The sequence below is a fragment of the Osmerus mordax genome, chromosome 18, assembly GCF_038355195.1.
Source record: "Osmerus mordax isolate fOsmMor3 chromosome 18, fOsmMor3.pri, whole genome shotgun sequence".
Taxonomy (NCBI): domain Eukaryota; kingdom Metazoa; phylum Chordata; class Actinopteri; order Osmeriformes; family Osmeridae; genus Osmerus; species Osmerus mordax.
Window position 1 is genome coordinate 2937169 of NC_090067.1, and position 206495 is coordinate 3143663.

General features: G+C 47.4%; 9 protein-coding genes, 1 long non-coding RNA gene and 4 gene segments (V, D, J or C); 7 read left to right on the plus strand and 7 right to left on the minus strand.

The window, feature by feature from the left end:
* Positions 1-327: 327 nt before the first annotated feature.
* On the minus strand, positions 328-5769 carry LOC136962455 (Ig kappa chain V region 3547-like). The segment is given in 4 exon segments: positions 328-653; positions 794-875; positions 5394-5524; positions 5660-5769. Coding segments are annotated over 4 exon segments (588 nt in total).
* A 773-nt stretch (positions 5770-6542) lies between these two features.
* Positions 6543-8374, plus strand: LOC136961949 (Ig kappa-b4 chain C region-like). The segment is given in 2 exon segments: positions 6543-6738; positions 7799-8374. A coding segment is annotated over 1 exon segment (246 nt).
* A 3974-nt stretch (positions 8375-12348) lies between these two features.
* On the plus strand, positions 12349-13983 carry LOC136962327 (Ig kappa-b4 chain C region-like). The segment is given in 2 exon segments: positions 12349-12367; positions 13392-13983. A coding segment is annotated over 1 exon segment (246 nt).
* Positions 13984-18263: 4280 nt separating this feature from the next.
* Positions 18264-20325, plus strand: LOC136962456 (Ig lambda chain C region-like). The segment is given in 3 exon segments: positions 18264-18396; positions 18974-19033; positions 19734-20325. Coding segments are annotated over 3 exon segments (513 nt in total).
* Positions 20326-23640: 3315 nt separating this feature from the next.
* On the minus strand, positions 23641-48993 carry oxr1b (oxidation resistance 1b). 3 transcript variants are annotated; one of them, XM_067255420.1, is made up of 15 exons: positions 48809-48993; positions 43863-43945; positions 41724-41831; positions 41219-41326; positions 38856-38993; positions 38221-38405; positions 36986-37770; positions 36491-36662; positions 34723-34891; positions 29020-29100; positions 27212-27337; positions 26331-26483; positions 26011-26106; positions 25411-25484; positions 23641-25310 (listed from the first exon to the last, which is right to left on the minus strand). In XM_067255420.1, the coding sequence occupies exons 1-15, from the start codon at positions 48990-48992 to the stop codon at positions 25175-25177; spliced, it is 2598 nt and encodes an 865-aa protein (XP_067111521.1). In that variant the 5' UTR covers position 48993; the 3' UTR covers positions 23641-25174. The 3 variants fall into 3 exon arrangements, with proteins under 3 accessions (XP_067111521.1, XP_067111522.1, XP_067111523.1); XM_067255421.1 differs by lacking the exon at positions 29020-29100; XM_067255422.1 differs by lacking the exons at positions 34723-34891; positions 36491-36662; positions 36986-37770; ... (4 more) ...; positions 43863-43945; positions 48809-48993 and adding an exon at positions 33043-33226.
* A 12287-nt stretch (positions 48994-61280) lies between these two features.
* LOC136962457 (zinc finger protein ZFPM2-like) lies at positions 61281-88114 on the minus strand. The gene is made up of 6 exons (XM_067256241.1): positions 87968-88114; positions 74220-74250; positions 73954-74043; positions 64284-64529; positions 63905-64114; positions 61281-63712 (listed from the first exon to the last, which is right to left on the minus strand). Exons 1-6 carry the CDS (start codon positions 88112-88114, stop codon positions 61281-61283), a joined length of 3156 nt encoding a protein of 1051 aa, XP_067112342.1.
* Positions 88115-91383: 3269 nt separating this feature from the next.
* On the plus strand, positions 91384-103068 carry lrp12 (low density lipoprotein receptor-related protein 12). Its single transcript, XM_067256401.1, is given in 10 exon segments — positions 91384-92487; positions 95517-95573; positions 97031-97166; positions 97800-98002; positions 98305-98741; positions 99186-99380; positions 99763-100232; positions 100344-100476; positions 100761-101435; positions 101437-103068. Coding segments are annotated over 10 exon segments (2694 nt in total). The 5' UTR covers positions 91384-92414; the 3' UTR covers positions 101752-103068.
* A 2433-nt stretch (positions 103069-105501) lies between these two features.
* Positions 105502-107799, plus strand: LOC136962589 (cysteine-rich venom protein-like). Its single transcript, XM_067256396.1, has 8 exons — positions 105502-105561; positions 105717-105723; positions 105953-106053; positions 106248-106338; positions 106753-106895; positions 107010-107098; positions 107323-107405; positions 107640-107799. The coding sequence occupies exons 1-8, from the start codon at positions 105502-105504 to the stop codon at positions 107780-107782; spliced, it is 717 nt and encodes a 238-aa protein (XP_067112497.1). The 3' UTR covers positions 107783-107799.
* Positions 107800-108368: 569 nt separating this feature from the next.
* Positions 108369-111901, plus strand: LOC136962522 (uncharacterized). Of its 5 annotated transcripts, XR_010878908.1 has the most exons (5): positions 108369-108537; positions 109411-109500; positions 109765-109863; positions 110132-110258; positions 111624-111901. It is a non-coding gene; the product is annotated as an uncharacterized lncRNA (long non-coding RNA). The 5 variants fall into 5 exon arrangements; XR_010878906.1 differs by having other exon boundaries at positions 109765-110258; XR_010878909.1 differs by lacking the exon at positions 109765-109863.
* Positions 111902-114665: 2764 nt separating this feature from the next.
* On the minus strand, positions 114666-118331 carry LOC136962223 (regulating synaptic membrane exocytosis protein 4-like). Its single transcript, XM_067255914.1, has 5 exons — positions 118169-118331; positions 117368-117506; positions 117109-117221; positions 115880-116121; positions 114666-115151 (listed from the first exon to the last, which is right to left on the minus strand). The coding sequence occupies exons 1-5, from the start codon at positions 118329-118331 to the stop codon at positions 114954-114956; spliced, it is 855 nt and encodes a 284-aa protein (XP_067112015.1). The 3' UTR covers positions 114666-114953.
* A 2631-nt stretch (positions 118332-120962) lies between these two features.
* On the minus strand, positions 120963-163335 carry LOC136962458 (regulating synaptic membrane exocytosis protein 2-like). The gene is made up of 25 exons (XM_067256242.1): positions 163279-163335; positions 159006-159828; positions 155295-155299; positions 153772-153816; positions 152336-152512; positions 150868-150987; positions 150677-150776; positions 150089-150212; positions 149483-149529; positions 149045-149154; positions 148119-148166; positions 145686-145816; positions 145208-145379; positions 144628-144781; positions 142731-142799; positions 138419-138539; positions 138328-138333; positions 136362-136463; positions 131917-132102; positions 130594-130703; positions 124870-124902; positions 123986-124008; positions 123641-123783; positions 122730-122954; positions 120963-120966 (listed from the first exon to the last, which is right to left on the minus strand). The coding sequence occupies exons 1-25, from the start codon at positions 163333-163335 to the stop codon at positions 120963-120965; spliced, it is 3135 nt and encodes a 1044-aa protein (XP_067112343.1).
* Positions 163336-164078: 743 nt separating this feature from the next.
* On the minus strand, positions 164079-174566 carry LOC136962459 (regulating synaptic membrane exocytosis protein 2-like). Its single transcript, XM_067256243.1, has 6 exons — positions 174400-174566; positions 170034-170066; positions 169506-169595; positions 167753-167963; positions 164198-164412; positions 164079-164088 (listed from the first exon to the last, which is right to left on the minus strand). Exons 1-6 carry the CDS (start codon positions 174564-174566, stop codon positions 164079-164081), a joined length of 726 nt encoding a protein of 241 aa, XP_067112344.1.
* A 2930-nt stretch (positions 174567-177496) lies between these two features.
* Positions 177497-185166, plus strand: slc25a32a (solute carrier family 25 member 32a). Its single transcript, XM_067255770.1, has 7 exons — positions 177497-177922; positions 178387-178537; positions 181124-181209; positions 181429-181583; positions 182418-182531; positions 182681-182826; positions 183062-185166. Exons 1-7 carry the CDS (start codon positions 177715-177717, stop codon positions 183186-183188), a joined length of 987 nt encoding a protein of 328 aa, XP_067111871.1. The 5' UTR covers positions 177497-177714; the 3' UTR covers positions 183189-185166.
* Positions 185167-185298: 132 nt separating this feature from the next.
* cthrc1a (collagen triple helix repeat containing 1a) lies at positions 185299-190884 on the minus strand. Its single transcript, XM_067256214.1, has 4 exons — positions 190750-190884; positions 187585-187803; positions 186576-186792; positions 185299-185614 (listed from the first exon to the last, which is right to left on the minus strand). The coding sequence occupies exons 1-4, from the start codon at positions 190882-190884 to the stop codon at positions 185472-185474; spliced, it is 714 nt and encodes a 237-aa protein (XP_067112315.1). The 3' UTR covers positions 185299-185471.
* Between the last annotated feature and the right edge of the window lie 15611 nt (positions 190885-206495).

Genomic DNA, 206495 nt, shown 5'->3' on the forward strand with positions numbered 1-206495 from the left:
GTAGACTAGCATAATTGTGGTATTTTTTATATTTGTAATCCTTTTAAATTAGTTTCACACTAATATAAACAGAAAGTGTTTTGTTTTTCCATAAGTGGTTTCATATCTTAACTTCATTAGCTAAAACGTTTTAAGGAGTGCTTTGACATGAGGGTGGGTTAGTTAACATATGAGCATCACTGATATATTCATCTCAGTATATGATATATTCACCAGTCAGTGTTCCATGTCACTGTCTCTTCCCCCTCAGCACCTGCAGTAGGTACCAGCTGTAGCAGTGCAGTCACTGTGCAGTCTGATTGAGGGAGGTTTTTGTACGGCTCTGTATCACTGTGTGAACACATTGACACTGTTAGGGTAGTGAAAACTCTGACAGTAGTAATCTCCTGCATCTTCAGCCTGGACTCCACTGATGGTCAGAGTGAAGTCACTCCCAGATCCACTACCACTGAATCTAGATTCAGTCCCAGACTGACGTGTTGTAGCCCTGTAAATGAGGAGTTTAGGAGCTTCTCCAGGTCTCTGGAGGTACCAGGCTAGACGATCCCTATCGTACACAGGACTGCTAACTCTACATCCTATAGAGACTGTATCTCCTGCAGGAACAGCTTTCACTGCAGGAGTCTGAGTCACAGTGTACTGCCCTCTGGACTCTGGGTGTGAAGAGAGAAGATGAAAGAAGAGACACAAATATTAAGGATACATCTCGATCCTACAAAGCATACGCATTGCAGAAAACGGTTAAAATTACAGGTAATACTGAAGTTGATCTTTTATGACAGAACTCTCTTACCTTGTGTGTAGACAGCTAGAGTCCAGATGAAGATGGTGATCAGAGTCATGGTTGTTGTGGGTTCTGTTGTCATGAAGGACAGCTCTCAGTCATGAGGTGTTAAACTCACAGGACTATAAACACTCCCAGACCACTGAAGCATGTGCTGCCTATGCAAAGTGTCCTCTCTGTTCAGACACACTTTATTGGACCCACAGAGAAACTGTAGTAGAAGAGATGTGTGAACTGAGGCTTGATGCTGTGTCTCACAGTCTCTGTTTCCCTCTAGTGGTCAGTGGCAGTATCTCAAAGTGATGCCGCTGACATTGCAGACTCCATCTCTCTTCAAACAGACTCGGAATACATGTGATTTACTGAGATATATTTATTATCAGTGACCCGTTGTTCAGTAAAGCCAACAGTGATGATATTCACGCAAAAACATACGGTCTTGTTGTGCTCTAGTGTAGTTGCTAGATTCTCTGTATTGTAAACACAAAGTTGTGTCATCTATGTCAGAAACCTGTTAGAAATGATTCATTTGTGTGACAGTAATGTCAGAATGTTAATCTTTTGGATGTTAAGGAGGCTGCATGCAGCAGTCTTATTTAGTGCAGAGTAGCAGCTGTGTCGTGCCACCATCTCTTTTCGGGGGCTCTGTTAACAGAAGCACATGCTATCTAGGTAACTTCACTCATAGTTTTTTCCTGGGAATCCTGAACCGAGTGAACACTGATGTTCTTCTATGCTCAGCTTGTGAGCTACGTTTTGTGCGCAGGTCTCGAGGCCCATCTCCCCTTTGCTAACAAGCTAACAGAGACACGCAGGTGAATTGGTGACGGACGGACAGCTGATGAAAGAATCAATGCAGAGTCACGACGCTAAGCAGGAAAACGAGAGATGTTGGAAAGGTAAGAAACGGAGAGACGGAGGAAAGGGCAAGAGTTAGAAAGACAAAGAGAGCAGAGACAGAGAGAGAGAGGGAAAGGAGAGAAGGACAGCTGATGCAAAGACAGACTGGGAGACAAAAGGAGAGACGAAAGCCTGTGGACACGGACAGGGAGGACCTGCAAAGACAACTTGAGAGAGAGAATGACAGACGGAGAGATCTGGAAAGACAACGAGCACAGGAGCTCCAGGAGGAGGAGGAAAGACGTAAACAAATAGAAAGAGAGCGAGAGAGAGAGGATGCAAGACAGAAAGAGGATCTAAGAGGGAACTTGAAAGACAGACAAATATAGACAGTGATGCCAAATGGGATGGAGGGCGCAAGAGAAAAAGAAGCACTGACAAGGGAAGTTGAAACACCTGAAGTGGATTACAGACTGAGAGAGATGGAAAGTCTGCAAGAACAGGAGCGACAAGAGAAGGAGAGGGAGAGAGCAAAAGGAATATAGAGAGAAGACAAAAAGACCAAAAGAGGACCTTCAGAGGGTGATTGAAAGACTTGAAAGAGAACTGAGGTGGGAACTTGAATAAAGGGAGGGACAGAAAGAAAGCACAAGCAGGAGAGACAGCAGACGGATGAGGCAGAGAGAACGGGAGAGTGAGGAAGAGAGACATCAAGAAAGCCTGGAGAAGGAATCTGAAAGACTTCAAGAAAACCAGAAAGACATTAAAAGACTTCAGGAACATGAATAGGACCAGTCCAGACAGACAGAGTCCCTGAGTCCCTGCAGAGAGAACTTGATATTGTACAGTGTTCAAAGGCTGCTGGACAGAGGCTCGTTGAGCAAGAGATGGATGATCCAAAGCATGCAGACGAGTTGGACAGATCAGAGCAGGAGAGAGTCATGGAGGAGAGACAGAGGGAGGAAATACAAATGGAGGAGAGAAGGCAAAGAGAAGAGAAGAGACCAGGGATGGAGGTGAGATGGAGACAAGAAGGAGCTTGAGAACAAGGCAACAGAAGAGGCAGAACAACCCAAGAAGAGAGGACAAAGAGAGGGAGGAGGAGGAGAAGGAGAAGGAGAGAGTAAGAGAGATGGAGAAAACCCAGATGGCCAAGTTGTATGACATGAAAGTGAAAGCAAGACAACTTTTGTCTCCAAAAAGCATTCAATTCACAAATAGATTTATTTCAAGATAGGGAGAGAATTGTGAGAGAGGATAAGAAAATGAAACAGTAGAAGAAGAGAAGGGAGGAGGAAGACAGACAACGGCAGGCTTGTGAACAACCATCATCTGCAAAGACAGAGAAGGAGAGGCAGGAGAATGGGAGACTGGCAGTCATGAGGAGAACAGAGAGAACAGCCAGGAGAGACCTGGAGCTGGAGAGACAGCAGAACATACTAGAGGAGCAGAGACCACAAGGACAGGAGGAGGATGGAGAAACAAGACACAAAGTCACAGAGGAGAAGGTTGATAATGGCAGTGATGATGTTCTGCTCTCAGTCACTGATCAACACTGAGTCTGAATGAGTCAGTGTGTCAATAGGGACACGTTTTATAACAGTTATATAATGAATATTGGTGGAAAGGATTTCATTAGGACAAATGTACATGTTTACATGTTTTAAGGAGTGCTTTGACATGAGGGTGGGTTAGTTAACATATGAGCATCACTGATATATTCAGCTCAGTGTAACAAAGACCAGTCAGTGTTCCATGTCACTGTCTCTTCCCCCTCAGCACCTGCAGTAGGTCCCAGTTGTAGCAGTGCAGTCACTGTGCAGTCTGACTGAGGGAGGTTTTTGTACGGCTCTGTATCACTGTGTGAACACTCCACCACCGTGGTAACTCTGACAGTAGTAATCTCCTGCATCTTCAGCCTTGACTCCAGTGATGGTCAGAGTGAAGTCACTCCCAGATCCACTACCACTGAATCTAGATTCAGTCCCAGACTGACGTGTTGTAGCCCAGTAAATGAGGAGTTTAGGAGCTTCTCCAGGTCTCTGGAGGTACCAGGCTAGATAGTGATTACCACCATAATTGTACACAGGACTGCTAACTCTACATCCTATAGAGACTGTATCTCCGGCAGGAACAGCTTTCACTGCAGGAGTCTGAGTCAGAGTGTACTGCCCTCTGGACTCTGGGTGTGAAGAGAGAAGATGAAAGAAGAGACAAATATTAAGGATACATCTCGATCCTACAAAGTATACGCATTGCAGAAAACATATATAATTAGAGGTAATCCTGAAGTTGATCTGTTATGACAGAACTCTCTTACCCTGTATGTAGACAGCTAGAGTCCAGATGAAGATGGTGATCAGAGTCATGGTTGTTGTGGGTTCTGTTGTCATGAAGGACAGCTCTCAGTCATGAGGTGTTAAACTCACAGGACTATAAACACTCCCAGACCACTGAAGCATGTGCTGCCTATGCAAAGTGTCCTCTCTGTTCAGACACACTTTCTTGGACCCACAGAGAAACTGTAGTTGAAGAGATGTGTGAACTGAGGCTTGATGCTGTGTCTCACAGTCTCTGTCTCCCTCTAGTGGTCAGTGGCAGTATCTCAAAGTGACGCAACTGACATTGCAGACTCCATCTCTCTTCAAACAGACTCGGAATACATGTGATTTACTGAGATATATTTATTATCAGTGACCTGTTGTTCAGTAAAGCCAACAGTGATGATATTCACACAAAAAGCAACGGTCTTGTTGTGCTCTAGCGTAGTTGCTAGATTCTCTGTAGTGTAAACGCAAAGTTGTATCATCTATGTCCGAAACCTGTTTGAATTTGGATTCATTTGTGTTAATGTCAGAACGTTCATCTTTTGGATGTTAAGGAGTGTGGAAGAAATTGGGATTTCCTGTGACCTTACATTAATCACTAATCAATAGAACTAGTCATTGGATACTAGTTAGTACGTTTGTCATGTAAGCTTTCTATTAATAACAGTATATTGTGTCTATGTGTCAGGTTAATAGATGTTCGGGGTCAGAAGAAAGTACTGGCTAAACGGTCCTTGTCATGACTACAAGGAGAGCTCCAACTATGAACTCTCTAGTGTGAGAGTTGTCATGTGTTGGGAGCAGTGAATCTTTTTCTCTGAGACTGTTGTAACGTCATTCCTGCCTGACTGTCACAATCTATGTTTACATTCTTGTGCCCTATAAAAGATGGTCCTCCGGCTTTCGGAGCGGAGAGAGACCGGGTTGAGACCTAAGCTTGGTGTTGTGTTGTCATTTATGGTCAGAAGACTGGTTTTCTCTCCCAATCTGCAGATTTATAAATACGTATTAAAATCCAGAACTCAACTGAACTTAGTCACTCCGTTTATGAAGAGACGGACAAACACTTTCTTCATCAGGAGGCTGCATGCAGCAGTCTTATTTAGTGCACAGTAGCAGCTGTGTCGTGCCACCATCTCTTTTCGGGGGCTCTGTTAACAGAAGCACATGCTATTTACATGTTTCGGCGAGGTTCAGCTGGAGGTGGTGCTCGGTCATCCAGGCGGAGATGTCTGTGAGGCAGGCCTCAACCCTAGCTGAGATCCCCGGATCGGACAGGGGAAACGACAGCTACAGCTGCGTGTCGTCAGCGTAGCAGTGGTAGGAGAAGCCATGGGAGGTGATGATTGGTCCAAGTGAGGTAAGTGAGTATCAGACTCCAGTGTTGTAGTGTAGTAAATGAGGAGTTTAGGAGCTTCTCCAGGTGTCTGGAGGTATCAGGCTAGATGAGGATAAATGCCTCCATAATAAGTATGGACATCACTGCTGGTTTTACACTGCAGAGAGACTGTCTGTCCTGGGAGAACAGTTTCCACTGCAGGAGTCTGAGTCACTGTGTACTGCCCTCTGGACTCTGGAAAAGAGAAAGACCTTGTCACAATGTTGAACAATTAATTCAAATGTGTTTACTCTTTAATTACACATGCAAAGCATCTGACTCTTACTGTTTATGTAAACACCTCTGTAAAAAATGTATTTGATTTTTTACCCTGAATAAAGAGAGTTAGGATCCACACAACACTGATAATCAAAGTCATGGTTGTTGTAGATTCAGTTGGTGTGAAGAACAGCTCTCAGTCATGAAGTGTTGAACTCACATGTAAACACTCCCAGACACTGAAGCTCATACATGCAGCATGCAAATAAGTCCAGCATGTGTCATCTATTTCAGTTACTGGGGATGTTCCCTGGAGATCTGCACATACAAACGTCCTTCCCCAGTATGTCTATATGGATGTAATATATAACCACAACAACATATTTACAAATTAATTTAGATACATTTGAAAACAGTCCTGTGTAGTACAAGTGTATAATGTAAGTGGAGTATACAGCATATTGAGAAATGTGTGGGGAAATGTAGGGACAGTCAGACATTCATGTCAATAACCTTCTGTCTACATGAACATTGTTGACCTGTCTCCTTGTCATTCTGATCTTGATAACAAGACCATCAGCAGAGATAGTCTTCCTCATGTGGTCATGTATTCTATCATCAGCCTGTTCACTCATGCTTGGACTAAGTTCCTCAAATCAGTCAGTGAACACTCGTGTCAACTAAAGCTGCTGGGATTCTCTGCTAGTGGAGTCTGTCCACAGTGACTTCACCCCCACTGTTAAGTCTGGGATCAGCATGTGGAAGAAAGGAATATAAAACATGGATCACTGTCCCAGCTGCTCTCTAGCCTGTGGACAATATGGAGGAATACTAACAGTGGATGTAATGCTGGACACTGGCTCTGCTGTTGTCATGGAGTCTGATGAGGACGACACATGAGAGGTTCACCAGAGTAGGTCCTGAAACTTGGAGTAGGAATACGATAAAGACCCAAGTCACATGATGCTGGAGACAGAGCCTCAGCTGCTGTTGAAGAGAGTGTAGTGCAGGATTGTGTAGTCTGCTGTAGTACAGTGTTGTGTTGAGTGAGTCCAGGTTGAAGCAGACAGCAGCTGTGTGCTCTGGTAGAGATGCAGCATCACAACACAGAGAGGTTTTTGTACGACGACTTAACCAGAGTCAATCACTGTGGTTGACTTTTGGTGGAGGCACCAGACTGGATGTTGGAAGTAAGTATCTGAACAAGATTGAATCTTCTCTGTATTTAACTAAATATGTCTTGACATCAATACTGAGTGTCACTTCTCTGAATATAGTTATTTTTTTCAACCATTTAGAAAATTCTGAAAAACTAGATTTCAGGCTTAAAAGGAAAATACATGAAGAAATCTAAAACTTTTTCACGATTCTGAAAATGAGCTAAAAGCAGTCATTGAGAAAGTATTCTTGATGCTTTAACAAAGAAACTAAAGTCTAACTAAGCTGTGGTGAATCCAGCAGCAATAGGAGGGAGGTTTTTGTACGGGCAGTAATAGAGGTTGAATCACTGTGGTACACTTTTGGTGGTGGTACCAGACTGGATGTTGGAAGTAAGTAACAATCTTTACTGAAAGGGATTTCACTTTTTGGATGCTTCATTCTTCATAGAAATTTTCAGGTTTTAAGAATTATTTCCAAAGGTGTCCTCTTTTTTTGGTAATTTTGTAATTGAAACCAACATGGTTAAACCTTCAAATTCTTAGAGATCGTATTTTTTTTTTAAATGAGTTATATTTTCTGGTGAATACTGTAAAATTACAAATTTCAACTGTTTAATCCTAGTTTGTGATTTGTACTTCATCTTAATGCTGTTTGTTCATGGGTGGATGCACTGATCGTCTGATGAGATTTGACATGTTGTTTTGAGTTATTTATGCACCTGCATGATCATATGTTAATATCTATAATGTCAGTTCATGAAATGTATTTAGATTTTTTGATTTGGCCAGACTTATTTTGATACAAACTGCTAGTTTTACACCGACTGTGACCATTTTAGTAATGATCATTTCCCACCAAAATACCATCATTGTGTTGCCTTTTACAGTATGACAAAATATGGACTCATGTTCATGTATTAACTTGATTTCATTTCTTCACACTATGATCATTTATTGATATTTTGTAATTAATCCAGAAGTAATTGCATTAGTCTTTGGTTGAAATAGCAGAAGTCCATCTCTGTCTTCAAAGACAATCTCTTAAACTGCTGAGTATGTTTGTAATCTGACGTATTGTGTTTGTCTCCAGGTAACCGTGCCCCCACCCTGACGGTGCTGCCCCCCTCCAGTGAGGAACTGTCCAGTAAGAGTACGGCCACGCTGATGTGTCTGGCCAACCAGGGCTTCCCCTCAGACTGGACCCTCAGCTGGAAGGTGGACGGGAGCAGCAAGAAGACCCAGGAGGCCAGCAGGGGGCTCCTGGAGAAGGACGGCCAGTACAGCTGGAGCAGCACCCTGACTCTCACTGCCCAGGAGTGGGCCAGGGTGCTGGAGGTGACCTGTGAGGCCCAGCAGAGCTCCCAGTCCACGGTCACTCACACCCTGAAGAGAGAGCAGTGTTCAGAGTAGCCCCAGGCTCACCCAGCCCTGTGGAGAGGGGCTGCTTCCTCTGCTGGGACTCTGTTCTGTGTTCAGCCGTTCTCTGTCCTCCTGATGGCTCCCATGCAGACTAACAGGGAGCTTTGCTAGAGTCCACGTGTCGCTGCTCTCTGTCCACTGAGCTGTTATCAGTTCTAATGTCGATGTGTTCTGCTGGAGGTCACTATTCACTCTGTACGTTGGCTTTGCTTTGATGCTTGAATGTTGTTGTTTTAGTTGGACAATAAAGAAGTGTTCTTGAATTTGAAAATAAGGAATTTGACTTTATTCATTAACATGTTGATTACAGTAATCATGAAATGGAATTGCACATTGAAATAGTTCATTGCATTACTGTATTTTCATCAGATCATCATCAGATCAGCAACACAATAAACACAATGATAGATGATAAAACATTAGTGTTTCGCTGATACTACGATTGTACATGGCTGTAAACAGATATAGACCACACACCAGTCAAGTTCCATTCATCATCGATATTCATCTGTCATCGTTACACAGGCATACAGCTCTACAGGAGAGTTGACCTTCTACCACCATGATACCATGGGATTGTGTTCACACAGTAAGGACAGACTCATCCCAAATCACTCATGTTCAATCTGAACATCATTTGAGTTCAGTCATTAAAGACAATAGTTTCATGTGCAGTGATACAACATGGCCCCTAATCTGTGGGACCCTGATGATAATCCCCCTTAATCCCCTGGGGTCAGGTGAGCATCTGGTGACAGTGCTGCTCTATTCTGGGAGTAGCAGAACCAGCCACCCTGAAGATGCAAATCTCACTTTCACTCCCACAGCTCCTAATGTACAGCTGAACAGTTGAGTCTAAACTACCCTGGACTGGGCCAGGTGTGAGGGGGGGGCTGGTCTCATTACTGAGGGGGGAGAGGAGGGGGTAGAGTGAGTCATCTAACTCCTGCCTGAGATGAATGTTACACAGGAATGGAAGTGGGGACTTCCTCTCAAGTCTTCGTGTCAGAGGTCAGACTAGGATCATGTGATCTGATGTAGAAAACACTTTATGACTGGTTAACATGATGACAGTGTGGGGAAGTGTGTGGTGAGGTCTCACATGAGGTTTCAATGAGACATATGACAATGACAGAGGCAGAAAGGAGTTGATCATGATAGGGATTATGATCATTAGCAATGTAGACTAGCATGATTGTGGTATTTTTTATATTTGTAATCCTTTTAAATTAGTTTCACACTAATATAAACAGAAAGTGTTTTGTTTTTCCATAAGTGGTTTCATATCTTAACTTCATTAGCTAAAAAGTTTTAAGGAGTGCTTTGACATGAGGGTGGGTTAGTTAACATATGAGCATCACTGATATATTCATCTCAGTGTAACAAAGACCAGTCAGTGTTCCATGTCACTGTCTCTTCCCCCTCAGCACCTGCAGTAGGTCCCAGTGCAGTCACTGTGCAGTCTGACTGAGGGAGGTTTTTGTACGGCTCTGTATCACTGTGTGAACACCCAGACACTGTTAGGGTTGTGTAAACTCTGACAGTAGTAATCTCCTGCATCTTCAGCCTTGACTCCAGTGATGGTCAGAGTGAAGTCACTCCCAGATCCACTACCACTGAATCTAGATTCAGTCCCAGACTGACGTGTTGTAGCCCAGTAAATGAGGAGTTTAGGAGCTTCTCCAGGTCTCTGGAGGTACCAGGCTAGACGATCACTACTGTACACAGGACTGCTAACTCTACATCCTATAGAGACTGTATCTCCTGCAGGAACAGCTTTCACTGCAGGAGTCTGAGTCACAGTGTACTGCCCTCTGGACTCTGGGTGTGAAGAGAGAAGATGAAAGAAGAGACACAAATATTAGGATACATCTGGATATGTCAAAACATACACATTGCAGTGGTTAACAAGTGCTTAACATTAGAGGTAATACTGAAGTTGATCTGTTATGACAGAACTCTCTTACCCTGTATGTAGACAGCTAGAGTCCAGATGAAGATGGTGATCAGAGTCATGGTTGTTGTGGGTTCTGTTGTCATAAAGGACAGCGCTCAGTCATGAGGTGTTAAACTCACAGGACTATAAACACTCCCAGACCACTGAAGCATGTGCTGCCTATGCAAAGTGTCCTCTCTGTTCAAACACACTTTTCTTTGACCCACAGAGAAACTGTAGTTGAAGAGATGTGTGAACTGAGGCTTGATGCTGTGTCTCACAGTCTCTGTCTCCCTCTAGTGGTCAGTTTCAGTATCTCAAAGTGACGCCACTGACATTGCACTGGCATCTCTCTTCAAACAGACTCGGAATACATGTGATTTATTGAGATATATTTATTATCAGTGACCCGTTGTTCAGTAAAGCCAACAGTGATGATATTCACACAAAAAGCAACGGTCTTGTTGTGCTCTAGCGTAGTTGCTAGATTCTCTGTAGTGTAAACGCAAAGTTGTATCATCTATGTCCGAAACCTGTTTGAATTTGGATTCATTTGTGTTAATGTCAGAACGTTCATCTTTTGGATGTTAAGGAGGCTGCATGCAGCAGTGTTATTTAGTGCACAGTAGCAGCTGTGTCGTGCCACCATCTCTTTTCGGGGGCTCTGTTAACAGAAGCACATGCTATTTACATGTTTTGGCGAGGTTCAGCTGGAGGTGGTGCTCGGTCATCCAGGCGGAGATGTCTGTGAGGCAGGCCTCAATCCTAGCTGAGATCCCCGGATCGGACGGGGGAAACGACAGCTACAGCTGCGTGTCGTCAGCGTAGCAGTGGTAGGAGAAGCCATGGGAGGTGATGATTGGTCCAAGTGATGTAAGTAAGTATCAGACTCCAGTGTTGTAGTGTAGTAAATGAGGAGTTTAGGAGCTTCTCCAGGTGTCTGGAGGTACCAGGCTAGATGAGGATAAATGCCTCCATAATAAGTATGGACATCACTGCTGGTTTTACACTGCAGAGAGACTGTCTGTCCTGGGAGAACAGTTTCCACTGCAGGAGTCTGAGTCACTTTGTACTGCCCTCTGGACTCTGGAAAAGAGAAAGACCTTGTCACAATGTTGAACAATTACAACATTTCAAATGTGTTTACTCTTTAATTACACATGCAAAGCATCTGACTCTTACTGTTTATGTAAACACCTCTGTAAAAAATGTATTTGATTTTTTACCCTGAATAAAGAGAGTTAGGATCCACACAACACTGATAATCAAAGTCATGGTTGTTGTAGATTCAGTTGGTGTGAAGAACAGCTCTCAGTCATGAAGTGTTGAACTCACATGTAAACACTCCCAGACACTGAAGCTCATACATGCAGCATGCAAATAAGTCCAGCATGTGTCATCTATTTCAGTTACTGGGGATGTTCCCTGGAGATCTGCACAAATATCCTTCCCCATTATGTCTATATGGATGTAATATATAACCACAACAACATATTTACAAATTAATTTAGATACATTTGAAAACAGTCCTGTGTAGTACAAGTGTATTATAATGTAAGTGGAGTATACAGCATATTGAGAAATGTGTGGGGAAATGTAGGGACAGTCAGACATTCATGTCAATAACCTTCTGTCTACATGAACATTGTTGACCTGTCTCCTTGTCATTCTGATCTTGATAACAAGACCATCAGCAGAGATAGTCTTCCTCATGTGGTCATGTATTCTATCATCAGCCTGTTCACTCATGCTTGGACTAAGTTCCTCAAATCAGTCAGTGAACACTCGTGTCAACTAAAGCTGCTGGGATTCTCTGCTAGTGGAGTCTGTCCACTGTGACTTCACCCCCACTGTTAAGTCTGGGATCAGCATGTGGAAGAAAGGAATATACAACATGGATCACTGTCCCAGCTGCTCTCTAGCCTGTGGACAATATGGAGGAATACTAACAGTGGATGTAATGCTGGACACTGGCTCTGCTGTTGTCATGGAGTCTGATGAGGACGACACATGAGAGGTTCACCAGAGTAGGTCCTGAAACTTGGAGTAGGAATACGATAAAGACCCAAGTCACATGATGCTGGAGACAGAGCCTCAGCTGCTGTTGAAGAGAGTGTAGTGCAGGATTGTGTAGTCTGCTGTAGTACAGTGTTGTGTTGAGTGAGTCCAGGTTGAAGCAGACAGCAGCTGTGTGCTCTGGTAGAGATGCAGCATCACAACACAGAGAGGTTTTTGTACGACGACTTAACCAGAGTCAATCACTGTGGTTGACTTTTGGTGGAGGCACCAGACTGGATGTTGGGAGTAAGTATCTGAACAAGATTGAATCTTCTCTGTATTTAACTAAATATGTCTTGACATCAATACTGAGTGTCACTTCTCTGAATATAGTTATTTTTTTCAACCATTTAGAAAATTCTGAAAAACTAGATTTCAGGCTTAAAAGGAAAATACATGAAGAAATCTAAAACTTTTTCACAATTCTGAAAATGAGCTAAAAGCAGTCATTGAGAAAGTATTCTTGATGCTTTAACAAAGAAACTAAAGTCTAACTAAGCTGTGGTGAATCCAGCAGCAATAGGAGGGAGGTTTTTGTACGGGCAGTAATAGAGGTTGAATCACTGTGGTACACTTTTGGTGGTGGTACCAGACTAGATATTGGAAGTAAGTAACAATCTTTACTGAAATGGATTTCACTTTTTGGATGCTTCATTCTTCATAGACATTTTCAGGTTTTAAGAATTATTTCCAAAGGTGTCCTCTTTTTTTGGTAATTTTGTAATTGAAACCAACATGGTTAAACCTTCAAATTCTTAGAGATCGTATTTTTTTTTTTAAATGAGTAATATTTTCTGGTGAATACTGTAAAATTACAAATTTCAACTGTTTAATCCTAGTTTGTGATTTGTACTTCATCTTAATGCTGTTTGTTCATGGGTGGATGCACTGATCGTCTGATGAGATTTGACATGTTGTTTTGAGTTATTTATGCACCTGCATGATCATATGTTAATATCTATAATGTCAGTTCATGAAATGTATTTAGATTTTTTGATTTGGCCAGACTTATTTTGATACAAACTGCTAGTTTTACACCGACTGTGACCATTTTAGTAATGATCATTTCCCACCAAAATACCATCATTGTGTTGCCTTGTACAGTATGACAAAATATGGACTCATGATAATTTATTGATATTTTGTAATTAATCCAGAAGTAATTGCATTAGTCTTTGGTTGAAATAGCAGAAGTCCATCTCTGTCTTCAAAGACAATTTCTTAAACTGCTGAGTATGTTTGTAATCTGACGTATTGTGTTTGTCTCCAGGTAACCGTGCCCCCACCCTGACGGTGCTGCCCCCCTCCAGTGAGGAACTGTCCAGTAAGAGTACGGCCACGCTGATGTGTCTGGCCAACCAGGGCTTCCCCTCAGACTGGACCCTCAGCTGGAAGGTGGACGGGAGCAGCAAGAAGACCCAGGAGGCCAGCAGGGGGCTCCTGGAGAAGGACGGCCAGTACAGCTGGAGCAGCACCCTGACTCTCACTGCCCAGGAGTGGGCCAGGGTGCTGGAGGTGACCTGTGAGGCCCAGCAGAGCTCCCAGTCCACGGTCACTCACACCCTGAAGAGAGAGCAGTGTTCAGAGTAGCCCCAGGCTCACCCAGCCCTGTGGAGAGGGGCTGCTTCCTCTGCTGGGACTCTGTTCTGTGTTCAGCCGTTCTCTGTCCTCCTGATGGCTCCCATGCAGACTAACAGGGAGCTTTTCTAGAGTCCACGTGTCGCTGCTCTCTGTCCACTGAGCTGTTATCAGTTCTAGTGTCGATGTGTTCTGCTGGAGGTCACTATTCACTCTGTACGTTGGCTTTGCTTTGATGCTTGAATGTTGTTGTTTTAGTTGGACAATAAAGAAGTATTCTTGAATTTGAAAATAAGGAATTTGACTTTATTCATTAACATGTTGATTACAGTAATCATGAAATGGAATTGCACATTGAAATAGGTCATTGCATTAATGTATTTTCATCAGATCATCATCAGATCAGCAACACAATAAACACAATGATAGATGATAAAACATTAGTGTTTCGCTGATACTATGATTGTACATGGCTGTAAACAGATCTAGACCACACACCAGTCAAGTTCGATTCATCATCGATATTCATCTGTCATCATGACACAGCATACAGCTCTACAGGAGAGTTGACCTTCTACCACCATGATACCATGGGATTGTGTTCACACAGTAAGGACAGACTCATCCAAAATCACTCATGTTCAATCTGAACATCATTTGAGTTCAGTCATTAAAGACAATAGTTTAATGTGCAGTGATACAACATGGTCCCTAATCTGTGGGACCTTGATGATAATCCCCCTTAATCCCCTGGGGTCAGGTGAGCATCTGGTGACAGTGCTGCTCTATTCTGGGAGTAGCAGAACCAGCCACCCTGAAGATGCAAATCTCACTTTCACTCCCACAGCTCCTAATGTACAGCTGAACAGTTGAGTCTAAACTACCCTGGACTGGGCCAGGTGTGAGGGGGGGGCTGGTCTCATTACTGAGGGGGGAGAGGAGGGGGTAGAGTGAGTCATCTAACTCCTGTCTGAGATGAATGTTACACAGGAATGGAAGTGGGGACTCCCCTCTCAAGTCTTCATGTCAGAGGTCAGACCAGGACCATGTGATCTGATGTAGAAAACACTTTATGACTGGTTAACATGATGACAGTGTGGGGAAGTGTGTGGTGAGGTCTCACATGAGGTTTCAATGAGACATTTACATTTACATTTACATTTAGTCATTTAGCAGACGCTCTTATCCAGAGCGACTTACAGTAGGTACAGGGACATTCCCCCGAGGCAAGTAGGGTGAAGTGCCTTGCCCAAGGACACAACGTCAGTTGGCATGACCGGGAATCGAACTGGCAACCTTCGGATTACTAGCCCGACTCCCTCACCGCTCAGCCGACTGACTGAGACATATGACAATGACAGAGGCAGAAAGGAGTTGATCATGATAGGGATTATGATCATTAGCAATGTAGACTAGCATGATTGTGGTATTTTTTATATTTGTAATCCTTTTAAATTAGTTTCACACTAATATAAACAGAAAGTGTTTTGTTTTTCCATAAGTGGTTTCATATCTTAACTTCATTAGCTAAAACTTTTTAAGGAGTGCTTTGACATGAGGGTGGGTTAGTTAACATATGAGCATCACTGATATATTCATCTCAGTATATGATATATTCACCAGTCAGTGTTCCATGTCACTGTCTCTTCCCCCTCAGCACCTGCAGTAGGTCCCAGCTGTAGCAGTGCAGTCACTGTGCAGTCTGACTGAGGGAGGTTTTTGTACGGCTCTGTATCACTGTGTGAACACATAGACACTGTTAGGGATGTGTAAACTCTGACAGTAGTAATCTCCTGCATCTTTAGCCTGGACTCCACTGATGGTCAGAGTGAAGTCACTCCCAGATCCACTACCACTGAATCTAGATTCAGTCCCAGACTGAAGTGTTGTAGCCCTGTAAAGGAGGAGTTTAGGAGCTTCTCCAGGTCTCTGGAGGTACCAGGCTAGGAAGTCACTATTGTACACAGGACTGCTAACTCTACATCCTATAGAGACTGTATCTCCTGCAGGAACAGCTTTCACTGCAGGAGTCTGAGTCACAGTGTACTGCCCTCTGGACTCTGGGTGTGAAGAGAGAAGATGAAAGAAGAGACACAAATATTAAGGATACATCTCGATCCTACAAAGCATACGCATTGCAGAAAACGGTTAAAATTACAGGTAATATTGAAGTTGATCTTTTATGACAGAACTCTCTTACCCTGTGTGTAGACAGCTAGAGTCCAGATGAAGATGGTGATCAGAGTCATCGTTGTTGTGGGTTCTGTTGTCATGAAGGACAGCTCTCAGTCATGAGGTGTTAAACTCACAGGACTATAAACACTCCCAGACCACTGAAGCATGTGCTGCCTATGCAAAGTGTCCTCTCTGTTCAGACACACTTTCTTGGACCCACAGAGAAACTGTAGTTGAAGATATGTGTGAACTGAGGCTTGATGCTGTGTCTCACAGTCTCTGTCTCCCTCTAGTGGTCAGTGGCAGTATCTCAAAGTGACGCCGCTGACATTGCAGACTCCATCTCTCTTCAAACAGACTCGGAATACATGTGATTTATTGAGATATATTTATTATCAGTGACCCGTTGTTCAGTAAAGCCAACAGTGATGATATTCACACAAAAAGCAACGGTCTTGTTGTGCTCTAGCGTAGTTGCTAGATTCTCTGTAGTGTAAACGCAAAGTTGTATCATCTATGTCCGAAACCTGTTTGAATTTGGATTCATTTGTGTTAATGTCAGAACGTTCATCTTTTGGATGTTAAGGAGGCTGCATGCAGCAGTCTTATTTACTGCACAGTAGCAGCTGTGTCGTGCCACCATCTCTTTTCGGGGGCTCTGTTAACAGAAGCACATGCTATCTAGGTAACTTCACTCATAGTTTTTTCCTGGGAATCCTGAACCGAGTGAACACTGATGTTCTTCTATGCTCAGCTTGTGAGCTACGTTTTGTGCGCAGGTCTCGAGGCCCATCTCCCCTTTGCTAACGAGCTAACAGAGACACGCAGGTGAACTGGTGACGGACGGACAGCTGATGAAAGAATCAATGCAGAGTCACGACGCTAAGCAGGAAAAAAGAGAGATGTTGGAAAGGTAAGAAACGGAGAGACGGAGGAAAGGGCAAGAGTTAGAAAGACAAAGAGAGCAGATACAGAGAGAGAGAGGGAAAGGAGAGAAGGACAGCTGATGCAAAGACAGACTGGGAGACAAAAGGAGAGACGAAAGCCTGTGGACACGGACAGGGAGGACCTGCAAAGACAACTTGAGAGAGAGAATGACAGACGGAGAGATCTGGAAAGAGACGAGCACAGGAGCTCCAGGAGGAGGAGGAAAGACGTAAACAAATAGAAAGAGAGCGAGAGAGAGGATGCAAGTCAGAAAGAGGATCTAAGAGGGAACTTGAATGACAGACAAATATAGACAGTGATGCCAAATGGGATGGAGGGCGCAAGAGAAAAAGAAGCACTGACAAGGGAAGTTGACACACCTGAAGTGGATTACAGACAGAGAGAGATGGAAAGTCTGCAAGAACAGGAGCGACAAGAGAAGGAGAGGGAGAGAGCGAAAGGAATATAGAGAGAAGACAAAAAGACCAAAAGAGGACCTTCAGAGGGTGATTGAAAGACTTGAAAGAGAACTGAGGTGGGATCTTGAATAAAGGGAGGGACAGAAAGAAAGCACAAGCAGGAGAGACAGCAGACGGATGAGGCAGAGAGAACGGGAGAGTGAGGAAGAGAGACATCAAGAAGGCCTGGAGAAGGAATCTGAAAGACTTCAAGAAAACCAGAGAGACATTTAAAGACTGCAGGGACATGAATAGGACCAGTCCAGACAGACAGAGTCCCTGACTCCCTGCAGAGAGAACTTGATCTTGTACAGTGTTCAAAGGCTGCTGGACAGAGGCTCGTTGAACAAGAGATGGATGATCCAAAACATGCAGACGAGTTGGACAGATCAGAGCAGGAGAGAGTCATGGAGGAGAGACAGAGGGAGGAAATACAAATGGAGGAGAGAAGGCAAATAGAAGACAAGAGACCAGAGATGGAGGTGAGATGGAGACAAGAAGGAGCTTGAGAACAAGGCAACAGAAGAGGCAGAACAACCCAAGAAGAAAGGAGAAAAGGAGAAAGAGAGGGAGGAGGAGGAAAAGGAGTAAGAGAGATGGAGAAAACCCAGGTGGTCAAGTTGTATGACATGAAAGTGAAAGCTGCAGACAACTAAGTGTAAGTGTAAGTGGAGTATACAGCATATTGAGAAATGTGTGGGGAAATGTATGGACAGTCAGACATTCATGTCAATAGCCTTCTGTGTACATGAACATTGTTGACCTGTCTCCTTGTCATTCTGATCTTGATAACAAGACCATCAGCAGAGATAGTCTTCCTCATGTGGTCATGTATTCTATCATCAGCCTGTTCACTCATGCTTGGACTAAGTTCCTCAAATCAGTCAGTGAACACTCGTGTCAACTAAAGCTGCTGGGATTCTCTGCTAGTGGAGTCTGTCCACTGTGACTTCACCCCCACTGTTAAGTCTGGGATCAGCATGTGGAAGAAAGGAATATACAACATGGATCACTGTCCCAGCTGCTCTCTAGCCTGTGGACGATATGGAGGAATACTAACAGTGGATGTAATGCTGGACACTGGCTCTGCTGTTGTCATGGAGTCTGATGAGGACGATACACGAGAGGTTCACCAGAGTAGGTCCTGAAACATGGAGTAGGAATACGATAAAGACCCAAGTCACATGATGCTGGAGACAGAGCCTCAGCTGCTGTTGAAGAGAGTGTAGTGCAGGATTGTGTAGTCTGCTGTAGTACAGTGTTGTGTTGAGTGAGTCCAGGTTGAAGCAGACAGCAGCTGTGTGCTCTGGTAGAGATGCAGCATCACAACACAGAGAGGTTTTTGTACGACGACTTAACCAGAGTCAATCACTGTGGTTGACTTTTGGTGGAGGCACCAGACTGGATGTTGGAAGTAAGTATCTGAACAAGATTGAATCTTCTCTGTATTTAACTAAATATGTCTTGACATCAATACTGAGTGTCACTTCTCTGAATATAGTTATTTTTTTCAACCATTTAGAAAATTCTGAAAAACTAGATTTCAGGCTTAAAAGGAAAATACATGAAGAAATCTAAAACTTTTTCACGATTCTTAAAATGAGCTAAAAGCAGTCATTGAGAAAGTATTCTTGATGCTTTAACAAAGAAACTAAAGTCTAACTAAGCTGTGGTGAATCCAGCAGCAATAGGAGGGAGGTTTTTGTACGGGCAGTAATAGAGGTTGAATCACTGTGGTACACTTTTGGTGGTGGTACCAGACTGGATATTGGAAGTAAGTAACAATCTTTACTGAAAGGGATTTCACTTTTTGGATGCTTCATTCTTCATAGACATTTTCAGGTTTTAAGAATTATTTCCAAAGGTGTCCTCTTTTTTTGGTAATTTTGTAATTGAAACCAACATGGTTAAACCTTCAAATTCTTAGAGATCGTATTTTTTTTTTAAATGAGTTATATTTTCTGGTGAATACTGTAAAATTACAAATTTCAACTGTTTAATCCTAGTTTGTGATTTGTAATTCATCTTAATGCTGTTTGTTCATGGGTGGATGCACTGATCGTCTGATGAGATTTGACATGTTGTTTTGAGTTATTTATGCACCTGCATGATCATATGTTAATATCTATAATGTCAGTTCATGAAATGTATTTAGATTTTTTCATTTGGCCAGACTTATTTTGATACAAACTGCTAGTTTTACACCGACTGTGACCATTTTAGTAATGATCATTTCCCACCAAAATACCATCATTGTGTTGCCTTTTACAGTATGACAAAATATGGACTCATGTTCATGTATTAACTTGATTTCATTTCTTCACACTATGATAATTTATTGATATTTTGTAATTAATCCAGAAGTAATTGCATTAGTCTTTGGTTGAAATTGCAGAAGTCCATCTCTGTCTTCAAAGACAATCTCTTAAACTGCTGAGTATGTTTGTAATCTGACGTATTGTGTTTGTCTCCAGGTAACCGTGCCCCCACCCTGACGGTGCTGCCCCCCTCCAGTGAGGAACTGTCCAGTAAGAGTACGGCCACGCTGATGTGTCTGGCCAACCAGGGCTTCCCCTCAGACTGGACCCTCAGCTGGAAGGTGGACGGGAGCAGCAAGAAGACCCAGGAGGCCAGCAGGGGGCTCCTGGAGAAGGACGGCCAGTACAGCTGGAGCAGCACCCTGACTCTCACTGCCCAGGAGTGGGCCAGGGTGCTGGAGGTGACCTGTGAGGCCCAGCAGAGCTCCCAGTCCACGGTCACTCACACCCTGAAGAGAGAGCAGTGTTCAGAGTAGCCCCAGGCTCACCCAGCCCTGTGGAGAGGGGCTGCTTCCTCTGCTGGGACTCTGTTCTGTGTTCAGCCGTTCTCTGTCCTCCTGATGGCTCCCATGCAGACTAACAGGGAGCTTTGCTAGAGTCCACGTGTCGCTGCTCTCTGTCCACTGAGCTGTTATCAGTTCTAGTGTCGATGTGTTCTGCTGGAGGTCACTATTCACTCTGTACGTTGGCTTTGCTTTGATGCTTGAATGTTGTTGTTTTAGTTGGACAATAAAGAAGTATTCTTGAATTTGAAAATAAGGAATTTGACTTTATTCATTAACATGTTGATTACAGTAATCATGAAATGGAATTGCACATTGAAATAGTTCATTGCATTACTGTATTTTCATCAGATCATCGTCAGATCAGCAACACAATAAACACAATGATAGAGGATAAAACATTAGTGTTTCACTGATACTATGATTGTACATGGCTGTAAACAGATCTAGACCACACACCAGTCAAGTTCCATTCATCATCGATATTCATCTGTCATCATGACACAGCATACAGCTCTACAGGAGAGTTGACCTTCTACCACCATGATACCATGGGATTGTGTTCACACAGTAAGGACAGACTCATCCCAAATCACTCATTTTCAATCTGAACATCATTTGAGTTCAGTCACTAAAGACAATAGTTTAATGTGCAGGGATACAACATGGCCCCTAATCTGTGGGACCCGATGATAATCCCCCTTAATCCCCTGGGGTCAGGTGAGCATCTGGTGACAGTGCTGCTCTATTCTGGGAGTAGCAGAATCAGCCACCCTGAAGATGCAAATCTCACTTTCACTCCCACAGCTCCTAATGTACAGCTGAACAGTTGAGTCTAAACTACCCTGGACTGGGCCAGGTGTGAGGGGGGGGCTGGTCTCATTACTGAGGGGGGAGAGGAGGGGGTAGAGTGAGTCATCTAACTCCTGCCTGAGATGAATGTTACACAGGAATGGAAGTGGGGACTTCCTCTCAAGTCTTCATGTCAGAGGTCAGACCAGGACCATGTGATCTGATGTAGAAAACACTTTATGACTGGTTAACATGATGACAGTGTGGGGAAGTGTGTGGTGAGGTCTCACATGAGGTTTCAATGAGACATATGACAATGACAGAGGCAGAAAGGAGTTGATCATGATAGGGATTATGATCATTAGCAATGTAGACTAGCATGATTGTGGTATTTTTTACATTACTTTTAGTCATTTAGCAGACACTCTTATCCAGAGCGTACAGGGACATTCTCCCCGAGGCTAGCAGGGTGAAGTGCCTTGCACTTGTACTGCTCTGTATCACTGTGTGAACACCCAGACACTGTTAGGGTAGTGTAAACTCTGACAGTAGTAATCTCCTGCATCTTCAGCCTGGACTCCACTGATGGTCAGAGTGAAGTCACTCCCAGATCCACTACCACTGAATCTAGATGGAGTCCCAGACTGAAGTGATGTAGCGTAGTAAATGAGGAGTTTAGGAGCTTCTCCAGGTCTCTGGAGGTACCAGGCTAGATAATTAGAGACACGACAGCTAACTACTACATTCTATAGAGACTGTATCTCCTGCAGGAGTCTGAGTCACAGTGTAGTTCCCTCTGGACTCTGGGTGTGAAGAGAGAAGATGAAAGTGTCCTCTCTGTTAAGACACTTTCTTGAACCCACAGAGAAACTGTAGTTGAAGATATGTGTGAACTGAGGCTTGATGCTGTGTCTCAATGATCTCAATCTTTGTCTCCCTCTAGTGGTCAGTGCCAGTATCTCAGTCTGTGATTGGGTTACATGGAGACCAGATGACAGAACGCTGTAACTGAGACTCCTGAGTTAACTACTGCTTAACTACATGCTCTTGTGTTTCTTCCCATTGGCACTAATTTGCGTCTCACAATGTATGCTTCATGTTTTGGCAAACCACAATGTTTTTGGGGCTATCTCGTTGTTTATGATCACTGACCTATGCACTTTTGTAAAGCTCTCTTTTGGAACTCGCGCTTTTGTCCAAAGCGCGCTTTGGACAAAAGCGTCTGCTAAATGAATAAATGTAAATGTTAATGCACGCCTTGTGAGAGTGCGAGGAGGAAGTAGACGGCCGGGAGAAACAAACGTCAGCTACTAGAGAGCGCGCCCGACTTCGCAAACAGTCGGGTCGGGTTCTGAGAAAAGGAATTAAACTAAAAAGAAGCAAGAATTTCAGAAGTCGATTCAATACAGTCGATACATTTGTCAGCAGGTCTTACATAAATTGGGTGGCTCCGTATTTTTACATTTTATTACAAGTACATTCCCATGTGGCAAAATTCATTACAAACATGAAATTGATTTGCAATAAGAATTTTGTTTGAAGAAAACTTTGCAAGCTGTAATACATATATTATTTGTGTCTTTGGATGAATGTGTCTGTGCTAAATAAATGAAATGTGATTGCTGGTTAGGAATAAGGACTGAAAATAACTTGGAAATAGGATTGAGCATAACAAATTGAGATTTTGACACAGTGATTTTGGTCTTGGGGGTGTGATATGAAGGTTGCACACTAGATGGTGATCTGTTCAAGAAACACAACTGAGAAACAGCATCAATGGGAAACAGATTAGGAACATTCTGGAAAAGACCTTTCTATAAAATATATAATTTCAGGGGTGACTGTTGAGCCACAGACAAACAAACAACAGAATCTCATGTTTTTATTGTTGTGGTTTATTGTTGCTCAGTTACACATGGTGGACCAGTGAGAACATCAGTAGAGATCGTGTGACACACCTTTGAGTGACTCAACCAGGAAGTAAGACACTGTTGTAAGACTAATGGTGCGTCCCAATATCAATGCTACCATACTATGTAGCTTTGAAGCATTTTGCCATGGTAAATAGTATTGTTGTATGGGTGTTGGTCGAGTCCCCTGGTCTCATGAACTCCAACAGGCCTCAGGACTAATAGTAGACCTAACAGACTTGGACAGGTGTAAGAGAGATGGAGAACCCCTCACACACATAGAAGACCAGGAGAAGCGGTGGCCATGTCGTTTAATCCTCTCCAGTACTCTCAATCACCATGACGTGACCGAGGTGCGTCAACATGTCTGTGGAACATCAACAAACACACCTCGGAGGACTGCTATGCCAGGAGTCTGGTTCCTGTTGCACTGAGGATCACCCGCGGAAACCCTATGTCACGTCTACCGTTTCCGTGACGATCCCGCACAGCATAACATGGCAACCACCCCCATGGCAACCTTGTACGTTGTTTTCTTGTGAGGAGTAAATCGGCATTATTTAGTTAGCGTTACAGCACTATAAGACGCAAAACACATGACATGGTTAATGTTTAAGCTTATATGTATAGAGAGACTTGTGGATGTTTAATATTATTTAGTCTATTTACAAGATCATATTATGGTACACATTATAGATCGGCTGTGACCAACACATCTACACAAGACATATCACTGTCACAGATAACAGCAACATGGAGTATCGTTATAGAGTATAAATATATAGTTGCTACATATATATAATATAGTAGAGTATATTTCTGAAAAATAAAATCAGCACTCCAGACAGTGTTACTCACTCCAGATATCCTGCAGGTGCAGAGGGCACCGCCCACTCTCACACACATCAATCTAGAGCCAATAAGAACACAAATTAACACAGACAAAACAGTGGACACACTCTGATTGGAACAAATTCAGGAAGCCAACGAATCCTGATTAAATACTGATTCGTCCAGGGACGCTGCTCATTGATTGGACACTGGCCCGGCGATGCTGTCTACTGGTTGGTGAGGTCAGTGACAAGCTGGTAACTGGTTGGCCAAAGCCAGAGTGAAGTCAACAGGTGAGCCAGCGTCGGTCAGGACCTCAGTTGTTGCAGTCTAGAATGCCGTCAGCATGTTCTAGAAGGTTGTTTTGTCGACGTTGATTGGACGAAGATCAATATATATTTGTAACATGATGCTCTGATTGGTGTCCAGGTGACCCAGAAGAACCTGCACTACCCCTCTGTGATAAGATAGTGATTGGTGTCGTCACCCCCCCCCCCGCCAAAAAAAAGCATCTACTTATTTTACTACTGTAGCCATGGCAATCCCATATGGCGTGACCAGGTCAGTGTCCTCATGGCAACCCTGTACGTTGTGAGGAATTCTCCTGTTAGTATTGCGCTGCTATAACATGCCTGTCAACCCTGTCTTGACCAGACCACCGTCATGGTCATTTGTATTGCTGTGAGGGCTGGAGGTCAAGGAAGGTTCTAGAAACCGTGGCCCAGCGAAGCAGACGACAGACCTCCTTCTTCCTCTTCCTGTCTCTCAACAGTCAGCCAGGCTGTCGGATCAGTCCACAGACGTTAGGCCGCAACTCTCTATTGTTGGGAAGGTTCTAGAACTCCCACATCTGTGTTCTGTTCTTCCTGTTCTACACTGGTTACCGATGAAGAACTGAGAGTCAGCCCCCCGCTCAGACAAACCTCGTCTTGGATGCAGGAGCCATGAAGCTTGATTGTTAGCACAACGCTAGCTGTCCAACATAATCTCAATGGTGTGCATTAGCATAATGCTAGCTGTGCAACATACTCCCAATAGTGAATGTTAACACAATGCCTGCCGTGTACAAATATCCCAATGGTGTATGTTAGCCCAATGCTAGCTGCATAGCAGGATCCCAATGGTGAATGTTAACACAATACTTGCTGTGCAAAAATATACCAATGGTGCATGTTAGCTCAATGTTAGCTGCATAGAAAGATCCCTATGACTTTAATAGCACAATGCTAGCTCAGTAGCAGGATCCCTATGGTGTATCTTAACACAATGCTAGCTATGCAAAAAGATACCAATGGTGTGTGTTAGCACAATGCTAGCTGTCCAGCAGGTTGTTTACATTGAATGTTAGCAGAAGGCTAATGTTCTGTACAGGATTCCTATGGTAAACGTTAGCCTGAATGCTAGCTAAAGCTGAGTTTCCCAGTGGGGTGAGTGTGCAGACAGTTAAGACAGACCAGCGTGGACCGAAACACTGCACCACTTTAAGAGTCCATCATCACGTTCCCTCTCCCTCCATCCTTCCCTCTGTCTCTCTCCACCGTCTTCTCCCTCTCTCTGACTCCTACTCGAACGCCCAGATCTCGATATCCTGCAGGACAAAGTCCTCTTTCTGGGACAGACGTGGGTTCCCGAAGGTCTTGCAGGGGTTGCTGCGTCCATGATACAAGTCTCCATCCAGCCACAGACCAAACTCCCCCCTGCAGAGACCAGCAGAGACGAAGAACTTTAGATTGTTCCGTTTTATACTTATTTGGTCCGATTTATCCCGTGCATGTGTGTGGTGTGTGTGTTACTCACCCTCCCCCTCCGAACGCCAAGGAGTCCACATCTCCCTTCAAGAAAAACATGTTGTCTCCAGTCCACTTAAACACCTGAAAAACACACACACACACAAATTCAGGAGTAGATCCTAGACAGGCTAGTGTTGGATGGTTAAATAAGTGTTTAGTGTTTTAAATGTTTCAAAAGAAATGTAAAGCCTTGACCTAGACTACATGATGTCAGCGGAGAATCTCCATCTAAAACGATTAAGGTCCGTTCACACCAAGGACGGTAACGAGAACTGCATAACAATAACTATAATGTTGTTTTCTTTCATTTCAAATGTGCAGGCGCGTTAAATTCGGATGGATTGTGATTGGTTGTCAGTGTTTTATCGTTCATCAAATGGAAGTGATCCCACCGATAAAGTTCCGCTATATAGTTGTCGTAATCGTTGTGGTGTGGACTCTGCTATTGTTTTAAATATAGAATAGAACGATTCTTGAAACTGTATCTTTATAGTCATAGCTATCGTTCCTGGTGTGGGTGGGCCTTTAGCGTTTACACAAGTGATGATTTAGCAGAAGAGCTATTAGGGTTGGTGTTTAGGGGGGTGTGGATGCTGTTGCTAGGCACCTCAAACTCCGGGCAGAAAGTGAACAGGAATGTCTCCCCAGTGCCATAGAAACTATCGCTCACTTTGAAGGGCTCGGACGCCAGCGCTCCAAACAGCTGGCGAGAGACATAGAGACCGTTGCAGAGAGACCGTTACCGAAAGAGACACATAGAGGTACTGTTACAGAAATAGTTACAGAGAGAGAGACTGTTACCGAAAGAGAGACAAGAGACCTAGAGAAAGAGACTATAACAGAGAAAGAGGTAGAGACCTAGAGAGGGCAAGAGAGAGACCGTTAAAGATTTAAAAAACGGACAGAAAGAGACAGAGACCCCCCAACCTGTCCGTCGCTGTCCTTGATCACCATGAGGACGGGGGTGTCCTGCCCCCGCATGGTCCGGTACAGACTCTTGATGCTCATGCCGTGTTTGGAGGAGCTGAATGCCAGCGTCCAGGGGTAACCAATCGTACGTGGGGGGAGGTTCTTAGCCAGCTGGGGGAGGGGGGAGGGGGGGGCACAGAGAGCACTCAGTAGGGTATAGGTTATCACAGGGAGGGGGAGTGGTTTCGCAACCCCCCCCAGAGGCAGTGTTGGAGGACAGGGCATGTTCACTCCTGCTCTGCCTGCAGGGGTGTGTGTGCACATGTAGATGAGTATATATATATGTGTGTGTGTGTGTGTGTCTGTGTACAGTATTTGTGCTTACTCCACCTATGTGTGTCAGGTCCCTGTAGTGGCTAGTATCCTTGGAGGGCTTCATTAAGGTACAGATCATTAACTCAACACACACACTTCAATGTCAGCAGAGAACAGCCAGCTGCTTGACTGCTACCATCTCCCAGTGGATAATGTACACTACATATGGTACTGTAGTATTACAAATGCAGATACTGTACTATAGCATTAGATATACTGTAATACTGTAGATACAGTATTAGCTACTAAGATATAAATCCATGATTTCCTTCATGCATACATTTATGTATGAACATGCTGTGTTGTGTTCTGTGGTGTGTGCTGTGTCTTGCTGGTTCCGTGTTCTGTCTTGCATGTTCTGAGTTCTGCCTTGTGTGTACTGTGTTCCATGTTCTAAGTTATGTGTTCCGTGTTCTATTTCCTGTGTTCCATGTCCTGTGTGTTCCATGTTCTATGTTCTGCATGTTCCGTGTTCTATATCCCGTGTTCTATGATCCATGTTCTTATGTGTTCCAGTGTTCTACCTTCTCAATGTGCTCTGGCTGCAGCAGGTCGCTGGGTTCATTCAAACTGGGACGGAACACTTCTGACTCCAGATCAGTTCTTACTGCCGGGCCCAGCTTGGAGTTCGCCACCTCCTTGGTGGTGATCTGATCGGAGAACAGGGACAAGTTAGAGGAGAGGAGGAGCAGTACAGAAGAGAAGAGAGAGAGAGGGGGTAAGAGGTGTAGAGAGGAGTTTAAAGGAGAGGAAGAGTGTAGAGGACAGGAGTGTAGGAGAGGAAGGTAGAGGAGGGTAGAGGAATGTAGAAGAGGAGGGTAAAGGAAAGTAGGAGAGGAGGGTAAAGGAAAGTAGGAGAGGAGGGCGGAGGAGTGTAGGAGAGGAGGGTAGGAGAGGAGGTTCAGAGAGCAGACGTGTAGCTGAGACTGATAAGCAGCATGCTTGTCTCCAGACTGAAGTCACTCAGAGAGTCAGCACAAAGAGGAGCATGGGAGAGCAGCACTAGCACTGCAACTAGCTAGGGCTAAATCAGACCAGACCAGGCTAGATCTGACTCAGTTTAGCCCCAACTACAGGGATACCTATCCAGGTGGGGGATCGGTCAAATTCAATTCTAAGTCGCTCTCAGTTTCGGGTGTCTATAACTCAAGAGGAGGAAGTTCTCCTGGTTAAACAGGAAGTAAGGACAGGCCTTCAGGTTCAGAGAGAGATAGAGAGGGAATTAGAAGTGAATTTGACCCCCAAGTCTGATGACTGGAAGCAGGGTATGCAGTTCTGTTCTGGTTGGAGAGGAGAGCTTAGGAACCGGACACATCCAAGATGTCTCAGACTGAGGGAGGGAGAAAGTAACAGCACCCAACAGCAAATATCCAAGATCTCTCCGACACAGATCTAGTCAGATCTCAACAGGTCTAGTGTCTCTGGTAGACAGGCCACAGGGTCCTGGCCCTGGCAAGTCATATAGATCTTGAGGAGGTATTCTGCCCTCCTAAGCAGAAGGGAGGTGACTGCTCTTAGTGTAATGAAGAAAAATGCATTCAAAGTGTTTGGTTTGGGTTGACTTTTGAGGTTACAGCTGATTGCCACCCCTCTCCAAAACACAATTGAGGCATAAGGGTCTACCACGTCAAAGCAAGACGTTGCTTTGCTTGGGAGGGCAGTATTATTATGCTTGTGGAAGCTCTTGGATGTTTGCGCCACACTCATGCAGGTGGACTAGAGGACGCTGGGATTAGTAGGAGGTCAGGCACCAGGAGGACTCTGGGTAATGTAGTCGATTAGTAAAGGCGGGAGAACGTTGGCTGAAGAATGTGGGCGACCGATTGGGTACGATCGTTCTCGTGTAATGTTTGAGTGTGTTCAGTTCATCCCCTCCAGAAAGTATTCATTGACCGTCTTCAGCGAACACTGTCCTGCTATAGAGTCCATCCCTCCTTCCATCCCTCCTTCATCCATCCATCCACCCATCCATCCCCACTGTACTGGAATTTGTACAGGGGATGGAAAGCAGAAAAACACTCCATCTCGTATCGCATCTGGGGGCTTCCCCCAAACAGACACCTACGTTGTCTCTTCTAGGAAGAGAGGGAGAGAGGCAGAGGAGTGTGGGGGGAGGGGAGGTGGGTGGCAAACCTATTCAACAAGGCTCTATTCGACTCTCGTTCGTCGTGCCAATAAAGCTCATTTGAATTGAATATGGAACTTCAAATGCTCCGAATGCCCAAAAGAGACTGGCCTGGTCTGACACCACCTAAGCTAAACCCCCGCACACTTAGAGATAGTGCTGCAGAGTGGAGAGGGGTTCTGGGTAGAGGTCAAGGGTCAGGGGCACCTGGAGGCGTTTGCAGAGCGAGCGAAGGTCCTCGCTGTTTAATGCATCGATCCTCCTCTGGTACTCCAACGAAGACACTACCTGAGGGGGCGGAGACAGGAACTACATCACACCCTTTCGGGCCAATCACACGGTTATAGAGGAGGGGGACGGAGAGATGGGTTGACCAATTTGGAGGTCAAAGGGACGTGACTGAAGACAGGACAGTCCAATCACATGGTCATAGAGGAGGGTCAGAGAGAGGGCTTGGCCAATACCCAGGTCACAGAGGAGGCTCGACCAATCAGGAGGTCACAGGGCCATGACTGAAGACGAGACAGTCAAATCACAAGTTCACAGAGGAGGGCCAGAGAGTTGGGTTGACCAGTCACAAGGTTGCAGCACCAGCATCTCTGAGAACAGGGAGATAACTTTACCCTGGGAGCTCTGGATGGCAGGACTGTTGAGGATGTGAGAGGAGGGATGAGAGGTGGAGAGTCACCAGGTATACTCACCCAGAGACCACTCTGGTCCATATTCTAAAGCTAGTACTTCAAACAGCATACAACACAAAACACCTAGTTTGTGCAATGGTGATTCTGAATTTCCTTTCTTTTCAAAAACCATAACTTGGTTTTCTGTTTTTGATATTCTAAACATGCGGACAGAAGAGGGATCACCTGACGGAGCTACAAACCAAGACTAATAATCAAAGACTGGGTCAAAGACTCTCTTAAATACTCAGCTGAGCAAATAAAGGTGTCTGTCTCATAAGGGCAGACAGTGTATCAAACCAACAGAATTTTTTGGGAACGTTTATTTATCAAAGCTGTTATCCAAAGCGACTGACAGAGGGGAACTTCTGAACCTGCAGATCCATCCTAATCAAAGGTTTGTCAGTTGGTGCTTTCCCAGCAGGGAAAGCGTGGTTAGAGGTGGTTAGTCCTGCTTGGAGTGCTCCTGCTTGGAGTGTGGGGGTTAGGAGATGCAGGTTAAGATATTAAAAGCTTGTTGGTGGCATAGCTGGCCTAGCTGGCTATGTGAGTCATAGGACCCAAAGTATAGAACCTAGCCCTACAACCAGGCTAGACCTGGGCTAAACCAGACCATAAATACAGAGCTAAACCAGGCCACACTTGGGCCATCTTTGGCTAAACCAGGCCTTAACTAAAGGATTGAACCAGGCCAGACCTGGTTTTGCCCACACCTATGACATAGCATCGAGCAGCAATGTGGTGTTTGCTGCTTAATTGGGTGTGCTCAAGCCTTCCGCGAGAACACAACCTTTGTTCTCTCACATATATATTATTATTCTTTTTGCCCCCCTAAAACTCAGTCAATATTTGGCCTACATAGACAAAGTAGGTGTCAAAAGTTTCGTCTTGGTAGCGATTGAGTTGCTTCTATTGGAATTTACGTTCCGTTGCATGGTTTAGGCTGAAGTTAAGTTTTTGTGGCGAAAAGTGAAGCTAACGGTGGCTAATTTGCTAGCCACGGTCACTGACGTTACTAACGTCAACACGTCACTAACGTCACGAAAACACGCGTGACTACCTTTGGCAGAACATTCGTTTCGCATTGTTAACTTGGGGGATAGCTAGGCTAACTATAGCTTTACTGCAAGGCAGCTGCAGAAACGCCACAAGCAAAGAGGCTAGGGTGATAACTATTTACTCATTTTACTTTGTGATATGACACACAATTGTGATGTGTAATGTACAGTATAAGCTGATATTATTAAGGAAGTACATCTACTTTCGGAAACAGTAGTCTACTATTTCACTGAAGTATTAGCATCATGACATTAGCCTGTGTTGCCCAGGCAACACATACTACAGTGGTCTGTTTTCAATCATTAAAATAAACATTCCTCACATATACATTTTCGTTGTAGGATTTATTCTGACATTAGTAAACGATTTGTTGGTTAAATTACCATTACCTGTGGTTTCAAACCAGTGTAGCTCACTGCAACGCTGTAGCCTACCCTAGACACTAGTGTGAGTAGCTAACAAAAACTCCTCAGCTGTTCAAGTCAAACGGCGACAGAACATGTTCGGCACTCCCCTTACTCAAAAGTCTTTCAATAGTTGAAACAATCTGACTACTAACCTGAACTTCATTGCCACAGCCTAAACGTTGTCAATCTGTTCATGAAAATAATTAATTTCAGCCTAAACCGTACAACGGAACGTTAAATCGAATTCAACCAACGCAATCGCTACTAAGACGAACACTGCAGTAGTCTAGTACTGTACTGTAGTAGTAGAATTTACCGGGGCAGCTTCTCCACACAGGGCTATATTGCATTTTGCGTTGTTACTGACAATGATCGCTACCAGTGAGCTTTTTATGAATGAGCGATTTTCCACTGAATAAATGTCAAGCTTATTTACGTTTTTGGGGGCATATTTTCAGTTAGCAGATGGTACTGTTTGAATCGCGATTCTATCTTCTGCCGGTAAAGTCGTAGAATAATCTTCAAAGGGGGTTCTTTATTAATGAATGAATGCAATATGAGTAGGCTAAATGCCTGAAAATATCACGAGAAGGTACAACTTAAAAGGACGTTTAAGTCATAGAGATTATGTCAATTTTTACACCGGTCTGCCAAATGTATTCGTTTTGATTCAGCCTGTCAGCTGCCTCTTGCAGGGGAAATGAGAAGACATCATATTTCATTCTACACTTCACTCGTATTTTGAGTTGTAAATGAGCAGCAAAAAAAAGATGCTTTTAAATCTATGTAATATTTATAAATAATAAGTAGGCCCGATGCATTTTTATATAAAATATACAGACCCCTGTGCAACCGACGCAAGCAAGCACACCCTACAATTTCCCCAGAAATTGTATCCTCTCTAGTTTGACTAGATTTCTTAATCAGATCAGCAAGGTAAGTCTGTGAGAGAGAGAGAGACAGAAAGAGAGAGAACCTCATAATGTCATGCCAGCGATTCAAACACGCTAATAAAGTTATAATGTTGTCAAGTTTTCAACTGCGGGAGAAACATGTGATTCTATCTGTTCCATTAAAGGATTCAGGTCAAATTCAACACACTCAACGAAAGTCACAAATGTAGTACGGCTAATACTGGAAAACTGAACTTTGTCATCATATCCTCACACTAAACAAAACAACATTTAAATTTGGGCCCAGAAACTTGCCTCACCAATAGGCTATAGTTCGTATTGTAATATATTGAAGATAAACTGGCTTGGCTTGGCGGTCTCTCTATCTCTGTCTCTCTCAGTCTCTCTCTCTGACATTTAACCTATAGCACAAACCCGATGACCCAATTACAACAACAACAAACGATACCCCAGCATCCATGGGACACCACCAACAACGGACAGCGACGGTAATGTCACCGGGGTGTTCCAGACGGGTCTGTATCTCCAACCTAAAACCGTTTTAGTTGCCATGGCACCGAGCCATCACTGAAGACACATTAACCCCAGAATTAAACTATCAACTAAAATCAAAAAGTTGCCAAGAAGTCCGCTTTCATGCGAGATTACTGCACTTTCAGCGTTTGCAAACGTGACACCGAATGAAAATATCTCCCTGGCACATCCGCGCTGCCCTGGAACTTTATATCGCTGCCGCGCCGAGATTAGCAGGCGCAATGGGGTTATTTTTTGGGGGGGGGGGGGTGCGCCTCCTCCTCACGTTGAAAGAATGCAACTAGCTACAACAAGTCTTGCCAAGCAGTTGTCTCTGAAATTCAGCGCAAGTATCGAAATGGTCCTCTATATACCCAACCAATGTAGGCTAAGATGGGAGTCTAGTGTCTTGCACAATTAATTTAAATTGTCTATAAAGTCGAGTCCGTTGTATTCGCAAAGAAAGATTACCCACAGCCAAACCATCGACTGTGTTTACAAAAAGCGATTAGCTTAATTTAAACATTCGAGTCCATCAAATTGATTATTTTGGAAGTATTTCCAAACAAACTAGGCAAAACAACCGACGACAACAAATTTCTCTCAAGTTTGTTAATTTGTCGCAATTGGCACACAGTAAAAGAGTAAGATGCATACCACAAAGCTGTACTTGGGCGCGAGATGTGTCGCTTCCTTGACGCGTCTAGAAAACAACATATTCAGCATCCTCGTTTGTTTAAAGAACACTTTTTAGGATTTAGGCTGTAACAAAGTTTTGCTATCTCGTCATGCACTCTGCCGTAATACTTTAACAGAGCTGCAACCATCTCTCTCAACATTAGAAGCGTTGAGTGGGCGAACTATCTTTGAAAGGTTGGCCTAGTGAGCCGAGGCGAAGCCAATAAGATTTTTGAACAAGGGAAACGTCTTTTCTGATTGGTCGTTTATCCTTGAGGACGGGTCCTCTTGTCTCGGAACGGCCAGTGGCTTGACATATTCATAACTAACGAATATTGCTTGTTGAGGAATATATTTGATTAACTTTTCATCCCCACTTAACTGCCGTATTAGTGGGATATATCCACGTACACACCACCGAATATATATTTTTCTACTTAAAATTACACCAATACAGTTTACAATCATTACGGTCACACCTTGCGTTAAAAATAAAATTTTACAGACGCGCGCACACACAAACACACACAGAGAGAGAGATGTCTAAAACAAGATAAACACGAGACATTACAGTACATACCGTTCACCTGTGTCCCATCAAACAGAGAAAATATGTTATTTTAAAACTGAAACAAACTGGAACAGAGATTAAACACAGGTAGACAGCACACGCTCAACTCCATGCACACACACAGAGTAAGGACACATTTAACACACTAGCCTACAAATCAATTGTTTTAAAATGATTTTTAATAATTTTGAAAGAGAGATTGTTCATAAGTGTAGATGAGGATACACAGTTAACACTTTTAAACTATGTCTGTTTTTACATGGACACAGTTTGTCAGTGTAGCTTACTAAGAAAATGCCTAAGAAATTGGTGCCTTTTCTGTATAAAAAAAACAAACAAATATATTTTCAATTTAACAAGCACTAATGTATTTTCAGCATATTCAAGATGAAGTAAAACCCAGTCCCCACCAGTGACACCATCTTTTTTCATGACTGGTCTATTTTCAGCCATTTTCCAATCATGTTCACTTCACATACAGTGTGTAAACAAGTAGACCACTTTAAGTTGGGATTTTCCAGGTGAAAACAACTCGAGTTTCAATCAATTCCCTGAATTCCCTGATAAGTGAGCCTGACAGTGCACTCTTGTTTGGTTGTCTAAACCAGGTTGCTGAAGAAGGATGTTTGGACCACAGTTCACGTCGATCACAGTACCGTGACAACCATTAGACACCCTCCAGCCCCAGAGACACGACAAGCGGTTAGTCAAGGTTCTGTCTTAAGCGCGTCTGTACGTAAGCACGGAGGATTTTAATATCAGTAACTACAACCTGTCACATCTGCTGACTGGATCAGATCATTCCACAGCATGTGAGGCTGGTGTTACGTAAGTGTCCAGATAATCCCTTTTTTTTTGTTGCTGATTAGAGTTGTGTGGTTGTTTTTGTTAGTGGTCTATAGGTGCAGTGGTCATTAGATCCTCTGTGGGCATTTTGCATGTCAGCTAAAAATGGCTATGGATATATGTCACCAATACACTGTTTATTATTTATTTAATCCAAAACCATAAATCACCACATAAAACATTGTTTTTTGTTTTTAATATATATATATATTATATATACATATATGTCCTAGGTTTCTTACCTCCCAGTCTTTGGAGGTGATGTCTGGAACCGGGGGTTCGTCAGAGCCCATTTCCACCTGGCGGTTCTTCTTGACCACCACAAAGCCAGGTTCCCGCGGCCCCTCCCCGACCTCCTCCCCATACATGTCTGGACTCCACTGGACGAAGAACCCGTACAGGTGGTCCGACCTGCGGACACAGCACCAGGTACCACAGAAGAAAACACAGCTCAGAGGACAGGGATTGATCCTCAAAGGACAGGAAGTGACACACTCAAAGGTCACCCCCCCCTCCCCCCACAGTATACAGACCAGTAGACCAAGGCACATACAGAGAGGCCTGAGTGATTTCAGAATGTCACCCATCCTCAAACTGTCACACACAACAGTGAGTTTTGACGGATACTGTCACCCTTGTACTCTAAGGCAGAGAGGAAGAGAGAGAGAGAGAGAGAAAGGGGAAAGAGAGAGAGGGAGAAAGAGAGGATGAAGATTGAGAGAGAGACATAGAGAGAGAAAAGGAGAGAGAAATAGAGAAAGAGTGGAACAGAACAGTGGAATCATTGTGTCAAAGAAGGAGAAAACATCTGCTCATCCACCCCGGCTCTCACTTTTTCCATCTCCTTCCTTCCTTCCTTCCTTCCTTCCTTCCTTCCTTCCTTCCTTCCTTCCTTCCTTCCTTCCTTCCTTCCTTCCTTCCTTCCTTCCTTCCTTCCTTCCTTCCTTCCTTCCTTCCTTCCTTCCCCCTCTCTCTCTCTCTCTCTCTCTCTCTCTCTCTCTCACTCCCCCCTCCCCCTTGATGACATACTAAAGGGAGTTCTAACAGAATGAGAGACCCAGGTTGTTAGGGCACATTAGGCTGATTTACTGTCCCTGATTAAACACACAATCCAGCACTCACAGCAACACTAATGAGGTTACACAGATAACTTGTCATGCCAGTCACACACAAACACAAACATGCACCAAACGCACACACACACACATCATGCACGTGTGCACAAATGTACACACACAAATGTACACACGAATGCACATTCATGATTTAAAGGACACGCAGAATAATTAAGACTTTGAAAGCTTTCCTTGTTTGAAGTCTGAAGCCCACGGCCACTCACTGTAGGTCCAGCTGACTGAGCACTCACCTCCACCCTCACCCTCACCCTCACCTCCACCCTCCACCTCCACCCTCCACCTCCACCCTCCCCTCCACCCTCACCTCCACCCTCCCCTCCACCTCCACCCTCCCCTCCATCCACACCTCCACCCTCACCCTCACCTCCACCCTCACCTCCACTGTCACCTTCACCCTCCACCCTCACCTCCACCCTCACCCTCACCTCCACTGTCACCTTCACCCTCACCCTCCACCCACACCTCCACCCTCACCTCCACCCTCACCCTCCACCCACACCTCCACCCTCACCTCCACCCTCACCCCCACTGTCACCTTCACCCTCACCCTCCACCCTCACCTCTACTGTCACCTTCACCCTCCACCCTCCATCCACACCTCCACCCTCCCCTCCACCTCCACCCTCCCCTCCATCCACACCTCCACCCTCACCTCCACCCACACCCTCCCCTCCACCCTCCCCTCCACCCACACCCACACCACTACCATCACCTTTACTCTCACCCCTCACCTCTACCCTCAAACACCTGTGAGTGTGTTTGTGTGTGTGTTTGTGTGTGTGTAGATATATACAGTATATATGTGTGTGTGCGTTTATGTGTGTGCATGTATACATGTATATATGAGTGTATTTGTGAACCTGCCCAGCCTCACCTGTCGGGGGGGAAGGCAAACCAGTACTCGTGCTTCTTGCGGTCCCTCTGAGCGTACTGGTGCATGGAGGCACTGGCCTGGGACAAGAAGGTTCTCCTCATTGGCCGGCCCACACGCAGACACAGGAACCTGAGGCCCCGGGGCCTCCTCCTGTCCTTGGGGCCAGATGGGGCTGGGAAGGAGGGGGGGGGGGGGGGGGTACAGGAGGAGGCAAGGGAGGGGCAGTTTATGTAATATTTATGTATATTATACAGCCCTGGGGCGATTAGAAACAAAGCAAGAAAATGGACATCATGTGTTTCTATATGGGGACCGTTGATTGGTTAATGCGTCCAAGCACTAAAAGGTTTCCCTAAATTCCCAACTTTTTTTGCCCCCAAATCTGACACTCTGTTGCCCTTCAGCACCCCTTGGATCCTCCCCAATTTAAATTTAAATTGACAATGCATTGCAACTTGCCGCGCCGCTGCGTATGTGAATTCCCTATTGCTCTACCTTGTCCTGCTCCCGGCCTCTCCTGAGTGGCTGGGGCAGCCTCTATGACTGTCAGCTGATCCGTATCCTCATGCTCATTGGTCGACTGCGTTGTGTGGCTCTTCCAAAGCTTTCTGAGTTCCTCCAGACTTGATTGTGATTCCTGGTTCTGAACACCTTCCTGGTTCTGGTCCACAGTCTGGCTCTGGGTCTGGTCGTGGGTTTGGTCCCTATCTTGGTTCTGGTCCCTTTTCTGGTTCTGGGTCTGGACCCCAGACTGGTCTTGTTTCTTAGCTTCTATACTGTCTGATGCTTGTGACTCTGGTGTGATGTGAGACTTGGCCTCCCCCTCACCTGCTCCAGCGCTAGTAGTCTGCTCCCCCCTCCCCACCGAAGGCTCCCCCTGCTGGGCTTGGCAGTCTGATGTTGACCCCTCTCTCCTGGAGGCCTCGTCAGAGCCTGGGTCACGCCTGGGCGTGTGGCTGGGGCTGAGGGCATCTGGGGCGGGGGTGGTGGTGCTGGAGGGGGGGTCGGCCTGGTTGATGGTCTGGACGGACTCGGAGGAGGCTCCGGAGGACCTGAGGCGGCGGAGTTCGTCGGAGGATGGGTCGGGATCGTCTCGGACGGGCGAGATCTCCGACTCGGTGAAGACGTCCTCGGAGAGCGAGGCCTCGGTGCTGCGTGGCGCCGTGCTGGCGCTGTCGTTCCCAGCATCCTTTGCGCGTTGTGCAGCGTCCTCCAGGTTGCTACGGGCGGCCCTCCTCATCTGGCTGGGCTCTGGGGCCGATGCAGGCAACTCCAGATCTCTGAAGGAACACAGACACACACACACAAATATGCACACACAGACACACACACAGGATATAAAGTGACACTTTAACTCCTTGTGTTATCTTCGGGTCATTCTGACCCATCAGTCATTGTAACCCACTGTCGTATTGCGACAAATTTACCTCATACAAAAACAAAGTGAAGCATTTTCTTTTAACCGTTGGGCTGTCTCAGACCCCCCACATTGCAAAGGTTAAAAGAAAATTGTCTTTATTTGTTTTTGTATTGGGTAAAATTGGGTAAACACAACGATGGTTCGTTATGAACCTTTGGGTCATGTGACCTGAAGGCAGCACAAGGGTTAACAGCGGCAAAGACAGAAGCAGGCTCCGGTGTGTGGACACACACACACCTCCACTACAGGTCACAGGCATCAGGGGTCACACAGGGGTCAGGGGTCAGACGGGGGTCACCAGGAGACTTACGGGGGGACAAATTCCTTGATCCTGGCGTCGGTGACCTCGGTGCACATGGCTGCCGACAGCAGCTCGTCCAGGGGACACATGATGCCGTACTCCGCACAGCCACTCTGCTGCACCAGCACATCCGCCTTGTGGGGGTCAAACATGATGTTGCTGGGGGTGACCAGAAGCACGCCGCTGACCACACCCTGGACAATAAGCAAACATATGTTTGAATGCTGTCTATCTAGGGTTCTCAAAAAACAAGCAATAATTTCCACAAGCTGGTATATGATAACCGGTAATATACCTTCATTAATAAGGCTGCATAATTACCCATAATTCAAAGAAAGTGAATATTGTGTCCCTCACACCATGATTGGGAATTGTGTCTGTATCGATATTTACTCTGGCTTGACAATAGAATAGATGAGGTCTCATCACCTGATGAGGTACAGCTTTTCACAACTAGCTAACCAGTATAAAAATAGCTGACTGGTGCTAGCTACAGAAACTAGTATACAGCTAGCTGACTGATGCTACCTACAGTAACCAGTATACAGCTAGCTGACTGGTATACAGCTAACCGACTAGTGTACGTGTTAGCTGACTGGTGCTAGCTGACCGGTATGCTCTAGTGATATCTTGGAGGGACACACCTTGCCGTCAGTGATGTACTTGCAGTTGATCTTGAGGAACTTTTCAGTGAGGGCCTCCTCCTCCTCAGACGTGGACGACACCACCCTGGCAGGGCGGGGCTGGGCTGGGGCATCCCGCCGCTGTGACACCTCGCCGTCCTGGACGTCAATCAACAGATGAGAGGGTGAATGGACGAATTAGCAGCCAGTCAGCTAGCCAGCTAGCCAGTTAGCCAACCAGCCAGAAAGCCAGCTAACTGGCCAGTCAGTAAGCCATTCTTCCAGTCGGTCAGCCAGTCAGTCAACATGCCAGCCAGACAGTCAACCAGTCAGGCTAATGTCAGGCGCCTGACCTGGTAGAGAGGAACAGCATGTAGGGCTGACTGTTTGTCAGAAGCAGAGCTGCGTTCAGAACATGACATCAATGTTCCACTTATTCTAGTACTTATGAGTCTGAGTGTCTGTTCATGTATGAACGTACTGTATTATTGCAATGGCACACATACTGCAGTATTAGGCGTACTAAATGTATGACATGGTTGTATGTGCCTGGGGAGGTGTGTGTATGACGTGTGTGTCTGTGATATGTACTGTATGTATTTGAGTGTGTATGTGTATGATATGTGTGTTTGAAATATGTGTGTGTGTGATATGTGTGTGTATGTGTGTGTGTGTGTGTATGTGTGTGTGTGTGTAGTAGATGAATCACTGAGGAAGTGTAGAGCCCCCTGGTGACCTGACAGATCTCAAGACCATCTGGAGGTGTGTGTGACGGTGATGTATGTGTGTGCATGTGTGTATGATGTGTGAGTGTGTGTGTCTGCAGGTTACCTGGCCCAGCCTAGAGACTCAGCACTGATCTCCTCCGGTGACACAGCACCAACCTGACAACTGGCCAGCCACAATGGTCAATAATCCAGCCAGCCAGCCAGCCAGTCAGTCAGACAGTCAGCCAGCCATTCAGCTAACCAACCATTCAACCAGCTAGCACAATGACCAGTCAACAAGTTAACTAGCCAGTAGGTTAACCAGCGGGCAAATTAGATTACTGGCCTATTAGTAAAAGAATGGTTGAAGGAGAGATCAATGGAGATGTGTGGGAGGTTTGTTGATAACTCTACTGCCCCCCAGTGGCTAAACTCATACACTGCAGCTCAAGACACAGCTTAACCAATCACAGCAGTTGTTTTGTCCAGATAGCAAGTTAGGTGACATAACCAGGTAAGTTAACTTTCCAGCTGGCACACAATGTTGCAGCAACTTACTGGCAATGTTGCTACAACGTTGGGTTTGTAACCCCCTGATGGGTCTATACTGACTGCACGTTTCACTCTTTGGGTTTCACATTTTGATCACTCTTTCCTTCTCTCCTTCCTCTGTTTTCTTTCCCTTCTCTTCTTTCTCTCGCTCTCTTCATCCACCTCCCTTTCTCCCTCCCTCTCTCTTTCACTCGCCTTCTCTCCATCAGTCTCCCTTTCTGTCTCTCCCACTATCTCTAATTGCTTTCTCTCTATAGCTGTTCTACCCTACCTCTTCCTTTCTGTCTCTCCATCCCTCTTTATCCCTCTGTACATTCCTCTTCCGTTCTCCCTAACCATCTCTCCATTTCTCTTCCCTTCTCTCTCTCTTTCCATCCCTCGCCCTTTCTCTCTTTTCAAACCTCTCCTTTTCCCTCTCTATCTCTCCCTCTCTCCTTACTGACCACACTGCATTCTCTAGCCCAGCGCCTCAAGCTCTCACATTAAGAGCCAATTAGCTTCTGGCTGTAGCGAAGACACACAGTAGCTATCACACAATACACATACACAAAGCAAATATCGCACACACAACACAACACACATGAAACCCTCCCACACAGTATCTATCACACACACAAATTGACACATGCATGCATAACACATGCAGTGTCTATTACATACACAACACACTCATACAACACACATACAGTATCTATCACACAAATGCACAGTGTTGCTTCTTACAGCCCTGCCTGATACCTGACAGCACTCCTGGTTGAAACAACGAGCATAAGGATCTTTTGCAGCCTTATTAAATGTTCCTTTCTCTGGGTGATTAATTGCTCTTCCCCTGGATGGTGGAAGTATGTGTGTGTGTGTGTGTGTGTGTGTGAGAGAGAGTGTGTTGATGTGTCATGTTTGTGTGTGATTGAAAGTGAGTGTGTGTCTGCAAGTGTGTGTGTGTGTCAGTGCATGTGTGAATGAGTGTGTGTCTCACCCTCTCTCTCACCGCTGGATTGGAGTTCATGTGATTGTTTGTGTGTTTATTATTGTTTTGTGTGTATGTTGTTGGTAAGGCTTGGTGTAAGGGAATGATGGGAGATGTAGTGACAGCGGGATTATGGGTAATGTAGTGTGAGGAAGTACCTTGGCCTGCTCAGTGTCGGAGGATGTGGGGGAGAGAGGGCTGACAGGACTGAGAGAGGGAGAGCTCTCAGGACTGGAGACATAGTTTGGGTCTGGAACATACAGCACCTGCAAACACACAGTAACACAACCATATTTAGCACCTGCAAACACACAGTAACACAACCATATTTAGCACCTGCAAACACACAGTAACAAAACCATATTTAGCACCTGCAAACACACAGTATATGTGTGTATGTGAGTCCCCTGTGTGTGTGTGGGTGTGTGTGTCTCTTGAGTGTGTGTGTATGCCTGCCTGGTTATGTGTTGTGTGTGTGTCTCCTGTGTGTGTATGCCTGCCTGGTTATGTGTTGTGTGTGTGTCTCCTGTGTGTGTGTGCCTGTGCCTGTTTATGTGTTGTGTGTGTGTGCCTGTTAATGTGTTGTGTGTGTGTGTGTGTGCCTGTTTATGTGTTGTGTGTGTGTGTGTGCCTGTTTATGTGTTGTGTGTGTGTGTGTCCTACCTTCCCAGGAACGACAGCTCGGGAGAACAGCTTGTTGAGCTGAACCAGCTCGTTAGGAGTCGTGTCAAACTTGAGTGCGATGCTGTTCAGAGTGTCCCGAGACTCCACCTACACCATGGATACGCACACACACACACACACACACGACTTAACTTGTGCAGAACCTCAAGGGTAAACCTGGAAAACCACTGATGTGAGTGACACAGTCATCTGAGAGAAGAGGAGAAGAGAAAGGAGATAATGAGAGGAGGATAGGAAAGGAGGTAAGCAGAGGAGAAGTGAGTGGAGGGGAGGAGAGGGGAGGGAAGAACAGGAGCCTTCTCTCGTCGCATTCTTCACAATTTATTGACCTCCTGTCCCATTAGCCAATCAGAACAGTCCCAGGGGGATGTCACCTTAGACCAAGGCTCAAATGACCAGGTGATCAATCTCCCCCCTCCTGCGCCCATTACCTCCATGTAGCCAGCTGGAGGGCTGCTCCCTCACCCTCCCAACCCCCTCCACATGCACAGTAGCTGCTGTAAGTGGACCTGTAACGGATAGACTACTAGATCATCTGACAGCAGAGCCACTAATCCATACAGAACCCTATCCCTCTCAGAACCCCACTGATGAAACAGCCATATCCCTCAGAACCACATTGTTCACACAGAACCCAGAACACTATCCTCCCTGATCTATACTTGTGATGGCTCGTCGAACGAGTCGTTTCTTTCGAACGAATCCTTAATATGGCTCAGGAGTAAGTGGGATTCATTTTGTCGTGGTCGTGCTAGCTTCGCTGTCCTAGATTGTGAACTGTCTTTGCATCGTTTGTTTATTTTCCGCATTACTGCTTGCGTAGGCTCCGAATAGGGAACAGAATTGGGTAGTTCATCCATCAACTGGGTCTTCCGGTCACATGACAAGCGAACATCAGACACAGACCCAGGTCACTGCTGGTTTCCTGATATCAACTACCATTCATCTTTGGCTGGTTTGACTGCATTTCTTCACGAGCAAATAGTTTGCGATAGTGGATGTGTTTGGGGAATGAGTGTTGAATATTGAACATTGTGAGCAGATGACCAAATGAAAAAGATCAGTCCTGAAGTCAGTAAAATGATCTGATCTTTCCACCATTGATCCATCCTCCTCATACAGTCCCTGCTGTGGACCAACCACAGGCTGACTAGAATAAGGATGGGCAGGGATCCCGATTGGCTGTGTGGGGTTTAAGAGGTCTGGCTCTGCTTCTGTGATAGGACGATCTTCCGCTAGTCATCCATTCCTCTGTGCTTGGTTAGCCTGGCTGTCACCAGGGAGCATGGGGAGGGAGGGTCATCAGAAGAGCAGGAATGTGATCTCTCTATTTCTATCCTCCTTTTCCCCATACGTTTCCCTTACCCTTCTCTCTCTCCCCCCATCTCTCTCTCTCTCTCCCGCCCTCTCTCACCCTCTCGCTCTTTCTCTCTCTCCCCTCTTCTCCCTCCATCTCACTCTTTTTCTCTCCCTCCCTCTCACTTCCTCTCTTTCACTCTGACTCCCTCTCTTGCTTTCTCTCTCTCACTCCTACTCCCTCTCTCGCTTTCTCTCTCTCATGCCATCTCTCTCTTTCTGTCTGTGTTTCTCGCTCGCTGTGGAATCAATGATGATGCATTCTAGAGGAAGGGTCATAGAATGCCGAACCAGCTCACACACACACACACTGGGGAGGCTTGTGAGTCACATGAATATTATCAATCAAAACAATACCAAGCCACCTTCCACACATAGGGAGGGAGGGAAAGGGTGTACAGATATAGGGATGAAGGGATGGAGGAAAGAGACAGTGGCATTGGAAAGACAAAGAGGGGAAAAGGAAGGAGCAGGAGAGAGAGAGAGAGAGAGAGAGAGAGAGAGAGAGGGAGGGATAGAGAGAGGGAGAGATGGAAGCATATGTACACACACACCGTCAGCAGCTGTATAGCCCCACAGCATGTAAACAGAGACCACATGGACGGAGGGGAGGGGGGAGAGAGGGGAACGAGAGAGAACAGGACACTGGAGGCAGAAAGAGAAGGAGGAGAGAGGAAACGGGACTGAGAGAGACCGGAGAGAGGACAGAGAGAGGACAGAGAGAGGACAGAGAGAGATATCGTCCATGACGTGAGGACTCACAGAATATTCCGTGGTTCCGCGTGGTCTTTGGAAGGACATGCGGCGGACATCCCTGGCGTCCGTCTTCTTCTTCTGGCCCGCGTCTGGAAGCACACGAGCCCGCGTTACACTCACAGCCCGGCGCTCTCGACGCCTCATCCTGCTAGCAACGGCTGCCGGGAGACCGGAGCATGTGACCACAGAAGCTAACAGCGCTAACCAGGCTAGCACTAACAGATGGTCTCTCTGGCTGGCTGCATCTCACTGCTGCCTCTCCCTCTCTCTCTGTTTCTCTGACTGTCGCACACTCTCTCTCTCTCTCTCTGTTCCTGCCTCTTTCTCTCTCTGTACTCCTACCTCTCTCTCTTCCTCTATTTCTCTGGCTCCTGCCCTGCTGAACCCCTTTTCTCACTGTTTCTCTCCCAAACCCTCTCTCCCTCCCTTTATCTCTCTTTCTATCTCTCTCACTCCCTTCCTCTCTCTCTCTCTCTGTCTGTCTACCTGACTGTCAGTCTGTCCTTCTGTCTGCTAGTCTGTCTATGTAAAGTGTTTTAAAGCCTGTCTATCTGTCTGTGGTTTAGGTATCCTCCCACATGCTCCTGTCCCTTTAAAACACGTCTCTGCTCCCTGTCTCTCCATCCATCCCTACCCCTCTCTCTCTCTCTGTCCCTCCCTCCCCCTCTCTCTCTCTCTTTCTCTGACTCAATGTCCACCCAGTCTACCTCTCCCATCTCCCACCATCCCTCTCTCTCCCTCTCCCTCTCTCTCACCTCCCTGCCCCCTCCCCCTTTTTTCTTTCTTCCCCACCTTCTCTTAGTTGTTGCTGACGTCAATATGGGCATTGTGCGTATTACTAAGTGCTGATACCCCAGGGTGTTCTGGGTTATGTAGGCCAATCCTCTGGGGTATTCTGGGTAATAAAGGCTAATCCTCTAGGGTGGTGGGGGCTGGTTTTGTTAATAATTGGGATGTTAACTTCATAACAGGTGCCCCTGAAGAAATCATCATCAGGACAAACAAGTTGTGTGAGTGTGTAGTGTGTGCGCGTGTTTGTGTGTGTTCATGTGTGTGTACATATATGTGTGTACATATGTGTGTATATGTGAGTGTTTATGTGTGAATGTGTGTGTATGTTTGTGTGTGTGTGTGTTGCAGCACCTAAAAGTGTCATCCCTGTGGTGCTGTCTCTCTGCAGAGCCAAGCATGGTAAGTGACCTATTGTTGCTATGGGGAAGCGGTTGATGGTTGCTATGAGGAAGTAGTTGCTGGTTGCTATGAGGAAGTAGTGACTGTGGCTGTATAATCCTGTTGGACACACCAAGGAAACTAGTCACCTATCAGCCAACACCTGTAAATGTTCAAATGAAAAGTCAATACAGTACACTAAACATTAGTTTGAAAGGCTTTCAATAAAAGAGTCTGTCAAATGACTGTTATAAATAGAGGCATTACCTACACTTCCCCACCAGGTGGTTAGAGCAGCATCCCTCCTTGTGTCTGCTATCCAGCCATGCTCCTGTGTTCTGAATGATACATTAACCCAGTCCCTGTGTGTAGGTGTGAGGTCACTAGGACCAGGACTCTGCTGTCTGCCAGGAGTACTCAAGCTAGTTCTGTCTCTGGGGGCAACCCATAGGTTCCAGGAGTTCTAGAACCGTTATTCATCACTCTGAGAGCTGGACATGCAGTAATGAGACCTGACTGGACTCACACTGGGCTGCCACACACACACACACACACACACTTTCATGCTCACACACCAAGGCAACACACAAGCACACTCACAGGTTGGTATTGTTATCTTTGTGGGAACTCAAAATTGGAGGGGACCATTGAAAGTCCTGATTTCCCAAACCCTAAACCTATTAAACACATTAACAATTATAAATTGACATTCCACTGGCAACTCTCAGAGGGGCTAATTAGCTTACACATCATGTTTATAGGAAATTTTACTGAATCCTACCTATTGCATATTTAAACAAGCAGACACACACAAACACACAGGTGTACACACGCACACACACACACACACAAAGAGACAATCTCTGCAGTCAGCAATCCAGCACAATGTTTTGTAAGATGTACAGTGTTTGAGGTACAGTGGACCAGCATAGTTACAATTCTGTTAAAGGTGGAATAGCTGTGTCCCGATAAACCTTGTTTGTGAATTTGCCAGATGTTATATCATAGCTGAGATTTATTTTGCACCGTGCCTGCTAGCTGTGATGCCTCCTCTGTCACAAGATGGACCATTCCTGGACTCTGAACACCAAAACTCTGTTCGAACTGTGCACGTCTGATCCCCTCAATCTTCAACTGTAAGCTATATGGACCATGTGCACGTGGCATTTGTGTTCAAAAAGTTAAAGCTAATTTACCTATAAGATTTGATGCATTTGAAATTACATTTTTGCAATCTTTCTTAATTTCCTAAGGTTTCCATGTGTTTTCTGTTTTGTATCAGTTAGATTGCTAATGCCTCGTTCTGCCTGTTGGATAGTCAGCGTGTAGCTTACGTTCGTCCATTACGACATTGGACTTGACCAAGCTACATCGTATCCGTTGTCGGTTGTCTGTTTTCTATTAATTCCCCTTTGCAGGTATGAACGGAGGTTGGGATGTGTTTTGACTTGTATGTTTGATACTGAAATGAATATGCACCGTGAATTGTTGGTTGGTGTCACTGTTTAAGTATTTTAATTTGTCAGACATGAAAAGTTCAGTTGTATTTTAGCCTACTTGCTAGCTAAGTCGCGTGAAGCTGTGTTGAACGGAGGTACAGTTGTCACGTTCCCGGAACATCTGTGTTTCACTCATTTCATGTTGGTATCAAGTAATGCTTTCATTAGATGTAATATTTCAAGTTGAAATGAATAAAAATGCATTGCGACATTGGACTTGACCAAGCTACATCGTGTCTGTTGTCCGTTTTCTATAATTCCCCTTTGCAGGGGCACAACATCGACACCCCCCTCTCTCTCTTCCCTCCCTCTATTTCCCCCTCCTTATCGTACTGCCTCCTTTGATCCTTTCATTCCTACATCATTCGCTTCTCCCTCCCCCCTTTTCTCTCACTCTCTCTCTCTCTCGCCCGCCTGCTCCCCTCTTCTCTACGTACCTCCGTTATCCTCCCCAGCTCTCCTCCCCTTCCACTTTCATCCCTCTTCTCTCCTTTCCTCCCTCTCCTCTCTCTCTCCCCTCCTTTCTCCTCTCCTTCCCTGCGGTCCTCCATCGCAGTCTATCCTGGCACACACACAAACACACACCCTGACCTCCTCCCCTAGTGCATCCACCACACATACACACACACACACACTACCTCAGAGCTCTATTCTTAGTAGCTCCCTGACTCCCCTGGTGCTGATAGCAGGTTATGCAGTTATGATGACACAGGGCACCAGATGTCTCTGTTACACAGAGCCAAGGGGCCAGAAGAGGAGGGCGTCAGGGAGGGTAGCCCCCCTCACCCTCAACCCCCTACCTACCCCTAAACACCTCCCACCCTCAACACCTCCTACCTTCACCCTATCCTCTCAACACATGGTAAGACCATGTATTACCATATAAGATCATATAAAACCATATATTACCATATTGAGATTTTGTAAGACCTTATAAGACTATATATAATATCCTGTAAGATCTAATACGACTATGTAAGATCATCTTGTAAGACCATATAAGACCATGTCTACCATGTGAGATATTGTAAGACCAAGACCATATAGAATGAAAGACCATGTAATTCCATATTATGTAAGATCTTATAAGAACATATTAAACCACCTTAGACCACACGATAGGGCCCGGATACAGGTCACATGGTCTGGCAGGGAGAGGAACTGCAGCAGTGTAACAGGAAGTGAGATATGTGTCCAGACTTTCTGAGGTTGGGGGTGTGTGCCAGAGTGAAGCAGGGTCAGGGGGAAGGGACAGTAGTTCATTTCTGTGTGTTTGTGTGTCCGTCTGCCTATCTTCCTGCCTGCCTGTCTCTCTGTCTCAAAGCTTGTTTACCTGCCTGCCTGTATCTGTCTCTCTGCACATACTAATTTATGAACTTATTGGCCTTATAACTACATTAATATATTCTGCAGCAGTTGTTGCATGGAACCTGTTAAGATGTGGATAGTTTGTACTGTGCATGGTCAATACAGACAATTTCCTCTGACCACCGAAATACTGCTAGAACAAAGTACTTCTGACTCACTCGACCTTGTGGAACCCCCCATACTTCTAACACAATTCCAACCCTGGCTACAATAGCTGTCAATAATTTTGCGAGCACACAATTTTGAGGATAAAAGAACATAATAGGGATTCATAAATAGAACGCAATCAGAATACCGTGAGACGCACTTCTTCACCAGTTCAAGAACTCTAGGCTGACCACGATGACTTCTTTCTAGAACATTTACGTGACAGACGTCACTTTCATAGTAATAATTCTGACTCTTAACACAAAATGTCGAGTAGACCGTGTGCAGAATACATTCATCAAATCTTAAGATTTTGTACCCCTAATGTTTATCCACCTGGGCTGCGTTTCCCGATAACGATGGATCGTAGCATCAAACAAAAACGAAATCATCGATATTTCTTACGTAGGCTAATCCATGCGCTTTCAAGAGCTACGAATTTTTAAGAGACACTTTAGCTACGATGTCTTTGGGAACGGCCCGTAAAAGTAAGATTCGGCGTACGATGGATTCTACGATCAATTTAGGCTTACAACGCATTCGGGAAACGCACCGCTGAGCAGGCTACCTTGTAATTTGGCTTGCGGCCAGGCGCGCAAACATAGTTGAGTTCAGTACATGCATGCCTGTATGTACGCACAATGCAAAGTGACACCAAGTTGAGCCCAATTACACCGAATTATCACTCTTAAACACAGTGACGGTTAACCGGTAAATGTTCTGGAAGGAACGATAACTGTCAGTCCGTCAACTAAGCACCTGACCAACCTGGGGAGCGGTCCTGCACGACTCTGCTGAACAGCCCGGAGTTGTATTTGAGATCTCCCGCGTGAGAGTTTCTGAAAACTATCTCTCTCGTGGGGGAGACAGGACTGTTTGGGTTGGAAAAGGACCCTTCGCTCCCGCTGGACAGGCGCTTGCTCTTCCCCGTGATTGACAAAATATAATCCATGTTTGGAGAAAAACTATAAACTTTAAACTACAATAAATGTTTTTTGTGTTACGTTGCATGCGCTGTCCGTGGACGTCCCTGACCCCATTTGGATAAAAGCGTCAGCTAAATGAATACATTAGACGTGCTACTAGACCGTGAGACAGTGCAATATTTGCACAACACGAACGACAGCTGCCAAACGAGAACTGGATAAAGTTTTTTTGTTGTTGCTAGTTTCATTTTGCTGTCGCAAGACCGCTCATGGGCCAAAAACCAAGTTCGAGTTGGCTACTTTGGGAATTAAAGAGCCAACAGTTTAGCAAGACAAACCAAAAGGCTTGACCAGGGCCAAACTGCTGTGTTAAAGAGAAGCGAGAAACTGCAAGTGAGAGCAGAGAGATAGAGAGAAGAGATAGAGACGTAGAGAGGGCATGAGAGAATGAAGCAGAGCGAGGGACGGAGGGAGAGAAGGAGTGAGAAAGATAGAGAAAGAAAGTGGAGGGAGAGAGAGAGTGAGATGGAGGGAGGGAGACAAAAAGAGAGCAAGAGGGAGTAGAGAGAGTTGAGAATGGGAGACCTCTGCAGACTCTATCTGGAGGAGTGTAAGGTGCAGAGAACAGTAGAGTTGAGTAGAGCAGAACAGAGTTGAGTTGAGAGGAGTACAGTAGAGGTGGCATCTTCAGGTAAATCTCCCCCCTTCCCTTTATTAAACTACATTGACACACGTGTCACACAGTCAGTAAGACACTGTAGAGAACAAAACATTGGTCCCTGTATCCACATTAACACGGCTGACCTCCCTCTGCTGGCAGGTGTTGGTAGTACAGCCGAGGTGAAGCCCTCTCCTGCAACAGTGGAATAGCAGGTGTTATGTTATACGGGCGGGATTTGAACCGCTGCCCTTTCCCAGCATGATGTCAAACAGACAGTTAGCCCAGGAGTCTGTGTGTGTGTGTTGCATTCCAGTGAGGAGGTCTAACATTTTCTAACACTGCCTCAACCAATGGCCTTCCTCCACTACTGTCTCCATACAGTGTTGTCCAGCAACGTGCCAGGGATGACTAGATGGTCCAGAGATGGATGAACGACAGGATGAGAGGAAGTCTGACTGCAAAGGGTAATGAGATCAAAAGATAAAGACTGATTGGACATGATGGTGACCTTTCGGCCCATGGCAAAGGTCACAAGGTCAGCAGCACTGTGATGTCACTTTCATGTCTCCTCAGAGAGCAGGACCAGGAGTAAGGTTCTACCAAGAACGCTAATGAAGGGTTCTCCAGGTGGAACTCTAGGAGAACTAAGGTTCTAACTTAAACCATATAGAGCTGAGTTGAAGGAGAGCGAGAGAAGATGATGGATTGAGAAAAAAAGAAAGAAACGGAGAGGGCGAGAAGGAGAGACAGGGTAAGAAAGAGAGAGAGAGAGCATCATGAGACATTGAAAGAGAAAGAATATGAAATGGGAAGAGTGAGATAGAGAGAGAGAGAGAGAGAGAGAGGGAGAGAAGAGAGAGGAGAGGGAGAGAAGAGAGAGTGAGAAAGTTCCTGCTGAGTGTCAGTACATTAGTTCCTGTTGTCTGCTCGTGTCACTTCCTGCTGCTCCTCCAAGGCCACCCAAGGCCAGATGATTGAACTTCCTGTCATCTGTAGATGCCATGTCGTTCTGATCCACCTCGGATTCCCCCCCCCTATCTTCTCTCTAAACGCCTGTCAGCCTCTCTCTCTCTCTCTCTCTCTCTCTCTCTCTCTCTCTCTCTCTCTCTCTCTCTCTGTCTTTCTCTGTTTCTCTCTCTCTCTTTCTCTCTCTCTCCTGAACCTCTCCTCTCCTGTCCTCTCTGCTCCTCTCTCCTCTATACCTCACCTCTCTCCTCCTGTTTTCCCCTCTCCTCCTCTCTCCTCATTACTAGTGAAGAGGGAGAGAGAAAGGGAAGGATAGAGAGAGAGAGAGAGAGAGAGCGAGAGCGAGAAAGAATGAAAGAAAGAAAGAGAGGGTGAGAGAGTGACAGAGAAAATGAGAGTGTGTGTGTGTGTGTGTCTGTGTTCTACTAGGATGCTACAGAGGCCCCTATGCCGGCCACACACACAACCTTGACTTACCCTCAGGCCACAGGGATGATACCTTGGTCTAATGGGAAGGCTTGGTAGCAGTAAGAGACCCAGGTTCACTCCCTGCTGGGCGGACTGGTTTGGGTGTGTCTGTGTGTGTGTGTTTTCAAACCCAGATGTGCAAACAGGTAACTCTACACACCTCATTTTGGGACTGTGTTTACGTAACCCCACCCCTCCCCAGGACAGGGTTATGGTACCCAGCTCCTCACCAATAGTGTTGCCTCGCTTGAGCTCGCCGCGGCGTGGGTTGCTGCGGGGCTTCTGATTGGGGGTGTGGTTCGCCTCTGGCGTGGAGCCGCAGGTTGCCCTGGCGACGGCCTGGGGCAGGAAGCGGACAAGGGGCGAGGAGGGGGCCAGCGACCCCAGGTACCCCTCACATGGGATATCCACCGACTGAGACTTTTTCTTTAACCTGGGGACGGAGAGAAAGAGAGAGAGAGGTAGGTTGATAGATAGGTTGGTAGTTGGATAGATAAAGAAAGAAATAAAGAAAGGGGGTGTGAGATAGAGATGACTGAGAAAAGGAATTGGTTACAAGAGACAAAGAGAAATTCAGAATGGCTCTGTATGTGTGTGTGTTTATGTAATATTTTAATTGTTAACTAACCGCTCATAAAGGCTCATAAATCAGTAAGTGAACGGAGCAGTTCTCCATTTTACAACAACCAGCTGGTTGCCTGGACGCGCACACACACACACACACACTAACTCACACATTTACACTCACACACACACACACACACACTTACACAAACAGCCATACAAAGTTGGTGCTGTCTTGTCTGTTCCAGTGAAGTGGGCAGAACAACGGGAAGAATGTGTACGCACACGCTGTATGGGTGCCGCTCAGATCCTGTGCTTGTAAGAGTCCTTGCACTTTGTGCACGTCTTCCTGCCTCCCTCCATCCCTCCCTCTTCTCTCCCTCCTCCCTTTCTCCCATCTGTTTAGGCAGGTTTACCTAGTCTACATAGAGGCTAGCCTGTAGTCAACACAGCCAGAAGCACATCTGTTTACTGCTTTTCAAAGACGGATTCATAGTGGATGGTAGTGACTGATAGTGTCTGTGTTTTTCTCTCTCTCCTTCTTTCTCCAATCTGTCTCTCTTCTCTTTCTCCATGTCTCTCTCCCACCCTTTCTCTTTCTCCTGAGTGATAGTGAATGGTAGTAACGTAGTAACATAGTGAGTCTATCTTCCTTCATCTCTCGCCCTCTCTCTCCCTGCTCTCTCTACTTCTCTCCCTCTTACTCCCTATCTCTCCCTCACTCTCACTTCTCTCTTGTAGGCTACAGTGTCATACAGTAAACTTCCACGGAGCAGCAAAAATGTCTTAGATGAATAATAGATAATAATTCAATTAATGATTAAATAACTATGGTGAGACTATTCACTCTGCCATCAGAGTACATACCACTCTGAACATACACTGATAGACAGACAGAGTGGTGACTGATTTATTCAACGTATTCAGCAACCTTCCCCAATACACACACACATCTCACATCAAAGTATTGAGAGCAAAAGACAGAGGCCCAGAGAGACATAAACACTTGTACAATTCGTAAAATCAAACAGAATACAACCAGTATCTTTTATTAGTATCACAGCTCCTGCTAGTAGCAGAACTACAGTAGAACTGTGTAGGTTAGTGGGTCTCAGTAATACCTGACACTACTAGTCCTTAACTGGCTTAGTCACCACGACAAATACACCTACCTACTGCTAGTAATAGTCATTGATACAGTTAGCTACAAGTCCTTAACTAGAAGTCCTGATGTGACACCTTAATGAAGACCTTTCACAGTCGACATGATAACACTAGAGGAGGGGGTGTTTTTAAATCGACTATTGGAATTCACACAGGCTGTAACCCTAGTACCTAGTCCGTTCTCACAAAAAACACACCATACACACCCCAGGAATTAATATTTTCACTTTTAATCACAGTGTATCACTGATAACCATAAAGAGGGGCCATTATCCACTAGAAGTAGCAAAACTGTAATAGGTTAGCAGGTCTCCTGTCCACAGCTACTAACTATGCTACTAATTATGACATCATTATACTACAGTAGGGTCGTTTTTCTCATGACTACAGATATCTATCTACTCACAATCTATGTTACTATTGATGACATAGTGGTAGGTCTATCAGTGTTGATTCAGTAGGTTCTCTGACACCACCACAGGAAGTGATATAGTCTAAGCAAAGTAAACAAAAACAACAATAATGTCTAATCAAAAACACCATCTAGTTCATCTAGTTTTAGATCAGTTCATGTTGCCGTTCACTGCTGTGCGTGTGTGTCCATGAGTGTGTACGTGTGTGTGTGTGTGAGTGTATGTGTGTTTGGGTGGGTGTATGTGTGTGTGTGTGTGTGTGTTTGGGGTGAAAATATAGAGCCAGGCGAGGCCTCTCTGAGCCAATCACAGACAACCTCCCTGCTCTGACTTGCGGGCTGATTAACTGACTGTTTACATAGCTGGCTGGCTTGCTGGCTGATAGTATACATGACAGGTTAATTGTTTACATGACAGGTTGATTGTTTACATGACTGTCTGACTGTTTACATGACTGGCTGACTGACTGTTAGCATGACTGGCTGACTGACTGTTAGCATGACTGGCTGACTGACTGTTTGCATGGCTGTCTGGCTGATTGAAGTAGAACAGATGCTGGACTCACCGTTTAGTGCTGAACATGGTGCAGCTGGTCTGGGAGCTGGGCCAGTCAGGTAGTGGTTACCAACAGCACTTGACTAGCAGTCTTAAACTACTAGTCTTTAAGTAGCACACTTTAACCAGTAGTCTTTAACTAGAAGTAATTAACTAGTAGTCTTTAAATAGTCGTCATTCCCTAGTGGTCTTTGAGTCTGGGTTTTGGCCTCGTTCTGCTTCAGAGATGAACCTGAGGGGAAATAACACACACGCACACACACACACACACACACACACACACACACACACACACACACACACTGTAAGGTGAGGCAGGCCACAACAGGGTGTCAGATGAACATTGACCCACACCAATTGTGTATGTTGGGGGGAGGAAGGGGGGGGGGGCACCTATCTCTGTCAGAGTCGCTGAGCCGCCCTGTCAGTTAGACTGAGGAGAGGGAAAGAGAGACGGAGGGTGAGGGAGGGGAGGGAAAGGGGAGAGAGGAGGAGGGAGAGACAACGGGACAGAGGGAAAAGAGAGCGATGAGAAAAAGGGAGAGGGGATGGGAGAGTGAAGGGAGAGAGAGAGAGCAGAAAGAGGGGGGAGACACAGAGAGGAGAGAGAGGGCGGAGATAGAGAGGGGGGAGAGGGAGTAAGAAGAGAGGAGAGAGAGAGGAGAAGTAGGACCAGTAGACACTAGTCTTTAGTAAGACTGGTGAGGAGCTAAGCTGCCCTGGACTCAATAATTAATACTGTTGTCCACTGTAGAGAGGAAGGGAGGAGGAGGGGAGGGAGGAAGGGAGGGAGGGAGGTAAGGAAAAGAGAGAGAGAGGGAGGTGGCGGGGCATGAAGGGGGGCTTAGGGAGGGAGGGCTGGAGGGGAGAGGAAAAAAGGAAGGAGGGTGTGTTTTGGTTGAACTGCTATTTTAGTGGGCAGGGTGTGGTGGGAGGATGGAGAGGACAGGAGAGGATGGGGGTAGTGAGGATGTGGGTGGTGAGGATGTGGGTGGAGGCCAGTGTAAGTGTGTCGGAGCTGATCTATTAAACATGTATGGTGCGTCCAGTGTGACGGAGAGAGGATATAAGACAGGTTTCCCTCCTCAATCAAGGTTCGGATACTCTATCTCCTGCTTCCACACACACGTCATTCTCATGTAGCTGCAAGACCAAAACAACTAAAGCAAAACCACAGCATAACCTCAAAATAACCACTCCACAACCATGTCACAACCACACCATAAGCCCACCTCCACATCACAACTATAACACAACCACACAACAACCATATCACAACCACAACACAACCGACCTACAACCATCCCCAGTCAATGAATCCAAACAGCCAATAGACAACAGCAACAGAAGCAAAAACAACTTGGTGATTCGTTCTGTCTGCTGAGTCATTGTACCACCATAACCTGGCAACACACCCAGCTGCATTCTGGGACATGAAAGGGGAGTATTTCATCAAGCAGACAACAGGGGGAGGAGACAGACAAACAAGCAGGCAGACAAACAGACAGACAGGCAGGCAGTTAGGTAGGCAGGCAGGCAAACAGGCTGACAGGCAGACAGACAGAGACAGGCAGACAGGTAAACATGAGTAAGCCTCACTGGCTCTTCTTGACTGAATGGGAACAGACTTGAGGACAGCCACTAATGAGACTACACAATCACCAACCAAGCAAGAGAGGGAGAGGGAGAGAGAGAGGGAGGGAGGAAGAGACAGAGAGACAGAGAGAAAGGGAGAGAGCTGGTGAGAGAGATGGAGAGAAAGAGACAGATTAAGGAGCCTCTAGAGAGGCAGACAGCCTAGGATCTCTAACAGGTTTAGCTGTGACTGTCTGCAGACAGATCATAGCAGGTTATTAGTAGACAGGTCAGATCCTAGGCCCTATCAGACCTCGGTTTCATCCCTACGACAACAGAACATCCAATCTTGAGCTCTACGACATCGCTATGTCTGTGTGCCACTTCCTGGGTTCTAGAACAAGCTGGTGGGAGAATGATATGTTCGTTTGACAGAAACCTAAGTTCAAACCAATGTATGGGGGGGATTTGAACCTGCAACCTCTTGATCTGATGTGCTATACCTGTCCCCAGAATCAATGTATGAAGCATGAGCATGTCCGTTGATTACCCATGAGCCTTTGTGGATTGCTCATGGACACCATCTCGGGGACAGCTTTGTCTAACTGAAGGCATTATGGTAAATGGCAAGATGAGCTAAATGTATCCTCTAAGAGGATTTATATAAACATAGTTGGTTGCCATTGTGTACAATTTCACTAGATTAAAGAGATTTGTTGTAATTAATTCAATGCTAAGTAAAAAAGAAAAATAGATTATTCATATTGTTTGTTGTAAGAAGAGAAAGTTAGCTAGCTTTGAGTTCATTTAGGGTTCGGTTGCTGTAGTGATGAGTCCAATGAAATCCGAACTTCCTTGTTGTGATTAAGCTGTTGTCTCAGTCTTAAAGATGTTCAAGCTAGCTTACTTCCTGGGTCGAGGAAGTAGGAGGTGGAAGTTCAATCATGGGCCCTGATGAGTACACAGCTACAAAGCTCTGCCTTCAGCATGCTCAATAATTCAATCTGTTCCCTGTGAGAGCCCTGAAGAAAGTGGGTGTGTGTGTTTGTGTCTGCCTGTGTTTGTGTGAGTAGCTTGCGTGTGTGTGTGTGTGTGTGTGTGTGTGTGTGTGTGCGTGTTCCTCCTAGCCTCTAAGGAAAGCAGATCTCTGTTATTTGAGGATCACTTTTCATTACTGATCTCTGAGCTAATTAAGTGACAGTTAGAGGAGGGGGGGAGGGTGGAACTCTCCTCTCTCCACAGACCAGCCTACCTACTCTCCTGGACACCCCAGAGGTGCCTCACTCAAACAGATAACAACAACAACCGTCTTCAGATTAAACATTAAACATATCTTCATCAAAATAAACGTGCCATATGAGAAACATATAAACACCTCTAGGCACTAGGGGTGTGGGGAGAAATGTTGGGCTGCCTGAAAACAAAACATGCAACAAACAAGCTCCTCTATTTAGACTATTCTGGACCCCCACCCATGCTTGGCTCCTGCAGGCACCCCAACTGCAGCCTCCCTTCAGACGCCACTGCTAGGCCTAGATTCTCTCTGTCCTGTGAAGCTGCTCCACCGCTGGGAGTAAGAACACTTTATTAGCGCGAACGACCGACGACTTAAGGGGTGAAGTCCTGCCGAGGCATGTTTAATCACCGGCTAAGCAGATCCACATAAGGTGACGCAAAGACGGTCAACACGCCGACCGCCGCTCGGTTACGCAAAATAGTCTTATCTGGATATCCAGGCCACTGCTGAGACACGCGCTTTTAAAATATTCAGTACGGACCCGAGAGGGATGGACGCACATAGAAGGTGGACGCAGACCTCGTGAAGAGATCTCTGTTCCGACAACAAACTGATAAGAAGTGTGTCACGCAAAAGCTTAGTTATGAGCCTCTTAGTATTGATTAAAGAGGAACCAAATAAATGAATAAAAAACCTTAGATATCTGGTTTCAGACCCTGAGTCTAACTGCAAGTGATGTGGTAGCTATAGATGCCATCCAATTGCTTCATTCTTTTCCTCCACATATCAGCACATCTCACTGACGAACGACAAAGCACGCAAACTGTCACGGGACGCTTCTAACATCCTCAGGGTAGTGGGTCGCCTGGCTGCACTCTGCACAGAAAGAAGCTCGTTAGCAGTCCTATCCCGGAGCCTGTTGACTTCAACACGACCACATTCCCCAAGAACGGTGATCACCCTGTGAGTCATTCTAGACTAATTCCTAACTGTTTAGCAACAGACTTACTTTCAATCCAAACTGTCCGGTTTGAACGTGCCCCAGATGAAGATGCCTCTCCGTTAACAACCACCGGTCCCGTCCCTGCGAAGTGGAGAGAGACATTAAGATGGTCCGACAGCGGTTACATATCCTTGAGGGGTTCTCAAGTTTTTTTTTTTTACTGTGTCCTTTGGTATAAACAGGAGAAACTACCATCGCTTTCATCCGTAGCGGGGGTGCCGCGGAACGAACCAACAAAACACACCGGCCGAACTTCCCTCCGCCGCTAAAGCTCGATTGAGCTGAGCTAGTAATTTGAATGAACGTCCGCTTCACGGGAGAGGTTTGCCGTGCTGCCTCGCGTGCTGAATCTTTTAGAGGCGGCGCGTCGCCTATCGGATAACACACAGGAGAGTAGGGTTCGTTAAATGCGGTTTGTTCGCAACTGACCCGCCAGACCGTCTCGAGCTTTACACCGTGTGAAAGCGCATGAGGAATTTAATGAAGACTTGGATGGCCGTATATAATCGATTCTTCATCGTTTCCTCCTCTTCCTCCCCTCCACATGCTGTTGTAATCTGAATAAGGCCTAGTTCATAATTCATAGGGCCCTATGGAACAGAGCTGGACAGGTCTAGTAGACTGAGGGAGGGTGTGAGAGAGTTAGAGAAGGGGGGGGGGGTGGCAGGGTGAATTAGAAACTGGAGATAGATGAAGGGTCGGGGGGGAGATGAAAGGGGGGTGACAGGATATGGTGGAGGGCTGTTGAAGGAGGGAAGGCGTGGACAGAGAGGGGTGGCAGGAGGGTGGGGTGGTGAGGCAGAGTTTTTTAAGAAGCTGCTGATGGATGGGTCGCTAACGAAGGAGGGGGAGAGAGCAGGGGGAGAAAGGGGAAGGGTGAAAATATCAAGAAAACAGAGGGTGAGAAGAGGCAGCGAAAGGAAGAGGCAGAGGTAGAATGATGAGGTGATGGACGAACAGTGAATCCAAGCTGAGAGACAGACCTTCAGCCAAGCCCCCCCCCCCCCCCCCCCCCATTCCTCCCCCGTCACTCCCGTCTACCCCAGGAGACCCTCTCATCCTCAGAATCATCAGACAGGCTGCCTGGTCTGACATGACCATCCATCATGGAGGTAGTAGAGATTCCTCTGAGAGATCAGGTCCTGATTCGTACTGACACACCTGTCTGCAAGCTGCAGACTGAGGGGCTGTAGAGTGAAGGGGTCTTCAGACTCAGAGAGACTGTAAAGATAGAAACCTGTTTGACCCAGGCGTCGTATTATAGTGTGTGTGTGTCTGTATCTGTGTTTGTGGGGGAGAGGGCCAATGCCTCTGCTTTGGTTCTTTCTAGTCTTCAAAGATCCTGGTGATGTGATGGGTCATGTGACTGCTGTGTTAGTAGTGTCCTAACCTCCTTCAATCCTCCTCTCCTGTCCTTTCCTCCCCTCTTTCCCTTCCCCTCTCCTCCTCTCCTCCCCTCCTCCCTTGCTTATATTCTTCTTTCCTCTTCCTCTCTTCCCCTCCTCTCCTCCTTTCCTCCCCTTCTCCTCTCCTCTCTTCCCCTCCTCTCCCCCTCCTCCCTATCAGGATGTATTGTCATCTTGGCCCGCTTGTCTGGATTGTATTTCCATGTTCTGCTTGTTCATCACATTCAGACACGGGGGCTTGTCTCTGGGGAGAGTGGGAGGAGAGGGGGAGGGACAGAGAGGGATGGAGAGAGAGAGAGAAAGGGAGAAGAGGAGGAGAGAGAGAAAAAGAGACAGATAGATATAGGGAAAGAGCCAAAGAGAGAGTGAGACAGAGAGAGAGAGAGTGAGACAGAGAGATAGAGAGAGAGAGAGAGAGAGAGAGAGAGAGAGAGAGAGAGATTGTGAAGCAGAGAGGCTGATTAGGGGAAGAGAAAGGCGTGATCTTCCTCTCCTTCTGTCAGCTGTGATTGATTATAATTTGGTCCCACTCCAGCTCACTGGGACTTTTAGCTACTTCACTTTGGATCTACATATTGCAGACTCATCATCCAGTTCCAGTTCTTCCTGTAAGGGTGGTGGTGGTGGGGGGGGGGGTTGTCGTCAGGGCCTCTCTGGGACACTTGAAGCATATCCTGATCACTGGCAGCCATGACAGGCCTCTTATTCCACACACTATCCAGGATAATATCCAAATGCTGATGCACTGAGAATTTTCCCCAACTTTAACCTCCTCCCATCCCCATCCTCCTCCCTCTCCACCTCCCTCTCTTCCTCCTTCTTCATGTCTCATGGCCATGGAGTTTTGAAAAGCCTCTGAAAACCATTCTGTGAGAGCTCAGATGCAGTATATCTACCACCCTCTGGGTGGGGCCAGACACAATTAAACAAACAGTTCTACACAGTGATGACTGTTACTTTAGTTCTATGAAGACATAGCTTCAAATCCTCCTGGACACCGTTTACGTGTTTACATTCTACATAAGATAAGGGTTAAATCAATTGGACATAAGAAATGATTGAAAATAGCTGTATTGCCTCAAACCAATGTCCACGATAGTGTATAATATCATGTCAATGATATGCTGGGTCTCAGCCGGATCAAACAGCACCATGGCTGTGGATATACACCGTTCCCTGACTCTGACCACTGTAATACTGTTAGAACGACGCACTTCTGATCATTGATCTTCTACTGTGCACTATTTGCATGTGGCTTTGGATAAAAGCTTCTGTTAAGTGAATAAAATGATAAATAATGTAGCGTAAACCTGTGTGAGGTCAACTGCACTGCCTCCAGTGTCCTGTAGAGAGGCTAGGGAGTCAAAGGAACGAGGCAGACCATCCCTCCGTTCTTCCTGAGATTTTAATCTTCATTTTCAGTGACAATTTACCGATGATATCAAACAAAATGTTATCTTTTTTTGTTGTTGTTGTGGAATTTCATTCCGTACACGAACATGCATAGCAACACTGAACAATGTCTTCGGGACATTGGAATGCCCACCTCCAATCCTTTAAACAATTCTTCCAAAAGGGATCATATTTCCTTGTCTCTCTGGAGAGGAGATACTGAGAAGAACCACCATTAAAACAAACATTCAAGTCAACCCTGAAACATACATAAAACACAAACTACATTTCACACCTTAGGTACAAGACAAAGCTCTACATCAAAATATGAGTGCAATAAAAAAATTCCAATCGTACCAAAATGGTTAGTCATATTTAGTTAGGAGGTGGGAGAAACATCTTAAATCTTTATTTGTTGTTTAAACAAGTGCTTAGGTGGATATATCCCAACCCAAAAGTATGTAGTTAAACAAGTCTTCATAGTAAACATTATAAATAGCATTCCAAAGTTAAAAGGTAAGTGTTTGCCTTATATCAAGTGGCTCAGGTAAGTGTTCTTCATGGGTGACTTCATCTCGCACACAGATATCGAATAAATATTAAAACATTGCGAAGAAAGACATTTGAAAGGAAACACACAAAACCGAACAAGTCTGAAGGGTGTTTGCATGTCGTAGTCTGGCTCAGACTGACTTGCTTGATTGTCCTTTAGCAGTTCTGAGTTGTCCGGAGGATCGCAGAGATGAGGGGGGAGGAGAGAGGGAGGTGAAGCGACTGTCCCTTCGCCGTGTTGTGGGGACCTGGGACGAGAAGGAGGGAAGGGGGAGGTGGAAGGTAAGCAGGCAGAGGGAGGAGGAGAGGGAGGAGGAGAGGGGGGAGGAGGGGGGTGAAGCGAGGAGAGGAGCCCAGCTTATTTGACGTGCTGCGTGTGCGTGTGAGAGGAGCAGTAGAACTTCTTGTGAGTGATGAAGTTGGACAGGTTGTTGAACTGGATGTCACACGGACGGCAGTACTTCACACTGCCTCCAGTCACACCTCTCCTCACACACGGCACGGACTGGGAGGGGGAGGCAGGCGAGGAGGGGGCCGCACTGCCTGACCCCTGACTCCTGGAGAGGTCAGAGTTCACACCTGCGTCATCCTCCGTTCCCACAGTCCCCAACCCGTCCGACCGGCAGCCATTTTGGCTCTGAGGCGAGTCCGTGCGGCGGCCGTTCTGTGTCAGCGAGCCTGGCGTCTCCTGGCAGGCGTCCTCAGGTACGGGCTGGTCCTCCTGACCCTCGCAGGCCTCCGTAGGGCTCTGCCTCACCGCCTCCTCCTCCCTCTGCCTCACCACCGTCGCAGAGCTCTGGGTGCAGGGGGGCAAGATGTAGAAGGCTGGGGGTGCCGTTGCCGGGGTCGTTGTCAAGCGGGGCTCCCCTTCGGAGCGGGGCTTCTTAGATGGGGGAGGACTGCAGGTCTGCTGAACAGGGGTGTGTCTGCTCTTCAAGGTCAGACCTCCTCTTCCTCCATGGTTTTCGGCTTCCTCCGACCCCGACCCTGGACCCGACCCGGGGGACTCAGAAGCGGGTCCGGCCCTCCCTCTCTTGCCCTGGGCGGGGCAGGAGCTGTGTTTGTGCTGGAGGTAATCTTCCACCCTGTCGAAGTTCACCTGACATGGAACACACTCGTGGTAGTCCCTCCCCTGGTGCATTCTGGGTATCTGGGCAGACGCCACTTTGCCCGCGCCCGGCCGCCACGCCTGCTTCCTGCTCAGGTCCATGGGCGTATCTGTGGGGGGCGTGTCCAGTTCTGATTGGACCAGGCTGTTGCATCTGGACGAGAGGGCGGACCTAGGTGTGGGGAGGCTGGCCTCTGGGTGTTTAGGCTCCACCCCTAGAAACAGGCCGTATCTAGGGTTGGGGAACTGGTTGCCATGGGTACCGAAGACATCCCCCGCCCCCTGGTACATTCCGGCACCTCCGATTGGTCCGATCCCCAGGAAGCGTGGGTGGGTCAAAGGCAATCGAAGCTCCTGATTGGCATCATAGTTTTTCCTGCGTCGGCGCGTGCGGACGGTGCGCTGGGCGGCAGAGGCGGCCATCTTGTTTCCGTGGTTGCGTCGGGCAGGGGGGTCGTGGCGAGTGGCGCAGTAGTAGCGCTTGTGGACCAGGAAGTTCTCCGTCCGGCTGAAGGTGATCTTACATGCCTGGCAGGTGGTGTTACCTGGGAGCTCGCCCTCCCCCTCCGGACCCTCCGTCTCTCCATGGACGCAGGGCTTCTCATCCAGATCTGGAGGAGTCCGGGGGGGCGTGGTCTTCCCTTCCCACTTCCTGTCAGTGCTCAAGAGGTCCAGCCCGGCCACAGCCAGGCCAGGGGGGGTCAGGAGGGAGCTGGTGGGGTCCGAGGGGGCACCTCCCACACCCAGGCTGGCCCTGGACCCAGCCTCGGGGCTCCCTGGGGCGGGCAGCTTGTCCAGGAGGGCTGGGCGGTCTTGGGGCCTGGAGGGGGTCCATCGACCCTGGCAGTAGTGCTTCTTGTGGACCAGATAGTTCTCCAGGCTGGAGAAGGAGATGCTACACTGGAAACACGTCGTGCCTTTAGAGAGGAGGTGGCCGTGGCCGGGGCTGTAGAGCAGGGAGGGGTAGTTGTTGTTGCCCCCTGCCCCGGCTCCTGCCCCCTGCCTCAACCTGTGATGCACCAGCTCCGACATCTTGGCCAGTATCTCCGAAGCCTGTGGCCCAGGTGGTGATGTCATATCCTGCAGAAAGGGGAAGTGAGGGAGGAAGTGGGGGAGTGCGAAGGCCGGGCGGAGGGAAGGGTGTATGGGGGAGGAGGCGGGGCGAGGGCTGGAGGGCTCTGATTTGACCTGGGGCTGTGCCCGGCTGGACTTGGGGCCTGGGCACCTGGGAGAGAGGGTCGGGGTGGAGGTGGAGGTGCGGCTGGGGGGCCTGGAGGCGGGGGAGGGGGTGGAGTCTGGTCTCTCCTGCTTGAGAGGAGGGTGCATCCGCTGGAGGTTCTCTGGCTTGCTGGGAGGTCCGGTTTCAACGCTCTGGAAAGCCTCTTTCTCCATCCCTCCCTCCGTCTCACACGTGCTAGCCTGCTGGGGGCTCCCGGCCCCGGCGCTGTGTCTGTCAGGAGTGTGTGCGCGCGTCCCGGGCCGGCGTGTGTGCGTTCGTGCGTGTGTGTCCAGGTCGTGTGCCGTCTGGAAGCTCAGGTGACAGAGGGGACACAGGTGACCAGACGAGGACAGGTGAGACAGGATGTGATGCTGCAGGGAGGCGGGGCTGTCCGCTACGTGTTCACACACCGTGCACCTCAGGCCCCGCCCACCTGACACTGCAGGCCCCTCCCTCTTTACACCTGGGGGAAGAGAGGACACATTAGGTTTATTTCTATATGTAAACAATTATTATTATTATGTATTTATTCTTTGATTATTACTTCATCAGGCTGTATCTGATTTTGTAACTGAATGTGTATAATACATACATTGTTAACTACATCTTGCCTAATAATACAAACAACACTTCCTGAAGAGGAGGCAACCCTCACCGTCGTGTATGTTCAGCAGCATCTCTACCGCCTGCTGGCCCCGCCCCACCCCAAGGCCTTGTGGGTAGGGGAGGTTCATGTGATGCGGGAGCGTGCTGAAGGGTTCTGGGGTCTGGTTCTGGCGCCCACTGCAGTAGAACAGGAGGTGGGCTTGGTGGTTCCGCTCGCTACGGAACCAGATACCGCACGCTTTGCAGGGAAAGATGTCCTCTGGAGACACACACACATTCAAACACCCCCACACACACACGCACGGACACACACACACACGTATGGACACACACAGAGACACACAAACACATAGTTAATACTGGCTCAACCTAAACATCACAGTGAAAAAAACACCCAAACACACACAAATCATCAGGCAATATCTTACTGTTGACAATGGCGTGGGGTAGCATCGTTGCCATGGTAGCCTGTTGTGGGAGGAGCTGCATGGACTCCAGCAGTCTGGCGGCTGGATACAACCCCTCCGAGGCATATGATTGGTGGACGGGCCACATAGCCTCCGATGGAGAGCTGTGTTTGGCCGGTTGGTGCCAAGGGTTCAAATCCATAGCGTAGGGTTTTAGTTCCTCCCCCTGAGGGATCTCCCTGGTGGTGATGATCCATATCTGACCATCTGAGGAGAGGAGAGGAGCAGAGGAGAGAGGAGAGAAGGAAAGGAGAAGAGAAGAGGAGGTTATGGTTTTTAATTGCTGAAGCTACTAAGTTGTAATGCCACTCCTTCAACACTAGATGGAGCACTCTCCATTGAGTCAGCTTCACAGAAAGCTCAGGTCTGAATATGGGTCCACTGCTCTTGGAATGTCACTGTGTAACGAAAATATTTATATTTCTCCTAGAAAAACCCCAAGAGTACTAGTAATAGACAGTATGCATACATAGTGGTGGTATACGCTATAAAAGACATATCTGATCAATTACACATACACATGTATTTAAATAAGCCTCAATTACTCCTGACAACACTGCCCTGTCCTTCACACCCCTAATCCTCTTCATGTAGAGAAAGGGTTCATGTAATTAACACACCGACGCACACACACACATACACAAAGTACAAACACACATACACGCAGACACACACGTGCTGTACATACACCCACACATACACTCACCCACGCACACGTACACTCACTCACACACATGCACACACACATGAGATGAGGTTGACATGGGCTTAAACACATTGGAACAATGACCAATCAGAAGCTTCGTTAGAACGTTGCTGGGAGGAGATTACCTCAGTCCAGCTAACAAAGGCCAATCAGAGGCATCGTTAAAGCGTTAATGGGAAGAGATTACCTCAGTCCAGCTGCTCATGAGGGAACACTCAGAAACGTACATTTCCTATCTCAGCATAATTAGGGGTAGATGCTACACTCACACACACACACACACACACACATACATGCGCACACACACAGAGGTAACACACACAGAGGTAACACACACAGAGGTAACAGGTGTGTGTCATCATGTGTATGTGTGGTGTGTGTGAGCGTATGTCTGTGTCGAGTGTGTGTATTGTGGGAGTGTGGTGTGTTTGCGTGTGGTGTGTGTGGGTGTCTCTTCCTCTCCTCTCTTCTTCTCTCCTTCTCTCTTCTCCTCTCTTCTCCTCTCCTCTCCTCCCACATGCGTGCACACACACATGCACAGTTCATTATGTCTGCTCACAGTTATGCAGAAGTTTCTTATCAGAAGCGACACACGCATATGTGTACAGTAAGTATTCCACTCCAATCAGCATGTGTTTGGAGGAGTGTGTGTGTGTGTGTGTGTGTGTGTGGGCTTCAAGGTGCCTGGCAGAGATTAAGACACAAGGAGATGGAGAGAAAGAGAAAGAGGGAGAGTCTGGCTTGGGTCCAAGGTTTTTTTGTCTTGTTGTTGTAATTAGGGAGGCTTCTGTCAGATAACTGAGAAGCCCTGGGCTACGAATATGGTAAGTATGTAACACACACGCACACACACAGCGAGTGTCTCTCTGTGTTTTAGTAAATGCAAATTTACAGGAGCTGTTTGAGGAAAAACTTGAAAAGAAAAACAGACAAACATCTTTCTTTGTAAACTCGTCTTGACGTGAGACTGAAGTTCTCCTGTCGGAATGAAAGCCAGAAAAAACGTACACACACACACACACACACACACACACACACACACACACACACAGGGGTGTCGGTTGACAGGAAGCACCTCATCTCCATACTCTGACAGGAGCCTCAGTAATTAAGCTCAACGTAAATGCAACACACACACAAACACACACACACACACACACAGAGAGACAGGTGGGAGATGCTAATGAAGGTGTATTTCTGACAGACTGGAAGATCTGTCTGTCATTGGAGGAAGCTCATTATAGACACCTTCACTGAGGAGACGAGAGGAGAAGAGAAGAAAGGAAAGGAGAGCAGACGAGGAGAAGGAGAGAAGGAGGAGAGGAGGAAGAGGGGGGGGAAGAGAAGAGAACGAAGAGGTCAAAGGAAGAGGAGGAGACGGAGAGGAAGAGAAGTGGAGGAGTTTACCTTTACTATAGACGACACAGTTGGTCTTCACTTCCTCCGTTGTCAGTGACGTGACATCCTGTAGCCACCCTGGCCCCCCGCTGATCACCGCGGAGACAGCCTGTGCGGAGCTCTACGGGAGAGAGGGAGGAGGAAGGTGTAGAGAGAGAGGGACGGAGGTAGGGGGAGAAAGGGAGGAGGGGGAGGGAGAGAGGAGGTCGTGGAGAGAGAGGGAGGGGATGTAGAGGGAGAGAAAAAGGGGTGGGGGGGGTTGGGGGAGGGAAAGAGAGGGATTGAGAGAGTGAGAGGGAGAACTCAAACAAGCCTTCAGGCTATAGTGAGTCTGGCTGTTAATTAAAAATCAATACTCCAACAAAAACCACACAGACACACTTAGACCCACACACAGACACACTTAGACCCACACACAGACACACTTAGACCCACACACAGACACACTTAGACACACACACAGACACACTTAGACACACACACAGACACACTTAGACACACACACAGACACACTTAGACACACACTCACACTTTTTCCCAGACTGTGTCGATTAACGGGCCGTGACCTTTCGCCCCCAACATGATTAGGATCAGTCAAGGTCACCGAACCCAGGAGGGGAGGGGCCAGAAACAGCTGCTGCACTACAATAGGCAGGCCAGTCTGCAGGGGGCCTTGTGACTGGCTGATCACCGCCAGCTGACGAATATGTTTGCATCTGATTAGTATTTAATTTGCATCTCAGTTAATCTCTCCCCTTTTCTACTCCCCCTTTTCTCTCTCTCTCTCTCTCTCTCTCTCTCTCTCTCTCTCTCTCTCTCTCTCTCTCTCTCTCTCTCTCTCTCTCCTCTCTCTCTCTCTCTCTCTCTCTCTCTCTCTCTGTCTGTCTCTCTCTGTCTCTCTTTCTGTCTCGCTCTCTGTCTCCCTCTCTCTGTCTCTCTCTCTGTCTCTCTCTCTGTCTCTCTCTCTGTCTCTCTCTCTGTCTCTCTGACACACCAAGTGGGAGTGTGAAATGGAGACTGAGTAGGATGACGGTGGGATGATGGTGAGAGAGGGGAGGGAGGGGAGAGGGATGAGAGGATGGACGGGAGGGAGGAAGGGGGGAGGAGGGCAGGGAGGGAGAGAGAGAGAGACCACTTATCTCTTCCCAGCAGGAAGAGCTTTCCATCCTCACCGTGACATCACTCTCTCTCCCCCTGGCACAGGTGAGGGACGGAGAGAGAGAGAGAGAGAGAGAGAGAGAGAGAGAGAGAAGGGGAGAGAGGGAGAGAGAGAGAGAGAGAGAGAGGGAAAGAGAGAGAGGGAGGGAGAGAGAGGGAGAGAGACAGAGCGAGAGATCTAAAGAGAGAGCTGCTTTCAGTTGTTCATCCACTATCTCCTCTAGTCCTTGAGAAACTCTCTGCTCTCCTCTCCTCCTAGACCAGCTTACCGTGTCACTTCCAGTTGAGGTAATCTCCACCTTTTCCTTCATAAGGACCCCAGGTCGTACCGACAGGAAGTGCTTGTCGAGAACACGCCCGACGCCCCGCCCCTTCCTGGATGATCTCTAGCTCTTCTGAAAAACAAATGAACAAGAAATAATACCTTTACTTTAGTCATACTTCCATAAGAACCTCCACCTCCTCTTCTCTCCTCCTTTCCTCTTCTTTCCTTTCCAATCCTCTTCTCTCTCCTCAATTCCTTTTCCTAAAAACTTCAGCCATGTCTGTTTGACAGCCTGGAGATATGATGTGTATGAGTGTGTGTGTGTGTGTGTGTGTGTGTAAGAGGGTTAATCCTCTTCTCCATCCTGCTCTGGTGTGAAAAAGGCATTTAACACATTCAGGGGGACAGACACCCTCCCCCCCTTCCTCCCTCCTCACCCCCCCCCTCCCTTATCCCTCCCCCCCCCTCTCTCTCTCCACTGGATAAAGACCCATTCCTGGGCAGTAAGAGATCAACTGGGTCTCTCCCCCCCTCCTCTTTCCCCCCCCCACCCCCCCTCCATCTTTCTCCGCCAGATAAAAGACCCCATTCCTGGTCAGTATAAAACCTCAGATTAGAGGCCTGTCATTGGCTGAGCCACGCTGATAAAGCTTCTCTAAGCATGCTGGGTAATGACCCCATGGCTGGCATGAGATGCTGTCTGTGTGAACACCTCTGACACAACCAGGGAGTGATACACTCAGTCCATGCTAATGGTCACTATGGTGACCAGATGGTCACTATGGTGACCAGACCGACTGTTCTAGAACATGTTGACCACACTTTACGTTAGGTGTACTCTAGATCAATGTTACTTTAAAGAACCTGTAAAGCATATTCCATGATTTGCTTCTCAAGTACATCCATACAAGTGTGAAATGAGTTCCTGAAAGCATGTGCAAAGCGCGGAAATGTCGCACTGAAATGTGGAGTTAGACCGTTTTCAGCTCAAAACCCAACCGATCTACGTCACAGCGACCAATCTACGTCAGATCACAGACGGTTGCATTATGTTTACTCAGCTGGTATGATGCAAAGACAAAGTCCATTAACACATAAAACACTCAGAGACTGCAAGGTATGTCTGTTCTGATATCTGCAATTGATTTAGCTAGTGTTGCTGTTGTTGCTAAATTCAATAAATTCGAGGGGGCGGAGCTTCAGCTCCTTCAGGCGACACGCCCCCCCAGTCTCAGGCAGAAAAGACTGCTGATTTTCTCACGATTTCAAAACCTAATTAACATACTTGTCGGTGTTTTTTGTTCATTCGAATTCGGATGGGTAGGTAAACAACACATTCTTCTGTGGTGTGATGAACTTAAAACTCATTTTCAATTCCACTTTACAAGGATCTTTAACTATCATGTCCCCAGTTTGGTAGTTTTATGTAACCTTCATGTAAAGTGTTGCCTCCTTGTTCTGTTTAGACGGACTGTAGGTTGGTGAAGGTGTCATGTGGACTGACTATAGTGTATAACTCTCTCTCTGCTTCACACACACATACACACACATATCTCTGTATCACTCACACACACACCTATGTCTCTCTCTCTCTATGTATCCCTCACACGCACCACACACACTCCTTTCCCTGTATCACACACACACACGCTTCTCTCTGACATGGTGTAGTAATCCTATACACAGATTGTTATTGTAGGAGGAGAACTTCAAACCAAGAGACCTGATGCAGCCCTCTCTCTCTCTCCTTCTCTCTCCTTTTTACATCTCTCTCCCCCTGTCTCTCCCTCTCTCTCTCCGTCTCTCCCCCTCTCTCCCCCTCTCTCCCTCTCTCTCTCCCTCTCTCTTTCTCCCTCTCTCTCCCCCTCTCTCTCTTTCAATCCATCTCTATTTCTCTCTCATATATATACTGTATATCTCTCCCCTCTTTCTATCACTGTCTACCCTTCTTGCACCATCATCCTGCCTCAACCCACCCTTCTCTCCCTACCCTCTCTTTCATCCCATCTGCCCCTCCCTCCCTCTCTCCCCTCCCTCCATCCATCCCTCCCTCCATCCCTCTCTCTTTCTCTAATCTGAGGGAACTTAAAGGCTCTTATCTCCAGGCTCTCCTGCTTCATTTCATGCTTGATTTACTTTAATTTGTCTGATAGGGATTTAGACAGCCCATCTCTGCCTGTCTGCTTGCCTGCCTGTCTGTCTGCCTGCCTGTCTGTGTCTTTCTTTCTGTCTGTCTGTCTGTCTGTCTGTCTGTCTGTCTGTCTGTCTCCCTGCCTGCCTGCCTGTCTGTCTGTCTGTCTGTCGACCAGAAAACAAATTTCCTTCACATTGGACTTATTTCTTCTCCCCCCCCCCTCCTTTTCCCTCCTCCCTCCCCCCTCCTCCTCTCTCTATCTCTGAGGACAGTTCCTGGAGAGGTTCTTCGTGCATCAGAGCGTCGGTGCGTGTGTGTCTGAGCGTCGGAGTGTGCCGACTGAGAGAATAAAAAGGGTTCAGTTGTGTGGAGTGATTCCCTGATGTGCTTCAGTCAAGGGTACACACACACACACACACAGTGACGGTAGGTGTAAAACGTAATCACACACACAGTGATGCCTCAGTGGTGAGGTGAGCACTGGCAGGTGAAACACAGGACACACCAATTGCCAAACACTGCAAAAAAAAACACAGACACACTCACAGGAATAAGATTGAAACTGACACAGTGACAGCGGTAACGTACAGTCACTACACTGATGGTAAAAGTTAGATAGAAAGTGATAGAGACAGTGATACACGTGGTGATGTATGGAAAAGTGCCCCCCCCCCCCCATCCAGACACACACACACCTACCAATATTAAAAAACAAATAAAACTAAAAAAATAAGAAACACCCCCACCTCCCCCCCCCTTCATATTCCAACTTAAACTAAGACATCATTGAAATTCCACTCATGGCTTCGAGAATGTGTTTGTGCCGATAAACAAATGTGTGCATGAATTTGCGTGTGTGTGTGTGTTTGGATGGGGAGTGTGTGTGTGTGTGTGTGTGGGGGGGGGGGGGGGCTGTGTGTGCAAGCTGATAAACAGAGTGATGATCCAGCAACACATATTTTCTCCACTCTCTCTCCCTCTCTCTCCCTCTCCCCCCCCCCCCCCCCCCCCCCCCCCCGTCTTAATTACCAGCAGCTTGTTGGTGCTGTGATAACCGCGTGTTAATTGAATCGAGCGCAGGCCTGCATAATCAGACAGCGGCAGTATGTTTCGTTTCAAGCAGATTAGCCTCTCTGTCTCTATCTGCATCCATACAACCATCATAATGACATGACTCGTCTCTATCTGGGAGACAGGCCTCCTCCTCCTCTATATCCGCCTCCTCTCCTCCTCCTTCTCCTCTTCCTCCCTCCTCCTCCTCCTCTATATCCGACTCCTCTCCTCCTCCTTCTCCTCTTCCTCCCTCCTCCTCCTCCTCTATATCCGCCTCCTCTCCTCCTCCTTCTCCTCTTCCTCCCTCCTCTCCTCCTCCTCTATATCCTTCTCCTCTCCTCTTCCTACTCCTCTTCCTCCCTCCTCTCCTCCTCCTCCTCCTGCATCGCTCCTCCTTCTCCTCTTTCTCCTCTTTCACCTCTCTTTACCACAACTAATACAACGATGCTTCTAGAAATACACAACTTTAAGGAGGTTAGACTACTGGAGGTGTGATTCACACACACAGTAGCTGAGATGGATGGTCTGTTTGCCCCCTGTCTCTTTCTCAACTCAGATCTCCGCATTTCTCTTCTTTTACCTCCCCTCTCCACCCTGTCTCTCCTCCCCTTCTCCTTCCCCTCTCCTCTCTCCTCCCCCTCTCCTCTCTCCTCCCCCTCTCCTCTCTCCTTCCCCTCTCCTCTCTCCTCCCCCTCTCCTCTCTCCTCTCCCTCTCCTCTCTCCTCCCCCTCTCCTCTCTCCTCCCCCTCTCCTCTCTCCTCCCCCTCTCCTCTCTCCTCTCCCTCTCCTCTCTCCTCCCCCTCTCCTCTCTCCTCCCCCTCTCCTCTCGGCCCCCAGAGAACAGGATTCAGAGACTCAGTCTGTGTCACTTTGATGTCGTCTCAAACTTTAATGATTTAACATTGTTTCAGGGATTTCTCTAATCCACACTACTATTAAAATCCTTACTCTCCCCATCCCCCCATCCCCCCATCCATCCATCCATCTGTCCTTGTCCTCTGAGGACATGGCCTCCCTCCCTTTCTCTTTCTCTTTCACTCCCCCCCCCCCCCCGCCCCTTATCCATAACTCTCCGTCACAAACGCATTATTCGATTTCAGAACTACATTTCAATTTCTTGGCAGTCACAGAAACTTCTGGTGGAATCAGTTGAGCTCTGGCTGTTGGACCCTGCAGTGAAATTAAACTTGTTCTGAATTTAGTATTCTCCTCATTAAAACAATGATTAGGAGTTCATGAGATTATCACGCATCTTTGTATTGCACTTTGGGGGGCAGCGTGGAAAAAGTCAGTATGAATATCAGCCATGAATGAAAACCTTTTTGAAGTTGAAAGACTGCTTCGACTTAGATGGGTATTCATTATCAAACCCGACAAGAGAAGTAGGGTTTGAAAATGAAAAGAGTCTTTATTTCTACTCTGCATTTTCACATGAAAGAATTAATATTTATGGACATTTCTGTTTTATTCATTCAGCAGACACTTGTATCCAAGGCAATATTCAAATACATATTTGTTATTATTTAAAATGTTCTTTCTATGCATTGAATTATTTGGAAATGTTTTATGGTGCCAATGAAGCAGCTTTGAATCGGTAAGATAATCAACAAAGTACTATTTAATTCTGGTGATAAGTGGTGATAGAGTTACTACTGAGTAACAGCGATGGATACGCAACGCACCAACCACACGCAGAAGAGATGCTGATGACAGCAACAAGAAGGCATGGCACAATGTCAGACAAATATCCGACGTAGAACTGTGAAATCTAGAAGAAAAGAGACGTGTTTCTACAAGATCTGAGATCTGGCTTTATCTGCTCTACCAGCAGCCCTGGAGGAGAGAGAGAGGGAGGGGGGAGATGGAGAGAGAGATAGAGGTGGAGAGAGAGGGGGGAGGGGGGAGAAAGAGGGAGGAAAATATGGGGGAGAGCGAGAGATGGAGGAGAGGGAGAGGGAGTGAAAAATGGGGAGAGATGGAGAGATGGGGGAGAGAGAGAAAGAGAGTTGTCTGTGGACAGCTTTGGCAAAAATGGTTTAACCGGAACATTCATGCCAATAAAGCATATTGAACTGAATTGAAAGAGAGATGGAGGAGAGAGGAAGAGAGGGCGAGCGGGAGAGAAGGAGAGAAGAGGAAGGGAGATGGAGAGATAGGGAGAGAAAGATGGAGAGATGGAGGAGAGAGCGAGAGAGGGAGAGAGAAAAAAGAGAAAGGGATGCAGAAAGAGAGTGTGAACCCACACAAACACACACACCACACATAGTAGCTATTAGAAACACAGCGTGACCAGATGACAATCAGAGTAGATTTGATCTCAACTCCTCAGAGCACCACATCAAGTAGTGCTTAATGACTCCTCTACAGCAGAGAGAGCTCTAATCTTGGGTGTGTGTGCGTGTGAGAGAGTGTGTGTCCATGTGTGTGTGACACAGGTGTAGTTCCCTCCAGTCAGGTAGTTCTGTGGATCAGAGAGCGTTTCAGGCAGGAAGACTCAGTCGTTAGTGAACACTTCGCTGACAGTACAGATACTTTGCCTTGGCGTTATGGCCAACCGAGACTACACCTCGACACCCGTGTCAGAGAACTCCAATATCCATCACTCCCCCTTCAGACAGCAGGACAGAACCCAGGGTGCAGGCAACACCAGCAGAGCACTGTGCATCCTGTCACACCCGGAACAATGTCAGAGTGTGCGTGCGTTCCTGGTGGAACTAGACCGCCCTGTTACTGTAGGAGGGGTGACTGGGTGTGTGTTATGTGATGGTGGTATATGGACTGACAGCAAGTTTCAAATCCACCCTTACATTGCTTTGGATAAAAGTGTCTGCTAAATGTGCACATTTACATATTTACATATTATCTCAGTGACGAGTCCAAACTCATTCAACAGTCAGCACAATCACAATCAGCTTACCTGGGCCATCCCACTCCTCCTGTCGCTCTATTGGTGGGCTGGGAAGTGACTTCCTGGTTTGGGACTCTGCTGGCCCGGCCTCTTCCTCACCTGCAGGAGCACAGGGTCAAAGGTTAGATTACCTCCTGTGGTGTGTGTTGGTGTGTGAGTGGGTGTGTGAATATGTGAGTGTGGGTGTGGGTGTAAGAGAGCATGTGTGTGTGTGAGTGTGTGTGTGTGTGTGTGTGTGTGTGTGAGGTACATGGGAGCCTGTAACAAGCCTGGACCTGATTCTAACAACCCCAGGGAACACGACATCTGGAGGAAGAACAAAAAGAAGTGACACCGTGACACGAGATTCCTTCTCCTTTGAAGATTCGTCCCAGTGAGCCACTATGAGTGAGTTTGTAGCTAAAAATGATTTTTCTTTCCGCTTTGTTTATTAGACAGCGGAGAAGAACTGTTGAAATACAAAGAGATTGTTCAAAGGGGAGATCCATGTTGAGGAGGAGAAGGAATTTTCTAGGACCCGGCGTCACGCCAATCGGACCTGACTCCGCCCTGTGGCGGTCCAGGAATTAGACCAAACCCAATGTGTGATCAGCAGGTGTAGCCAAGAGGCATGGGCGTAATTGAATTTCAGTTCAAAGGGCCCGGTGAAAACCCTGGGGTCACGGTGTTTGTTTGTCATTGGGTTTACAACTCATCAAGTTGTATGCGTGTTTATACACATTTCGTTTGTGAAAATTGAATACTATGATGAAAGCCAGGATGGAGAGACGGGGGAGAGGCGGCGAGGGAGAGGTGCAGGGGGCGAGAGAAAGAAGAGGAGGGGGTGAGAGGCGGAGGAGGGCGTGGAGAGGGAGAGGAGGATGAGAGGGGGGAGAGGGAGGGTAGAAGGGGGTGAGAGGTGGAGGAGGGGGTGAGGTGAGGTGAGGAGGGGGAGGGTTAAAAGTGAGGGGTTTTAAAGGCACAAAGTAGTAGCGTTCCACCACCTGATCCTCGCCTGTGTCAGAACAACCAATGAAGGCGATGAGGGAGAAGATGACGAGGAGGATGATGACAGTCTGTCTGATGGACGGGAGAGTGGAGAAATGATCTTCCAACCTGAACGCCACAATGATGATGGATGAAGAGGATGAGGATGATGCTCCTCACCTGATCTACCGCTGATGACATCAGCAGAGAGCTGTTCCAGTAAGGAGGGGTCTGTTCCCTCGACAACACCCCCCTCAGACCTGAGCCCCCCCACACCTGCCTGTAGCAGGCCTGGGAGAGAGAGAGAGAGATGGAGAGATGGAGAGAGGGGAGAGAGAGGGGAGAGAGGAAGGAGGGAGAGAAGAATTCGAGTAAAATACAGATAATTCTTTGTCTTTGACCATCAAAATACAGTTGGAACTATGTTACCTTCTACTTTCTACATGCAGTATTTGTATGTCACTTTTGGTTAAAGCGTCAGGTAAATGAATAAAATGTCAGGCAATTTCGCAAATATTGCTCTGGCAGATGGGTCTAGCCACCCTACCATTCAAACAGATTTCCCTCCAACCACAATCAGGTCTGGTCAATCACAATCGTATAACTGTTATGGGGCGGGATTAATAAGGTGTACTGTACAGAGGAACACAAACAACCAAGATTACGTTTATTTCCTCTGATTGGTCATATCTATCCAATTCTATCCAATAGCATCCAGAGATATTTTGGTCTGTGCCTATTGATAACGCCCCTTGGAAATGAAAAATGAACTGAAAGAGAATCCATATCAAGAGAATTCAACCATATCCTGAATACACAGGAATGAGACAAAGCTCGGTAGTGAGTGTGTGCGTGTGTGCGTGTGTACATCCAGCTGCCCAGCAGCAGAAGCAAGAACAGAGAGAGCCTAGCGGTTGAACCACCCTGTAAATGAAGAAGCCGGCGACGCTGTGAAAGGTGTCACACCGTTCTCACTCTTCTTCTTCATGTCTTATCTGTCGCTCCACTGTTGATTTTCCATTTCCCTCACGTTGCCTTTGGGAAGTGTCCACCAGTTCAATCTCGGGGTTCACTTCTTTATGTTTGATTAATTTCCATCCCTCCGCGCACCCCCCCCCCCCCCCCCCCGCACCCCCCTCCTCGTCTGATTGCTGTTGCCCGGGGTGCTGGAGTCTCTCCTTCATGATGGCAAATTCCTGCTGTCTCCTCCAATGCCAGCTTCTCACCACAGCGTATCTGTACGGACCTTTTTGCACAGGGTGGGCGGGGCCTCCACATGTTTTTGTCCCGTACCAATAGGCTACCGTGCAGGAGTTGTGAAACACCTGGGCTCTGATTGGTCCGCTTTCCTCAACTTTTTTTGTGGGTATTACGGATACATGCGGCCATTTTGAATAGTAGGGAGTCAAATATACTGGTCATACATATCTACTGGTCCCATGTATCTACCTACATTTTCATGATTGCATTGAAATCAAGCACACACTCACTATAGCAAATATGCTATAGTGAGAACATGGAGTTACAGTTTCAACACCTGCATGAACGTGAGGACACGTTTTGTTCTTTCTCTCTCTTTCTCTCTTTGTCTTTCTCTCAAACTCTTTCTCTCTTTCTCTTGCCAGAGAGAAGGAAACACAAGTACACACATGTACAACCAAACACACACACACACACACACATGCAGGCAAAAACACAGGTAGAAACACACACACACACAGTGAAATATGGAGTCAAAATGCTGGGCTGTTCTGAGAGACTGCTCATTTCATGGTTGGATTTGTCTCTGTTGGCTTGTAGGAGGTGTGTGTGTGTGTTTGTCTCCTGGCTTGTAGGAGGTGTGTGTGTTTTTATGGAGATAGCACTGAGGAAGCCTATCATCCCACTGCACTGCTGAGTGTGTGTGTGGGTATGTGTGTGTGTGTATCACAGTAAAAGCCCTAAGCAGGCTTCCTAATTAAAGCTGAGGTAATAGACAGGAAGGAGAGGCATGCCATCTCATCTTCCTCCACCTCCTCTTCCTCCTCACTTACTCTTCCTTCTTCTCCTCATCTTCCTCCTGTTCCACCTCTTCCTCATCCTCGTCTTATACTTTCCAGCTGTTGCAACTTGGCATGAGATAAAGCCATGCCATCCAACCAGATATGCAATGTAGTTATTTTTAGTTCAAGGAGAGATGGGTAATGTAGTTATATCTAGTTCAAGGAGAGATGGGTAATGGAGTTATATCTAGTTCAAGGAAAGGTGGGTAATGTAGTCATATCTAGTTCAAGAAAGGTGGGTAATGTAGTCATATTTAGTTCAAGGAGAGGTGGGTAATGTAGTTATATCTAGTTCAAGGATAAATGGGTAATGTAGTTACGTCTAGTGCAAGGAGAGATGGGTAATGTAGTTATTTCTGGTTCTGGATGGGGACCAGGGTTTGGGTACGGGGGTGGGGGCAAACCAGCAGCCCCTTCTCCCTGGAGTTTATCTGTCCCCACCGTACCGCATTACCCATAATCCCCCATACTCAGAAAGCTGGGCTAAGCAGTGGAGATCCATCCAATCTCTTTAGGTAAGGGCCTAATCAATCCCTGTTACCGTGGAAGCCTTTCATCAAAGGAGTTAATTCAAAGTTCCTTTCTCACTTTCTCTCTCTCTCTCTCTCTCTCTCTCTCTCTCTCTCTCTCTCTCTCTCTCTCTCTCTCTCTCTCTCTCTCTCTCTCTCTCACACACACAAACAAAAACTCTTGGTTACTCTCTCTTTCTCTCTCTGTCTCTGTTTCTATCGCTCTCTTCTCACTCGCATTTTTCTCTCTATCTCCCTGTCCCTCTCCTCTCATCTACACACTCGTCTACATTTCTCTATACTCTCATCTCCTCTTTTTCTCTTCTCTTCTCCTCTCCTCTCCCCCTCCTAGCTTCTCAACACATTATAATCCTCTCACCAGTTCACTGATTATTCAAATAACGACATGGAATTAAACGCCAGGAATTATGAAATTGACTCAATATTTTCAGAATTAATTCCATATTACACAAGCCGTTTTAGGATAAGTTATTCCCTGCTGTTTAATGTGAACATATTTAAACTCTGCTACATCTGTCCTGTAAGAAATATGTAAATATCCATTTAGCATTTGCTTTTATCCAAAGAAATGTACAAGGGCGAAGGGAGGGTTGAACTTACAACCTCATGATCAGCAGTAAAATTGCTTTACCACTGAGCTATACCCATCCCCATGCTCTACCCACCCCCCTGTAAGTGAATCTCTCATATTTCTACAATCTCTCTCCATCTCCAGTACTCCTCCCCCTGTCTTCTGTCTCCATCTTCCCCTTGTCATAAATCCCCCTCCTCCCAGGACAGCATTCCCATCTGCCACCTGCCTGTGTGTATGTGTGTATGTGTATGTATGTGTCTGTGTGTGTGTCTCAGCTCCCTGTGTGATAAGGGTTAAAACAACAGCTGCCACCAGCCTCGGCTAGATAGAGGGCTGATAAGGCTGACAGGATCTGCACCTCTCTCCCCCAGTAACACCTACCCCAGCCTACTCTACCCCCCCCCCACCCCAGAAACATCTACCTCAACCCTATCTGTCCCCCTAGCCCAGTAAAACCTACCCCAGCCTTATCTCCCTCACCCCAGAAATCCCTTCCCCAGCCCTATCTGCCCCCCACCCCCACCCCGGTAACACCTACCCCAGCCCTAACTAACTAACTAACTAACTAACTAACTAACTAACCACCCCAGTAACACTTACCCCAGACCTAACTAACTAACCACCCCAGTAACACCTCCATCCCATGGAGCCCCTTGGGGCTGTAAACCCTGTCTCACCCTGGGGCTGGGGGGTCCCAGAGCCCTCTTTGTTACATCTACTATCTGTGTGAGAAAAAAAAAAGAGGAAGAATGTGATCTTTCAAAAGGACAAAAATGGAGGGGGGAGGGAGGGAGGGAGGGAGGGAGGGGAAAGGGGGAGGAGGCAAAAAGAAATACATAATTTATCACCGTATTATCAGTCCATCCAGCCACAGTAATAAAGGGGGGAATAGCGGAGCGAGAGAAAGGGATTTTTTTTGTTATCGGAGGGTGAATAGTGAAGGAGAGGAGAAGGGAGGAGAGGAGAGCAGAGAAGAGAAGGAGAGGAGGAGGAGATGTGAGGAGAGCAGAGCAGAGGGAAGGAGAAGGGAGGACAAGGGAGCAAAAGAGAGAAAGAGGAGAGGAGAGGGGGAGAGAAGAAGAGGAGTGGGGGATTATCAGCAAACTGCAGACTACCAGCCAAGCCTCTAATAGTAATAATAGTATGTGTGATGGTGTATCTACCCCAGCCTATCTCCCCCATTATCTCCCTCTTATCTCCAGTCATCAGGGCAAATTAATGGAGCTCTTTCACTCCCTCTCTCTCAATCTGGGCACAGAGGGCACTCCAGAGAATGGAATAAGCAAAATATGAAAATAGTCTATGAATCGTGGAGATAGATAACAGCCATGCATGGAGATGGTACTGTGTGTGTCTGGTGTGTGTGTGTGTGCGCGTGTGCGCGTGTGTGTGTGTGGGGGGTGGGGGGGTGGAGCTCATCTCTTCACCCTATAACAACCTTTTGTCCTCTGAGTTCTGTGGGATCTGGAACTGTCTGATTGACTGGTAGAACTGCTACTGGTTACTGCTACTGGTGTTGGTACTGGGTACTGGGTATTGCTAGTGGTCACTGGTGTTGGTTACTGGTACTAGTGTTGGTTACTGGGTAGTGGTAGTGGGTACTGGGTACTTGTGCTGGTATTGGTGCTGGTGAACACATGACTATTATATTATCATTACTGGTCTTGGAACTGGTAGTGGTTAGTGTCATTCGCCCAGTTCAACCCAGCCAGAGTTAGCCATCTTGGCTGGGATGAGAGGAGAGGAGGACTTGCTGCCAGCCAGCACAGCGGCCAGTAAGTGGCCCTGAAGTCATTGTGAAATCCTAAACCTGCCATGTCCGTGTCACTGTGTTGGTTATGATCGACCCTGGAGCTGAGGAGAAGAGGTGGAGAGGATGAGAGGAGGATGAGAGGAGAAGAGGTGGAGAGGATGAGAGGAGAGGAGGTGGAGAGGATGAGAGGAGAGGAGGATGAGAGGAGAAGAGGTGGAGAGGATGAGAGGAGAGGAGGATGAGAGGAGAAGAGGTGGAGAGGATGAGAGGAGAGGAGGATGAGAGGAGGATGAGGGGAGGATGAGAGGAGAGGATGAGAGGAGGCCATAGAGGGAGAGGAGAGGATGACGGAGATGGACAGAGGAGAGCGAAGGAGAGGAGAGGAGGCCAGAAGGGAAGAGGAGGAAAGCGGAGGGGGAGAGGACAAGTGGACATAGGAGAGAGGAAGACAGCGGAGAGGGGAGGAGGAGAGGAAGAAAGGAGGAGAATAGGAAAGTGGACAGGAGAAGAGATGGAAAAAAAAGAGGAATGGAACTTAAGTTATCCTAAGTTGACCCAGGCAGCAGAGAAAACGAGAGAGAGAGGGAGTGTGAAAAGGACAGACATGGAGTGAGAAAGGGAGAAGGATGTGCATGTCAGACTTGCTGTTGGTCCTAAGTCGTTATTACTGTTGTCATGTGATTGTTTGAATCATCTCTCATAAACTGTCTTTTCGCAAGCAGTATAGCCTTCCGGTACAGCTGGTCACTGAAGCAACCCGACAATCACGGTCCTCCTATCAACCCAGGCACGACCACTGGATAGAATACTCCGCTGGATAGAATACTCCTCTCATCCTCCACTCCACAAACAGAAAGTCAAATGTATGTGTACAACCAATCCCTCCAGTGGCATTCAGTAATAAGAAATATCAACACACTTCATAATAAATAGGAAAAAATTAAGAGCAATATTTTTGGCTATTCTCATGCCTAAGTAAATTAATAGTTTGAATTTATTTGAAATACAAATAAATAGATAAACCTAAACACTCTTAGAAGGAAAGGCAAAACAGAGTAAAAACTTACGTTTAAACTGCCTTGGGTTGCTCTGCTTTCTCCTCGACATGTTCCGAGACGGTGATTCGTCTTCTAATCCCTCTACGGTCCGTCTCGTCAGAACACGGCTGTACGTGCTGCCCAAGACTAGAGGATGACAAAGTGACATCAACGTGGTCACACACCGACGCTTTCAATGTGTGTTCACGTCTCTCTCCACGCCTCCGTGACTCCCCCCGTCCTGTGAAGACGAGCTTGAGATAACCGCTGTCAGCACGCCCTGGAGAGAGATGTTGACAGCGGGTCGCAGTTTTGTTTCTGAGGTTTGTGTCTCCTGGCACCGTAGCCACAGGCGCAAATCACACAAGCTGATTGTAGTGGTTTGATTAAAGTGTCATGGAATCTCACTTATTGGTTTGAAGTACACATCGTATCTGAATATATGTTTAAATTAATTGATAATGGGCTGATTTAAGAATAGCTTTTAATTCTATGGTTCGGAGCACATTGCCTATAATAAACTGGCTAACATTATTTATTTGTATTTTAAAATTCGTTATTATATATACATTCACTGTAGCCTATTCCTTGAATGCATTAGCCTAATTAAAGATTTGAGACCTTAAGGCCCACTTTCGATTTTGAAAGAAAACAAAAACGTTTCTGCTGTTGAAACAATCCATTTATTTCACCACTAAACGAATATTTAGTTGTATTTTTTTGCAAACATTTAAAATGCAACAAATTAATTGTATTCTTGAATAATTAATTATCTTAATAATTGAACGCCTGTCTCGGGATTACAGGGTCTAGAATTGGACCTTTGCTTTGCTTGTTGCGTCTGAAAAACATGGAATTATTAAGTAGCCTATTAAACCAAAAAATACATAGGTTACATTGAACAGATTTGTGTGTATATGTAGGCTATAGAGCTAGCATAATGGTAAGAATTTGTCTCCCTTGGACTGCTTCCCTTCGGCAATAGGCGCCGAGGCAGCTTGCGCCAGACTCCATATCTCCCCAGCGATCAGAGAGTTAAATTGAGGGATTTCCACCTCTTCTTTCATTGGCCCCATCAATAAGTTCCAACTGACGAAGGATTCCACCGCCATCCAGGCACGCCAGAGCGATAACGGCAGAGTTGGCGCGGGAAGCGCGCAGAAGATGGATTAATTATGCGGTGAACATGGATATTCGGCTTATCATCTCTTAGCAAAGGAGCGCGGTTCACGCGATCAGAGAGGCGGGATAGGGAAGTAACAATGCAGCGGCACCTTGACGACCCTCGTCCTACACGTTCGTTTTTTGAGCTGTAATTAAAAAATAACATGCAATTATGTTCCTATCTGCCAAAGCAGCGCGAGGGTGCGGGGTTAAATAATTGGTGTGAGAGGGAGAAGAGAGAGAAAATGCAGCAGGGAAAAACTGATTGTTGACTCCTAATGTAGGTCACCTGTGTTTGAGAGCCAAACTTGAACCACTGTGCCAATATAATATTGACAAGATTTTCAGACCTAAACAGCAGGAAGAGAAGAAAAAATGGGCCAGAAAATATTCCTTTGAACATTGATTACACTGCACTACACTACATAGGCAGTGTTCAGTACTGACAAGGAGAGAGAAAGAGAGAGACAGACAGGAATGGAGAGACAGGAAAAGAGAGAGATGGAGGGATGGATAGTGAGAGAGAAACAAAGAAATCGTGGGAAAGAGATTCAGAGAGACAGACTGGAAGAGAGAGACAGCGAGAGAGAGAATAGAGGAGGAGAGAGTGGAAGAGATGGAGGCAGAGTAGGAGAGAAAGACAGATCTCAGGCTATGCCACCATAGAAACTGTACTAAAGAGCTTATATCTTAGACTTATACAGCAAGGTGACACATTGTGTGTGTGTGTGTGTGTGTGTGTGTGTATGACGTGTGTGTGTGTTTGTATGTGTGTGGATGAAGTGTGTGTGTGGGTGAGGTGTGTGGTTATGTGTAGAGTTGTGTGTGTGTATTTAGTGTGTGTGAGACAGCCGTGTCAGATTGAAAGGTGTTGTCAGACAGGAGACCCATGGATGACAGCACGGAGATCAGGACAGAGTGAAGAGGAGGGGTGAACCTGGTGAGGTCTCCAACAGAGATAAGCCCAGCAACACACACGCACAGACACACACACACATACACTTTCCAAAAGCAAAACATCACTCTAACAGGATGATTGAGATCTCTTCATCAGCACGAATCCCAGCCCCCTCAACCCCAACTGGACCCCCTCCCCTCCCCATCCCCCTGTTATGGTGATCATTATTGATGTACAGATGGTTCTACTTCTGGGTCTCTGTGTACAGTCGTGACTGTTTGTTTGTTTGTTTGTGTGTATGTGTGTACTACAGTATGTGTGTGTGTCTGTTTGTGTTTGTGTCCTGTATGTATGTATGTATGTATGTATGTATGTATGTATGTATGTATGTATGTATGTATGTATGTATGTATGTATGTATGTATGTATGTATGTGTGTATGTGTGTGTGTGTGTGTGTGTGTGTGTGGACCCATCCTTTGGTTAGATGAGGATTTAAACAGGCTTTTCTGTGTGTTCAGTGTTAAGCTGCTGGTGTTTGTCTGTTTGGTTTCTTGCTGTGTGTGTTTGTTTGTTTTGCTGGTCATTTGTTACCCTAATTACATTGATGCCCGGTGAGGTGTGTGTGTGTGAGCGGGTGAGGAGTGTGTGAGTGTTTACGATGTGTACGTGCGCTTGTGTGTACATCACATGCGTGTATGTGTGTGTGAGGCGTTGAGGCTGGGAGACCAGATAGCTACTCCCACAATGCAACAGGATTACAGACCTGACTGGACTAACCGTTTCGTTTTTTATGTCGAAGTTAAATTAGGGAGGATTTGCAAAGCAAACACATTTCTGTGAACAATGCTTGGCTTTATTTACACGACGACACCGCCTTCTGCTCTGCCTGGCCTGCAGTGTCTTTAGCATCTGTCCAGGAATGTACCACAGAATGGAGGATGTGCAGCAGTATTGATGATGAAAGCATTTCCTCGGAGGGTGAATCCGGCATGTTGTTCACTCCTGCTCACGCAGAGAAAAGATGAATTAAAGGAGAACTTTTAACTCTGGAGATCAGCAGGCAAAATTGGACACACGTTTTAATTAAATCGGCCCAGCAAATAACAACAGTGCGTTATAAATCATCTGTTATCACAAGCGGTATTCTCTCCCTGTGTGTGGGTTTGTGATGTGATTGTAGGTATGTGCATGGGAGTGTGTTTGTGCGTGTTTATGGTGTGTGTATGGGTTTGTATAGGTATGTTTGTGTGTATGTGTGTGTGTGTTGACAGACTGCAGTGCCAGGGCCTCCTCAGGTCCTGATAAGTGTTAATAAATTACCCGCATTTCCGTGGTAATGGTTGCTGGGCTGCCAGGGGGAGATACCATTGTGTGTGTGAATATTCCGATTGTCGTGATTAGATCAAAATGCTGTTGGATTCCTCGACAGAGGCCACGCCAAACAGTCCGATCACAAATGGGTTATTCCTATTTCATGGTTTTGCATATCTGGCTGATAGGAAATAATTAGGTTTGCTGACTGCAGGTGGAGGTAGAGGAGAGGCTGGGGGCTGGGAAGGCTGGGGGGTGAGAGGCTGGGAGGCTGGTAGAGGAGAAGCTTAGAGGCTGGGGGCCCAGACTGGGAGGTTGGTGAAGGAGAAGCTGGGAGGCTGGGGGCCCAGACTGGGAGGCTGGTGAAGGAGAAGCTGGGAGGCTGGTAGAGGAGAGGCTGGAAGTTTGGAGGGCCGGGGGAGGAGAGGCTAGGAGGCTAAAGGGCTGGGGGAGGTAAGATTGGGAGGTTGGAAAAGCTGTGCACCTTCATATTGTAATAGGTGTTATTGTGATGGTAAATTGTTAGGAAGGAAGGAGAGAGGGAAGAATAGCTTATCACCAGGATGTTGATTTAAGCTCTTTAACCTTTCTTAACCCTTGTGCTGCCTTCGGGTCACATGACCCAAAGGTTCATACATTACATTTACATTTAGTCATTTAGCAGACGCTCTTATCCAGAGCAACTTACAGTAAGTACAGGGACATTCCCCCGAGGCAAGTAGGGTGAAGTGCCTTGCCCAAGGACACAACGTCCGTTGGCATGACCGGGAATCGAACTGGCAACCTTCGGATTACTAGCCCGATTCCTTCACCGCTCAGCCACCTGACTCCCCTTCATAACGAACCATCGTTGTGTTTACCCAATTTTACCCAATACAAAAACAAATAAAAATAATTTTCTTTTAACCTTCGCAATGTGGGGGGTCTGAGACAGCCCAACGGTTAAAAGAAAATGCTTCACTTTGTTTTTGTATGCGGTAAAGTTGTTGCAATACGACGGTGGGTCACAATGATTGATGGGTCACAATGACCCGAAGATAACACAAGGGTTAAGGCTGTAACCCTCAATAAGAACCATAACCCTCAACACCAACCCTAACCATCAATATAAACTCTAACCCTCAATACCAACCCTAACCATCAATATAAACCCTAACCCTCAATACCAACCCTAACCATCAATATTACACCTAACCCTCAACACTAACTCTAACCCCTAATACTAACCCTCAATACTAATACCTAATACCACACTGTACAGCAGGTCTGTTCTTAAAGTGTGTCTAAACACCAAACACATTATTTTCAGTTAGACCCATATCGTTCGCACACTGACCACATTGATCAATCCAGGTCTAGATTCCTACAAATCTTAGCAAAAGGTGTTATATTCTCTCTCTATCTCTCTTTCTCTCTCTCTCTTCCCCTAATCTCTCTCGTCACATCTTCTCACATTGTTTTGTTTTGAAATTCCATCCCACATTCTGTATAATGAGCATATCTACACATATACTGTCTATATGTATATATGCAGTATACCTATACATTTGATGTGTTGTTTATGCAGGATTAACATGAGTTGGTGTTTCGTTTCCAGAAGCTGAGTTGAGATACAGCTTGTCAGCAGCAAACAGAGAAGCACAGTAAGCTACTGTTAATTAGTCACTTTCTGTAGAAGAGGAGAGGAGGGTAGGAGAAGGGAGGAGACGAGTGGAGGGGAGAGGGGAGGAGAGAGAGAAGGAGCGGAGAGATGAGAGGAGCGTCGGGTGGTGGAGAGATGAGTGGAGGTGAGGGGAGGAGAGGGGAGGAGAGGAGAGGGGAGGAGAGGGGAGGAGAGATTAGAGGAAAGAAGAACCTGCACAGATGGCTGTCACACACCTGCTTCGTGTCACTATTCATTTGCATGGCTCACTTCCTCCCTAGCCCCTCTCTTCCCCCCCCCTCTCTTCTAGTTATCCTGTCTCTCTCCCCCTCACCCTGTGCAGTTATCCTTTCTCTCTCCATCTCTCCCCCTCTTCTAGTTATCCTACTCTCTCTCTCTCTCTCTCTCTCCTCCCCCCTCTCTCTCCCCCCTTCCTTTCTCTGATGTTTCCATGCTAGATGTGCTTGTACTCTCTACCAGGTCTGCCAGGCATATGGAGGCCTCCCCAAAGACGTCTGTACCTGCCTGTCACCACACACACCTGTGTGTGTGTGTGTGTGTGTGTGTGTGTGTGTGTTTTTTTGTGTTTATGTGTCTTCACAGCTTCTTTCAGTTGTCATTGAAAAAGTTTGCCTGGGTATGAGCCGTCACAGTTTGGGTTCAACCTTGTGTTACTGAAAAAAGTAAAGTTGCGAGACAGTCGTCGTCCTTCCTCTTCAGGAACACAGATGTACCCTGGGAGGGGGGAGGAGGGGGGAGGAGGGGTGGTTAGAGGCGAGGGGGGAGGGGCGAGGGGGACTCCTCTCTTCTCTTCTCTTCTCATCTTTCTCCTCTCTTGTCCTCTCCTCTCCAGAGCTTGTTGACATTTGGGACTGTCTAACGAGCAAGGCTCTCCTCAGCCTTATCTGAAGTCTCGGAGATGTGGAAATGGCCCTGTCTCTGTCGTCAAGGAGACGAGACAAGACAGGACGCATCTCTGCTTCCTGTCTCCGTGTCAGCTAACTTTTGTCCTCCTGGAGATCTGCCACTGATTGGTCGATATGGCCTTTTTAGAATCTCCCATCTCGTCTCCCAGGTTACGGAGGTCTGATTTCAAAGGAGAGGGAGAGACTTTTTGCAAACTACAAAAATCAAGCACAATGTGTGTGTGCAAGGGTGCGTGTGTATCTGCATGTGTGCCTGTGTGTGTTTGCGTGTGTGTATGAGAGCTGTGTGCGTGTGTGTATGAGAGCTCCCCAATGAAATGAGCAAAGACACAGGTAAAAAATGTCTGTCTTGCTCAATGCTGCCATCTAGTGCCATTGCAATGTACATGCATCTGCCAAAATCGCCACTGGATGGCACTGGGACCATGAAGGATATACAGTCGTGGCCATAAGTTTTGGTAATGACAAATGTTGTGTTTTGCAAAGTTTGCTTGTTCAGTATTTGAGGAACATGTTTTCACATGTTTCTATAGAATACTGGAATACAATAAGGCACACAATAAGGCGAACATTTTCAATATATGCAAATAGTCCCCTCTTTTACAGCAGTCAATCTGCTCTTAAACTCCAATCAGAATGATAGAGTGATTTCACCTGGCTAGAATTAGTTCACACTTTCCCCTGTGTTGATGATATGACTTACTGAAATTATGCTAGCAGTCATTTTATGCCAAGGCCCAGCAAGCTTTGCAAACACAAATTGTATGTCGCTCCCAATACTTTTGGCCACGGCTATAGTATTTCACAAAACGGTGTATCTGTGCGTGGGCTTGATGTGAGTTTGTGTGTCTGAGTATGTGTGTTTTAGTGTATGTTTGTGAGTGCATGTGTGTCTGTGTCTCTCTGTGTGTACGTGTGTGCCTGATGTCCATATCTGCACAAGATGTTCTGCTGTCGCTCAATCCATCTCTCCTCAGCTGTGTCCGTGACAACAGGCCTATTTCTGTCTGCGTATGGTTACCATGGTGAAGGGGTACCTTCGACTTAGCACTACAGCAGAGAGGAAACCTTTCAGAACTTCCAGAACCTCAGGAGATCTGGAACCAGCTCTGGAGCCCTGGACCTCACCAACACCTCCACTCCTTCACCTCCTCCACCTCCTCAACCCTGGAACTCACCAACACCTCCATTCCTCCACCCTGGAGCCCTGGAGCCCTGGAGCCCTGGAGCCCTGGAGCCCTGGAGCCCTGGAGCCCTGGAGCCCTGGTCCTCACCAACACCTCCATCCCAACCACTAGATGACACTGCCCCCCTGTCTGAGTCATGCTTTCTACTACAGTCTTTTACAATCACTTTAACACTCATTTCAGAACCTTGATGTCCTTTTTCAAAACTCTAGACACAAAACTCACAAATAATGATCAAAATGCACATTTTTCAAAACGCTAACACGATTTTCAATTGCTTGGATACAATACACATTCACCTTAGATCATTTGTTCATTGAACTATAATCATTGTTCAAAATGACACAACTTAACATCAAAGTATTACAATTTTATAATATGCAATTCACACAAAACATCTGAAATGTCTGTTATTTTCTTACATTACAATGATATAACTGTCAATTGATACTACAGCTCAAAATGATAAGTAATTGTTGCATTACTCTTAAAGTAATGCATAGTTTTATAGAAACTGACGAACAACTTTCCAAGTTTAGAACATGAAAGTTTCAATATAACGAGATCCATTGCCACCAATTACCATGAAACATGAACAAATTGGACTAAACCATCATGTTTTCAGATTTGAAAATCAGCAGCACCTGTCGGTATGCAGGCCCTTGTAATTGCTTTGTCAATTTACAGCCTTGTACTTGCCCCCATACTCTCCCTTCCTCAACCCTATTGAGGATTCTTCTCCACATGGAGGTGGAATGTATACGATAGGCACCCTCATGAACAAGTTACCCTTCTCCAGGCCATGGAGGAGGCATGCAATTACATCATGGCAGACCAGTGTCAGGCCAGGATTTACCATGCCCAGAGATTTTTTCAGAAATGTTTGTCAAATGAAAACATCCATTGCGATGTGAATGAAAACATGTGGCCAAATCCACAAGACAGGGTTGATGGAAATGTAGGAGAGTAAAAAAATCCTTTGCTTTGCTTTGTTTGTTTGTTTTTTGAGCCAGGTGAGGAACACTGCAGTACATGTTTTACGTACTGTAGCATAGTTTTCTTTTGTAACTAATTATGGTTGCTTTGATACAAAAAATATATTTGATTGTAGGCCTAAACATTTCTGATTTTGCTCAACGATTCCACTGTCTGTAGTAGTCTCTCTTAGTCCATTTATGGTGATGTAGTATCTTATGAAACATGTATCACATATTTTGTAGTACAACATTTAATGATTGTACAAACAACTACATGGTGAAACTATGGGTATCTTGTGTGTGGATGATCTAAGTGAATGTTCCTATGGTATTTCATGATAAATTAGTTCTTTGAAAGAATGATTCTGCATGCACAAGGTGTCTTTAAATATATGAAAATACAATGTTATGCTTTGAACATGTGACAGTATGTGTTACTAGTAATGACTGTTTAGAGTCTGAAAGTTGTGTCAAAGTGAATGTAGAAAACTGTAACTCAGGGCTGGCAACTTTTCCAAAAACCTTGGCGTGAGATTTGGTAGCAAACTAAACAAATGGTTGGACAACAACCAAAATAATCCTCCCTCAACCCAATCCTGTTTTGTGGAGTCAACAAAACTAGAGCTGAAACACCGCACCACAGAACTAGTGCTCAAACTTCACACCTTAGAAAACATGTTTCACATTGACAAACACACACTGGTGATCTCTGTTTATCTTGGGATTTTGGGGGATCCGTTGAGATCTGATGTGTTTGCAAAAACACAATTGTTTGATGCAATCACCGAGGCAACAGCAGCAAAGTGTTGCTCTGGACCAATCAGGGGCCAGTAAACTAAATCCCAGTTGAGGGAGGACACCGAGGTAAACACATTTCCAATCCTCTTTAACTGATGATGTAATCCCCCCCACCCTAACCATCCCAGGATTAGACAAAGAATTCACTGACCGATTAGGAGTGGAATGTGTGTGTTCATGTGTGTGTAGCTTTTGTGTGTGTGTTTGTATTTGTGTGACACATGTACCGCCGTGTGTGTAGCCTCCATGTGTTTGTGCGACGCATGGGAGTGTGTGTGTCTGTTTGTGTGTAGCCTTTGTGTGTGTGATTGGTATATTTGTGTGTGTATCCTTTGTGTGTGTGGAGTCTTTGTGTGAGGGTGCACATGTATGTGTGTGTATGCGTGCGTCTAGCCTGTGTGTGTTTGTGTGGCAAATGCAGATGTGTGTATGTGAACTTGCAGCCTTTGTGTGTGTGCGTGTGTGCTTCGTGACACATCTGCAAGGTTCAGCACCCGCCCCGTGTGTTGTGTAGCAGGGATCTGTTGTGACCTCACACATTCACATGGAGGAAGTGAGGGAGGCCACACCCTCTTCCAGCCTCTCTTCCAAAATCCTCCCTCCCCCCTGTGCAGCCCCCCCCCCCCACACACACCTCACGCCCCTGAGCAGATGGAGCTGGAGGCCTTTCAGTCAGCGTGTGTGTCTGCGTGTGCATAATGTGTGTGTGAGAGAGAGAGTGAGTGAGTGAGTGAGCGAGTGAGGAGACAACAGCCGTTTGAGGGTTGAACAATGACAATGGAGAGCCAGTAACAATGCTTCAACAGGCTGTCGCTCCAGCATGAAGGTGCATACCTTATGTTCTGTCTGCCATCCGAACCATGCAGCTACATGTCCTGTGTTATGTCTGGTATAAGGACTATTTCAAAAAAACGTCTAGTGTACTGTATGACATAACAACCATGAATCAACATGTTTGGGCATCATTTGACAGACTGGGAAATTATCAAATATGAAATCAAACCTCTTGTAGCCTATTCTTTTTTTTTGTATAGCAAGAATGTGTTTGTGTGGTTATGGTCACTTTGTATTTCAGTCCTGTTTCGTATAACCTCCTGAATTGTTGTAATCAGTTCAGTTCTCCAAATATGAAACTATCTTTTAATCTCTATCTTTCACTGTTACTTCATCCGATTACTTTCTACTCACTTTTTGGGCCAGGACAGACACTCTGTTATATAAAACATAAACGTTCAGTTACATAAGAGCCTATGGTTACACACACACACAGCACATACACACACACACTGATAACCTTTGAAATAGAGTGGAGTGAAATCATCGCCTGAATTATTTTGTTTCATAAATGTTCCTTGGTGAGAGCAATAAAACACCCAAAGCAATCAAGCGCTCCGTGATTTGTTTTTCGTATTTCATCGGTCTCGGGTCTTATGATGGCCAAAGCGTCGCGGACATTAATAGAAACACCCCGTACGCGTGTCTGAAGTCGTGCGACCTATCACCCCCCCCCCCCCCCTCCCCCCGTAATTATGGAGAGGGGGAGTGAAAGGAGGAAAGCCAGCCACCGGGGGAGGACGATATCCCGGCTGTAGATCACAACACTCAGATCAGCCAAAGCGTAGCTGGGGCTGTCGAAGTACATCCAGCCAAGGCCCTTACGACAGGGCTTATGATACCGTTTCCGTTATTTTGGACTTTGACGAGACCGAAACGATGCATTAACCGGCAATTTGGTAACGGTTAGTTAGCACTGACATTTCACGGATACCTTTCTCAGGGATGTTTTGGTAGGTCTGCCTGTGCGTTGGAGGCTAACGGCCGCTAGCTAACAGTAGATCGGCTTGAACAGTAGAACGGCTTGAGCTACCGGGGGCTGTGTACGCGTCTTTTTTGGAATATATTTGTGTGACAAATACAAAGTGTTTTGGGGGCCCTACTGTATACTTGTGATATTTGCAACTTACAGTTTAGAACAATATACCTGCAATAATAGTTGCAGCGTGATCTAATGCTAACTGTATTTAAATGTCTCATTAGCTTCGAAAACGTAGCAGATAATACACATATTTGCGTTGATCGGACTGACAAAGAGAGCCCCGTCTTTAGCCTAGCTAGCTCGACAGTTAGCTAGTTAGCATACCAACGAACAACAGTATCGCAAGCTAGTGTACAGCTGCTGTTGCGGTAGCGATGCCTTTTGTCTTGGGCTACGTACTGGCACAATGACACCAGACACAAAGGCTCCGTTGACACCGAGATGGGATCTTATAGGTCACGAAATCGCAGATGTAATTTAAAGGTAGAGTGATTATCGGGTTAGGATTTGATAGATAGCTTGTAGTTGCTAGCCAGTGAGCTAGAATATAGTTGTGTTGTTCCTTTTGTTGTTGTTAGAGCTAGCTAGCTAAACCACTGCCATCCAGCTAACCAACCTACAGAGTACTACAGAGACCGTTCTGTCCCTGTATCTTGTTTTTGCTCGTGTCATTATTTTATAGGGAGGACAGAGCATTCTTTGGGCCTTAACTTGCAAACATAGTCGAATTGCTGACCAGTATAGAAATAGTCATAATTTTTAGACCAATTTAGCTACCTACTTAGCTAACGTTACGGAAACGGCAAGAAATATCAGCTATACCCGGACACGAAACATAGCTGCTATTATGGCCCGTACCCTCGCCTCTGAAAGGACCGTATCATGGACAGCGCTAACCACGGTTATATTCATATTCACTGGTAAGTATAACATACTCCCATACTGTGATACTCACCTGAGAAAGATGACACTACACACATACACTGACTCAGTATCGAATGATTATGTGAATCAGCCTAACATCTATCCCAGACATCAACAACGAGTCAAACACATCCAGAGATACATTCAAATTATACAATTTATAGCATTTTTATATCTAGTGACATTTTTTATTATGCAGTTTATACAGGTGGTGTGCTGCGTTAAGTTCAGTGAGCTGACTGCGGATCAAAAGGTCGTACGTTCGAATCATTCATGTTGATTTGGATCAATAACAGCTAAATCAACAGTGTTATTACTAAGGAGCACAGAGTGTCAACCGTTGTCAGAGTGACTGTGATAGCCAGGCCAGCTGGAGATGAGGGGGGGGGGGGGGGGCGGGGGCTCAGACCGTGGCTGTGTCCTCCACATCTGTTTCCCTCTGTTGATGTAGCAGTGTGCGTCAGGATTGGTGGAGAGGTCCTGTCCTGTCATGTGGTGGTCCTCTAACTCCATTAACCCATGGTCACTGCTGTATAAACATTTGAGCACGTGAAGGGCCTTTAAACTGCAGTTGATATGTTCTTGATATGTTATTGCTGCACTGTAGTTGCACTGTGCCTGGTAGCTTATGTGTGCTTACTTTGCGTTGTGGCTAGTAAATGCATATCGTTCCTTGACTCTAGCTGCCAAGATACTGTTAGAACAATACACTTCTGGTCCTTAATTTTCTGCTCTATTGTCTACAGGCACAATGTATGTCCCTTTGGATAAACCAGTCCCTAGTGTGTGTCTGAATGAGGCCAGGTGTGGTCCCTGGTGAGTGTGTGTGTGTGAGGCCAAGTTTGGTCCCTGGTGAGTGTGTGTGTGAGGCCAAGTTTGGTCCCTGGTGAGTGTGTGTGTGTGAGGCCAGGTGTGGTCCCTGGTGTCATCTCTGACTTCCATGTTCAGTCTTCCAAGATATTATGGAGGAGTTTGTGCCGGCTGGTAAAATCTTATGTATTGTTGGCTTGTTTACTTTGTTTCCTGGTACTTATAGACCTCCTGCTGACTGGAGGGAATAGCCAGCATAAGGAATGTCCTGTGTGTGTGTGCCTAGTCAAGCATGGTGTGTGTGCATGCCAAGGCAGTTTTTTCCACTGGTCTCCCTCCCCATGTATAATTTACAGTCAGCTGCTACTGTAGAGCAATCATCCGTGGGAAGGACAGTGGAGGGGGTGAGGGGGGGGGGTAGGACTGAAGGGCAGGAGTGATGGTGTGAGAGGGAGAGTGGAAGAGGGCATGGGTGAAGAGAATGAGAGGATTAGGACACTGTCCATGTATCCCCCCTGCTCCCCCCCTGCCTCTCCCTGGCCCCCCTACCTCCTCCCTGGTCCCCCTACCTCCTCCCTGGTCCCCTGCCTCCCCACTGGGCTTTCAAACATTCCTACATCTGTTGTATGTCAGCTGTGAATGGGGAAGCAGCCCCTGCCCCCCTGGCCCCCAGGACTAGATGTTCTTTATATGGGGACAGAGGGGCTCAGAGGCCATCAAAACATTGCCCCCCCCCCCTCCACAAGAAGGAGTTGTTAATCATCTAAGTTAATGCCTAAGTTAATGCCTTTGTAACCTCTGTTCCATCCACAACCAGTGTGCATAGTGTCCTGTCAATACAGTTGAGTTGATTCATTGGTCAACTCATGGCTAGAACTTTCCCCTCCATTCTTCAGGGGGAAAGGGCCCCCTGTAGAGGAGCAGGGGCTAGCTCACGGCTAACCCGGCCAGAGCTGGCGCTAATGCTAGCTGGAAGCTGCCAGCCTACTCTTATCACCTCTGCAACGGATAGCGTTTGTTTGCTGTCTCATCCCAGTGAGAAAAATGGACAGAAGGGTTGTTGTTGTTCTGCTCCGTTCACCCTCAGGTGAACATTCAGTCTCAGACCTCCAGTCCAAGGCCCTGTTGTTGCCATAGGAACCCGCCTTGTGTAGAGGGGCTGAGAGAAGCGTTTAAGTGTGAGGTTCTTCATGCTTAGCTGGTAGCGAAGAGGCTAGGACTGGTCTGTCCTGACTTATATATTTATATATATCTCGCGCTCGCTCTCTCTCCCTCCCCCCCCCCCCCTTGCTCTTTCTTATCTTTGTCTGTCTTTATCCTCGGTCTCTCGCTTTTTCATCCCTCATTTCTTCTCTCTCTTTCGTCTGTCACTTGTTTGTCACTCACTGTTTCTACAAAACGCGCTTGTACATCTACATATACCGCTCTCTCTTTACTCTTTCATTCTCTTCCTACCCCCCTCTGTCCTCGGAGGGGATGAAGGGGGCTGATTCGTGGCAGGTTCACATCACAGGTCGCTGTTAGAACATGTCACAGGGCTAGGCTGTTACCATGCAGCTCAGTTCACACACACACACTCATACACCACACACTCATAAACACACACACGCTCATACACACACACGCTCATACACCACACACTCATGAACACACACACGCTCATACACACAGTGCAGGCTAATAAGACGGCAGAGGGTATGTGAATCTAGCTGGAGCTCTGCGGCTGGCTTTGATGTTCTCCCTCAGCCCGGGGCAGAACCACTTCATGACGGGTCCTGTTGTCAGTGTGGCTCTTCCTCCTGTCTCCGTGCTAGAGAGTCCCCTGGCTTCTCGTGTTCTCCAAGTGTAATTACACCCTCCTCACCTTGGGGGAGGGAGGCAGGGAACAGAGGGAGGCAGGGAACAGGAAGGCGGGGAAGGAAAAATGTGTGACCCTGGTTCTGGGTTCTGACCCCAGCTGTGCTGACAGGGTCAGACAGGATGGAAAGATGAACCCAGGAAGCAATCGTAGCCATCCAAGTCACTGGGTCACTGTGGACTACAAACATTAACCCACAATACCCAGAACACAAACTAACACAAACCCAGAATCCACACTGGCTCGTTAATTACAGCAAAGACAGATGTATTTGGTTTACAATCAACAATGAACTCAACTCACTATCTGAACTACTTTCAGAAATGAACACCTTCCTCACTTGTTTGTGTTGTGCAGGTTCTGCAGTGGGCTCCCAGCACAGTGACAATGTCTACGTATCAGGGATCAGCAACGGTGAGTTCAAAACCACACGCCTAGCCTTCTGTGGTGCCAGTAACAGTTAGCTACAGCACCAGTTAGCTGTGGTACCAGTTAACTATTGTACAAGTTAGCTAGAGTACCAGTTAGCCAGAGTATCAGTTAGCCAGAGTATCAGTTAGCCAGAGTATCAGTTAGCCAGAGTATCAGTTAGCCAGAGTATCAGTTAGCCAGAGTATCAGTTAGCCAGAGTATCAGTTAGCCAGAGTATCAGTTAGCTAGAGTATCAGTTAGCTAGAGTATCAGTTAGCTATTGTATCAGTTAGCTAAAGTGGCAGTTAACTTTGGTACCAGTTAGCAAGATTGGCAGTTAACTTTGGTACCAGTTAGCAAGAGTGTCAGTTAACTGTGGTACCAGTTAGCAAGAGTATTCGTTAAGTGTGGTACCAGTTAGCTAAAGTAGCAGGTAACCATGGTACCAGTTAACTGTGTTACCACTTAGCTATAGTACAACTTAGCTAGAGTAGCAGTTAGCTAGAGTAGCAGTTGGTAACTGTGGTACTGCTTTGTAGTTTGCTATTGGAGGGGAGTCAGATGGCTGAGCGGTGAGGGAGTCGGGCTAGTAATCTGAAGGTTGCCAGTTCGATTCCCGGCCGTGTCAATTGACGTTGTGTCCTTGGGCAAGGCACTTCACCCTACTTGCCTCGGGGGGAAATGTCCCTGTACTTACTGTATGTCGCTCTGGATAAGAGCGTCTGCTAAATGACTAAATGTAAATGTATTGCCTCAGCTTGCTTGGAACCACATTACATTTACATTTACATTTATTCATTTAGCAGACGCTTTTATCCAAAGCGACTTCCAAGAGAGAGCTTTACAAAGTGCATAGGTCACTGATCATAACAACAAGATAGCCAAAAAACATTGCGAGTAGCCAAAACATGAAGCACACATTGTGAACAACCAAAGTAAGTGCCAAAGGGAAGAACCATAAGAGCATGTAGTTAAACAAGTCACAACCAAACAACATGAACAGCTATAAGTGCAGCTATAAGTGCAACAGTAATAAAACAATATATCACAGTGAGAACCAAAAATTTAAATCAGTTACCACTAACCACAAGAGCAACAAGTCTCTAAGCAAGAGTCATTGTGATCCTTGAGGAAACTAACATCGGGTCAAGCGAACCGTTCCTAAGTACCGTTGTACTCCTGGAACAAGTGCGTCTTGAGCCTTTTCTTGAAGGTGGAGAGACAGTCAGTGTCTCTGATGGAGGTGGGGAGTTGATTCCACCACTGGGGGGCCAGACAGGAGAAGAGCTTGTGTTGGAACCATCATGGACAGCCTACCTAAAGCCCTCAGGGTACCAGAGTGACAGGCTGGTCGAGCCAGTACCGTGTAGAGGAGAAGAGCCGTTAGTCAGTCACACCTACTTTTTTTTAATGATCCCTTCGCTATGATCTTGTGCTAACGTGTGTGTGTGTGTGTGCAGCCTGCGGGGAAGTGCCAGAGCAGCTGCGGTCCTCCAGCGGGGTGATCACCACCCCAGGATGGCCCTTCGAGTACCCCTCCCGGATCAACTGCACCTGGAACATCAGAGCTAACCCCGGAGAGATCATCACCATCAGGTACCCTCTCTCTCCTCCTCTTCTCCTCCCCTCTCTTCCTCTTCTCCTCTCCTCTTCTTCTTCTACTTCCCTCACGTCCTCTCTTTCTCATTTCTTCGTCCCTGTCATTTCCTCTCTCTTCTCTTCTCTCTCCTCTCATGATCAGTCTGCCCTCACTCCGTTCTGAAGAGCCTGCTCACAGCAGCACCTTGTGGCTACAGCCTTGCACTCTCTGTCGTCATTCACATACATACACGCCGCGCACAAACACACAGCACACATGCTCACACACTCGTACACAAACAGTGTTTGTGTTTTTCTACCTATTGTTATTGTGTTATGAGTGGTTTTGTTGATATTGTGATGAGGGCCAGACACGCAAACAACCTACTCTAGTCACTTCTACTCTGTGTCCATGGTTACCGGCACAGAAATAGCCTCTTGTGGTCGTGTTCCGCAGGAAGTAGGTTTGTTTAAGCGAAGGCATCGATCCATGTCCAAATATGGTCATGATTCTGAGAGAACGTTTGTTAGGGATGTTTTGAGAGCAGATCCATACGTTCTTGGATTGATCGTCCTGTATAACCACTATTCCTCCTCCTCTTCGCCTCATTCCTCCTCCTCTTCCCCTCCCCCCTCCTCTTCCTCCTGCAGTTTCCAGGACTTTGAACTGCAGAGTTCTCGGCGCTGCGTTCTGGACTGGCTCTCTATCGGCAGCTACAAGAACCTGGACGGGTTCCGAGCCTGCGGTTCCACCCTGCCTGCCCCCTACATCTCCTCCCAGGACCACGTCTGGGTCAAGTTCCACTCCGACGACAGCCTCACCGGCAAGGGCTTCCGGCTCACCTACATCACTGGTAGGAGGCTGGATGGATGGGTACTTCATTTAGGGGCTGGGGATGGAGGGAGGGCTGGATGGATTGATGGGTACTACATTTAGTGGTTGGGTGGCTGGGGGGAGGGAGGGATGGAGAACAAGGATCATGGTATTCCTGATGTCCTGGTCCATTACACTAAACATCGTGTGTGTGTGTTTTTCTGTGTATGTTCTCTGTGTGTGTGTTCTCTCTTTGTCTGTGTGTGTGTTCTCTCTCTGTGTGTGAGTGTTCTCTGTGTGTGTGTGTGTTCTCTGTGTCCTCCGCGCGCTTCCCTCCCCCAGGGCGCCCCGAGGAGTCGAGCTGCGACTCGGACCAGTTCCACTGCTCCAACGGGAAGTGCGTCCCGGACTCGTGGCGGTGCAACTCCATGGACGAGTGCGGCGACAACTCGGACGAGGAGCTGTGCTCCCAGGCCAACCCCTCCGCCACCTTCTCCTTCCAGCCCTGCGCCTTCAACCAGTTCCCCTGCCTGTCCCGCTACACGCGCGTCTACACCTGCCTCCCGGAGTCGCTGAAGTGCGACGGTAGCATCGACTGCCAGGACCTGGGCGACGAGATCGACTGCGACGTGCCCACCTGCGGCGAGTGGCTGCGGAACTTCTACGGGACGTTCAGCTCGCCCAACTACCCCGACTTCTACCCGCCCGGGAGCAACTGCACCTGGCTGATCGACACGGGCGACCACCGCAAGGTCATCCTGCGCTTCACCGACTTCAAGGTGCGCTCGCGGCCCGGAGAGGAGGGGTTACTGTGGGGTCAGGGGGAGGGGTTACTGTGGGGTCAGGGGGTCACTGTGGGGTCAGGTGGAGGGGTTACTGTGGGGTCAGGGGGAGGGGTTACTGTGGGGTCAGGGGGAGGGGTTACTGTGGGGTCAGGGGGAGGGGTTACTGTGGGGTCAGGGGGAGGGGTTACTGTGGTGTCAGGGGGAGGGGTTACTGTGGGGTCAGGGGGAGGGGTTACTGTGGGGTCAGGGGGAGGGGTTACTGTGGTGTCAGGGGGAGGGGTTACTGTGGGGTCAGGGGGAGGGGTCATGTGGTAATTTAACCCTCAGACACTGAGATGACAGGTCAACAAGTACTGTGACTACATAGACAAGGGTCAGGGTTAGAAGGTAGGGTCATTGTGATATTGTGACTTATAGTGTTTGTGTGTGTGTGTGCAGCTGGACGGTACAGGGTACGGGGACTATGTGAAGGTGTATGACGGTCTGGAGGAGAACCCTCGCCGGCTGCTCCGCGTCCTCACCGCCTTCGACTCCCGCGCCCCCGTCGCCGTGGTAGCGTCGTCAGGGCAACTCAGGGTCCACTTCTACGCCGACAAGATCAACGCCGCCCGCGGCTTCAACGTCACCTACCAGGTCTGACCTCGCCCTCCTCTCTCTCCCTCCCTTCCTCTCTGTCTCTCTCCATCCATCCCTCTGTCTTTCTCTCTCCGTCTCTCTCTCTCTCTTCTCTCCTGTCTCAACTTATCATGCGTCAGTAACCAGGTCTGACTCTGTCCATCTCACTCCTCCCTCCATCTCTCCTTAATGCCATCCTCGTCTCTGTCTCTCCATCCATCCTCGATTTTCCCCTCCATCCATTCATCCATTCATCTTTCACGCCCGCCCGCCCACCCACCCTCTCTCTCTCCTTTCCTGACTTCTCATGTGTCATCGATATAGTCTGAATCCTTTTTGGTCAACCGTTTCCTCATCGCTTCTCTACTCCCCCACCTCCCCCCCCCCCCCCCCCCTTCAGGTGGAGGGCTTCTGCCTGCCGTGGGAGGTCCCGTGCGGGGGCAACTGGGGCTGCTACACGGAGCAGCAGCGCTGCGACGGCTACTGGCACTGCCCCAACGGGCGCGACGAGCTCAACTGCTCGGCGTGCCAGGACGACGAGTTCCCCTGCTCGCGCAACGGCGCCTGCTACCCGCGCTCGGACCGCTGCAACTACCAGAACCGCTGCCCCAACGGCTCCGACGAGAAGAACTGCTTCTTCTGCCAGCCGGGCAACTTCCACTGCAAGAACAACCGCTGCGTGTTCGAGAGCTGGGTGTGCGACGCGCAGGACGACTGCGGCGACGGCAGCGACGAGGAGAGCTGCCCGGTGATCGTGCCCACGCGCGTCATCACGGCCGCCGTGATCGGAAGCCTGATCTGCGGCCTGCTGCTGGTCATCGCCCTGGGGTGCACCTGCAAGTTGTACTCGCTGAGGATGTTTGAGCGCAGGTGCGTGCTGCGCGCGCACACGCGCATATTGACATGCAAACCCGACCAAGGACTGTAGATTTGTGTATCTGAAATTCCATGCGTCTGATGCATTCGGATTGGTTGTTGCAGGTCGTTTGAGACCCAGCTGTCCCGCGTGGAGGCGGAGCTGCTGAGAAGAGAGGCTCCGCCCTCGTATGGTCAGCTGATCGCCCAGGGACTCATCCCCCCTGTGGAGGACTTCCCTGTCTGCTCCGGGAACCAGGTACACACCCTCCTACATCCCTCCTCTCTCCTTCCTACATCCCTCCCCTCTTTTTCTTCACCCTTCCTCTCCTTTCTTCACTCCTCCATCACTTCTCTCTCTCCTTCATCCTTCCTCTTCTCTCTCCTCTGCATCCCTCCTTCTCTCATCTGTCCTATATCCATCCCTCCTCTCCTCCATCCCTCCTCTCCTCTTCTACAACCTCTCCTCTAATTATACATCGCTCCTCTCTCCCTACATCACTTGTCTCCCTCTCTCTGTCCTCCATCTCTCCTCTCCTCCAGGCATCTGTGCTGGAGAACCTGCGCCTGGCCGTGCGCTCCCAGCTGGGCTTCACCTCAATCCGCCTGCCCACCTCTGGCCGCCACGGCAACCTGTGGCGCCGCCTCTTCAACTTCACGCGCTCGCGGCGTTCCGGCTCGCTGGCGCTGGTGTCGTCCGACCCGGAGGACAGCACGGGGAACACCGGAGGCTCCGGTACCGGCCCGGCGGAGAGGACCGGGGCGCACCGGGGCCTGCTGCCGTTAGACTCAGACGACACAGACACGGAGGGCGAGCGGCGCGACGCTAGCGTCGGGGCCGTGGGGGGAGGGCTGGCAGCCCCCCTCCCCCAGAAGACCCCGCCCACGTCGGCGGTGGAGGCCATCGTCTCGGTAACGGCCAGCTCGGTGGCGCCGGCGCCCGGCCGGGATCAGCGGGAGAGAGAGCGCGACCGGGAGCGCTCACGCCCCCTGGTGGTGGTGGACGACCCGCTCGGACCCGAGTCCCCCAGAGGAGGGGGCCCCCCGCAGGCTGCCCTCTCCTCCTCCGGGGCCAGGGGCCTCCAGAGCGCCCGGGGCCTGGTCACGCGCAGCCTGCACTGGGTCCGGGGCCTCTCCCTGGGCCGGGCCCAGAACCACCACAGCCCCCAGAACCACAGCCCTCTGAGGCAACTGGAGCATGGGGGAGGAGGGGGCGAGGGAGGGGGGGGGAGCCGGGGGGGGGGAGGAAGAGGACGACGTGGAGCTGCTCATCCCGACCTCCGACCCCGCCTCAGACTCGGACTCTGCCTCCTCCGTCAGCGAGGCCTGCCAGCCGCTGCTGGAGCGCAGGCTCCTCCCCCAGGCAGGGGGCGGGCGGGCGTGCGGGGGGAGGCTGGGCGGGGGGAGGCTGGGGGGGAGAGACGGCCCGTGTGAACACTGCGGGATGGTCCACACGGCCCGGATCCCTGACGCATGTCTAGAGGCCACAGGGAAGACAGAGAGCAGCGACGACGAGCTCCTGCTGCTGTGTTAGAGCACAGCGCCCCCCCCCCCGGTGGCTCCTCTGAGTCATTACATCCCCCTCCTGTGCCCCCCTGGTGGGCTTCCTGCTGTCCTTACCACAAGCTCCTCTCCAAAACGCCCCCTGGTGACTCCGTCCTGTCCTTGTGTCTCCCCCTGGTGGTCATTCCAAGTCACTACCCCAACAGTCTGCTGCTTGGCTGGGTTAGCTACCGGCCTGATGCCCCCCCCCTCCCTCCCCCAGCCTTCCTTCCACCTCCTATCCTTCCCTCCACCCTGCCGAACGGCACAACCTGAGATCTCCCCTCGGTACGCTTATTGACTGGATCTCTGTCGGTACGACAAATGAACAGGCTGTTTCGGCCGGTACGACGATGAATATCGTCCCCCTTTGGTGCAACTTTAAACAGTGTCCCCCTGGGAAACTCAGTGGAACTTGTGGAATCTTTCTGCCCTCCTGACTGTTGTCATGCTTCCTGTATGCTGCTGGTGATGTCACTTCCTGGGAACCGTGACCCCCCCCTCCCCCCCCCACTACCCTATTACATTTTGGAGTGTGTGTGTGTATGTCAGGAGAAATGTGTGTGTGTGTGTGTGTGTTGGGAGGGAGGGGGGGGCAGGGGTTGGTCAGGTCAGACAGCCTGTCACTGTCCAGGAGACACACACTAGCAAACACACACATCTGCTAACACACACACACCTGCAAACACATCCTCCTCTGTAAACACACACCTGCACCCTGCTAGGTACTGGGAGACTGACTGGGAAAACCAGAGGTAGAAATCCAGTAGGAGAGAGAAGGTACTGTGTGTCACGTGTCATGTGAGCTGTGATTAACGTGATTGGCTAGCTCCTGGCGGGTGCAATTGCACCCTGGACCTCATTGGTCGGTACAGTTCTGCCCTGCTTTTTGGGGTTTCTTATTAGTCGGTTTCACCTCCATGGACAGTGTTCCTGCCATTCTGTTGGACGATACCAGCCGGTTTCGTCATGCTTCGTCACGGCAACAAGCTTTTATTTATACAAAACAAAGAGAATAACGGAATCTGATTCTGAAGACTAAACATTGTGTCACATCATCGAGCGATGTTTGATGTATTTATTGTTTTGTTACTATTTTGGTAACCTCAATGTTTTGGTACTAAGAAGACTTGTGTGAGTGTGTATATTTATATTTATTATTATTATTAATTTCAGTAGCTGTTACTTCTTCTTGGGAGATGCATGTCCAAATTGTCTTGTGCTATTTTTTGTTAAGTGGTACGGTGTTGGAAAAAAAGTATATAAACATAACTGTTTACTGCACTAAAGATATGAATAAAACATTCATCCTGCTAATGGGTGTGCGCGTGTGTTCCTCCTACAAGTTTACATTTACATTTAGACATTTAGCAGACACTCTTATCCAGAGCGACTAACAGTGAGTACAGGGACATTCCCCCACAAGGCAAGTAGGGTGAAGCGCCTTGCCCAAAGACACGTCATTTTGCACGGCCGGGGATCGAACCGGCAACCTTCTGATTACAGTTTTTCTCGATTGGTTACACACATTTTCTTAATGCATACCTCATACTCTCAGAACTCTACACACAAATCAAAAAAACACACACACAGTGGGCAAAACCCCTCACTTCTCCTGCAAAATTAAACTTAACATTCAAAACAATGTTATTTAATCTCAAAATGGTATTTTGTTTTCAAATGACAAACACAAACCATCATATGAATAGACATTTATAAGAACCATTTGAACACTGATGTGCTCAATGTAAAACACTATGATGAATGGAAAACACTTCTTCTTCATTCATCATAGTGAGTTAGGCCTTTTTTTGTTCAGTGTTACATTTACTACAGACAGTACATACATAAGTGTGTTGTAAAATATTTGAGAATATTATTTTTATACTCAGAACACAGAAATACACGGTAACAAATATATTTTACATATATGTACACAGTGTACATCCCAACCAACACAAAGTTACACATACAGCGGTTTACATACAAAACAACAGAATAATTGACTGTATAGTGTATACCGTTACATTATTATAATTTTTCTTTGTATTTGCCGTAATGTTATGGCGTTATTTTCTAGGACCATGTTCATGATTTCAGTTTCCTGTTCAGGAGACAGAAGACGTTCCCGATCACCTTGTGTTGGTAATCTTTCAGTTCTGCCAAACATATAGTAAAATACTGTAAATACCGTGTAGGAATACAAAGTAGGAATACATTTTCCAAATACTTGAAACATACTTTATTTTTACAGTCCTACAGAACAGTCCACAGGCAATACTTTACTACTGTACTCATTGAGTACTGTATTGATATGCAGTAGGCCTACTGCAATTTTGTAGTGAGAGTAGATTTCTTACCTATTCTCATTTCGTAAAGTCCCGATGATGGATGCTACAGTGTACCTGCTCAAATTTGGCTGTACTCTTTGCCCAGCCTCCCTCATTGTTGTTAGACCATGGTTGACTACATGGTCAACCAAAGCGGCTCAGATCTCATCAGAGATTATGGTCCTTGGCCTTCCTCATCCTCGTCCTCCCTGTCCTCCTCCTCTTACTCTCACTCCTCTGCCTCTGTTTCCAATGTTGGCATCCATTGCTCAAAAACGGAAAAGGTCACCTGTTGCCTTTTTATTCTAAAGCTCTGATTGCTAATTGTAAAACTGTGTGACAGGTGTTTGTCTATGCGATGAGTCAGTGTGCGTATTTGAATGGCAGTGTGTTCTTTGTGAAAACAAAAGATTTTCTTCATGAAAATTGTGCCAAATGCAGAGAATTGTGTGTAGTGTTTTGAAAAAAGTGTGTGTTAGAACTGCAATTTGAGTGTAAAGCAGGAATTGTGCTTGTAGTTTAGCACAATTGGTTCATGTGGTTGGTGCATGAGTTACATGTTGTGGTCATTGTGTGTCAAGTACCAGTATTTGTGTGTAAACAATTGAGAAAAACTGTAATAGCCTGATTCCCTAAACGCTCAGCCATCCAAAAAGTTTGTGTGTTGCTGCTCGTTAAACTAGTCACACACAGTATCTCAGAAGTAAACACCGAACACAAAAGTACACAGCTATGGCGAGCGGAAAGGGACATGGAGAACCTGCCTAAGGAGACTGTCGTGTGACGTCTACTTCTGGATAAGTAGCCTACGTCGTCGCATCTACTTGTGGATAATTACGTCGTCGCCATACTATTAAGTACGTTTTAGAATAAATTTATAGTTGCTATAAGCTTTTGCCAGTTTATAATTTGGGTTAGCTTTTTGCAGGTAGCAAAGCAATGTCAGAAGATGACTTGGGGGTCGTAAACTAAAATAGTGTATGAGGCCCTTTGATTGGCACATTATATTTTTTTACAAAAAAGAAATTTGGGAGGGCCCCCGAACAAATGTTTAGTTTATTGGGTTGGTCCGGCCCTTCCCTTGGCCTTGGGATTACAACTCCATGTTTGCACCTTCCAACGGTTCTTAAAACTACCGAAAGTAACTATTGTCGGACCAATAATATAGGTTGAGGGAAGGCTTTAAAAGGAGGCTACCAAACCACCCAACCGCTTGAACAGGTGCTGGATCTCTTTCTGCTGTCAAACTCTGCTGGGCAAGTAATCAAATCTTGAATTTTAAGCACGGCCTCAATTTACATTATTAATACCAAGAAAAACAAGAAAAAAGAGAACTCAATGTAAATCCATATCAGGCCTATTATTATATTATATTCTTGTTTTTTGTCGTTCATTAGGTGTCTTCCGGAAACATGTTTTTGCTTGTGGTTTGCATCTTGACACTGCACAGAGTTCACTCTGCATGCAATGTGGTGTGTAAAGTTTTGTTTGTATAAAAACAATCTTTGAGACACTGAACTAATAATAGAGTGCACAGAATACGATAGTTGTATGTAACTAATGTGCAAGATAAAGTTGTGTTCTGACTTAACTGTTTTTTTTCTTTCATATTCTTTTTTGTCCTAAGCAATCAAGTAAGTGCAACTTATAGTCACCAGACTTCACTGTACTCATATCATCATATACAGAATGCCCAATCTAGAATAATCAATTTTATTGTTTAATTAAACATAAATTGACTAACATTAATTAGCATTCAATGTTGCATTGATCATGTGTTTTATGAAACCCAATACTGGTTATGATTCAATGTAGATTAAGAAATGTTGATGGGCTTTTATATATTTTCAAATATGTGTGTAGACATTTGCACAAACAGCACAGCAGTTCAGACGGAAATCCTTGACCAGCATAACACTTTCAGGCGAGCTGTTCAGCCTACGGCAAGTGACATGCTCAAGATGGTAAGCTTTCATGTCTACAGTTTCATACCAGTCCTTCTGAACCGACGGTGACTTGATATTCATATCTTTACTTATGTACAAACACAGTTGTGTTTGTCACACAATTGGTTGGTTTGATTTTGATGGGTAACTATTCAAAAGGTCAACACCAAACGTTACCGACCCATCATTTGCATGCTGTTTGTACCTTGCAGAGCTGGAGTGAGGAGGCTGCAGCCAATGCTCAGGCATGGGTTGATACCTGTTCCATGGCTCATGGTCCACCCAGCAGTCGCATGATTGGAGGTATAACATATAAACGTATAAATTAAAACATCTTCACTCATCCCATTGGTGTTTTTTCACTGATATATCTACCCACTCTACAGGGTACTGTATGATTTCAAGGTACTCCCAGTACTTACCTGCTAAATTACTAATATTTAACTTACATAATGCATATCAATCATACAGTTGAGTAGCTTGGTTAACAGATGGCTCACTTCACTTATCAGTTGGGCATCTGAATATCACAGAGATATGATCAACCAATCAGTCAAAACAACAAATCACATGACCTAAAATTCTGGGACCCCAACATCTTTCTATAGGCACAGTGTTCCTAGAGTATACCAAGAAATGTATATATTACATTATTATGTGGATACACTGTATATCTATGTAGGTTTGTGTTTCTTTTCTCATTTCCATGATGAACAGACTATGAATGTGGCGAGAACCTCTTAAAAACATCTGCATCATCTGCGTGGACGAAGGTTGTCATAACCTGGCACAGTGAAGTCTTGAATTACCTATATCCTAATGGCTCAATCAATGGTAAATCCATTGGTCACTACACACAGGTAACAGCCTTCTGATGAATGCCTGGCATTCTGTTTGGACTTCATGAACATGTAAAGGGAAGCCTCGACATAAACAAAAACTGCCAGCCCAATGTTGCCTCTCCTTTGATACAGGTAGTGTGGAATAGCTCTTACAAAATTGGCTGTGGAGTAGCCTTGTGTCCAGGCTCAGTCTATTTCTATGGCTGCCACTATTACCGAGCGTAAGTCACATTTTCGCAAACCTCCACAAGCTGTTTAGAACGTGCACTCTGATCCACATAATACGACAATAAATTCATCAGCATATTTTAAACTGACGTTTGAAAAGTCAAGTATCATTTATGTGTAGCACGTGTCAAAACGCCAAATGTCAAAACCTCTCATGGGTGTAATCAAGCGGGTGGAAGTTCTAATCTAGTGATCCTTTGAATGCTTTCGTTAACAGTGGGAATTTCAGAGGAGTGCGACCATACAAGGTCGGAGCGCCATGTGCCAGGTGTCCCAATGCATGTGAAAACAACCTTTGCAGTGAGTTACATGATATACATTGTGCAAAAACCTGCCCTATAGTATGATTACCTCATACCCATAGTAATTGAGCAATAGTGATATTACTGTATACTATATATATGTTTATGTTTATATATACTTTATATATACTGTACATATGATGTATATGGCATATCTGAATGCACATTAGCTACTATAGATATAGACTTTTTGGGAATTGTAAATTAACTTGACTTTCTTGTTTCATTACAGCCAATCCCTGTCCTTACGTCAACAAGTATCCCAACTGTGCAGCACTTAAAGCAAAGGCGGGGTGTTCAAACATTTGGGTGTCTGACAATTGCCCTGCCCTGTGTAAATGCCACAGTGAAATAATTCCAATAGCTCGAAAATAGGACATCTATTTCATGGCCTCAAGATGCTAACAGTGTGTGTCATGTGTTATCACTTTGAATCATCTCAAAGTTGGCTTCTTGTCTACAATGGTATGAGTTTTATTAAACTGTGAGGTTGCTTAATATGATTTAAAAAACGGACATTCTATTTGTATGTGTTTACTGTAGTGCAACTGTGGGTAGTAAGGCATACCGATATCACAATGGTACTACACATGGAGTGAAGCAACACCCGTGAAAGCTCGTCTGCACAGAAGGCTCTGCTGACCCCAAGGGAATCTTTGTTGATAGCATGCTAAATGATATGGACAACTGTACATTAGATTAGAGCTTTACTCCTGTTCTACAGAATATAAATAGTGGGAAGTTAATCTTTACCTTCTGGGTTTTTGTATTTTAAAAGACAATAAGCTGGTGCAGTTGCAAAATGGCAAGTTTAAACAGGAAGGGAATCAGTCATAATGCACACAGCGCATTCACTGGTATGAGACCAGAGAAAAAACTGAAGTGAGTAATTACATAAGCATTAAGCCACTAGGTTGGATCTTCCTGTTTATAAATAAACACACCCTGCAAGGCAAGAGACTTCACTTCACAGACGTTCCTGCTCAGAAGTATTGTCCTTCTGAACCGAACTTCATCTGTCTTTGACTTTGGTTAAAAACTACAGTTTAGGATATTGGGGTTGGTGACTGAACATGGCAGAAGATGTTTGTGAGGACTAAGCCAGAACTGAACTTCATTGACTTGACACGGTAAGAAATTGTGATCACTAAATGCAATTTTGTTAGGTCACCAGTGAAGGAAACATAGGCCTACATGTCTTCAGCACCACAGTTTTACTCAGTTTAGACAAGACTTATAGTTTTAAGCTAGTCTACTTAAAAACAACTTTGACAGAAAGGAGTGGCTAAAGCTATGACACGTGACACAAAAAAACAGCGCAGTTTAAGAACTAGGCCTAGCCCATAGGCAATCAACATGGGAATGTGTTTGCTGAAGAAATCAAAGGTAATGCTTCAAAATATTAGACTACGGACATCTTGTGCTCATTGACATACATGACCAATAACAGGTCCAACTACCCAGTTTGACACACCATGTGAAATACTTCTTCTGTGGCACGAAATGTAAACCAGCATAGCATTCCAAATAGCATGTAGGATAGTAGTAAACAGTAGTACTGCCCTTTTCTGATGTTATCCGTGACATGGCACACACCACATGTAAATCTCTCCTTGGGATTCTGCACTTGTGAAACGTTTCCTATTCAGACACACACGTATAACTACATATATTAGCCAGTTGCTAAATGCTACCCGTCTGTGGTGTGGTCAGCAGTTTTCTAATTATCACTTCATCACTCTCTCATCCCAAAAGACCAGATGGAGTAAAGTGTAGTTAGTTCAAACATCTCACAGCTGGGTCAGACCACCAGGTAGGGGACCATCAGGTCCCATTTAAAAAAAGAAATATTTATTAATCTGTATCAATCTCTCTGCCCTGCCCTTATGCAATCGGCAATCACTTTGTGTACCCCCCCCCCCCCCCCCCCACGCACACACACAGTATGATAACTAATCCTTGATACAACTGTACTTTAATAACTATACATCATTCGGTTGAAGAAACCTATCCAGTGTGAGGATAATCGAGAGCCCATTGGATATTGGGTTCTGTTTGATGGCCTACACCATGTACACGCACCAACATCTACGGTAGTTTTGAATTGCCTATTGTAAACACATTGGTATTAGGCAAGCAGGCACCAAGTAGTAAGCAGACAAATACAGCAAGATCACAAAATTGTGATATCATGCCACCAAAAGCTACCTTGTCAGCTTGTCATGTGGGCTCTAGTGGGGGTCTTCGTCTGATTATTATGACAACATAATTCGGTCAATCTCTTTATATTTACATAGGCCTAGATATTTATATTTAACTCACTTCAAAGATAATATTTATAGATCCTTTTGTTGCAGACACTGGCCAGTGTGAGGCCATTACAGAGATCCTGGAGTTTGAGCTTGTCTATGATGATGCTCTACAACCACCAACCGTCACCCTCTTTGACCACTTGGGTACCTGTAAAGTGTTTGCAATTGACATGACTGAGCTGTCAGATTATTGGAAATAGGAAGTTACAAAAAAGTGTTTGAAATGATTTCCACGTAGGAATGTGAGAATGACCCTAACCTTAGGTTGTTTGGAGTAGGCTAGGTTAAAGGGACATGCATACATTTTGAAACTGGCTTCTCGGAACTTCAGTGTGTGCTGTATGCTTATGGGTTTGCTTTTCATCAAATTCTAATAAATATAGTCATGCTTTCAAATTCATATCCTCTTTAGAACAACCAACATCTCCAGAGGGCCGTCTCAGGTACCAATCAGGCCCATCTTCTACCGCACAACGAAGGAACCTGTGCTTTACCTCAACCACACCAGTGATGGTCCAAGCCAGTTGCTAATTTAAGAAGTCAGTGCACGTTCCAAACAGGTTCCGCTGCTCGTAAAATTACACAACTGTTGTCGTAGTTTGATTATCAATGAAGACGTTTAAGTGGATTCCTACGGTGGCCCTGAAGTGCAAATCACACCCACTAACATGAGTGCATCCCCCAAATGAAAACACTCCCCCCAAATACGAGTCAACTCCCACCAAATAGGATGACGTACTCACCTCCCCCCAATACAAGGACACGCTCCCCCAAATGGGAAACGACATTACATTAACTCAAACACATTACATTAACTCAAAAACACATTACATTAACTCAAAACGGAAAGGGTAGGTACAACACTTCGTCGCTGAATGGATGCAGTAACTAACAAGAAATAGATCGACAGAAGTACAAAATGCAATAGCCTGACAGAGTTACGTGCACCAGGACATTTGTTTCGCTATCGAAGCATGTAGCAAGTAGTAGGCTACTTATGCAAAAGTATAAATTGCATGTTAAACGTCAAAATCGATAGCGAAACAACCATCCTGGTCCACGTAACTCTGTCATTACCATGAAGTTGATCGTTTTGGTTGGAATAAAAGAAGAAACATTGTGTTAACAATTCAGAGTCATGACTTGCACTACACTTTATTTTAATCAGGGACATTCCTATGAAATAATCTTAGATATACTGTTAACGTTTCGCAACATTCAAATAAGTAGCCTATGCGCACGCTAAAAACACAGTTGAAGGAAGCAGGACTTATCAGAAAAAAAAAAAAAAGTCCACAACAGAAGAACGAAATGCCAGGATAATTGTTTGGCTATCGATTTTGACGTTTAACATGCAATATATACTTTTGCATAAGTAGCCTACTATTTGCTACATGCTTCGATAGCCAAACAAATGTCCTGCACGTAACTCTGTCAGGCTATTGCATTTTGTACTTTTGTTGATCAATTTCTTGTTAGTTACTGCATCCATTCAGCGACGAAGTGTTGTACCTACCCTTTCCGTTTTGAGTTAATGTAATGTGTTTTTGAGTTCATGTAATGTCGTTTCCCATATGGGGGAGCGTGTCTTTGTATTGGGGTGAGGTGAGCACGTCATCCTATTTGGGGGAAGTTGAATCGTATTTGGGGGGAGTGTTTTCATTTGGGGGGATGCACTCATGTTAATGGGTGTGATTTGCACTTCAGGGCCACCGTAGGATTCTACTGACGACTACATGCTCTAGCCTGTGAGTTTACCAACCTTTTCTGTTTCTGGCATCTTTCAGAAGACCCACAGATTGTAAGGATCGTCGTTTCAACTGTGAAGAGACAGTTATTTTTCTGTTCAATGCGCTTAGTGGGGTAGGCCTACATCTAATAATAAAATGTATTTGTTTGTGTAGGGCTGTATTGGCAGAGACCTAAAGGATATAGCTCAGACACCTTTGGAGAGGTGGCCTCAGCTGTTGAAGAGGAAGGTGAACTGAGGAAGACTGAAAGAAGATTTACCATCTCTGAGTTGTTTACTATACGAGCTCCGGTGCGTTAGGCGCTTATAGTTTTATTGTGAATACCTTCATTAACTATTGCTCCGAAGGTATGTTTATTTGATTGTTTCATTATTATTGTATTGATTATCTTACTATTTAGATAATAAACTATCATTGTGCATTTTAAGTTACTTGTTCTCCTTGTACGTATCTATCACGCTACGGCGGTGAAAACCTTGATCTAGTCTGGATGATACATTTACATTTAGTCATTTAGCAGACGCTCTTATCCAGAGCGACTTACAGTAAGTACAGGGACATTCCCCCTAGGCAAGTAGGGTGAAGTGACTTGCCCAAGGACACAACGTCAGTTGGCATGACCGGGAATCGAACTGGCAACCTTCGGATTACTAGCCCGATTCTCTCACCGCTCAGCCACCTGACTCCCAATGATACGGCTAATACTGATTATAGACATAGACCTTTTGAAGTAGCTTTTAACTTAAGGCCTCTGAGTCACTGACAGTAGACTTTCCATGCTCCAAAGGTAATGTCGTAGCCTCTGGGGTCAGTTATACTGTGTTGATGGTTAAATCCGTATTATAGTAGAGATAACAGCTGATTGGTGAGTAGGCTATGCATACTTTAAGGTCACTAACTTTTTGGTGCTCGAGGTTACAGGTAACATACTTGCACATTTCTAAAATTGGAGTCAGTCAGGGCTGCCTACTTTTCAAAAAACCTAGGAGTGAGATTTGATGAGGCCAACCAAAATTTTGCTGAGTAAGCAACTCCCCCGAGACGAGCTTTCACGGGTGTTCAAGGTGACTCTTGTTGAGGGACTTGTTGCTCTTGTTGGTTAGTTGTAACTAATTTAACTTCTTGTACTCGCTGTGAATTATATTAATGTTGCTTGCTTTTTGTACAGGTACACTCTTGCACTTTTTGAGGTTCATGTTGTTTAATTGTAACTTGTTTAACTACATGCTCTTATGGTTCTTCCCATTGGCACTTATTTGCTTTTCACAAGGTATGCTTCAAGTTTGCAGGACTACTTGGTTGGCGTTGCCTTCTCAGCGTGAGAAATACAAGGTGTGGCGTGACAGCGTGTGAACTGGTTGAAATGCGTGTCTCACGGCCAATGCGTGAGAGTTGCCAGCCCTGTCAAGATCACTTGCAAGGCCTCTATTTGAGGCCACATTACAGACAGTTAAACAGCTGTTGAGATTCTCTTTAAGCCTGTTGTATCTCTGCGATGTCACTGACTGCATGGCAGGGAGAGTAGAGTGTACGTGATGTTGAGAAGAACAAGCTGGCAGTAGTGACCAGGTACAGATCACTCTTCAGTACAGGGGCCTCCTTCCAGAAGACTCGCAGGTTAAGGTAATTGTATAGCTTAATGTGTAAATTCACACAGCAACAAAGTGGTTGAGTGAGAAGACGTGTCAACGCATTCACAGACAAAGCGGACAAAAAGTAGTAAATGAATTTTATTTTTCTCAAAACAAGAAACAATTAAAAATTCATGTTTTGTGGCAATGTCCCATTTCCAGTCACATTCTCCTCCCTCCCTGTTCAGCAGGGTCAGTCTCAACAGCTCTTTTACACCTTTTTTACATTTTATCTTTTTCTTTATAACAATATTAAAATAAAATATACTTGCAACCATACATTTGTTTTCCCCTTGTCAACTTTATCAATAAATATAAAACTCTTTTATTTCATTTCCATACTTGTTTTCTTTTTAAATCACACAGAAACCATGGTTACCAGTCGATGGAATGTCTAGTTGGATGATTCTGACCTCTCACCTCTATCGCCATGGCGAACGCTGCCACGTCACCATTGGTGCATCGTTGTCGTGCCAACGTGGGGGCAGTGAGGATGAGGGGCGTGGCAAGGTTCACATGCACTGTACAGGAAACTGCAAACTCCTCAAACATCATCTTCATCATCATCATATCTAAACATGCGGGTGGAGGCGTGTTCTAGGCGTGTAGCCGGAGCCTCATTACATGCGTGTTTGTGGTGGAAACAGAGAAGAGGGAGGCCATGCAGACCTGGACAGTCAGGAGCTCTGACACACACACACACACACACACACACAACCTTCTGTGCATCCATCTCCCTCCCTCTCACTCTTTCTCCCCCTTTCTCTTTCAACACAATATCAGTTCTTCTCAGTGCCCTATCAACACTCACTGTCCGTAAAACGACACACTTGTAAACAGGCTTATTTGGGAGCAACAGCCACCACCATCTTGATCATCAGACAGCATTCACTCGCCCTGAGAACCATGCACTATAGGGTTTCTCTTCTTAGAAAATAATATAAATCGTAGAATAGAAATTCTATCTCTTTTGTTTTCTCTCTTAAGATGCAGTTTCAACTTTTTTCCTTTCCACGCGTCACCCAGCGTGTGTCCATGCAGAACAGAAAATAAAAATAATCAAATAAATAAAGAGAAGGTCCAGTTTGTTTCTGTGGAGACCAGTGGATGATAGGAAGGTGTTGGTGATTGGGTCTGGTCACCATGACGATCAGTGGCCACACCTCTATGACCATGTGATTGGCTCTCCAGCATGTGATTGGCTGTCTGAGTGTGTTTGCATCCTGTTTGGAGGGGTGGAGTGGAGGGAGGGAGTGGGGGGAGGGAGGGAGGGGTGAGGAGGGGAGGTGGGAGTCGCTGGGGAGGTCTGTCCCTGGTTGATGATTGGTGGACACCATCCCTCACCTAGCTGGTATTGGTCCCCATGTCTTTGTCATGGCGACTGGTGAGCGTGGCCTGACCAGCAGCCAACCACAGCGTTCGACAACGAAGGCAGAAAACGTCCTAGTAGACAAAACCAGAGTCTCTGTAGAGCTATCACTCAGTTCTCTGCAGTTGTCTCTCTCTCCTCCCTCTCTCTCCTCCCTCTATCCTCTCTCCTCTCTCATGGCTTGGACCGTAGAACCTACAGGTGATCTAGCACCACTGTGTTGCATCCACTTCCTGTCCACTGACAAGTCCTTCATGTCCAAGCATCCTTAGCCAGGTCCTCCTTCGGAGGGTCATGTCCTGTGTGTGCACGAGCGGGCGGGTCGCCAGGGAGACGACCGGCCCTATGTCCCGCCCTTTTTCTCTTGACAGAATCAGAACACACAACATCGAACATGCAGCGGAATCAGGGGCGTGGCCATCTTGACCACACCCACATCTCCCTCACTGGTTGCTATAACGACGCTAGCCGTCCCTCGGAGTGCTAGGAGCGAGTGTTGGAGCCCTCAAGGGCGGCTTTACTAGTCAAAGGTGCCAAGGTCGGGTCCACCAATGAGGTGGGAGGAAAGAGTTTGAACCAGCCAATCACCATGTTGGACAAGTCCAGATCGTCCAATAGGATCTGAGCAGCTCCCATGAAGGATTTGTGGTCCATGCGTCCGTAGTCGCCCCAAACGATGATCTGCAGACAGAGGTCACACATGTTAGGGTCAGAAGTCACACATGTTAGGGTCAGAGGTCACACATGTTAGGGTTAGCTACTTACTCTACCTACTTCCTGGTTACCTGCAGGACCTGTACTAGTTAGTGTTACTTCATGGTTAACTGCAGGGCCTGTACTAGTTAGTGTTACTTCCTGATTACTTGCAGGGCCTGTACTAGTTAGTGTTACTTCCTGTTTAACTGCAGGGCCTGCACTAGTTAGTGTTACTTCCTGGTTACCTGCAGGACCTGAACTAGTTGGTGTTACTTCCTGGTTTCCTGCAGGACCTGTACTAGTTAGTGTTACTTCCTGGTTACCTGCAGGACCTGTATTAGTTAGTGTTACTTCCTGGTTACCTGCAGGACCTGTATTAGTTAGTGTTACTTCCTGCTTACCTGCAGGACCTGTATTAGTTAGTGTTACTTCCTGGTTACCTGCAGGACCTTTATTAGTTAGTGTTACTTCCTGGTTACCTGCAGGACCTGTATTAGTTAGTGTTACTTCCTGGTTACCTGCAGGACCTGTATTAGTTAGTGTTACTTCCTGGTTACCTGCAGGACCTGTATTAGTTAGTGTTACTTCCTGGTTACCTGCAGGACCTGTATTAGTTAGTGTTACTTCCTGCTTACCTGCAGGACCTGTATTAGTTAGTGTTACTTCCTGGTTACCTGCAGGACCTGTATTAGTTAGTGTTACTTCCTGGTTACCTGCAGGACCTTGCCCTCGGGGTTCTCCTCAAACTGCAGCTGCTGCTGGTAGAGAGGGTCCAGGGTCTTCCTGGCCAGCCTGGTCTTCTTCTTCACGATGCACTTGCCGTTGTCCATTAGGTACACCTTGACGTACGGAGCGGGCGTCTGCTTGTTGCCCTGTTTACCCACCAGGCCCCGGGCACGGATCACCTCCACATCCAGACGCTCCTTCCTGAACACCATGCCGATCTGGATATCACCTGCAGACAGATAGAACTGGTATTAATATGACCTCAGGACCATCCAGTATTAATATAGCCTTGGGACCATCCAATATTAATATGACCTCAGGACCATCCAGTATTAATATCGCCTTGGGACCATCCAGTATTAATATAACCTCAGGACCATCCAGTATTAATATCGCCTTGGGACCATCCAGTATTAATATAACCTCAGGACCATCCAGTATTAATATCGCCTTGGGACCATCCAGTATTAATATAACCTCAGGACCATCCAGTATTAATATAACCTCAGGAACATCCAGTATTAAAATAACCTCAGGGCCATCCAGTATTAATATAACCTCAGGACCATCCAGTATTAATATAACCTCAGGACCATCCAGTATAATGATAAAGTTTGGTAATAGATATCACCTGGTGGTTAATATAATATCCAGTATCAATATAACATCAGGACCTGGGATGTCCTGATGGGCAGGATAAACAAATAGGATTCCCCTTATTAACTGTTATTGAACACGGAAGAAACAAGGTCTGTCTCCCCCAACAGTATGACTTCAGTTTAGGTTCAGGAGTGATCAGTTAGATGAGAAGATTTCTAGTGACATTTTGATCTTTTAACTGTGCTCTAAAAGTCGGCACCTCATCCTTTATAAAGTTCCTTGATAATCAGTTCCATGATTGGAAGGTGAACTTCGGACCACTGTTGTTCTCCCACCTGCTGTTTGATGTACCTCTCTAGGCTTTTTATATTTTATAGTCATTTGCTGCACAAACAATTGCCCTCTGGGGATAAAGTTGAAAGCTGAACTTGGGAGAGAAAGTAATACCAGACAAGAAATAAGACTCAAGAATAATAGATCAAAGATCTATCTTAGAGTGTCTCTAAGGCACGAAGGTCAGAGTTCATGTCTGTGGTCAACGCAGAGATACGACACAGCGACCACCAGACGGCCGGCCAATACGAAACAGCGCGAGTCCAGCAGGGGAGGAGCTTACCCATGGGGGGCGTGGCCAGAGTCTGTCTGCCTGCCAGCTGGGCGGGGCCTAATCCCTCCAGGAAGCCGGTGAACTGTTTATCTGCAGCGATCCTAACCCCTGGGAAGATGAGGCTGGAGGGGGAAAGGGGGGTTGGGTAGAGGGGGAGAGGATAACCATTAGTCCCGTTGATGAATTTCTGAAGAATGTGATGTTTCTAGGCATGTGTCAGGGTTACCGTCAGTGAGTGATGGGTACAGGCATGTGTCAGGGTACGTACTTCCCAGGCTTGGCCTCTGCTTCAGGGTCAGTCTCCCTGCTGGGCTGCCGGGTCATCCTGCTCTTGAACTCGATGGCCAGACCCGTCTCCACGCTCCTCTGGATGGGCAGGCGGATCACCTTCTTCTTCCCTTCCTCCTCTGGAGGAGGAGAGAGAGAGAGTGAAAGAGAGAGGGAGGGATGGAGGGGGAAATAGAGAGAGGGAAAGAAGTAAAAAGAGAGGGAGAGTTAGTCAACTTGTGTTAGTAAACTCACAATTCTTTGGCAGCCTGCCGGTAAAGAACCAGTAAACCACATCTCACCAAACCAAACCCAGCTTCAGCAGGTCTCTCTCCTACTCATCGGTCCAGGGAACAGCCTGTTCCCAAGTTACCCTCGGCCCACTCTCCCCATATCCCTTCCTCTCTTCCCATCTCTCTGCCTCTATTCATATCTCCCTATGCCTCCCTCTCTCCTCATCTCTCCCCCTATGTCCATATCTCCCTATATCCCTCCCTCTCTCCCCATCTCCTTCCCTCTATCCATCTCTTCCTACCCCCCCCTTTCCTTTTATTTCCCTCAACAGGTGCCTGTAGTACCTATATCTGCCCAGCAGGTGGATCTCTAGGCTCCACGCAACTGGCAGGTTGTAGGGGAAGGTTGGAACAGTGCTGTTATCAGGCAAGACTGTGAACTGGATCACAGCTGGACAAATCTCAGACATGCAGACTAACTGTCACACACACAGACACACACACACCCAAGCACCACACAAACCCACACACGCACTCACCTGTGCACGCACGCACGCACACAGTCTCACCTGCGTTGCCCTTGTGGTAGGAGCTCACACAGGGGAAGTAGACGACCAGAGCCTCGAAGGAGGCTGACAGACTGAGCCTGCTCTGGGAGCGCTGCATTCGTGTGGCTGCGCCGCCCCCCGGTCCCCCTGCACTGCTGCTCGCATCACTACTCTGCCTGCCCATGCTGCTCCACCCCTAGCCACCGCGCCCTGGACCCTGGACAGAACCGCAGCGCACCACCAGGTGACCGACAGGCGTATCGTTGACAGACGGACAGACGGCCGACGGACGGAGAGTTCCAGGGAAGAAGCACCCTAGAACAACGAAGTTGCTCTGGAACGATGAAGAGCTCTAGAACGATGAAGTGCTACAGAATACGAGGGACCAGACTAATCCATAGAAGAAGCAAAGAGACCGGGTCCAGTCTGCCAGAGTTGAAAAGACGCGTCTTTCTTTCTTTCGGTCTCCCTATCTCTCTCTTTCTCTGCGTGTGTGTTCAGCCCCGCTCCTCCCTGCTCACTGTGCTAGGAGGTGGTAAAACGGGAGGGGTACATGCTCACCCAGGAGATCAACCAATCAGAGAGCACGCAGCACAGGAGCAACTCGAATGGTGCTCCAGGAGTCAGAGATTTACCCAGAGACACACACACACGTGTCTCTGTTACATAGCTGCCCTTGAGTATCCCTCCAGCCACGTCCTCTCCCCTCCCCTCCTCTCCCACCATCTCTCAATTCACCTACACTCTCATCCCCTTCCCCCACCACTTTTCTTGACCTCCCCCCCCTCTCCCCCCCTCTCCCCCACTTCTTGCCTCCTCGCCTCCACTCTCCACCCTCCTCCCCTCCCCTCTCTGCTCCTCCTCTACCCACCCTCCTCCTCAGCCTCCTCGTCCTCGGTGGGTGAAGTGTAGGGAGGGGGGAGGGTGGGAGAGGAGAGGACAGAGGAAGAGGTGGAGGAGGACTACGTACACCCTCCACAGTCTAGTTACCGGGTCGCTGATTGGCTGATGTTGAAACCATGTCCAACAGAGAAGGCTGGAGCAGATGGTTGAGAGTGGTCAACATGTTGACCGTATGTTCCTCCCTGAGTGTTTGTGCTCCTTCATACCAACCCGACCGTTGAAAAAACATGGGACCCAACACCCATATGGACCCTTTAACGTCCTTGTATGGATTTAAGAGAGAGAGGGGGGGGGGGGGAGAGAGGATGAGAGGGAGAGAGAGGGAGACGGAGAGAGAGGGAAAGAGAGAGAAAAGGCGAGCACAGCCCTCTTCACCTGGCAGCCCATTCCATGTGCACATGGAACTGAGGCCGGCCGGGGGGGGGCGGCATTCAGACCTCTTCCTGTCCCTGGATGACTCATCCATACCGTAGGACTCAGCACAGAAGAAGAAATCGGAGGGATGGCAGTAGAACAGCAGGGAAAGAGGGAAAGTAGAACGTCTGACTTGGTCAAATGTGGGTCACAGCATGATGATGGGTTGTCGTTTGTGCTGACAGAGAGACAGAGGACGGGAAGAGAGAGAGAGCGCAGAGCGATGATTGCAGAAGGAGATCATGAGGACAGACGTGCGTAAGAGAGGCAGGAGAGTGGATTCCTTTTCCGTTTCACCTGACAGTACCTCCGTCTCACAACAACAACAACATCAACAACTTCCTCTTCTCCCCATATCCTGGTGACACACACACACTCACAGTCAAGATCCAGGCCCATTCCTGCACTGCAACTGGCTGAACCAGGACCAGAACCAGAACCTGGAACAGAACATTCTGCTGTCCCCTCTCCCCTCCTCTCCACAGCCTGATACAGTTCATAAACACATGGCTTGGCCAACTCAAACATACCTACCACATATCACCACTAATGTATACAGACAGACAGGACACACTCTCTCCTCTTCCAGTTATCGCTGTCTCCTCCAACTTTCCCCCTCTCTCTCCACAGAAGGTGTGTAAAGGTCCTGAACGGGGAGGAACTAAAAGGCAGAGTTGACACCCCGTGGGAGACCAAGCTTGGGTTGCAAGAGGAGGAGAGACCAGCCTGGAGGGCACTGTTTAAACCACCCGTTGACAAAGTGGGCAGGGGGCTTACAGTGGTGGGTGTTGCAATGCTGCAATGATGGTGGCAGTGAATGAAAATACGTGTCTGTTTTGTGAGTCCAGGAAAACAATCTTCCACTGTTTCCATAGAATGTGAGAAACTGTGAATGCTTTTTTTGCTCAATGGAACTCTCTCTCTCTCTCTCACACACACAACACATCATATATCTCCAACACAGCCCAGCCCAGGAAGAGGATGATGGAGAGGAAGAGGAGGGAGCAGTGTGTATTCACCCTCAGAGGGAAATGGGAAGTCGTGTGCACTTACACGGAAAGTAGTGGGCACTCACCCTCAGGGTTGAGCTGGGAGGCACTCTGACTCTTCTTCCCCAGTCCCACCATGGCGGCCATCTTGGCCCCGAAGCTGGAGCGTCTCTTCTTGTCGTCGTCGTCGTCGTCGTCACGGCGTCCCAGCGAGCAGATCTCTCCGCCCACGCTGGAGCTCTTGGTAAGGTTGGCGCCGGGCGCATTTGCGGGCCTGTGTTTCATTTTGGATGTAAACTCACTGTCAGTGATGATGGGGTGAGCAGATGGGGAGAGCAGAGGAGAGGAGAGGAGGAGGAGAGGAGGAGGAGAGGAGAGGAGAGGAGGAGAGGAGTAGAGGAAGAGAGGAGGAGAGGAGAGGATGGATCGAGGGTGGAGAGGAAGTACAGACAGACAGGAAGGGGGGGAGGCCGGACAAACAGGAAGAGACAGGAAGAGGAGGACAGTCTTCAGCTACAGGAGGACACAGATACACAGGTCAAAGGTCACAAAAACAGGAGCTTGGGTTGGGGTTAAAGGTCCAACCAGACCTACAGCAGGTAGCACATAAGGAAGCAACAGTGACCTTGGATTACGCTAAATACGCTGAATGTGTGTGTGCAGTAGCTGTGTGTTTGTAGATCTTTGTGTGAATGAAGGATCTGTGATTGTGTGTGTGTGCACCCAGGAGATAGCTTGTTATCACCTGATCCCAGCAAAGACAACAGTATATAAACACTCACACACTCCACTTTGTGAACACTGGCTGAATATGACCGAGGCATTTATAGACTAAGGTCACCATAACATCTACTGTGGATAATCATGGCTTTCATTCTCTGCTTTCTTATGGTAATAATAAAGGGAACAAAACAGTCCTCTCTCGCTGTTTGAGAGAGGACTGTCTGAGCGTGTGCTCAGAATAGACCAGGCCTGCTCACAGACAGACAAACAGCGATAACCAGGGTACACTAACACCACCACCTCCACTACCACCAACACTACCATCGTGGTCAGTCAATGAGACGAGCAGATGGGGGGGGGGGGGGGGGGGTCAAGACGCAGGCAGGTCAGGAGATAAGGACTGAGGAAGGAGAGGTGTAGGGTCAGGGTCAGGAGATAAGAACTGAGGAAGGGGAGGTGTAGGGTCAGGGTCAGGAGATAAGGACTGAGGAAGGAGAGGTGTAGGGTCAGGGTCAGGAGATAAGGACTGAGGAAGGGGAGGTGTAGGGTCAGGGTCAGGAGATAAGGACTGAGGTAGGAGAGGTGTAGGGTCAGGGTCAGGAGATAAGGACTGAGGTAGGAGAGGTGTAGGTTCAGGGTCAGGAGATAAGGACTGAGGAAGGAGAGGTGTAGGGTCAGGGTCAGGAGATAAGGACTGAGGAAGGAGAGGTGTAGGGTCAGGGTCAGGAGATAAGGACTGAGGAAGGAGAGGTGTAGGGTCAGGGTCAGGAGATAAGGACTGAGGTAGGAGAGGTGTAGGGTCAGGGTTAGGAGATAAGGACTGAGGAAGGGGAGGTGTAGGAGACACAGTGCTGAACACATCCTCCTGAGGCCCAGCAACCAGCTTACGTCCGCTGCAGTAAAGTAGATGTTTAGATTTCGATGTCACATTTCGATGTCACAAATGTGAACAGCTCCTGGAAGAGCTGTGTCATTTCTAGTTAGTTGAGATAGAGATGCATAACTAGAACAAATATTCTTAGAATGCTTCTCTGCCGAACCCAAACACGCGCCATCATGTAAACATTTTAAAAGCCATGTATTGCCAGGTCTCAGGAGTTTACACAGATGTAGAAATGTACAACATGAATACAGTAGTCTGAACAGTAGCACTAAGGGTCCATGCACATGCAAGTAATCCCTAACGGATCCTCTCCACAGCTGTTAGGCCAGCATGCAGACTTCCCCTAGTAAGAGTGGGAGGGGGATTCTGTATGTGTGCTCTAATTTCTATCCTGAATAGATATAGAACAGTGGTTCACCATTTGACCGCAGATCAAAAGGTTGTAGGTTCTAATCCCCTTTGTATATCGCTTTGGATCAAATGTGTAAATCTTGCTCAGGGGTGTTTTCATATTTGGAGCAGGGCGATGTTTAAATGAACAATCGTGTGTGTTTTTATTGTTACCGAGGTCCAAACCTCGGCTGCCTCATTTGTCGTTACCATACTGTGTTGTCACGACTACTGTCCTTGTGTTGTCATGACTACTGGCCCCTTCCACGGGTTGGCTTACTTGGTCTCAGGGCCCGGCGCCGCTGGCTTCGCCTCCTTTTCGGCCGCCTCTTCCTCTCCCCCTGCCCCTCCCCCCTCCTCTCCCCCTTCACCTCCCCCGCCTCCCTCAGCGCCTCCTGCGCCCTCCGCCCCTCCTCCCCCCTCCGCCCCAGCGGCTAAAGCGTCGGCCAGGTCGAAGCTGGTCCCGCCCTCCCCGGCCTCACATCCCTCCTGGACCTCTTCATGACTGCAGAACACAGCCAGCCCAGGGGGAGCAGGCAGAAAGCATGCAGACAGACAGACACCCAGGCAGACAGACAGGCAGACAGACAGACAGACAGGCAAAAAACAAGAACACATCGGTGACCATGGAGACAGAGCATGCTCAGAAACAAGAGAAGAGAAAACAACAACAATCACGGCGTGATGAAAACGAGTGATGGCAGGGATGAGAGACGACCCGAGTGTTGAGGCATCCTGCTGTACATGTAGACAGGCTGGGGGGGAACACCCCCAGAGGCCCCAAACAACCCCCCCTAGGACACGAGCAGGCTAGGAGGCTAGCAGGCTATGACGCTAGGAAGTTAGGAGGCTGGGAGGATAGAACATTCGGAGACTATTGTGCTAGAATGGTTGGAGGCTAAGAGGCTAGCATGCTACGAGGCTAGAATGGTAGGACACCAGGAGGCTAGAAAGTTAAGAGGCTATGATGCTAGGAGCCCAGGAGGCTAAGAGGTGAGGACACTAGAAGGCTAGAACACTAAGAGGCAAGAACACTAGGAAGCTAGGAAGCTAGGATGCTAGGACGCGGGGATGCTAGGAAGATAGGAGTCTGAGGGAGTATCCCAGTACGGCCCTGACAATGGTGTCCCCCGCACATCTGGCTCAGACCAGACCTGTGTCGGTACGCGAGCCAGGTTGCCGTGGGCTCACCTGATCTTGCGTGTACCCTTGGTCCTCTCTGATTGGACGGACATGTGGCTGGTGCTGCTGAGACGAGACGCGCTCGACATGGCTGACACGTCGCTGACATCACTGTCTGACGACTTGAAGGACAGGTTGTCCGGGGCTTTCACCTGTAGACAAGTGTGAAACGCACACACACACACACACATATCAGATGGTTGTTATGCACATCAGGCAGACCATAAACATAGAGAACTACCTGCCCCACCCTGTAGCCCACAGCCCCCTCGTAACCCTCCTTCACTGCCCCTCCTCCACCCTCCCTCTCCTCCCTTCCTTGCCTGTCTCCTCTGTTCAACTGGAGATTCTTACCTTGGAAGGATCCTTCATGGCACCTGCGGAGAGAGAGAGAATGAGAGAGGATGGAGGAGGAAGGAGAGAAAGAGGGGGAAACAGGAAAAACATTAGAATTTCAGTTTATTTATTCCTCTAACTAAAGCCACTAATGGCCCAGTGAGAGAGAGAAAGAGATAGAGTTAAAGAGAGAGAGAAACAGAAAGCGAGACAGAGAGAGGAAGAGAGAACAAGCCCAGCACACAGACACCAGGCCGCAGAGAGGAAGACTACAGGTTAGATGGAGGAAGTGCACTCTGCTATGTCAGGCCTTTCCATTTATTGGTTCATTCAAGTCCCGCTAGGCCCCGCCCCTCTACACCACAGCCCACTGGGGCACACCCCCCCTAGGCCACACCCCCACTAGACACACTGAAGTACACACTGGCACACACACACACACTGAAGCAAACACACTGACACACACACACTGAAGCGCACACACACTGAAGCACACACACTGGCACACACACTGAAGCGCACACACACTGACAACTGGTCAACATGCTGATTTCCAACTTGAACCACATCATACAACATTATTTTGCGGAAGCATTTGGTTGGGACCATTTAAATCTGTTACGGAAAATCAATAGAAGTATAAATAAACGTATTTGTCTTGTGTCTTCTTGTGAGTGTACACAGGAAGTGACACGCTCAGCACAGCAACACTCCGACAGCAACTACCAGGAGACACACCCTGCTACACAGCTGTAGAACAGCGCCAATCTAAAGTATGAATTCTTATTTAATATCACAGCCTGTCGGATGAAGCTCACACACAGATACACACTGAGGGAGGAGGGCGAGGAGGAGGAGAGTGATGGAGGGATGATATAGAAGGAGGGGATGAGTGCCGCTACCTTCTTCTCCGTTCTGGGGCGATGTCTCCTCTGCTGTGCCGACAGCAGGATAGATGGATGGATGAACAAATGGTGGGATGAATGGATGGAGGGATAAACATACAGACGTACAGATGGAGGGTTGGATGGATGGATGGATGGACGGATGGATGGACGGCCGGCCCGGTGGACAGACGGAGAGAGAGAACACACAAATGAGAAACAAACCACCAAAACAATTTGAACTTGACTCATGACCCAGCCAAACAGGAAACACCACCCGGGAGCTCTAACAAAGATAGGAAGTGGGGCAGGAAGTGGAGAAGAGGAGGAGCTACAGCCTTCAGTTGACCTCGTTGGCAGCAGGACCCAGAGGGTGGTCTGCACCTGTCAGGGTCCTAGAGACAGTCATATTGGGCTTTTCACCAGCGGTCTTAGACAGCGTTAAAAGAGGGCCAGACGTTAGACACAGCTGGCACACACAAACACACACACACGCTGTGACTCACCTGGCTATTGGGAGGGGGAAAACGTGACCTGTATTTAGGGACTGTCATGAAAACACACGTCTAGCGAGTTAAGGCCATATCCGTGCAGTAAACATCAAACTAACCAGGAATTAAAACTGTCCCCGGTATAAAAGAGTGTGTGGGTGATTAAGCAAGTGGCGTAAGTGTGAATAAGAAGTGAATAGTGTGTGTGTATGTGTGTGGTGTGTGTTAGTGTGTGTAGCCACGCTGACTTTGTGCAGGAAGGTAACTATGGAAACTGCAGAGAGACAATTAGAAGCTCAGTCTAACTGAATCTAACGTCTACCAAAATAGAGCCCATCTCTCTGGCAGGTGAAAGAAGAGGAGGAGGAGAGGAGGGGGGGGATGAGAAAAAGGAAAAGGAGATGGAGGAGAGGAAGAGGAGGAAGGAGGTGACAAGAAGGAAAAGGAGGAAAAGGAGGAGGCGGTAGAGCAGGAGGAAACGGAGGAAGAGAGGAGGAAGAGGAGGAGGGGGAGAGAGGAGGAGGGGGAGAGAGGAGGAAGGTGACCTTCTCTAGAGAAACTGCTACACCGACAGTCTTCCAGGTGGCTGTCTGACATGTTAACATCCCCAGACTAACACCACCTCACTACAGCTTAGTCTGACTGACAGTGCATTGCCATTCATTCATACTCCTACTGTATGTAAAACTGAGGCTAATTCTGTACTTGTACTTTCAAAATGGCCACGGATGTAATACGGACTCAGAGTTTAGATAAACGTTTGTGTATGAATGCGTAAGACCAATCAAACCACAGAACCACATACACCAGCTTAGAAGTTACCACTCTGAAGAGGTAACTTCTAAACTGGTGTATGTTACCACTCTGAAGAGGAAACTTCTAAGCTGGTGTATGTTACCACTCTGAAGAGGAAACTTCTAAGCTGGTGTATGTTACCACTCTGAAGAGGAAACTTCTAAGCTGGTGTATGTTACCACTCTGAAGAGGTAACTTCTAAGACGGTGTATGTTACCACTCTGAAGAGGTAACTTCTAAGATGGTGTATGTTACCACTCTGAAGAGGTAACTTCTAAGCTGGTGTATGTTACCACTCTGAAGAGGTAACTTCTAAGCTGGTGTATGTTACCACTCTGAAGAGGTAACTTCTAAGCTGGTGTAAGAGGAGAAAAAAGGGATGAGTGGTTCTGGAGGAGGAGGGGTCAGCTTGGAGTGGACAGCAAACAGTTGCACACTACTCTGCCTGAACACCACAGCAAAGAACTGAACATGAGGGACCACTGAGTTACACACACACACACACACACCCACACACACATGCACTCACACACACACACACACACACACACTCACACACACACACAAACACACACATACACACACTCACACACACAAGCACACACTCACACATTCACACACACGCACACACACACACACACACAAACACACGCATACACACACTCACACACACAAGCACACACTCACACATTCACACACACACGCACACACACACGCACACACACAAACACACGCATACACACACAAGCACACACTCACACATTCACACACACGCACACACACACACACACACACACACACTCCCAGGGCCCTCATGTTTGACCAAATGCAATAAGGTGAAGCTATCTCTTAGCCCTGGTCCTGGGTCAGTTAGATCTGCCTCTGCTGTGAGACTGCAGAGCAGGGTTGGGTGGCGGAGATCTGACCCCAGATCAGGTTCTAGAGAAGCTCCTTCACCTCACACACACCTGGCTGGGAGGGGGTGGGGCTACCTGGCTCTGGGGGGGCGGGGCTAGATGGCAGCATACCATTGGCCTTCTTCTGTTGGTCCTCCCACGTCACCTCTGACATCACAGAGACAGGGACGAGTCATAAACACACACATGCACACAGGTACACTCAGACACGTAGAGGCACACACACACGCAGGCACAGGCACACGCACACACACACAGGCACACACAGGCACACACACACATATACACAGAAGCACCCAGAAAGGCAAGCAATGCACACATGCATTCTCAACCAACCAACCATAGTCACACACTCATCTACACACACACATACTCATCTACACACACACATACACATATACAAAGTGTATAATTCTTATACACTTATAAGCACACTCATACTTACATAGCTCTATACATCTGCAAACAACCTATTTATTTACCGTTTATATTGAACTGTAAAACCACAGCCTCTTCTTGGTACGATGCAGTTTAAATCATGTGACTTGACTGCCTCCTACAGCCCACATTGTGCAAGTACAGCCCCACTAATGCTACACAAACTTAACAAGCTGCTATACCTTCCAAGACATCGGCAGCATTTGTCTACATCCAACAAGTCATTAACTAGTCACATAATTAACTAATTAGCCAGATAATTAACTAACTGGCCACAAACTAACTAGCCACATAATCTCCAAATTAAACTCAAACAGCTCTCAGATACAGCAGCAAAAAGCAAACCTACATAGAATACATGACAACCCAACACACAGTCACACACACCAACACACTCCAACACACACCAACATACACTTGCCTTTTCTTCCATTCACTGGTGTGGCTTGTCGCTTCTCAGGCTCTGATTGGTGAAAACACAAAATATGATGATGAAGATGAAATGAGGGGTCAGCACACAAAAACACACACACGCGATGCATACTCGTTCTCACACACACAAACACACACGTACATGTTTATGCACACACGCTCACACGCAATATATGCACACACATTCACACACACATACGGACTCACACTCACCCACACATGTGCACACACAGGGTAGATGTTTTAAAAGCTACAGAGATAAAGCGAGACACACCTGGCACTGGAGTGGAAAGGGGCGCTGCCGGAGACGGGCAGGGGCTGGGGGGCGGAGCAGGGGTGGGGGCAGGTGTAGGAGCAGGGGCAGGTGTAGGAGCAGGGGTGGGGGCAGGTGTAGGAGCAGGGGCAGGTGTAGGAGCAGGGGTTGGGGCAGGTGTAGGAGCAGGGGTGGGGGCAGGTGTAGGAGCAGGGGTGGGGGCAGCTGTAGGAGCAGGGCTGGGGGCAGGGGTGGGGGGAGGGGCTTGCTGCTGGACAGGGGGTGGGGCTTGTTGTACTGGGGGAGGAGCTTGCTGCTGGACAGGGGGTGGAGCCTGTTGCACCGGGGGAGGGGCTTGATATTGGACAGGGGGTGGGGCTTGTTGTACTGGGGGAGGGGCTTGCTGCTGGGCAGGGGGTGGAGCTTGTTGGACTGGGTGAGGGGTTTGATATTGGACAGGGGGTGGGGCTTGTTGTACTGGGGGAGGGGCTTGCTGTTGGATAGGGGGAGGGGCTTGATACTGGACTGGGGATGGGGCATTTTGGATTTGGGGTGGAGCTTGATACTGCACAGGGGGAAAGGCTTGTTGGACTGGGGGTGGAGCTTGATACTGGACTGGGGTTGGGGCTTGCGGATGGAATTGGGGAGGTGCTTGGTGATTGACGGAGGGAGGGGCTTGGTGTTGATACGTCATCGTTGCTGCAGTTACAAGTGTGGCCAGAGTTGGGGAAAGAAATTGAAGGAAAATGAAGAAACACATGAAGAACAGATAGACAGTCAGATAGACAGACAGGTAGTAAAAGAACAAACACGATGATGACAGATGAAAGGTGAAACTGTGACGTGAACCTATTCTAGAAGGGCAGCCATGACCAAGCAGGCAGCCAACCAATCAGCTACGTACCTTGACTCACAGGAAGCTGATGTAAGTCAAAGGTAAGCTATTGGCAGAAAAGCCTGGAAGCTGTTCCCTCTAGTGAGAGAGCTTACGTAAAAAGTTTTCTGTTCTCCTGTTCTCTAGAACAGCTGCTATCTTGAGAGTTTTGTTTCAACACCTCACATAAACATCAGAACTCTCTACTTTGCACTGTGCCTTGTAAAAACAGACCATTCCTTGACTCTTGCACTATTAGTAGGATATGGATAAAAGCACCTGCTAAATGTATCACATGTAAATGTAACAGGCCACATGTTCTGCCTGGTTACTGTGTCTGACTCTCAGAACAACAGCTTTTAAACACCAGACTGAGATGAAAAGACACTGAAAATGTCCACAGCACAACTCAAACCAATTTAAAGCGTTAGCACACCAATGCCCAGCTGAAACAGACAGACATGTACAGACCAGTTACAGACCAGTTACAGACCAGTAAAGACCAGTTAAACACCAGTAATAGACCAGTTAAACACAAGTTAGTAGACCAGTACAGACTAGTAGAGACCAGTACAGACCAATATAGACCAGTACATACCAGTGCATTCCAGTTACAGACCAGTACAGACCAGTTACAGACTAGTACAGACCAGTTGCAGACCATTTACAGACCAGTTACAGACCATTTACAGACTAGTTTGAGACCAGTACAGACCAGTGCAGGCTAGTCAGGCAGGGTACACACCTTGGTAAGGCTCAATCATCTCTTCACCATCTTCTGGGCCATAGGAGAGAGAAGCCATCTTGGCTGTTATATCACATATGTACCAACATACTAACCTACACATGTTCATACACACCAACATGCTAAACTACACATGTTGACAAACTCATGTCCATACACACAAACTTTTCAACCAACACATGTTAATTTGTTCCAACATGTTAATGTACACATGTTCATACACACCAACACACACATGTTGACCTCCACCTGTTCATTCACACCAACATACTAACATGATACATGTCAACATGTTAACATAACATGTTCTTACACACCAATACACAAACCTACACAAGTTGACTCAAATATGTTGACCTACACATGTTGACCAACACATGTTCATACACACCAACATACTAACGTACACGTGTTAATCTACTCATGGTCATATACACCAAAACGCTAACCTACACATGTTCATATACCCTAACATGTTAAGACATATACGTGTCCATACAAACAATCATGTTAATCTACACACGTTCAAACACAGAAAAATGTGAATCTGCACATGTTCATACACACCAACATGTTAACCTGTGCCAGCATGCTAACCTCACATGTTCATAAACATAAACATTGTTGACATACACATATTCACACCCACCAACAAGCTAACACCCACACCAACACACTGCACATTCCTTTCTCACAGGTTCATACATCTATCTGCAGTCTGAGGGCCATCCTTCTACAGGAAGACTCCAGTTCAGATGCCAACTCAGTGCTAAACAGAGGGATGCAGATTGACTCACTTCTGTCCAACGGCCCCTTTGGAGGGACGATTGGTAGCTGCCGTCCTCTGCGCCCGCATACCGGAGTGCTGCAGGGGCTGGTTTGGACTGACCCACTTCGGGGGTTGGACCTGTGGTACAGAGAGGGTTAGTCCAGGTACCTGGGGGGATGCTGCATCAACACTAGCAGACTGGGGTTCCATCTTCCCAGCCTCCTCTTGGAATTACATCATCGTAATTGTCAATAAATATATATAAACAAGAATAAAACATCACCGTAATAGAAGAAGTGTACACACAGGGCGAAAACAAAAGTAAAAAGTCTATTTCCACGGTTGTACATATTTCCCAGGACTATCCCATGCAGAGGTAAATATGTAGCGATCATGTTCATTTCAGCCAGGGTGCAACCCCCGCACGCTGAAATGTCACATGCTCTGAACTGTGAGTCCTTCAGCCTTCACAGCACCTGTGCACCTCTGATCAGGCTCCCTGCATCTGCCTTGGAGAACCAGGCCATGGCATCACACTCTTCATACACAGCAGACTGGGGTCAACTACACAGACTAACTACCTCGTCAAACAGGGCTGTAATTACATATGAGGTCCCTTAAGTTGCAACCTCGATAAAAAAAAACACCCACAGTTATTCACTGAAATATTGCCTTGTTCAAAATTTAAAAATGACCCACAACTATGATTTGCGTTTGGTTGGACATCATCTGCCATTGAGATAAGATCAATCGAGTATGTTAAATCACTCAAAGTGTTGGACAGGGAATAGTACTGGACTCAAGTGTATAGAGGACAGTTGATTTGTCCCACAGGGTGGGCCTAGGGTGCCAGGTCTGCAGGTTAGAGGTGCTAGGAAGTATGGGGAACACAAACTTGCTGCTGGCTGCCTGAGCTGCAAGGAAAGATTCAGAGGCAGTGGCCTGGGAGACACTCTTCTTCTCCCCTCACACACACACACATCACAGTCTACCAAACAACCAAATGAACCATCGACCAAAAGAGGATGCTGTTAAATAAACCAAAAACGTAAATATTAGTAAACAAAGCAAACAAACAACAAAAAAACAATAGCGAGCATAAAGGAAGTGAGGGTTGGGAGCACACCGTTATATCCAGGATATAAAGACTGTGTCTCCAACCCAGACCTGGGTTAGTAATGTACCAGTCTACAGACGCAGGGACACCACCCGTCACTCAGGAACATAACACGATGACGCGGCGGAAAAGAAGGACGGGTGAGCGAGCGAGCGAGCGGGTGGGCAGGGGGGGGGGGGGTCGGGGTGGTGGAGTTAGTTGGAGGCGTGGCTGGCTATGATTGGTCAGGGTCACCTCGTTAAGGCGGGTGAGGGAGGGGCGGATCTTCCGGAGGGGAGGGACGGCATTGACCTCATGTAGGCGGAGTCGGCTCGTTCTGTGGAGCGCGAGCGTGTGTAGACGGGGTGATCCACCATGGCCCGCTGGTCAGCTGACCGCGACCTGTGGTAGAAGCCACGCCTGTCCATGCCGCGGCTGTACCTGCAAACGGTCGTTAAGTCAGCTAGTTAGCTAAAGTAGCCTAGTCAGTTAGTTTGTTAATTCATTGCCCAGTGGGCCACCAGTCTGTCCGTCACCATGGCAAACACAGTTAAATTCAGGGGGAAAGGGTGTGTATTAGTGAAAATCAGAGACACACAGAGTACTACATCTCCCATGATGTAGTGTGGAGGGAGCTGTGGGAGTTAGAGGTTAGACTTCATTTCCACCAAGGGAGAAAGGTTCCATTAAGACCAGTCAGTTACATGCAGTATTGAAGTAGCCCTGTTTCAAACTCCTTTACATGGTCCCTCCTGTCCCCAGAGGGTTCTCATGTACCGGCTCTAGAACCTTCCTTCAAATCTATAGAAGCATTCCGGAAGCTTATAGAATACAAAAACAAAGATAGAGCGTCTTTCTGAGTGTAGCAGCTTTAGCTGCCACTAGGCTAGTCTTGGCAGGCTAAGCTAGGCTAATTGCTAGGGTAGTTCAGGCTAGTTGAGGCCAGTTGAGGCTAGGCTACGCTAATTACCTCATCAGCTCCTCATCGTAGGCCTCACACTCAGCAGGGAAGTCTGGGATGTGATCCTCTCTTCACGTCACCACAACAAAAACAACAACAAATTGTACATCAGCCCACAAAACAGAGATTTCCTCTGACAGTCAAGAGAACAAGTCTACTCTTTAAACCACAGGGCAGCATGGCCTAAGATCACAACAATATGGCACAACCCCTTAACAGCCAGTAAATCATGTGTTAAGACTGCGTAGCTACAGCACTGTAGTCCTACAGCCCCACTATAACTACAGGAAGTATGTGACATGAAGAAGGCAGAATCAGCAGGGACTAGTGCACTCTATTGTGCAACTGGAAAGTGTGTACCTTTCTGTGTCTGTGCAAGACTCAATTTCTATCCTGGGGCAATTCCTATTGTGTGAACCAAGTCCCATGTTAATGATTTCTGACAATGACAAGCAAGCCACATACAGTAGTAACATAGTTCATAACATAGAATCAATTAATGGAAATCCTGTTGGTTTACTTCGAATCGAGGTCCGGAGTTGTATGTGAAGAGTATGTTAACATGTTGTTGATGTGTTGATGATATGATGTTGATGTAATATTCATAAAATAGCCAACTACACACTAACCGGCCTACAGGACTACCCTCTACAGTCTACAGACTGCTCTCTATGGTCTATAGACCTACAGGACTACCCTCTACAGTCTACAGACTGCTCTCTATGGTCTATAGACCTACAGGACTACCCTCTACAGTCTACAGACTGCTCTCTATGGTCTATAGACCTACAGGACTACCCTCTACAGTCTACAGACTGCTCTCTATGGTCTATAGGCCTACAAGACTACCCTCTACAGTCTACAGACTGCTCTCTATGGTCTATAGACCTACAGGACTACCCTCTACAGTCTACAGACTGTTCTCTATGGTCTATAGACCTACAGGACTACCCTCTACAGTCTACAGACTGCTCTCTATGGTCTATAGACCTACAGGACTACCCTCTACAGTCTACAGACTGCTCTCTATGGTCTATAGGCCTACAGGACTACCCTTCACAGTCTACAGACTGCTCTCTATGGTCTATAGACCTACAGGACTACCCTCTACAGTCTACAGACTGCTCTCTATGGTCTATAGACCTACAGGACTACCCTCTACAGTCTACAGACTGCTCTCTATGGTCTATAGACCTACAGGACTACCCTTCACAGTCTACAGACTGCTCTCTATGGTCTATAGGCCTACAGGACTACCCTCTACAGTCTACAGACTGCTCTCTATGGTCTATAGACCTACAGGACTACCCTCTACAGCAGGGGTGGGCAATTATTTTTCCTGAAGGGCCACATGAGAAATTGGGACCGTTGTGGCGGGCCGAACCAATAGGCTGAACTTAATTCTGCTCAGTATTAATTTAATTACTTAATAAAAAAACAGTAAATTATATGGTTTTTAGCTGCTACGGGTAATACACGTTCACAAAAATACATACGATGTATGTTAAAGACCAGCAATTGATTAACTTTATACAAAAAAGTGTTTTTGATGTTTTCCAGTTCAGTTCAGTTTTTTTTACTCAGTGACAAAAAAAATCCAGTCTGTCTTGGGCTTGAACCAGTGTATTAAAGTCTGGTTGAATGTCTGAGGTAGTTATGCGAAGGACAGCTGACAGGTGATCAGGGTCTGCAGCTTAACTAGCAAACCAGCAGCGGCCCTCGCCCACTTTGCATCGGTCAAGTTCTTGTATTTGTCTGCGTGTTTGTCCCGTAGTACCGATTCTAATTGTAATCCTTCAACACAGCGACCTGTTCTCCACAAACTAAGCACACAGCTTTGCCTTTAACTTCAGTAAACAGATATTGTCTTGTTAAAAACTCTACATTCTGTATCAACCTCTCGTTTTTTACTGTGAGCGGACATTTTCGAGGGCTAACCAACAGCTAAATCTGTGTCTCCTGTCGGTGAGGCTGCGTTAGCATACATACATAAATCACCTGATCACTGTAGTCTTTCAGGACTACAGATTTCCTACCGCTCAACACATTTAAAACATTTTAAATTACCTCACGTGGGCCGGACTGGGACAGCCTGCAGGCCGGGTTGGCCCGCGGGCCGTAAAATGCCCAGGTCTGCTCTACAGTCTACTCTCTACAGTCTACAGACCTACAGGACTACCCTCAACAGTCTACAGACTGCTCTCTACAGTCTATAGACCTACAGGACTACCCTCAACAGTCTACAGACTGCTCTCTACAGTCTATAGACCTACAGGATTACAGGACTGCCCTCTACAGGTGCTGGCCAGGCCCAGTCCTACCTGTAGTCATCAAAGCTACCATTCATCATGGGACTGGGCCAGGAGCTGTGGTTAGGGCCGTTGTAATATCTTCATTAGAGACACACACGTAGAGAGAATGGAGGCAATGAAGGAAGGAATACATGAACAAATGAATGAGTGAGTGAGTGAGTGAATGAAAAGTGGTTTAGGAGGAAGAATGCATGAATCTAACTCCAGTATCTTGGACACAACCAGAAGCCCCCAGCTAGGATCTACTTCCTGTGTCGGCAGCAAGGGCAGAAGTTACCTCTCTGAGTCCAGGGAGTTACCGACGGCAACAGACATCCTCCTGCCTCTCACCATGCTCCTGCACACACAGCAGCAGAGGGGTTAGGGCTAGGAGGGAGGACTGGGCTGGGCTGGGGGGCAGGGCTGGGCTGGGGGGCAGGGTTAGGGGGCAGGACTGGGCTGGGCTGGGGGGCAGGGCTGGGGGGCAGGACTGGGCTGGGGGGCAGGGCTGGGGGGCAGGGCTGGGCTGGGCTGGGGGGCAGGGCTGGGGGGCAGGACTGGGCTGGGGGGCAGGGCTGGGGGGCAGGGCTGGGCTGGGCTGGGGGGCAGGGCTGGGGGGCAGGACTGGGCTGGGGGGCAGGACTGGGCTGGGGGGCAGGGCTGGGGGGCAGGGCTGGGCTGGGCTGGGGGGCAGGGCTGGGGGGCATGGCTGGGGGGCAGGACTGGGCTGGGGGGCAGGGTTAGGGGGCGGGGCTGGGAGATGAGGGTAGGGCTGACGGTCACAGAAGGTTACAGGCTGGGGGAAAGGGGGGAGGGGACTAAGACCAGAGGGACAGGCCCAGCCGATGCTTCTCTCGAACTTTAGCTATGTCAAGTCATCAGTACCATCAAGTGCCAATAACCCCCCCCCCCCCCACAGATACACACCCTTCCTCAGTACTTCAGCTCAGTATTTAATATGCTAACAACCAGCACCAAATTACAGCCAGGATTTAGGGATGACCTCAGGCAGAGGTTAACCCCTCCCCCTCTTCCCCCCCCCTCACTAACACACACTCTGTCTCACACTTCTGAACACGCTACAAACAACCACCAGCACCAACAACCTCTCCCTGACTCTCCCCTACTAGACATACCATCTCTAGACACCACAGTACTCTACTAACACCCTAGTAGACAGCTACATGGTCACACACTACCAAGGACACTACTTCAGCATACTACTTGCACCATGGTACACTACTGACACTATCACAGACACAATTGTAGGATAGTGTATATAGTAGGCTAGTGTGTATAGTAGGTTAGTGTGTATAGTAGAATAGTATGTAAAGTAGAATAGTATGTATAGAAGTTTAGTGTGTATAGTATAGTAGAATAGTATGTATAGAAGTCTAGTGAGCACAGTAGACTAGTGTGTATAGTAGACTAGTATCTAAGTGGACTACCTGTCCAGACTACCGTAGCCCCCCTCTGATGACGCTCTGGACAGCTTGGTGTTGCGTAGCAACCTGACAGCATCCTTACGGAACATAGGATACAGAGAGCCACTGCCAACAGAGACACCACAGGGTCAGGGGTCAACAGGAAGTGTGTGAGAAAGCCTGTCTCTAGTGACCCCTCAAACTCATCAACCATATCATCATACATCTTTTACTCTAGAAAACTAAGACCTGAAACCATTGTTATGACGAGGATGAAATAAATGGATTGTAATGCTTTTAATGAATGAGTGAGTGAGTGTATGACATAGCTTCAGAGGTAGGCTCTCCTGGTACAGTACCTGGCATAGATAGTTTAACCTGGGTTAGGGTTAAACATTTCACTTACATTTTGGCAATAACAAAGAATAGAATAACTCAGAATAGAATGGAACAGAGTAATAATACATCAAACATTTCCAACACATTCGAGCACAAACACATACAACTGAGTCCAGTAAACTGAACCACACACCCAGACATGCACACACACACGCACGCGCAGCCACACACAAACAGACACACACTAGGCTGGAGTGAGTGTTGGCACACGCAGCCAGGCAGTGCAGGAGGGTGATATCTATGTGCTGTATATCTATGTAGCATCAGTCTGTTAGACCTCTCTATGCTGTCAGGTCTTGCCGAGAGTGGGGGAAGAGGGGGGAGACAGGGAGAGTGAAAGGGGGAGAGAGCAAAAGGAGGATAACAGAGTGAGGTGTTTTGTGTCAGCAGGCGGCTGCTCTGGTTCTAGTCTGCTAAGTTGAAGGGAAAAGGAGGAGTAGCTGGTGGAGCACGATGGCTGTCAATCATGCAGGGTGCTCCAATCAGGACAGAGTATACCTGGGGTCCTGGAAATGAGGCACTGAGATTGTCTCCCTGGGTCGGGAGCGAGGAGGGAGGGTGAGAGAGCGGCTGCAGCCACGGAAACAGAACATAGTCATCAATGAGGGAGAGAGGGATGGAGTGGAGAGAATCAACCGAGAGAAAGAGGGATGGGGAGAGAGGATAAGAAAGAGAGTGTGTAGGAGCCTAACATGCAGATGGCAGTAACGAGTACTGAAACCAGTCTCTCTTCACCAACAGGAAGTCTCTCTTCACCCACAGGAAGTCTCTCAACTCCAGAATTGGAGACCTCCTCCATGATAGCTATGCAAGACCCCTCTAACGTGTGTCTCAGGGTGTGTGTGTGTGGTCCAGTCCTAGACTCAGTCACGTCTGCACTCCTGTTAACGGTGCGTTCTGGCAGCGTACCTGTCAGGTGAGTAGCGGTCCTCGGATAACCGCTGGCGGTCCATACGACCAGAACCGTATAGCGACGGTCCCCCTCGTACACCGTGGTCCAAACTCCGACTGGGGAGACAGACCTCACAGGGTCACCAACTCTCACTCTCCTACCCTCAACCACAACCTGACCGCTCACTCTACTACCCTCAACCACAACCTGACCGCTCACTCTACTACCCTCAACCGCAACCTGACCGCTCACTCTACTACCCTCAACCGCAACCTGACCGCTCACTCTACTACCCTCAACCGCAACCTGACCGCTGACTCTCCTACCATCAACCGCAACCTGAACGCTCACTCTACTACCCTCAACCTGACCGCTCACTCTACTACCCTCAACCGCAACCTGACCGCTCACTCTACTACCCTCAACCGCAACCTGACCGCTCACTCTACTACCCTCAACCGCAACCTGACCGCTCACTCTACTACCCTCAACCGCAACCTGACCGCTCACTCTACTACCCTCAACCACATCCTGACCGCTCACTCTACTACCCTCAACCGCAACCTGACTGCTCACTCTCCTACCATCAACCACAACCTGACCGCTCACTCACTGGGTATATTTAAGTGGAAGAGCATTTGACCACAGATAAAGAGGTAGCAGGTTCAAATCCCCCCAGTATATCGCTTTGAATTTAACCGTCTGCTAAATAAACACATTATTATTATTATGATTGTACTGTGCATGCGCAAGTCTGCAGTGAGGGTTGTCATGGCGACTGATGACTTACCTCTGAGGCGGAGGCACACTGGGCGAGCGAGAGCGCGTGCGGGCCATGTGATTGGATGCCATCACCTGTTCTGGAACCGATAGGGTGGAGCTTTGGAAGTCCCGCCCATTGTGTCGGTAGTCTAGGCGACCACATGACGGTGGAGGAAGAGGAGTCAGAGTTAGAGAGTAAAATCAATAGATAGCATTCATGTAGCATGTAGTTGTAGCCTATAGCATGTTGCCTGTAGCATGTAGCCTGTTTTATGTAGCATGCAGCCTGTTTTACATACAATAGGTACAGAGTTAGTTTTGTATGTTGAGCTTCACAGAGATCAGAGCAACATGCAGAACAATCTACATATTACATTGTTAGTGTGTTTGTGTGTGTGTGTGTGTGTGCAAGTACACTATTGTTTTCTGTGAGTGTCTGTTAGTTTGTTTGTGTGTTTGAGCAAGTGACAGATTTCTATGAGAGGCCGTATAGGACTTAATTCATACTTGATCTCACATACACGCCATGACCTCACATATATACCATTATACTCTCACATATATACCATCATACTCTGACATATATACCATTATACTCTCACGTATACACCATTATACTCTCACGTATACACCATTATACTCTCACATACACACCATGACCTCACATATATACCATTATACTCTCACATATATACCATTATACTCTCACGTATATACCATTATACTCTCACGTATACACCATTATACTCTCACGTATACACCATTATACTCTCACGTATACACCATTATACTCTCACATATACACCATTATACTCTCACATATACACCATTATACTCTCACATATACACCATTATACTCTCACATATACACCATTATACTCTCACATATACACTATTATACTCTCACATATACACCATTATACTCTTGCACATAAACTGGCATACTCTCTTACACACACAAAAATACCGTCTTATATGCACCATCATACTAAAGTATGACAATATATGTAAGAGACGAATAGTATGTGTGAAACAGAATGTTACTATATGTAAGAGAATAACAGGATGTGTAAGAGAGAATACTTATCTATGTGAGAGAGAATACTTGTCTATGTGAGAGAGAATACTTGTCTATGTGAGAGAGAATACTTGTCTATGTGAGAGAGTATATTTGTCTATGTGAGAGAGAATACTTGTCTATGTAAGGGAGAATACTTGTCTATGTGAGAGAGTATATTTGTCTATGTGAGAGAGAATACTTGTCTATGTGAGAGAGTATATTTGTCTATGTGAGAGAGAATACTTGTCTATATGAGAGAGAATACTTGTCTATGTGAGAGAGTTTGATTGAAACGGAAGGCAGTTTGATTGAAAAGGAAGTAGTACTGAATTCTCAGTTCCTGATTGGCTTACAAATGAAGAAGAAGGATTTGGGGTAGATGTAGCTAACGCCCACCTTCCCTATCAAGACGAGACTAAGTGACATGGCAAGATGGCAGGGAGTGGGCGGCTTAATGAAGCCATTGGACTTATTAATAACATTTTGAATACTCTAAATGCTGCGGCGTTATTGTAGGGAGGACAGACCCGTTCCTGAAATACGTTTTTACAGTTATTCCTGGGGAAATTATGGAATTAAATTACATATTAACTATACTAAAATAATTGTGCACAATAATATTGGCTAAATGTAGACGTTTTTAAAGGTTTAATTTGACCTCAAAGCTTTTTGTGAAAATGAGGCTAGTTTCACTACGGCGACTTTGGATGTAGACTAGGCTACTTTAACATGTTAGCTGATTAGCCAGTATGAGTGAGATATGTATACAGTCACATTAACAAACCTCTTCTTTGTAAACTATTTCGTCTTAAATACGATGGGAACACATCACATTAACAATTCCAAAACGCACCACACGCCAAACACATTTTTTGTCAAGCGTCTCTAATCTCAGATTCCGAGTCGGATCCATGAAGCTATTTAGTTGCAGTGAATGGGTGCGGGCACTCATCGTGCATAGGGGCCTACACTCAAATAAGATCCTAAAAGTCCCAACTGGAAAATGTTGTGAACAGATTTACATCAAATTCAGGTTGTGGCATTGAAGCTTAGGTTAGTAGCCAAGGGTGTAAAGACCACTCGACTAATTAAAGACGTCAACGGTTAAAACCCCAGTGCCACGGGACGGTATTCACACAGGCATTTAATTTAAATGATAGTTTGTTTCATCAATTGAAAAACTGATCTAGGACTTTTGACTCAAGTAGTGGGGGTCGGTATAGCTTCCTAAACAACTATGTAATTCTACATTTGAGTTTTTTTGTGGATTTGCTTGAATCGTTGTCAGAAATGTTGGAATCAAAGACGACAGCCATCCACAGTGGCTATTTCTGACGCTAACGATGAAATGCGCCTGCTCTTCAGACCTCGATCAGGTGCATCACGGAGCGGCAGCAGCACTCTGTCAGGAGTTAGTCTTAACCGAAATACTGCGGAGTTTGATATTGGGTTTGCGCCATCACTTGGCTGGCATTAAGACTAGCTCCTGACAGAGTGCTGCTGCCGCTCCTTGATGCACCTGATCCAGGTCTGAAGAGCCGGCGCATTTCATTGTCAACGTTAGCGTTAGAAACAGCCTCCGTGTATGGCTGTCGTCTTTGATACAACATTTCTGACAATGACGCCGCAGGATTTGGAGTATGCAAAATGTTATTAATGAATCCATCTTGTCATGTCACTCAGTCTCGTCTTGATAGGGAAGGTGGGCGTTAGCTACATATACCCCAAATCCTTCTTCATGTGTAAGCCAATCAGGAACTGAGAATTCAGTACTACTTCCTTTTCAATCAAACTCTCTCACATAGACAAGTATTCTCTCTCATATAGACAAGTATTCTCTCTCACAAAGACAAGTATTCTCTCTCACAAAGACAAGTATTCTCTCTCACATAGACAAGTATTCTCTCTCAAATAGACAAGTATTTTCTCTCACATAGACAAGTATTCTCTCTTACATAGACAAGTATTCTCTCTTACACATCCTGTTATTCTCGTACATATACTAACATTCTGTTTCACACATACTATTTGTCTCTTGCATATATTGTCATACTTTAGTATGATGGTGCATATAAGAGGGTATTTTTGTGTGTGTAAGAGAGTATGCCAGTTTATGTGCAAGAGTATAATGGTGTATATGTGAGAGTATAATAGTGTATATGTGAGAGTATAATGGTGTATATGTGAGAGTATAATGGTGTATATGTGAGAGTATAATGGTGTATATGTGAGAGTATAATAGTGTTTATGTGAGAGTATAATGGTACATATGTGAGAGTATAATGGTATATATGTGAGAGTATAATGGTATATATGTGAGGTTATGGTGTTGTATGTGAGACCAAGTAGTTTATGTGCAAGAGTATAATGGTATATATGTGAGAGTATAATGGTATATATGTGAGAGTATGATGGTATATATGTGAGAGTATAATGGTATATATGTGAGGTCATAGCGTGTATGTGAGACCAAGTATGAATTATGGCCTATACGGCCTCTCATAGATTTCCAAGGCTGCGGAAAGTGAAAGTGTGTTTGAGGTTGTGTTTGTCTTTGTGTGTATATGTGTATGTGAGTGTGTGTGCGTGCATCCCCAGATAAAACACTTAGTAATCTTCTCTCTAGCTTGATCCCTTAACTTGATTTGTGCCTATGACGTTCAGCGGGTGTCAGGGATAAGAACGCAACACACAACACATACACACACACACACAGCACGCACACACAACACATACACACACACAACACACACACAACACATTCACACACACACACACAACACACACACAGCACGCACACACAACACATACACACACAGCACGCACACACAACACATACACACACACACAGCACGCACACACGACACATACACACACACACAGCACGCACACACAACACATACACACACACAACACACACACAACACAACACACACACAACACACACACACAACACATACACACACACACAGCATGCACACACAACACATACACACACACAACACACACACAACACATACACACACACAGCACGCACACACAACACACACACAACACACACACAACACATACACACACATACAACACACACAACACACACACAACACACACACACATGAACCCTCCACTTCTGTACCTCTTACAGTTGCCAAGAACTGTCTAAGAAAAACCATGAACTCAGAAAGTCTCTCTGTTGACTTAGTTCAGGCCATACATGCATATCAGGGTATGGAGGAGCTGGTCTTTACTAAAGTAGGTGTAGGTGTTGTAGTTTAATTACCTGATATGACTCCAATGCCATCTTCACAGTCAAAATCAGAGAACTCTATGTCACTGATCCTCTGAGATCCTGGGGAGAGAGAAGGAGAGAGAGAGAGAGAAAGACAGAGAGAAAGGGAGAGAGAGACAAGGAGAGAAAGAGAGGAGAGAAGGAAAGAGATGTTAGAGAGGAGTGTGTAAGCACAGTGTTTAGCCCTCTCTGCATGTCGTGACATCACTGTCTACCCCCGTGCAGCGTAATCTCCTCAGGGTCACCACGGGGTCACCAGGGTCAGCAAGAGTGACCACTACCACTGACTGGTGCTACACAGGGGTCATGAACCTGGCGCAGAATCACAACATTCTCTAAATGGTTTGGTTATCAGGCACACACCTCTAATCAATGTTTTAACTACAAGTTGTGTGGGTCTGAACTGGCAGGGAGAGGCATTGAGAGAGAGACAGCACACACAGGATAGCAGGCCACCAGGATAGCAGGCCACCAGGATAGCAGGCCACCAGGATAGCAGGCCACCAGGGCAGCAGGCCACCAGGATAGCAGGCCACCAGGGCAGCAGGCCACCAGGATAGCAGGCCACCAGGGCAGCAGGCCACCAGGATAGCAGGCCACCAGGGCAGCAGGCCACCAGGGCAGCAGGCCACCAGGATAGCAGGCCACCAGGGCAGCAGGCCACCAGGGCAGCAGGCCACCAGGGCAGCAGGCCACCAGGATAGCAGGCCACCAGGATAGCAGGCCACCAGGATAGCAGGCCACCAGGGCAGCAGGCCACCAGGATAGCAGGCCACCAGGGCAGCAGGCCACCAGGATAGCAGGCCACCAGGGCAGCAGGCCACCAGGATAGCAGGCCACCAGGGCAGCAGGCCACCAGGGCAGCAGGCCACCAGGATAGCAGGCCACCAGGGCAGCAGGCCACCAGGGCAGCAGGCCACCAGGATAGCAGGCCACCAGGGCAGCAGGCCACAAGGGCAGCAGGCCACCAGGGCAGCAGGCCACCAGGGCAGCAGGCCACCAGGATAGCAGGCCACCAGGGCAGCAGGCCACAAGGGCAGCAGGCCACCAGGGTAGTGAGTGGGGGAGAAGCAGAGGATAGAAGTCACCGTACGACACAGCACTCTGTCAACCCACGAGAAGCACTGGCAGGAAGGACAGGTCTGCAGACAGGAAGCTGTCATCGTGTCAAAACCATGGGAATGATATGCAGCCATATAGGCTTTACGTTAGCCTTGCTATGCAGAAGTTACCTCAGAGTTTAGCGTTACGCAATGTTAGCGAAAGCCAATGTGCCAATGTTTACGCTAAGAAACTTAGAGGTTATTTGCACCCTGATAGCTACAAATGCTAAAGTTCGAGTAAGAAAATGTTTTTATAAAGTAAGTGTGATTTTTTGGGTTGCAACTGTACAGTTTAGTGCCAGAGCCCTACAAACAATGGAGACTAAAGTTAGAGTTAGCATTGCCTACTATGGAGGCTAACATTAAGGTTAGCATTGCCTACTATGGAGGCTAACATTAGCTGGCTAGCTGTGTGGGATACATGGTAGCATAAGGCTGGCTAGCTGGGCGGTGTTTGTGTGTGTGTGTGGAAGGCTGAAGCAACGCAACACAGGCCACAGGGGCTAGAGGTGAAGGTGTCAGAACACACACAGATCACTGGTTACCTGAGTTATAGAATGGACCCTTGTCTGGAGGGGAGAAAGGCAACATTAAATCAAGTGAACAGTGAAAAAATGTGTTTCACTTTGTGTATTTGAGTGTATGCGTGTGTGTGTGTGTGTGTATATATGTGTGTCTGGGGGCCTAAGCACATGTGTGTGTGTGTGCGTGTGTTTGTATGACTGTGTGTGTATATGGCTGTGTAAATGTGTGTGTTTGTGTATATGTGTGTGTGTGTGGCGTACTCTGCAGCCTGCGCGTGGGGCTCTCTCCAGGCAGCAGGCGTCTCTGCAGGTAGGGGGAGGAGGAGGGCAGGGGGAGGGACGACACGTCGTGGGTCAGCAGCTTGTACCAGTGGGCCTGGTCATCCAGCAGGGCTGTCTCCAGCTCGATCAAGATCTGGACACACACACACGCGTGCACACACACGTACACACACACACACACACAAGCATGTAGACATACAGAGACACAAGCATGTAGACATACACACGGACGCACAAATAGTTCATGAACCAGTTCCGTCTGTTGAAAACATTTTAATCTACGATATATGAAGCTTTTTATGGTTTATGGGTGTGCGAACACAGTAGCTGTGTGTGTACACGTGTGTGTCCCAGAGGGTGGGAGTATTTGTGTTTATAGTGTGTGTGTGTACATGTAGCGTGTGTCTCCCCTCTCACCATGGCCGGATCCTAGAGGGTTTGTGTGTTTGAGCGTGTGTGCGCGGGTACGTGTGTGAGTGTGTGAGTGTGCGTACGTGTGAGTGAGCGTACATGTGAGTGTGTCCGCATGTGTGCGTATGTGTGTGTGTGCACGTCTCACCTCCCCCAGGAAGTCGCTCTCCTCCTCGCGGACCCTGGCCTGGTCCCAGAGGGTGATCTCCAGCATGCGCTCCCTGAACTCCCTGCGGTGGACCGGCGTGTACATGAACGTCTGGTTCCACTTGGGCTCCACTGACTTCTTCACCGTCTTGGTCCTCCGCTTGCTCTTGTCACTGCGGGGTCACAACGAACACTGACACTGAGCCACAACCAGAGCAGAGTTATAATACTAAGGGAGAGGAGGGCAGAGAGGGGGGTAGGACGGGTTAAGTGAGGAGAGGCAGGAGAGCAGGAGAAGGGTGGAGAGGATAGCAGAGGACAGGAGGAAAAGGCAGGAGGAGAGGAGAGGAGGGAGAGGGCAGGGAGGGAGGGAGCAGGAGGGGGTAGGAGAGGAGAAGAGCATGGAAAGAGATGAGAGGAGGAGAAGAGAGGACGGCGGAGGAGAGGAGGAGAATCGAGGAGGAGAGGAGTCAGTGTACCTTCTGTCTGGGAGGAAGTAGATCTTGACGTATGGGTTGAGGGGGCGTCCGTCCTCCCGGGCAAGCAGGTCCTTGGCTCCCAGGATGGTGACGATCAGCTGGTGACCCACCTTGTCGTACCACAGCTTGACCTGCAGAGGGCGCATGGTGGCGTTACACACATACAAATCCCTCCTCCCGCAGAGACAGCCCCTCCCTCCCCCAGACAGGTCCTCCCCCTCTCCCCCTCTCCCTCCCTCCCCCAGAGACAGCTCCTCCCCCTCTCTCCCCCCCCTCCCTCCCTCCCCCCCCTCCCTCCCTCCCTCCCTCCCCCAGAGACACCACACCCTGTGGTGTGGACAGCATGGTAAAACCAATCACATCAAGTTAGATCAGGGATTTCCTCAGGGAAGGAAGGAAGGAAGGAAGGAAGGGAGGGAGGGAGGGAGGGAGGGAGGGAGGGAGGGAGGGAGGGAGGGAGGGAGGGAGGGAGGGAGGGAGGGAGGGAGGGAGGGAGGGAGGGAGGGAGGGAGGGAGGGAGGGAGGGAGGGAGGGAGGGAGGGAGGGAGGGAGGGAGGGAGGGATGAGCTATCTCTGGGGGAGGGAGGGTCCTAAAGTATAGACAGATCGGCTCCCAGAGGGAGGTAGCTTCATTCCTACACAAATACTTTCAAAGACAGGCAAAGCAAGACACTGGATTTAAAAGAATAAAAATATGAGTATACATGTGAAATGTATTTATGAAAATTATGTACAAATATAAAATAAATGTATTTATAAATAATAATTTCATTCAATTGGTAACCCCTCCAAAATATGAAGCTTTAACTGAAGATGACAGAATATCTTTGAAAGTATCAGTTGTTCTTTCAGAAGAGCCAGCAATGTGCTAAACAGGCAAACAGACCATCAGCAGACAGCTAGCTAACTAGGCCATCTACACAGCTAGCTGTAACACTGGAACACTGCACCTCCATTTGTAACACTGTATCTCCAGTGATGATACTGCATCTAGAAGTGTGCAGAGATAACCCAGGTACAGAGATCAGCTACTGCCAGTGTTATTGTGGTATCAAGGTGTGTTTCATTCACTGCTTCCACCACGCTTATGCCCAGACTTGGCTTGGATGTGCAGTATAGCACAGTACACAACAGCATAGAAGAGTATAATATAGTATAGTACAGTATGGTTTCCTACAGAACAGTATAGAGTCGTACACTATACTATATTACAGTATAATATAGTTTAGCTTAGTATAGTACTGTTTTACAATATAATATTGTTTAGTACAGTATACTATAGTACAGTATAATATGACTTAGCTTAGTATAGTATAGTACAGAATATTATAGTGTATTCCAGTACAAAATAGATCTAGATCTGGAGGAGCTACAGCTAATATCCACACACAGAGTGTAGAAGCAAGCAAGAAGCGCTGAGCAGAACGACTAATCTAGACTACACACACCTAGAAGAGTGATAGAACAGCGAGATAGAGCGATCAGATAGAGTGGTCAGGTAGAGCGATCAGGTAGAGCGATCAGGTAGAGCGATCAGGTAGAGCGGTCAGGTAGAGCGATCAGGTAGAGCGGTCAGGTAGAGCGGTCAGACAGAGCGGTCAGAGCACACCTGGCAGGAATGCCAAGAAAGAAAAACAAGAATAACTCTACTGGAAAATGCAAAGTTTTCGTGTAGAGAAAGCCCCGCAACACTGGAAGTCGCAGGGCTTGGAACAGGGTCCCACCGGCTCCACAATACATCCTCTCATCCTCTTCACTATGGCTGGGTACACACTACAAGATAATCCGGCGGATTTTGGGCCGATTTCCCCCTTCCGACAATCCTAGGTAATGTCCCGATTATCTACAGATTATTTGATCCGATTTTCCCTTGGTGTGAGGTGTGTTAAGAGTGACCGAACTCGCTCTGAAGAACGCCCCGGTCGCGAATCGTAAGTATTGAATATTTACGATCAGAAATCCTGATGTGTGGGGGGAACCCTGAGGACAAACACCACACACTATAGGAGCAAAACGGTTACATCTAGGATTTTTTGGTCCTCATGTTTGTGGTTTCTCGCATTTTGAAAATCTGAAAAGATTAAAACAAAATCTTTTAGTGTGTACCCAGCATAAGGAGAAGTGGGTCAGTAACACTGTGGGTGAGCCCTGGGCTGGGACTGACCCCTGAGCGTGGTAGCAGTCCATGAGACAGACTGGATGCACAGGACACTGTCTCTTTGGAGGCTGTCAGTACGGGACATGTAGCACTACACATTAAACTAGCAGGTCATGATGTAAACATCAAACTTTTATAGAAAGATCAAGTATGAATGGTATCCTCTGCTGTGCATTTTCCATCTAGCGCAGAAAAAAACTGCAATAGAGAAAGATAGAAAGATAGACAGAGAGAGGGAGAGAGGTAGTATGTGTCTAAATCAGTAGACGTGTTACCTGAACCCTAGGTACAAGGGGCGTGGCTCTTCTATTAAGGCATGGACTCTGAGTGAGCAAAGTTACACAGAGAACATTCAGCAATCAAAAGAAATTACATCTAACACAGTCACACAACAACAACAACCAACCTCAGAACATATCCAGTCAACAATATTCCCATTATGAACTTGGATTGGACTAGCACACATACTTGAATCAACCCCACCAAAGCGTGTGTGTGTGTGTGTGTGTGTTAAGAATATGCACACACATGCACACACTTCCACTCATCTCTGCTGCTGACTTCAGCAGTGTAGATTAAATCTCTCTCATCTTGTGCTCCAAAAAGTTTAACAAGAAAACCCAGTGAGACTTCAAAGCTGGGCCTCGAAACATGCTGCTACATTTGAGCTCAAATTAAAACAGTGTTTCAGACATCTGCCTCACGTCTTCTCTCGTTTCCTCCGCTGAGGGTTCGGATTCATCTCCCTGTCTTCCTCAAAGAATATTTCACAACTCCTTTGTACTGAATTATAAGAATGACTGCAGCAAAAGTTCAAACTTAAAAGTTGGAATGAGATAAGGGGAAGTAGTTCCGTTTTTAAATTGTGCGTCTGGAAGTCCGGCTAGTGTTCAGCACAAACCCAGCTGGTCTCTCTTACGCTCTCACTTGTCTCTCTTCCTATTAAACCTGTCTTTCCACCTGTCTCTCCATCCTCTCACCTGTCTGAAAAGACCGCACACCTTATATTGTCCTGCTCCAAACACTAAAATGTCCCAAAGCTACGATTTACATCTGTGGTTTGACCCTGCTAGAACTGGTTACGCATCTGCCTGTCTCACCATACACCTGTCTCACCATACACCTGTCCCCATACACATCCCCCTGTGCCCCCTGTGGCTGGGGGCTGGCGGTGCAGTCGTAGTGCATGCTGGGTACTCACCGAGACCTGTCCAGACAGGAACTGAGGGGCCTCGCGCAGCATCCCAGGGCTCATGGGGGACGTGACCGATATGGAGGGCCCCATCTTCTGAGACTCAAAGGAGCTGGAGCCTGAGGACACACCCACACACAGACACACACACAGACACAGACACACACACAGACACACACAGAGACACACACAGACACAGACACACACAGGTGTAGGTTTATATAGGCCGTTCAGAAACTGTCCATAGGAACAGGGCCAAATCATTCCAATGCATCTGTATGTGTACTCATTACAAGTGGCAAATTAAGTTGAAACTTTAACACGTTTTGGGGTATGTTTACATGTGTTGGTTTGGGTGTGAGTGCGTGCGTGCCTGTGTGCGTGCGTGTCTGTGTGCGTGTGTCTGTGTGTGTGTGCATATGTGTGTCTGTGTATGTGTGTGCTCACTTGATTCAAGCTGTCCGTGACTGCTATCTGGGATTCGGGAGACATCTCTGTGTAGACAGATACATATATCATTATATTACGTTTACAAACATATAGTACATCACATACAGAAATACTATACTCCTATACTAACTCCATCAAACTATAGTCTTGAGGACCCACCATACATACTACTGTACATGTCAGGTTTGAGACCCACCCTACACACTACTGTACACGACAGGTTTGAGACCCACCCTACACACTACTGTACATGTCAGGTTTGAGACCCACCCTACACACTACTGTACATGTCAGGTTTGAGACCCACCCTACACACTACTGTACACGACAGGTTTGAGACCCACCCTACATACTACTGTACACGACAGGTTTGAGACCCACCCTACACACTACTGTACACGACAGGTTTGAGACCCACCCTACACACTACTGTACACGACAGGTTTGAGACCCACCCTACATACTACTGTACACGACAGGTTTGAGACCCACCCTACACACTACTGTACACGACAGGTTTGAGACCCACCCTACACACTACTGTACACGACAGGTTTGAGACCCACCCTACACACTACTGTACACGACAGGTTTGAGACCCACCCTATAGGCCGAGACACCACCAGCTCCACCTGGGGCTCGGGTTTGGAGTCCAGGATGATGTTGTAGACCTCCTTAAACGTGGCGCCCTGGAGAACACGGCCGTTCCACTCCAGCACCTGGTCCCCTGAGGGGGGTAAGGGATAGAGAGAGAGAGAGAGAGAGAGAGAGAAGAGAGAGAAAGGGAGAGAGAGAGAGAGAGAGAGAGAGAGAGAGAGAGAGAGAGAGAGAGAGAGAGAGAGAGAGAGAGAGAGAGAGAGAGAGAGAGAGGGAGAAGAGTGTTAAAGGAAAAAGGAGATAGGTCAGAGAGGTGTAAAGAAAGAAAAGAGAATGTGAAAGATAGATAGATAGAAAGAAAGACAGATGAAGAGAATAGACAGTAAGATGTTGGCAGTAATAAGCTGCGGTCCTCAGTAAGCCAGGGTATTAGACCATCAGCACGTCACTCCAAAGCTCATTACATCACCAGCTTCATGCTAGATTGGCAAACACCACGCTGCTCGAGGATGTATATGCATGCATGGCCTGTGTGTGTGTGTGAGTGTGTTTATGTGTGTGTGTGCGTGTGTGTGTGCATGTGTGTGTGCGTACCTGGCCGCAGGTGTCCTACAGTGTCCGCCAGACTTCCTCTCTTCACCTTGGTGATGAAGGCACAGAGGCGGCCGGACTCAGTCATCTTCCCCCCCACCACCTGCCACAGACAGGGTAGGGTTAGGGTCAGGAGTCAGTGGTCAGAGTTCAGGTTCAGGCTTTAGATCCAGGGGTCAGGGGTCAAGACGTACCTTGAGACCCAGCAGTGCTCCGGTATCCTGGGGAATGGTGCCGTCTTTCATCCGCTTGTTCAGCAGGATCCGTCCAATCAGACGCTCGCCATCTTTAGACGGTTGCCATGACACCGGGTGCTGTGAGGCCAGAGTGACAAGACACCTCGTCTCTCATGGCAAGAGTACATACCACAATAGCAATGATCCACTTCAAACATCCCATAATGTACAGAGACTGGAAGACTGGGTATGGATCTAAATAGAGGTGCGAGCACAGCAGTGACAGTGGAGCAGGAACAGAAAGAGAGAAAGGGAAAGAGAGGGTAGACAAGGATAGAGAGAGAGCAAGACAAAGAGCAAGCAAGACAGTACTGGAGAGAGCAAGCAAGCGAGAAAGAGAGAAAGAGATAGAAAAGACAGACTGAAAAGGAGAGAGAGACAGACAGGAGCTAACAGTGGATGATGTTATTCTAGAGAGCAAAGTTTTAGATTGCATTCATTTAGCAGAGGTTCTTATCCAAAGCGACATATAGTGTGATAGAAGCTAAACTAGGAGTCGGGAGGGACAGTCCAGCAGAAGAACCGGCCAGACAGCAAGATGAAGACTAGTCTCAGGAAGGAGGAGGAGGGTAGTGATGACAGCTCAAACAGGAAGTGAGGCAGATGAAGGTGGATGGTAACAGGAAGTGAGGTAGAGGAGGGTGGATGGTGACCAGAAGTGTGGAAGAGGAGGGAGAAAGGAAACAGGAAGTAAGGAAGGGGAAGGTGGATAAGAACAAGAAGTCAGGAAGGAGAGGGTGGGTGGGTAGTGATGACAGCTCAAACAGGAAGCGAGGAAGGTGACAGTTGAAAGAGGAAACAGGAAACCTTGGTGTGTGAGCAGACCAACCAGCTGAGACCACCACCTCGTGATACGAGCAGGGGGAGCAAGAGAGAGAGGAAGAGAGGGATGGAGGACGAGAGGGAGGGAAAGAAAGGGAGAGAGGTGTGAAAGAGATGGAGGAAGAGACAGAGGAAAGAATAAAGAGACAAGAGGGAAGGAAGAAAGAGGGAGGAAGGGAGACAGAGAGAGAGAGAAAGAAAAAGAGAAAATGACAGGTAGACAGAAAGAGAGAGAGAAAAAGAGAGAATGAAGAAGAAAATGATTGGTGGACATAGAAGTAAAAAGTCAGAAGGAGAGGGAGAAAAAAACTAAAGAGAGAAAGGGAAGTAAGACTTTCTGTGACAGACTGGCATACAGGCCAATAGCAACCAGGCACAGGTAGCAAACCCCTCCCCCAGGACAGGAAGCGAGATAGCTAGCTCCGCCCCTTCAGTGGGAGCATGCAGGGCTCGTGTCCAGCGTGATGACATCATTCCTCCATACTTCTATTCCTTCATCATCCCATCCTCCTGTCTCTCCACCCCCCCATCCCTACATCCCTCCAGTCTTCCCACAGCCCCCTCGTCCCCCCCCGTCCCACCCACCCACCCCTTCCAGCAGTACCTTGTCACTATGGCTAAGCTCCTCGTTTAGTGTGGTGCTACTGCATGTGTCCACGCCAGAGTCTTTGACCTGTGGCTCGCACCACTCCGGGTCCTCGTCAAACGAGCGCCCCCCCAGCCCCACCATCCTCCTGAGCCTGTCTGCCAGGGAGTCAGAGGAGTCCAGCAGGAGGGCCTGCTGACCACGGGGTTCCCTGTCTGCCCCCTGACTGTCACCTGGGGGAAGGGAGGGGAGGAGGGTGGGGAAAGAGGGAGGGAGGGAGGTGGAGTTGGGGGGGGAGGAGGGAGAGGAGGGGAGGGGGGTAGGCAGGAGGGAAGGATGGAAGGAGGGGTGGAGTTCGAGGGGAGGAGGGAGGGGAGGGAAGAGCGGAGGAAGGAAAATGGGGTAAGGAGGAGGGAGGGGTGGGCCAGAAGGAGGAGTGGGAGGAGGGGGGAGGGAGGGAGGAGGGGAGGGTGTAGGGTGGCGATGACAACAACAAAACAAACAAAAAACATGGTAGGGTGAGTTAGGTTCGAGAGATGGGAGATGGCAGGGATCCGCCGGGGAGGGCGGGGTCATACCATAGACATGTGTGCGGCCTCGCTATGCCACGTTGCATGGTCCCACCACTGGCCATCCATGTCTCCTAGAACAAGCGGGGTTCAAACCAAACACACACGCAAAGCAGAGGACAGGTGAGAACAGGAGAGAAGGCTTCAGACAAACACACAGGCAGGGAGACAGAGAGACAGACATAGACAGACCTATAAACAAGAACACATATACACGCAAACATACACACACTCACTCACACACACTCACACACACACACTAGGGGTGTAACAGTGCATGTATTCATACCGAACTGTCACAGTACGAAGGTCACAGTTCAGTACATGCAGTCAGACAAGGAATGCATCTGAGTCAGTCTTCTACATAATGGAAACGAATGATGAGGCTAATCAAATGAAATGAGTGAAAACTGTTCCCTCATCTGCCCTTATTTAAGTGCCGGGAGTTTAAGAAATGCATGTGGCAAGCTAGCTTGATAGAGCGAATGGCAGTTTGTCATTGCTCAAAATGTGAAACAGGGGGATTCATCGGACTCAAATACAGCATCTCCATTGTGTAGACAAGACTTTTGTGAACCAATTGATTTAACATTTAGGATGTGGATATAACACCTGACATCCTTTGTTTGACCTGAAGTTGACCACATAGTCCACCTGTACGATACTGTTTAGGTTAAACTGGTATAACCTTCAGGCTTATCTGCTTACACCACAACACAACCCTAGTCAACCCTAACTGTTCACCATAACCCTCGTCAACCTCCCCCAGTGTCTTTGAAGCTTGAGATGGTTCAACCGTAATACAGCCCAGATCAACTGGGGTACACTTCCCAAAGTCTCTCTGAACCTTTTTGAAGGGTTAACCATGGTTAAACCCTGGTTGACCTCCCCCAGTCTCTCTGAACCTTGAGCTGATTCAACTCTCTCACTCTGGTCAACATTAACCCTAAAAGTTATGTACTGTGTATGTGAAATATTTTACTGTTGATTGTTTTTCTACAGGTATACTCTTGCACTTTTTGAGTTTCATGTTGTTTAATTTTAACTTGTTTAACTGCATGCTCTTATGGTTCTTCCCTTTGGCACTTATTTGTTTTTTCACAATGTATGCTTCATGTTTTGCCGGCTCACAATGTTTGGGGCTATCTTGTTGTTATGATCAGTGACCTATGCACTTTTGTAAAGCTCTCTCTTAGAAGTCGCTTTGGATAAAAGTGTCTGCTAAATGCATAAATGTAAAATGTAAAAGTGGTTCAACTGTGGTCAGCCCTGGTCAACCCTAACTCTGGTCAACCCCAATCAACCATGGTTCAACCAGCACCAGTCTCTCTGAGCCCTGAACTGGTACACACAACTTCCAGATCCTGATGTTCAGTCCCAGGTTAGCTAGTCTGCACGGTTCATGTTAGCTAGTCTGCATTGTTCATGATAGTTAGTCTGCATGGGTCATGTCAGCTAGTCTGCATGGTTCATGTTAGCTAGTCTGCATTGTTCATGTTAGCTAGTATGCACAGTTCATGTTAGCTAGTCTGCATGGGTCAGTCTCAGGTTAGCTAGTCCGCATGGGTCATGTTAGCTAGTCTGCACAGTTCATGTTGACTAGTCTGCATGGGTCAGTCTCAGGTTAGCTAGTCTGCATGGGTCAGGTTAGCTAGTCTGCATGGGTCAGTCTCAGGTTAGCTAGTCTGCATGGGTCATGTTAGCTAGTCTGCATGGGTCAGTCCCAGGTTAGCTAGTCTGCATGGGTCAGTCCCAGGTTAGCTAGTCTGCATGGGTCAGGTTAGCTAGTCTGCATGGGTCAGTCTCAGGTTAGCTAGTCCGCATGGGTCAGTCTCAGGTTAGCTAGTCTGCATGGGTCAGGTTAGCTAGTCTGCATGGGTCAGTCTCAGGTTAGCTAGTCTGCATGGGTCATGTTAGCTAGTCTTCATGGGTCAGTCCCAGGTTAGCTAGTCTGCATGGGTCATGTTAGCTAGTATGCATTGTTCATGTTAGCTAGTATGCATGAGTCATGTTAACTAGTCTACATGGGTCAGTCTCAGGTTAGCTTGTCCGCATGGGTCATGTTAGCTAGTCCGCATTAGCCTGCATTGGCCGGTAGCTGCAGGTAGTGTGTGTAAGCAGCTCCTTGGCCAATGACAATTCATTGTCATTCTGTCTGTGGTGACATGCACAGCTAGACTGATAGGATTTGAGAAGTGCCACAAACCACACACACACACACATATCCAACACAGACACAAACCCTCCAAAACACACACACTCCAACACAAACATAAACACTCCAACTCCACACACACAAACACACAAACTAAACAAATTATTCAACACAAGCACACTTCAACACACTGGAACACACACAAAGGTGTTCTGTTCTGGTGTTCTCTAACAGTGATGCTGCACTTCTCAACCAGGGCTGGACACACCTACACACCTGTCTATCTGCATGATTTCTGCATGTCTGCAGGCCTACCTGCCTGCATGCTTGTCTGAATGTCTGTCTGTCTGTCTGTCTGTCTGTCTGTCTGTCTGTCTGTCTGTCTGCATGCCTTTCTGTCTGTCTGTCTGTCTGTCTGCATGCCTTTCTGTCTGTCTGTCTGTCTGTCTGCATGCCTTTCTGTCTGTCTGTCTGTCTGTCTGTCTGTCTGTCTGTCTGCATGCCTTTCTGTATGTCTGTCTGTCTATCTGCATGCCTGTCTGCCTGCCTGCCTGTCTGTCTGCATGCTTGCACGCCTGTCTGCTTGTCTTCATGCCTGTTGGTCTGTCTGTCTGTCTACAGACCAAACTCCACCACTCTGCTGAAGACAGTGACCTTCTCTCTCTGTGTTTATGTAAGGATTAAATAAAAGGATTCGATTGATCCTAGGTGAGCAGTGATAGCTAGCTGAAAGGCTAGCTAAATAAAGAATGCCCAAGCAAGGTCTTGCCTGCAACACTTTACATTAAGGTTAAAATTTCTACCATGTAACTACAAAGAAATACATATAGTAGCCATATAGTAGTTTAGATTCTTCTACTTCAGTACAATTACCTTACATCCATCTGTGCCTTCTCATTCTTACTGTGCCTTTTACTGTAACACTTTTGTAATAACCTATACCGCTAACTCTTAATACCATTTAGTTATATAGCAATTTGTAAGTATGTACAATGTTGTTACTATAGATACTGCTATGTAGTGGTAGTTAATGTAAATTTAAAGTAAAGTGTTGCTATGTATGTAGTGGTTGTTAACCTTAATGTCAAGGGTTGCTATGCAGTTACATGGTAGTTAATGTAACCGTCATGTCAGTCTTGCCTTCTGGTTTATATAGCAGACTGTTACACACCTGAACAGCAATGCATGTCTGAAGTATGTGTGTGTGTGACATGTGAAAGCAGAAGATCATATCTCTCTTTCACTCACTCTCTCACTACTCCACTTCAGCTTGCCAAAACTGTGTTACTGGTGAAGATAAACTACAACCTCCACCTCTCACACACACACACACACACTGTTATACCTTTACAGGAGAAGAGGACCTACAACCTCCACCTCAGACACAAACACACACCTTTCACACACACACACACACCTCAGACATACACACACCTCACACTACACACACACCTCCATACCTACGGGATAATAGCACATCAAACCTACACTTCACACACACACCTTTCAGACCCACTCCTCAGATACACACTCTCTCTCACACACACTGCTGGTACCTTTATTGGAGAATAAGATGCTATAGCCCACGTCAAACCTCTAACCCCCTGCAACACACCCACACACAACTCGCTACACACACCCCTCTAACTACACACACACCCTGGTACTCACAGGACTGGGAGCCCCCCATGGGGGGGTGGTCAGAGCGCAGGAGGGTGTGTGTGTGTCCGAGTGCTGGCACTCCTCCTCTGTCAGAGCAGGGAGGTGCAGGGAAGTTCATGCCTCGCAGTAATAAGCTTACCTGTCCTCTATAAGCCAGCTTTAACACTGCAGCCTACATGATCCCCAACACATCGGCCCCTTCTACTGCTTCTCCTGCTCCTGCTATTCGCCCTGCTCTTCCACCTCTGGCTCCTCCTGTTTCTAGGGGTCCAGGTCCTCCAGAAAGAGAGGAGGAGGTCTGATTCCCCTCGAACAGATCTTCAAGCGCAGCTCCTCTCCAGTCTAATCCAGACGGCAGCTAATCCAACAGAGTGCGAAAGAGAACCAAGGACTCGTCCAGGAGCGAGGCCCGGGGGGGGCCGTGAGGAGGAAGGCTCCTGGGGGCGCGGGGCCAGGCTCAGAGGGTCCTGGCAGGGCTGGTGAAGAGCATGGTCCTGGGGTGTGTGGAGGTGTGGATGACTTCAGCCTCTCCTGCTCTCTGTGTGACTGCTTCTCTAGTCTCCTCTGGGTGGGAGGGAGCAGGGCCAGACTGGACCAATCAGGTCCTGTAAGCTCTGACGAGATGGCCTTTGCCCAATGACATCTGACCAGCAAATAAGTCTGTCAGAGGTCGCCTGGAGGCTTTTCTTATTGGCTGGCTGCCGCGTCTACAGGGACCCATCTGATTGGGTAAAGCCGGAAAGATCAGTCGCACAAGCCTCTCATACCAGCCCCTTCTACGAGCCTCTGACTGCAGCCTCTAAAAACAGCCTGGAACAGCAGCCTCTAATAGCAGTCTCTCTCAGCCAAACACATACCGTGTGTGTGTGTACCCAAGTGTGTGTGTATGTGTGCATGAAGGTGTGGGTGTATGAATCTCCTTCTCGAGGTTTGTCTCCACACACAGGCTCTCTCTCTCACACACACACAAGCACACACAGACTCTCTCTCTCTCTCTTTCACACACACACACACACACACACACACATGCATACACAGACAGACACACACTGAACCGACACCTCTGAACCCAGCCAGACACTCAGTTAGAGAGGAGAGCAAGAAAGAGAGAGATAAAAGGAGATAAGGGAGAGAGAGAGGGAAAAGAGAAAAGGTGAGAGAGAGCAAAGAAAGGGGAAGGGCAGAGAGAGCGGGAGAGAGAGAGAAAGGGGAAGTGCAGAGAGAGAGGGAGAGAGAAAGGTATGCTCTGTCACTTGCTGTCTTCTCCTCTCCTGTACAACTGCAGTAAGAGGCTTATCACATTGAGCTAATTAAGGCTCTGACAACATCAGAGCCAGGAGAAGATAGAGAGGCAGAGGGAGAGAAAGAGAGGGAGGGGGAGAGAGACATAGGGTGGAAGGAGAGGGAGGGAGGGGGAGAGAGACATAGAGGGTGGAAGGAAAGGAGAAAAAGAGAGAAAGGAAGAGAGAGAACAATAGCAGTGCAACCACACATCATCTCGTCATCTAAATATGTCCCTCACCTGACCACCAACACACACCACCAACACACAGCCGCACACACACACCTCCCGGTTACTTGGCAACCAGCATGTGATCTCACACACATCGACAATGACAGACAGACAGACACAGACAGACACAGACAGACACAGACAGACACAGACAGACAGGCACAGACAGGCACAGACAGACACAGACAGACAGGCACAGACAGGCACAGACAGACACAGACAGACACAGACAGACACAGACAGACACAGACAGACAGGCACAGACAGACACAGACAGACAGGCACAGACAGACAGACAGACACAGACAGACAGACACAGACAGACAGACAGGCACAGACAGACACAGACAGGCACAGACAGACAGATAGTAAGGCAGACTGGCAGACAGACAAGACAGACGGCCTTGACAGACTGCTATTAGAAACGGTAAGCATGAGGGGCAGATTTGTTGCCTGAGTTAAAGCATCCGTCCTTCTATACACAACAACGTACTGTACTGAAAACAGAAATACCTCAAAAGGTCCCCCACACACTCTGCCTGTCTCTGTCTCCTACACACACACACACACACACACACACACACACACACACACACACACGCACACACACAGTAACATGAGAGCGAGGCCTTCATCTCTTCATACCACACATACACAAACACGCACATACACACACAATGAAACATGAGAGCTAGGCCTTCATCTCTCCATACCACACAAACGCACACATACTCAAACACAAACACACACCAGGCTAACACAAACACACACACACACCCGGCCCCCGACACTCACTCTCCATCTCGGCGTCCTCACAGCTGGTGTACTCTGGCGTGGTGGCGAGCTCCTCCTCCGAGCTGCTGAAGCTGCCAATCACATGCAGCCTCCCCATGCGCTTCCCCCTCTGGGGGTGGGGCCTCAACCCCGATTGGTCGGTGCTGAGCGAATCATTCCTCCCCATTCCATCTGTAGTCCTGTGGAGGGCAGAGCTAGGGTCCAGATGCTGCTGCCCCTGAGGATTCTGGGTAGAACGCCCCTCCCCCAACACAGGGCTCCGGCGAGGTGACGGAGGGCTGTGATTGGTCCGGTCCACCGAGTACGACCGCTGACCGGCCAGCAGCGACTGGGGCTGGCGCCCGGAGGGGCCGTGGCCTTGGAGGTGATCCAGCTCGGTGTAAGCCAGTGACACGTCGCTATGGCGACGCTCGTGGCGCGCCCGGCCCACCTGTGCGTGCATGCGCATCTGCTCCTCGTAGGGCTGGGGCTTCACAGGGCAGCGCGCCAGGTTGGGGTCGGAGCGATAGCGGCTCTGATACGCCTCCTGGCGCCGACGCTGCGCCTCCGCCTCATCCACTTCCTGGTCCAGGGGCTCCTGGGAACGCCAGCGGCCGCGCCCGTCCCGGTAGCCCGCCCTCGCCCGCCCCCCGCCGCCGCCTCCACCGGCCTCCCGGTAACCGTGGGAAACCCTGGGGGAGTGGCGGGGGTCGCGTTGATAGTCGGGGGAGACAGGCATCCCAGAGTCGTCTGGGGCATAGTCCCGCTGGTTGTAGGCGTGGCTGGGATCCCTGGAACCTGATGGGCTCCTCCTCCTGTCAATCACAGAGACAAGGGCCTATCAGGGCACAAGCATACCCTGCTGATGGAGGGGAGAGACATGGGGGGAGAACGAGGGAGACCGAGAGAGGGAGTGTGTGTGAGAGAGGGAGACAGAGAGAAAGAGAGAGAGAAATAGAGAAAGAGGGAGAGAGAGAGAGAGGGAGAGAGAGAGAGAGAGAGAGAGAGAGAGAGAGAGAGAGAGAGGGAGGGAGAGAGTGTGTGAGAGATAGAAAGAGAAAGAAAGAAGAAAGACAAGCCATTTATCAAAAATGGCTCGGGTTCTTAAGGACAGTTTAACACCAGGTAGACCAAACCAGGCTAGAGACAGAATGGTTACCTTCCTCTCCCCTTCACACTCTCTCTCTTCCTCTGCTGCTCTGCCTTTCTCTCTCTTACTTCCCCCCAACACACACACACACAGACAGGTGCAGTCTTACCTTAACCCCTCAACAGAAACAGGTATTGTCTTACCTCAACCCCTCAACACATATTCACACACACACAGATGGTCACATGACCAGCTGTATGGATGGGGGGGGGGGGGGGTGAGCAACGGCTAGCTGGCTGAGCTGTAGCATTAGCTAGCTCTCAGACCAGAGAAAAATCTCTACCAAAACTCGCTGTGAACAAATATCCACCACAGCCTTAACCCTGCCAATGCACAAATAAGTTATGTTGTAGTACAGTAAACCTACAGTGCTTTAACGGGTTGTAGCTGTGTACACACCTACACACGCGCCTCACACACGTAAACATACACACACACACACACACACACCATACACGCACAGACACACAGAGAGATATGTCCCATCCAGCTCAGTGTATGGCTAAATGTCAGCCCAGCTCAGAACACACTGTGCCTGCAGGACTGATACACACCAGGATCAACGCACACACCTCCTCCACTCACTCTCTCTCTCTCTCTTTCTCTCCCTCTTATTAGCCCTCTCTTTCTCTCTTCCTCTCTCTCTCTCCCACTCTCTCCTCCTCTCTCTCGCTCATACTCTCTCTCGCCCACTTTTCTCTCTTCTCCTGTCCCACTCTCTCTTCCTCTTCACTTCTCCTCCTCTACCGCTTTCTCTTCCTCTCTCTCTCTTTCTCCCCCCCTCTCACTCTCCCTCTTTCTCTTTCCCTCTCCACCACTTCCTCCTGTTCTCTCTCCCTCTTATTTTATCCCTCTCTCTCCCTCGTTCTGTTTCTCCCTCTGTCCCTATTTTTCTCCTTCTCCCCCCGCCTCCCTTCCTCACTTTCCCTCTCACACAGGAAGCAGTGGACCCTGAATCTTCTACTCTCAGCAGAATCTACTAAACCATATATCACACAACACCTGCCTAGCCTGTCTCCTCTACCACCAGCCTGTACCTCTCTACCACCAGCCTGTACCCCTCTACCACCAGCCTGTACCCTCTACCACCAGCCTGTACCCTCTACCACCAGCCTGTACCCCTCTACCACCAGCCTGTACCCTCTACCACCAGCCTGTACCCTCTACCACCAGCCTGTACCTCTCTACCACCAGCCTGTACCCTCTACCACCAGCCTGTACCCTCTACCACCAGCCTGTACCCCTCTACCACCAGCCTGTACCCTCTACCACCAGCCTGTACCCTCTACCACCAGCCTGTACCTCTCTACCACCAGCCTGTACCCTCTACCACCAGCCTGTACCCTCTACCACCAGCCTGTACCCCTCTATCACCAGCCTGTATCCTCTTCCACCAGCCAAGCCTGTACACCCGACCCACAACCAACCACCTCATTCATCCTCCACATTCAGACTAGACAAAAATATAGGATATCTCTCCTGTCCTGTCCTCTCTTGTCCTCCCCTGTCCTCTGCTCTCTCAGACCAACACGTTTAGACACATAGAAACACGTCAACACACAGAAGAACATGCTAACACACAGCAACACACCAAGAAACACAGGAGCACACTGACACACAGAGCAGCATGCTAACACACAGAGGAACACGCTCAGATACACAGGAACATGTTAACACACACATTAACTCGCTAACACTTACAGGAACACCACAAGCTCCCACTCCGTAATAATGTCTTTGGTTCTATGCCAACACTATAACGTACCCTATTTCTTCTCTGCATCCCTCTGCTTCCTCCTCCTCCCTCCCTCCCTCCCTCCCTCTCCTCCCTCCTCTGTTCTCCCTTTCTCCTCCTCTCTCTTCTCACCCCCTCCTCCTCCTCCTCCTCCCTCCCTCCCTCCTCTGTTCTCTGTTTCTCCTCCTCTCTCTTCTCACCCCCTCATCCTCCTCCCTCCCTCCCTCCCTCCCTCTCCTCCTCCGGTACGGGTACCTGTCTATGAGTCGCTGCCCATCGATGGCGGCGAGGCGGAGGTGGTGATGCATCAGGCCCCCGCAGACCGCACCACGCTGCACGGCCCTCTGGGAAGGCACATGAGCTCCGAGAGGAACAAGCCCACCGACCGAAAGAGTCTGCCTCGCTGCGTGGCTCTCTCCCCCCCCCCCACACACGCACAGTCTCTCTCTCTGTGTTTCGCTCTCGCACACACACACACTCCAGCACACAGATGTATCCTACACCCGCTCCCTCTCTGTTCCTCTCACACACTCCAAGAAGCACTCCTTCGCTCTCACTCCCTCTCTATCGCTCTCTATTTCTTATACACACTCCTTCCCTCCTTCTCACTCCCTCCCTCCTTCTCGCTCCCTCTCTCCCTCTCGTTTCTCTCTCGGCCAGCAGCAGAGGCAGTGTGTCTGTGACGAACCCTCCTCCCCCTCCTCCCTCGCCCTTCCTTCCTCTGTCTATCCCTCGCTCCCTCCCTCTCCCCTCCTACGCAGGAAACGACATCGCCTAGCACGCTCACGCTCCTCCCCGGGGCCGAGCACGGCAGCAGAGACTTGTGGGAAGGCAGGAGGGAGGAGGGGGAGGGGAGAGGTGAGGAGAAAGGAGGAGGGGGGGGGAGCGGTGGCGTTAGTGTTTAATGCTGTTATCGCAGGCTGTATATAGCTGGAGGTCAAGCGAGACTTTAGCCTGCAAGGAGGATTAGGATGCTTAGGTGATTACAGACAGGAGCCTGCCACTCTGTGTGCCACTGTCTGTCTGTCTGTCCACCAGCACGCCTGTCTGTCTGTCTGCATGTCTGTATGTCCACCTGCCCGTCTGCCTGCCTGCCTGTCTGATTGACTGCCTGTCTGACTGTCTATCCACCCCCTTGCTTGCTTGCTTGCTTGCTTGTCTGTCTGTCTGTCTATCTGCCTATCTGCTCATCCACCAGTCTGTCTGTCTGCCTGCCTGTCTGCCAGATTGTCTGAATGACTGTCTGTCTGTCACCGGTCTGTCTGCTTGCTGCTTGTCTTTCTGTCGGTCTGTCTGCCTGTCACCGGCCTGTCTGTCTGCACACAGCAACACCGGCCTGTCTGTCTGTCTGTCTGCCTGTCTATCTGCTTGTCTAGCCCTAACCCAAACACAGTGTAGTTAACCTCTGTATAGTGCCTCCAGCCCTGGGGGGAGAACATCATGAAGGAGGCCAGAGACATAACCTCACAGAACCCCATCAAACCTAAAAAGAACGAAAACAGCACCTAAACATAATCCAGACCAAACCTCACAGGCCAGGGCTGCTTCTACCCAGACAGGAGGCTGTGATCTCCCCCAGCAGCAGCTCTCCCGTCTGAGGGAGGAGAGGGAGGACATAGCCCTAACCTGGCCTGGAGGATTACCTGGCTGGCTGGCACCACATGCCCTGGGTCCTGGTTGGGAGGGGAGCGCCCACTAGGGGCAGAAAGGCGAAGGTGCTAGGAATACGTATTTGTGTGTCTCTCCCTGCTTATCCCTGGCTGTAAAACACCATGGCCAGGTTGTCACTCATTCCAGTTATTTACATTTAGTCATTTAGCAGACGCTCTTATCCAGAGTGACTTACAGTAAGTACAGGGACATTCCCCCGAGGCAAGTAGGGTGAAGTGCCTTGCCCAAGGACACGTCCTTGGGCACGGCCAGGAATCGAACCGGCAACCCTCTGATTGGTAGCCCGATTCCCTAACCGCTCAGTCATCTGACCCCAGTTATATCCACACCCAAATAAGAATAACAAGTCAATACCTTCAGTATTCACAAGAGAGCCACTGCAGTACCAAGGCCTGGACAACACAGAACCTAAACAGAACCCATTGAGATCCCCATAGAACCAATACAGATGGCAGAAAAGATAAAACCTCACTGACCCCTAATAGGACCCAGACAGAAACCCACAGAACCTAAGCAGAACCTAAAACAAACCTCATAGAGCCCTAATAGACCACAGACAACCTGAACAGGACTTATAACAAACCTCACAGAACCTTTATAGAACCCAAACAGAAACCCACAAAACCGAAAGAGAACACAGACAGAGGGTACCTGTCGGCGGTGCCGTCCGGTGTCCCAGAGTTCCTCAGGGCGGCTCCGTTCCTGAGTGGGGAGCCTGTGCCCCCCCCCGGCCCCTGCAGCCTGGCTGGGGAGACCCCCGGTGGGCCCTCAGCACCGCCCAGTCGCGGGGCTGAGCCGTAGAACCACGCCCCCGACTTGGTCAGGATCTCCTGCTTCTTCCGACAGACGTTGCACACCCACATGACCTGCAGGGGGAGGGGGGGGGGCAACCCTGTTAGTGTTCTGTAGCATCCTAATATGCTAGCCCTAACTCTCAGACCGTGTGCTAGCATGCTAATTCGGGGGCCATTAACCATTAGCATCATGAAGCCTATTAACATGCTAACCCTAACTATCCCTTAGTCGCAATGCAAATATATTATTATTATTTATCTATAGTCCCTATACTAATATCCAAAATGTTCTGTTCCCGATGCTAACATAATAATTACCCGTTCCCTACATGTACACTCACACGCACTCACACAAGCTTCGACACACACAGACACACAAACTAGTTTACACATACTACCTGGAATGGGGACAAGAGGATGAAAGACAGTTTAACCTTCCTACACGCACACATACACAAACATACACACGCACACATACTACACATCGACACACACAACCTGGAAGGAGATGGAGAGTGTAAATCCCAGACAGGGGCTGCTGAGTCAGCTGTGTTCACGGGAGTTACAAAGATAAACAGAAGGGGGAGAGCTGTGCTGGGCCTCTCTCTCTTTCTCTCTTTCTATGTCTCTCTCTCTATATGTCTCTCTCTGTCTCTCTCTCTCTATGTCTCTCTCTCTCTCTATGTCTCTCTCTCTCTATGTCTCTCTCTCACACACACACACACATTCTCTCTTTCTTTGTCTCTCTTTTTCTCCATCTCCCCTTCTCCCTCCTATACGTAGGCCTACATATTCACTTCACGCACACGTTCTCTTTCCACACACATATTCTCCACACACATGCACACATCCACTTTACACACACGCTGAACATGTTCCTCCATATGTGCATTATGTTTAGGACCACTAATCACGATAATCATCTGGGCCTATGACTCAAAGGCACGGACATGGAGGCAAATTTGCTTTGTGACACACTTGACGGGCAGCTGTCACAGGAAAAACAATTCGAAAATATTGTTAAGGAAATAGGTCAAGGAGACATTATGCATTTGGATGAGGTTTCTCTTTTCTCAGCCCTGCCTCCAGTGCGAGTGATACAGGCACTAGTTTGATCTCACTTTGATTACTGCTCAGCAGTCTGGTCGGGTGCAGCCAAAACAGATCTGTCTAAGCTCCAAATAACTACAGATAAAGCAGCGAGGCTCGCTCTGCCCTGTCTGTTAGGTGTGAGAGAAGTAGGGAGTCAGTGGCTGAGCGGTTAGAGAATCGGGCTAGTAATCAGAAGGTCGCTAGTTCGATTCCCGGCCGTGTCAAATGACGTTGTGTCCTTGGGCAAGGCACTTCACCCTACTTGCCTCGGGGGAATGTCCCTGTACTTACTGTAAGTCGCTCTGGATAAGAGCGTCTGCTAAATGATTACATGTAAATGTAGAGAAAGTGAGCCCGTCTCTCATGGCTCAGAATAGAGGAGAGGTTGGCATGAAAGCTAATGAGCTTCTTGAGGAATATCTGTTGAAGTAAACTGTCTGTACTATACCAAATAAATGACGTGAGAGACCGATACAAAAATATGTTAAGGATTGCCCCAGCATTGATTAACCTGAAGCTGAACAACTGTGATGGAATGCATTTTGATGATGTGACGTTTGATTTGTTTTTTTTACTTCACTACTTGTCTTGAACACATTTTGAATGATACTTTTTACATGTGTTATGTCTTGTTTTTATATGTTATGTTTTGTTGTGTGTGGAGCCCGAGACAATGAATACACACACACACACACACACATACAGCTGTGCTGGCCAGAAGATACTGCAGCTTACAGCTGACCTCAGCAGTGGCCCCAACACAAACACACACACACAAAGACCGGTTAAGAAAGACATAGAATAATAGCTTTCTAAACAGTTTCTGCGTCTAGTACATTTAGCATGGCTCACTTTTAATCAAGCTAAACCCATAAAATTGGGATTTTACTACATTCGCTGAACTGAAAGGAGGGGAAGAATGGTTTGTTAAGCTGCAGTCACTATTTCTGGTGCAACACACACTGTAGATAACTAGCTGTCAAGATATGATGTTGCGCTCACTTCTCGTGCGTACTAAGGATCCTAAAAGATCAGCTCTCACAACGAAGAGAAAAAAAGAACTGTTAGCTAACATCTCCATGTGAAACGTCTATGTAAAATAATCAATATAGGATGATCATACCCATGGTGATGCCGTGAAACGTCATTTCGGCGCAGAAGAAACTGAAATAACGATCAGTCGATTATGAAAAGTGAACGTTGAGCATGAGCGTACTGTTCAGAACCACGGACAGCTCCGCGCCAACTGCCTTCCAGCAGGCTCCACACCGGCTGCCAGAAACGACGCCCCGCGTCAGGGTTAGCGAAACCCAGTACCAAAGTTGATGTTTTACAACAGGGCTAACACAATAAAACTGTCCACTTTCATAAATATATCAAGGGCCGTAGTCAACTGAAAATAACAATGGCTGCTGTCTAACAACGGTTATAGAGCATGCGCAATTTCCGTGTATGTGGGAATGACTCGTGCTTGTTGACGTCACTTGCCCGAACCTGAAAGAGAATCTGGTCAACGAGGTCCGCGCGCGGCAACCCAATCCCGTATCGGTGGGGCACGGTGTCTATCTACACCGGGAGCAAGCATAAGGGCCGCTATGCATAAGACACCTGAGACCGCGGCCTGTAGACAACTGACCCAGCTCGAGCTCCACTCGTCCCATTCACGAACTGACACTCACAGTAAGGTGCACCCTGGGATCGCTCTATTTTAGTCTCCTGCTCTCTCTCTCTCTGTCTATCTCTTCCTCTCTCTCTCTCTCTCCCTCCCTCCCTCTCTCTCTCTCTCTCTCTCTCTCTCTCTCTCTCTCTCTCTCTCTCTCTCTGTATATCAATGTATGTTGGTCAGGACTCTCTCTCCAAACAACAAACTTAAAAGGTTAAACTGCTACCATTAGATCTCAATCAAACACTTGAGAGGAGAGGCTGTCATCAACGTCATACATTCTTCCTGCATTCACTTATAGGACAACAGGGGTGAGCCCTCACCTATGTGTCAACCCCTGCTCCATTTCCTCTCTGAGTGACCTACAAAGATGTGGATTCTGAATATCAAATTATTTCAAATTATGGCAAAATACGTTTTTCTATTACTCATACACTCACACACATACACGCATACACTTCACTCTAGTGGAACAAGATGTTCCAACCCATAATGCACCTCAAGTGACCCGTAGCTTTAAGACAGGAAGGATGGGAGTCAGGAAGGAAGCATGGCAGGAGTGCTGAAACACGGCCCAAGAGAAGCTATCCCTCAGACCTTCTCTGGAACCTAACTCGTGCACTGCTGTGATTGGCTAGAAGCCGCAGCAGGACTCACCTTATTGGACCGCAGGGACACCCGCCCCCCGCACCGCGCGCAGAACTTGGTTTGGCAATAAGAACAGACTTGACCGCATCCGTTGGCAAACTTGGTCTTGTGGCAGATTCCACAGATAGGAGAGTCCCCCTTCGGCCCCGGGGTGGGCGGGGCCTCATCCCCGATCTTCTTCACCTGGTCCTTGTACATCTCAAACTGCTGATGTAACTTCCTGTTTGGGGAGGAAGTAAAAGGATGAAATTAGCTCAAGGTTTTTCAGATGTTTCCTGGATTTCTCTGTCTCTTCTCAATGGACAAGATGCTCTGAGGGGTGAAACCTCAAACTGTCTAGTCCAATGAGAAGTGAGGAGAGAAGATAGGAGGATATTGAGGCAAGACTCAGACTTACAACCAACAGAATATGCGATTGTAAAGCCACATTATAACACAATTTATTAAAAAAATCTTTAATCTTGTGAAATTATACATGATAACAGCGAACTACGTAGACATGAATCCACTTAGTGGCCAAATGTAGCCAAAGCTGGCCCACAAGTCTGTCCATGAGCAATTTACTTTTGCGAAATACTCAAAGGATCCTTGGTGTGTCATTCCTCATGTATTGCTCCTGGTCTAGGACCAACCAGACAGGCCCCTTGTCGGATTGAGCCGTCCCCCCTACCTGGCCCTCAGTCAGGGCAGCGTCAGCAGGGTCACCATCCTTGACGAGGCCTCCCAGGCAATCATCCCTTCATCATAATCACAATGAATAATCCAACTAATCTAAGAGGCTTTCTGTCCTCCTCCAGCCCTACCCTGCCCTGCTCCTCATCCTCACTATCACTCTCTTCTCTACTCCTCAAGTTTCTGTTCTCTCTCCTCCTACATCATCCTCTCCTCACTGTCACGCTCAACACCTCTCTTCTGCTCTCCTTCTCTTTCCATTCCCATCTTTCCTCCTATCCTCCTTCATCCTCCTCTCCTGCACCGTCAGCAGGTGTCTGAGGCGAGTGTGGCTGATGTGTGACATGTGATGTAGGGGTCAGGTAGGGGTCAGGTAGAGGGTCTTTACCCATCCTACACCTCAGCTTTGAAACATGTCTGTATCAGCGCAGAAGAACGACAGGAAACACTTAAGGACAGGAACTTGGGGTGGTGGGGGGGGGGGGAGGGGGTCAGACTCGTTTCTTTCTCGCCAAGACGAGGAACGGGGAGTGTAAAGATGTAGCCGACTCATCTTTTAGTATCATCATCATCATCATCATTCATCGCCATGATCATCAGTCAGCGTAGACTGCTCTGCAGAGCTCAGCCTCTCTACTGTCAAACACTGAGTCAGCATCCACTTAAAGTGTGTGGAAGCTGTGCTGTGTTAGCCTGCAGTGCTAAGGCCCAAGAAGCTAACACTAGCTGTGCTGTGTTACATTAGCCTGCAGATGTGTAGGCATGGTAGGCTTTAGGTCAGAGAGTTAATGCTAGTTGTGCTGTGCTAGCCTATGGATGTAAAGGCTAGACTTATGCAGTGCTAGGAGCAGGTGTTAGCTCAGAGAGCTAGATGTGGGGAGTTAGTTTGGGGAGATAGCAGTGGAAAGTTAGCATTAGCTTAGGAAGCTAGGGTTATTTTGGGCAACTAGCTGTGGAAAGTTAATGTTAGCTTAGGAAGTTAGCTTTAAGTCAGGAAGATAGCATTAGCTCGGGAGTTAACGTTAGCTCGGGGAGCTAGCTGTGCAGAGTTAACGTTAGCTCGGGGAGCTAGCTGGGGTAGTATACTCACGTCTTGGCAGGGTCCTCGGTGGGGGACCTTGACAGCTGGGGCTGGAGAACGTTAGTTACCAGCTCAGTGATCCCACTAAAGGGATTCCACCTGTTCAAACAAGCACAGCGGGGTGAAGCTGGCAGCACTGAGAATGTGTGCGTGTGTGTATATGTCCAGTACTAATGTATGTATGTGTATGTATTTGTATGTGTAAATGTGTGAGCGTAAATGTGCGTGTGTGTCAGTGTACCTGTATAGGTGTGTGAGTATTTGTATGTGTAAGTGTGTGTGTCTGGGTGAGGGGGCCATCAGTAGAGAACATTGCTATTATGCTACTTTGCACAGGGAAGGAGGTGAAGCTAAAGCTAAAGCTAGCCACAACAACGAAGGCGGTGGTGAAGAGGGTCAGAAGTTAGCCAGGGGGCCGTGGGGACGACAGCAAGGTGGGAAACACTTCAGTGCACAGAGGACACAGGGCCACAGGAATGTCAGAGCTATAGGAAGGGGAATCGAAGCCAAGTGCACTCTGGGAGATTGAGTACTTACTGAGAGGATTGTGGCTTTGGTTCCTCAGGTTCCCTATAAAGACATGGCACACACAGCTCAGCACACAGACACACAGGGCAACAGCAGCAACAAACTATAGGACATCAAAACAACAGAATGATGACATAAAGAACTTGTAGAGAAAGACAAGAAAGTGATACAAGACACAAAACATATTACTGTCAGACTTAAAATGACAAAAGACACAGTTAGAAAACAACAACAAATCATATTTAAGTGAAGGAAATAATAATGAGGTATGTATGACACACAGAGAGAGAGAGATAGAGAGATGGAAAGAGATGTAGAGAAAGAGAGAACGAGAAAGAGGGAGAGAGGGAAGACGAAGGATCAAATAATAAGGATATAATAATAGCGATGGTGAATGAAATGGAAGTGGTGTTGCTCTGGTGTGACAAGGCCTTGCTGTCTCTTCTGGACCACAGAAGAAGTTGTTATTATTACACTGTGCCTGGTAGCTGAGATGTGGTTACTTTGCACTGTGCCTGGTAGCTGAGTTGTGGTTACTTTGCACTGTGCCTGGTAGCTGAGATGTGGTTACTTTGCACTGTGTCTGGTTGCTGAGATGTGGTTACTTTGCACTGTGTCTGGTTGCTGAGATGTGGTTACTTTGCACTGTGTCTAGGTAATGTAGACTTGACCATTGAACTACTCTTAGAACTTTATGGATTTCTGATCCTTGATTTTATGCTGTACTTTTTAGAAGCCATATTTATATGCCGCTTTGGATAAAAGCATCTGCAAAATTAATAGAATGTAAATGGGATGAACGGCAATCCTGTTACATGGGCTCTTATTGGAAAACCTGCCATCAGTCCATCTAGAACCTTCTGTCCAGAATACCTTACAATGTTCTGTCCAGGATCATGGCAGGGATCACAAAGGGTTCTTGCATAAAAGGTACTCTAAGTGTTCTACTGACAAGACCATCACAGAACCATCTAGAAGTCAGTCTCCTGTCTGTACTCAGAGCTGGGATGGGTGGAGCTCAGTGGTAGAGCATTTGCCATCAGATAAAGAGATCAAAGGTTCAAATCCCCCTCGTGTGTTGCTTTGGATAAAGCATCTGCCAAATAAACAATGTTGTTATTATTCATATAAACACTATGGGTATTTTGGGAGGGGTCGAGGCCCTGGGCAGGTGTGTGGGATCGTCCAGGGACTGTCTGCTGAGTTTGAGGCCCTGGGCAGGTGTATGGGATCATCCAGAGACTGTCTGCTGAGTTTGAGGCCCTGGGCAGGTATATGGGATCGTCCAGGGACTTTCTGCTGAGTTTGAGGCCATGGGCAGGTGTATGGGATCGCCCAGGGACTGTCTGCTGAGTTTGAGGCCCTGGGCAGGTGTATGGGATCGTCCAGGGACTTTCTGCTGAGTTTGAGGCCCTGGGCAGGTGTATGGGATCGCCCAGGGACTGTCTGCTGAGTTTGAGGCCCAGGGCAGGTGTATAGGATCATCCAGAGACTGTCTGCTGAGTTTGAGGCCCTGGGCAGGTGTATGGGATCGTCCAGGGACTTTCTGCTGAGTTTGAGGCCCTGGGCAGGTGTATTGGATCATCCAGAGACTGTCTGCTGAGTTTGAGGCCCTGGGCAGGTGTATGGGATCGCCCAGGGACTGTCTGCTGAGGATGAGGTCCATGATGATAGTGTTACCAAGTCCATCTCTAAAAACACTGCAATCCAATTTTTTTCATTATCGTACTGCTATGCGTAGACCCCCTGCAGTACAAAAAACACACACACACACAAATATCCACACACACACACACATACAGTGGCAATGGAAACCCACAGAGCCCTGTCCCTCTGTCATGTGACCCACTCCTGTCATGTGACACACCTCTGCTACGATGTAAGGTCTGGTCTGGTCCTACCCTGCTCTACCCCAGCCTCAAACGTTCTCTCACTGCTGCTGATTTCACTGGAGTCAGACACTCCCTCTTAGCCCCCACACACAGAGAGAGCAACAGTGAGACAGTGTGTGTGAGTGGCTGTGTGTGGGAGAGAAAGAGAGACAATGAGTGTGTGTGAGTGTGTGTTGCTGTGTGTAGGTGTGTGTGTGTGTGTGTGTGTGTGCCTGTCTGTGTGGGTGTGTATGTGTGTGAGTGAGTGAGTGTGTGTGTGTGTGTGTGTACTGGTGAGCAGGGGGTCTAATAAGCCCTCTGTTAGCCTGTTAGCCCTCCTAGGCTGTTGCTCTAATTGGATCTGGGGAATAACTAAGCTCAGGAGACCAAAGGTGTGTTTGCGTGTGTTTTAATGTGTGTGCGTGCACACTATGTGTCTGTTAGAGAATGTGTAAGCGTTTGGGGAGGTGGGTCCTGCTAGTTCAAGAGGAGAGGAGAGGAAAGGGGAGGGGAGGCGCTATGTTACCAGGTTGTATAAACAGTTGTGTGTGAGGATCACCTCTCCCCAGGGGCTGGTAGAGGACCAGGCTGTCTGCTTCCTGGATGGAAGGGTGCTAGGGCCACTGCTGAGGGCAGAGGGACACAGTCTAACACAGACCCCTGACCTCTGACCCCTAACCCTGGTCCACCATTCCAGTCCTCTCTCCTCCCCTAATCCTGTCTTTTCTCATTCCTCCTCTCTCTTCTCCATCTCTTTACTCTCTTCATCTTTTTCTCCTCCTCTTTCCTCCCTGTAATTTATTCTCCTCTTCTCCCTCCTCTATACAGGCTCTCTCCCCACATTGACAGACAGACAGGTTCTCTGCCCAGACCGACTGACAGGTTCTTTCCCCAGATAGTTAGGCTCTTTTCCCAGACTGACAGGTTCTCTCCCCAGACAGACAGACAGGCTCTTTCCCAAGACAGACAGACAGTGTCACCTTCAGGGTGGAGGGAGAACTGCATGTGAAAGCAGAGTGGTCTCAGAAGGGTTTGCTCTCTGAAGAAGACAGAAATTAGTATCTGTGTGTGGGTGTGTCCTCATGTACATTTGTGTGTGTGTGTGTGTGTGTGTGTGTGTGTGTGTGTGTGTGTGTTTATGAGTGCGTGTATGTGAGTGTTTCTTTGTGTGAGTTTATGTATGTGCATGTAAGTGAGTCTGTTTGTGTGTTTGTGTGTGTGGGCGGGCGGGCGGGCATCTCCATGTGTGCATGAGACACAGGTTTATGGAGTCAATGTTTCTGAGTTCACTACCAAATCCTCATCACCTTTGGCAATCATGTCTTTTGGGAGACTGACATGTCTGTACATTGTTACAATACGTATTCATCTTACTATCAAATGACTAGCAAGTCTACAACCTATTTAAAAAGCAAGTCTTGCCTTCGGCAAAATGCTATATCTTTGATGTAGGCTATAACTATAAATATAACTCGGTTAATACTAAATTCTGCAGCTCTGAAGGACGTTTCACTCAGCTATAACAGCGAACCATGTAAATATCTATGTTTCCAGCCCTCGCTTTCAAGCCGCTGGCGGGTGTATAGAATGCAGCGTATTTCACTAGCCCACACACCTGAAGGTACAGTTACTGGCCAAAACGTTTAATAGTTTTATCACGCTGCCCGCAAGTCAGGCTTGGTCGTGACACGGTAGTTTTCCTGTATAGCCTACTGCAAAAATTCCCCAGCGGCTATCTGTCGAGAAACAGGACAGTTCCTGGGTGCTGAAAGTAGAGGGCTGACGCGATACTGACTGGTAGCCTATACGCTACCGGGAGAGCGTCGACAACATGAACGTAAATACGATGCGGGGACATCAGTCACATTTCAAGTCTGATCTTTCCGACTGTGACTGTTTCGTTTAAACGGCCGCTAATCTCTACTAAAAGCCCATCTGATAGGCTGGTGTCTGTGAAGATGGCGCCCGCTGCTAACCCAACCCAAAGCGGCAGAGGCGGCTAGCCAGCAAGGCCGCGGCGCACTGACAGCAGGACAAGGGGATAGCCCTCCACTATGAGAAAAAAAGAATCTCCCATCTCTATTCCTAAAACTACCGTCGACGTACAAGTATTAGCATAAGAAAACCGAGTGCGGAGCGCGCGCTGTCATTCCGTGCGACGTCTGCGCGCGCCTCCATGTTTGGCTCAGATTACAGTGGGGGCTTCGCAAGCCTAATGTCAACACGGACAGTGACCGTGCTTGTTACAGACAGACGATAGGGATAACATTCCCTCACTGATCCCCAGGGTGGCTTTAAAAATCATCATTGTCAATGAGCTGAGACCGTTTGAGGTGGCAGAGACCAGCACAGCAGAGACATCGCAAGTCCAGATCTATCATCCTGCCGTTGTGCGCGAGTTTGAGCTGCGGCACAGTCGGTCACGGCTAACCATCAGCACTCCCGCTTCTCCACACACACACACACACACACGCGAACACACCTTGACAGCGTAAATGGCTTACTTTAGCATGGTCTGTTCCTTCTCCTCCTCTTTCTTCTGTCTATCCATGACAGAGAGGATGATTTTCCGTTCCTCCTCCGTTAGATGGCTTAGGTCCGGTAGGTCCGGATCGCCTGGACCGGTTACCGGAGCGGCAGGCCCGCCCGGTGGCCCGAGCGGTGCTGACATCTTCAGACAGATTTGCTAAAAGGACAATAAAAAAGGTCTCTGTGAAGGGCGGCCTGTCAAAAGTTAACATTAACTACTTATTTCCTGATTCCTTGTGTGCTAGAGAGCTTTAATACCATCAATGAGACCCCAACAGAGGAATGTTACACAGTCATAGCAGACTGAGGAAACATATATGACATCTGTATCAGCATTCGGTTCTCTGGTCGCCTTGAACCGTGTTATTACAAGGCTCAAGACGCCCAACAGATCTACCGGACCGGTACTGGATTAGTTGTCCCCAAAAACACATGCTGCATCCCGCCTCGCCACCTCCCAGACGCCCCTCTAGCGTGCACGCTGCAAACACGACCATAGCCATGTCACAAACTAGGCGGTATAATCAGTAATGTGAAGTCTTATTCAGATAGGGTATGTTCTGTATATAAACATTATCTATGGGTATGAATCCCTGGCCCAACGCCATGACCATTATATTCGCTTGTTTCGCCATACAGCCTTCACAGAAACCAATGGACCCAACAGACACACTCAAATCTTCTATTCACTGGCTGTGAGGCGCGCGGTCACCTCCGTCAGCTGAATCATATTCCCACACTGGGCATCGTTCCATCCTCATCCGCCCCGCGGTTCTCGTGCAAGGCGCGAGCGGTTCTGAACATGCAGAGAGCGAGCGGACTGTGACAGGTCCTTGCCTTTTATTTCGCAATCATGATGAATCCCGCCTAACCCATCGTTGTCCTTGACTACCGAGAGATGTTTCTCGTCCCATAGATGGTCCGTTTCAGACCCGGTGTCTCGCCTTCCCCGCTTCCGCTGTCTCTGCAGGCGCTGGTTCTGTGGGGGTTCTTGGATATTTCTTTAATGCACAAAAATGGATGCATTGAGAGGAAAAAATCCCCATAGGACGGAGGGGCGGAGCGATAGTATTACGTACAACAAAGATCAGCTGCCTCGCGCGGGCGGGGTAGAGCGGAAGTGCGCGCGGGGCTCCTGGCCGGTTCATTGATAGCCGCGGCAGGTAAACGCAGAGAGGTTTCGTTAACGTGGCCGCTGCGAGCTGATATGATTTCCTGAATTATGATTATTTTCCATATTTTGAGAATGGTGGACTTCAACCACACATTACATATGCATTCAGTAGTCTATTAGAATGAACTAAAACATAGTATAAAATAGAATAGAGTAGCATCAAATAGAATAGAGTAGGCCTACGATAGAATAACCTACAATATTATATGCAGTACCCTACATAGGCCTGCAATAGAGAGCGTATACAAATAGAACATAAATAAGACAGAATAACTCGGAGAATATCTGCTGAATACAGACCGTTCCTCTGACTACAAAAGTACTGTAAGAACTATAGTGCATGTATGCACATCTGATCCTTCAATAAATGTTAATGTAAATATAAAGTGTAAATATAAAGAGCCATACGTTCTCTTTAACTCTCTCTTTCACTCTCTCTCTCTTTCTTTTCAAAATTCCACCTCTCTGTGTGGGTGTGACCTGTGTATCTTAAAGCTCTATGTTACACTTGAACATATCTCACCCTATCTAACACCATCTAACATTTACATTACATTTAGTCATTTAGCAGACGCTCTTATCCAGAGCGACTTACAGTAAGTACAGGGACATTCCCCCCGAGGCAAGTAGGGTGAAGTGCCTTGCCCAAGGACACAACGTCATCTGGCACGGCCGGGAATCGAACGGCAACCTTCAGATTACGAGCCCGATTCCCTCACCGCTCAGCCACCTGACTCCCTATTCCTATATAACACTCTCTAACATATCTAACAACCTCTATCTCACACTATCATATCTAACACCCTCTAATACAACACTAACATTACTCTCTTGCACACATTTCTAACACTGTCTAACATATCTAACACGATTTAACACACAGTATATAACACTATCTAACATATGTTAAACTCTTAATATGGTTGGGTTAAAACGTGTGTGTGTGTGCGTGTGTGTGTGTGCTTGCAATCCAAAACACCATTCAGGTCACAGAGCACACACAACCATGTTTAATTAGAACATTCAGAAAGTTTCTGGAATGTGGAATCACAGTTCAATCTTAGTATTCTACTAATGCTATAATGGTTATGTAAAAATCCTGTTTTATCGTGTTGAACATGAAAATGGAACTCTGTACCCATGTATACTCTGTACATTTACGAAAATCCTACCGTTCCATGGAACCCCAAAGTTCTAAGCAATTAATTCCTCTGACCATAGTTCGTATTATTCACAACTAGTAAAGCACGATTCATTTAAACTGCAAAGCACTGATTAGCACTAAATGTATCGACTTTCTCTGTCCTGAAATGTTATATCTATTGTGTTCATTTGGTGAGGTAGGAAACTGGATTTAATAATGCAACAATGCAAATGGTATGCCAAACAAATGTAAAATATTGTGAAACAAACTGGCTTTTTCAAAACAACACTTATTACGGATGCTCCCCGCCCAGTCACCATGTTTCTACTCATTGGACGATGGTGACAATACTTTAGTGATTATCGCCTACCCAACCACAACAACAAGGCCTGCTGCAGACTATTTAAGAATCCGCATCACGCAGCTTTAGCTTAGTCAGGGACAGCTGGCATTAGCCAAGCCCGTGCTTGGGGCCTGAGTGCGTTGTTTTCATTTTGGACTTTTTGGAAGACGGTTAAAGCGCTTATGTCGAATGAGGCACCATGGGACAGCCTTTTCCTACTGGCAGCGCTATAAAAGTAGCGGGCCTGCGCTGTGGATTAGATCTGTGCGAACGCTACTCTCAGCCGCAACACTGAGCCAGACGGTGCAGATGTGCTTGAGATCGTCGCTTGAGACGCTTTGCACATGCGCGATTCTCTCCACTGCAGTGTTCTGTATCTCGCTCACAAACACTGGCATGGTCCACATCCTCATATCTGGGATTCGCAACAGAGGTCATGCTAAGAGACGCGTTCATGTCACGGTGGTCGGACGGCTATCATTTATAGCACACTTGATAAGTGAACTTGACAGACCGATTGTGATGACTTAATAGCGCGCTGTCTGCAGAAGTCGTCTCGATTTTACTGCGCTGTGTGTCTCCTCGCTGCTACTACAGGAAGGGAAGCTGCAAGCTTGTCAACAACAAGCATGACTTCGATGTCTAGTCAACGGCAAACGGTCGCTGCGACTATCCCCGTTACGAGCGACCGTGCAGACACGGGGTATTCAATAACAGACAACCTTCGGCGCTTGCTGAGTCACATACAGTATGAAAACCTTGCAGCGGGGCTTTGTGGAGGCGTCATATCAACAATGGTGCTGCACCCGTTAGATCTGGTGAAGATCAGGTTTGCAGGTGAGTAAGTTTCTATGCGCGCGCGGACGTGTGCGTGGCCCTTTGTTTTCGAGGGCTGTATGTAGCCTATTTGCTGAGTAAGGGGCGTTTTCATTGACCTAGTTTCCGCCTGGACCCAGTCTGCCCAGCGGTAACACAGATACCGTCTTTCGCTGCGTCCTCGTTTCTCATGGCTGACGGGGGTGGGGTGGGGGGCGGGGAGGTTATGGGGGTTTAGCTTTATGGGGGCTAAGCCCCTCTGCATGTTTTACATAGTACCTTGACTGTTGGATCATAAATTAGGATGATGAATCTGTGTGTGTGTGTGTCCACCACCCTGTTCCTGTATGTCTAAATCTGTGTGTGCTGTACGTGTACATCTGTGCTTGTGTTTACTGTGTGTGTGTGTACCTGTGTGAATGTGTCTCCACTTGTGTGTGTCTACCCGTGTGTGTCTAACTGTGTGTGTGTGTGCTCCATCCCAGTGAGTGACGGAGTGCAGATCCGTCCCCAGTACGAGGGGGTGGTCCACTGCATGCGCTCCATCTGGCAGGTGGAGGGCCTGCGGGGCCTCTACCAGGGGGTCACCCCCAACATCTGGGGCGCCGGCGCTTCCTGGGGACTCTACTTCCTCTTGTGAGTACTCCAAACAGGAAGTGTAGAGAAGCAGGAAGTGAAAGTAGGGAGGCAGGACGTTTCTGGATTGTGTTTTGTTGTGTGTTCTCTCCTCGTCTCTCTGTCTTCTTGTGAAATGACGAGGGGTGTTGCTATTCTGCCCTGACTGCCTGAACACACACACATAGTATACACACGTATACACCACAGATAGCACACACACACATATATACACACACATGAACATTTACATTTAGTCATTTAGCAGACGCTCTTATCCAGAGCGACTTACAGTAAGACATTCCCCCGAGGCAAGTAGGGTGAGGTGCCTTGCCCAAGGACACAACGTCAGTTGGCATGACCGGGAATCGAACTGGCAACCTTCTGATTACTAGCTCGATTCCCTCACCGCTCAGCCACCTGACTTCCCACACAGCCAGGCACATACATTTACTACACATTGTATATAAACACACGCACACGCCACCCACACCCGTAGACCACGATTCCACTCAACACACCCAATCATCATGTCATGACTAAGTCATGTGATGTGGTGAAATGGAGGTATGTGTCCAAACTAATCAGGCTGGCCAGAAAGAACTCAGCACCAGAACCCAGTACCAGAACCCAGTTCCAGAACTAGAACCCAGCACCAGAACCCAGTACCTAAACCCAGTACCAGAAGTAGAACCCAGTACCTAAACCCAGTATCAGAACCCAGTACCTAAACCCAGTATCAGAACCCAGTACTAGAACCCAATACCAGAACTAGAATCCAGTACCAGAACCCAGTGCCAGAACCAAGAACCAGAACCCAGTATCTGAATCCAGTATTCCAACTCAGCAACAGAACCCAGAACCAGTACTAGAACCTAGGACCAGTACCAGGACCCAGTATCAGTACCAAGTACCAGAACTCATTATCAGGACCCAGCACCAGACCCCTCCCTGACGGTTGATCAGCATTTGAAGTGCAACATTCCATCCCCATGGCGATGCCTGCAGGCCAACATGACTGGCCTTGCCCGGACCCACCCCACTTGCCAGCAGCCAATAGTAATCTTGTAGCAGGGTTAGGGTTCTAAGCTGAGCCTTGTGGTTGGAAAGTTATTGGCCTAATTGTTCCCCTGCCTGCATGTTTTATACAGGTAAAGAAACAGACAGGGCTGGTAGAGAGACAGACAGACAGACAGGGTTGGTGGATAGACAGACAGGGATGGTGGAGAGACAGACAGGGATGGTGGACAGACAGGTGAAGAGACAGACAGGGATGGTGGAGAGACAGACAGGGATGGTGGAGAGACAGACAGGTGAAGAGACAGACAGGGCTGGTAGAGAGACAGACAGGGCTGGTAGAGAGACAGATAGGTGAAGAGACAGACAGGGCTGGTAGAGACAGACATGTAGAGAGACAGGGATTGCAGAGAGACAGACAGGGATGGTGGTGACAGACAGGGATGGTGGAGTGACAGACAGGGATGGTGGAGTGACAGACAGGGATGGTGGAGAGACAGACAGGGATGGTGGAGAGACAGACAGGAATAATAGAAAGACAGACAGGAATAGTAGAGAGACAGACAGGAATAGTAGAGAGACAGACAGGTAAAGCACACAGACTAACTACATGACTAGACCTGGGGACATTCATGACATCATTAGAAAGCTCTTGGTCCTCTCAATTGGACAAAATAAATATATACAAGGGCAGTATGGTTGCAAAGTTACTAGCCCAACACCAATGTCCACTACAGGGGATGTGTATGAGTGTCTGGGTATCGGGAGGATATGTAATATTAGTTTCTGTACATGCATGTTCACATGCTTAAAAAAAATGCTCCCGAGGCAGATCTGGTTTCAAACGCAAACACGCCGTGTCCCAGAATAGACCCTAGGTCAAATCAGGAAATACCCAGAAAGTCTGTTAACAGGTATTTGCCAGTTCAGGAGCAAGGCAATCTGGCAACTTCTGGAAAGTTCCGGAAAGTTCCGTATACGGGAACGTTCTGGCTCTCAGGGATTGTTATCTTTCCGTCCTCTCACCAGGAGAACGTTAGTGTGTTTATCCGTCTGAAATCCCTCCAGTCGACAGATAAGCCTGTTGACTCACCAAGTCAGGTGTGTGTGTGATGTGTGTACGTGTATATGTATATGTGTGTGTATGAATTTGAGTGTGTGTGTGTTTGTGTACTTTAAGAACTCTCTCTGGCTGCCAACAGCTCATGTATGTCAGCCAGATGTATTGCAAGACATTGTGGGGCACTGTGAAGTGTTTATTCAAGTTCCACAACAGCTTTATTTACAAACGGTGACCTACAGCTACATCCAACAGGGGGCCCCTGCCAAGCTAAGCCAAGGGCACCGTAAATACTTCCCCCTATCCCCCACACCCAAACAGGGATTCGGATGAGTCAGCGGTATTTTACTCCCTGTATCCACTTTGGTAAAAGCATCTGCTACATGAAGTAATTTGCATCGAAATGTTAGCGCCTGGTCTTAGTCTGTTTAACTCTAACCTGTACGATCTCTCACTCCCCCCCCCCCCCCCCCCCCCCCCCCCCCCCCCCCCCCCCCCCCCCCCCCCCCCCCCCCCCCCCCACCCCGCAGCTATAACGCCATCAAGGCGTACACACAGGAAGGCCGGCAAGCAGAGCTGAGTGCAGCAGAGCACCTGGTTTCAGCTGCAGAGGCTGGTGAGTAGCGCCCTCTTCTGGCCAGTGCAGGGTGCGACGGGCTGTGTTTTGAGGACTGTAAAAGGCCACCTCACTTCCTCGCCTTCTCCTTTCTTCACCTCCACCCTTCTTCACTTCCTCACTTCCACCCCTAACAGCCTCCATGCTCTGATTGGTTAGTCTGCCGGCATGTCTGAGCCCTGCCCCCCCCCCCCCCCCCCCCCTGGTGTGTTTGTGCAGGCGTGCTGACCCTCTGCCTGACCAATCCTGTGTGGGTGACCAAGACCAGACTGGTGCTGCAGTACAGCACTGACCCGGACAGGAAGCAGTACAAGGGGATGCTGGACGCCCTCGTGAAGATATACCAACATGAGGGCCTCCCGGGACTCTACAGGGTACACACACACACACTCCTCACCTCACCCCCGCCACGTTCTACACACGCCTCTCCCACGCGCGCTGCACTGTGTTTGAACATGCTGCTAGGTTGGTAAAAATACACACGCTCACAAACACACGCTCACAAACATACACACACAGAACAAAGGCCATGATAGGTCAGTTCTGTCTGGTTCTGGTGTCACTGACCCTTATCTGGGTCAACCGTCCGCTGCAGTCTGTCTCTGCAGATCAAAAGGTCACAGATCCCCCCCCCCCTCCCCTGTACATTGCTTTGGATAAAAGTGTCTGCTAAATGAACCATTATTATAACATTAGCCGTCTAGTGGATCTGTCCGTCACATACCCCGGAATGCTATGCTGTAGTGTAGCCACTAGGTGGAGATGTTGTCTGATGAATTATGTCAGGAAGGTTGCAGGAACGGGGTGAAAAACAACACACATGGTCACAGCTGAGTGTCAGGAGGTAGAGGGAGATTTCCTGATTGGCACACAGGCTGAGGCTAGGGTGGGGGGGGTGGTATTATTTCAATGGTGAGTGTGTGTTCAATGATCCTAGTACACAACCTAGCACACTAGACTAATCCTAACCCTATCCTAGTACACAACCTAGCACACTAGACTAATCCTAGCCCTATCCTAGTAAACAACCTAGCCCTGACAGCAGTTCCTGTGCGTGTGTGTGTGTACTGACTGTGTGTGCGTGTAGTGTGTACTGACTATGTGTGTGTGCAGTCTGTGTGTGTACTGACTGTGTGTGTAGTGTTTGTGTGTTCTGACTGTATGTGTGTGTGTGTGTTTACTGACAGTGTTTGTTTGTGTGTCTGCAGGGCTTTCTCCCTGGACTGGTGGGGACTTCCCATGCTGCTTTGCAGTTCATGACCTACGAGGGCCTGAAGAGAGACTACAACAAGTACAAGAACATGCCCTCCGAAGCCCTGCTGGTCAGCACACACACACACGCACGCATATAAACGCCCGCAGACACACACATACACCCACAGACCCACACTAACACCCACTCACACACACATAAACACACATGTACACACCCACACAACTCTCAACTGTAATCTCGTCTCCTTTGTTCCAGACTCCATGGGAGTACATCGCCATGGCAGCCATCTCTAAGTTCTTTGCCGTGGCAACCACGTACCCTTACCAGGTGGTGCGCGCGAGGCTGCAAGACCAACACAATACCTACAACGGCCTGAACGATTGTATCTGTAGGACCTGGAGGTACACAGGCACACACACACTCACACATACACTCACACAAACACATACCCATACACACAGACACACTCACGCATAGTCACACAAACAGTCACTCACACAATCACGCACGTATACCCACACAGACACACTCACGCACACAAACACACGCACACCCGACAGACTGCTGCAATGAGTTTTTCTGGAAAGTTGTAGTAAATGTTTGTGTGTGTGTGTGTGTGTGTGTGTGTCTCCACAGTAATGAAGGAGCGGCAGGGTTCTATAAAGGCATGGTTCCCAACCTGGTCAGGGTTATCCCTGCCTGCTGCATCACCTTCCTGGTCTACGAGAATGTCTCCAGGCTGCTGCTAGGACAGTACAAGTGACACACTCGTGCTCACAGGTGGATCCACACACACATATACACAGGTGGATCCACACGCAGACATCCGCACGGACACACACACACGCGCACACACTATAACCAACCTTAAAGACCTGGACCAATGACCTTGGCTGTCAGCCCTGCACTCTGAATACTGCCAAGTTTAGTTTCTCTCCACCAGAGAGCACCACAATCCAGTGAGCCATGGCTGAGACTGTGTGTGTGTGTGTGTGTGTGTGTGTGTGTGTGTGTGTGTGTGTGTGTGAGTGAGTGTGTGAGAGATGGCTCTTTTCCTCTGGTGCCGATGGCGACAGTGGAGGTCTCAGACACACAGGACCCCAGACAGCTGATGCTACAGCTTAATGATACACGCTCTCTCACACACACACGCTCACACACACACACACATACTCAAACACACACGCTAACTGACATACACGCTCACTCACACACACACACATCTTATATACACACTCACTCACACACGCACACACATCTTATACACACACACACTCCCATATCCACAGACGTACACAGTGGGGTTTAAACAGAAATGAACCACTGCAGTATGAGAGTGCAGCAGGTCAAAGTCCTAAACTATATAAACTATAACACTTACAGTAGCAGTTTCCCACTGTGGGAGAGCGTGTTACAATATGAAACACACGCACGGGTACATACACAGATACATACACATGCATTATGCAGGTGTACACACAACCATACATTTTGCCGGCAAATGTCTTGTGTAAACATGACCATTAGGTAGTGCTAGTGTACAGTGTGACTGGGCCTTGCCTTGTGGTCGAGGTGTTTCCGGTCTGCTGGGCACCTAACTGCCTGGGAACAAGGGAGTAGTGTCCCTGTTTACCTCTCTCTCTCCTCCCCTTTCCATCTCTCTCTCTCCCCTTTCCATCTTTCCCCCTTTCCATCTCTTTCCCGGCCCTCTCCATCTCTCTCCCGCTCTCCATCTCTCTCCCCCTCTCCCCCTTTCCATCTCTCTTTCTCCCCTTCTCCATCTCTCTCTCCCCCTCTCCATCTCTCCCCTTCTCCATCTCTCTCTCTCCCCCTCTCCATCTCTCTCTCGGCCCCTTTCCATCTCTGCCCCTTTCCATCTCTCTTCTCATCTCCCCTTCCATCTCTCCCTCCCTCTCTCCCTTTCTCTCTCTGGTCACGACACCCTTGGCTTGTTTCCATGGCAGTGCCGCAGACAGAGTTGGAACGATGTTAAGTTGAGGGTTGTTGTTGTTGTTGTTGGAGGAGGGGACCGGCGAGAGACTAAAGAAAGACCAGGAAAAGCGAGGAACCAAAACTGACTGACTCATGAAAGAGAGGATCTGAAATGATGATGTTTCCTGGATTTTCAAAGAAAGCAGCCGGATACAACCGATGGACTGAAAACGCAACGCCGGGATTGGGCGGCGAATCTGTGCATTATTGTTCCAGGGACATGATGAGGACAATGATGTTGTTGGGACGTTACCTGGTCTATAATCACCTGTCTGTGTTAACTTGTGTGTTATGTTGGTCTGTTTATGTTTCGGCTCGGTTCCGACCCTCTGGTGATGTCTGGGAGGTCCGAACGAGCCCCCGCTACGCCCTCTGGGTTCTGGGCAACATTTCAGGGAGATGTGTGTATATGGGTGTTTGTAGTTTTACAGACCACCCTCTACCCTCTGTACACAACAGAGGGTGCTGGAGGAGGCCAGACGATGACTCAGCTATTTTACAAGAAAACTCAGACTTCGACATTCTTTTCCCTCTGTCACTGCAATGAAACAAAGGATTTCCAGTAACCCGAAAACCAAAAGAGCAGGCTTGTACATCTGGAGAAGTGCTTTGCTGGAGTGTGAGCTCCTTAAATGTCCATCATGCTGAATTGATCGATTGATTAGTTGATTGAGTGGATGAAAGATTACCCTGTATTTTGTTTATTACGAATATTTTAGTATAAAATAAAGTGACTTGTGTTGACTTCATTCTGGCGTTGTCTTCCTGTCTGTCTGTCTGTCTTCCTGTCTGTCTGTCTGTCTTCCTGCCTGTCTGTCTGTCTCTCCCACCACCTTCATAGAGATTCACACACTCGTGACAACAGGTGAGGTAACGTTTCTATAAAAAAGTTTTTATTTCTTTCAGAGACAGGGCTTGGTAAGTTGATCATATAAAAAAAGGCCCAGTCGCATAGAGACAGCCAGAGATGGTGTGTGTCTGGGAGGAAGAGGACGGGGGGGAGGATGGGGGGGGGGGGGGGGGGAAGGGGGGGGGGGACCAAGTAGACGCAGTCTCATTTGGGGAGCTCCTCGATGATGACACGCGACACGGAGTTCCATCCTGTGGAAGCGTCGCCACGGGGATAGTCTGCACACGTGCCGACCCAGATCCCCACGTCCACAAGCCCCGCGTGCACGCCCTCACACAGCCCCTCCACTGGGGAACACACACACACACACAGGTAAACACGCAGGTTGACATACAGTAGGTGCATGCACACGTGTGTACACATGCATAGGGAGAGAGACACATAACATAGAAAACTCTTTTAAGAGAGAGACAGACTGGAGAAACCAGAGACTCTTTGGGATTAAGTTGTGTGTGTCGGTGTGTGTGTGTGTGTTTGGAGGGCACGGCAGGAGACCGGATGATGATGTCCCAGTGTTTGACCTCTATCCCAGCCCTGCTTATCTTTGTGTCGGACTCCAGAAATACCAGCAGTTCCTGCTCCGTAATTACAGCCCGGACACCCTAACCCCGACCTCGCCTGGCCTGCTCGTCTGCACACCGACAGCAAGACAACAGGCCGAAGGCTGCACTCCGAAGGGAGGTCAGAGAGAGGGGAGGCACTGGGCTCAGCAGAACCTCTGGGGTATTTGAGAAAACAAACACGTCTCGCTGGCGTGATTTTCAGGCGGCCAGGGGGGAGAGAGAAGAACGGGGTGTTTGTTGAAATTACAGGATTGCTTGTTCTTAGTTTCTACATCGACGATGAGCTTTGAACTTGACGCTGGCCTGGTTGTGGGCAAGGTGAGGGGTTCATTAGGTGTGATGGGTGGAATGTTTATTTCAGTCAGGGAAGCGCAGTGCTGATTAACACGGGGGATTCAACCTCCACGGGGGATTCAAAGTCTCCTTTACCACTAGACCTTGAGGACCCAGTCACGGTCTGAGGGGCACATGCTGTTGTGGGTCTGGGTGGCCTGGCCTGTGGAGGTGTTCATTTTGAAGAAAAGCGACATAGGGGGGATTTGAACCTGCAACCTCTCTGAAGTCAAATGTGCATCTAGTGAGCTATATCCAATGATGGTGTTGATGGTGCATTTTCAGAATATGTACCTGATTGTGTCGAGGGTGTATATATGTCCCTGAGGGTGTGGATGGTGTATAGATGTACCTGAGGAAGTCCTGTGTATGTTGATGGTGGAGTTGAGCTCGGGGCTGCCCTGGTCCAGGTAGATGATGGACTCTATGGGCAGGGGCGCGGTGCACTCGGCCCCGTTGAAGGTGAAGTACCAGCGCTGGCAGCACGCCGTCTTACACTTCAGACGCAGCGAGCCGGTGAAGAGGACTCGCAGGGCGCTATCGGTACGCCGCTTGGTGAAGGTGCAGTCCTGGAGGAGGGGGAGAGGGAGGGAGGGGAGAGGGAGAGGGGGAAAGGAGGGGTTAGAGGGAGGCACGGGGGAGGAGAGGGGGGAGAGGGATAGAGATAGGAGGAGGAGAGAGAGACGGGGGAGGAGAGGGTAGAGGGAGGGAAGGAGAGGAAAGAAATGTGGGGAGGAGAACAGAGGAGAAGAAAGATGGACAGAGAGATGTGGGGAGGAAGGGAGGGTGGGGTGAGCGAGGGTTATACTCTCAGCTACTGTAGATTACCGTATTTTTCGTAAATAAAGCCGTGGTTTATACCCCGATTTTAAATTTTTCTTGTGGTGGTGCGGCTTATATTTCGATGCAACGTTTTTATCACAAAACATTCAAGGCTAACAAGTAACACTAGCATGGTAGTAGCATTGCTGTGAGTATTATGCTAGCTAACTTAGCCCGGAATCTAACTAAAGATAGCTAGCTACCGTTTCGGAAAAATAACTTACGCTGTGGGGACCGTCGGAAATATTTAGAACTCACACGTCTAAAGGTAAATATTAGTTAATTCCCGGGCAATAAAAAACATACATTACTCACTTACTTTCATTTTCGAAGTGTGTTACACAACGGCATGCTGTTGGATCGCCTATACTCGTGCATTGCTTGGTATCATTGTTCCCGTATCAAGCGCGGCCTATATTCCAGTGTGGTTTATACTTGGATTTACAAACACAAAGCTCCCATTCTGGTGGGGTCCGGTTTATAGAAAAGGTGGCTTATTTTCCGAAAAATACTGTAGACCCTCCAGCAGGTCTACTCACAGCGATCTTGCCCAGGTCGATGCCGTAGTTGAGGGAGTTCCAGGCGCACTGTTTGAAGTTGGGCCTCCAGGGGTCTTCAAACCTTTCGCTGATGCACTCCCCCTTCTCCCCCCTGGCCCCGTCCCGGCCCGGTATCCCTGGGGTTCCTGGTATGCCATTAACGCCCGGGTTACCATCACGGCCCTGGACACCAGCCGGGCCCTGCACACACGTGCTGTACTGGGAAACACACACAATGAAACACACTTCATTGTCAAAACCTTATAAATCTATCTTCTTCCTAGAGATTTCTTTGTTTTCATTTTGAGTTCCATGATTTCCACCGACCTTCTTATCTACCCGCTGTCGTGATTATACGGGTAATAATGGTTAATGTTATTACTCGTAAATGTTCTATTTCATTGTTTGAGTTACTGTCTTTAGAAGAGAGATGTTTTGATGATCGTAATCCAGCAGCCACTCAACACACCCACAGGGAGTCACACCCCACAGTGTGCGAACCACAAGGATCACAAGTGTGTAGTTCTATGGTATTTCAGTGGTCGGAGTTCGGGAGCATTGTGTGTGTGTGTGTGTGTACTCTGATCAGCAGACTGCAGCACCAGAGGGGGGAGGTGGACACAATAACACTGTGGTTGGAAGCTGACAGAGAAACCACACATCTCCAAGCACATCTCTCTCCGGTCTCTCTCTGGTCTCTCTAAAGAGAGAGAGGGGGGGGGGGGGGCCACAGCGACTGCAACAGTGTGTGCTTGTATATTTGCATGTCTGTGTGTGTGTATCTGTGTCTCTTTAAAAATGAAACTCTCTTCATCTCGTTAGACTCTCCCTAGTCCCGCCCCCTGAACCACATAGTCTCCCTGAATTACATCCTGGTCTACACGCATTTACACAGCCATCATCTATCTCTCCCTCCTTTCCACCTCTCTTTCTTTCTTTGTATCTCTCGCTGTATACAGCCATCATCTCTCTCACTCTCCCCATCCCCCCTCTTACCCCCTTCTTTCTTCCTCTCCTTTTCCGCCCTCCCCCCTCTCTCTCTCTTCGTCTCCTTCTCTCATGTTTCTCTCTCTCTCTTCCTCTCCTTCTCTCATGTTTCTTTCTCTCTCTTCCTCTCCTTCTCTCATGTTTCTCTCTCTCTCTTCCTCTCCTTCTCTCATGTTTCTCTCTCTCTCTTCCTCTCCTTCTCTCATGTTTCTCTCTCTCTCTTCCTCTCCTTCTCTCATGTTTCTCTCTCTCTCTTCTGAAGTAAAGCATCTCCTCCGGATGTAGGAGGAGGTTCAACAACACTGTTGCACTTCAGATGGGATGTTTGTGCTGTACCATGTAGCACACTGTAGTTGAGATAAATACAGACCCGTTCCTTGACTCTGACCACCGAGTTTGTAGTTCTACTAAGTAGAACTACAAACTTCATATCGTCTTGTTTTTCTGAACCGTGAACTTATGATCCTTGATTCTCTCCTGTACTTTCGATATGCACTTTGGGCAAAAGTGTCCGCTGAATGAATAAACCGTTAAATGTAATACTGCTTCTCTTATTTGTATGGTTTCATTACTTGAATCTATCCCACGAGGTTCGCCCAGGGAGGTTGTCTGGTTTCTGGCCTTCTGCAACCCTGGAGGCCTGTGGTTCAGACCCCGTGCACCTACTGCGCAGTTGAAACTCAAGGCGTATCTCGGAGGTCTGCTCCTTTCTTTGTCAGGGCAAAACCTCTTAAACTTAGGGCCTGTTTCAGGTTGTGGTGTTGTTTTAAGTGAAGGCAGGAATGTGCCATGTTGGCAGGGGGGTCGAACTTCTCGTCCTCCTCCATCTCTTCACCTGAGTGGTGCATTCCTGTGTGGTGTGTTGACATTCGCCGACACATTGATCCTGATCGAAATCGTGTTTCAGCAACCTGACACACTGACTTGCACACAAACACACGCACCTATACCTATAGCACCTATACACATGCTGCTGACTTACATGCTCACTGTAAGCAAGTCAGTGTATGTACAGTACAAGTATGTGAGCTTGTACTGTACATACACTGACTTGCTTGAACACACATAACTGGTCTATCAAACACAATCAATTCAAACCAAACAAGCACTCCAAATTTGGGTCTGGGACCCCTTTCTAACTATAAGACCAAGAAAACCCTCTGGTGTTTGGAAAGGTGGAACTGGTTTGAGAGGAATGTGAATCCCAACCACCTCAACCCAGTCAGGTCCTAAACCTGACTTCACTAGACCATATGTGATAACTGACTAACCTCTCCTCTTCCACGCTCTCTCTCCCTCTCACTTTACCCCCTCTTCAACCCTCTCTCTCCCTCTTTCTCTCTTCCTCCCCTCTTCCACCCACTCTCTCCCTTTCTCTCTTTTTACACCCCCCCCCCCCTCTCTCTATATTTCACATCTGCTGAGCATGTTTTATGGGGGGGGTGAGAGGGAGAAGAGATATATAAGGAAAAGAGAGAGAGTGGAGATAAGGGAGAGAGAGGAGATAGGGGAGAGAGAGAGGAGATAAGGGAGAGAGAGAAAGAGAGAGAGAGGGGGGGGAGAGCGAGGGAGATATATAAAGGAGAGTGAGAGATGTTTGAGAGACTGAAAGCCCAGGTGCAGTGCGAAGGGAAGAGTGAGGATGAGATGATGCAAGTCAAGTAGAGACAAAAGCGTCTGCTAAATGAAAGTAAATAAAATCAAGGTTCTCATAATGATCCGATGGAAGAATAACTCCATCCGGCTGTTCATCTAGGCCCACAGCAGCTCCCGAACACGCCAGACTCTCTGATCCTTCGACCGCACATGCCCCAGTTATTAGTTCAGACTGGGCATTAACCGCGTCTACAATTGGAGCCAGTTGGCGACGCCAAGGCTAATATAGCCAACCTTAATGCATGTACCGTACATCGTTAACTGTTAAGAGGCTGCCTGACGCTGCAACTTGACTGTCATAATTTATCACCACCATTGTGAAGGAGTTAGTTAACCGATTCAGGCTTCACGCTCTCTAGACTTTATCCACGTGTCACGCCATTGTCAATCACAAAAATACATTCAGTTGCGAGGTAAATCAAGGTAGGCCTAATGCGTTCATTGCACAGCCAACACAGTTCAAGTTTGTGAAGCTTCATGAGGAACTTACTTTACGATGAACTTACTGTATGATGAACTTACTTTATCGACAAATTCGGCATCTCTCTGTCGTAGATGTCTATGCTTCGGTTTGTCCGGTTTGTCCGGTTGTTCCGCGGCACATAGCGGTATGACCAGGCACAGACAGATGAGCAGGCGAGCCGGTGTGCAGTCCATGTTCTTTGCGTTATTACAGCATAAAGAAGCCCAGGGCGCCGATCTCTAAGCGTCTCTCCCCCCGCCAGCGGAGGTGGGGTGGGGGCAGGATGTGGAGAGGAGAGACGGGTAGACTAGACCCAGAGAGCAGAACAGTGCACGAGTCATTCAGAAAACCCCGAAATCCATCCTCTGGGATTTCTGGAATTTTCAGTAATCAAGTCTTTGTCAAACGGCCAAACGTGATGGAGAAGTACTGAAGCAAACTCCACAAAGATAAAACAGCCGCATCAGCTAATCCATAGGTACACATTCAGAAATTACAATAGGCCTACCTACCTACAAGAACAATTATTTGCTTTCCTTGTAAATATTGGTAATATTTTAATGTGTATTTTAATACTTACTAATACTCCACTCTCTCTTTCTCTCACTCTCTCTCTTTCTCTCTATGTCTCTGTCTCTATGTCTATCTCCCCTTATATCATAGGTCTGCAATAAACTTTTCATGATTACAGTCATTTGCAGCGCGCGGCACGCAAGCCTATGATCATGATTTTTAATTGACGTTTGTACTGTGCTCGGCTGTGTGAAGTGACTGCAGCGTGAACCCCGCGCTTTAACACCCGCTACTGACCACCGCAGTACAGCGAGCTGATTGTATGGATGGGGGAGGTGTGGATGGAAAAAGTGGATATGTGTGCGTGTGTGTGTGCGTGTGTCTGTCTGTGTGTCCAAAAGGGAGTGTGTGATGTGTTTGTATGATGTGCGAGTGTGTGTGCGCGGGAGAGTTATATAATGAGTCTGAAAGCATCTACACTGCCAAGCTACATTTGCGCTGGTATTGTGGGTGTATGGGGGAGAGGTGAGGAGGGGAGAGTATGGGAGAGGGTACAGGGGGGAAAGGAGAGGAGAGTGGGGGGAGGGAAGAGGAGAAGAGTGCAGGGAGAGGAGGGAGAGGGGAGAAGAGAGGACGGGAGAGAACAAAAAGGAGTACATCAGAGCTAGTTGAAGATAGTTGCCCAGAACTGTGAAGCTAAGCTACTTCTTTGAAGACCCCATCTATCTCCACCTGCCACATTGGTCCTGGCCCTGGTCCATGGTATTGTGGGTGTATGGGTGGAGGTCTGGGGGTGGGGGGTGTCAGGGCGTTATATACGCTGTGGAATTGTGGATGTATGTGAGGGGAGATCAGGAGGGGCTACATACACACTGGTATTGTCTGTCTGTGGGTGTCAATCTGTAAGTCTGTCTGTAGGTCAGTAGTCATGTGGAGGTTAGTCTGTGGTGCGGTTTAGGTGTCTGTGGAGCCTGTTCCAGAGGTCTTCTCCCTCCACAGGCTCCAGCAAGCTCAGAGGAGCCTCCAGTGTGCAGATGCAGCCCCTCTCTGAACACTTCTCTCACCCCTTCTCCACCGAGGCACTCTGAGGAGCGGTTGGAAGCCAGTGCCCAATGTTGAGCCAGTTCCTTACGTTTCGACAGCAAAGGCATTGGCTCCTGGCCAGGAAAACTGGTTCCAAAGCGGCGCCAACTCTGAGCTGGTCTCGAACCGTTCCACTTACGTCAGGGGCTGGGGGTGAGATTATTGTGACTCACCATGACCTGAATTTGTGACTGCCATTTAAAAAGAAACTAAGCTTTAGGGAAGAATTGACATTGATTGTGCTTCTACTTTAGCTTCCGTAACAGCATTTAACATCTACAGTGGTAAAAGACCCCCAAAATTTGAGGGAGCTTCAAGAACAAAGCTTGTATTTCTCAAAATGCAGCTCGAGATCGGTACGGAGGGGTCAACTGAAATGTCGGACAAGTAAACAACAAAATAAGGAGGTTGCCATAGCGCTAGTTTTTCTGACTGTGTAAACCGGCACTAGCAACAGTCCAGTACCAGAACTAGGTTTGCGTTGGTGGAATGAGGAGATATCAATGGTGACACCTACACAGGAAGAGCTGAAAGGACTGGGGCTGAGGGAGAAGAAGGCCGGGGGGGCCTGATGTCTGTCTGTGGTAGTTTAGGAGAGAGATTATTCTTTGAGTGGTGTGTGTGTGTGTGTTTGTGTGTGTGCGTGTGATGTACTGAGACTCCTGAGATCCCTGAGGACTCGTCGAGGCTGCGGAGGGCTGAGGCAACATCAAACAGAGACCATCGTCCCTGCGGCAGAAAGCCAACACATGATCTACCACACAACAGGGGGGCCACGCCGCACAGCACAGATGAAAGAGAGAAGCACGCGTCTGTGATGGAGCTGGGGAAGACAAAGAGAGAGGGAGAGAGAGAGACATCAAACGCCATCGGGGCCTGCTTCACACCATCTATAGTCGAGCACCCTGGATCAACTGCTATACGTTATCCACTCTCACGATTGTCCTGCGCTGCAGTTTCCATGCAGTACACCCAACTGACCAGCTGATGGCGCTTTAACTTAACCCTTGTGTTATCTTCGGGTCATTCTGACCCATCAGTCATTGTGACCCACCGTCGTATTGCGTCAAATTTACCGCATACAAAAACAAAGTGAAGGATTTTCTTTTAACCGTTGGGCTGTCTCAGACCCCCCACATTGCAAAGGTAAAAAAATAAAATAAAAAATGTTTTTGTATTGGGTAAAATTGGGTAAACGCAACGATGGTTCGTTATGAACCTTTGGGTCATGTGACCCGAAGGCAGCACAAGGGATTAATAATAATACATTTAGTTGGACTCCGCAACAAGTCTGAAGGACTTTATCCAATTTTTTCTGCTTTAACTATGGAGAAATACCAGACCAGCGTTAGCTTCCGCCTCTTTTACTTCACCCTCACCTCTTTTTTCTCCTTCTCTTTCACCTCCTCTTGCAAATGCAAATGGACTGCATTTATATAGCGCTTTTCTACCTTAGCTGCACTCAAAGCGCTTTACAATGTTTGCCTCTCATTCACCCATTCATACTCACACATACCGACGGCAGCGAGCTACCATGCAAGGCGCCTGCCTGCCCATCGGGAGCAACTTGGGGTTCAGACTCTTGCTCAAGGATACTTTGGCACATGACCTAGGAGGAGTCGGGGATCGAACCGCCAACCTTGCGATTCCCACACAACCCTCTCTACACCCTGAGCCACAGCCGCCCTGCTTGCTTCACCTCCTTCCCCTCCTCCTCTTCCTCCTCCTTCACCTCCTCTCTTGCTCCCTCTTTCTCCTCATCCTTCCCCTCTTCCTTCTTCTCTTCCTCCTTCCCCTCCTCTTCCTCTTTTCCCTCCCCTTCCTTCTCCTCCTCCACTTCCTCCTCCTCCCCCCACCCGTGTGTTTTCATCCATCCAGGGTACAGAGACAGGGAGCCCCCGAAGACCCCACTGAGTTACCGAGCTCGTTAAAATCCCGGCAATTCAGAGCTTCGCCGAGTCAAGTCCCAGTTCAGCTGTGAGACCTTAACTTGCCGCGTGCTAATGAGCGCCCGCTTCATGCGATGAATACTAAGTGTGAATTATTAATACGACACGAAACACAGCGGAGGAACAGGAACGTCTGACGGTCGCCTGGACAACAGCTGATACCTGGAACCCTGTAGCCTGTCTCCGGGAGGTGGCTGTCCATGTGTCAAGTGAGGGCTGGGCAAGTTGGAGCGTGTCGTTTCGAAAGATACAAGACGCGAGGTTGTGTAACTGCTGTCCTTTGTGAGAAAGGGAAAGGGCCGTCTCCACTACTGGTGTGGCTTCTGTCTCGGCCGTGGAGTTTGAGTTTATAAGCATTTATCAGCCTGTTGGGGGTGGGGGGGTTAGGGTTGGGGGTTAGGCATTTTTAGGGTTGGGGGCATTTTTAGGGTTGGGGGCATCAGATTAATGGCATTTTTTGCTGTTAAGTTACTCTCAGGCCCGAGGGTTGAAGAGCTCTTTTTTGTGTGAACACAGCAAACACAGCGATAAGAAACAACAGCTGTCCTGCTGAAAAGCAGGTGCATGAATAATGAAGGAAGTCTTTGTATGTCTTGTCATAGATGGTCCTGACATCTTTCTTCCTGGTCTAAGCAAGGGACACGGGGAGACACTGGCTAGACAGACCCACAAGACTGCAACACAAGAAGTTGGTCCTCTCTCTCTCTCTCTCTGTTGCCCTCAGTGCCTCATGGTCCCTCAGACCTGGTCAGAGAAACCACCAATTAGGAGCTGAGCTGTGGACCGCAGCCGTCGCCATGCCGATACATCTGTGGAACACATTAGAGATAAACCCTAGTATGAACGCACCACACACACACATTCACAGGACACACACACACAGGACACACGTACACACACAAGGAACACATACACACAAGGGACAACAAAGATTGATGGAAGACACACAGACACACACACACACTCACACATGGTCTGTTTGTTCCTGTAAACAGCCTGAAGGCCAAAGTCTGTGATTGGCTGCTTCCAGGTTTCTGTTGCTTACCTGCAGGCACAGTCCTCAGATCTTCTCCTGGTGGGACTCTAACCCACAACCTCTGAGTTGAGTTTACAACCTCCTCAGCTGATGCACCTACCTGGTGTTTTTATCCACAACTACTTACAGGGTTCACACTTGCAGTCATGTGTGGTCCTGGTAGGATTCTAACCCACAACCTCAGAGCTGTGAGTGCGTACAGTATAACTATTTAATTTGATTTAACCTTTATTTAACCAGGAAAGGCTCTTGAGATTACAAATCTCTTTTTCAAGACCGTCCTGGCCAAGATATGCAGCAGCGAGTCGTTTCGTAGTCAGAAACAGACAACAAAAACAAATGAAAAGTCTCAAGAATAAATCCAAAACCCAACAATAATAGTTTAAAACATTTACAGGACAAGGAATCAGCTTTCATCGATGACTTAAAAACATTTAGTGGGACAAGTTTGTCCATTTGTAGGATACTTTGTAAGTCATTCCAAGCCGATGGCGCAGCATACATAAAAGCCCCTTTTGCCAAGAATAGTTCTAGCATTAGGGACAGTTAGTAAAATAAGGTCCTGTGATCGAAGTGAATACCAGTTATATTTAAAAAAATACAAATTCACAAATTACATGGGAGAAACCACAGAATGGCATCATAGATAAAACTAGAGAGGGTACAATTTCTGGGGAAATTGTAGGGTGTGCTTGCTTGCACAGGGGTCCGTTTTTGAATGACATTTTTACAACTGATATTTCTGTATATTTTATATAAAAATGCATACTTATTATTTATAAAGATTACATTGATTTTTTTGCTGCTCATTTACAACTGAAAATACGAGTGAAGTGTAGAATGAAATAGATGTCTTCTCATTTCCCCTGCAAGAGGCAGCCTCATCGTTGAATCAAAACGAATACATTTGGCAGACCGGTGTAAAAATTGACCTAATCTCTATGACTTAAACTTCATTTTAAGTTTTTCCCTTCTCGTGATATTTTCAGGCATTTAGCCTACTCATATTGCATTCATTCATGAATAAACAACCCCTTTTAAGATTATTCTACGACGTTACCCGGCAGTAGAAGATGGAATCGCGATTCAAACAGTACCATCTGCTAACTGAAAATATGCCCCCCAAAACGTAAATAAGCTTGACATTTATTTAGTGGAAAATCGCTCATTCATAAAAAGCTCACTGGTAGCGATCATTGTCAGTAACAACGCAAAATGCGATATAGCCCTGTGTGGAGAAGCTGCCCCGGTAAATTGTACTACTACGGTACAGTAGTAGACTACTGCTGTGTTCGTCTTGGTAGCGATTGCGTTGGTTGAATTGGATTTAACGTTCCGTTGTACGGTTTAGGCTGAAATTAATTATTTTCATGAACAGATTGACAACGTTTAGGCTGTGGCAATGAAGTTCAGGTTAGTAGTTAGATAGACTTTTGATTTAAGTAAGGGGAGTGCCGAACATGTTCTGTAGCCGTTTGACTTCCTACAGCTGTGTAATGTTTTTGTTGTCGTTTGTCTCACGTAGGCTACAGCGTTTCAGTGAGCAACACTGGTTTGAAACCACAGGTAATGGTAATTTCACCCACAAATCGTTTACTTGTAATGTAATGTCATAATAAATCCTACAACGAAAATGTGTTTGTGAGGAATGTTTATTTTAAAGATTGAAAGCAGATGCATCATAGACCACTGTAGTATGTGTTGCCCGGGCAACAGAGGCTAATGTCATGATGCTAATGCTTCAGTGAAATAGTAGACTACCGTTTCCAAAAGTAGATGTGGGCCTACTTCCTTAATAATATCAGCTAATATTGTACATTACATTTCATAATTGTGTTTCACATCACAAAGTAAAATGAGTAAATAGTTATCACCCTGGCCTCTTTGCTTGTGGCGTTCCTGCAGCTGCCTTGCAGTAAAGCTATAGTTAGCCTAGCTATCCCCCAAGTTAACAGATGTGAAACGAATGTTCTGCTACAGGTAGTCACGCGTGTTTTCGTGACGTTAGTGACGTAGTGACGTTAGTAACGTCAGTGACTGTGGCTAGCAAATTAGCCACAGTTAGCTTCACTTTTCACCACAAAAATGCAATTTCTACTTAAACCATGCAACGGAACGTAAATAAAAATACAACCAACGCAATCGCTACCAAGACGAACCTTTTGACACCGCCGTTGTGTATGTAGTCCAAATATTGACTGATCCTTAGGGGGGCGAAAATAAATAATAATAAATAAATATATATGTGAGAGAACAAAGGTTGTGCTCTCGCCGAAGGCTTGAGCACACCCAATAATAATATATATGTGAGAGAACAAAGGTTGTGCCCTTGCCGAAGGCAAAGCACACCCAATAATAATATATATGTGAGAGAACAAAGGTTGTGCTCTCGCCGAAGGCTTGAGCACACCCAATAAATATGGCAGTGACTAAGTCTACGGGTGCACAGAGAAGGCCAGTCAACCCTTTTATATTAAGTGCAGTGATGAGTTACAGTTTTACAGTTTAGAAGGAATCTCAATGCTCCATGGTAAAGGGTGTCAATCGATTTCAAACACTGTACCGAGGCCTTCATATATAAAAGGTGACAAACACCAGACACCTTTTAGCCTCAAAAGAAAAACAAGCCTTATTTCTGAAATAAAATCCTAGTTTTAGCTTCAGTGGTTTTGTAAGTTGATGAATATGAGGTTGAAAAGAAAGACTTATCTTTTCGTCATCAACTAAAATCCCAAGAAATGTATATGAAGTGAACAGAGTCAATTGCATCGCCCTGAAGAGTAGAAATTGGGGGAAGCTTCTGGGCCTTTTTGGTTTTGTGAACGGTAAGCACAAGCTTCAGCTGCGACAGGGAGGTTTGAATCGTTGCATTTTGCCCATTTTTATCAAGATCATTTATATGTAAATTGTAAATAAGAGGGGACCGAGAACAGAGCCTTGAGGCACCATTACAGACAACTGTTTTGTCAGATGAAAGATTCTCAAATTGAGTGCACTGTGTTCTGTCAGACAGATGGTTTGCATGTGCAGACACACCTATATTCACCAGTCTCTTCTTCAGGATTGCAAGGATACCTGTATCAGAGTGACACACTGTCGTTTTTTATCAAGAGCATACATGGTATCATTCAACAGCTTAATGACTGCTGTAATTGTGCAATGTTTCTTTCTGAAGCCTGACTGATACATTGATAAAATGAATTTGCGTACATAAACTCCTTAAGCTGCCCACTAACAAGAGTTTCAAGAATTTTAGCCAATGGTGACTGTTTTGAGATAGGCCTAAAATTGTTCCGTATGAAATGTAGGATCTCTGACTTTCCAGCAAAGGTAGAACAAATGCCGACTTCCAGATCCGGGAATTTAGAGGTTCAGCTATGAAGTTCGGGTGTAAATGCTGTTTCTAGTTAAAAGTTTGTTTGGCAACAAGAAAGCCAGACAGCATGGTTCCTGTGGTGTGTTATGCAGTTGGCAGACTTTAAGTATCAATCGGGCATCCATTTTCTCACAACACATGTGCCAAGTCAAAGTCTGAAGTATTCTCTGAAAGTCAGCTCTGATTGGAGCATGTGATCTTTGTTTCCAAGCTCTGTGAACGAGAGGTTTACTGTCAATGGGCCTGCATGATGATTTGTTCCTGATTGGGCATCTGAGCTGAGTGCGGGTTATGGGAACAGCAGGATTTCTCTCTGCAGTGACTCAATCCATCCCATAATAGGAGCTGCCTTTTGATCAGTTTCAAAGGCAACCACGGGTTAAAGACGACCATAGCCCACCAAGAGACCACCAGGTTGTGTGATGTATGAAACCCCCCTAAATGAATCATGGATCTCTCTCATTGAGTCCCTCCATTTATTCGTTCCACCTTGTTCTTCATTTAAGTCAAACCAAAAAATGCATCCAGTCGTTTTGGACTTGTGAACCATGAGCTGGGGTCTGATCAGTTTCCAAGGCAAGTCAAAGGTGTCTGCTGGGTGAGAGATCCAAAGTCACCCAGAGGTCACCTGGTCATGTACATATATTAGTAAGGATTTATCCAGACGCATCTAGAAAGTTAGCTCACTAAAAAACTGATGTGGTGAGTCAAATGAAAACCACAACACTTCCGACCCTGTGTCCATGATATAAATGAAGGATTCGTTATTTGTCCGGGAGCATCTAGTGAGGTTGGGAGGGGGGGGGGGGGGGGGGAGGACACACAGACATCACAGAGAGAAACACAGACGCACGGATGGAGAGAAAACAGAACAAAGCTGAGGGAAACAGAGATTAAAGAGAAGCTCGTCGTCCTGCCATCATCTGCTTGTTAAGAGGAACGCTCTTCTAAGCAGCCAATCCTGGGAGGCGGTGGCTCAGTGGAACCTTGATTATGCTGATTTATGGAAATGAGAGTCTAGACTGACTGTGAGTGACAAGAGAAGAAGAGAAGAGAGATATTTTCAATCCACTGCGCCGAAACAAAGTCTGGATGCAATTAACTCATTACGTCTGCCATCTCAATGACATCAGACTCTCAGCCAGTTAAACAGACAGCCAGCCATCCTGTTAGCCAGACAGCCAGTCAGACAGTCAGCCAACCAGTCAGCCATCCAATTAGCCATCCAGTTAGCCAGCCAGCCAGCCAGTCAACCTTGTCAGATATTTAACCAGTCAGTCGGTGGTCCAGCCATCCAACCAGTCAGTTAGCCATCTAGTATCCACGCAAGTGGACTAGATACATCTAGTGCATCTAGAAAGTACAGCTGAACATCATGAATCAGAAGTAGTTCTGACCGCATTTCGGTGGTCAGAGTCTGGTCTGTTCCTGGCACAGTGCAACAGTAGCCACATCTCAGCAGGCATCCATCCATCCACCCATCTAGCATCCATCCATCTCTAGGTGAAGCCAGTCCAATTGCTGTCAGTCAGTCCAGGATTCTGGTTGCTATGGTGAAGCTGTATAGAGATAGCTTGCAGAGTCAGAGGCCTCCGGTCCATCTCAGAACTTCTAACGTATCTGTTGGCAACCAAGACCATCTGCCCGGCATTGACTGACTGGCTGGCTGGCAGACTGGCCAGCGCATTAGCTGACTTGTTAGCTAAGCAGATGAAAAGGAAACCGTCTGTTGAGCCTATTAACATTGAACTCCCACAGCTTTGTTTGGTACAGAGCAGGGAAGGGGAGAACAGAACAGAGGACAGGGGGGGGGGACAGGAGAGAAAAAGAAGATAGGAGAGGATGGGGGGAGAGAAGGGAGGAGAGAAGGGAGGAAGGGAGAGGAGAGATGGGGAGAGGACAGATGGGGAGAGGAGAAGAGAGGAAAAAGTTGAGAGGAGGGGAGAAGTGAGGAGAGGAAAGGACGGACAGCAGAGCTAGTTATTAAGTAGATAGTTGCCCAGCACTGTAAAGCTGAGCTACCTCTTTGAAGACCCTATTAGCATGAGCTCTAACACTGGCATTGTTCCTGGCCCTGGTCCTGGGGAACAGCTTGCAGTCCAGGCCTTCGTATTGATATTAAAAACAAGGTTTTTAATCCCAGGGGAAACATATACACAGTAGCTGTCATTTACTCTGGTGCAATTACTTTTAATTGTGTGCTGTCCTTGCCAGAGAGAGAAAAAAGAAAATGTTTTATGTTTTTGTGGTGAGTTATGGTCTATGAAAATCCTCAAAAGAAAGGAAATTCAAAAGACCACCACAACCCTAACTCAACCGATGCACAAGCGAGGCGTTTTGTGATACAACTGCAGCGCTGTAACAGGTGTAATGGCTGTGTGGAGGAACAAACCTTGTTTGTGCATCGCTAAAACAAGCTGTGCTGGCACCCTCTGTGTCCATGTTAACGCTGCTGAGAACTTGATTCTAAACGACATTTCATGGCGGCTTTCATCCAAGGAAGTTGTTTGGTTTCCCACCCTGTGGAGACCAGAGGAAATGGGTTTCAAGGCAGCAACCTGCCAGAACTGGACCACCATTTCTCCGTTTAATCACCACGGTCACCAGCCGAGCAGGAAATTACATTCCTGTGTTCTGGATTGCTGATGCATATCTCTCCAGCACTGAGGCAGCAGGAAGTTACGTAATCTCGCAGAGTGGGGTCAGAGGTCGGCCTGATGCCCCTGTGACCTGACAGGAAGTGTGTGCCAGGAGGAAAGTGGGTCTTGGACTGTTGCAGCTGGTGAAACAAGATGAAGGTGAAGACGCAGGGAGGGTTCGATGTAGTTTGTTTTTGTGGATTTTTGATTCAAAATGAGAACATTCCACGAAGGCGATCCATGGACAGACCGAGCACAGTGTGTGTGAGAACATTCTGTGTAACACAACGCCACCAAATATTTCTCTCCCCTCTCATGCCCCCCCGGCAAACAAACATTAAAGCAATTTCACATGTTGACGATGTCGTGAAGGTTGGAGCTAAGATTAGGCACGATCTACTCTCAGAGGGGAGGGACAGGAGTCACATAGGTTGGCACGCACTCTTCTGCTACTTCCTGTTCCTCTCCTGCTGCAGGATCTGCTCTCGTTCCTCTAGTACCTCTAATACCTATAATACCTCTAGCACCTCTAGTTCCTCCAGTACATCTAGTTCCTCTAGCACCTCTAGTACCTTTAGTACATCTAGTTCCTCTAGCACCTGTAGTACCTCTAGCACCTCTAGCTCCTCTAGTTCCTCTAGTACCTCTAGTAATTGTAGTACCTCTAGCACCTCTAGCACCTGTAGTACCTCTAGTACCTCTAGCACCTCTAGTACCTCTAGTACCTCTAGCACCTCTAGCACCTCTAGCTCCTCTAGTACCTCTACCACCTCTAGCTCCTCTAGTACCTCTAGTACCTCTAGCACCTCTAGTAGCTCTAGCACCTCTAGCACCTCTAGCTCCTCTAGTTCCTCTAGTACCTCTAGTACTTGTAGTACCTCTAGCACCTCTAGCACCTGTAGTACCTCTAGTACCTCTAGCACCTCTAGTACCTCTAGTACCTCTAGCACCTCTAGCACCTCTAGTACCTCTAGTACCTCTAGCACCTCTAGTACCTCTAGTACCTCTAGTACCTCTAGCACCTCTAGTACCTCTAGTACCTTTAGCACCTCTAGCACCTCTAGTACCTCTAGTACCTCTAGTACCTCTAGCACCTCTAGTTCCTCTAGTACCTCTAGTACCTCTAGTACCTCTAGCACCTCTAGTACCTGTAGTTCCTCTAGCACCTCTAGTACCTCTAGTACCTCTAGTACCTCTAGCACCTCTAGTACCTCTAGCACCTCTAGTACCTCTAGCTCCTCCAGTACATCTAGTTCCTCTAGCACCTCTAGTACCTTTAGTACATCTAGTTCCTCTAGCACCTGTAGTACCTCTAGCACCTCTAGCTCCTATAGTTCCTCTAGTACCTCTAGTAATTGTAGTACCTCTAGCACCTCTAGCACCTGTAGTACCTCTAGTACATCTAGCACCTCTAGTACCTCTAGTACCTCTAGCACCTCTAGCACCTCTAGCTCCTCTAGTACCTCTAGTACCTCTACCACCTCTAGCTCCTCTAGTACCTCTAGTACCTCTAGCACCTCTAGTAGCTCTAGCACCTCTAGCACCTCTAGCTCCTCTAGTTCCTCTAGTACCTCTAGTACTTGTAGTACCTCTAGCACCTCTAGCACCTGTAGTACCTCTAGTACCTCTAGCACCTCTAGTACCTCTAGTACCTCTAGTACCTCTAGCACCTCTAGTACCTCTAGTACCTCTAGTACCTCTAGCACCTCTAGTACCTCTAGTACCTTTAGCACCTCTAGCACCTCTAGTACCTCTAGTACCTCTAGTACCTCTAGCACCTCTAGTTCCTCTAGTACCTCTAGTACCTCTAGCACCTCTAGTACCTCTAGTTCCTCTAGCACCTCTAGTACCTCTAGTACCTCTAGCACCTCTAGTACCTCTAGCACCTCTAGCACCTCTAGCTCCTCCAGTACATCTAGTTCCTCTAGGTCCTCTAGGCCCTCTACTGCTGCAGGATCTGCTCTATTACAATACTGTACCATTACAATTTTCCTTTCACAACTGGGGGGAGGAGTGGGACGCTTGCCTGATCCCGCCCTCGAAAACCAAAATAGGCATCATGGGAAAGAAAGACAGTCTGTGCAAAGCATTGTGGGAATCAGGAACACAGTCAGCGAAACTTCTGGAGTGGGTTCAATCTAACAGCAAATCTATAATTGTATGTTTACATAGTGTATTTGTTTTCAGGGTTGTGGTACAGCTTTGGTGTAGGGTGTGTCTAGAAGGAGAAGTGAACCATTAGTTGGACAACTTTGATGTGTACGTGTGTATGTCCATCATTTTAGATTTTTGAGGATTAGAATGCTTATGGAGACAAGTGGGCTTCCTGTCTCTGGGTTTCAATGAAATGTCTGCTGTGTGATGTGACTTGAGCACAGACACACATACTTAATCCAGATCCAGTCAATATGCGCTAAATATTGAGTGTTTGTGGAGCCTTTGAATGTCATTGCTTTAAAAAAAAAAGAAAATCTTCCAGATCTCATAGAAGTACTTTTTGATCAACGTTTTCCATGTCTGTTGACAGGAAGTGTTCCCGCTGGATCCTGTCCGTCAGGTGTGTGGAGAGAGACATGATCTGTAAGCATAATCACTGGAGACTAACTCTCTTACACTCTTAAAGTAAAGACAGCGTGTCAAACAGCAAAGTGATAGCTACATCAACCAGGACTCTAATCAAAGCAGCACTCGGGGAGACATCACTTTGAAGGGCTGGTTACCATGGTTCTTGAAAGGTAATGATTTGGTCTTGGTACTCATTTCCCTCCAATTATATAAAGTGAAGTGCTTCCATCATGATTTAGCCCACTCAGGGCTGAAGGGTGAGGAACGGCAAGCCGCGTGGGACAAACCGAACCTTCAGAGGATTTTATAAATTTTCCAGGTGGCTGACATTAAATGATGTGAGATAGCTGGGAAACTCCTGAGAATGTTCTACTCTCTACTCACCGGAAGAGATACGAGTTTTGACCCCTTAGAATGAGCAATTACCCAGGAGGGGACTGACAGAGACTCGGGGACAAGGTGTCCATTTGTCGCGTTTATTTGACAGATGACGTTAATACTACATTCATGCAGGTCCCCACCAGTGGACGACCAACGTGACACAACGAGCCACAGACAGAGGAAGCAGTCACAGGCATCAGCACAGATCAGCACCAGCAGCTAGCAGGGGAAGGGGGTTGGGGGGGGGGGTGAGGGGAAGAGAAGGGGTGGCTGAAGGGTGTGTGGATGGAGTGTGTGGGGGGAGAGGGGAGGGGAAAGGGGGGGTTCAGGGGCCTAACTTGGAAGTAATCCCAGGGATACATTCACAATGTACTCAGATTAACTGTGATCCAGAGATTACATTTGTCAAATACCATCTGGCATTCCACAGAAACGTCTCCTATGTATGAATACAAAAGGCAACACAGTTTTATCATATCATCATATCATATTAATGTACTATCATAATATCACAACAGCATATAATCCTATTATCATAATAGAAGAACATAATTTAATGATAAAGTCAGCATTTCACAATACCATAGGATCATAGTACATATTATCATAATACATAACATCATAGTATATTATTGATGTGTCACGACCATCACAAAACATTCTTTGATCCTGGCTCCATCATTTATATGTACTGTATAACACTGTCGCCCCCCCAGGCCCTCCCACACACACACACACACACACACACACACACACACACACACACACACACGCACGCACACACACACACACACACACACACACACACACACACACACACACACACACACACACACACACACACACACACACACACCCCACCTTCTCCCTCTTCATAACAAGAGTATTTATGCAAGCCAGCTTCACACATAACCACAAGATACAGCACATATCCACAGGTCAATAAATATTTCTGTATATACCACCCAGTTGAGAAATAATACATACGAAACAGGAAACCTATTATGAGGAAGTTCCCAATCCGCTGTGTGTGTGTGTGTGTATATTTTATTTAATTCTAATTCCACTTAGTACTGCTAGTTTATGTACCCTTAGTATAGTCCACATTTTAAAATGTTTGGTTCCTATATGTTTATTGTATGCACCTTCCTGCCAAAGCAAATTCCTTGTCTGTGCAAACTTTCATGGCGAATAAATCCCATTCTGATTCTGGTGTGTGTGTGTGTGTGTGTGAGTCAGACATGGTAGTGTGTAGGCCTGAGGGGAAATCATTATTGTCCAGTAGATATAGAAGAAACATCATGTAAAAATAACCTGTTACATGTCTCTTGGGCATGTTCTTAGTCATCCCTCTCTCTCAGTCTTCTCTTTCTCCTATCCAATTCTTTCACAGCATAACTCATTTCCGGAACACATCTTCAGTCCCCAAAAGAATCAATAAGGACCCTGGTCTCTGTCAAACAGCCTTCACCCTCTGGTGTCTCTGCCACAACCTGTCTGTCTCACCTGTCTATGTCTCACCTGTGTATGTCTCACCTGTCTATGTCTCACCTGTCTATGTCTCACCAGTCTGTCTCACCTGTCACACCTGTCTTTCTCATTCCTCACACCGATCTTTCTTTAGAGAACAGAGATAATTTTCTCCACCCATGCGATGGATAGTTGTATTTGCAGGAGCAATGTTTTCCATTCGTGGATAGAGAGAAAAATGGCTGACCTGAGCCTGCTTTAGTGATCATTTATGATTACACAATGTTCTGAGTGTTCTCGGACATTTTGTAACTTGAGGTAAAGGTAACTGTGTGTTGTATACGTGCGTGTGTGTGCATGCATGTGTCTATGTGTGTGAATGTATCTACATGAGTGTGCGTATGTGTGTGTGTCTATGTGTGTATTATCGTGGGTCTATGTGCAAGTGTGCGCGACAATCCTGACAACCACGTCAACGAACTTCTTTCCAGGGTTCAACCCTTATCTGGAACCCTCTCTTCCTGTAGAGAGTTGTAGCTCAGTGACTGACTGCAGGTCATGAGGTCACATGTTCAAATCCCCCAGTGTGCTGCTTTGGCTAAAAGTGCTAAATGAACACAATGATGTTTTCTGTGGAGAACAAAGGCTTCACATTTTCACTGGGTTCTGAAAATGGTAGCCCGTACTTTAACCTCCTGACACCAGAAACGCAAAGCTGTTAAAATGTTTACATTTTACATGACATAAATTCTTGGGTTTGGCAAAACAAACATGTTTATAAGAAGAAGACAAA

Bases quoted from the DNA above. Each gene is read 5' to 3' on its own strand.
- oxr1b (XM_067255420.1), bottom strand. From the start codon at position 48,992: ATGGATTATATTTTGTCAATCACGGGGAAGAGCAAGCGCCTGTCCAGC. The intron at 41,327-41,723 runs GTAGGACACACA...GTGTGTTTGCAG, and splicing joins GAGCTGTCGTTCCTGGGAAG to GTGCTGTATGTTCCAGACCC. The intron at 26,484-27,211 runs GTAGAACACTGG...CCCCTCCCCCAG, and splicing joins AGCCAGAGCACATTGAGAAG to CTGGCTAAGAACCTCCCCCC.
- LOC136962457 (XM_067256241.1), bottom strand. From the start codon at position 88,114: ATGACTCAGACAGGGGGGCAGTGTCATCTAGTGGTTGGGATGGAGGTG. The intron at 74,251-87,967 runs GTGAGTTCCAGG...TTCTTCCTCCAG, and splicing joins GTGGAGGAATGGAGGTGTTG to ATGTCGTGTTCCCTGGGGTT. The intron at 64,115-64,283 runs GTAAGATATTGC...GTGTGTCTCCAG, and splicing joins ACCCCACGCCATTGTCAACA to AGGACATCTTTCCCTGCAAA.
- LOC136962589 (XM_067256396.1), top strand. From the start codon at position 105,502: ATGTTTTTGCTTGTGGTTTGCATCTTGACACTGCACAGAGTTCACTCT. The intron at 107,099-107,322 runs GTAAGTCACATT...TTTCGTTAACAG, and splicing joins GGCTGCCACTATTACCGAGC to TGGGAATTTCAGAGGAGTGC. The intron at 107,406-107,639 runs GTGAGTTACATG...GTTTCATTACAG, and splicing joins ATGTGAAAACAACCTTTGCA to CCAATCCCTGTCCTTACGTC.
- LOC136962223 (XM_067255914.1), bottom strand. From the start codon at position 118,331: ATGGGCAGGCAGAGTAGTGATGCGAGCAGCAGTGCAGGGGGACCGGGG. The intron at 117,222-117,367 runs GTACGTACCCTG...TTCCCCCTCCAG, and splicing joins GCAGAGGCCAAGCCTGGGAA to CCTCATCTTCCCAGGGGTTA. The intron at 116,122-117,108 runs GTAAGCTCCTCC...ATCTGTCTGCAG, and splicing joins TCTGGCCACGCCCCCCATGG to GTGATATCCAGATCGGCATG.
- LOC136962458 (XM_067256242.1), bottom strand. From the start codon at position 163,335: ATGTCTCTGGCCTCCTTCATGATGTTCTCCCCCCAGGGCTGGAGGCAC. The intron at 150,213-150,676 runs GTACGCACACAC...TACCCCCCTCAG, and splicing joins TGTAGGACACCTGCGGCCAG to GGGACCAGGTGCTGGAGTGG. The intron at 145,817-148,118 runs GTAACACGTCTA...CGCCCTCTGCAG, and splicing joins CCCTTGTACCTAGGGTTCAG to GTCAAGCTGTGGTACGACAA.
- LOC136962459 (XM_067256243.1), bottom strand. From the start codon at position 174,566: ATGTCAGCACCGCTCGGGCCACCGGGCGGGCCTGCCGCTCCGGTAACC. The intron at 170,067-174,399 runs GTAAGCCATTTA...ATGTCTTTATAG, and splicing joins AAGGAACAGACCATGCTAAA to GGAACCTGAGGAACCAAAGC. The intron at 167,964-169,505 runs GTGAGTATACTA...CTCCCCAAACAG, and splicing joins ACCGAGGACCCTGCCAAGAC to GAAGTTACATCAGCAGTTTG.
- slc25a32a (XM_067255770.1), top strand. From the start codon at position 177,715: ATGACTTCGATGTCTAGTCAACGGCAAACGGTCGCTGCGACTATCCCC. The intron at 177,923-178,386 runs GTGAGTAAGTTT...GCTCCATCCCAG, and splicing joins GGTGAAGATCAGGTTTGCAG to TGAGTGACGGAGTGCAGATC. The intron at 178,538-181,123 runs GTGAGTACTCCA...CCCACCCCGCAG, and splicing joins TGGGGACTCTACTTCCTCTT to CTATAACGCCATCAAGGCGT.
- cthrc1a (XM_067256214.1), bottom strand. From the start codon at position 190,884: ATGGACTGCACACCGGCTCGCCTGCTCATCTGTCTGTGCCTGGTCATA. The intron at 186,793-187,584 runs GTGAGTAGACCT...CCCCTCCTCCAG, and splicing joins TCGACCTGGGCAAGATCGCT to GACTGCACCTTCACCAAGCG. The intron at 185,615-186,575 runs GTACATCTATAC...TGTGTTCCCCAG, and splicing joins CATACACAGGACTTCCTCAG to TGGAGGGGCTGTGTGAGGGC.